Below are 273,791 nucleotides of genomic sequence, written 5' to 3'. Positions count from 1 at the left end.
TGGACACTGGCCGCTGGGAGTTTTTTTTAGATTCTAATTTCTCTTTGTTTTAGGAAACAACACATGCACATAGCCACAATGGTCAGACACTGAATCTATCTTTTGCATTGAAGAATCTAGTGATTGTGCGCAATGTCACTATGAAGGGAGGGGAGCCGGGTTAGTTGTTACGTTGCCTAATGTGATTTTTGGATCTTGTGTTATCGGCTGTGTATAGAGGTGTTACCTGTCATTTTAAGCTTTGCTTAAAACTCTTTCTGAAAGGGACAGGGTGCAGTGGCAGTGTGCAGTGGTGAGTGTGCCAAAAGTCCTTAGACCATTTAAAAATGGAATAACTCTTTTATGTATTAAAAATGTATATTTATTCTTTTATTAACAATAAATATAGTTCTTGGAAATGATATGAAATTAGTTTTGTTGATTATGTCCATGAGGTCAAATGAGCATGGAGGCCATTTGAACACATCCAAAAATTTGCCCTACAAGCGTATTGTGCCTCATCCTTAAAGAAAGAAGGCCTAAGAACCAAGAACTCTTTCTCCAATTACACCACACCAAGCCGTTAGTTTTACTGGTTGCAACTCCTACTGATTGGATTATTTTTAGTTCTTCCTCTGTCATGAATTCCTCCATAATTATTTTCCAAAGATTACATATAAATAATCGAAAAAAATGAAATTTGAACAAGTTTAAGGCAAAAAGTTGTTATACTTAAAATGGTTTTGTGACTTTTGGGCTGCCTTTTATGAGTTTACAAAAGCCGAACTAACTCCATATTACTGGGGTTAGTTGTTTTTGCTATTGTTTTTTCATCCTCACCTTCCATTTTCCGCACCTTTTTTTATATTTCTCTGTTGATGAAGTGTGAGGGATTTTTTTTTGCAAGGTTAGCAATAGTTTAAATCTGTACCATTTTGACATGCATATTTTTTTTAAAGATTTTTTTTATATAGGCAATGAGAAAATGCATGATACAAAATTGTTACAGTATATTGCTCTTTATTTAATATTTTCCAATAATCTCTTAAATAATTTTTAAATTATTTTCATTTCCCTAGGAGATTTGAACCCACAATCACTTCCTTGCTGGTACATTAAGCATTGCAGTGACAGAGCCAATTTGGTACTTAATGACCAAGCCAATTTTTACAGTTTTTACAATTCTGACCACTGTCACTTTATGAAGTTATAGCTCTGGAATGCTTCAACGTATCCCACTGATCCATTTTACCTTTTTTTTTTAGGACCACCTCACATTTGAAGTGAGTTTGGGGGTCAATATAACAGAAAATACCTAAAAGTGACACCATTCTAAAGACTGCACCTCTCAAGGTGCGCAAAACCACATTCAAGAAGTTTATTAACCTTTCAGATGTTTTATGAGAACTATAGCAATGTGGAAGAAAAAAAGAAACATTTTACTTTTTTCACAAAAAATTTACTCTGGAACCCATTTTTTTTATTTTCACAACGGTATCAAGAGAAAATGGACCACAAAATTTGTTGTGTAACTTCTCCTAAATACTCCGATAACCCGTATGTAGGAAAAAGTCACTATTTGGGTGCATGGCAAGGCTCAGAAGAGAGAGAGCACCGTTTGACTTTTTGAATGCAAAATTGGCTGGAATCAATGGTGGGCACCGTGTCGCATTTGGAGACACCCTGATGTACCTAAACAGTGGAACCCCCCAATTCCAATGCCAAACCTAACCCCAACACACCTCTAACCTTAATCCCAACCCTAACCCTAATCCCAACCATAACCACAACTATAACCCTAACCCCAGCCCCAACCCTATCCTTAGCCCCAACCTTAGCCCAAACCCTAACCTTAGCCCCAACCCTAACCCTAGCCCAACCCTAACCCTAGCTCTAGCCCCAACCTTAACCCTAGTCCCAACCCTAACCCTAAACCTAGTCCCATCCCTCACCCTAAACCTAGCCCCAACCCCAACCCTAGCCCAACCCTAACCCTAATGGAAAAATGGAAATAAATACTTTTTTATTTTATTATTTTTACCTAATGAAAGGGGTGATAAAGGGGGGTTGGATTTACTATCTTTTTTTTACTTTGATCACTGTGATAGAGTCTATCACAGTGATCAAAATGAACCAATAGGAAAAAATTCCTATTGTTTCCGGGTGCCAGCTGGCAGATCTCGGTGGGCAAACTATGCATGCGTCCACCATTTTCTTCAAGGAAGAAGACGCTGATGGACAGGGGACAGGACCGGAGAAGGTTGGCGGGTCCAGGGACACCAGAGGTAACGGGGGCACAGGGGACCCCATTTCTCTCACCTCTGATGTGTTAATTCATATCAGAGGACAGAGAAATTGAAAGGGAAATCTGACTTTTTTTTGCAGTCACCTTTTATACCGTGAATAATGGTGATCGCAACACTGGGGTCAGTAAAAACCGACCCAAATCAGGGTTTCCTGGGTCTCAGCTACCCCAGGTATCCGAAACCCCAGAGAATTTCCGACAATGGGGGGAGCTATAACCTTATTTCTCAGCACCGTTAAACAGCGGCACTGAGGCATAAGTACCCTTAATTGCCGCCGTTAAAAGGCATATTGGAGGTCATCAAGGGGTTAATAGGACGATGAAGACAATGCATGGAAAACACATAACACATGCAACTAGTATTTTAAGAAATGGCCAGGCTAAAAACTGCTTTCACTCAGGCTGTTAGGCAGCTTCCTGCAGCAGAAAGCATCTAGCTCTAGATGTTAAAATATCATGGACTGTTATCTGACTTCAGTTTTTTATTGTATTTGGTGGGCATTTGTTGGAATAATTTTTATTGTATGCGGCTCTGCAAGTGGAGGTAACTACAATATTGGATCCTCTCAGTGTAGATTTTCTATATAAGAGAATGTTCCTGAGTGACCGGTCAAAGATGAATAGGAGCAGGGACAAAATGGAAGAAATTACACTTCACCCTAGAGATCCTCTTCCAGTTTACTGGAGAGGATAACACACTAGAGAAGACCACTAGTGAGCGCTGTCAGGGCCCTGTGTCTGAGGGATGGGGAAGACCCCTGAGCAAAAATCACGGAGCCTCCACCTCACCCCCTGATACATGGGGACATCAATGACCAGAAGATCCTAGAACTCACCTAAAGGATGATTGAGCTTCTGAATGAAGAGGTTCCTATAAGATGTCAGGATGTAACCGGCTATTTCTCCATGGAGGAGTGGGAGTAATTAGGACACAAAGATCTGTACAAAGACATCATGATGGAGCCCAAGCGAAAAGCACATTGGGGCTGCTCAATGCCCTTATCCACATGGACTACTATAGATAAGATGGCCCTTTTGGGTATACACTCTCTTCACCTTGCATTTTCATGATACTACTTTTGTGTGCAAGTGTTACTGAACTTATTCCTGTTACACTTTCTTTGCACATAGACATTTTCACCCTACGTTATCTGCCTAAATAGTTTTAGGGACACAGTATTATTGTACTGGCTACTTCACATCTGATTCATAACTAATATAATTGTCAATCTTTCATTTATACTTTCATTTTTGCTGTCACAGACATACAATATATATATAATTTTTAGTGTTAGTACTTTACACAATTTGGGCATATATGTATTGGCCTTTACTACTTGTACCCGTTATAATTCAGTGGATTTGTGGCATTTAACACCTTGTATCATCACTATTGACTCTTCTATATTACCGTATTTTCCGGCGTATTAGACGACTGGGCGTATAAGACGACCCCCCAACTTTTCCAGTTAAAATATAAAATCTTCTTGAAAGTCGGGGGTGGTCTTATACGCTTTATGTCGTCTTTTAGGGCCGGTGACTAATGTGCCTTTTTGGGGGGGGAGTGGTCCCGATGATGGAGGGGGCGTCTCACAGGAAAGTGTGAGTGGAGTATGCCCCATTACCTCACATTGTAGCTGCAGCCAGCGTCAGCGTGGGGTGCTGGGGAGCGGCGGCGGCTGCTCCTCTTTGTGCCGCATGGGTGCTGGGGGGCGGCGGCTCCTCTTCGTGCAGCGTCGGGGCTCTGTGCTGTGGGGCGGCAGCGGCGGCGTATCTTCACGCAGAATCAGTCGGGGCTCCTCCGGCATCTCCTGAAAGCCCGGAGGCGCCGGCAGCTCCATTGCTGCGATGCGGTGGCCTCTGGGAAAATGGCCGCCGGGGCGGCGCATGCTCAGATTCAGATCACGTCTCCCGAGATCTCGGGACTAGGGTTGAGCGACTTTTACTTTTATAGGATCGGGTCGGGTTTCACGAAACCCGACTTTTTCAAAAGTCGGGTCGAGTGAAATCGGCCGATCCCATAAAAAAGTTGGGGTCGGCTGAAACTCGAAACCCAATGCAGTGCATTGGATTTCCAATGGTTCCCAGGGTCTGAAGGAGAGGAAACTCTCCTTCAGGCCCTGGGATCCATATTTAAGTGTAAAATGAAGAATTAAAATAAAAAATATTGCTATACTCACCCTCTGACGCGCCCTGGTACTAACCGGCAGCCTTGCTTCCTTAGAATGAGCGCGTGAAGGGCCTTAGATGACGTCGCGGCTTGTGATTGGTCGCGCGACCGCCCATGTGACCGCTCGCGCGACCAATCACAAGCCACGACGTCACCGAAGGTCCTTCAAGCGCTGATTCTTAGGAAGGAAGGCTGCCGGAAAGAAGCAGGGCGCGTCCGAGGGTGAGTATATTCCTATTAGGTATATACCTATAACATATATATATGCATATAACATATAGTGTTACCAGAGCTACACTCCCATTTGCCTGTGAACACACAACAAAAATTCCTTTACAATTGCAATTCCTCTTGCCGTGCACTTCTCCAGATATGCAAGTAAATCAAGAGTATTAGCCCATCAATGGTGCCCCCGTGTAAAGTGATGCATACATTGCTCTCTGTATCGCTAGTTCTGGATAATTTCATCATAAAACTGTTATCAGCTGGAGGTCAGGTGTAATCCTTGGAATTTCCAATTTATACAAAAAATATGCAGAACTCAACTCCCCTGTTCTTCAATAACAACAAAAAGTAAAATACTATATATAATGTGATCAAGCCATAAATAAGACAATGGATCTGAACATATATTCATAAATTCACATTACTTCATATTATTATATATTAATAGTTACATATTACTATGATCAAATACATATCATAATGTATAATAATTAAATATTTGAAATCTGTCTAAGTTTTAAAGGACTAACGCTTGTTTTAGTTGTGTATGTGGTTTGGTGGCAATCACCTAACCTGATTCTAAACAAAAGTTTACGGAAGTAACTAAAGATCAGATTTCATAGAAGGAGCCCACGGTAGCTTCAGGTTGTGGAGAGTGTTTGTGTGGAAGAATGGGTCACACCTGAGCAATGCATGAGACTAGTTTCTCCATATAGGAGGCTGCTGTGAATTCTGTTTTCGAACTCCCTCCTGTGGTCATGAATGGTACTTCTGCGAGTTCTGTCCATGGACTCTCTCTGGTGGCTGTGAGTGGAGCTGCTGCTTCTGAGGTTCCTTCCACAGGTGACGTAGTTTATTCTTTGGCTGGCTGTTCTATTTAACTCCACTCAGATCGTTACTCCATGCCAGCTGTCAATGTTCTTGTACTGGTTCAGTTCGCTCTTGGATCTTTCTGGTGACCTGTCTACTCCAGCAGAAGCTAAGTCCCTGCTAGTTAATTATTTGTTCATTGTTTCCTTGTCCAGTTGGCTATCATTATTTTTCCTTGCTAGCTGGAAGGTCTGGGATGCAGAGTGGCACCTCCGCACCGTTAGTCGGTGCAGAGGTCTTTTTGCACACTCTGCGTGGTCTTTTGTAGTTTTTTGTGCTGACCGCAAAGATACCTTTCCTATCCTAATAATAATCTTTATTTAATAATAATCTTTATTTTTATATAGCGCTAACATATTCCGCAGCGCTTTACAGTTTTGCACACATTATCATCACTGTCCCCGATGGGGCTCACAATCTAGAATCCCTATCAGTATGTCTTTGGAATGTGGGAGGAAACCGGAGTACCCGGAGGAAACCCACGCAAACACGGAGAGAACATACAAACTCTTTGCAGATGTTGTCCTGGGTGGGATTAGAACCTCAGTCTGTTTAGTAAGTCGGGCCTCCCTTTGCTGAAACCTGTTTCATTTCTGTGTTTGTGACTTTCATCTTTACTCACAGTCAATATATGTGGGGGGCTGCCTTTTCCTTTGGGGAATTTCTCTGAGGCAAGGTAGGCTTTATTTTCTATCTTTAGGGCTAGTTAGCTCTTAGGCTGTGAAGAGGCGTCTAGGTCGTGTTAGGTACGCTCCACGGCTATTTCTAGTTGTGTGATAGGATTAGGTGTTGCGGTCAGCAGAGCTCCCACTTCCCAGAGCTTGTCCTGTGTGAGTTTAACCATTAGGTCGTTCCGGGTGCTCCTAACCACCAGGTCCATAACAGTACAGCTGGCCCAAAGTATTAATGCATCTCAATAGAGGGATAAGAGAAGTTCTGAGACCATTTTTTTTTCTCTGCAGTGTTTTTTGTCTTTCTTTTCCCCTTAACCTCTGGGTGGTTCAGGACACAGGTGTAGATATGGACATTCAAGGTCTGTCCTCTTGTGTGGATCATCTCACGGCAAAGGTACAAAACATTCAAGATTTTGTGGCTCAGAATCCGATGTTAGAGCCTAGAATTCCAATTCCTGATTTGTTTTCTGGGGATAGATCTAAATTTCTGAATTTCAAAAACAATTGTAAACTGTTTCTAGCTTTAAAACCCCGCTCCTCTGGTGACCCCGTTCAACAAGTAAAAATCATTATTTCTTTGTTGTGTGGTGACCCTCAAGACTGGGCATTTTCCCTTGCGCCAGGAGATCCTGCATTGCGTGATGTAGATGCGTTTTTTCTGGTGCTTGGATTGCTTTATGATGAACCAAATTCAGTGGATCAGGCAGAGAAAATCTTGCTGGCTCTGTGTCAGGGTCAGGATGAAGCGGAGGTGTACTGTCAGAAGTTTAGAAAGTGGTCTGTGCTTACTCAGTGGAATGAGTGTGCCCTGGCGGCAATTTTCAGAAAGGGTCTTTCTGAAGCCCTTAAGGATGTCATGGTGGGATTTCCCACGCCTGCTGGTCTGAATGAGTCTATGTCCTTGGCCATTCAGATCGATCGGCGCTTGCGTGAGCGCAAAGCTGTGCACCATTTGGCGGTATTCTCTGAGCATAGGCCTGAGCCTATGCAATGTGATAGGACTTTGACCAGAGCTGAACGGCAAGAACACAGACGTCGGAATGGGCTGTGTTTTTACTGTGGTGATTCCACTCATGCTATCTCCGATTGTCCTAAGCGCACTAAGCGGTTCGCTAGGTCTGCCACCATTGGTACGGTACAGTCTAAATTTCTTTTGTCCGTTACTCTGATTTGCTCTCTGTCGTCCTATTCTGTTATGGCATTTGTGGATTCAGGCGCTGCCCTGAATTTGACGGACTTGGAGTTTGCCAGGCGCTGTGGTTTTTTCTTGGAGCCCTTGCAGTATCCTATTCCATTGAGAGGAATTGATGCTACGCCTTTGGCCAAGAATAAGCCTCAGTACTGGACTCAATTGACCATGTGCATGGCTCCTGCACATCAGGAGGATATTCGCTTTTTGGTGTTGCATAATCTGCATGATGTGGTCGTTTTGGGGTTGCCATGGCTACAGGTCCATAATCCAGTATTGGATTGGAAATCTATGTCTGTGTCCGGATGGGGTTGTCAGGGGGTACATGGTGATGTTCCATTGCTGTCAATTTCGCCTTCCACTCCTTCTGAAGTCCCTGAGTTTTTGTCAGATTACCGGGATGTATTTGAAGAGACCAAATCCGGTGCCTTACCTTCTCATAGGGATTGCGATTGTGCTATTAATTTGATTCCTGGTAGTAAGTTTCCTAAGGGCCGACTGTTTAATTTATCTGTGCCAGAGCACGCCGCTATGCGGAGTTATATAAAGGAATCCTTGGAGAAAGGTCATATTCGCCCGTCGTCATCACCGTTGGGAGCAGGGTTCTTTTTTGTGGCCAAGAAGGATGGCTCTTTCAGACCTTGTATTGATTACCGCCTTCTTAATAAGATCATAGTCAAATTTCAGTACCCTTTGCCGCTGCTGTCTGATTTGTTTGCTCGGATTAAGGGGGCTAGTTGGTTCACCAAGATAGATCTTCGAGGGTCGTATAATCTTGTGCGAATTAAACAGGGCGATGAATGGAAAACAGCATTTAATATGCCCGAGGGCCATTTTGAGTACCTGGTTATGCCTTTCGGGCTTTCTAATGCTCCATCTGTGTTTCAGTCCTTTATGCATGACATCTTCCAAGAGTACCTGGATAGATTCATGATTGTATATTTGGATGATATTTTGGTCTTTTCGGATGATTGGGAGTCTCATGTGAAGCAGGTCAGAATGGTGTTCCAGGTCCTTCGTGCGAATTCCTTGTTTGTGAAGGGGTCGAAATGTCTCTTTGGGGTTCAGAAGGTTTCATCTTTGGGTTTCATTTTTTCCCCTTCTACTATCGAGATGGACCCTGTTAAAGTTCAGGCCATTTATGATTGGACTCAGCCGACATCTGTGAAGAGCCTGCAGAAGTTCCTGGGCTTTGCTAATTTTTACCGTCGCTTCATCGCTAATTTTTCTAGTGTTGCTAAACCGTTGACTGATTTGACCAAGAAAGGTGCTGATGTGGTTAATTGGTCCTCGGCGGCTGTAGAGGCTTTTCAGGAGCTGAAGCGTCGTTTTTCTTCTGCCCCTGTGTTGTGCCAGCCAGATGTTTCGCTCCCGTTTCAGGTTGAGGTTGATGCTTCTGAGATTGGAGCAGGGGCTGTTTTGTCGCAAAGAAGTTCTGATGGCTCGGTGATGAAACCATGTGCCTTCTTTTCTAGAAAATTCTCGCCTGCTGAGCGCAATTATGATGTTGGCAATCGAGAGTTGTTGGCCATGAAGTGGGCATTCGAGGAGTGGCGACATTGGCTTGAAGGAGCCAAGCATCGCGTGGTGGTCTTGACGGATCACAAGAATTTGACTTATCTCGAGTCTGCCAAACGGTTGAATCCTAGACAGGCTCGATGGTCGCTGTTTTTCTCCCGTTTTGATTTTGTGGATTCGTACCTTCCGGGCTTTAAGAATGTGAAGGCTGATGCCCTGTCAAGGAGTTTTGTGCCTGACTATCCGGGTGTTCCTGAGCCGGCGGGTATTCTCAAAGAGGGGGTAATTTTGTCTGCCATTTCCCCTGATTTGCGGCCTGTGCTGCAGAAGTTTCAGGCTGATAGACCTGACCGTTGTCCAGCGGAGAAACTGTTTATCCCTGATAGATGGACTAGTAGAGTTATCTCTGAGGTTCATTGTTCGGTGTTGGCGGGTCATCCTGGTATCTTTGGTACCAGAGATTTGGTGGCTAGATCCTTTTGGTGGCCTTCTTTGTCACGGGATGTGCGTTCTTTTGTGCAGTCCTGTGGGACTTGTGCTCGGGCTAAGCCCTGCTGCCGGTCCCGAAGAGGCCCTGGACGCATATTTCCATGGATTTTATTTCAGATCTCCCTGTCTCTCAAAGGATGTCGGTCATTTGGGTGGTTTGTGATCGCTTCTCTAAGATGGTCCATTTGGTTACACCACCAATCTGCCCGCTAGAATCCTTTAGGTCTACCGAGTGGTAGGTGGTGTAACCTACCCGCTAGAATCCTTTAGGTCTACCGAGTGGTAGGTGGTATAACCTGCTCGCTAAACCTTGACACTCACTCTGACTTGTCACGTGTTGCAACCCTGGTTTAAGGCAAGGCACACTAATAAAGGGCATTTTTAGAGGTGAGTGTCTGAGCGGATAAGTTGAAGCCATGGGCAACTTATTCTGTGTGCAGTCAGGGCCCCCAATGGGATCCAGAACCGCTATAGAGATTGTAATAGACAGAGAAGGAAAGGAAGCAGTGAAAGATGTGAGACCAATATTGAAACAGGCAAAAATGCCAGTGAGTGGATGGATGTTTGGATGTTCAAATAGGCACAGACAAATGAGGAAAATAGCATGTGCATAAATGGCATCTGAGAGAGAGTGCAGCAGGACGGTAGTAAGGTGTATTATGAATGTTTTGATGCTCAAAAGTCCGACTATGACCGACACATTACTGCTACGGTCATACCTTTGTATAACCAGAGACCAAGACAAGACAGATGGACTTGTAAACATTGCGGTCAGACAAACCCAGACTGGAGAAATACTTGTATGATCTGTGATGTAATCAGGTAGTGTAAGACAGATAGAGGAGTATTATCCCTGGAAGCCCTCTGACTAGCTAGCTATGCTAAAATGATTGGCTGACCCTGAGAACAAACCTTTCCCATTTTACAGACAAAGACAATATGATGGACGTATAAGTGCACCTGAGCAGACCTAGAGAGTTGGTGAGCACCAAAGCAGGTGACATACTAGGATGCAAATTAAGACTTTTACAGATGTGGCAAAAGGAGAGAGTGTAGAGATGTACTCTGGACGGTTACAGCTGAAATGGGCAGACATGGGGTACAGTCCAGTAAACCCACTTGATCTTAAAATATTGGTAAATACATTCATTTACGGTATGACAAAAGGCTTACGAGACGCAGTACAGACAGCCGGACCTAAATGGAGAAATGTAGATCCAAAGACCTCCTGAAGATTGCTCAGGAGTTGAAGAAACTAGGACAATAAGACGATGTGTCATGTATGCTGGAGCACAAGGAAAACAGTAGAGACGTAGTAAGGGACCTAAGGACTTAGAAACAGTGAAGTGCTGGAATTGTGGAGAAAATGGGCACTCAGACCAATTCAGACTAGGAAACTGACAACCCAGTGACAAATTTGTGCCCTGTTATTGTCCCCTCCGGACCTGGTCCTGCCTTGAGGACCACCATACCAATGCTGGGAGGGAAATAGACAGAATTCTTGACCGACACTGGGGCAGCTGGGACTAGTACACAAAGACTTGATACTGCCAGACATGATTACTGACGAGACTGTGAAATACGTGAGGGTAGGGGGACAAGCGACTGAAGCCCCTATGACTAAACAAGAAAAGACTAGAGTCACGAGACAGCCAAGAGGTGCTTACAAACTTATTGTTAGTAACAATACCCCTATGAATTTGTTTGGAGCAGAGTTGAGTGCTGTCTAGGCACTATACAGTACTCTCCTGAGGGTATTACAGTCACAAGTCCCCTTTTCATATAAACACTTGTGGCAGAGGGACGCCAGGGTCTTCCACGTGCACATTATACCACAGGTAAATCATGCCCTATTGTAGTTACACTTAATTCCATTCATTTGCCAGTTTTAGTAGTTTCCTTGCACAAAGATGGTATAGTTACTGTGTATTTCTAGGTTGTCTTCATATGATATATAGTTTTTTAGCCATTCATTATATTGGCTCAAACCATAGTCACTGTTTATTTGTCTTTTCCAGTCCTTATACCTTATCGCAGGCGACTGGCATTGATATTTGGTATTTTTCAAATCCCTTCTTTTTGTATTTGGAACTGTTAGTTATGGATTTATATAGGGCTGTTACTTTCTTAGAATTGTGCTTTGCTATGGCCTATGGCATTGTGCTCCCCCGTTTTATGACTCAGTATCTTTCGTAATTATATATATATATATATTCATATATGTAATTTTCTTTTGGTAACATTTTGTGAATCAAATTTAGTTTTTTTAAGGGATACTCTACCCAATCAAATACGGGTATAAATATTTGGACATTAATGTGTGACTTATATAAACACTTGTGTAATATTGCAGAAATGGTGTATATGGCAAGAGTAGTGAAAGTAACACCTGACACCAGAATGTCTGAGGACAGGGAAAAGAGTCAGGTAACAGACACCGTTTGGGCAAGGGGAAAATCTGATATGGGTCGGCTGCCCATTCCCCCTGTCATGATAAATCAAGAGAAGTAATCACTCCTCTTTGGTTAAGGCAATACCCCTTAAGTCTAGTCAAATCAATGGCCCTGAGCAGGAATATTAAAGAGTATGTTAAGGCAGGGGTTCTAGTGCAGAGATATTCCCCCTGCAACACCCCTTTGTATCCCATTAAGAAAAAAGGACCCAAAGGGTTCCCCTGACACTTAGGGTACCGTCACACAGTGCAATTTTGATCGCTACGACGGCACGATTTGTGACGTTCGAGCGATATAGTTACGATATCGTAGTGTCTGACACGCTCCTGCGATCAGGGACCCCGCTGAGAATCGTACGTCGTAGCAGATCGTTTGAAACTTTCTTTCGTCGTCTAGTGTCCCGCTGTGGCGGCATGATTGCATGGTGTAACATATATCGTATACGATGTGCGCATAGTAACCAACAGCTTCTACATCGCACATACGTCATGAAATTATCGCTCCAGCGTCGTACATTGCAAAGTGTGACAGCAGTCTACGACGCTGGAGCGATATTGTTACGATGCTGGAGCGTCACGAATCGTGCCGTCGTAGCGATCAAAATGCCACTGTGTGACGGTACCCTTACAGAATGGTTCATGACTAACGAGCTATTAATGATGTTACAGTGAGTGTGACCTCAACAGTCCCTAATACACACACCGTACGGTCACAGATCCCCGCAATGTCAAAATGTTTCACAGTTATTGATTTGGCAAATGCATTCTTCTCTGTACCACTGCACTCTGACTGTCAGTATCTTTTGTCTTTCACTCACGAAGGTAAACAATACTGTTGGACGGTCCTCCCACAAAGGGGGAAAGAACTCCCCAACCATCTATTCAACAGCGATGGCAGGGATTCTTGAGCAGTGGCAACCACCTCATCCACAGATTGTGCTATTACAGTACGTGGATGACCTCTTGCTCTGCTGCCCGAACCAGATGTCCGGAAGCTACAGTTTCCTTGCTGTGTTTTTTTTTGGCAGAAAAGGGTTGCAGAGTCTCACGTGACAAATTACAGTATTGCAAACAAAAGGTGACATTTTTAGGACATTGTATTGCTGAAGGTACAAGACACCTGACTGAAGACAGAAAACAGGCAATACAAATCTCCCTTTACCCAGGTCACACCAGCATCTACGCACTTTTCTAGGTTTGGTGACCTACTGTAGGCCTTGGATAAGGTCTGCTTCACAAATGATGCACCCACTCTATGACTGTTTGCCATCAGAACCCTACAATCTCACTCAAGAAGCAATTGACTCTTTCCACTCTCTCAAGCTGCTCATTGTGTCAGACATTCCAAACTAGGATCAGCCATTTTTCTTATTTTTCACAGAGCAGGGTGGACATGCTACCGCAGTACTGACACTACAACATGGAAAGAAACAGAGACCGATAGCTTACTAGCACAATTAGACCCAGTGATTAGAGGGTCTTCTACATGTGTACGTGCTGTAAGAGCTGCTGTATTACTGAAAGGCATGTGAAATCACACTGACTTTTTCTTTTTGACTTTTTGACAATTTTGTTCCCCACGTGACATTAATGCCAGACTCGTACAAGTTCAACCAAAATAAATTGTCAATGGATAGACAGATCAGACTTGAATGTGCTCTAATACTAATTCCTGAATATGTCACCCTCAAAAGACATAATGTTCTGAATCCAGCCACTCATCTGCCCGCGGATTCAGAAAAGGGGGAATTGGTGACAGCATTGGCAGGTGGGAAAGAGAACATGACATGACGTTGACATGACGCACGAACATGACTGCATAGGAACTGATGAGTCAGGAGACAGAGGGTTTTACATATGTTCGTGGGAAGAAAAAAACCTGTTCCTAATGCATATTTTGAGGCTTTTTATTTTTGTAGATGGCTTCAGATACCACCAGAATGGGCGACTCTACATTGGATATGCATTAGTATCCTCACATGAGGTAATCTGAGCTGAACCACTCGCTCCTCACATGTCAGTGCAGGAGGCAGAGTTGAAGGCACTCACTGAGGCGTGTAGAGCTGCTGCAGATAAAGTCGCTAACAGTTATACAGATTCGAATTGTGCATGGGGAATATCCCATAATTATTGCCCTATCTGAAGAAGCAGAACGTTTCTTACATCAGCCGGTAAGCCCATTAAAAATGCAGAGCTGGTGAAACAATTAGTGGAGGCATTGACGTTATCAGTCCAGGTTGGCATCGTCAAGGTAAAAAGCACACACGGACGGTGACTCTGTGGAGGAAAAGGGCAACAGAAGGACGGACGAGGCTGCTAAAGTAGCAGCAAGGCGGCCTAGGGAGCAGTGGATGGTGGCGGGGAGTCAGCATATTCCAGCCACACTGAGCCTAGATGTCCTGAAATCCCTCCAGCTGCCCAAACAGAGAAGGAACACTGGGAGAATGGGAGCTGAACTGAACTCAGAAAGAGTATGGGAGAATCAGGATAAATCGTATATACCAAGATCCCTGCTCCCAATCATGGCGCAAGCAACACAAGATGCCTTCTGGATCGCTCCTGGTTTCAGTTACGCAGCCGCAAAGCTCGTACGGTCATGCCTCATCTGTGCACAGCACAACCCAGGTAAAACAGTAGGAATCCCTAAGAAAGCGACACCCAGGCCTCTCTACCCGTTTCAGAGACTGCAGACTGGCTACATACAGCTACCCAAGGTAGGAGTGTGTGAAAAATATCCTAGTATGTGTAGATCTCTTCTCTGGTTGGCAGGAAGCCTATTTTGTAAAATGTGCAAATACTAAAGCGACTGCAGACAAACTCATGAAAAAAACTGATCTGCAGGTATGGTGTCCTAGAAACCATAGACAGCGATAGGGACACACACTTCACGGGAGAAATAATGAGGGAAGTCATGCAGGTCCTGGGAGTACAGCAAGCATATCATGCACCATATAGACCACAAAGTAGTGGGAAAGCGGAGAGACTAAACGGGACACTTAAACTGGAAAATCAAAGGCCACGGCAGACAAAGGAAAGAGCGGGGTAGAGTGTTTGTCTCTTGCACTCTTCAGTCACACACACTCCAAATAGAAAGACAGGCTTGTGTCCTTTTGAAGTCCTGTTTAGTAGTTTGCCAGAGGCTGGTCTGTACTTCCCACAGGTGCTACAAAAGCAACACGGTGCTATGACAGCCCAAGTCCAGACCTTACAGAAAAGACTTAATGTGGTGCATAAACATGTGTTTTCATCCATTCCAGATCCTAATGCCAGTGCAGACGTATATCAGCTGAATCCAGGTGATTGGTGGTCATACACAGACGTACATCAGCTGAATCCAGGTGATTGGTGGTCATACACAGACGTACATCAGCTGAATCCAGGTGATTGGTGGTCATACACAGACACGTGAGAAGGAGCCTAGATCCACGGTTTGACGGCCCGTTTTTTAAGTCCAGCTGACCACATTCACCTCAGGGAAACTTGAGGGAAAGCCCACCTGGATCCTTGCCAGTCACTGCAAAAAGATCTTTTCACCAGCAGAATGACGGTTCTCCTAATCACCTTGCTGGCAGTGGTAGGATGTTTGCACCTTGCAGAGACACTGGATAAACAAACTTATTCAACATCTTGCTTTTCTTATAAAAGACGCGGAAGGACAAAAACTGCTGGACTGTTGGATCTGTGCACACAGCCCAGTATCTGCAAGGACTATGCTGTACTTAGCCTTACCCCAGGACCCAAGGAAGGTATTAACACCACACTGCATGCACAGTGAGACTTGGACTCAGATTTTCGTGGTTCCTTAAGGCTCTTAATGAGACTAATACAATATAGAGACTCCTTTTTTTCCAGCCAATTGGCTTAGCGGCCTAGCGGGATGGATTATTTTCGGTGTTTTACAGACTTGTATGCAAATTTTGTTGCTTTACTTATTCTTTTATGTAGCCGTAAAAGCGCTAATATATATATTACCTAAGCTATGGAATAATGTAGGTGTAGAAAAAAATCTAAGGCTGAACCTTCTGTAGTGTATCATAGGCCCCGTATGGCCACTGCTGATGGGGAAGTTGAGTGTCCACACTGAGGGTGGATGGGCGAAGCAGGTAGGAAGTCCCCTTGTGGGTACTAGACCCATGAGACAGTAGCTCCTTTGTGGACATCAGCTGACCCCGTAGCAGAGGTTATACCATTTACAAAAGGGGGAAATTGATATAGAAGGGTTAATAGTTTGCCTTTAGCTACCTTGCCTTTAAGTGCCTTTTGCCTTTAAGTGTTAGAATTACTAGAATCTGTTGACTCAGTAGTCTGACGGTCTCCTCTTCAAGGAGACTGTACTTCTTATCATGTATGTTCTCAAGAGTCAGTACAGCATATTCTGGGTTATGGTAAATAAAGTATGACCCTGGGTGATGGTGGGGGCTACATGAGTTACATTGAAATGCATTATGTGTAAATGGTATAAAATATTGCTTCTTGCTCTATTACTTCAGATAAAAGTGACTTGCTCACAGGATATGTGTGAGGTGTCTTTTTGTCTCCAAGCGCGCTTGTAAAATGACGGGCGTAACTCCACAATTTGGCCCTCACTGGTGATCTGTCAGCTGACATTTGGGTCAGAATGAAAAACAGCTATAACAGTACCCTTGTCTAAATTGCCTTCCTCCTCTGATTTGGTGCCATTGTTTTTCCAGCATGTGGTTCGTTTGCATGGCATTCCGGAGAACATCGTCTCGGACAGAGGTTCCCAGTTTGTTTCGAGGTTTTGGAGGTCCTTTTGTGCTAAGATGGGCATTGATTTGTCTTTTTCTTGGGCTTTCCATCTACAGACAAATGGCCAAACCGAACGAACTAATCAGACTTTGGAGACATATCTGAGATGCTTTGTTTCTGCTGATCAGGATGATTGGGTGTCCTTCTTGCCTTTGGCTGAGTTCGCCCTTAATAACCGGGCCAGCTCGGCTACTTTGGTTTCGCCTTTTTTCTGTAATTCTGGTTTCCATCCTCGTTTCTCTTCAGGGCAGGTTGAGCCTTCGGACTGTCCTGGTGTGGATACGGTGGTGGACAGGTTGCAGCAGATTTGGACTCATGTGGTGGACAATTTGACATTGTCCCAGGAGAAGGCTCAACGTTTCGCTAACCGCCGGCGCTGTGTTGGGGATTTGGTTTGGTTGTCATCTCATCATGTTCCTATGAAGGTTTCCTCTCCTAAGTTTAAGCCTTGTTTCATTGGTCCGTATAAGATTTCTGAAGTTCTCAATCCTGTGTCATTTCGTTTGGCCCTTCCAGCTTCTTTTGCCATCCATAATGTGTTCCATAGGTCGTTATTGCGGAGATACGTGGCGCCTATGGTTCCCTCCGTTGATCCTCCTGCCCCGGTGTTGGTCGAGGGGGAGTTGGAGTATGTGGTGGAGAAGATTTTGGATTCTTGTATTTCGAGACGGAAACTCCAGTACCTGGTCAAGTGGAAGGGTTATGGTCAGGAAGATAATTCCTGGGTTTTTGCCTCTGATGTTCATGCTGCCGATCTAGTTTGTGCCTTTCATTTGGCTCGTCCTGATTGGCCTGGGGGCTCTGGTGAGGGTTCGGTGACCTCTCCTCAAGGGGGGGGGGTACTGTTGTGAATTCTGTTTTTGAACTCCCTCCTGTGGTCATGAATGGTACTTCGGCGAGTTCTGTCCATGGACTCCCTCTGGTGGCTGTGAGTGGAGCTGCTGCTTCTGAGGTTCCTTCCACAGGTGACGTAGCTTATTCTTTGGCTGGCTGTTCTAGTTAACTCCACTCAGATCATTACTCCATGCCAGCTGTCAATTTTCTTGTACTGGTTCAGTTCGCTCTTGGATCTTTCTGGTGACCTGTCTACTCCAGCAGAAGCTAAGTCCCTGCTAGTTAATTATTTGTTCATTGTTTCCTTGTCCAGTTGGCTATCATTATTTTGCCTTGCTAGCTGGAAGGTCTGGGATGCAGAGTGGCACCTCCACACCGTGAGTCGGTGCGGAGGTCTTTTTGCACACTCTGCGTGGTCTTTTGTAGTTTTTTGTGCTGACCGCAAAGATACCTTTCTTATCCTCAGTCTGTTTAGTAAGTCGGGCCTCCCTTTGCTGAAACCTGTTTCATTTCTGTGTTTGTGACTTTCATCTTTACTCACAGTCAATATATGTGGGGGGCTGCCTTTTCCTTTGGGGAATTTCTCTGAGGCAAGGTAGGCTTTATTTTCTATCTTTAGGGCTAGTTAGCTCTTAGGCTGTGAAGAGGCGTCTAGGTCGTGTTAGGTACGCTCCACGGCTATTTCTAGTTGTGTGATAGGATTAGGTGTTGCGGTCAGCAGAGCTCCCACTTCCCAGAGCTTGTCCTGTGTGAGTTTAACCATCAGGTCGTTCCGGGTGCTCCTAACCACCAGGTCCATAACAGGAGGCGTCTTGAAGCTATCATCGCGAACAAAGACTTTTTTTTAACGAAGTATTAAATAAATTTCAATAAGCGTGTTCAATACTTTTTTCCTGTGCTATTTCTCATTATCATACATAACCTAATTTATGGACATCTATGGTTTGATTTTCTTTGCCTATGTGGATTAGATGCGTTGTTACTGACATCTGGACATCTGGAATTTCTTGTCAATAGCACCTTTAGAAATATATTTACTTATAATTTGGTGATATGTTCAACACTTATTTCACCCGCTGTATATGTCCAAGCTGCTGATTTCATTTGAACAAGCCAATCATCTAATGTGTATGGGGGCTTCAGGTTGGAGTATATAAGGATTGGACAGTTAGCTTTCACCTGCCCAATCTTTGTCGTTATCAGGGAGATTAACTAGTGGCAGAGGTGTCTGTCAGTCGCCAAATGTGCAAGTAAATGGTGGGGTGTGGCAGACACAGCTTTCAGCTGATTTAAGCATTTGGCCCACAGCTATCTAATGTATAAGGCCAGCAGTGATCTATTGTGTTATAGTAAGGACCATACTTTGAGTGGTTACACAATTCAGACATGAGCAATGCGTGGCAGACAGGCTTAATCGAGTCATCATAATTGAAAATACTTTGTGCATTGTAGCTCAGATTTCTAACCTCATGTGACAACCTGATATCAACATCCTGGCTTGTGTTACTTGAGCTGAAATTATGATGTCAGTGTTTTTTTCTACTACTATTCATATTCACACCCTTAACAGCTATGACCAACGAGTAAAAACCCGGAATATGAGAATGTTGTAACCACTGAGGATGTATGAGTAACTCATTCATCATAATTGCACATCAAATACTATGAATAATGATGATGACCATCAGCTGAGTATAGAAAAAACAAATAGTAATTACAACATTGTACAGAATACTATTTATCTATGATAATAAACCTCAGACATTCAGAGATATGACTTACATACTTTTCAGTACTTTCCAGTGTCAGAATAACTAATATATACAGTTGTGTGAAAAACTGATTGGCCCCTTCCTGATTAATTATTGTTTTGCTTGTTTGTCACGCTTAAATGTTACAGATCACCAAACAAATTTAAATATTAGACAAAGATAACACAAGCAAACACAAAATGCAGTTTTTAAATGAAGGTCTTTATTATTAAGGGAAAAAGAATTCCAAACCTACAGGGCCCTGTGTTAAAAAATGATTGCCCCTAAACCTAATAACTGGTTGGACTACCCTTAGCAGCAACAACTGCAATCAAGCGTTTGCGATAACTGGCAATGAGTCATTTACAATGCACTGGTGATTTTTGGCCCACTCATCATTGCAGAATTGTTGTTATTCAGTCACATTGGAGGGTTTCCAAGCATGAACCACCTTTTTAAGGTCATGCCACAGCATCTCAACCAGATTAAGGTCAGGACTTTGACTAGGCCACTCCAAAGTCTTAATTTTGTATTTCTTAAGCCATTCAGAGGTGGTGGATTTGCTGGTGTGTTTTGGATCATTATCCTGCTGAAGTGTGCTTCAGCTTGAGTTCACGAACAGATAGCCGGACATTCTCCTTCAGGATTTTTTGATAGACAGCAGAATTCATGGTTCCATTTACCACAGCAAGTCTTACAAGTCCTGAAGCAGCAAAACAGCCCCAGACTCAGGGCTGCCACTAGAAATTTCGGGGCCCCATACTGGCAAAATTTTCGGGGCCCCCTTGAGACTCCGCCCAGGCTCCACCCCAGCCCCGCCTCCAGGCTCCACCCCAGCCCCGCCTCCAGGCTCCACCCCTCGAACTGTCCACAGTCCCACCGCTCTCTCTTGGAAAAACTCCACTTCTCACCTATCACACATTGACAGTTCCCATCACCAGATCACACATCTAGCCGGCAGCTTTTGTTTTGGCCAAAATATTTTTTAAGCCGCCACCATAACAAGGTAGACACTTTTGGCCGGGCCCTACTCTGCTGTAACCTATTAAATATTTGTTAAAATATGCAATACAATTTAGGTATATTTTTATTTATTTTTCAATTTTTAAAAGGAAGGAAGGAACAAATACCACAACACCATGACCAGATGACATATTACCACCACAGTGATCGAATAATATCACATAAAAGGAACAAATACCACAACACCATGACCAGACCACATATTACCACCACAGGGATCGAATAATATCACATACAAGGAACAAATACCACAACACCATGTCCAGACCACATATTACCACCACATAGTGACTGAATACTACAATTCTGATCAGTAATTTAAAAAAAAGCACCATACTATCACCATAAGTGACATTATACACAGGAGATCTGTAATTAGTAAGCAGTGTCTGTGTACAGATAATATACAGTTAGGTCCATATATATTTGGACAGAGACAACATTTTTCTAATTTTGGTTATAGACATTACCACAATGAATTTTAAACTAAACAGTTCAGATGCAGTTAAAGGTCAGACTTTCAGCTTTCATTTGAGGGTATGCACATTAAAATTGGATGAAAGGTTTAGGAGTTTCAGCTCTTTAACATTTGCCACCCTGTTTTTAAAGGGACCAAAAGTAATTGGACAATTGACTCCAAGGCTATTTCATGGACAGGTGTGGGGAATCCCTTCGTTATGTCATTCTCAATTAAGCAGATAAAAGGCCTGGAGTTGATTGGAGGTGTGGTGCTTGCATTTGGAAGGTTTTGCTGTGAGGTAAACATGCGGTCAAAGGAGCTCTCCATGTAGGTGAAACAAGCCATCCTTAAGCTGCGAAAACATAAAAAAAAACCATCCGAGCAATTGTTACATTATTAGGAGTGGCAAAATCTACAATTTGGTACATCCTGAGAAAGAAAGAAAGCACTGGGGAACTCATCAATGCAAAAAGACCTGGGCCCCCACGGAAGACAACAGTGGTGGATGATCGCAGAATAATCTCCATCGTGAAGAGAAACCCCTTCACAACAGCCAACCAAGTGAACAACACTCTCCAGGAGGTCGGCGTATCAATATCCAAATCTACCATAAAGAGAAGACTGCATGAAAGTAAATACAGAGGGTTCACTGCACGGTGCAAGCCACTCATAAGCATCAAGAATAAAAAGGATAGACTGGACTTTGTTAAAAAACATCTAAAAAATCCAGCACAGTTCTGGAAGAACATTCTTTGGACAGATGAAACCAAGATCAAACTCTACCAGAATGATGGAAAGAGAAAAGTATGGCGAAGGCATGGAACAGCTCATGATCCAAAGCATACCACATCATCTGTAAAACACGGCAGAGGCAGTGTGATGGCTTGGGCATGCATGGCTGCAGGTGGCACTGGGTCACTAGTGTTCATTGATGATGTGACACAGGACAGAAGCAGCCGAATGAATTCTGAGGTATTCAGAAACATACTGTGTGCTCACATCTAGCCAAATGCAGCCAAACTGATTGGTCGTCGTTTCATACTACAGATGGACAATGACCCAAAACATAAAACCAAAGCAACCCAGGAGTTTATTAATGCAAAGAAGTGGAATATTCTTGAATGGCCAAGTCAGTCACCTGATCTCAACCCAATTCAGCATGCATTTCACTTGTTAAGACAGAAAGGCCCACAAATAAACAGCAACTGAAAACCATCGCAGTGTAGGCCTGGCAGAGCATCAAAAAGGAGGAAACACAGCGTCTGGTGATGTCCATGAGTTCAAGACTTCAGGCAGCCATTGCCAACAAAGGATTTTCAACCAAATACTAAAAATTAACATTTTATTTAAAATTATTGAATCTGTCCAATTACTTTTGGTCCCTTTAAAAACAGGGTGGCACATGTTAAGGAGCTGAAACTCCTAAACCCTTCATCCAATTTTCATGTGGATACCCTCAAATGAAAGCTGAAAGTCTGAACTTCAACTGCATCTGAATTGTTTTGTTTAAAATTCATTGTGGTAATGTCTATAACCAAAATTAGAAAAATATTGTCTCTGTCCAAATATATATGGACCTAACTGTAGTGATCACTAGTGAAATTATACACAGGAGCTCTGTATACAGTATACAGTGTATAGTGTCAGTGTATAGGTAACACACTGACTCACCAGTGACGTCTCTAGGTGAAGTCCTTCATCTTTCATCCAGCACAGACCGCCATCATTTCATCCAGCCAGGACTTCTCTCGGCAGGAAATAACACAGTTATCTCGAGCTCCGCTTGCAGAACACATTACTTAATTTTTCACAACTTCTACATTACACCACATGAAGAAGGCGACATAGTATCACTCTATACAGTAACAGGACCGCCCCCCTTTTAAAACAGTATACTCAAAAAATAAAATAAATACATCACTGCAGTAATAATATCCCTAAATTAGCCCCTATGGTATTAATAATATCCCCCATCCTGGCCCTGTGTGTCTCATTCCTGGCGTCAGCCAGATGTTCTCCCATCCTGCCCTCATGAGTATCCATTCTGCCCCATATGATCTCCCCATCCTGCCCCATATGATCGCCCCATGTGATCTCTCCATCCGGTCCCATCTGTCTCCATCATATCCATCCTGCCCCATGATCCTGCACGCTCTGTCTCCAATTCTGCCCCCAGTGTCTCCAATCATGCCCCATGTCTCCATTCTGCCCCCTATGTCTCCAACCATGCCCCCATGTCTGCAATCCTGACACTTGTCTCCAATCATGCCCCCTGTGTCTCCATTCTGCCCCATCTGTCTCCAATCCTGCCCCATCTGTCTCCAGTCATGCCCCCATGTCTTTCATCCTGCCCCGTGTCTCCAATCATGCCCCGTATCTCCATTCTGCCCTGTGTCTCGCATTCTGCCCCAATGTCCAGCATTCTGCCCCTGGGTCTCACAGTCTGCCCCTGTGTCCAGCATTCTGCCCCTGTCACTGTGTCCAGCATTCTGCCCCTGTCACTGTGTCCAGCATTCTGCCCCACTGTGTCCAGCATTTCTGCCCCTGTCACTGTCTCCAGCATTTTGCCCCTGTCACTGTCTCCAGCATTCTGCCCCACTGTCTCCAGCATTCTGCCCCACTGTCTCCAACATTCTGCCCCACTGTCTCCAACATTCTGCCCCACTGTGTCCAGCATTCTGCCCCACTGTGTCCAGCATTCTGCCCCACTGTGTCCAGCATTTCTGCCCCACTGTGTCCAGCATTTCTGCCCCACTGTGTCCAGCATTTCTGCCCCACTATGTCCAGCATTTCTGCCCCACTGTGTCCAGCATTTCTGCCCCACTGTTTGTCCAGCATTCTGCCCCACTGTGTCCAGCATTTCTGCCCCTGTGTGTCCAGCATTCTGCCCCACTGTGTGTCCAGCATTTCTTCCCCTGTGTGTCCAGCATTTCTGCCCCACTGTGTCCAGCATTCTGCCCCACTGTCTCCAGCATTCTGCCCCACTGTCTCCAGCATTCTGCCCCACTGTCTCCAGCATTCTGCCCCACTGTCTCCAGCATTCTGCTCCACTGTCTCCAGCATTCTGCTCCACTGTCTCCAGCATTCTGCCCCACTGTCTCCAACATTCTGCCCCACTGTCTCCAACATTCTGCCCCACTGTCTCCAACATTCTGCCCCACTGTGTCCAGCATTTCTGCCCCACTGTGTCCAGCATTTCTGCCCCACTGTGTCCAGCATTTCTGCCCCACTGTGTCCAGCATTTCTGCCCCACTGTGTCCAGCATTTCTGCCCCACTGTGTCCAGCATTTCTGCCCCACTGTGTCCAGCATTCTGCCCCACTGTGTCCAGCATTCTGCCCCACTGTGTCCAGCATTTCTGCCCCACTGTGTCCAGCATTTCTGCCCCACTGTGTCCAGCATTTCTGCCCCACTGTGTCCAGCATTCTGCCCCACTGTGTCCAGCATTCTGCCCCACTGTGTCCAGCATTTCTGCCCCACTGTGTCCAGCATTTCTGCCCCACTGTGTCCAGCATTCTGCCCCACTGTGTCCAGCATTTCTGCCCCACTGTGTCCAGCATTTCTGCCCCACTGTGTCCAGCATTCTGCCCCACTGTGTCCAGCATTCTGCCCCACTGTGTCCAGCATTTCTGCCCCACTGTGTCCAGTATTTCTGCCCCACTGTGTCCAGCATTTCTGCCCCACTGTGTCCAGCATTTCTGCCCCACTGTGTCCAGCATTTCTGCCCCTGTGTGTCCAGCATTTCTGCCCCACTGTGTCCAGCATTCTGCCCCACTGTGTCCAGCATTCTGCCCCACTTTGTCCAGCATTCTGCCCCACTGTGTCCAGCATTTCTGCCCCACTGTGTCCAGCATTTCTGCCCCACTGTGTCCAGCATTCTGCCCCACTGTGTCCAGCATTCTGCCCCACTGTGTCCAGCATTTCTGCCCCTGTGTGTCCAGCATTTCTGCCCCACTGTGTCCAGCATTCTGCCCCACTGTGTCCAGCATTTCTTCCCCACTGTGTCCAGCATTCTGCCCCACTGTGTCCAGCATTCTGCCCCACTGTGTCCAACATTTCTGCCCCACTGTGTCCAGCATTCTGCCCCACTGTGTCCAGCATTCTGCCCCACTGTGTCCAGTAGTTCTGCCCCACTGTGTCCAGCATTTCTGCCCCTGTGTGTCCAGCATTTCTGCCCCACTGTGTCCAGCATTCTGCCCCACTGTGTCCAGCATTCTGCCCCACTGTGTCCAGCATTTCTGCCCCACTGTGTCCAGCCTTTCTGCCCCACTGTGTCCAGCATTTCTGCCCCACTGTGTCCAGCATTTCTGCCCCACTGTGTCCAGCATTCTGCCCCACTGTGTCCAGCATTCTGCCCCACTGTGTCCAGCATTTCTGCCCCACTGTGTCCAGCATTTCTGCCCCACTGTGTCCAGCATTTCTGCCCCACTGTGTCCAGCATTCTGCCCCACTGTGTCCAGCATTTCTGCCCCACTGTGTCCAGTATTTCTGCCCCACTGTGTCCAGCATTTCTGCCCCACTGTGTCCAGCATACTGCCCCACTGTGTCCAGCAGTTCTGCCCCACTGTGTCCAGCATTTCTGCCCCTGTGTGTCCAGCATTTCTGCCCCACTGTGTCCAGCATTCTGCCCCACTGTGTCCAGCATTTCTGCCCCACTGTGTCCAGCATTCTGCCCCACTGTGTCCAGCATTCTGCCCCACTGTGTCCAGCATTTCTGCCCCACTGTGTCCAGCATTCTGCCCCACTGTGTCCAGCATTTCTGCCCCTGTGTGTCCAGCATTCTGCCCCCCGGACCCCCCTGGATGCCGCTCTCAGAAAAAAAAAAAACACGACTTCTTACCTGGCCATGCTCCAGCGCCGGGCGAAGATCCCCCCAGGCTCCACACAGACGCACTCGTCGGGCCCAGCGGCTGACAATGACGTCAGACGCCGGCGAAGCCGGCGAGTGCGCACTGCGGCCGGGGCCCTATTCAGCTGCCAGCCTCAGACTGGCTGGCGGCTGTTAACTATTGACGTGCGGGCGCGGACCCGCACGTCAATAGTGTGCCGCCCGCAGCGCCTGCAGGGGAGGCCCGGTGAGCAGATGAGACGGGGCCCGATGCGGGCCCCCTCTGCTCACCGGGCCCCATACGCCAGTCACGGCTGTCATGCCCTGACCCTGATGGCGGCCCTGCTCCTCCTCCTTTGCAATGCATTATGGTAGCTCAGCCTCCATTTCCCTCCATTTTTCCTTTCACTTTCTTCAGTCTGCCTTCTAGGAAAGACGCTTCACTTCATCCCCCTTGCGGTTGCATTGCCGGTATGTCTTTATGCTTCCTAAAGATATTTCTGCTCTATATTAGCCTAGTTTAACCAGTTGTACTCCCAGTTTAGTCACTAGCTTTCTAAATGTTATGCATAATGTATATCATGTGTATTATGTAGCTGATCTATACCATACACTGATTCTATGTATATCATTGTTCACAGTTTCACCGCATCAATATACCACTACGTTTAGTAAAGCACAGACTCAACCACAGTCTCCTTATTGGACCCCGGTATAGCGGTTTAGCTGACTGTATAGCTACGTATGAGCCTGCCTCAGCTAGTGAGGACAGAACACACTTTCTTCCACTCAAACTGTGTAGTGTAATACAGTGGGCCTGATTTTTTCCTGCATTCTCCCACACATAAAAAAGGGAGATTTATATTGCCACTGAGTGCATCTGCGTCAGTCCTGTTTGTGGCATATCTGTCAGCCACTTTCTGCCACTCAAACTGTGTAGTGTAATACAGTGGGCCCGATTTTTCTGCTGTCTCCCACACATAAAAAAGGGAGATTTATATTGCCACTGAGTGCATCTGCGTCAGTCTTGTTTGTGGCATATCTGTCAGCCACTTTCTGCCACTCAAACTGTGTAATGTCATACAGTGGGCCTGATTTTTCTGCTGTCTCCCACACATAAAAAAGGGAGATTTATATTGCCACTGAGTGCATCTGCGTCAGTCTTGTTTGTGGCATATCTGTCAGCCACTTTCTGCCACTCAAACTGTGTAATGTCATACAGTGGGCCTGATTTTTTCCTGCTGTCTCCCACACATAAAAAAAGGGAGATTTATATTGCCACTGAGTGCATCTGCATCAGTCCTGTTTGTGGCATATCTGTCAGCCACTTTCTGCCACTCAAACTGTGTAATGTCATACAGTGGGCCTGATTTTTTCCTGCATTTTCCCACACATAAAAAAGGGAGATTTATATTGCCACTGAGTGCATCTGCGTCAGTCCTGTTTGTGGCAGATCTGTCATCCACTGTCTGCCACTCAAACTGTGTAGTGTAATACAGTGGGCCTGATTTTTCTGCTGTTTCCCACACATAAAAAAGGGAAATTTATATTGCCACTGAGTGCATCTGCGTCAGTCCTGTTTGTGGTATATCTGTCATCCACTTTCTGCCACTCAAACTGTGTAGTGTAATACAATGGGCCTGATTTTTTCCTGCATTCTCCCACACATAAAAAAGGGAGATTTATATTGCCACTAAGTGCATCTGCGTGAGTCCTGTTTGTCGCATATCTGTCAGCCACTTTCTGACACAGAAACTGTGTAGTGTAATACAGTGGGCCTGATTTTCCCAGCAGTCTCACACACCTATAAAGGGAGATTTAAACTCACAACAAGTTTACGTACACCTTCTAACTGGTTTTACATTACCATATAACGTTTGTTAGTTTGGTTACATTTTTCCAAGAATGAGGAAGTCTGGTGGAAGAGGTCGTGGCCGTTGGCGGTCATTGCCAGCTGGTAATGATGGTAGTGGTGGTGGAGCATCAGGTGGTCGTGGGAAAAGCAATATAGCACCTAAGTCTTGAGTTGTTAAGCCAGCATCATCGTCTGGCTACACAAGGCCTCGAACGCTCCCTTTTCTGGGAGTAGGAAAACCGCTTTTAAAGCCGGAGCAGCAGGAACAAGTTTTGGCTTTCCTTGCTGATTCAGCCTCTAGCTCTTTCGCCTCCTCTTCGGAAAGTGCAAAATTTAAAAGCAGCACGTCGTCAGTGGATGCTCCCGGTCAGGAACAAGTCGCTTCCTTGTGTCCTTCACCCAGAACAACAGAGAAGGATGCGTCCGGCGACACAACAGGTTACTCCATGGAGCTCTTTACACATACCGTGCCTGGGTTAGAAAGGGAAATTGTTAACAGGCCATGCCCATTACAAGATGAATCGGACAGATGCACAGCCACAGCTAGATTGTTATGCTGTTCCATTGACTCAGATCACAACATTGCCCTCGCAGTGTACTGAGCCAGAATCTGACCCTGATGAGTCTATGGTACCCCGTCCCGAACGCTATAGCACCGGCTTACACGGTGACACAGAGGAAGGTGCACAGGACATTGAAGAGGAGGTGATAGATGACCCAGTTGTTGACCCCGATTGGCAGCCATTGGGGAAACAGGGTGCCGCTGGCACTGGACATGAAGCGGAGGAGGAGGAGCCACAGCAGGCATCAACATCGCAAGAGCTTTCATCTGCCAGGCCCGTATCTGGCCAAAAACGTGTGTGAAAAACAAAAACAGTTGTAGGACAGCGTGGCCATCCGGTTACAGTAGCTCAGTGTGCAATGCCTGAAAAGGTATTCGATAGTAGGAAGAGTGAAGTCTGGCAATTTTTTAACCAAGATCCGAATGATCGGTGCAAAGTGATCTGTAAGAAATGCTCAAGGACCTTTAGCAGAGGTCAGAATGTCAAAAATTTAAATACAAGTTGCATGCGTAGACATTTAACCACCATGCACTTGCAAGCCTGGACTAACTACCAAACGTCCCGTAAAGTTGTTGTACCCGCTCACAATTAACCTAGTCAGCAACGCTACTTTCCTTCCCTCACTGTAAGCCCACCGTTTACAACACCACCTGCAGCAAATGTGGAGGTATCGTCGCAAGGCCAAAGCAGTCAGGGAATCACAAGGTTCTTGGTAGGAAATACTGTTTGTAGGCCAACAGCAAGAATACCATCACCAACCCTCTCTCAGTCTGTCATGTCCACCACCACCCCTGCTAGTTCCACCATATGCAGCTCTCCAGTCCAGCTCACCCTACAAGAGACTCTCCTTAGGAAAAGGATGTACTCATCCTCTCATCCGCGTACACAGGGCTTGAACACCCACATTGCTAGACTAATCTCGTTAGAGATGATGCCCTACCGGTTAGTTGAAAGTGAAGTTTTCAAAGCCCTGATGGCCTGCGCAGTACCACGCTATGACCTACCCAGTCGACACTTCTTTGCGAGAAAAGCCATCCCAGCCCACCACCAGCATGTCAAAGACCGAATTGTCCATGCACTCAGGCAATCAGTCAGTAGAAAGGTTCACCTCACAACAGATGCATGGACCAGTAGGCATGGCCAGGGATGTTACGTGTCTATCACGGCGCACTGGTTTAATGTGGTGGATGCAGGGTACACAGGGGACAGCCATAGTGGCACAGTTCTGCCTAGCCCACGGTCTAGGAAACAGTTGGCTGTAGGCATTTGCCCCTCCTCCTCCAGAAGCGAAAGCTCGTCCACAGAGCGCAGTCGCACGACCACTCCATCCGCAGCTGCCAGTGTTGCAACCGTGGTGTCCCATTATGGAACAGCTTGTGGGAAGCATCAGCAGGCTGTGTTGGAAATGAAGTGTTTGGGCGACAACAGACACACCGCGGAAGTTCTGTCTGACTTCTTGCAGCAAGAAACTAAGTCATGGCTGGGCAGTGTACATCTTGAGGCAGGCAAGGTAGTCAGTGATAACGGAAGGAAATTAATGGCTGCCATAGCCCTTTCACAACTGAAACACATTCCTTGCCTGGCTCACACCTTGAACCTAGTGGTGCAGTGCTTCCTGAAAAGTTATCCGGGGTTACCCGCCCTGCTCCTGAAGGTGCGAAGACTTTGCTCACACATCCGCCATTCACCCGTACACTGCATCCGTATGCAGAACCATCAGCGATCTTTGAATCTTCCCCAGCACCGCTTAATAATCAACGTTGCAACAAGGTGGAACTCCACACTGCACATGCTTCAGAGGCTGTGCGAACAGAGGTGTGCTGTTATGTATTTGTGGGAGGATACACATACATGGGCAGGCAGTTGGATGGCAGACATGGAGTTGTCAGGTGTACAGTGGTTGAAGCTACAAGATCTGTGTCAAGTCCTTCAGTGTTTTGAGGAATGCACACGCCTGGTTAGTGCAGACGACGCCATCATAAGCATGAGCATCCACCTAATGCGTCTGCTGATGCAAAGTTTGACGCACATAAAAGAGCAGGCGTCTGCAGCCGACGAGGGTAGCCTTGATGACAGTCAGCCACTGTTTGCTCAGGGAAGTCTCCTGGACAGGGTGGCGGACGAAAAGGAGGAAGATGAGGAGGATGATGGGGATGAATATTTATGGGAGGAGGAAGCTTCTCAGGGGGCAATAGAAACTGGTGGCATTGCAAGGTCAGGTAGAGGGTTTTTGAGGAAGACAAGTGATGTTGATTTGCCAGAAAGTGCTCCTCAACCCAGCACAAGCAGTGAATTGAAACCTGGAACATTGGCCCACATGGTGGATTATGCCTTGCGTATCCTAAAAAGGGACCCCCGCATTATCAAAATGATGACCGATGATGATTATTGGTTGGCCTGCCTCCTGGATCCACGCTATAAAGGGAAATTGCAAAATATCATGCCACATGAGAACCTTGAGCAAATATTGGCTACCAAACAAGCAACTCTTGTAGACCGTTTGGTTCAGGCATTCCCAGCACACAGCGGTGGTGATGGTTCCCACACGAGCTGCAGGGGGCAACATGGCGGAGGTGTTAGAGGTGCACAAATCAGAAGTGGCGTTGGACAGAGGGGTTTTATGACCAGGTTGTGGAGTGATTTCGCAATGACCGAAGACACGACAGGTACTGCAGCATCAATTCAAAGTGACAGGAGACAACATTTGTCCAGTATGGTTACTAACTATTTTTCCTCCCTTATTGATGTCCTCCCTCACAAGTCATTCCCATTTGATTACTGGTAGGGTTGAGCGAAACGGGTCGGTCATTTTCATAAGTCGCCGACTTTTGGCAAAGTCGGGTTTCATGAAACCCGACCCGATCCCTGTGTGGGGTCGGCCATGCGGTACGCGACTTTCGTGCCAAAGTCACGTTTCAATGACGCGAAAAGCGCCATTTCTCAGCCAATGAAGGTGGACGCAGAGTGTGGGCAGCGTGATGACATAAGTCTCGGTCCCCACCATCTTAGAGAAGGGCATTGCAGTGATTGGCTTGCTTTCTGCGGCGTCACAGGGGCTATAAAGGGGCGTGCACGCCGACCGCCATCTTACTGCTGCTGATCTGAGCATATGGAGAGGTTGATACCGCTTCGTCAGAAGCAGGGATAGCGTTAGGCAGGGTACATTAACCCCCAAACCGCTTGTGCTGTAGCGATTTCCACTGTCCAACACCACCTTTTCTTAGCAGGGACAGTGGAGGCTAGATTTTTTTTTCCTCAGCGCTGTAGCTCATTGGGCTGCCCTAGAAGGCTCCCTGATAGCTGCATTGCTGTTTGTACACCGCTGTGCAAACCAACTGCTTTATTCAAAGCACAAATCCTGTTGTTCATTCCTTTCTGCACAGCTATCTTGTTTGTTTGTCCACACTTTTGACTTTTTTGTGCAGCAGTCCACTCCTTATTATTGCTGCCTGCCATACTTTGCTGAGATTACTGCAGGGAGATGGGAGACTAGTGAATAAATCTGGGCCACTGTATTAGAGTATATTTTCTGTGGCAGAAAGTGTCTAGAAGAGATATAACGAAACAAAAAAAAAGGGTGCAGATTAAAATTGGCAAATCTGTATCAGTGGCAGTCCTGTGTGTGGCATCTGTGTCTCATTTTCTTGCACAGAAAACATACAGTCTAACAGTGGGCCTGATTTCTTGCCAATTCTCCCATAAATAAAAAAAAAAAATAGTGGGAGATTAAGATTGGCAATTTTGCCTCAGTGCCAGTGCTGTGTGTGGCATCTGTCTCAAATTTTGTGCCACATTAAACCTAGTGTGTAATAATGGGCCAGATTTCTTTTCAATTCTCCCTGAAAAAAAAAAATAGTGGGAGATTAAGATTGGCATTTCTGCTTCAGTGCCACTCCTGTGTGTGCCACCTGTCTCAAGTTTTGTGCCACATTAAACCTAGTGTGTAATACTGGGCCAGATTTCTTTTAAATTCTCCCTGAAAAAAAAAAATAGTGGGAGATTAAGATTGGCATTTCTGCTTCAGTGCCACTCCTGTGTGTGCCACCTGTCTCAAATTTTGTGCCACATTCAACCTAGTGTGTAATACTGGGCCAGATTTCTTTTCAATTCTCCCTGAAAAAAAAATAGTGGGAGATTAAGATTGGCAATTTTGCCTCAGTGGCAGTGCTGTGTGTGGCATCTGTCTCAAATTTTGTGCCACATTAACCCTAGTGTGTAATACTGGGCCATATTTCTTTTAAATTCTCCCTGAAAAAAAATAGTGGGAGATTAAGATTGGCATTTCTGCTTCTGTGCCACTTCTGTGTGTGCCACCTGTCTCAAATTTTGTGCCACATTAAACCTAGTGTGTAATACTGGGCCAGATTTCTTTTAAATTCTCCCTGAAAAAAAAATAGTGGGAGATTAAGATTGGCATTTCTGCTTCAGTGCCAGTCCTGTGTGTGTCACCTGTCTCAAATTTTGTGCCACATTAAACCTAGTGTGTAATACTGGGCCAGATTTCTTTTCAATTCTCCCTGAAAAAAAAATAGTGGGAGATTAAGATTGGCATTTCTGCTTCAGTGCCACTCCTGTGTGTGCCACCTGTCTCAAATTTTGTGCCACATTAAACCTAGTGTGTAATACTGGGCCAGATTTCTTTTAAATTCTCCCTGAAAAAATAAATAGTGGGAGATTAAGATTGGCATTTCTGCTTCAGTGCCACTCCTGTGTGTGCCACCTGTCTCTAATTTTGTCCCACATTAAACCTAGTGTGTAATACTGGGCCAGTTTTTTTTTTAAATTATCCCATAAAAAAATAGTGGGAGATTAAGATTGGCAATTCTGCCTCATTGCCAGTGCTGTGTGTGGCATCTGTCTCTAATTTTGTGCCACAGAACATATACTGTATAAGAGTGGGCCACATTTCTTCAATATTCTCCCAGAAAAAATAAAAAGGGGGAGATTTTTATTGGTAGTGTCTGCATCAGCGTCAGTCCTGTTAGTGGCATATCTGTCTGCCACTGAAGCTGTGTACTGTTATACATTGGGCCTGATTTTCCCTGCAGTCTCACCGACATATAAAGGGATATATAAATCCAACAGAAGTTTGAGTTTACCTTGTAACTGGTTTTACAGTATCAAATACCATTAGTTTGGTTACGTTTTTCAAACAATGAGGAAGTCTGGAGGAAGAGGTCGTGGCCGTGGGCGGTCATTGCCAGCTGGTAATCATGGTAGTGGTGGTGGAGCATCAGGTGGTCATGGGAAAAGCAATATAGCACCTAAGTCTCGAGTTGTTGAGCCAGGTTCGTCGTCTGGCTACACAAGGCCTTGAACGCTCCCTTTTCTGGGAGTAGGAAAACCGCTTTTAAAGCCGGAGCAGCAAGAACAAGTTTTGGCTTTCCTTGCTGACACAGCCTCTAGCTCTTTCGCCTCCTCTTCTGAAACTGTTAACTGTAAAAGCAGCGCATCGTTAGTGGATGTTTACGGTCAGGGACAAGTCGCTTCCTTGTCTTCTTCACCAAGAACAACAGAGAAGGATGTGTCAGGCGACACAACGGGTTACTCCATGGAGCTCTTTACACATACTGTTCCTGGGTTAGAAAGTGAAACAGTTAACCGGCCATGCCCATTACAAGTTGAATCAGACATGGAGTGCACAGATGCACAGCCACAGCCAGATTACTATGCTGTTCCTTTGACTGAGACCAGAACATTGCCCTCGCAGTGTACTGATCCAGAATCAGACCCTGATGAGACTATGGTGCCCCGTCACGAATGCTATACCACCGGCTTACACGGTGACACAGACGAAGTTGCACACGAGATAGAAGAGGAGTTCATAGATGACTCAGTTGTTGACCCCGATTGGCAGCCATTGGGGGAACAGGGTGCAGGTGGCAGTAGCTATGAAGCGGAGGAGGAGGAGCCGCAGAAGGCATCAACATCGCAACAGGTTCCATCTGCCAGACCCGTATCTGGCCAAAAACGCGTGGCAAAACCAAAAGCAGTTGTAGGACAGTGTGGACATCCGGTTAAAGAAGCTCAGTCTGCAATGCTTGAAAAGGTATCCGATAGGAGAAAGTAGGGTTGAGCGACTTTTACTTTTATAGGATTGGGTCGGGTTTCACGAAACACGACTTTTTCAAAAGTCGGGTCGAGTGAAATCGGCCGATCCTATAAAAAAGTCGGGGTCGGGGTCGGCCGAAACTCGAAACTCAATGCAGTGCATTGGGTTTCCAATGGTTCCCAGGGTCTGAAGGAGCGGAGACTCTCCTTCAGGCCCTGCGATCCATATTTAAGTGTAAAATAAAGAATTAAAATAAAAAATATTGCTATACTCACCCTCTGACGCGCCCTGGTACTAACCGGGAACCTTCCTTCCTTCGAATCAGTGCTTGCAGGACCTTCGGTGACGTCGCGGTTTGTGATTGGTCGCGCAACCGCCCATGTGACCGCTCGTGCGACCAATCACAAGCCGCGACGTCACCGCGACGTCACCGAAGGTCCTGCAAGCGCTGATTCGAACGAAGGAAGGCTGCCGGAAAGAAGCAGGGCGCGTCCGAGGGTGAGTATATTCCTATTAGATCAAAGTCATCTGTCAAAAATGTTCAACTACCTTAAGCAAAGGTCAGAATCTTAAAAGTCTAAATACATGTTGCATGCGTAGACATTTAACCACCATGCATTTGCAAGCCTGGACTAACTACCAAACGTCCCTTAAGGTTGTAGCACCCTCGGCCAATGAAGCTAGTCAGCAACGCTACATCCCTTCCCTCACTGTAAGCCCACCATTTCCCGCACCACCTGCAGTAAATGTGCAGCTTTTGTCGCCAGGCCAAAGCATTTAGGGAATCACCAGTTTCGTAGTAGGAAACACTGCATGTAGGGCACCAGCAAGAATACCATCTCCAACCCTATCTCAGTCTGCCATGTCCACCAGCACCCCCGCTAGTTCCACGATCTGCAGCTCTCTAGTCCAGCTCACCCTACATGAGACTCTCGTTAGGAAAAGGAAGTACTCATCCTCGCATCCGTGTACACAGGGTTTGAACGCCCACATTGCTAGACTAATCTCATTAGAGATTATGCCCTACCGGTTAGTTGAAAGCGAAGCTTTCAAAGCCCTGATGGACTACGCTGAACCACGCTACGAGCTACCCAGTCAACACTTCTTTTCGAGAAAAGCCATCCCAGCCCTCCACCAGCATGTAAAAGACCGCATCGTCCATGCACTCAGGCAATCTGTGAGTACAAAGGTGCACCTGACAACAGATGCATGGACCAGTAGGCATGGCCAGGGACGTTACGTGTCCATCATGGCACACTGGGTTAATGTGGTGGATGCAGGGTCCACAGGGGACAGCAATATTGGGACAGTTCTGCCTAGCCCACGGTCTTGGAAACAGTTGGCTGTAGGCGTTCGCCCCCCCTCCTCCTCCTCCTCGTCCTCCTGCATAAGCAAGAGCTCGTCCACAGACCACAGTCGCACGAGCACTCCATCCGCAGCTGCCACTATTGCACATGAGGTGTCCCATTATGGGACAGCTAGTGGCAAGCGTCAGCAGGCTGTATGGCAATGAAGTGTTTGGGCGACAACAGACACACCGCGGAAGTTCTGTCCGAGTTCTTGCAGCAAGAAGCTCAGTCATGGCTGGGCAGTATACATCTTGAGGCAGGCAAGGTAGTGAGTGAAGACACAAAAGAGAATAGTAAAACCAAAAACACTCAGTTTGAAAAAATGTTGCAGTAATCCGCAAGTGCTAGTAAAAGATGTAAAAAACAGGGTATTTGGTTGATACGTTTTTTGCAAAAAATGTATACTAAGCTGCTCTACCAATCTTCACGGTATACCCTTATCAGAGCAGTCCTAACTAATGTATGCAATCCCTATCTGATGTATTTAAAAACCTGATCATCTGTATATAACCTGTGTGAACAGGGTTCAGAGAGGAAAAATCCATGTGTGCATACAGGGTAGAACAGCTTTTGTGCAGATAGCCCAAGAGGAGTGGTGGAACTCCCCAGTCTTGTAGACACAAGAGAACAATTATGGAAACAGGAACACATGGGCTACTTGCACAGTGAACAAGTCTGTATGATCATGTTCACACACCACCAAGAAACCTGAAGACACAAAAGAGAATAGTAAAACCAAAAACACTCAGTTTGAAAAAATGTTGCAGTAATCCGCAAGTGCTAGTAAAAGATGTAAAAAACAGGGTATTTGGTTGATACGTTTTTTGCAAAAAATGTATACTAAGCTGCTCTACCAATCTTCACGGTATACCCTTATCAGAGCAGTCCTAACTAATGTATGCAATCCCTATCTGATGTATTTAAAAACCTGATCATCTGTATATAACCTGTGTGAACAGGGTTCAGAGAGGAAAAATCCATGTGTGCATACAGGGTAGAACAGCTTTTGTGCAGATAGCCCAAGAGGAGTGGTGGAACTCCCCAGTCTTGTAGACACAAGAGAACAATTATGGAAACAGGAACACATGGGCTACTTGCACAGTGAACAAGTCTGTATGATCATGTTCACACATAATTCCATAATTGTTCTCTTGTGTCTACAAGACTGGGGAGTTCCACCACTCCTCTTGGGCTATCTGCACAAAAGCTGTTCTACCCTGTATGCACACATGGATTTTTCCTCTCTGAACCCTGTTCACACAGGTTATATACAGATGATCAGGTTTTTAAATACATCAGATAGGGATTGCATACATTAGTTAGGACTGCTCTGATAAGGGTATACCGTGAAGATTGGTAGAGCAGCTTAGTATACATTTTTTGCAAAAAACGTATCAACCAAATACCCTGTTTTTTACATCTTTTACTAGCACTTGCGGATTACTGCAACATTTTTTCAAACTGAGTGTTTTTGGTTTTACAATTCTCTTTTGTGTCTTCAGGTTTCTTGGTGGTGTGTGAACATGATCATACAGACTTGTTCACTGTGCAAGTAGCCCATGTGTTCCTGTTTCCATAATTGTTCTCTTGTGTCTACAAGACTGGGGAGTTCCACCACTCCTCTTGGGCTATCTGCACAAAAGCTGTTCTACCCTGTATGCACACATGGATTTTTCCTCTCTGAACCCTGTTCACACAGGTTATATACAGATGATCAGGTTTTTAAATACATCAGATAGGGATTGCATACATTAGTTAGGACTGCTCTGATAAGGGTATACCGTGAAGATTGGTAGAGCAGCTTAGTATACATTTTTTGCAAAAAACGTATCAACCAAATACCCTGTTTTTTACATCTTTTACTAGCACTTGCGGATTACTGCAACATTTTTTCAAACTGAGTGTTTTTGGTTTTACTATTCTCTTTTGTGTCTTCAGGTTTCTTGGTGGTGTGTGAACATGATCATACAGACTTGTTCACTGTGCAAGTAGCCCATGTGTTCCTGTTTCCATAATTGTTCTCTTGTGTCTACAAGACTGGGGAGTTCCACCACTCCTCTTGGGCTATCTGCACAAAAGCTGTTCTACCCTGTATGCACACATGGATTTTTCCTCTCTGAACCCTGTTCACACAGGTTATATACAGATGATCAGGTTTTTAAATACATCAGATAGGGATTGCATACATTAGTTAGGACTGCTCTGATAAGGGTATACCGTGAAGATTGGTAGAGCAGCTTAGTATACATTTTTTGCAAAAAACGTATCAACCAAATACCCTGTTTTTTACATCTTTTACTAGCACTTGCGGATTACTGCGACATTTTTTCAAACTGAGTGTTTTTGGTTTTACTATTCTCTTTTGTGTCTTCAGGTTTCTTGGTGGTGTGTGAACATGATCATACAGACTTGTTCACTGTGCAAGTAGCCCATGTGTTCCTGTTTCCATAATTGTTCTCTTGTGTCTACAAGACTGGGGAGTTCCACCACTCCTCTTGGGCTATCTGCACAAAAGCTGTTCTACCCTGTATGCACACATGGATTTTTCCTCTCTGAACCCTGTTCACACAGGTTATATACAGATGATCAGGTTTTTAAATACATCAGATAGGGATTGCATACATTAGTTAGGACTGCTCTGATAAGGGTATACCGTGAAGATTGGTAGAGCAGCTTAGTATACATTTTTTGCAAAAAACGTATCAACCAAATACCCTGTTTTTTACATCTTTTACTAGCACTTGCGGATTACTGCAACATTTTTTCAAACTGAGTGTTTTTGGTTTTACTATTCTCTTTTGTGTCTTCAGGTTTCTTGGTGGTGTGTGAACATGATCATACAGACTTGTTCACTGTGCAAGTAGCCCATGTGTTCCTGTTTCCATAATTGTTCTCTTGTGTCTACAAGACTGGGGAGTTCCACCACTCCTCTTGGGCTATCTGCACAAAAGCTGTTCTACCCTGTATGCACACATGGATTTTTCCTCTCTGAACCCTGTTCACACAGGTTATATACAGATGATCAGGTTTTTAAATACATCAGATAGGGATTGCATACATTAGTTAGGACTGCTCTGATAAGGGTATACCGTGAAGATTGGTAGAGCAGCTTAGTATACATTTTTTGCAAAAAACGTATCAACCAAATACCCTGTTTTTTACATCTTTTACTAGCACTTGCGGATTACTGCAACATTTTTTCAAACTGAGTGTTTTTGGTTTTACTATTCTCTTTTGTGTCTTCAGGTTTCTTGGTGGTGTGTGAACATGATCATACAGACTTGTTCACTGTGCAAGTAGCCCATGTGTTCCTGTTTCCATAATTGTTCTCTTGTGTCTACAAGACTGGGGAGTTCCACCACTCCTCTTGGGCTATCTGCACAAAAGCTGTTCTACCCTGTATGCACACATGGATTTTTCCTCTCTGAACCCTGTTCACACAGGTTATATACAGATGATCAGGTTTTTAAATACATCAGATAGGGATTGCATACATTAGTTAGGACTGCTCTGATAAGGGTATACCGTGAAGATTGGTAGAGCAGCTTAGTATACATTTTTTGCAAAAAACGTATCAACCAAATACCCTGTTTTTTACATCTTTTACTAGCACTTGCGGATTACTGCAACATTTTTTCAAACTGAGTGTTTTTGGTTTTACTATTCTCTTTTGTGTCTTCAGGTTTCTTGGTGGTGTGTGAACATGATCATACAGACTTGTTCACTGTGCAAGTAGCCCATGTGTTCCTGTTTCCAAGGTAGTGAGTGATAACGGAAGGAATTTTATGGCTGCCATAGCCCTTTCCCAACTGAAACACATTCCTTGCCTGGCTCACACCTTAAACCTGGTGGTGCAGTGCTTCCTGAAAAGTTATCCAGGGTTACCCGACCTGCTCCTCAAAGTGCGCAGACTTTGCACGCATATCCGCCGTTCGCCCGTACACTCCAGCCGTATGCAGAACTATCAGTGGTCTTTGAACCTTCCCCAGCATCGCCAAATCATCGACGTTGCAAAAAGGTGGAACTCCACACTGCACATGCTTCAGAGACTGTGCGAACAGAGGCGTGCTGTTATGTATTTGTGGGAGGATACACATACACGGGCAGGCAGTTGGATGGCAGACATGGAGTTGTCAGGTGTGCAGTGGTCAAAGGTACAAGACCTGTGTCAAGTCCTTCAGTGTTTTGAGGAATGCACACGGCTGGTTAGTGCCGACAACGCCATAATAAGCATGAGCATCCCCCTAATGCGTCTGCTGATGCAAAGTTTGACGCACATAAAGGAGCAGGCGTCTGCAGCCGAGGAAGAGGATAGCCTTGATGACAGTCAGCCATTGTCTGGTCAGGGCAGTCTACAGGACGAGGTAGCGGGCGAAGAGGAGGAGGAGGATGATGGGGATGAGTATTTTTTGAATGAGGAAGCTTCTCCGGGGCCAATAGAAACTGGTGGCGTTGCAAGGCCGGGTTCAGGTTTTTTGAGGGAGACAAGTGACGTAGATTTGCCTAAAACTGCCCCTCAACCGAGCACAACCGCAGATTTGACAACTGGAACTTTGGCCCACATGGCGGATTATGCCTTACGTATCCTCAAAAGGGACCCACGCATTATTAAAATGATGACCGATGACGATTACTGGTTGGCCTGCCTCCTTGATCCTCGCTATAAAGGCAAATTGCAAAATATCATGCCACATGAGAACCTCGAACAAATATTAGCAACCAAACAAGCAACTCTTGTAGACAGTTTGATTCAGGCATTTGCAGCACACAGCGCCAGTGATGGTTCTCACACGAGCTGCAGGGGGCTACAGGGCAGAGGTGTTAGGGGTGCACAAATCAGACGTGGCATTGGACATAGGGGTTTTCTGACCAGGTTGTGGAGTGATTTTGCAATGACGGCAGACAGGACAGGTACTGCAGCATCAATTCAAAGTGACAGGAGACAACATATGTCCAGTATGGTTACTAACTATTTTTCCTCCCTTATCGATGTTCTCCCTCAACCGTCATTCCCATTTGATTACTGGGCATCCAAAATAGACACATGGCCTGAATTGGCAGAATATGCATTGCAGGAGCTTGCTTGCCCAGCAGCTAGTGTGCTATCACAAAGAGTATTCAGTGCTGCTGGTTCAATATTAACCGAAAAAAGGACTCGTCTGGTTACCCAAAATGTTGATGATCTAACCTTCATTAAAATGAACCACTCATGGATTTTGAATTATTTTGGCCCACCTTTCCCGGCTGACAACTAGCTTTCCTATAAAAAGGTCTCGCTTGTGGACTGGTCTTACTGACTGTTCCAATCTTTTAATTTGCAGCAGCTGTTTGTCCAGCATATACGACATGTTTACACCTCCCTAAATGGGCTAACTCCCCCCACGGGGCCGTGGTCTCGCCACTTGGCGCAAGCACCCGTGAGAGTGCCGTTTTTCTGAAGAGGTGGGTGTGCCCATTTTTGGTCGACGGCACTGCCACTGGGTCCCTCATAGTACAATAAAGTGTCTCTAGCGGTGGTGGCGCGCAACCAACGTCAGACACACCGCTGTAACATGAGGGGCCCTGGGCCTGTACCGCCGGCCACAAGAGAGTTTCCCCCTTCCCAGCTCAAACACTGTTCTACCACTTGCAAAATTATCTCTCACAGCTCCACCAATGTTTAGTCTATGCGCTGACATCCTTCAATGCCTGGCACTGACAATACCAGTTTGTTGACATGTATGATGCTAGTTAAAATAGTCAGGGTCAGTGTCCTACATTGACACCAGTAGATACTTAGCGCCAAATTACTATGTCTGAAACTCAGCAGAGGAGCCCACCCCTGTACCTAAGTATGCCACCCTTTTGTTTTTTGGTTTTGTTGTTTAATACAGCTGTCCTCTAAAAAAAAAAAAAAAAAAAGGCTGATTTTCAGCTTGTCAGAATTATAAAACTGCATTGGGGCCACAAGTTTCGTTGTGGTCTACAAACTGAGTCTTCCGCTCCAAGGTGTTCTCTCTGTTGCCTCTCCCTCGCTTCTATCTTGAAGCTCTTGTTAAGTAGTTGTTGAAACAACACTGCATTAGGCCTACAAGTTGGGTCTGGGTTGTAGAGATGGTGTCTGCTGCTCCAAGGTGTTCTCCTGGTTGCCTTTCCTGATCTTCAATCTTCAGGCTCTTGTTAAATAGTTTTTTTAATCAAACAACTGCAGTGGGGCTACTAGTTTGGTTGGAGCCTACTAACAATGTCTGCCGCTCCAAGGTGTTCTCCTGGTTGCCTTTCCTGAGCTTCAATCTTCAGGCTCTTGTTAAATAGTTTTTTAATCGAACAACTGCAGTGGGGCTACTAGTTTGGTTGGGGCCTACTAACAGTGTCTGCCGCTCCAAGGTGTTCTCCTGGTTGCCTTTCCTGAGCTTCAATCTTCAGGCTCTTGTTAAATAGTTTTTTAATCGAACAACTGTAGTGGGGCTACTAGTTTGGTTGGGGCCTGCTAACGGTGTATGCCGCTCCGTGCTGTTCTCCAGGTTTCCTGTCCTGAAATTCCATTTTCAGGCTCTCGTTAAGTAGTTGTTGAAACAACACTGCATTAGGCCTACAAGTTGGGTCTGTGTTGTAGAGACGGTGTCTGCCGCTCCAAGGTGTTCTCCAGGTTGCCTCTCCCTAGCTTCGATCTTGAAGCTCTCGTTAAGTAGTTGTTGAAACAACACTACATTTGGCCTACAAGTTGGGTCTGGGTTGTAGGGACGGTGTCTGCCGCTCCAAGGTGTTCTCCAGGTTGCCTCTCCCTAGCTTCTATCTTTGAAGGTCTTGTTAAGTAGTTGTTGAAACAACACTGCATTAGGCCTACAAGTTGGGTCTGGGTTCTACAAACGGTGTCTTCCACTCCAAGGTGTTCTCCAGGTTGCCTCTCCCTAGCTTCTATCTTCAAGCTCTTGTTAAGTAGTTGTTGAAACAACACTGCATTTGGCCTAAAAGTTGGGTCTGGTTTGTAGGGACGGTGTCTGCCGCTCCAAGGTGTTTTCCAGGTTGCCTCTCCCTAGCTTCTATCTTCAAGCTCTTGTTAAGTAGTTGTTGAAACAACACTGCATTAGGCCAACAAGGTGGGTCTGGGTTCTACAAACGGTGTCTTCCGCTCCAAGGTGTTCTCCAGGTTGCCTTTCCCTAGCTTCTATCTTCAGGCTCTCGTTAAATTGTTTTTAATATAACACTGTATTTGGCCTACTTGTTTTGTTGGCCCTACTAACGGTGTCTGCCGCTCCTTGATGTTCTCCTACACTGAACAAACCAGTGCCGCCTGTTTACTTATGTTACCAATTTTGAACTGCACTCACTGTGTCAGCCTCTCATTACAGTTGTACTCCACTGAACAAAGCAATGCCCCCTGGTTAGTCCTGTTACCAATTTTGAACTGCATTTAGCCCACTTTATTATTTGGGCCTATATCTGTGTTTCCTCCTCATCCTGCCCATTGCCCAGCCAGTGATAGATGAGTCTGCTGGTACATTGACCCAGAACACTACATTCCCTGTGCACGCTACACAGCCAGAATATGACCCTGCTGAAAGTCAGGTTCCCCTTCCTGCATACCATACCACCTTACACGGGGACAAAGAGCAAGGTGCAGATGAAAGTGCAGGTTTCTTCATCAGGTGGGGGGGAATACTCGTTGGCAACGTCACTGGCACAGGGCCCCTCATAGTACGCGAAAGTGTCGCTGCCGGTGGGAGGCGCCCCCACCGTGCAAACACACCGCCGTACTTTGAGGGGCCCTGTGCCAGTGCCAATGCGAACGAGTGCCCCCCCCCCTGCTTGCTCAGGATCACAGCACTTGCAAAGTTTAAATACTTACCTCTCCCTGCTCCACTGCCGTGACGTGTTCCAGATTTCCTGGGCCCACTAAATACTTGAACCAGCCCTACCCCCCACAACTGTAGCCAAATGACCCCCAATTTCCAATGCCTTACTATTATTATAAAGTATGACAAGCTTCAGTAATAAGAATGGATGTTTTTGCCATTAAAATGGGCACTGTAGGTGTTTTCCTGGCCTCCCCTCACTGCAGACTATGCTCCCCCATTGACTTGCATTGGGTTTCGTGTTTCGGTCGATCCCCGACTTTTCGCGATAATCGGCCGATTCCACTCGACTCGACTATTGAGATAGTCGGGTTTCGCGAAACCCGACACGACCCTAAAATACTAAAAGTCGCTCAACCCTAATTACTGGGCATCCAAAATAGACACCTGGCCTGAATTGGCAGAATATGCATTGCAGGAGCTTGCTTGCCCAGCAGCTAGTGTGCTATCAGAAAGAGCATTCAGTGCTGCTGGGTCAATACTGACCGAAAAAAGGAGTTGTCTGGCTACCCGAAATGTTGATGATCTAACCTTCATTAAAATGAACCAATCATGGATTTCTAATTTTTTTGCCCCCCCTTTCCCTGCTGACACCTAGCTTTCCTGTAAAAAGACAAAGAACGAAGAAATGCGGCAGCACTCACCCTGTAGTGGTCCAATGCTTTAGTCGTCCCCTGCTCACCTCCCATCCACCTGCACTCCCTCGGGCCGTGAAGCTGTAACTTTTTATAGATTGAATAAAGCATTGGACCACTACAGGGTGAGTGCTGCCGCATTTCTTCGTTCTTTGTCTTATACATGCAGTTGTCTTCCATGCGAGCACCCCCTGCGCTGAAGGCTGTTCCTATTCACCGCTGTTGATCTGCAGGAAGGAGCAAGGCTGTGCAGCCCAACTTTTTTTCTATTGCTTTGGATTTCCTGTAAAAAGGTCTTGCTTTTGGACTGGTCTTACTGACTGCTCCAATTTCTCCAGTTGCAGCTGCTGTATGTCCAGCATACGCCATTTTTACACCTCCCTAAATGGGCTGACTCCCCCCATGGGGCCGTGGTCACCACTTGGCGCAAGCACCCGTGCGAGTGCTGTTTGGCTGAAGAGGTGGGTGTACCCACTTTTGGGCGACAGCACTGGCACAGGATCTCTCATAGTACAATGAAGTGTCTCTGGCGGTGGTAGTGCGCACCCAACGTCAGACACACCGTCGTAACATGAGGGGCCCTGGGCCAGTACCACCGCCCACGAGAGAGTGTTCTCCCCCAGCTCAAACAGTGCTCTACCACTTGCAAAATTATCTCTCACCGCTCCACCACTGTTTAGTCTGTGCGGCTAAATCTTTCAATGGCACTGCCAATACCAATTTGTTGACATGTATGATGCTAGTAAAAATATTCAGGGGCCCTGTCCTACATTTACACCAGTTAATACTTTGCGCCAAATACCACTATCTGCAATTCAGCAGAGGAGCCCACCCCTGTACCTAGGTATGCCACCTGTTTATTTGTGAAAATTTTTTTTTGCCAGACATTAACCTCACTTTATTATTTTGGCATACTAACTAACTCAGACACTCCTTCCAATTGTCCTCCGCTGACCACACCAATGCTGCCTGTGTACCCCTGTAACCTATTTAACCCTGCATCGTGTCTACTTTTTTTATTTTAGGCTAGTTTCACATTTGCGCTAAAAAACGCTGCGTTTTTAACGCAAATGCATGTGGTGCAAAAAACGCTTGTAAACGTGTTAAAACGCTGCGATTTTGCATGTGGTAAAAAAACATGGCGTTTTGACGCGTTTACATGCGTTTTTTCCTGCATTTGCGTTTTTGAAACGCATGATGAGAAGTGTGTGACAGATGCCAATCATCAAAATCAACTAGAAAACCCACTATAAACAGAAATAGCTAGGGTTAGGGTTAGGGTTAGGATCCCTAGGGTTAGGGTTAGGATCCCTAGTAACCATAGGGATCCTAACCCTAACCCTAACCCTAGGGATCCTAACCCTAACCCTAACCCTAGGGATCCTAACCCTAACCCTAACCCTAGGGATCCTAACCCTAACCATAACCCTAACCCTAGGGATCCTAACCCTAACCCTAACCCTAGGGATCCTAACCCTAACCCTAGGGATCCTAACCCTAACCCTTAGGGTTAGGGTCATAACCCTTAGGGTTAGGGTTAGGATCCCTAGGGTTAGGGTTAGGGTTAGGGTTAGGATCCCTAGGGTTAGGGATAGGGTTAGGGTTAGGATCCCTAGGGTTAGGGTTAGGATCCCTAGGGTTACTCATGATCTTAACCCTAACCCTAGGGTTAGGGTTAGGGTTAGGGTTAGGATCCCTAGGGTTACTAGGGATCCTAACCCTAACCCTAGGGTTAGGGTTAGGGTTAGGATCCCTAGGGTTAGGGTTAGGGTTGGGGGGTGGCTTATCAGTGTGTATTCTTGTGTTTTTCTATTGAATCGCATGCGTTTAAAAACGCATGCAAACGCATGTGCTTAAAAACGCATGCATTTACATAGACAGCAATGCGTTTTTTTTGCGGCCAAAAAACGCCGCTAGAAATTACTACAGGTTGCATTTCCGCAACAAAACGCAAGCATAGAAACGACGCATGCGTCGGCAAAACGCGGCAAAACGCATGCAAAAAAACGCATGCGTTTTTAATGTTAAGTATAGAAAAAAACGCATGCGTTTTTTTGCGCTAAAACGCAGCGGCAAAAAAACGCAAATGTGTAACCAGCCTTAGGCCTACTAAGTCTGTCTGCGGTCCCTCGCAATCGTCCTCCGCTGACCACACCAATACTGCCTGTGTACCCCTGTAACCTATTTAAACCTGCATCGAGCCTACTTTTTTTATTTTAGGCCTACTAAGTCTCTCTGCGGTCCCTCCTTGCAATCGTCCTCCGCTGACCACACCAATACTGCCTGTGTACCCCTGTAACCTATTTAAACCTGCATCGTGCCTACTTTTTTAATTTTAGGCCCACTAAGTCTGTCTGCGGTCCCTCCTTGCAATCGTCCTCCGCTGACCACACCAATGCTGCCCATGTAGCCCTGTAACCTTTTTTAAACTGCACTGAGCCAACTTTTTAGTTCAAGGCCTACTACCTGTGTCTGTCTGCGCCACTCAATATACAGCTGATATTTTTAATCTGAAACTGCATTTGGGCTACTAGTTTGGTTGGGGCCTACTAACGGTGTCTGCCGCTCCTTGGTGTTGTCCTCCAATGAAAAAAGCTGAGCTTCAATCTTCAGGCTTTCGGCCTATATCAGATATTTAACTGCATTTGGCCTACTAGTTTGGTTGGGGCCTACTAACGGTGTCTGCTGCTCCTAGGTGTTCTCCTGGTTTAATTTCCTGAGCTTCTATCTTCAGGCCTTCGGCCTATATTTTTAATATTAAACTGCATTTGGCCTACTAGTTTGGTTGGGGCCTACTAACGGTGTCTGCCGCTCCTAGGTGTTCTCCTGGTTTAATTTCCTGAGCTTCTATCTTTAGGCTTTCGGCCTATATCAGATATTTAACTGCATTTGGCCTACTAGTTTGGTTGGGGCCTACTAACGGTGTCTGCCGCTCCTAGGTGTTCTCCTGGTTTAATTTCCTGAGCTTCTATCTTCAGGCTTTCGGACTATATTTTTAATATTAAACTGCATTTGGCCTACTAGTTTGGTTGGGGGCTGCTAACGGTGTCTGCTGCTCCTAGGTGTTCTCCTGGTTTACTTTCCTGAGCTTCAATCTTCAGGCTTCCAGCCTAAATTTTTAATATTAAACTGCATTTGGCTTACTAGTTTGGTTGGGGCCTACTAACGGTGTCTGCCGCTCCTTGGTGTTCTCCTGGTTTGTTTTCCTGAGCTTCGATCTTCAGGCTTTCGGCCTATATTTACAAATTGTTAACTGCATTTGGCCTACTAGTTTGGTTGGGCCCCACTAACGGTGTCTGCCGCTCCTTGGTGTTGTCCTCCAAGGAAAAAAGCGGAGCTTCAATCTTCAGGCTTTCGGCCTATATCAGATATTTCACTGCATTTGGCCTACTAGTTTGGTTGGGGCCTACTAACGGTGTCTGCCACTCCTTGGTGTTCTCCTGTTTTTTTTTCCTGAGCTTCAATCTTCAGGCTTTCGGCCTATATTTACAAATTTTAAACTGCATTTGGCCTACTAGTTTGGTTGGGGCCTACTAACGGTGTCTGCCGCTCCTAGGTGTTCTCCTGGTTTAATTTCCTGAGCTTCTATCTTTAGGCTTTCGGCCTATATCAGATATTTAACTGCATTTGGCCTACTAGTTTGGTTGGGGCCTACTAACGGTGTCTGCCGCTCCTAGGTGTTCTCCTGGTTTAATTTCCTGAGCTTCTATCTTTAGGCTTTCGGCCTATATCAGATATTTAACTGCATTTGGCCTACTAGTTTGGTTGGGGCCTACTAACGGTGTCTGCCGCTCCTAGGTGTTCTCCTGGTTTAATTTCCTGAGCTTCAATCTTCAGGCTTTCGGACTATATTTTTAATATTAAACTGCATTTGGCCTACTAGTTTGGTTGGGGGCTGCTAACGGTGTCTGCTGCTCCTAGGTGTTCTCCTGGTTTACTTTCCTGAGCTTCAATCTTCAGGCTTCCAGCCTAAATTTTTAATATTAAACTGCATTTGGCTTACTAGTTTGGTTGGGGCCTACTAACGGTGTCTGCCGCTCCTTGGTGTTCTCCTGGTTTGTTTTCCTGAGCTTCGATCTACAGGCTTTCGGCCTATATTTACAAATTGTTAACTGCATTTGGCCTACTAGTTTGGTTGGGCCCCACTAACGGTGTCTGCCGCTCCTTGGTGTTGTCCTCCAAGGAAAAAAGCTGAGCTTCAATCTTCAGGCTTTCGGCCTATATCAGATATTTCACTGCATTTGGCCTACTAGTTTGGTTGGGGCCTACTAACGGTGTCTGCCACTCCTTGGTGTTCTCCTGTTTTTTTTTCCTGAGCTTCAATCTTCAGGCTTTCGGCCTATATTTACAAATTTTAAACTGCATTTGGCCAACTAGTTTGGTTGGGGCCTACTAACGGTGTCTGCCGCTCCTAGGTGTTCTCCTGGTTTAATTTCCTGAGCTTCTATCTTTAGGCTTTCGGCCTATATCAGATATTTAACTGCATTTGGCCTACTAGTTTGGTTGGGGCCTACTAACGGTGTCTGCCGCTCCTAGGTGTTCTCCTGGTTTAATTTCCTGAGCTTCTATCTTCAGGCTTTCGGACTATATTTTTAATATTAAACTGCATTTGGCCTACTAGTTTGGTTGGGGGCTGCTAACGGTGTCTGCTGCTCCTAGGTGTTCTCCTGGTTTACTTTCCTGAGCTTCAATCTTCAGGCTTCCAGCCTAAATTTTTAATATTAAACTGCATTTGGCTTACTAGTTTGGTTGGGGCCTACTAACGGTGTCTGCCGCTCCTTGGTGTTCTCCTGGTTTGTTTTCCTGAGCTTCGATCTTCAGGCTTTCGGCCTATATTTACAAATTGTTAACTGCATTTGGCCTACTAGTTTGGTTGGGCCCCACTAACGGTGTCTGCCGCTCCTTGGTGTTGTCCTCCAAGGAAAAAAGCTGAGCTTCAATCTTCAGGATTTCGGCCTATATCAGATATTTCACTGCATTTGGCCTACTAGTTTGGTTGGGGCCTACTAACGGTGTCTGCCTCTCCTTGGTGTTCTCCTGTTTTTTTTTCCTGAGCTTCAATCTTCAGGCTTTCGGCCTATATTTACAAATTTTAAACTGCATTTGGCCTACTAGTTTGGTTGGGGCCTACTAACGGTGTCTGACACTCCTTGCTATTCTCCTCCAATGAACAAAGCAGTGCCGCCTGTTTACTACTGTTACCAATTTTGAACTGCATTTAGCCTACTTACTGATTTGGGCCTATTCACTGTGTCAGCCTCACATTACAGTTGTCCTCCACTGAACAAAGCAATGCCGCCTGGTTAGTCCTGTTAACAATTTTGAACTGCATTTAGCCCACTTTATTATTTGGGCCTATATCTGTGTTTCCTCCTCATCCAGCCCATTGCCCAGCCAGTGCTAGATGAGTCTGCTGGTACATTGACCCAGACTACTACATTCCCCTTGCACGCTACACAGCCTGAATGTGACCCTGCTGAAAGTCAGGTTTCCCTTCCCGCATACTATACCACCTTACACGGGGACAAAGAGGAAGGTGCAGATGAAAGTGCAGGTTCCTTCATCAGGTGGGGGGGGCATACTCGTTGGCAACGTCACTGGCACAGGGCCCCTCATAGTACGTAAAAGTGTCGCTGCCGGTGGGAGGCGCCCCTGACGTGCAAACACACCGCCGTACTTTGAGGGGCCCTGTGCCAGTGCCAATGCAAACGAGTGGGCCCCCCCTGCTTGCTCAGGATCACAGCACTTGCAAAGTTGAAATACTTACCTCTCCCTGCTCCGCCGCCGAGACGTAGTCCACGTTTCTTGGGCCCACTAAAAACTTGAACCAGCCCTACCCCCCACAACTTTGGCCAAATGACCCCCAATTTCCAATGCCTAACTATTATTATAAGGTAAATTAGGAATGACAAGCTTCAGTAACAAGAATGGATGTTTTTGCCATTAAAATTGGCACTGTAGGTGTTTTCCTGGCCTCCACTCACTGCCGACTATGCTTCCCATTGACTTGCATTGGGTTTCGTGTTTTCGCGATAATCGGCCGATTTCACTCGACCCGACTTTTGAGAAAGTTGGGTTCCGCGAAACCCGACTTGATCCTAAAAAAGTAAAAGTCGCTCAACCCTATTCGTGATGACACCTGTGGTATTCGGTCAGGGTGACCGACGCTGCTTAGGAGTCCGCTGGGGTGATGTTATGGCAGCCAGATGGTATACCTTCCCACAGGTGAAGTGTTTCCCCAGGGCTTCCCAGAGGTGTAGATGTTGGATAGTGGATGATGTAAGGCGCAGTGAATAACAAGGACACAAGGTTGCAGTCTCTTTACCTTTACTGAAGGCTTCAGCATCCACAGTCCAGGGTAGGGACCACATGGTAGGCAGAGTCCGGCTGGTCTAAAGGCAAATCCAGAGACCCCTTATCCAGGTGGAATTCAATAGCCTTCCTCTAGCGTCTGGGCGTTGTAGTACCTCCCTGCTGAGCAACTCGGTAAGGTCCTCGCAACTATTGTAGATGTTAAGTCTCTTCCTCTCTGTCCCCCTGACGGACAGGAAAAAACCCATATGACTGGTGGCCTGAGGCTTTTTATAGGGACCCTAGAGACGCCCCGGCCCCCACAAGTTGCCACCGTGCCTCCTGGGTGCATGGTCGGGCAGCCAACATGCAATCAACTGTCCTGCCAGTCTCTGAAGTAAAGCATAGAGATCCTTACTCCCTCGGTGTTCTGGCTACCAGTACTGCGCTTTTGAAGGAGGCAGCCTGCTTCTAGCTGGTCCCCCTCTGATATTCTCTTCTTGCTATGACTTAGTTTCTCACTCACTGCAACACAATTCCTTTCAATGTCTCTTTCTTGAGATGCTGCCGCATGTGGGGCAGGCGCAGCTCCGTGTACCCTTGTCTTCCGCAGACCGCAGTCTGGAGCTGGCTGGAACCCACTCCAACCAGCCTGTGCCGAACTCGGTCGGGATCAGACTGACTCTCTGTCCTGACCACCAGTTTTACCTATTTGTGAGGAGTGCCCTAATAGATAGAAGCTTAGCTCCTCCTGGCGGACTGGAGTTTGAAGTGTGTTATGTGGTTGTGATACCTGGACAGAAGATCTCCTTCATTGCCTTCAGACGTATCATCACTCCCCCAGGTGGAAGAATAACATTACTGCAACGACCAGGACTCTGGGGCGCTGCAGCAACCATGGTAGAAACAAGTCAGGACGCACAGAGCATGGCAGCTTCCTTCCTACCAAAACGCTGATTTTTACAGTTCCAGCAGGGTGGAACCACTCACTGGACCAAAAATTCACAAAACAGAAGTTTAAATGAGTGAAACAGAGGTTACTGAGTCTTGCCTCACAAAACTATGTAGCAATCTGCTCCGCTCCCCATGCCCTATAAGACGGTGCCTGCACATTGGAGGACATTTTTCAAGAAGTCCTCCAGGGCCTGTAATGTCCACATCGGGTTGTCAGAGGTGATGTAGACGAGGCCTCCAGTATCAGGTATCGTGCATCGCTGGCAGGTGTCATGCAACTGTCTTCTTTTTCGGAATAGCATGTGTGCACCATATCTGCAGATACCTGGCGAATGACCTAAGGCAGCCCCGTCTGTAGCCCCTGGTACCGTCCAATGTGTAAGGCTCAGGACATCCTCTTTATTACTATATTCAGGTTGTCTGCATGGTTATCACCAGAAAAAAAAATAGATGTCACACTTGAAAACCAGGCGCTTTATTTCTGGGGGATACTCTGGAGTGGAGGGCGCTGATGTCCACTATTCCTGCTTGCTAGTCTGCGCCTATCTCCAGCCTGATGTAGACGAGGGTAGATAATCATTCATTCGGTTTTCCCTCCGGGTCACCATGTGTTGGAGGAAAGTGATAAACAGCTCAATAATACTGGAACCACATTACGGCGTGACATGGCAAATCATGCCGTCAACCCAAAGCGAAAGAGCCGCTTTATTATAGTGTGGAGCTCCGCACTGGGGGCGCTTTACGGAACGTTCATAGATGGCGAAAATATCAATCTTCTAATATAAGGAAGGTATCAGTAATGCAACCGCAGCAGACCCGGCCCGATAACGGACATGATACCGGCTGCCAGGTACAGAGCTGCCATTATGCAGAGCGCGGGGGATTCCTGGCAGAATTCAGAGTGCAGTTAATTATTCATATCAGGTAATTGTTAGTTCTGGGCTTGCCAACACATTGTAAACGCTGCTTACTTGGTGAGGATCTGGGTACAGAAAACCTACAGCAGGGGTCCCCAACTCCAGGCCTCGAGGGCCGCCAACAGTGCAGGTTTTCAGGATTTCTTTAGTATTGCATCAGTGGTAATGTGATCATCTGCACAGGTGATGATTCCAACCCCTGTGCAATACTAAGGAAATCCTGAAAACCTGCACTGTTGGCGGCCCTCGAGGCCTGGAGTTGGGGACCACTGACCTACAGCATAAGGCTAGGGTAACACGAGCATATATCCTCTCATTCGAGTGTGATCATAGTGTGAGAAAATGTCTCCATCTTCTCTATTTTCTCACTGCGTGGAAATCGGACTGCACTTCGATGTCATCCAAGTGCAGTCCAATGTTTTCTACAACCTCATTGACATGCATGGCTGAATGCGATCCCTAATCGAAAATACGGCCATGTGCACGGCCATATAGTGCCAGCTATATATATGTGCACGGCCATATAGTGCCAGCTAAGAAATCTCAGCTACACAATGCTGAAAACCTTTGTAGGGAAATTCACCTGTGGTGTTATTTTAAAATACGCAGTTTGTCAATTTTGTGTGCGGATTCAGCCTAAGGCCACATTCACACATTCAGAATTTGCTCAGTATTTTACATCAGTATTTGCCAAAATCAGGAGAGGAACAATCAGAGGAAAAGTATAACAGAAACACGTCACCACTACTGTATTTATCACCCACTCCTGGTTTTGGCTTACAAATACTGATATATGATAAGGTCGTAGCTGTTTTCGCGCTGACCCAGAGTCAGATAGCCAGGTCACCAGTGAGGCCAAATTGTGGAATTACGCCCTTAATTGACAAGCGCTTGGAGAAAGAGGGAACCGCACACACGTTTTGTGAGCAAGCCACTTTTATCTGATATACTCAAACACAAGGCAATATTTTATACCATTTACAACAAATGTAACTCAATGTGACTCACGTAGCCCCCACCGTTACCCAGGGTCATACTTTATTTCCCACGTACCCAGAACATGTTGTGGCTGACTATTGAGAACATATATGATAAGAAGTATAGTGTCCTTGAAGAATAGACTACCAGACTACTGTGTCATGAGAATAAATTCTACCAATTCTAGCAATTAAAGGCAAAAGGCAATTAAAGGCAAAACATTAACCCTTCTATATCAATTTCCCCCTTTTGTAAATGGTATAACCTCTGCCACGGGGTCAGCTGATGTCCACAAAGGAGCTACTGTCTCATGGGTCTAGTACCCATAAGGGGGCTTCCTACCTGCTTCGCCCATCCACCCTCAGTGTGGACACTCACTTTCCCCGTCAGTGATACACTACGGAAGGTTCAGCCTTAGATTTTTTCTCCACACATACATTATTCAATAGCTTAGGTAATACATATATTAGCGCTTTTACGGCCACATAAAGCAATAAACAAAACAACAAACTTTGCATACGAGTCTGTAAAATGCTAAAAATCCATCCTGCTAGGCCATTAAACAACTTGCTGGATTTAAAAATGAGAATGTGTGACCCCACCAGGAGTCTCTGTTTGCACTGTGCTGCTTTAACCATTGGGCCGGGATCACACTACAGCGAGTTACGGCTGAGTCTCACAGGTTAACACGAAGTTCTGGCACCGGCACTCCGGAGCGGAGCGTGCAGCTCCATGTATTGCTATGCGGCTGCACGCTCCGCTCTGGAGTGCCGGTGCCAGAGCTTGGTTTTAACCTGCGAGACTCGGCCGTATCTCGCTGTGTGTGATCCCGGCCTTGGTCTCTAAATTCACCTATTTTCTCTATATCGGCCCTGATTCGGAGATTGCCAGCAGGGTCAATGTAATTGCAACAGGTGGGACCAATTATTTGACACATTCCTCCTTCTTTTGCTGTCAGATAATCTAGTACTATAGTATGTTGGTTAGTAACTATGATTAATTGCCTCTGTATTATATTAGTTTCATTAAGAACTTCAAGAACCTTGAAAATCTGATCATCCAGGTAGTCGGTAGCTTCCACTAATTTATCCCACATTTGTGTTATGAAGGGGTACATTAGCATACTACTGAATATTTTATTTGTTATCCGCATTTCTACCATTTGGATGGGGCTTATTGTCTGCAGCGCTTCTATACAAGGTGCGAATTGGGACCGCGGCTGTGTCCATTTTACTATACAGAACTATGAAAGTGGCTGGTGTCAGCTTGGCAAGAGTGCAAACCCCTCTAATGTCCGGGCTCTCCCACCTGTAGGCATGATGTCCACAAACTAAGAGTACTCCTTCGGGGAGAATACAAATGTGACCAGGGGTCTGTATACATTGGTATAAACTCAAAAGTCCCAACATAGGTTTATGGGCACATCAAGTATTATTCATTTGTTTTCCGTTTATACTAAATGTACATTTACCCCTTTCTTTCCTAAGTATTTTACCCATAGATGCTTTACATCCTTCAGCACCATCTTGGTACACCGTCTCATTAACCTGTGAGTGTATATACGGAAGCAATTATTGTCCTCACCACAGGTATTTGCCCCAATGTGTTGACGACTGAACCACAGTCCATCATTGGGAATGGGGTCTGAATGAGGGATTTCAGTCCTCCTCCTGGCGGCCACATTTCCGACGTCTGAATCATACTTCTGCCACCACATTTGTACCTTAGGCCGCGTTATATTAAACTGAACCAGGGATTAGCAGCCCATCCGATTATAGCCAATGAGGCAGATATGTCACGAGGCACAACTTTTCCCCAAAACCTAGATTGAGTCCAAGTCTCATTGTGTATGTAGTGTGGGGTTAATATCTTCCATGGCTCCAGAGGCAAGGTGAAGTATGGCATAGTCCTTGCAGATACTGGGCTGTGTTCAGATTCAACAGTCTTTCGGATTTTGTCCTTCCATGTCCTTTATAAGAACAGCATGATGTTGAATAAGTTTGTTGTCCCAGTCAACATTTAAGAGTTTATCCTGTGCCTCTGTAGAGTGCAGTAATCCTGTCACTGCCAGCAAGGTGATTAGGAGAACAGTCATTCTGCTGGTGAAAGACCTTCTTGCAGGGACTGGCGTGGATCCAGGTGGGCTTTCCCTCAAGTTTTACTGAGGTGGTTGTGGTCAGCTGGGCTTTGAAGGGGCCGTCAAATCGTGGGTCCAGGCTCCTTCTTACGTGTCTGTGTATAACCACCCAATCGCCTGGATTCAGTTGGTGCATATCTCCACTTTCATTAGGATCTGGAATGGATGAGAACACATGTTTATGTACCACATTAAGTCTTTCCTGTAAGGCCTGGACATAGGCTGTCACAGAACCGTGTTGCATTTGTAGCACCTGTGGGAAGTACAGACCAGTCTTTGGTGCACTACCAAACAGGACTTCAAATGGAGACAAGCCTGTCTTTCTATTTGGAGTGTGTCTGACTGAAAAGAGTGCAAGAGGCAAGCACTCTACCCAGCTCTTTCCTGTGTCTGCCATGGCCTTTTGAATTTTCAGTTTAAGTGTCTCGTTTAGTCTTTCCACTTTCCCACTACTTTGTGGTCTATATGGTGTATGAAATGCTTGCTGTACTGCCAGGACCTGCATGACTTCCCTCATTATTTCTCCCGTGAAGTGTTTATGGAGCGCCCCCAGACACAGGGCCGTGGGTTACTCGGTACCGGTCCTCTCTGTCTCAGTTCTAGGGTTGTCACGGTGGCTGGACCCGGTCCGTGACCCTGCTAAGGGGTGTCCAATGAAAGGTTGATGAAGTTTGTCAAGGATTCGTGACGCCACCTGTGGTATTCGGTCAGGGTGACCGACGCTGCTTAGGGGTCCACTGGGGTGATGGAATGGCAGCAAGATGGAATACCTTCCATCAGGCGAAGTATATCCCCAGTGATTCCCAGTAGTGTAGGTTGCGATGATGTGAGGCGCAGTTAATAACGAGGACACAGGGTTGCACTCTCTTTACCTTTTTACTGATGACTTCGGGATCCGCAATTCAGAGCACTGCTAACAGGGCTGGCTGAGTCCGGCCGGTCCGAAGGCACATACAGAGGTGGAAATCAGTGCCTACCACTAGCGCCTGTGTGTTGTAGTGCTTCCCTGCTGAGCATTCGGGATAGTCCTCACAACTTTTGTGCTCGTTCTTTGTGCGGATTCCACTGCGGATTCCACTGCAAGTTTACACCTGCTCCAATAGCAAACTGCAGGTGTAAATAGAAACCACAATAAATCCGCAGGAAAAACCGCAGCGGTTTTGCACTGCGGATTTATCAAATCCGCTGCGGAAAAATCCACAGCCCTCACAGATACGTGTGCACATGCCCTAACTGTACGAGTTTTGCGGCTGCGTAACTGAAACCAGGAGCAATCCAGAAGGCATTTACCATGGCACACATGTGACTGAGGTGTGAGTGGGGCCATGTGTTGCTTGCGCCATGATTGGGGACAGGGATCTTGGTAAACGCAATTTATCCTTATTCTCCCATACCCCATTTTAGTTCAGCTCATCTCCCATTCTCCCCCATTGTTCCTTCTCCGAGGGGAAGGCTTGTTGCAAGAGGGATTTCAGGACATCTAGGCTTAGGGTACCGTCACACAGTGGCATTTTGATCGCTACGACAGCACGATTTGTGACGTTCCAGCGATATACTTACGATCTCGCTGTGTCTGACACGCTACTGCGATCAGGGACCCCACTGAGAATCGTACGTCGTAGCAGATCGTTTGAAACTTTCTTTCGTCAAGTGTCCCGCTGTGGCGGCATGATCGCATCGTGTAACAAAGGTGTGCACGATATTGTATACAATGTGCGCATAGTAACCAACAGCTTCTACATCGCAAACACATCATGAAATTATCACTCCAGCGTCGTGCATTGCGAAGTGTGACCGCAGTCTACGACGCTGGAGCGATAATGGTGCGATGCTGGAGCGTCACGGATCGTGCCGTCGTAGCGACCAAAGTGAGACTGTGAGACGGCACCCTTAGTGTAGCTGGAATACACTGACTCCCCGCCACCGTCCACTGCTCCCTAGGCCGCCTTGCTGCTACTTTAGCAGCCTCGTCCACCCTTCTGTTGCTTTCTACCTCCACAAAGTCACCGTTTGTGTGTGCTTTCACCATGATTATGCCAATCTGGACTGGTAACATCAATGCCTCCCTTGTTTCACCAGCTCTGCATTTTTAGTGGGCTTACTGGCTGATGTAAGAAACGCTCTGCTTCTCCAGATAGAGCCATAATCATGGGCTATTCCCCATGCATAATTCGGATCTATGTAAATATTAGCGACTTTGCCTGCAGCAGCTCTACACGCCTCAGTGAGTGCCTTCAACTCTGCCTCCTGCACCGACTTGTGAGGAGGCAGTGGTTCACCTCAGGTTACCTCATGTGAGGATACTAAAGCATATCCAGTGTAGAATCGCCCATGCTGGTGGTATCTGGAGCCATCTACAAAAAACTCAAAATCTGCATGTTTTTCATGAACGTGTGCAAAACCCACTGTCTCCTTACTCATCAGTTCTATGCAGTCATGTTCATGTGTCATGTCAAAGTTTTCTTCCTCACTTGCTAAAGAGGTCACCAATTCCCCCTTTTCTGAATCCACAGGCAGGAGGGTGGCTGGATTCAGAACATTACATCTTTTGAGGGTGACATATTCAGGAGTTAGTAGAGCACATTCAAGTTTGAGCTGTCTGGCCATAGACAGATGTTTCAGTTGAACTTGTACGAGTTTGGAATGGATGTCATGTGGGGAATAAATTGTCAAAGGAAAAGTCAGTGTGATCTCACATGCCTTCCTAGTAGTAGTGCAGCCTCTTCTACCGCACGGACACACGTAGGTGAACCTCTGATCACTGGGTCTAATTGTGCTGAGTAGTAAGCTATTGGTCTCAGTTTCCCTCCATGTTGTTGTGTCAGTACTGCGGTAGCATGTCCTCCCTGCTCTGTGCAAAACAAGAAAAATGGCTGATCATAGTTTGGAATGCCTAAGGCCAGGGCTGACACAATGAGCAGTTTGAGAGAATGGAAGGAATCAATTGCTTCTTGAGCGAGATTGTAGGGGTCTGACGACAAGCAGGCATAGAGTGGTTGCATCATTTGTGAAGCAGACCTTATCCAATGTTATTAAAGGGTTATAAAAAAAAAACACACATTAGTAAAAAAGTATTTTAATGAAATAAATACATATGGTGTTGTAATAGCTTTATTATACGCTCAATCCAAATGACGACCTTTGTCATCTAAAAAAAGTTAAAATAAAAAAACAACAATATCCCATACCTGTTCGTCGTACAGTCATGTCCCACGATGTAAATCCATCTGAAGGGGTTAAATAATTTTACAACCAGGAGCCTGCTAATGCAGCTGCCTCTGGCTGTAAAACACTGGGGAATGCAGCTTTGAAGACTTGCAGTGCTGTACCCACTGCTGGCATAAAGTCATATGAACTCTAGCATGAGAAAATATTCTGAAAAATTCCCACGCTAGAGTTGATATGAGTTTATGCCAGCTAGGGGCGCAGCACCCCAAGTCTAGGTAGCTACGTTCCCTTGTATTCCATTCATTCCCCAGTTTTTACAGTCAGGGGCAGCTGCATTAGCAGGGTCATGCTTGTAAAATTATTTAACCCCTTCAGATGGATTTACATCGTGGGACATGACTGTACGACGGACAGGTATGGGATATTGTTGTTTTTTTATTAATTTTTTTGGCAGATGACAAGGGTTGTCATTTGGATTGAACGTATAATAAAGCTATTACAACACCATGTGTATTTATTTCATTAAAATACTTTTTACCTAATGTGTGTGTGTTTTTTTTTAACCCTTTAATAATATTGGAATAATGGATAGGTGTCTTACTGACACCTCTCCATTATTAACCAGGCTTAATGTCACCTTACATTAGCAAGGTGACATTAACCCCTTATTACTCCATATCCCATGGCTACTCAGAAGTGGGAAGAGAGTGTTTAAGTGCCAGAATAGGGGCATCTTACAAATGTGCCTTTTCTGGGGTGGCTGGGGGGCAGATGTTTTTAGCCGGGGGGGGGCAATAACATGGTCCCTCTCTAGGCTATTAATATTTGCCATCAGTCACTGACTTTCCCACTCTTGCGGAGAAAATTGCACCAGAGCCCACGCCAGTGTTTTTCCGTGATTTAACCCTTTATTTTAACAGAGCTCACAAATTTTGCACACTGACACTTCTTACATTATTAGTGAGGAATACAGTACAGACCAAAAGTTTGGACACACCTTCTCATTTAAAGATTTTTCTGTATTTTGATGACTATGAAAATTGTACATTCACACTGAATGCATGAAAACTATAAATTAACACATGTGGAATTATATACTTAACAAAAAAGTGTGAAACAACTAAAATTACTGTATGTCTTATATTCTAGGTTCTTCAAAGTAGCCACCTTTTGCTTTCATGACTGCTTTGCACAATCTTGGCATTCTCTTGATGAGCTTCAAGAGGTAGTCACCGGGAATAGTCTTCCAACAATCTTGAAGGCGTTCCCAGAGATGCTTAGCACTTGTTGCCCCTTTTGCCTTCACTCTGCGGTCCAGCTCACCCCAAACCATCTCGATTGGGTTCAGCTCTGGTGACTGTGGAGGCCAGGTAATCTGGCGTAGCACCCCATCACTCTCCTTCTTGGTCTTAGCCCTTACACAGCCTGGAGGTGTGTTTGGGGTCATTATCCTGTTGAAAAATAAATGATGGTCCAACTAAACCCAAACCGGATGGAATAGCATGCCGCTGCAAGATGCTGTGGTAGCCATGCTGGTTCAATATGTCTTCAATTTTGAATAAATCCCCAACAGTGTCACCAGCAGCGCACCCCCGCACCATCGCACCTCCTCCTCCATGCTTCATGGTGGGAACCAGGCATGTAGAGTCCATCCGTTCACCTTTTCTGCGTTGCACAAAGACACTGTCGTTGGAACCAAAGATCTCAAATTTGGACTCATCAAACCAAAGCACAGATTTCCACTGGTCTAATGTCCATTCCTTGTGTTCTTCAGACCAAAAAAAGTCTCTTCTGCTTGTTATAGAGGTGAATATTCATTACCTTAATGAGCGGGAACACATGATCGCCCGGCCGCGGGACTTGCTGGCACCGGAATGAGATGCTGTGAGTTTGAGGGCACGCAGGAAAGGTAAGTAGGATGTTTTTTTTTCTTTTATACTGGATCCGGCGGCTGCAGAAGTAACTGTTCCTGTGCTATAAGATAAATTTTATATTCTTTGCCAGTGCAGTGAATATTCATTTATCTGTAGCAGTGGGCACAGGTTTTAGCCGCAGCCGCCGGCTTCTGCCTCCTGTGACCCGCTGCTCCGCCGCTCCCCCTCCTCCGCCGTAAACTGGGACAATGACTTGTGTATAAGCCGAGGGGGCAATTTCAGCACAAAAAAATGTGCTGAAAAATACACAAATATATGGTAATAAAAATGCCATAAAACATTCTCTCTCTCGTTATTCTGATATTTGGCAAATATTAATAATTATGATAATCCTAATTAACCTAAAATAGTAACTAACTGTGGTTAGTTATAACTAACTATAATGATTATATATATACAGGTTGGGCCATTTATATGGATACACCTGAATAAAATGGGAATGGTTAGTGATATCAACTTACTGTTTGTGGCACATTAGTATATGAGAGGGGGAAAACTTTTCAAGATGGGTGGTGACCATGCCGACCATTTTGAAGTCGGCCATTTTGAATCCAACTTTTTTTTCCAATAGGAAGAGGATCATGTGACACAACAAACTTGTTGATAATTTCACAAGAAAAACAATGGTGTGCTTGGTTTTAACGTAACTTTATTCTTTCTTGAGTTATTTACTAGTTTATGACCACTTACCAAATGTGTTCAAAGTGCTGGCCATTGTGTTGGATTGTCAATGCAACACTCTTCTCCCACTCTTGACACACTGATAGCAGCACTGCAGAAGAAATGCTAGCACAGGCTTCCAGTATCCATTGTTTCAGATGCTGCACATCTCGTATCTTCACAGCATAGACAATTGCCTTCAGATGACCCCAAAGATAAAAGTCTAAGGGGGTCAGATCAGGAGACCTTGGAGGCCATTCAACTGGCCCAGGGTGACCAATCCACTTTCCAGGAAACTGTTCATGTAGGAATGCTCAGACCTGACACCCATAATGTGGTGGTGCACCATCTTGCACCAGAGAATCTTATTTCTCATAGTCTGTGAGTCCTTCATGTGCGTTTTAGCAAACTCTATGCAGGCTTTCAAATGTTTTGCACTGAGGAGAGGCTTCCGTCGGGCCACTCTGCAATAAACGCCCGACTGGTAGAGGGCTGCAGTAATAGTTGACTTTGTGGAACTTTCTCCCATCTCCCTACTGCATCTCTGGATCACAACCACAGTGATCTTGGGGTTCTTTACCACTCTCACCAAGGCTCTTCTCCCACGATTGCTCAGTTTGGCTGGACGGCCAGGTCTAGGAAGACTTCTGGTGGTCCCAAACTTCTTTCATTTAAGGATTTTTCCATTTAAGGATTATGGAGGCCACTGTGCTCTTAGGAGCTTTGAGTACTGCAGAAATTCTTTTGTAACCTTGGTCAGATCTGTGACTTGCAACAATTCTATCTCTGAGCTCCTTGGCCAGTTCCTTTGACCTCAAGATTCTCATTTGGTCTCACAAATTAATTAAACTGATACGACTTAAACACAGCTCTACTCCAATGAAGGAGTAGAACCATCTCAAGGAGGATCACAAGGAAATGGACAGCATCTGACTTAAATATGAGTGTCTGAGCAAAAGGTCTGAACACTTATTATGACCATGTGATATTTCGTTTTTTCTTTTTTAATAAATTTGCAAAAACTTCTACATTTGTTTTTTTCTGTCAAGATGGGGTGCAGAGTGTACATTAATGAGAAAAAAATAACTTTTTTTAATTTAGCAAATGGCTGCAATGAAAGAAAGAGTGAAACATTTAAAAGGGTCTGAATACTTTCTGTACCCACTGTACATGACAGGCTCCTGCAGTATGTCATGAAGAGGTTAACGTGCATCACTCTCAATACTAGCCATGTCCCCGTTGTATTCTCTTTAAGCACCTTTGAATGTTACACTGGCCCTAATGGATAGGGTTCACCGATATTTCCTGCTAGGCCGCAAGTCCTAAATCTGTGAGTGCCAAAACTATAGAAAAAAAGCATAGACCACACATCCAAAAATCATACGTTGATATAATTACGCTAGGCATAGATTTACAAAACTGAACATGAGGTTCTTAGTTTAACATTCTGATCAGACTTTATGAAGCTCACTACCATGTCACAGTGAACCTCTCAGTGGGTCCCTAGACTAAAAAGTGCAGCATGGTGTTCAAACCATCATCGCAGCGACGATCTATCACCATGTTGGGCGACCTGGAGCCTGACAGCACCCATGCTGCGAGGCTGAGTTCCGATGACTTCAGGCTACAACACCCCACAAGCACAACACTACAGCAACAATGACCGCCACACAGCACAAACACCAGTGATTAACCCCTTTTTGACATATGATGTAGTATCCCGTCGATGTGGTATGGGCCAGTATGACCACCGACGGGATAGTATGTCATCACCGATCAGCCGCGCTCACGGGGGGAGCGCGACTGATCAGGGCCAAGTGTCAACTGACTATCGTAGCTGACATCTGGCACTATGTTCCAGGAGCGGTCACAGACCTCTCCTGGCACATTAACCCCCAGCACACTGCGATCAAAGAAGATCGCAGCGTTTTGGCGGCACAGGGAAGTAGTGCACAGGGAGGGGGCTCCCTGCGTGCTTCCCTGAGATCCTCGGAGCAACGCGATGTGATCGTGTTGCTCCGAGGGTCTCCTACTTCCTACCTGCAGGCTCCAAAATGGCCGCTTGGGGCCTTCCGGGTCCTGCAGGGAGGTGGCTTGCAAGCGCCTGCTCAGAGCAGGCACCTGCAAGCCTCCTGCAGTGTCTGTGTGATCGCTGATCTGACACAATGCACTGCAAAGTGTCAGATCAGCGATCTGACACTATAGCATAATGACACCTCCCCCCCCGAGGCAATATAAAAAAGTTTTTAAAAAAATATTTGCATGTGTAAAAAAAAATCCCTAAATAAAGAAAAATATAGATATTGTTCCAGTAAATACATTTCTTTATCTAAATAAAAACAAATAAAAGTACACATATTTAGTATTGCCGCGTCCGTAACGACCGGACCTATAAAACTGTCCCACTAGTTAACCCCTTCAGTGAACACCGATTAAAAAAAAAAGACGCTTTATTATCATACCGGCCAGGGCCGGCGTCAGCACCCGGCGCACCCGGGCAAATGCCGGGGCCCTGGCAAGACGGGGGGCCCATTTGGTAGTACACGGTGACGTCAGCCGCAGCGCGCGTCACTCACAACATGATCCACATGTCCCCCGGCGGCGCCTTGGCTGCAGGGGGCACAGTCAGCTGTGTCTCTCTGAGGCCATTTCGCTGGCGCCTGCCTGGCGCTGCGCAGCTGCAATAGCAGCAATACAGTCTCACCGCCGCCTGGCACTCACCATGGATACAGAAGAGAGAAGACACTTCCGGGTCGCGACGCTGGGTCATCTCTCCTTACATCCGGTCGGCGGGCAGAGAGGACAGAGAGAGAGAGAGCTGCGGTTCAAAGTTGGACCGCGCCGCCTGAAGCCTTCCCATTCCAGGCACTGGTCCAGAATCTATCCGTCCAGGCTGCGTCCACCATCCAGATGATCCAGCACAGGAGAGGACAGATCCGGACCGGCAGCGCCAAGCAGGTGGAGAAGAGGACGAGCAGCAGCTGCAGCCTGCAGTGAGGACGGTGCACCCTCTCCTGCTGTGTCCACAACGAGGGGGCCGGCGAAGCAGTGAGTACTGTCTCTGTGTGAGTCTGTCAGTGTCAGACAGTGAATCATCTTCGGTGAGGTTAAAAGAGGGTGTGAGGGTCCGTCCCAACTCCCAACGCTGCACTTTGCGGGGGAAAGGGGGCCCGGGGGGGGGGGGGGGGGGGGACCGCTTGTGCATTATGATGAGCTACTGGACTGGAATGTTCCCATATATTGTTCTAACTTCTTGTACATATCAGACATATCACTAGAATGGCACTGGCACTGAGGTTGAATACAAACTATTTTTATTTTACATATAAAGAGCCCATATTCTGTTTGTGTCCACCAGTGCCAAAAATCATAAATGCAACATGGCCAAGCAATGCTCCTGTGTATGAGAAAGATGGCCAATATGGCTGTCAATCAAAGGATCAACCGAAGCATTGTTCCGCGGCCGGCCGGGGGAGTGGAAGTAAGCGCTATAACTACTGAATCAGTGGTGGAAGTTATGACTAAGCAGTGAATCTAATGTATTCAGCCACCTGTGATACTCGTACAGTCTGCAGCTTTCATGTTTGTTTTTTTTTGTAACAGATTTAAATCGTGAACTGAAAGTCTGAAAGTAACATCTGTGCACATATACATCATGGTTCGCCGACAGTGTAGACTCACGGGCTGTGCGCTATATACTGCGTGGGCTGTGCGTTATATACTGCGTGGGCTGTGCGTTATATACTGCGTGGGCTGTGTGTTATATACTGCGTCTGCGTGGGCTGTGTGTTATATACTGCGTGGGCTGTGTGTTATATACTGCGTGGGCTGTGTGTTATATACTGCGTGGGCTGTGCGTTATATACTGCGTGGGCTGTGTGTTATATACTGCGTCTGCGTGGGCTGTGTGTTATATACTGCGTGGGCTGTGTGTTATATACTGCGTGGGCTGTGCATTATATACTGCGTGGGCTGTGTGTTATATACTGCGTGGGCTGTGTGTTATATACTGCGTCTGCGTGGGCTGTGTGTTATATACTGCGTGGGCTGCGTGTTATATACTGTGTGGGCTGTGCGTTATATACTGCGTGGGCTGTGTGTTATATACTGCGTGGGCTGTGCGTTATATACTGCGTGGGCTGTGGGTTATATACTGCGTGGGCTGTGCGTTATATACTGCGTGGGCTGTGCGTTATATACTGCGTGGGCTGTGCATTATATACTGCGTGGGCTGTGCGTTATATACTGCGTGGGCTGTGCGTTATATACTGCGTGGGCTGTGTGTTATATACTGCGTGGGCTGTGTGTTATATACTGCGTGCGTGGGCTGTGCGTTATATACTGCGTGGGCTGTGCGTTATATACTGTGTGGGCTGTGTGTTATATACTGCGTGGGCTGTGTGTTATATACTGCGTGGGCTGTGCGTTATATACTGCGTGGGCTGTGTGTTATATACTGCGTCTGCGTGGGCTGTGTGTTATATACTGCGTGGGCTGTGTGTTATATACTGCGTGGGCTGTGTGTTATATACTGCGTGGGCTGTGCGTTATATACTGCGTCTGCGTGGGCTGTGCGTTATATACTGCGTGGGCTGTGTGTTATATACTGCGTCTGCGTGGGCTGTGCGTTATATACTGCGTGGGCTGTGTGTTATATACTGCGTCACAGATGTGTTAAAGGGGGGCTGGGGGGGCCCACTGAGACTCGTTCGCCCGGGGCCCTCAAAAACCTGGAGCCGGCCCTGATACCGGCAAACAAAAAGTGGAATAACACGCGACCAAAAAGACAGATATAAATAACCATGGTACCTCTGAAAACGATATCTTTTGCTGCAAAAAACGAGCCGCCACAAAGCATCATCAACGAAAAAATAAAAAAGTTATAGTCCTTAGAACAAAGCGATGCAAAAATAATTATTTTTTATATAACATATTTTTTATCATATAAAAGCGCCAAAACATGAAAAATGATACAAATGAGGTATCGCTGTAATTGTTCTGACCTGAAGAATAAAACTGCTTTATCAATTTTACCAAATGTGGAATGGTATAAGCACCCCCCCAAAAAAAATTCATGAATAGCTCGTTTTTGTTCATTCTACCTCACAAAAATCGGAAAAAAAAAGCGATCAAAAAAGTCACGTGCCCGAAAATGTTACCAATAAAAACGTCAACTCGTCTCACAAAAAACAAGACCTCAGATGACTCTTTGGACCAAAATATGGAAAAATTATAGTTCTCAAAATGTGGAGACGCAAAAACTATTTTTTGCAATAAAAAGCGTCTTTTAGTGTGTGACGGCTGCCAATCATAAAAATCCGCTAAAAAACCAAACCCGCTATCAAAAGTAAATTAAACCGCCCTTCATCACCGCCTTAGGGAAAAATAATAAAATTTTAAAAAATGTATTTATTTCCATTTTACAATTAGGGTTAGGGTTGGGGCTAAAGTTAGGTTTGGGGCTAAAGTTAGGGTTGTGGTTAGGGTTGTGGTTAAAGTTAGGGTTGGGGTTAGGATTAGGGTTGGGGCTAAAGTTAGGGTTGGGGCTAAAGTTAGGGTTGGGGTTAGGGTTGTGGTTAAAGCTAGAGTTGGGGTTAGGATTAGGGTTGGGGCTAAAGTTAGGGTTGGGGCTAAAGTTAGGGTTACAGTTCGAATTAGGATTGGTGCTAAATTTAGGGTTGGGGCTTAAGTTACGGTTAGGGTTGGGGCTTAAGTCAGGGTTGGGGATAAAGTTAGGGTTTGGATTACATTTACGGTTGGGATTAGGGTTAGTGGTGTGGTTAGGGTTATGGTTGGGATTAGGGTTAAGGGTGTGTTTGGGTTAGGGTTTCAGTTAGAATTGGGGGGTTTCCACTGTTTAGGCACATCAGGGGCTCTCCAAATGCGACATGGCATCCGATCTCAATTCCAGCCAATTCTGCGTTGAAAAAGTAAAACAGTGCTCCTTCCCTTCCGAGCTCACCCGTGCGCCTAAACAGGGGTTTACCCTAACATATGGGGTATCAGCGTACTCAGGACAAATTGGACAACAACTTTTGGGGTCCAATTTCTCCTGTTACCTTTGGGAAAATACAAAACTGGGGGCTAAAAAATAATTTTTGTGGAAAAAAAAAGAATTTTTATTTTCACCGCTCTGCATTATAAACTAGTGAAACACTTGGGGGTGCAAAATTCTCACAACACATCTAGATAAGTTCCTTGGGGGGTCTAGTTTCCAATATGGGGTCACTTGTGGGGCGTTTCTACTGTTTAGGTACATCAGGGGCTCTGCAAATACAATGTGATGCCTACAGACCAATCCATCTAAGTCTGCATTCCAAACGGCGCACCTTCTCTTCTGAGCTCTGCCATGCGCCCAAACGGTGGTTTCCCCCACATTGGGGTATCAGCATACTCAGGACAAATTGGACAACAACTTTTGGGGTCCAGTGTCTCCTTTTATCCTTGGGAAAATACAAAACTGGGGGCTAAAAAATAATTTTTGTTGGAAAAAAAAGAATTTTTATTTTCACGGCTCTGCTGTAGAGAAACACTTGGAGGTTCAAAGTTTTCACAACACATCTAAATAAGTTTACCCCCACATATGGGGTATCAGCGTACTCAGGACAAATTGCACAACAACTTTTAGGGTCCTGTTTCTTTTGTTACCCTTGGGAAAATAAAAAATTGGGTCAAAAAGATTTTTGTGAAAAAATGATTTTTTTATGTTACGGATCTACATTATAAACTTCTGTGAAGCACTTGGTAGGTCAATGTGTCCACCCCACATCTAGATAAGTTCTTTAGGGGGTCTACTTTCCAAAATGGTGTCACTTGTGGGGGGTTTCAATGTTTAGGCACATCAGTGGCTCTCCAAACGCAACATGGCGTCCCATCTCAATTCCAGTCAATTTTGCATTGAAAAGTCAAATTGCGCTCCTTCCCTTCCGAGCTCTGCCATTCGATCAAACTGTAGTTTACCCCCACATATAGGGTTTCAGCGTATTCTGCACAAATTGCTTAACATCTGTTGGGGTCCAATTTCTCCTGTTACCCTTGGTAAAATAAAACAAATTGGAGCTGAAGTAAGTTTTTTGTGAATAAAAAAGTGAAATGTTGATTTTTTTTTTAAAACATTCCAAAAATTCCTGTGAAACACTTGAAGGGTTAATAAACTTCTTGAATGTGGTTTTGAGTAGCTTGAGATGTGCAGTTTTTAGAATGGTGTCACACTTGGGTATTTTCTATGATATAGACCCCTCAAAGTGACTTCAAATGTGATGTGGTCCCTAAAGAAAAATGGTGTAAAAATGAGAAATTGCTGGTCACCTTTTAACCCTTATAACTCCCTAACAAAAAAAAAATTGTGCTGATGTAAAGTAGACATGTGGGAAATGTTACTTATTAAGTATTTTGTGTGACATATCTCTGTAATTTAACCCCTTCATGACCCAGCCTATTTTGACCTTAAAGACCTTGCCGTTTTTTGCAATTCTGACCAGTGTCCCTTTATGAGGTAATAACTCAGGAACGCTTCAACGGATCCTAGCAGTTCTGAGATTGTTTTTTCGTGACATATTGGGCTTCATGTTAGTGGTAAATTTAGGTCAATAAATTCTGCGTTTATTTGTGATAAAAACGGAAATTTGGCGAAAATTTTGAAAATTTCGCAATTTTCACATTTTGAATTTTTATTCTGTTAAACCAGAGAGATATGTGATACAAAATAGTTAATAAATAACATTTCCCACATGTATACTTTACATCAGCACAATTTTGGAAACAAAATTTTTTTTGTTAGGAAGTTATAAGGGTTAAAATTTGACCAGCGATTTGTCATTTTTACAACAAAATTTACAAAACCATTTTTTTTAGGGACCACCTCACATTTGAAGTCAGTTTAAGGGGTCTATATGGCTGAAAATACCCAAAAGTGACACCATTCTAAAAACTGCACCCCTCAAGGTACTCAAAACCACATTCAAGAAGTTTATTAACCCTTCAGGTGCTTCACAGCAGCAGAAGCAACATGGAAGGAAAAAATGAACATTTAACTTTTTAGTCACAAAAATTATCTTTTAGCAACAATTTTTTTATTTTCCCAATGGTAAAAGGAGAAACTGAACCACGAAAGTTGTTGTCCAATTTGTCCTGAGTACGCTGATACCTTATATGTGGGGGTAAACCACTGTTTGGGCGCACAACAGGGCTTGGAAGGGAAGGAGCGCCATTTGACTTTTTGAATCAAAAATTGGCTGCACTCTTTAGCGGACACCATGTCACGTTTGGAGAGCTCCCGTGTGCCTAAAAATTGGAGCTCCCCCACAAGTGACCCCATTTTGGAAACTAGACGCCCCAAGGAACTTATCTGGATGCATAGTGAGCACTTTGAACCCCCAGGTGCTTCACAGAAGTTTATAATGCAGAGCCATGAAAATAAAAAATAATTTTTCTTTCCTCAAAAATGATTTTTTAGCCTGGAATTTCCTATTTTGCCAAGGATAATAGGAGAAATTGGACCACAAATATTGTTGTCCAGTTTGTCCTGAGTACGCTGATACCCCATATGTGGGGGTAAACCACTGTTTGGGCGCACGGCAGGGCTCGGAAGGGATGGCACGCCATTTGGCTTTTTAAATGGAAAATTAGCTCCAATCATTAGCGGACACCATGTCACGTTTGGAGAGCCCCTGTGTGCCTAAACATTGGAGATCCCCCAGAAATGACCCCATTTTGGAAACTAGACCCCCAAAGGAACTAATCTAGATGTGTGGTGAGGACTTTGAACCCCCAAGTGCTTCACAGAAGTTTATAACGCAGAGCCATGAAAATAAAAAAAAAAAAATATTTTCTCAAAAATGATCTTTTAGCCTGCAATTTTTTATTTTCCCAAGGGTAACAGGAGAAATTTGACCCCAAAAGTTGTTGTCCAGTTTCTCCTGAGTACGCTGATACCCCATATGTGGGGGTAAATCACTGTTTGGGCACATGCCGGGGCTCGGAAGTGAAGTAGTGACGTTTTGAAATGCAGACTTTGATGGAATGCTCTGTGGGCGTCACGTTGCGTTTGCAGAGCCCCTGATGTGGCTTAACAGTAGAAACCCCCCACAAGTGACCCCATTTTGGAAACTAGACCCCCAAAGGAACTTATCTAGATGTGTGGTGAGCACTTTGAACCCCCAAGTGCTTCATAGAAGTTTATAATTCAGAGCCGTGAAAATAATAAATACGTTTTCTTTCCTCAAAAATAATTATTTAGCCCAGAATTTTTTATTTTCCCAAGGGTTACAGGAGAAATTGGACCCCAAAAGTTGTTGTCCAGTTTCTCCTGAGTACGCTGATACCCCATATGTGGGGGTAAACCACTGTTTGGGCACATGCCGAGGCTCGGAAGTGAAGTAGTGACGTTTTGAAATGCAGACTTTGATGGAATGCTCTGTGGGCGTCATGTTGCGTTTGCAGAGCCCCTGATGTGCCTAAACAGTGGTAACCCCTCAATTCTACCTCCAACACTAACCCCAACACACCCCTAACCCTAATCCCAACTGTAGCCATAACCCTAATCACAACCCTAACCACAACCCTAATCACAACCCTAACCCGACACACCCCTAATCACAACCCTAACCACAACCCTAATTCCAACCCTAACCCTAAGGCTATGTGCCCACGTTGCGGATTCGTGTGAGATATTTCCGCACCATTTTTGAAAAATCCGTGGGTAAAAGGCACTGCGTTTTACCTGCGGATTTTCCGCGGATTTCCAGTGTTTTTTGTGCGGATTTCACCTGCGGATTCCTATTGAGGAACAGGTGTAAAACGCTGCGGAATCCGCACAAAGAATTGACATGCTGCGGAAAATACAACGCAGCGTTTCCGCGCTGTATTTTCTGCACCATGGGCACAGCGGATTTGGTTTTTCATATGTTTACATGGTACTGTAAACCTGATGGAACACTGCTGCGAATCCGCAGCGGCCAATCCGCAGCCAAATCCGCACCGTGTGCACATAGCCTAATTCTAAAGGTATGTGCACACGCTGCAGAAAACGCTGCGGATCCACAGCAGTTTCCCATGAGCTTACAGTTCAATGTAAACCTACGGGAAACAAAAATCGCTGTACACATGCTGCGGAAAAACTGCACGGAAACGCAGCGGTTTACATTCCGCAGCATGTCACTTCTTTGTGCGGATTCCGCAGCGGTTTTACAACTGCTCCAATAGAAAATCGCAATTGTAAAACCGCAGTGAAATGCGCAGAAAAAAACAAATCCGCAGCGGAAAAATCCGCAGAGGACCAGAATACATGTGCACATACCGAAAACCTAACCCTAACCCTACCCCTAACCCTACCCCTAACCCTACCCCTAACCCTACCCCTAACCCTAACCCTACCCCTAACCCTAACCCTACCCCTACCCCTAACCCTACCCCTAACCCTAGCCCTAACCCTAACCCTATTCTAACATTAGTGGGAAAAAAAATTTTTCTTTATTTTTTTATTGTCCCTACCTATGGGGGTGACAAAGGGGGGGGGGTCATTTATTATTTTTTTTATTTTGATCACTGAGATAGATTATATCTCAGTGATCAAAATGCACTTTGGAACGAATCTGCCGGCCGGCAGATTCGGCGGGCGCACTGCGCATGCGCCCGCTATTTTGGAAGATGGCGGCGCCCAGGGAGAAGACGGACGGGACCCCGGCAGGATCGGTAAGTATGATGGGGTAGGGGGGGACCACGGGGGGGGGAATCGGAGCGCGGCAGGCGTGGAACGGAGCACGGTGGGCGTGGAACGGAGCACGGGGGGGCTGGAACGGAGCACGGGGGGGTGTAATGGAGCACGGGGGGGTGGATCGGAGTGCAGGGGGGGTGATTGGAGCACGGGGGGGTGATTGGAGCACGGGGGGGAGCGGAGCACAGGGCGGAGGGGAGCCGGAGCAGTGTACCGGCCAGATCGGGGGGCTGGGGGGGCGATCGGTGGGGTGAGGTGGGGGCACATTAGTATTTCCAGCCATGGCCGATGATATTGCAACATCGGCCATGGCTGGACTGTAATATTTCACCAGTTATAATAGGTGAAATATTACAAATCGCTCTGATTGGCAGTTTCACTTTCAACAGCCAATCAGAGCGATCGTAGCCACGAGGGGGTGAAGCCCCCTGGCTAAACTACCACTCCCCCTGTCCCTGCAGATCGGGTGAAATGGGAGTTAACCCTTTCACCGGATCTGCAGGGACGCGATCTTTCCATGACGCCACATAGGCATCATGGGTCGGATTGGCACCGACTTTCATGACGCCTACGTGGCGTCATGGGTCGGGAAGGGGTTAAGGACATAAAAATTCAAAGTTGGAAAATTGCAAAATTTGCAAAATTTTCGCCAAATTTCCATTTTTTTCACATATAAACGCAGGTAATATCAAAGAAATTTTACCACTATCATGACGTACAATATGTCACGAAAAAACAATGTCAGAATCATCAGGATCCGTTGAAGCGTTCCAGAGTTATAACCCCCTGCTCACAACCTGTACCATATGTCTAAACTGGAAGTAACATCTCAGTTCACTCAGCGTCTTCTTTTAGGAATGACAGGTGTTTTTCTCTGGCCGCCGATCAACATCTGACTTTTATGGTTTGATCTGCGAAGTCGGTCTTCAATGCTTTACCTAAAAAGTCAGTCTCCGGTGCTTGAACTACATAGTCGAGATGTCCCCAGGATCAGACCGCTCTATGGTACAATGAGCACAATGTCTTCCACGAGCCCGTCCTTTTGCACTGACTTGTGCTTCTCGGTCCTGGCCTTTTATATTTAGCAACTGTGCCACAGATGTCACTTGACCCAGTGCCCCCTCAAATTATTTCATCTAGGGAACACACTCTCCGTCCTTCAGTTCCCGCCTATCCACTGCAGCCAGCAGATGGTGGCATTTACTTGCAGGTGCTGTGCAATGTTGACGGAATGCATCTTCCATTTGCCACCCCTTTACAACTGAATACAGATTTGATTGAATTTTGATTGAATTGAGATTGAAAGGTCAGTCCAGGGGAAGAAGCACATTTCTCTGATAATGTATATTGCATTTTCATTAGTATTATTGATTAACAAACTTAAAATTAAAATGACAGTTACACTTTGAATACTGTGCAATTTATTTTCTAGCAACATTGAAGTATATAATGCCACCTAGACTGATAAAAAACCAGTTCCACATTTTGCGTGTCACTTTTAAATCTTCTATAATCATTCTCATTTTTTAAAACACAAATGTACCCCAATTTACATCTTTGTAAGGGAATATGCTTATAAGCAGCCAGGTGTTCAATGACTATACGAAATAATCCCTCCTCCCAATGCAATGTATATTCTGATGTGTTATACAGATCCATAGAGGCTCAGATACACTGCTACATATTATTCACTGACTCCTTTATTAACTTTATTCAAGATGTTTAATGTAAAAGTTCTCATAGAAGCCAAGGCAATAAACATTTAAAACGTGGCCCTGATGAAGATGACAAGGGGCCCTTGACTCACGAAGAGTCAACCTTCAACAGTCAGGAAAAGAAAACCCCCAGTGGAGGAAATCTCTCTAGCAAACCATGGCTCAAGGACTGCCTTTCACTTAGGCTTTGGGTGTTCATTGAAGACAACAGAGACCGAGCCCGGAATCTGCCTTATTGTGCAGTAGGAAACTCACTTATTCAGTGAGTGCGTCTAGCTGCTGAATGTCCAGTAATGTCATATCCAGTGGTGGAGAACAGAGACCGAGCCCGGAATCTGCCTCGTTCTGCAGTAGGAAACTCATTTTTTCAGTGAGTGCGTCTAGCTGCTGAATGTCCAGTAATGTCATATCCAGTGGTGGAGAACAGAGACCGAGCCTGGAATCTGCCTCGTTCTGCAGTAGGAAACTCACTTTTTCAGTGAGTGCGTCTAGCTGCTAAATGTCCAGTAATGTCATATCAGTGGTGGAGAACAGAGACCGAGCCTGGAATCTGCCTCGTTCTGCAGTAGGAAACTCACTTATTCAGTGAGTGCGTCTAGCTGCTGAATGTCTAGGAATGTCGTATCCAGTGGTGGAGAACAGAGACCGAGCCCGGAATCTGCCTCGCTGTGCAGTAGGAAACTCACTTTTTCAGTGAGTGCGTCCAGCTGCTGAATGTCCAGTAATGTCATATCCAGTGGTGGAGAACAGAGACCGAGCCCGGAATCTGCCTCGTTCTGCAGTAGGAAACTCACTTTTTCAGTGACTGCTTCTAACTGCTGAATGTCCAGTAATGTCGTATCCAGTGGTAGAGAACAGAGACCGAGCCCGGAATCTGCCTCGTTCTGCAGTAGGAAACCCACTTATTCAGTGAGTGCGTCTAGCTGCTGAATGTCCAGGAATGTCGTATGCAGTGGTAGAGAACAGAGACCGAGCCCGGAATCTGCCTCGTTCTGCAGTAGGAAACTCACTTATTCAGTGAGTGCGTCTAGCTGCTGAATGTCCAGGAATGTCGTATGCAGTGGTGGAGAACAGAGACCGAGCCCGGAATCTGCCTCGCTGTGCAGTAGGAAACTCACTTATTCAGTGAGTGCGTCTAGCTGCTGAATGTCCAGTTATGTCGTATCCAGTGGTGGAGAACAGAGACCGAGCCCGGAATCTGCCTCGTTCTGCAGTAGGAAACTCACTTTTTCAGTGAGTGCGTCTAGCTGCTGAATGTCCAGTAATGTCGTATCCAGGGGTGGAGAACAGAGACCGAGCCCGGAATCTGCCTAGTTCTGCAGTAGGAAACTCACTTATTCAGTGAGTGCGTCTAGCTGCTGAATGTCCAGTAATGTCATATCCAGTGGTGGAGAACAGAGACCGAGCCCGGAATCTGCCTCGTTCTGCAGTAGGAAACTCACTTATTCAGTGAGTGCGTCTAGCTGCTGAATGTCCAGTAATGTCGTATCCAGTGGTGGAGAACAGAGACCGAGCCCGGAATCTGCCTCGTTCTGCAGTAGGAAACTCACTTTTTCAGTGAGTGCGTCTAGCTGCTGAATGTCCAGTAATGTCGTATCCAGGGGTGGAGAACAGAGACCGAGCCCGGAATCTGCCTAGTTCTTCAGTAGGAAACTCACTTATTCAGTGACTGCGTCTAGCTGCTGAATGTCCAGTAATGTCGTATCCAGGGGTGGAGAACAGAGACCGAGCCCGGAATCTGCCTAGTTCTTCAGTAGGAAACTCACTTATTCAGTGAGTGCGTCTAGCTGCTGAATGTCCAGTAATGTCATATCCAGTGGTGGAGAACAGAGACCGAGCCCGGAATCTGCCTCGTTCTGCAGTAGGAAACTCACTTATTCAGTGAGTGCGTCTAGCTGCTGAATGTCCAGTAATGTCATATCCAGTGGTGGAGAACAGAGACCGAGCCCGGAATCTGCCTCGTTCTGCAGTAGGAAACTCACTTATTCAGTGAGTGCGTCTAGCTGCTGAATGTCCAGTAATGTCGTATCCAGTGGTGGAGAACAGAGACCGAGCCTGGAATCTGCCTCGTTCTTCAGTAGGAAACTCACTTTTTCAGTGACTGCGTTTAGCTGCTGAATGTCCAGTAATGTCGTATCCAGTGGTGGAGAACAGAGACCGAGCCCGGAATCTGCCTCGTTCTGCAGTAGGAAACTCACTTATTCAGTGAGTGCGTCTAGCTGCTGAATGTCCAGGAATGTCATATCCAGTGGTGGAGAACAGAGACCGAGCCCGGAATCTGCCTCGTTCTGCAGTAGGAAACTCACTTATTCAGTGAGTGCGTCTAGCTGCTGAATGTCCAGTAATGTCGTATCCAGTGGTGGAGAACAGAGACCGAGCCCGGAATCTGCCTCGTTCTGCAGTAGGAAACTCACTTTTTCAGTGAGTGCGTCTAGCTGCTGAATGTCCAGTAATGTCGTATCCAGTGGTGGAGAACAGAGACCGAGCCTGGAATCTGCCTCGTTCTGCAGTAGGAAACTCACTATTTCAGTGAGTGCGTCTAGCTGCTGAATGTCCAGTAATGTCGTATCCAGTGGTGGAGAACAGAGACCGAGCCCGGAATCTGCCTCGTTCTGCAGTAGGAAACTCACTTATTCAGTGAGTGCGTCTAGCTGCTGAATGTCCAGTAATGTCGTATCCAGTGGTGGAGAACAGAGACCGAGCCCGGAATCTGCCTCATTTTGCAGTAGGAAACTCACTGGTTTTGTGAGTGCGTCTAGCTGCTGAATGTCCTGTAATGTCGTATCCAGTGGTGTAGAATGTCCAGTAATGTCATATCCAGTGGTGGAGAACAGAGACCGAGCCCGGAATCTGCCTCTCTTTGGTGATGTAAAGTTGTCTCCAGCTGGATCCCATGTTCTTTGTGGGTTCACAGCGAGACCCCGCCCTGCCTCACCTGCAAAATAAATGTCACAACATTAGCAAAACAGTAAAGATGACTATATGGATATGGAGACAGATTTTAATGAGCAAGACAGCTAGAAAAGTTTATATGTCATTCATTATTTCCAGATTATATTGCTTGTGGAGAACAACAAGTTGGCATATGGAGACTTAAAGGCCATGCAATGTTTCCCAGGGAATCTGAAAAAGTAAATAAGTAAAGAGGACGAGAACTCTCTCAAATTCCCAGGGAAGAATTGTCTACAAGAAGAAATCTAATCCCTTAAACCCCATGTCAGACGTTTCTCACGCAGGAAAATCAGATCTCCTGTTTTACACTGATGAGAAGCAAACACCCCGAAACATATCTGCAATGGGAATTTCTGCTTTGGCTTCGTTTCCTAAGGCTATGTGCACACGATGCGGATTTTGCTGTGGATCCGCAGGGTTTCCGCAGCTGCACATGGGAAATGAAATCCGCAGTGCACATGCTGCGGAAAAAAAACGCGTGGAAACACAGCGGATTATTTTCCGCAGCATGTCAATTCTTTGCGCAGAATCCGCAGTGGTTTTACACCTGCTCCAATAGAAAACTGCAGATGTAAAACCGCAGCGGAATCCACAGTAGAAGCCACAATAAATTTGCAGTAAAAACCGCAGCGGTTTTCCAATGCGGAATTATCAAATCTGCTGCGGAAAAATCTGCAGATGATCTTTCTACGTGTGCACATAGCCTAAGTTATGTGACAAGGTTTTTAAAGAGTCGATATTGACTTTTAAGATTGCTACTTGGAATAAGTGGCACTACTGTCCATGTCCTCTGCCTCTCTGAAGCGGCTTCTTACATTATATTACAGCACTAGTCTTTACACGCAGTGAACGAATCCTAGCCTTACAGGCCATCCTCTAACAGATTGACTACTAGATTATTGATTAGTCTCTTATTGAAAGGAAATGGATTTTATAAACATTAACAGAACCAGTATGGAAACTTCCCTCTGTATCACTCTGTCATTGTTATTTTGCTTACTGTAAGGCTGGTTTCACATTTGCGTTTTTTTTTTTGCGTTTTTGCAGTAAAAAAAAGCAAAAAACCGTATGCGTTTTTTTTCCCTATACTTAACATTAAAAACGCATGTGTTTTTTTTCATGCGTTTTGACGCGTTTTTGCAACGCATGCGTTTTTTCTCTGCATGCATTTTGTTGCAGAAATGCAACATGTAGTAATTTTAGCTGCGTTTTTTTGCCACAAAAAAAAGTATGCATTTTTTTGCGGTAAATAAACGTATTGATGTCTATGTAAACACATGTGTTTTTAAGCACATGCGTTTGCATGCATTTTTATAGAAAAACAAGAATACACACTTATAAGCCATCCCCCAACCCTAACCCTAACCCTAAAACACAAACTCTAACACAAACTCTAACACAAACTCTAACCCTAACCCTAGGGATCCTAACCCTAACACAAACCCTAATCCTAGGGATCCTAACCCTAACACAAACCCTAACCTTAAAACACAAACTCTAACACAAACTGTAACACAAACTCTAACACAAACTCTAGCACAAACTCTAACACAAACTCTAACACAAACTCTAACCCTAACCCTAGGGATCCTAACCCTAACACAAACCCTAACCCTATCCCTAACCCTGAAACACAAACTCTAACACAAACTCTAGCACAAACTCTAACACAAACTGTAACACAAACTCTAACACAAACTCTAACCCTAACCGTGGGGATCCTAACCCTAAAACACAAACTAACACAAACTGTAGCACATACTGTAACACAAACTGTAACACAAACTCTAACCCTAACCCTAGGGATCCTAACCCTAACACAAACCCTAACCCTAAAACACAAACTCTAACACAAACTCTAACACAAACTCTAACACAAACACTAACCCTAACCCTAGGGATCCTAACCCTTAGGGTTAGGGTTACGGTTAGAGTTAGGGTTTGTGTTAGGGTTAGGATCCCTAGGGTTAGAGTTTGTGATTTAGGGTTAGGGTTAGAGTTTGTGTTAGGGTTAGGGTTTGTGTTAGGGTTAGGATCCCTAGGGTTAGGGTTTGTGTTAGGGTTAGGATCCCTAGGGTTAGGGTTAGGGTTTGTGTTAGGGTTAGGGTTAGGGTTAGAGTTTGGGTTAGGGTTAGGATCCCTAGGGTTAGGGTTTGTGTTAGGGATAGGGTTAGGATCCCTAGGGTTAGGGTTTGTGTTAGGGTTAGGATCCCTAGGGTTAGGGTTTGTGTTAGGGTTAGAGTTTGTGTTAGGGTTAGGGTTAGGATCCCTAGGGTTAGGGTTTGTGTTAGGGTTAGAATCCCTAGGGTTAGGGTTAGAGTTAGGGTTTGTGCTAGAGTTTGTTTTAGAGTTTGTGTTAGAGTTTGTGTTAGAGTTTGGGTTAGTTCGTTTTACAGTTTGGGTTAGAGTTTGGGTTAGGGTTAGAGTTTGTGTTAGGGTTTGTGTTAGGGTTAGGATCCCTAGGGTTAGGGTTTGTGTTAGGGTTAGGATCCCTAGGATTAGGGTTAGGGTTTGTGTTAGGGTTAGGGTTAGAGTTTGTGTTAGGGTTAGGGTTAGGATCCCTAGGGTTAGGGTTTGTGTTAGGGATAGGGTTAGGATCCCTAGGGTTAGGGTTTGTGTTAGGGTTAGGATCCCCAGGGTTAGGGTTAGAGTTTGGGTTAGGGTTTGTGTTAGAGTTTGTGTTAGAGTTTGTGTTAGAGTTTGGGTTAGAGTTTGGGTTAGAGTTTGTTTTACAGTTTGGGTTAAGGTACCTTCACACATAACGATATTGTTAACGATATCGTTGCTTTTTGTGACGTAGCAACGATATCGTTAATGAAATCGTTATGTGTGACAGCGACCAACGATCAGGCCCCTGCTGGGAGATCGTTGGTCGCTGAAGAAAGTCCAGAACTTTATTTCGTCGCTGGATCTCCCGCGGACATCGCTGGATCGGCGTGTGTGACACCGATCCAGCGATGTCTTCACTGGTAACCAGGGTAAACATCGGGTAACTAAGCGCAGGGCCACGCTTAGTAACCCGATGTTTACCCTGGTTACCAGCGTAAAAGTAAAAAAAACAAACACTACATACTTACCTAACGCTGTCTGTCCCCCGGCGCTGTGCTCTGCACTCCTCCTGCTCTGACTGTGAGCGTCGGTCAGCCGGAAAGCAGAGCGGTGACGTCACCGCTCTGCTTTCCGGCCGCTGTGCTCACAGACAGTACAGGAGGAGTGCAGAGCACAGCGCCGGGGGACAAACAGCGTTAGGTAAGTATGTAGTGTTTGTTTTTTTTACTTTTAGGATGGTAACCAGGGTAAACATCGGTTACTAAGCGCGGCCCTGCGCTTAGTTACCCGATGTTTACCCTGGTTACCGGCATCGTTGGTCGCTGGAGAGCTGTTTGTGTGACAGCTCTCCAGCGACCAAACAGCGACGCTGCAGCGATCCGGATCGTTGTCGGTATCGCTGCAGCGTCGCTTAATGTGAAGGGGCCTTTAGAGTTTGGGTTAGGGTTAGAGTTTGTGTTGGGGTTAGGGTTAGGATCCCTAGGGTTACTAGGGATCCTAACCCTAACCCTAAGTATTTATCTTTATAGTGGGTTTTCTAGTTGATTTTGATGATTGGCAGCTGTCACACACTTCTCATCATGCGTTTCAAAAACGCAAATGCAGGAAAAAACGCGTTTAAACGTGTTTTTGCACCCAATGCGTTTGCGTTTAAAACGCTGCGTTTTAAAAGGCAAGTGTGAAACCAGCCTAAGTGATATCTGTAATTTGTATATAACCCCTTCTCATGCACAGCACCATGGAATCAATGGGGCTATATAAATAATAATAATATGTTGCTGGTACCAGCTAGACTCCTTACAAAGACTGGTTTTGGCTCCCAGTCTGAAGCTTTAGCTTGCACAAATAAAAATATTGCTATCAACATTTAGGTCTCGACTCTCGAGTGATCAATTTCTAACTAGTTATCCCACTGCATATTAATGCTAGAACATAACACACTGTATATCATTAAACATGTATTTAAGTCTTAACTTACTGTCGGTTTTGGCTGAGACAGGCTTTATGTCCCGCGAAGCAATTAGGACGTTCAGATGTTTTTCTTAAACCAAGCAGAGGATGTGGAAGATGTTTTTCGTCCTCTTGATGTTCTGTAAAATACACGGTTAGTGAGACTAGTTGATCATGAAAAGAACATTGATTCTACTCTACAGCCATCCTGGGATTGGAGACCCCCAGCATACTAGGAAATGACTTAAGGGGAAACTGTCACCATGAAAACACAGTTCTATCTGCAGACATCATATAATAGATCTGGGGGATGAGTAGATTGCTATATAATGTAGTTGTGTGAGAAAACATTCAGTATTACCTGTGTTTTAATCATTGATTCCTTTGCTTTTTCTTGGATTTTCGGACCAGTTGGCGGTACTATCACTAACTGACACATTTCTTTGTACAAGTATGTATACAGAGGTGCTGTCAACCACGGATAGGACTGCCCACTGGACCACAAGTCCCAGAAAGAGCAGAAGTTTAAATGATTAACTCCTACTTGACCTATGACATATATATACGTCATAGTTTGTGCTCTGCATTACATGCAGGCTACTATTCTGAACCCTCATGTTTTTAGGCACATGAGAGCTGATCTGATCAGCTGTCCTGTGCCCCTAACAGCCGTGAGTGTAATCACGATCCACCCATAGCTGTTAACCTATTAAATGCTGCTGTCAATCTACAAAACGGTGGCATTTATCATGGTCACGGCAGAAGCGCGTCACTAATCTCGCCCATCGTCGTGCCCGTCACATAAATGCGAGATGCCAATGGGATCGCATTACAACCCGGGGTCTGCAAGAGACCCCTGTGGCTGTCATTGCTGATCTGCTATGAGCGCCATCCTAAGCCCAGCGCTCAGAGTAAATGATCATGTCTGCTACAGGCAGCAGGGCTGAAGCGAACAGATGATTGCAGCTTCAAGTCTCCTAAATAGAGTATTGAAACAAGTAAAAAGTGGAAAAAAATGTTTTTAAAATATGAAGAGAATTTAAAAAATAAAAATTCAAATCACTCGCTTTTGCCCCATTCAAAATAAAGTGATAAAACAAAAAAAATAAAATACACAAATATTTGGTATCAATAGGACCTGTATGATCATGGTGTTTTTGAGGATTTCTCTTTCTTTTATGGGTACGTGAGGAGCGACATCAGTCACAATATTTGTTTTGCCCTCATGCTTTCCCGTAATGAAGAATATTGAAATTAGGTTAAATTCTCACTAAGGACAACATTTGCAAGGAGTTTGTGTGGGTTTCCTCTCGGTTCCTCCCACACTCCAAAGCCATACTGAGGGGGAATTTTGATTGTAAGCCCCAATGGGGACAGTAATAACAATGTAAGTAAAACGTTGTGGAAATAATGGCGCTACATACAGTGGGGAAAATAAGCTTTTGACACACTGCCAATTCTGCAAGTTCACCCACCTACAAAGAATGGAGAGGTCTGTAATTTTTAATGTAAGTACACTTTTTTTTTGCCTTCCTCTGGATCAACATGTTAGGTTAGGCTATGGGTTGAACTAGATGGACATATAGTCTTCCTTCAACCTTAATAACTATGTAACTATGTAACTTCAACCGTGAGAGATAGAATCTTAAAAAAATCCAGAAAATCACATTGTATGATTTTTGCATAATTAATTAGTATTTTATTGTATGAAATAAGTATTTGAAAATAGAAAAACAGAACTTAATATTTGGTACAGAAACCTTTATTTGCAATTACAGAGGTCATATGTAGTAGTTCTTTCCCAAGTTTTCACACACTGCAGCAGGGATGTTGGCCCACTCCTCCATACAGATCCTCTCCAGATCTGTCAAGTTTCGGCAATGGTGGAGAGGTTGGAGTGTGATTAACTGAGTGTGTGGACAGGTGTCTTTTATACAGATAACAAGTTCAAACAGGTGCAATTAATACAGGTTATGAGTGTAGAGTAGGAGAAATTCTTAAAGAAAAACTAACAGTTCTCCGAGAACCAGAATTCTTGCTGGTTGGTAGGTGATCAAATAATAATATAATAATAATCTTTATTTTTATATAGCGCTAACATATTCTGCAGCGCTTTACAGGTTGCACACATTATCATCACTGTCCCCGATGGGGCTCACAATCTTAATTCCCTATCAGTATGTCTTTGGAATGTGGGAGGAAACCGGAGTACCCGGAGGAAACCCACACAAACACGGGGAGAACATACAAACTCCTTGCAGATATTGTCCAAGGTGGGATTAGAACCCAGGACCCCAGCGCTGCAAGGCTGCAGTGTTAACCACTGAGCCACCGTGCTGCCCTACTTATTTCATGCAATAAAATGCAAATCAATGATGTAAAAATCATAAACTAAATCTAGAAAATCACATTGTAAGATTCTGTGTCTCACAGTTGAAGTGTACCTATGATAAAAATTACAGACTTCTCCATTCTTTGTAGGTGGGAAAACTTGCAAAATTGGCATTGCATCAAATACTTATATTCCCCACTGTAAGTGCGATAAATATATAAAATACACATCATATAAATGTTGTAACCTCTAATTGGTGCAGTGACGTATAAAAAGATGGACCAAACCACTAGAGTTACCTCTGTGTCTAGGGTTTATTCACTGACATTTTCCTTTAAGAGACTTTTTTATAATGGTGTTTTTCCATTAAATTTATGTCATAAAAGTCCTGAGTACTTACTGTCAGAGTTGGCGATCGCGTTCTGATATGCCTTGAATTTGGCCACCATATCACTAACCGGGCCGGGAAGGATTTCGATGTTTTTGAGCTTGTCCCTTTTTTCAGCCAAGGGTCCGTGAGGAGCTTTATGATTTCCTGTAGCAGAAACCACAGAAATCAGTATTTTGATAATAAACACTTCTCTATATTTCCCATAGATTATTACCTCTACGTCTACGGATCTTTTACTGACAAGATTCGATTTTTACAAGGTTGTTTTTCTTTTCACTGCGTTTCTAATATATTTTCAGAAGGGGAGAAAAAACAGAAACGCAAAAAGAGAAGACTTCAATGGGCTGTGTTATATACTGCGTGCGTGGGCTGTTATATACCACGTGAGCTGTGTTATATGCTATGTGGGCTGTTATACACTGTGGGCTGTGCTATATACTCCGTGGGCTGAGTTATATACTATGTGGCTGTGCTATATACTCCGTGTGGCTGTGCTACATAGTTTGTAAGCTTGCGAGCAGGGCCCTCACTCCTCCTGGTATCTGTTTTGAACTGTATTTCTGTTATGATGTAATGTTTATTGTCTGTACAAGTCCCCTCTATAATTTGTAAAGCGCTGCGGAATATGTTGGCGCTATATAAATAAAATTATTATTATTTATTATTATATACTATGTGGCTGTGCTTTATACTACGTGGCTGTGCAATATACTACGTGGCTGTAATATGTACTACATGGCTGTGCTATTTACTACGTGGGCTGTTATATACTTCGTGGCTGTGCTATATACTACATGGCCGGCCACGAACAATCAGTGACAGGCGCAGTCCGGCCACAAATTGGAGCAGGATTTGAACCACGCTTCGCTAATTGGTCGCGGTTGGCCGAATCCTGTGTATTCAATGTATTATTCTAAAAGCTTCATAAATAAACTACATACATATTCTAGAATACCCGATGCGTTAGATTCGGGCTACTATCTAGTATAAAATAAACATCATATAAATGTCATAACCTCTAATTGGTACAGTGATGTATAAAAAAGATGGACCAAACCACTAGAGTTACCTCTGTGTCTAAGGTTTATTCACTGACATTTTCCTTCAAGAGACTTTTTTTATAAGGGCGTTTTTCCATTAAATTTGTCATAAAACCCCTGAGTACTTACTGTCAGAGTTGGCGATCGCATCCTGATGTGCCTTGATTTTGGCGACCATATCCCTAACCTGACCAGGAGGGATTTTGATGTTTTTGAGCTCGTCTCTTTTTTCAGCCAAGGGTCCGCAACGAACTTCATGATTTCTAATATTTAGATTATTATCATGTTTTCCTGTAAAGAAATCACAGAAATCAGTATTTTGATTATAAACACTTCTCTATGTTTTCCATAGATTATTACCTCTACGTCTATGGATATTTTACTGACAAGATTCTTTAAGAGACGATTTTTACAAGGTTGTTTTTCTTTTCATTGTGTTTCTAATATATTTTCAGAAGGGGACAAAAACAGAAACGCAAAAGGGAAAACCTCAATGTCGTGAAGGGATTAAAAAATGGGTTTTATTACCGCTACCTCTGCTCTATAATATGGAACCTGCACTTTAAACTGTATTTTCTTGATGACTGGTTCTCTGTAAAGAAGACTATTCACCACAAATGATTCTTGTTGAACTGGACACATGATGGAATATTGGCAGTAAATTGGAATAAAATATTTTTTAAAATTTGCCTCAGTTAAGTAGATATTAGTAATCAAAATACTTGTCGTTACAAGAGAACGTTTGTGAAATCAGAGTGGGATTTGCCAGAGAGTTTTCACTGGGGGTGTACTTCTTTTCCCTCTGTGATGCTGGCCACATCTAAAAAATGGGATCTAGTTTTAGGCTGCACATTTAAAAAAGGATATTCAGAAATTAGAGTCAGTTCGAAGGTGGGAAATTAGATTATTACAGGGCATGGAAGGCCTCTCATATGATGAGAGGTGGAAAAGTTGGGCTTCTTACATGAGATCTCATTAACATCTATAAATATGTGTGGTCAATACAAAGGTTTAGCACATGACTTATTCCTTACAAGGACCATACTTAGGACTAGGGGGCACACATTACCGATGGAAGAAAGACGATAACTGCAGCTAATTAGGAAAGGGTTCTTGCAGTTGGAGCAGTCAGACTTTGGAATACCAAAAACTTTGATTTTGAGCACTTTGAGGGGTGCAGTTTTTAGAATTGTGTCATTTTTGGGTATTTTCTGTATTAAATGCTCCTCAAAGTAACTTCAAATGTGAAGTGGTCCCTAACAAAATTGTTTTTACAAGTTTAGTTGGAAAAATGAGAAAAATGCTATTGCTGATCAACTTTTAACTCCTTGAACTTTCTAAGAAAAAAAATTATGTTTCAAAAATTGTGCTGATGATAGCTAGACATGTGGGAAATTTTATTTATTACCTATTTTGTGTGCAAACACTCTGGTTTAAGGACTTGAAATAAAAAAATTTTAAATTGCAAAATTTTCCGATATTTTCAGACATAAACTCAATTTATACTGAACAAATTTTACCACTGTAATGGAGTTCAATATGTATAGAAAAAACTATCTCAGAATCGGTGGGATCTGTTGAAGCGTTCAATAATTATTACCACATAAAGTGACAATGATCAGAATGAAAAAAATTGGCCTGGTCATGAAGGCGAAAAAAGGCTGTGGCTCAAAAGGTTTAAGAGACCATTTCTAAAAAGATGTTCTTCTATTAATTACGTATCAAATGTCCCCAGAGTAAGTCATCGATTCATAAAGCTGTTACCAAGTTATAAAAAAGCAAAACAATAATTATTGGCATATAGATTTTATAGTCTTGTCCGGGGTTAGAAAAATGTAATTGGTTTGTTTCAAAAATAAGAGAACCCCTGTCTACAGGTTGTGCCTGGTATTGTAGCTCAGCTCCAGTGAAGGGAATGCTACAGAGCTGCAATACCAGGAACAAGCTGAAGATTTTGAAAGCACAGGTTTTTTTTTGGTCTTTTTATGGCAGCCCTGTTTTTCTTATCCTGGAGAACTGCTTTAGTGTCAGATTGGTTAGGCTGTACTTACCGAGAGGTTTAGCCGTAGTCTCTCTGTCTCCAGTAGAATCCTGAGGTTTATCATTTCTCCTCCTTTTCGGATATCTTTAAAACAGTAAAATATAAGGTATATTGTGAATTACAGAGTAACATATCTGTATTCTGCAGAATGAAATATAGACTCTTATGTTTCTTCATTCATTTTGTCTGTTACATTCTGCAGAAACATTGGCAATAAGTAACATTTTGGTATTTATCAACCATTTTTCATGTACATGAAAGTTCAATATGTGTGGATCATACTGGATTGTAAGGTCATATGAAGATTAGCCATGAGTGGATTTATTTGAGTGGAATTCAATTTTGCTCATATTTACAAAACTCAGAATTTTGGAGAACACAGATTTTTTGTAATTCACTCCACGTAAATAAGACAAAGTGGAAGCTAGCTGCAGCCGCCAGCTTCCGGAACAGTAGAGCGCTGGCAAAAAGTTTAGCTCTCCTCTCTGACCGACTTCTGCTGCTTTATTCTTGATGGCCAATTTTCCACACTACCATTGTACCGCGCCTCTGGCCAAGTGTTCCCTTTGGATTGGAACTTTGGCTACAAGCGGGCACCGAAAGGTCTTTGCTCATGTAAGCCCCAACCAAGAGCCAACAATGGGCCGGAGTTGCGGGCAGTGGGGGCTTCCGGAGAGGGGCTTGGTGATATATGAACTTTATTTTCTTCTTTCCTCCATTTATTATGATCTGGGACTGGGGAGACCCCAGAGCATAATAGGGAACAATCAATTTGTGAAGAATAATTTTGCTGTGAATCGAATCTCTATAAAACCTGCATGATTTGGCAGAATTTTGTCAGAGCCTCTCATCTGTAATAAAGATGTAATTTTTTTTTACAGATCCCATGTACAATATAAATCATCCTTTCCAATACTCACCTACATATGATGTAATGGATGAGACCAATGAATATTCCAAGGAGGTAACTGATGATGGGACCTACACAATAAATTATGAATTTCTTCCAAAAGTTGTTTGGAGGCACAATACCATCCACTGAAAAAGAAGAAAGAATATGTATATTATATATATTCAATAACTTGTCTGTAATACACTATGCCATTATTATCGAAGCAGTCCTATAAAGGGAATCTATCACCAGGCTTTTGCCATGTTATCTGAGACAAAGGTAATATAGAAGCATAGACCTTTATTATACCGATGTGTCAATTACTGGACTGTTTCAATAGAATCACTGTTTTACCAGCAATTGATTATCACCACAGGACAACTGGTCTTGCGCCTCCTAGTCCAGCCAGGCCTCCAGCACTGATTAGCTGCTTTCTGTCAATATACAATGTAAACACAAAGCTGTGGCGGGGTTATACACAGCTCAGAACCTGATCTCTGCTCAATCTGCAGCATAGAAATCTGTGACTATTATATATTCTATTGGACTGTAGGACCCGGCAAGACGATTGCAAAATTATGTCTCAGGGATGATGCCATATTAATATAAAAATAGATATAATGGACGATATAGAGATCTATCCAGTTGCTTAGGTAGAGACCGATGTGTCACGGTGAAAAATTTTGACCTGGGTCTCCACCTGAATATTTCTCAGATGTATGGTCCCTTGTAGCATTCCAGATCCTCATGTACAATGTCCCCATCCTGTAATAAAGTCCCCAATTCGGGCTTCTTATAATGATATCACCCATCCTGGCCCCTTCCTATAATAATGTTCCCCATCCTGGACCTCATTCAGTAATAATATCCACCATCTTGATATAAAGTCTTTATCCTTGGCCCCTTCTAGGTATAATGTCCTCCATCCTGGTATAATGTCTCCCTTTCCCAGTATAATGTCCTTGGTATAATGTCTCCCTTTCTTGGTATAATGTCCTCAATCCTTTGCCTCTTCCTGGTATAATGTTCCAGTTATATATATCCCCATCTCGATATATTTTTCCAGTAATAATGTCCCTGTTCTACAGCTCTTCTCTAACAAAAGTAAAAAATGAAATGATTCTATTCAAATTCCCCGACTCCCACTACTTGTGACATCTTCTTCCATAGCCGGAGCAGAAGCAGCTGACTTTAGCGCGCCAGTGACAGGAAGTGCATGACATCGCTAGCATGCGCCACTCGGTGAATATTTGTGCCGCAGTGAATTTCAGCTCAATGTATGTCTGCAGGGCCCACCTACCCAGGCCTGGTCGCACTCACTGTGACCTCGATCGTTAGGCCCCGGATCTATCTATATCCAGGTATGTAAACATATCAAAAGGGCCTCTGTGTCTAGAGAAAAAAAGGTTAAAGGAAATCTGGAGGCTTTTCCATAACTAGATAATATTACTAGATATCTGCTCTAGATTACTGGAGAAGAGGGATTGGTCCAGGAGTGGAGTCTGCAGCATTTATTAGGAAGGAACATTGGCTACAGAACATCGGGGTTACTACAAATTAATGGTACCGCTCATTACAGTAATGAATATGGACCCGACTCCTCTCCCATAGGGGTGGAGCCGCATATTCATTACTGTAATGAGTGGTACCATGTGACCGCTCAATACAGGAAGAAGCTGTCAGCGCCCGGAGAACCAGGGACCTGCAGGGACCGTGCCAGGAGCAAGTGAGTATAACGGGGGCATATTCACCTGTCCCACATTCCACCATCGATGCTGCTCCGTCTTCCGCGTCCTCTGCAGTGACGTTCAGATCAGAGGGCACGATGACGCAATTAGTGTGTGCGCCGCCCTCTGCCTGAACAGTCAGTGCAGAGGAGGCGGAAAACACATCGGCGCCGATGGTGGAACGGGGACAGGTGAATGTAGTAAGTGTCCGGGGCCTGAGCGACGAGAGGGAGTATGTGACTCTTTTTTTTATCGCAGCAACAGCACATGGGGCAAATATCTCTATGCAGCAACTTATGTGGCCATAGTCAGCATTTGTGCAGCATTAAATGGGGCAAATGTCTATGGAACATCTTATGGGGCCATAATCTGCATTTGTGCAGCATTATATGGGGCAAATGTCTGTATGGAGCATCTTATGGGGGCCATAATCAGCATTTGTGCAGCATTATATGAGGCAAATGTCTGTATGGAGCATCTTATGGGGGCCATAATCAGCATTTGTGCAGCATTATATGAGGCAAATGTCTGTATGGAGCATCTTATGGGGGCCATAATCAGCATTTCTGCAGCATTGTATGAGGCAAATGTCTCTATGGAGCATCTTATGGGGGCCATAATCAGCATTTCTGCAGCATTGTATGAGGCAAATATCTCTATGCAGCAACTTATGGGGCCATAGTCAGCATTTGTGCAGCATTAAATGGGGCAAATGTCTATGGAACATTTTATGGGGCCATAATCAGCATTTGTGCAGCATTATATGGGGCAAATGTCTGTATGGAGCATCTTATGGGGCTATAATCAGCATTTGTGCAGCATTATATGAGGCAAATGTCTGTATGGAGCATCTTATGGGGGCCATAATCAGCATTTGTGCAGCATTATATGAGGCAAATGTCTGTATGGAGCATCTTATGGGGGCCATAATCAGCATTTCTGCAGCATTGTATGAGGCAAATGTCTGTATGGAGCATCTTATGGGGGCCATAATCAGCATTTGTGCAGCATTATATGAGGCAAATGTCTGTATGGAGCATCTTATGGGGGCCATAATCAGCATTTCTGCAGCATTGTATGAGGCAAACGTCTCTATGGAGCATCTTATGGGGTCATAATCAGCAGTTGTGCAGCATTATATGGGGCATATTTTAATATGGAGCATTTTATGGGGCCCATCATAAACTGTATGGAGCATTACATGGGGCTCCTAATTCAATATGGATATTCAAAAACACTTAACCTACTGATGTCTCAATTAGTTTTACTTTTATTGGTACCTATTTTTATTTTTTACATTTACCGCTAGCTGCTGCATTTTCCACACTAAGCTTATACTCGAGTCATTAAGTTTTCCCAGTTTTTTTGTGGCAAAATTAGGGGTCTCGGCTTATACTCGGGTCGGCTTATACTTGAGTATATACAGTATTTCCTATACCTCCCTTTTGTTATATGTAGAAGTTATTGTGTCCAGCCTGCAGTATTACACCTCTATGTCTTATTTATATATTATTTGACTAAACGCTTGTATCAGTCCTGGTCATGTATTTAGCATTAGATCCTTCATGACCTTTGATGTACATGTATGTCAAAGGTCGTGCCCTTGTGTATAATGCCGTTCACATGTCAAGCCTGCATGTCTCCTGGAAGTTAATGGCTGATTCATGTGATTTTAACAGTTGCGGATGGAGTAGAGCTTCACCAATGGGTGTTAACCTGTTTAATGCCATTATGAATCTCTGACATTTGCATTTAACACGTGCCGTGGGGGGTTATATCAGAAGCTGATCGGTGTACCCGTGACATGTTGGGGGGTGACGATGGGTTGCCATGGCAGCCGAGGATCTGCTGAAGATGCCATGCTTGTTGTGCGGATCCTCTTGTGAAAGTGCCTGTAGCTGTTCATAGGAAAACGTGGCTTTAGCTATACATAGCAGTGTTTATCCTCTGTTATGGATAGCACAATCAACCAGACAATCACAGTTTCAAGTCCCTAAAGAGGACTATTGAGTACAGTAAAAATATAGTAAAAAATGAAAAAAGTTCATTCAAAATTAAACACTTTAAAAAATAATTCTAAATTCACTTTTGTTATCGCTGCATTTGTCAATGGAGATCTCAATGTGAAATCATGACAAGCGGAACACGAGGAGCGGAACACGGGTGATGTCACAATGGGTCAGATAACTGCAACCACTAAACATGGAGCAGCTCCATCAATCTATATATGATTAATATAATATTAATATATAAGGACCAAGCCGCGTTAGAGGGTATTATGAATTTATGGGGGCAGCATAGGGGACACTATTATTATATGGGGACTAGATAAGGGGTCAAAATTACTGTATATGGGTCACATAGGAGGAAATGATTAAAAATCGAAATCGCCAGAATAAAATTTTTTGGCAGCTGCAACATTGCAATAAAAGGTGATCAAAACATTAAATGGACCCCAAAATGGTATCAGTAAAAATGTGAACTCAGGGCACAAAAAATAAGCCTTCACCCAGCTTAATGGGGTTTACCTCATAATATGTGAATATTTGGAAAAGTGCTTACCTGCTGGGATTGTATGTTCGATGTTGATAGGCGCCATATGCTTTGGCCAGGATTCACGGCGGCGGATGTTGACAGACACGCCTTCCTCAGATGCTAATAGCACACTCACGATTAAAAGAAATCGAAAGAGCATTTTAGCCTGAAGAAATATTGCTTAATGTGTAATCACAGTGAGCTTCTTCAGACAAAGCCTCTTCCTGCAGCGTCGCTGCCTTATAACCACACATTCCGTGATGTCACAATGGAGATCTCTATGTGACATCACAAGGAGCGGAACATGAGTGATGTCACCATGGGTCAGATAACTGCAACCACTAAACATGGAGCAGCTCCATCAATCTATATATGATTAATATAATATTAATGTATAAGGACCAAGCCGCGTTAGAGCATATTATGAATGTATGGGGGCCAATATTATTGTAAGGGGGCAGCAAAGGGGGACATTATTATTATATGGGGGTCAGATAAGGGGACAATATTACTGTATATGGGTCACAAAGGAGGAAATGATTAATATATTAGAGGCACATAAATGGACATTATTTTTTTTTTTATTTGTTTCTTGTATGTGGTAGTATTGGTGCACTGTGTGCAAAACTATTAAAGGGGTTGTATGGCCCTTATTTTGCCCCCTAGAAAGTAATAATGCCCTGTGTGCCTTTTTGATAGTCACAGTAACCTGAGTTCCCCTATAACCATACGTGCCCACTTTACATTTAATAGTATCCCAAGTCTCCACCCTGTACAGCTCTCTTATACACAGTATAAGGCCCACTCACTGTATAGTACCACCCACACAGTATACTGACCCCTTAGTAACCCCCAAACTGTTTGATGGTTTCACCACTGTATGATGGCCTCCTCACTGTAATCTCCACACTGTATGATGCCCCTAGATAGCCTCCATATAGTATAATGCACCAGATAGTCCTTAATATAGTATAATGCACTTCCCATAGGCCTACTTTATATTGTATAATGCACCCCCCATAGGCAGACTCTATAGCACAAGGCAGCACCCCGATAGACAAACCTTATAGTATAAGACAGCACTCCATAGGCAGACCCTGTAGTATAATACAGAACCCCATAGGCGGACCCTGTAGTATAAGGAAGCACCCCCATAGGCAGACTCTGTAGGGTAATGCATCACCTCCATAGGCAGACCCTGTAGTATAAGGCAGCACCCCCATAGGCAGACCCTGTAGTATAAGAAAGCACTCCTATAGGCAGACTCTATAGTATTGTGAAGGAACAAATTATGAAAGATTCTCCATTTTGTGCTTTGACTCCATTTTGTTTTTGGTTAAAGATAAATTCTGTTATTTACTTAGGTAGAAGATTACAGCTGCTATGAAATAACTGTCCTGTTTCTCACGAAGATAACATTTTGTTATTTAGCTAGTCTATGGTTCATAATTGGTATAAAGACCTTGAGTATTCTAACTCAAGTGAGCCAGATAAGAGACTCGTGGGGGTATCGCTATACAAGACTGAGGCATCTGTTAATATGTTTTTCTATGCCAAAAAGACATGACCATATCTGTAGTTCCCATTTTTCCTGTATCCTCATGGGTTAAGTTTTTCCTGTATTCTTATAGGTTAAGAACTGTGAACGTGTTCTTATGCTGATTGGTTGAAGTATAATTTCTATGACTATGAAAAGTCAGAGAATAAACGGGGCCCAGAGATCTGCTCGATCCCCCACACAGAGGCACGAGTCTCCGTCTGGTCACTTTCAGTTGCCGGCAACGCCCTGTAAATTAATCTGGAAATCACTGAGTCAACCGTGAAGGATCACTTTAGATCCTCCCTCAACAGCTTGGCGCCCGAAAACGTGGGGCCCCAACCAGGAACGCCTCTGCCCCCCGGAGGACAACAAGACAAAGGACCCTCCGAGCGGACACAGGCACTGGAAAATTGGGACTGATCATCCCCCACATCCCCTGACCGTTTGGTGTGGTTTTCCTGTGTTTGTTGCTGCAAGGAGGATCTGAGGTTTGTCCCCGATGGTGGGGTGATTTTTGGGTGGAATCATATAGAGGTGTATTTCCGTTGGGAGCCCAGTGCTCGAACCGTACCTCATAAGGGACGGACACCCCGGATTGACCAGTGATGTAATTCTCTTTATAGTCAAAATATCCTGAATTCCTGATCATTGTTAGAATCAGGCGCGGTGAGGTGATCGAAGATTGGGTAGGATACGTAACTCAGGAATATATAGAAGTATACAATATATATATCCAGAGGTATTCGGAGGGAAGTCTAAGACGCCCTCCTCCTTTCACTGAGTACCGCGTTTTTGGGTTGTCCCAGTGGGGGACAGGTAAACCTAGTGGAATAGACTATATATGGCCACTCTGGTACTATGCACGACAAAGTAAGGATATTTAGCTCTAACGGAGAATCATGTTTCCATGGAAGTAAGAGAAGACTTTGAATTTGTGTGTTGAATCTGATATTGTTAGCCCAAAGATGGGGAAAATATTCTCAATCATTGGTTTTTCTAAGGTGGTCTGGTTTTTCATATGAATTGTGTAATGAAGGTTTTGTAGAAATTAATTAAGTCTGAGAACTGCTGTATTCTGTTTCTGTGTGAAATTTGGGATGGGAGGGGTCAAACATCTGCGCTATTGCTTTCTTTTGTGTTGAGGAATGCTGTGATGTTCTTATCTGTGTTTCTGGTATGGAGGGGGCGAGTCGCTGCGTCCTCTCGGAATTTTCTATCCTTGTGTTGTGTAGTATGTGCAATAGTACAATGTTGTATTGAATTAGAAAGAAATATCGTAAGTTCAAGTTGGAATTTGAAAGTGAAAGAATTGTGCCTATTTTAGAAGAAAACATGTAAGAGATTGTTTGATTATCAGTGTAAGTAATTAAAAGATTGGTAAAAGATTCACCTGCTTCAAGTTGAGTGGTTGATATATAGTAAATTAAGGATTAACAGAGAAAGTGAATTCGGATTTGTTTTTGTTACGTTGAAAAAGGGAAGCTGTCTACTACTATGACAAAGACTGAGAAAGTGGCTGAATGTTTTGTGGTGCAGGAAGAAATTGAGAAAGTGATTGAGGGTGGCATGATGTATAACCTGGACGGGGGAACCTATGAGAGTGGTGTTGATTTCTGTAATGCTTTAAAGGTTTGGGCACAAGATAGATTAGCGGACCAAGCTACCTCCCTCATAGATGTCACACAGGACAAGGGGGAGACTGCCGAGAAGTTCTATGGGCGTCTTATGGTAGTATTTAAAGATCTGGGGTTTTCACTGTATAATAAAGCCCATACACACCTTTTTTGTAGTAGCTTTGATGTCCAGCCTTAAATCTGAATTGAAAGAGGCAATAATGTCAGTTAGATCCGATATTGAGACTTCCATTCCGGATGATGCATTAAAAGTAGTACAAAGTTTCCAGAAGAACTTAACCCATTCTGTATCAGCAGCTGCAGCGATCTTTACTCGCTCTCTAGTCCCCCCCCCTCCCCCGCCCCAGCTGCAAGGACACAGCTCCCAGCTCGGTTCCTTATCAGTGGCCCAGACTTTAGCTCCAGCCCCCCTCCCTTACACAAATCCAGTCTTACGCTCCAATATCTATTTTAACCCTGTGTCTGGAAATCTCCCTCGCCATGTTAATTCTCAGACAAAGACAATATGATGGATGTATAAGTGCACCTGAGCAGACCTAGAGAGTTGGTGAGCCAAGATGATGGTCAAATGGTATTTACGTTATATAATCCCTATGCAGATGAACATAATGAGATGTATATCTTACATGCCCTTCCCACGGTTATGATGGCCCTGATAGGCCCAGATCCACCCCCAATAATACCTGTAAAACCAGTAAAAGTGTTTCTCAAACCTGGTGCCCCTTTTCCCAAAGTCCATCAGTACCCTTTGAAACATGATCAGGAGCGGGGCCTCAAGGGGCAAATACAAACGTTACTCGATAATGGTGCCCTGGTACCCTGTGTTTCCCCATGTAACACGCCCTTGTTTCCCGTTAAGAAAAAGACCCCACCCGGCCAACCCCCTGTGTACCGGCTGGTACAAGACCTACGGGCAGTTAATGCAGCTACTGTTCTAGAAACTCCAGTAGTGCCTAATCCATATACTCTTGTCCCAGATATCTCAGGATGCTGCTTGGTTCAGTTATCGACCTCGCCAATGCCTTCTTCAGCATTCCATTACACCCAGATTGCCAGTTCGTTTGCATTCACTTATCAGGGACGACAATTGATGTGGACAGTTATGCCACAAGGGGCCCAAAACAGTCCCAATCAGTTTGCAAAAAAAATATGGGCGAGTGTCTTTAACCCTGTCAGTTAGAATATCCCTATGTCACGTTGCTTCAGCATGTGGCTGATCTTTTGTTGTGTGCACAGACAGAGCAGAAAGCCATTGTTGCCACTGTTAGTTTTCACAAGTATCTGGCAGATCTGAACTGTCAGGTTTCGGCCTAGAAACTTCGGTTCTGCCTTGGTCAAGTGATATTTTTGGGTCACTGTCTCCTTCAGGGTGCCAGACACCTCACAGAAGAAAAAAAATAGCCGTCAGCTCCCTTCCTTTCCCAAAAGATGAGACTGAACTCCAGCGTTTCCTTGGACTATGTATTTATTGTTGTCAGTGGATACCGGACACATCCCGCATAATGCTACCTCTCTACAAGGCCCTGAAAGACTGTTCAAGATATGCTGATGATTTTGGCAGATTCCACACCGGATAAGCTGTTACCACGGAAGATACTGTATTGCTCGGAGCTGCACTCCCTCCCTCCCTGTCAGGACAAGAAGCAGAACTTCAGGATCTGTCTACTGCATGTACTTTGGCCAAAGACAGGCGGGCTAATATATACGGACTCACAGTATGCATTTGGTATTGCTCATGATTTTGGAGCCCTATGGACCAATCGAGGGTTTGTTACTACCGCCGGGACTCAGTGAAGAATGTTGAAGCTGTTTAAAGCCCTCATGGACTCAATCAAATTACCTACCCAGGTGGCCATTATCAAAGTTAAGGAGCATGGTACTATGGAACAGGCCACAGACTGTTGGTAACACCTTTGCGGATATGCAAGCAAAAGCCGCTGCTCTCCTACCCGTTGAACTGACCATACCAGCTATGGTGACCACACGCTCTCAGCGTAAACAGTTACAAGAAACACTGACTCTACAGGAACCTGATGATCTATGCCAGACTGAGGTTTTCTGCCGGACCCCGCGAGACCGCTTAATGACGATGCAGAGAATGTCTCCAAAGGAAGAAGTGAAGCAGTGGAAAGCTGATGGAGCACGTATGGACAATGGTCGCTGGATAAAGGACCAACTTGTGTGTCTCCCTAAGCGGATGTACCCTGCTATTGCCACGTGGGCGCATGGGCCCACACATCGAGGTATCTGTCAGACCTGCAATCCCGGTCAACTTCAACGTGTAACCCCGAAGCACCTTGCTAAGCCCGACTATCCTTTCCAAAGGCTCCAGGTGGACCACATCACGTTGCCTAAGTCTGGAAGGTATGAATATTGTCTGGTGGTTGTCGATATGTTCTCCAGTTGGCCAGAAGTATTCCCTGTTACCAACGTGACTGCAAAGATCACAGCAAAGAAACTGGTGATGGAAGTTATATGCAGATATGGTGTTCCAGAAGTTGTTGAAAGTGACCAAGGCCCGGACTTTTCTTCTCATGTGTATCAGGAGGTTCTGACAATGCTTGGATCCACTGTAGCCCTCCATACTCCGTACCATCCACAATCTAGTAGGAAAATTAAGAGGCTGAAAGGCACACTGAAGGGACAATTGACCAAAATGATGCAGGAGACTACGGCTCCATGGCCAGGGCTCTTACACATTCGTACTACCCCTATTGCAAAACATGGCCTGTCCCCTAATGAGATATTGTTTGGTGCCAGGCCCCCAGTTGCAAATTTCAGTCTCAGTAGTTATCAGAAGAAACTGTCCGTGCTGTTCAATATGTTATTCATCTTAGTAAAAATGTTGCTAACACCCATGTTTTAGTTTCTTCTTCCCTTCCAGATTCAGCAGAAACCGACACTTGTCACAATTTGAAGCCTGGTGGTTTTATGGTCGTGAAAAGCTATGTCAGTAAACACGGACTAGAACCCTTGTATGATGGTCCCTACCAAGTCCTCCTCATTATTCCTATGTCAGTAAAGCTGGAAGGAAGGCCGACGTGGATCCACGTATCGCACTGCAAGCTGGTCAAACAGACTAGTAGCAAATAAGGGGACATAATGTTTTAGTTTTTCGTATTTCCATATAATAATATTGGTAACCGCATGGGACAGCCTAAATTCTCCAACATCCTTGAATAATAAGTTTGTACAATATCATGAAAAATTAATAGTACAGATGGGTATAGCCAATAAAATTGTCAGTTCTATTTTCATTTACCCTATGATTACACAAATGTGGGATAAATTGGTTAGGGCCACAGATTATCCAGATGATCAAATTTGGGGATATATTGGATATACTTAATACCACTGCCTGTGTTATGAATCTGTTGAAGGGTTTAAAGCCCACTGATTGCTCAGATTATGTCCCACTAATTCATGAAGCACCTAAACTAAAGGTCCCAGGAGGGATAACCGTATTAGCTGATAATTATACCTGCTATAATTCCCACGACACTACAGGTACACCAGTAGGGGTCTTCGAGACAGGGTTCTGTAAAGAGAACAATTCCCTGGATACTGACTTGCTAGCTAATCATACACAGTATATGTACGACATTTATTGGTTATGTGGAGATGGTAAGCTCCGTCCTAGGTTGCCTAATGCCTGGACAGGTCAATGCACCCTTGTTAAACTAGTTATGCAGTTCAAGATTTTACCTTGGGATCCGGAGACACCTGATGACTATACCAGAAAGAGGAGAAGTCTCGATCAGCTCCACATGAGTTATGAAGAAGATCCATTGGTATATGTCGATGGCATTGGAGTGCCAAGGGGGTTGCCTGACCAATTTAAAGCCCAGAACCAGATCTATGCTAGCTTTGCTTCTATAATCCCACAGGTGCAGATTAATAAAAATGTTGATTGGATAAATTACATATATTACAGTGAACAAAGGTTTGTCAATTTTACCTGTGATGCTTTCCAAGGTATAGTTGAGGAGTTGAGCCCTAACACTAGAATGACCCTCCAAAACCGACTAGCCCTTGATATGATCTTAGCTGAGGAAGGAGGAGTCTGTGGGATGGTGGGAGAGGAATGTTGTACCTATATCCCTCAGAACTCTGGGGTAAATGGAAAGACCATGATAGCCCTTAAAAAGATAAATGGGTTAGCAGCAGAATTAAAAACTAATGTTGGAGTAGACACATCATTCTTTTCCGGCTGGTTGGGTGGGCTCAAAGGATTCTTTCAACAAGCTTGTCTGGTACTGATTGCCCTTCTTGTAGTTAGATCGATAATCCTCTGTTGTGTTATTCCCCTGTATAAAAAGGTTATCACTGAGGCAACTCCGACTGGCACCTTCCTCAACCAAGAAGTAGACCCACTAGAGTACGATGGCACTGATCCAGGGGAGATCCCCAAGTACGTCCCCCTCAAGAAGATAGACAATACCCTTTACTCTCAGATGATGCTAAGAGATTTAGCTTAGGGACAGCAGGAGAACTCAATGTGAAGCTAGTGAAGGGTTCAGCTGCCTGGAGGCCTCTCACAAGGGGAGAGCTTCTGAGGTGTCTGGATGAAGCAATCCACCTCCCCTTTCCCCATCACATGGACAGTCTCGAAGGAACTTTCTTTTTAGGGAAAAACTTAGTGTTTAGGGGGGATTGTCAAGTTGAAAATATATATCTTTATACTCTTTTGTACTTTTATATATTCTTATGCTGTGAAACAATAAGTTTTTCCCCTTATGTTTGCTAATGCAAATTTAACTGTATTTAAGATGGCTGCCAGTATTCACATAAGTTAGAAGATATTCAAAGACTCAAAGATTAATATGATAAAGACAATGACCGTAATAAGGACAGTTGGTGGGCAGACATTTTCTCCTTTCTTAATCCAGCCAATTGGTTTGAGGGACTTGCGGCTGGATAGCTGGAATCTTACAAAGTTTGTTATATATCGCTGCCTTTATCCTTGTCATGTATGTAATACTAAAACTTGTTCTTTGGTGTATTTCTGTATGTATTAGGAAATTCTGCACTAAGACAACTAATGATGAAACCAAAAGCGTTGCCACCCCTGCTCTTCTCTACACCGATTTTACAAAGATACCTGATGAAGATGTTGAAGCCAAGCACATGGCTATCTTCAAAAGATCCCCACCACTGTTATCAACAATTGTTATTCATAAATTCTAGTATACTGGGGGGACGGGTACGCCGCAACAGCCATGGCTGGTAACATGGCACCAGTCATGTGAAGACCAGTACCCCTCGAGCTTATAGCTTGGGATAATACCTCTGATGCTGGACATTAATTAACAAAATTTATCTAGGGGGGAATGTGAAGGAACAAAGTATGAAAGATTCTCCATTTTGTGCTTTGACTCCATTTTGTTTTTGGTTAAAGATAAATTCTGTTATTTACTTAGGTAGAAGATTACAGCTGCTATGAAATAACTGTCCTGTTTCTCACGAAGATAAAATTTTGTTATTCAGCTAGTCTATGGTTCATAATTGGTATAAAGACCTTGAGTATTCTAACTCAAGTGAGCCAGATAAGAGACTCGTGGGGGTATCGCTATACAAGACTGAGGCATCTGTTAATATGTTTTTCTATGCCAAAAAGACATGACCATATCTGTAGTTCCCATTTTTCCTGTATCCTCATGGGTTAAGTTTTTCCTGTATTCTTATAGGTTAAGAACTGTGAACGTGTTCTTATGCTGATTGGTTGAAGTATAATTTCTATGACTATGAAAAGTCAGAGAATAAACGGGGCCCAGAGATCTGCTCGATCCCCCACACAGAGGCACGAGTCTCCGTCTGGTCATTTTCAGTTGCCGGCAACGCCCTGTAAATTAATCTGGAAATCACTGAGTCAACCGTGAAGGATCACTTTAGATCCTCCCTCAACAGTATAAGGCAGCACCTCCATAGGCAGACCCTGTAGTATAAGGCAGCACCACCATAGGCAGACCTTGCATTATAAGACAGCACCCCATAGGCAGATCCAGTAGCATCCCCATAGGCAGACTCTTTAGTTTAAGGCAGCACCACCATAGGCAGACCCTGTAGTATAAAGCAGCATCCCCATAGGCAGACTCTGTAGTATAAGCAGAACCCCCATAGGCAGATCATGTAGTATAAGGTAGCACCCCATAGGCAGACCCTATAGTATAAGGCAGCACCCCAATAGGCATACCCTGTAGTATAAGGCAGCACCCCATAGGCAGACCCTGTAGTATAAAGGCAGCACCCCCATAGGCAGACTCTCCAGTATAAGGCAGCACCCCCATAAGCTGACCCTGTAGTATAAGGCAGCATCCCCATAGGCGGACCCTGTAGTATAAGGCAGCACCTCCATAGGCAGACCCTGTAGTAAAAGGCAGCACCCCACATGCTGACCCTGTAGTACAAAGCAGCACCCCCATAGGCAGACCCTGTAGTGTAAGGCAGCAGCCCCATAGGCAGACCCTGTAGTATAAGGCAGCATCCCCATAGGCAGACCTTGACGTATAAGACAGCACTCCCAAAGGCAGACCCTGTAGTATGAGGCAGGACCCCCATAGGCAGACCCTGTAATATAAAGCAGAACCCCCATAGGCAGACCCTGTAGTGTAAGGCAGCACCCCCATAGGCAGACCCTGTAGTATAAGGCAGCATCCCCATAGGCAGACCTTGACGTATAAGACAGCACTCCCAAAGGCAGACCCTGTAGTATGAGGCAGGACCCCCATAGGCAGACCCTGTAATATAAAGCAGAACCCCCATTGGCAGACCCTGTAGTATAAGGCAGCACCCCCATACATCAATTCTGCCTGCTCTGCCACAGAATGCAACTGTATTGGTGCACGCAGAGAACGGGGCCCCTCTGTTCCCCGGTAGCTACGCTACTGCTTTAGTTGTTTCATAAGAACTAAAGCAATTTGGAAGGAAAAAAATAACGTTTAACTTTTTTCACAAATTTTTTTACTTTAGATCCACACTTTTTATACTTTCACAAGGGAATCAGGACAAAATGGATCCCAAAATCTGTCGTGCAATTTCTCCTGAGCACGCTGATGCCCCATATGTGGAGGAATACGGCAGGGTGGGCCATTTATGTGGATACACCTAAATAAAATGGGAGTGGTTACTGATATAAACTTCCTGTTTGTGGCACATTAGTATATGGGAGGGGGAAACTTTTCAAGATGGGTGGTGACCATGGTGGCCATTTTGAAGTCTGCCATTTTGGATCCAATTATAGAAACTTGATTCCAGCTCACCCAGTTGCTCCATGCTCATCCATCTGGGGCCCAGACTCCGGCCTCGCCCTGGCCTCACATCAAGGAAAATAGAAAAAATTGAAGCCCGGCTCAACAGGACTGGATTTTCCTTTTCTTTTTATTTTTCAAAAGAAATGATAGTGCATACAAAAGAAAAATGACATGGTCGACATGACCCAGTCGACACGTTTCAACTGCACTAGGCAGTCTGGTTTCACATTTCGTTTTGGCAGTCCATTAGATGGACTACATTACACCGCGGCATAACGCGGTGTAACGTAGTCCGTTAACGCCGCCATTAAGTTCTATGTCGGATGCATCGCGAGCGCACGCCCACAATGGGTGTGCACTAGCAATGTGCCGTCATTGAATGACGGACCCTGGAACGTGGGCTGTAGCATTTCCGGGTACGTCACTGCTAGAGCAGATAGAGCTATCAGATGCTCTATCTGCGCTAGCGATGTGACAAGTCGGCACTTACGTTAACAGCAGCCCTTTAACGTATGTGTTGAACGGGCTGCTGTTAACGCAGTGTGAACCTAGCCTTAGTCATGACTCATTACTCATCATGAGTAAGGCTGCCTAGTGCAGTTGAAATGCGTCGACTGGGTCATGTCGACCATGTACATTATTCTTTTGTATGCACTATAATTTCTTTTGAAAAATAAAAAGAAAAGAAAAATCCAGTCATGTTGAGCCGGAATCCAATTTTTTCTATTTTGGATTCATCATTATTTTTTAAAATGGTTAGAGGGTCATGTGACACATCAAACATATTGAAAATTTCACAACAAAAACAATGGTGTGCTTGGTTTTAATGTAGCTTTATTCTTTCATGAGTTATTTAAAAGTTGATGACCACTTATAAAATGTGTTCAATGTGCTGCCCATTGTGTTGGATTGTCAATGCAACCCTCTTCTCCCACACTTGACACACTGATAGCAACACCGCAGAAGAAATGCTAGCACAGGTTTCCAGTCAGGGCTGCCACTAGAAATTTCGGGGCCCCATACTGGCAAAACTTTCGGGGCCCCCTTGAAACTCCGCCCAGGCTCCACCCCAGCCCCGCCTCCAGGCTCCACCCCACGAACTGTCCACAGTCCCACCGCTCTCTCTTGGAAAATCTCCACTTCTCACCTATCACACATTAACAGTTCCCATCACCAGATCACACATATAGCCGGCAGCTTTTGTTTTGGCCAAAAGATTTTTTAAGCCGCCACCACAACAAGGTAGACACTTTTGGCCGGGCCTTACTCTACTGTAACCTACTAAATATTTGTTAAAATATGCAATACAATTTAGGTATATTTTTATTTATTTTTCAATTTTTAAAATGACCTATAATACTACATACAAGGAACAAATACCACAGCACTATGACCAGATGACATATTACCACCACAGTGATCGAATAATATAAAATACAAGGAACAAATACCGCTACACCATGACCAGACCACATATTACCACCACATCATGACCAGACCACATATTACCAACAATGACTGAATACTACAATACTGATCAGTAATAAAAAAAAAAACCACAATACTATCACCATCAGTGCCATTATGCACAGGAGATCTGTAATTAGTAAGCAGTGTCTGTGTACAGGTAATACAGTGATCACTGGTGACATTACACACAGGAGCTCTGTATATAGTATACAGTGTATAGTGTAAGTGTATAGGTAACACTGACTCACCAGTGACGTCTCTAGGTGAAGTCCTTCATCTTTCATCCAGCACAGACCACCATCACTTTATCCAGCCAGGACTCGTCTCTGCAGGAAATAAAACAGTTATGTCGAGTTCCGCTTGTAGAACACATTACTTAATTTTCCCAACTTCTACATTACACCACATGAAGAAGGCAACTGTTGTGAGTTCTGTTTTTGGGCTTCCTCTGGTGGTTACTGATGGTACTGGGTGATTTGTGTTCTGCTGTCTCTGGTGTCCACCTGTTCTATTAGGATTTGGGAGTTTCCTATTTAACCGTGCTTTCTTGTCATTTCCCCGCCGGCTATCAAGGTTATCAGAGTGTTTTGTTACCTCAGCTTCTGGCTTCAGTAATCTTCAGGACAAGCTAAGTTTTTGATTTTCTTGTTCCACGTTTTGCTTTATTTTTGTCTTGTCCAGCTTGCATGTAATTGTTTCTTTGCTGCTGGTTGCTCTAGTGGGCTGTAATTGCTCCTCATGTTCCATGAGTTGGAACATGAGTTCAAGTAATTACAGGATGGTTTTTTGAAGGGTTTTTTGCTGACCGCGCAGTTTACTTTTGTATCCTCTGCTATCTAGTTTTAGCGGGCCTCATTTTGCTGAATCTGTTTTCATACTGTGTATGTGCCTTCCTCTCATTTCACCGTCATTATATGTGGGGGGCTGCTATTTCTGTGGGGTATTTCTCTGGAGGCAAGAGAGGTCTGTGTTTCTTCTAATAGGGGAAGTTAGATCTTCGGCTGGTGCGAGACGTCTAGGATCAACGTAGGCACGTTCCCCGGCTATTGTTATTTGTGTGTTCAGGTTTAGGGTCGCGGTCAGCTCAGGTTCCATCACCCTAGAGCTCGTTGGTGCTTGTCCTTTTGTGATTCCCTGCCATTGGAATCATGACAGTATAGCCGGCCAAAAATGTTTGGGCTGAAGTAGGAGGAAAAGTAGTCTGAGGAAGTTTTTTTTTTTTTTTTCTCTCCTCTGAGGTTGCTGCCTAGCCTTAATTGCAGCATGGCTGATTTTTTTTTTTTTCCTCCTCTTAATCCTTGAATGGCTCTGACCTTAGCTGTTTATCATGGACGTCCAGAGTTTAGCTTCCAGCTTGAATAATCTTGCTGCTAAGGTTCAAAATATACAAGATTTTGTTGTACATGCTCCTATGTCTGAACCTAGAATTCCTATTCCAGAGTTCTTTGCTGGAGATAGATCTAGTTTTCTGAATTTTAGGAACAATTGCAAGCTGTTCCTTTCTTTGAAATCTCGCTCTTCTGGAGACCCTGCTCAGCAGGTTAAGATTATTATATCTTTCCTGCGGGGTGACCCTCAAAATTGGGCATTTGCATTGGCACCAGGGGATCCTGCGTTGCTTAATGTGGATGCGTTTTTTCTGGCATTGGGTTTGCTCTATGAGGAACCTAACCAGGAGATTCAGGCTGAAAAAGCTTTATTAGCTCTCTCCCAGGGGCAAGATGAAGCAGAAATATATTGTCAAAAATTTCGGAAATGGTCAGTGCTTACTCAGTGGAATGAGTGCGCCCTGGCTGCAAAGTTCAGAGATGGCCTTTCTGAGGCCATTAAAGATGTTATGGTGGGGTTCCCTGCGCCTACGGGTCTGAATGAGTCTATGACTATGGCTATTCAGATTGATCGGCGTTTACGGGAGCACAAACCTGTGCACCATTTGGCGGTGTCTTCTGAACAGGCACTTGAGACAATGCAATATGATAGAGTTCAGTCTAGATGTGAACGGCAAAACTATAGGCGGAAAAATGGGTTGTGCTTTTATTGTGGTGATTCAGCTCATGTTATATCAGCATGCTCTAAACGCACAAAGAAGGTTGATAAGTCTGTTGCCATTAGTACGTTACAGTCTAAGTTCATTCTGTCTGTGACTCTGATTTGCTCATTATCATCCATTTCCGTCGATGCCTATGTAGATTCAGGCGCTGCCCTGAGTCTTATGGATTGGTCCTTTGCCAAGCGATGTGGGTTTAGTCTTGAGCCTCTGGAAGTCCCTATTCCTTTGAAGGGAATTGACTCTACACCTTTGGCTATGAATAAACCTCAGTACTGGACACAAGTGACCATGCGTATGACTCCCGTTCATCAGGAGGTGATTCGCTTCCTGGTATTGTATAATTTACATGATGTTCTAGTACTTGGTCTGCCATGGTTACAAACTCATAATCCAGTCCTTGACTGGAAAACAATGTCTGTGTTAAGCTGGGGATGTCAGGGGGTTCATGATGATGCACCTCCGATTTCTATCGCTTCATCTACTCCTTCTGAGGTTCCTGTATTTTTGTCTGATTATAGGGATGTTTTTGAGGAGCCTAAGCTCAGTTCGCTTCCTCCTCACAGGGATTGCGATTGTGCTATAGATTTAATTCCTGGTAGTAAATTTCCTAAAGGTCGTTTGTTCAATCTGTCAGTGCCAGAGCATACTGCTATGCGGGATTATGTTAAGGAGTCCTTGGAAAAGGGACATATCCGTCCATCTTCGTCCCCTTTGGGAGCAGGTTTTTTTTTTCGTGGCCAAAAAAGATGGGTCCTTGAGGCCTTGTATAGATTATCGTCTTTTGAATAAGATTACCGTAAAATATCAGTATCCTTTGCCTTTGTTGACTGATTTGTTTGCTCGCATTAAGGGGGCTAAATGGTTCACTAAGATTGATCTTCGGGGTGCGTATAATCTTATACGAATAAAGCAAGGTGATGAGTGGAAAACCGCATTTAATACGCCTGAGGGCCATTTTGAGTATTTGGTAATGCCTTTCGGACTTTCTAATGCTCCTTCAGTCTTCCAGTCCTTTATGCACGATATTTTCCGTGAATATCTGGATAAATTTATGATTGTGTATTTGGATGATATTTTGGTTTTTTCTGATGACTGGGAGTCTCATGTTCAGCAGGTCAGGAAGGTGTTTCAGGTCCTGCGGGATAATTCCTTGCTTGTAAAGGGCTCAAAGTGTCTCTTTGGAGTCCAGAAGATTTCTTTCTTGGGGTATATTTTTTCCCCTTCTACTATTGAGATGGATCCCGTCAAGGTTTGGGCTATTTGTGACTGGACGCAGCCTGCATCTCTTAAGAGTCTGCAGAAGTTCTTGGGCTTTGCTAATTTCTATCGTCGTTTTATAACTAATTTTTCTAGTGTTGTTAAGCCTTTGACGGATTTGACTAAGAAGGGTGCTGATGTTGCTGATTGGTCTCCTGCGGCTGTGGAGGCCTTTCAGGAACTTAAACGCCGGTTTTCTTCTGCTCCTGTGTTGCGTCAGCCTTATGTTTCGCTTCCTTTCCAAGTTGAGGTTGATGCTTCCGAGATTGGAGCGGGGGCGGTTTTGTCACAGAGAAGCTCCGATTGCTCGGTGATGAAGCCATGTGCATTCTTTTCTAGAAAATTTTCGCCCGCTGAGCGGAATTATGATGTGGGTAATCGGGAACTTTTGGCCATGAAGTGGGCATTTGAGGAGTGGCGTCATTGGCTGGAGGGTGCTAGACATCGTGTAGTGGTCTTGACTGATCACAAAAATCTGATTTACCTTGAGTCTGCCAGGCGTCTGAATCCTAGACAGGCTTGTTGGTCACTGTTTTTCTCTCGTTTCAATTTTGTGGTTTCATACCTGCCAGGTTCAAAGAATGTGAAGGCGGATGCTCTTTCTAGGAGTTTTGTGCCTGACTCCCCTGGAAATTCTGAGCCCTCTGGTATCCTTAGGGATGGGGTGATTTTGTCGGCCGTCTTCCCAGACTTGCGACGTGCTTTGCAGGAGTTTCAGGCGGGTAAACCTGATCGTTGTCCGCCTGAGAGACTGTTTGTTCCGGATAGTTGGACCAGTAGAGTCATCTCCGAGGTCCATTCTTCTGCGTTGGCAGGTCATCCTGGAATATTTGGTACTAGAGACTTGGTGGCCAGGTCTTTTTGGTGGCCTTCCTTTTCGAGGGATGTGCGTTCTTTTGTGCAGTCTTGTGAGGTTTGTGCTCGGGCTAAGCCTTGCTGTTCTCGAGCCAGTGGATTGTTGTCACCTTTGCCTATCCCGAAGAGGCCTTGGACGCACATTTCCATGGACTTTATTTCGGATCTCCCTGTCTCTCAAAAAATGTCCGTCATCTGGGTTGTGTGTGACCGCTTTTCTAAAATGGTTCATCTTGTACCCTTGCCTAAGTTGCCTTCCTCCTCTGAGTTGGTCCCTCTGTTTTTCCAGAATGTGGTTCGTTTGCATGGGATTCCGGAGAACATCGTTTCTGACACGGGATCCCAGTTTGTGTCTAGATTTTGGCGGACGTTCTGTGCTAAGATGGGCATTGATTTGTCCTTTTCGTCTGCATTCCATCCTCAGACGAATGGCCAGATGGAGCGAACTAATCAGACCTTGGAAACTTATTTGAGGTGTTTTGGTTCTGCTGATCAGGATGACTGGGTTACCTTTTTGCCGCTGGCCGAGTTTGCCCTTAATAATCGGGCTAGTTCTGCTACCTTGGTTTCTCCTTTCTTTTGTAATTCGGGGTTTCATCCTCGTTTTTCCTCTGGTCAGGTGGAGCCTTCTGATTGTCCTGGAGTGGACATGGTGGTGGATGGGTTGCATCGGATTTGGAGTCATGTGGTGGACAATTTGAAGTTGTCCCAGGAGAAGGCTCAGCAGTTTGCTAATCGCCGTCGCCGCGTGGGTCCTCGACTTCGTGTTGGGGACTTGGTGTGGTTGTCTTCTCGTTTTGTTCCTATGAAGGTCTCTTCTCCTAAGTTCAAGCCTCGGTTCATCGGTCCTTATAGGATCTTGGAAATTCTTAACCCTGTGTCGTTTCGTTTGGATCTCCCGGCATCGTTTGCTATTCATAATGTGTTCCATCGGTCGTTGTTGCGGAGGTATGAGGTACCTGTTGTTCCTTCGCTTGAGCCTCCTGCTCCGGTGCTGGTGGAGGGAGAATTGGAGTATGTTGTGGAGAAGATCTTGGATTCTCGTGTTTCCAGACGGAAACTCCAATATTTGGTCAAGTGGAAGGGTTATGGTCAGGAGGATAATTCTTGGGTGGTTGCCTCTGATGTTCATGCTGATGATTTGGTCCGCGCTTTTCATAGGGCTCATCCTGGTCGCCCTGGTGGTTCTCGTGAGGGTTCGGTGACCCCTCCTCAAGGGGGGGTACTGTTGTGAGTTCTGTTTTTGGGCTCCCTCTGGTGGTTACTGATGGTACTGGGTGATTTGTGTTCTGCTGTCTCTGGTGTCCACCTGTTCTATTAGGATTTGGGAGTTTCCTATTTAACCGGGCTTTCTTGTCATTTCCCCGCCGGCTATCAAGGTTATCAGAGTGTTTTGTTACCTCAGCTTCTGGCTTCAGTAATCTTCAGGACAAGCTAAGTTTTTGATTTTCTTGTTCCACGTTTTGCTTTATTTTTGTCTTGTCCAGCTTGCATGTAATTGTTTCTTTGCTGCTGGTTGCTCTAGTGGGCTGTAATTGCTCCTCATGTTCCATGAGTTGGAACATGAGTTCAAGTAATTACAGGATGGTTTTTTGAAGGGTTTTTTGCTGACCGCGCAGTTTACTTTTGTATCCTCTGCTATCTAGTTTTAGCGGGCCTCATTTTGCTGAATCTGTTTTCATACTGTGTATGTGCCTTCCTCTCATTTCACCGTCATTATATGTGGGGGGCTGCTATTTCTGTGGGGTATTTCTCTGGAGGCAAGAGAGGTCTGTGTTTCTTCTAATAGGGGAAGTTAGATCTTCGGCTGGTGCGAGATGTCTAGGATCAACGTAGGCACGTTCCCCGGCTATTGTTATTTGTGTGTTCAGGTTTAGGGTCGCGGTCAGCTCAGGTTCCATCACCCTAGAGCTCGTTGGTGCTTGTCCTTTTGTGATTCCCTGCCATTGGAATCATGACAGGCAACATAGTATCACTCTACACAGTAACAGGACCGCCCCCCCATTTAAAACAGTATACTCAAAAAATAAAATAAATACATCACTGCAATAATAATATCCCTTAATTAGCCCCTATGGTAATATTCGCCATCCTAGCCCCCGTGTGTCTCATTCCAGGCTCCAGCCATATGTTCTCCCATCCTGCCCTCATGAGTATCCATTCTGCCCCATATGATCTCCCCATCCTGCCCCATCTGTCTCCATCGTATCCATCCTGCCCCATCTGTCTCCAATCTTGCCCCATCTGTCTCCATTCTGCCCCATCTGTTTCCAATCCTGCCCCATCTGTGTCCAGCACTCTGCCCCATCTGTGTCCAGCACTCTGCCCCATCTGTGTCCAGCACTCTGCCCCATCTGTGTCCAGCACTCTGCCCCATCTGTGTCCAGCACTCTGCCCCATCTGTGTCCAGCACTCTGCCCCATCTGTGTCCAGCACTCTGCCCCATCTGTGTCCAATCCTGCACCATCTCTGTCCAGCACTCTGCACCATCTCTGTCCAGCACTCTGCACCATCTCTGTCCAGCACTCTGCACCATCTCTGTCCAGCACTCTGCCCCATCTCTGTCCAGCACTCTGCCCCATCTCTGTCCAGCACTCTGCCCCATCTCTGTCCAGCACTCTGCCCCATCTCTGTCCAGCACTCTGCCCCATCTCTGTCCAGCACTCTGCCCCGTGTCCAGCTTTCTGCCCCCCATGTGTCCATCTTTCTGCCCCCATGTGTCCAGCTTTCTGCCCCCCCCTGTGTCCAGCTTTCTGCCCCCCCGTGTCCAGCTTTCTGCCCCCCCTGTCCAGCTTTCTGCCCCCCCGTGTCCAGCTTTCTGCCCCCCCCGTGTCCAGCTTTCTGCCCCCCTGTGTCCAGCTTTCTGCCCCCCCGTGTCCAGCTTTCTGCCCCCTCTGTGTCCAGCTTTCTGCCCCCCCCTGTGTCCAGCTTTAATGCCCCCTCTGTGTCCAGCTTTACTGCCCCCTCTGTGTCCAGATTTACTGCCCCCTGTGTCCAGCTTTACTGCCCCCTGTGTCCAGCTTTCTGCCCCCCATGTGTCCAGCTTTCTGCCCCCCCCTGTGTCCAGCTTTCTGCCCCCCCGTGTCCAGCTTTCTGCCCCCCGTCCAGCTTTCTCCCCCCCCCGTGTCCAGCTTTCTGCCCCCCCGTGTCCAGCTTTCTGCCCCCCCTGTGTCCAGCTTTCTGCCCCCCCGTGTCCAGCTTTCTGCCCCCTCTGTGTCCAGCTTTCTGCCCCCCCTGTGTCCAGCTTTACTGCCCCCTCTGTGTCCAGCTTTACTGCCCCCTCTGTGTCCAGATTTACTGCCCCCTGTGTCCAGCTTTACTGCCCCCTGTGTCCAGCTTTACTGCCCCCTGTGTCCAGCTTTACTGCCCCCTGTGTCCAGCTTTACTGCCCCCTGTGTCAAGCTTTACTGCCCCCTCTGTGTCCAGCCTTCTGCCCCCCCTGTGTCCAGCTTTACTGCCCCCTCTGTGTCCAGCTTTACTGCCCCCTCTGTGTCCAGCCTTCTGCCCCCCGTGTCCAGCTTTACTGCCCCCCTGTGTCCAGCCTTCTGCCCCCCCTGTGTCCAGCTTTACTGCCCTTCTGTGTCCAGCGGCCTTCTGCCCCCTGTGTCCAGCTTTACTGCCCCCTCTGTGTCCAGCTTTACTGCCCCCTCTGTGTCCAGCCTTCTGCCCCCCGTGTCCAGCTTTACTGCCCCCCTGTGTCCAGCGGCCTTCTGCCCCCCTGTGTCCAGCTTTACTGCCCCCTCTGTGTCCAGCTTTACTGCCCCCTCTGTGTCCAACCTTCTGCCCCCCCTGTGTCCAGCTTTACTGCCCCCCTGTGTCCAGCCTTCTGCCCCCCCCTGTGTCCAGCTTTACTGCCCTTCTGTGTCCAGCGGCCTTCTGCCCCCCCTGTGTCCAGCTTTACTGCCCCCCTGTGTCCAGCGGCCTTCTGCCCCCTCTGTGTCCAGCTTTACTGCCCCCCTGTGTCCAGCCTTCTGCCCCGTGTCCAGCTTTACTGCCCCCTCTGTGTCCAGCCTTCTGCCCCCCCGTGTCCAGTTTTACTGCCCCCCCTGTGTCCAGCTTTCTGCCCCCCCCCGTGTCCAGCTTTCTGCCCCCTCTGTGTCCAGCTTTCTGCCCCCCCCTGTGTCCAGCTTTACTGCCCCCTCTGTGTCCAGCTTTACTGCCCCCTCTGTGTCCAGATTTACTGCCCCCTGTGTCCAGCTTTACTGCCCCCTGTGTCCAGCTTTACTGCCCCCTGTGTCCAGCTTTACTGCCCCCTCTGTGTCCAGCCTTCTGCCCCCCCCTGTGTCCAGCTTTACTGCCCCCTCTGTGTCCAGCTTTACTGCCCCCTCTGTGTCCAGCCTTCTGCCCCCCCTGTGTCCAGCTTTACTGCCCCCCTGTGTCCAGCCTTCTGCCCCCCGTGTCCAGCTTTACTGCCCTTCTGTGTCCAGCGGCCTTCTGCCCCCCTGTGTCCAGCTTTACTGCCCCCTCTGTGTCCAGCTTTACTGCCCCCTCTGTGTCCAGCCTTCTGCCCCCCCTGTGTCCAGCTTTACTGCCCCCCTGTGTCCAGCCTTCTGCCCCCCGTGTCCAGCTTTACTGCCCCCCTGGTCCAGCTTTACTGCCCCCCTGTGTCCAGCGGCCTTCTGCCCCCCTGTGTCCAGCTTTACTGCCCCCTGTGTCCAGCTTTACTGCCCCCTCTGTGTCCAGCCTTCTGCCCCCCCTGTGTCCAGCTTTACTGCCCCCCTGTGTCCAGCCTTCTGCGCCCCCTGTGTCCAGCTTTACTGCCCTTCTGTGTCCAGCGGCCTTCTGCCCCCCCTGTGTCCAGCTTTACTGCCCCCCTGTGTCCAGCGGCCTTCTGCCCCCTGTGTCCAGCTTTACTGCCCCCCTGTGTCCAGCCTTCTGCCCCGTGTCCAGCTTTACTGCCCCCTCTGTGTCCAGCCTTCTGCCCCCCGTGTCCAGCTTTACTGCCCCCCCCTGTGTCCAGCTTTACTGCCCCCCTGTCCAGCGGCCTTCTGCCCCCCCCCCTGTGTCCAGCTTTACTGCCCCCCTGTGTCCAGCGGCCTTCTGCTCCCCTGTGTCCAGCTTTACTGCCCCCCTGTGTCCAGCTGCCTTCTGCCCCCTCTGTGTCCAGCTTTACTGCCCCCCTGTGTCCAGCGGCCCTCTGCCCCCCCTGTGTCCAGCTTTACTGCCCCCCTGGTCCAGCTTTACTGCCCCCCTGTGTCCAGCCGCCTTCTGCCCCCCTGTGTCCAGCTTTACTGCCCCCTCTGTGTCCAGCTTTACTGCCCCCTCTGTGTCCAGCCTTCTGCCCCCCCTGTGTCCAGCTTTACTGCCCCCCTGTCCAGCGGCCTTCTGCCCCCCCCCTGTGTCCAGCTTTACTGCCCCCCTGTGTCCAGCCTTCTGCCCCCCCTGTGTCCAGCTTCACTGCCCCCCTGGTCCAGCTTTACTGTCCCCCTGTGTCCAGCGGCCTTCTGCCCCTCTGTGTCCAGCTTTACTGTCCCCTCTGTGTCCAGCTTTACTGCCCCCTCTATGTCCAGCCTTCTGCCCCCCCTGTGTCCAGCTTTACTGCCCCCCTGTCCAGCGGCCTTCTGCCCCCCCCCTGTTTCCAGCTTTACTGCCCCCTCTGTGTCCAGCCTTCTGCCCCCCCTGTGTCCAGCTTTACTGCCCCCCTGTCCAGCGGCCTTCTGCCCCCCCCCCTGTGTCCAGCTTTACTGCCCCCCTGTGTCCAGCGGCCTTCTGCTCCCCTGTGTCCAGCTGCCTTCTGCCCCCTCTGTGTCCAGCTTTACTGCCCCCCTGTGTCCAGCGGCCTTCTGCCCCCTCTGTGTCCAGCCTTCTGCCCAAACCCCCCCCCCCCACCCGATCGCCGCTCTCAATAGAAAAAAAAAAAAGTTCTACTTACCTGCCGCGCTCCTGATCTCTCCACGCAGCTGCACTGTGCACTCGCCGGCGACTGACAATGACATCAGACGCCGGCGACCTGCACGCTGCGGCTGTCGGCTGTTAACTATTGACGTGCGGGCGCGGGCCCGCATGTCAATAGCGTACAGCTGCAGCGCCGGCCGCCGCTAAGGGCCCGGTTCAGCCTGCGGCTGCCGGTAGGGGCCCGGTGAGCAGGTAAGAGGGGGCCCGATGCTGTAATGCCCTGATGGCGGCCCTGCCCAGACTATCACACCACCACCACTTCCACCATATTTTACTGTTTGTATGATGTTCCTTTTCTTAAATGCTGTGTTACTTCTACACCAGATGTAGTGGAACGGTGGCGGCACGGTGGCGCAGTGGTTAGCACTGCAGCCTTGCAGCGCTGGAGTCCTGGGTTCGAACCCCACCAAGGACAACATCTGCAAAGAGTTTGTATGTTCTCTCCGTGTTTGCGTGGGTTTCCTCCGGGCACTCCGGTTTCCTCCCACATTCCAAAGACATACTGATAGGGAATTTAGATTGTGAGCCCCATCGGGGACAGTGATGATAATGTGTGCAAAAAATGTAAAGCGCTGCGGAATATGTTAGCGCTATATAAAAAATAAAGATTATTATAATTATTATTATTATTAGTGGAACATACACCTTCCAAAAAGTTCAACTTTTGTCTCGTCAGTCCAGTATTCTCCCAAAAGTCAAGATTTTTTCGGGCAAAACTGAGAAGAGTCTCTATGTTCTTGTTGTTCAGCTGTGGTTTTGTTTTCATCTTGGAACTCGGCCATGCAGGACATTTTTGGTAGTGGAATCATGAAAACTGACCTTAACTGAGGCAAGTGAGACCTGCAGTTATTTGGATGTTGTTGTGGGGTCTTTTGTGACCTCTCAGAAGAGTCGTTGTTGTGCTTTTGGGGTAATTTTGGTCAGCACACCACTCCTGTGAAGTTTCACCACTGTTCCATGTTTATAACATATGTGGATGCTGGCTCTCACTGTGGTTCGCAGGAGTCCCAAAGCTTTTGAGATGGCTTTACAATCTTTTCCAGACTGATAGATCTCAATTACTTTGCTTCTCATTTGTTCCAGAATTTCTTTGAATTGCGGCATGATGTCTAGCTTTTGAGCAACGTTTGGTCTACTTCAACTTGTTATGCAGGTCCTATTTAAGTGATTTCTTGATTGAGAACAGGTGTGGCAGTAATGAGGCCTTGGTGTGGCCAGGAAATTTGAACTCGGCTTCCTAAAGATGTGATGAACCACAGTTAATTTATGTTTAAAGCGGGTCAATCACTTTTTCAAAAAAGGCCCAGTAGGTTTGGATTTATTTTTCACTTAAAAATAAAGACCTTAATTTAAAAAATCTTTGTCTAATATTTCACCCCTTCCCTACCTGTGACGCCACGTAGGCATCATGAAAGTCGGTGCCAATCCTACCTGTGACGCCTATGTGGCGTCATGGCAGAATCGCGTTCCTGCAGATCGGGTGAATGGGCTAACTGAAATTTCACCCGACCTGCAGGGACATGGGGAATGGTACTTGAGCCCAGGGGGTGGCTTCACCCCCCGTGACTACGATCGCTCTGATTGGCTGTTGAAAGTGAAGTTTCACTTTCACTTTCAATCAGAGCAATTGTAATATTTCACGAATGAAATTGGTGAAATATTACAATCCAGCCATGGCCGATGCTGCAATATCATCGGCCATGGCTGGAGAGCACAATCTGCCCCCGCCACCGATCTCCTCCCCTCTGTCCTCAGTCCTGTCCTCTGCTCCCCTCCATCCTCCTATCTGCTCCCCCATGCTCCGATCCCACCCCCATACTTACCGACCTCCAGTGTCCCTCCCGGTGTCCGTCCGTCTTCTGCATAGGTGCAGCCATCTTCCAAAATGGCGGGCGCATGCACAGTGTGCCCGCCGAATCTGCCGGACAGCATTAATTTTGATAACTGTTATAGATCATATCACAGTGATCAAAATAAAAAAATAGTAAATAAACCCCCCTCTTTATCACCCCCATAGGTAGGGAACATAATAAAATAAAGAAAATATATTTATTTTTATTTTTCCACTAGGGTTAGAACTAGAGTTAGGGTTAGGGTTAGAACTAGGGTTAGAGTTAGGGTTATGGTTAGAACAAGGGTTAGAGTTAGGGTTGCAATTAGGGTTAGGGTTAGAATTAGGGTTAGGGTTAGGATTAGGCTATGTGCACATGGTGCGGATTTGGCTGCAGATCCGCAGCGGATTGGCCGCTGCGGATTCGTAGCAGTTTTCCATCACATTTACGGTACCATGTAAACCTATGGAAAACCAAATCCACTGTGCCCTTGGTGCGCTCGGTATTTTCCGCAGCATGTCAATTCTTTGTGCAGATTCCGCAGCATTTTACACCTGTTCCTGTATAGGAATCCGCTGGTGAAATCAGCACAAAAAGCAATGGAAATCTGCGGTAAATCTGCAGGTAAAACGCAGTGCATTTTACTTGCGGATTTTTCAAAAACAGTGCGGAAAAATCCGCACAGAAATCGGCAATGTGGGCACATAGCTTTAGGGTTGGCATTAGAGTTAGGGTTGGAATTAGGGTTAGGGTTGGAATTAGGGTTAAGATTAGGGTTAGGGGTGTGTTGGGGTTAGGGTTAGGCTTGTGGTTAGGGTTATGGTTGGGATTAGGGTTAGGGGTGTGTTGGGGTTAGGGGTGTGTTGGGATTAGGGTTGTGATTAGGGTCATGGTTAGAGTTGGCATTAGGGTTAGGGATGTGTTGGGGTTAGTGTTGGAGTTAGAATTGAGGGGTTTCCACTGTTTAGGCACATCAGGGGGTCTCCAAACGCAACATGGCGCCACTATTGATTCCAGCCAATCTTGTGTTCAAAAAGTCAACTGGTGCTCCCTCCCTTCTAAACCCCGATGTGTGCCCAAACAGTTGTTTACCCCCACACATGAGGTACCAGCATACTCAGGACAAACTGGACAACAATTTTTGGGGTCCAATTTCTCCCATCACCCTTGTGAAAATAAAAAATTGCGGGCTAAAAAATAATTTTTGAGGAAAGAAGCACTTGGGGGTTCAAAGTGTTCACCACACATCCAGATAAGTTCCTTTGGGGGTCTAATTTCCAAAATGGGGTCACTTGTGGGGGAGCTCCAATGTTTAGGAACACACGGGCTCTCCAAATGCGGCATGGTGTCCGCTAATGATTGGAGCTAATTTTAAAAAGTCAAATGGCGCTCCTTCTCTAGTCTGAGGGGCAAACTTTGAGGGGTCATCACAACAGAACCAGACCCCAATAAAACAATCCTTATCTAAGAACTGGCCCAATATTTATGGACATAACTATTTATCACTCATGGTAATTCTGCTTCATGTCACCTGTCTTATCCATGGTTTTTCCCTTTTTTTTTTCTGTGCTATGTTGTGCATAAATATGTGATTCTTCAGAATTTGTTTTAGTCTTTGCCTGATGAAGAGACCTGAGTAGTCTGGAAAGCTTGCAATTTGTTACCGTCTTTTCAGTTAGCCATTAAAAGGTATCAACCACTGAGGACTCTCAATTCTAAATATTTTTCTGGTGATCTGAAACATTTAAGTGTGACAAACATGCAAACGAATAGGAATTCAGAAAGGGGGCAAACACTTTTTCACTCCACTGTATCTCTTTGATTCATGCAGATAACTCTGCTTTCAGATGTGAAGTTAATGCAAGAAGGAAAGGAATGTGTCCAGACTGCTACAAATCAGTGGAAAAACTCAGGTGCACAGTGCAAGTATGAACAATCATGAGCTTTTAAGGATATATACACTGCTCAAAAAATTAAAGGGAACACTAAAATCCCACATCCTAGATATCACTGAATTAAATATTCCAGTTGTAAATCTTTATTCATTACATAGTGGAATGTGTTGAGATCAATAAAACCTAAAAATGATCAACGTAAATTACAACTAATATCCCACGGAGTTATGAAGTTGGAATGATGCTCAAAATCAAAGTGGAAAATGAAGTTACAGGCTGATCCAACTTCTGTGGAAATGCCTCAAGACAAGGAAATCATGCTCAGTAGTATGTGTGGCCTCCACTTGCCTGTATGACCTCCCTACAATGCCTGGGCATGCTCCAGATGAGGCGGCGGATGGTCTCCTGAGGGATCTCCTCCCATACCTGGACTAAAGCAACCGCCAACTCCTGGACAGTCTGTGGTGCAACGTGACATTGGTGGATGGTGTGAGACATAATGTCCCAGATGTGTTCAATAGGATTCAAGTCTGGGGAACGGGCAGGCCAGTCGATAGCTTCAATGCCTTCATCTTAAAGGAACTGCTGACACACTCCAGCCACATGAGGTCTGCAATTGTCCTGCATTAGGAGAAACCCAGGGCCAACCGCACCAGAATATGGTCTCACAAGGTGATTGAGGATCTCATCTTGGTATCAGCCAATCCTAGATGAGCTGCACTACCTGAGCCACTTGTGTGGGTTGTAGAGTCCGTCTCATGCTGAGTGTGAAAGCACAACCAACATTCAAAATTGACCAAAACATCAGCCAGAAAGCATTGGTACTGAGATGTGGTCTGTGGTCCCCACCTGCAGAACCACTCCTTTATTGAGTGTGTCTTGATAATTGCCAATAATTTCCATCTGTTGTCTATTCCATTTGCACAACAGCATGTGAAATTGATTGTCAAACAGTGTTGCTTCCTAAGTGGGCAGTTTGATTTCACAGAAGTTTGATTTACTTGGAGTTATATTCTGTTAAGTGTTCCCTTTATTTTTTTGAGCAGTGTATTTTCATTTTAATTGTATATATTTTAATTTCCATAGATCTTTTAATCAGATATTTCTATAGTTACTGAAGTAGAATTATAAATATTTCGTAGGTTTTTAATATTTTATTGACAAATTCAGCACGTTTATGCAAAGACTCAATATTTACAGTGTTGACTCTTATTTTTCAAGACTTCGGTAATTCTCCTTGGCTGCTAAATATCAGGAAATACTGACTGTTGACAGCCCATTCTTGCCTAATCGATGTTTCTTGTTTATAACAATTTCTGCGTTTTTGTAATTTGTTTGAAATCTGCGGAATTTCCTGGTCATGGACTCAAAATGTCAATGCTTTGTTCAATTAGCCACTTAGTTATCACTTTTGACTTTTGAGACCATGCTGGAAGAAATATTGTGTATCACCAAATTGTTCATGGGTCATTGAGAAAGTTGCTCTTGGCGTATGTTTAGATACCATTCTGTATTCATGGTAGTGTTCATAGTCAAAATTTTGAGTGAGCACACCCCATGGATGAAAAGCCCCCACACATGAATACAGTCAGGATGCTTTACTGTTAGTACCCAATCCTTGTACTTCCTGCACAATATTACTCCATCCTTGTTGTTTTTCTTGGAGAAAGACGCCTCTCCATTACTAACCTGTGGGCTTGATGTCACCAGACATTACAAAGGTGACATCAAACCCACAAAAATTAACCTCCTTTTCCACCGCTACAGGGCAGGTGAGAAGAGCTGAGAAAAGCACCAGAATTGGCGCATCTAAGAGATGTGCTTTTTCTGGGCAGCTGTGGGCTGCTATTTTTAGGCTGACGGGGAGTCAGTATCTATGGCCCTGTTTTTTTAAATTATATAAATAATTTAAAAAAATAGTGTGGGAACCCCTCTATTCTTGGTAACCTGCCTTGCTAACTCTGAAAGCTGAGGGTCGCAGCCCCCAGCTGTCAGTTTTGCCTGTCTAGTTATCAAAAATACAGGGGAACACACACTGTTTTTTTTTTAAATTATTTTTGTAAACGAAGGCGCTGGCTGATGAATACTCCCATCAGCAGCTCCTGGTCTCGCTGTTATTAGGGGCAGCAGGCGGCGGCCGATATGAGCAGTAGTCCCATCAGCCTACGCCAGTGACTGGAGGTAAACTTTTTACCAGTAAAGGTTTACGAGGTTGTGAAGCGATGCGCTCCTGAAGATTGGCAATTTGTTGAAATCCCAAACTATTTGAAGTGAAACAAATGTGCCATATTACAACATTTCTCTCCAGACACCAGAGCATAATAAATTAAGGTAAAAAAAATATATACTTATATCGGCCCTCCCATTTCTGGCCATGCATCCCAGCTCCAGTCTGGTCTTCATTCATTCATTCATTCATTCATTCTGTCTTGTGACATCTTTGGCGCCTCAGGCACTGACAAGGCCTATGACATGATCTTGATGTGGGTCATGGCACACATGATATCTTCAATCAGTAGGCATCACACAATTTATTGAAGGTGTGAGACCTAGTCATTGCTGGAGACTGAGGGCCTTGGCGAGGTGGGTATACGCTTTTTTTATTTTCTTTAACTCCTTCTTAGCCATTTAGAATGCAGAAAAATGGTGGACAACTGGACACAATTTTTCTACATTCGCACTAGGAAAAATGAAAAATATTCTGGCAAATAAATAGGATTTTTTTATTCTAAAGTGAATTCAATTTACCTCAAAATGGTACACTCATTTCTAGTAGAGAAACATGGCTGGTTGCTCAACGCTATTTACTCTAGGCAGAACAATATGCTTTATCCCCTGATGAAGGTGACAAGTGAAATGCTTATCCTCCTGTTATTGGCAGTATTTTATGCTCAGCCTGTAGATCATATTTTTCAATGAATTTACACCAGACACCTGATATAAATAGGATAACATCCATAGAAAGCTGAATAACCTTCCAGAATATGGTAAAACTAAATGCTTTCAGATGTTGCTAGATCAGCAAGTTTATGACGCTGCATATTTTAGAAAAAAAGCAAGTAACCTATCTTACTTAATGGGTGCGGAAATGGTTCAAAAAATCTGCAACATCAAAAACTCACCAAGAGCTCATCACGGGAACATAGCCTTAGCCTCCCCCCCCCCATTTCCTTGTAGATTGTAAGCTTGCGAGCAGGGACCTCACCCCTAATGTCACTGTTTAAATTGTCTTAACTTGTACTGAATTTATTGTCTGTACATGTCCCCGCTTAATTGTAAAGTGCTGCGGAATATGTTGGCGCTATATAAATAAAAATTATTATTTATTTATTATTATTATAGGGCTCGTTCAGACTTAAATATTAAACATCGAATTACATTTGTACTAATTTAATCCTATGTTTCTGTGCTCAATAGAGATGTTTTTCCTGCTCTGATCAAATCGCGATCGGACAGGAAAAAAACGCAGCATGCTGCGACTGCATGCCAAATTCGGATCGCACACACCCATAAAAGTGCAGTGCGATTCCTGCCTATGCTGGCAGCAGAGGAGATGGAGACATTAATTTCTCTGCCTCCTCTGCAGCTGTGCTGCGATCCTGACAAGTAAGAGGATCAGAGCACGGAGTACTGACATACTATGAGGCTAGACACACTATTATAATAATAATAATAATAATAATAAGTGTGTCTAGCCTTATATAGATACCCTCAAACTCCGTGGAAGCAATAGTCATATCTATGCTCTGAGCTCCTCCAAGTGGCGACTGCAGGAAGTTGTCATGTCTCGATGTCAGAGAGGGTTTGGAATGATGCAGAATTCTGTAGTTCCCCAAATAACTCAGTTACAATACTGTAGACTTTTGCCCCTTCTATTGTTGTGACTATTTGGGAGACCCGTCTCTGAAACAGTCTGCTCCCCTATATTTATTTACTATGGTTGGGGTTCCATTAAAAATATTAGGTTGAAAACCACCCAGCATACTTTTTCATGCATCTGCAGACTGGTGACAGCTCACTCCACCCGACTATCAATGACTTTACTCAGATTATTAGTAGATAAGCAATAAGGTCCACCAGCATAACCGCTGAGAAAGCCGCTTCAGGAAAATGACTGCAGACATCGTGTGCACATACCCTTATAAAGAAACTGAATGTAAATGTGCAAGAATCACATTGTACACAAGATCGATTGCTTCTTAAGAAAGAGGGAATCTAAATGCTATTAACACCAGTTCATAAAACACACGTATAACTAGAAATATAGAAGCTGCAGCCAGTGGCGTAATTTGAATTTTGTGGGCCCCAATGCAAAAGCTCTAACGGAGCTCATAGTTATTGCAATTCTTTAATAGTAATGTTTTTATCAAATGGGCCAAAGGGGCCTTTTTTAGCCCACTAGTCTCTAGGGTCCAGGTGCAATTGCAACCCCTGCATTTATTATAGTTTCATGGCTGCTGCACAAAGATTATTTGTTCTAGCAGGAGGTAACTCAATTCTATTACTAATAGCGAGGAACGAATATGCCAAAATTCTAATTCTGGAGAGTCAAATTTGGCAGCAAAATTACACGTGCATCACATTTTTTCAATGTGGATCAAATAAGCCCAAATTGCCATTTTAAAAAGCCATTTATTATATTTTGACATCTTCTGACCCTAAACCTTAATAAACAGATGAATTAAAAAGCAAAAAAATGATCATACACACGTAACCCCTCATATTCTCCCTCTGGAGCTTCATGCTGGTTTCCTGTGGCACTCATCCCTCTTTAGCATCGGTATTGCTTTGCCTTCACCAGCACTCGAAATGCCATTTAGGCCTTGCATACTGTTTGGTCTCACTCACACTGGTGTATAAATTGGACAAGAGCAATTGGAGCGCCCTACCAGGACAGTGGGGTACTTGGTACCGGCTTTGGTCTTAAAGGGGATGTCATGGTGGCTGCGACCCGGTCCGTGGCCCTGGGCATCCAATTAAAGGGGAAAGGTCTTTTAAGGGGAATTGTGGTAAAGTATGTCGTGACGCCACCTGTGGTGTTCGGTCAATAGTGGAACCGACGCTGCATTAAAGGGGTCCTCTGGAGGATGTTATTGCAGCAATGATGGTAACGCTTCCCACAGGTGAAGCGGGCTCCCCAGAGGTCCTGAAGTGTATGGCGATGATGGTATAGGCCAGTAAAATTAGTAAAGGACACAAGTTGTAAGTCTTTACCTGGTTTACTGTAGTAGGCAGGCCACAGTCCAGGGTACCAGGCACAGGTGATGGTGGTCCGGCGAGCTCAGAAGCAATGGGAGAATCTCCTTCTCAGTTGAGGTCCGTGAGCCTTTCCAACTAGCGCTTGCTAAAGTGAAGTCCCTGTTGCCTGAAGTTCTCTATTCCCCCTGTCCTGAGACAGGTACCTGCATGACGAGCAGCTTGAGCCTTTTTACAGGGACTCTATCATGCCCCGGACTCCTCAGGTGCTGCTGCGTCTCAGGCGTGGTGTTGGCCAATTACGTACAGTTCTTGGCCCTCCGGTTCTGCTCTGTGTCCTATAGTGCCACAAAAGCCTCGGCCTTCAGGTTCCCGGCACTGAGCTCTGGCTCTAAGGGTGTCCTTCTGCTGTTCCCCTCTGAGCCCTTTCTCCTCTGCTCCTTTCCTCTGTAGCTCCACCACATACAACAACCCTTCAGGTTCTCTCTCTCCTTCCAGAGGCTGCAGCTCCCTCGTGGCTGCCAGGTCTCTCTGTCTGCACTCAGTTCCAGATTCCTTCTTCTATCTCTTCCTCCTGGAGACTAACTAGCTCCTCCTCTAGGTCTGGATACATACTGTATAGCTTAGGGAAGCTCCCCTGAATCCGGGTTCTGAGCTCCCCCTCCTGGCCTGGATTTTGGAATGTGTTGTGTTGGTGTCTTACCTGGTAAAGAGAATTCCATTGCCTCTGAGCATGATATTACCCTCCCGGAAAGGAAAGCAACATCACTGCAGCAACCGGTCACCTGGGGTGCTGCACTCCCCCCTCCCCCAGTTAACACCAGTACTCCCGGAAAAACAGACATTACAGGTTAAAAGATAATTTATTGATGTGCATATCAACAGGTGAAAAACTGAAACATCACTTTATGGGAGGCATGGTTCTTGAACGTTGCAAAATAACATTAACATAACTATTTATTACAAGTGCACACAGGTTAAAGTGCAAACTTTAAAAAGAAAAAAGGCGCATTGACCAATCCTGGTCTCCACTACGCCATGCAGTTCTGCTTTGAGTCTGTAAAGAAACAAGGCCTTACCCAAGCCGGCAAGTGGACAGAACCAGGGTGCACTTTAACAGGTGACAACTATTTACAGGAACGGTTCTCAGGTAATCATTGTCCATTACCTTATTTTCTCTTTAACTGTAAAGGAAACATCAATTAAACATTATTTACATTACTTTCACGCAGGTGAATGTCTCTTTAATTATTCTTGCAGGGCAGGTCCTGGTGTGCACAGCTTCCTGACTGGGGAAGTCCTTTGGTGTGTGTCACAACTGGTGACTCTGCTGCAAACAGTCCATCATCAGATGTTTCTATAGCCTCGGTTTGCTGTCCACTCTCGGTGGCTACACGGTTATAGTCGTGCTGTCCTAGACACCTTTTTACATGTAGGGCGTAGTATCCCCTTTCGTCAATGTGCCGGGTATAGGTCACTTTGTCACCGGGGTACAAATCATGGTTAGGATGTCCCCTTAATAGAATGTGATACAACGTCTCTGCGGTTGACAAATAGTTCCTTATGTCCTCCCTGCTCTCTGATAAATCCTCATCCTGTGTCCAAATCAAAGGTAATAACTAGTGTTGAGCATTCCGATACCGCAAGTATCGGCCGATACTTGCGGTATCGGAATTCCGATACCGAGATCCGATACTTTTGTGGTATCGGGTATCGGTATCGGATACATAGAGATGTGTAAAATAAAGAATTAAAATAAAAAATATTGATATATTTACCTCTCCGGCGGCCCCGGGACTCAGCGCGGATAACCGGCAGGCTTCGTTGTTCAAAATCAGCGCTTTTAGGACCTGAGAATCACGTCCCGGCTTCTGATTGGTCGCGGGCCGCCCATGTGACCGCCACGCGACCAATCACAAGCCGCGACGTCACCGCAAGCTATTAACGCGCTCATTTTTAAAAATGAGCGCGTTAATGACTTTCAAAGACGTAGCGGCTTGTGATTGGTCGCGGCCACGCGACCAATCACAAGCCGCGACGTCACCGCAAGCTATTAACGCGCTCATTTTTAAAAATGAGCGCGTTAATGGCTTTCAAAGACGTAGCGGCTTGTGATTGGTCGCGTGGCCGCGACCAATCACAAGCCGCGACGTCACCGCAAGCTATTAACGCGCTCATTTTTAAAAATGAGCGCGTTAATGACTTTCAAAGATGTAGCGGCTTGTGATTGGTCGCGGCCACGCCGCTACGTCTTTGAAAGTCATTACCGCGCTCATTTTTAAAAAATAAGCGCGTTAAGGACCTGCGAATGACGTCACGGCTTGTGATTGGTCGCGTGGCGGTCACATGGGCGGCCCGCGACCAATCAGAAGCCGGGACGTGATTCTCAGGTCCTAAAAGCGCTGATTTTGAACAAAGAAGCCTGCCGGTTACCCGCTCTGAGTTCAGGGGCCGCCGGAGAGGTAAATATATCAATATTTTTTATTTTAATTCTTTATTTTACACATCCCTATGGATCCCAGGGCCTGAAGGAGAGTTTCCTCTCCTTCAGACCCTGGGAACCATGAGAATACCTTCCGATACTTGATGTCCCATTGACTTGTATTGGTATCGGATATCGGTATCGGCGATATCCGATATTTTTCGGGTATCGGCCGATACTATCCGATACCGATACTTTCAAGTATCGGACGGTATCGCTCAACACTAGTAATAATAGTACCTAGTCTTATACAGTAGGTCCTTTATTGGTAAGTCTAGCCGTATGGGACTGAGCTTTAGCTAGCAGGTTACATTGTTCCTTTTGCTCCCTTTTAGCTCTGCGGTGTTTCTCCTCTGTGGCTAGTTTTAATTTCTGTTGTCTGCCATTAGTTAAATCATGTCTTAAGTCAGTCATGTTATCCCAGGTTACAGTTACAGTGACTGACTGGCCAAGTGGTAAAGTCGGCAGGGGTTCTAGGGGTCCCACTAGGATGTCTTCAGCTACCGGGGCAGTTAGCATACCTGTAATGCTGGTGCCAGTGTTCTGTTCTGTCTCCACTGGGGCCTGGCGTGCTGTTGGCAGGGCCTGGTGCTGCGGCGTGGTCATGTCCATTTGCGGCGTCTCGCTTTCTGGCAGTGTTTCACTTTCTGGCTCCGTCGGGGTAGCAGTTGCGAGGTCCAGGTTCTCTGTTGGCGGGGACACCTTTTCCAGCAGAGCGTTGCTTTCCAGCTCCACCGAGGTCGAAGGTGCAGGTTCCGCCGGGGCTGGGAGCGCGGCTGGTGAATAATGTCGCTGCGGCTGGGCGGTTGTCATTCTCTGGACCAGGGATTCTTTCCAGGCAGCCACCGCTGTCATCTGTTCTGTGTCTTTAGAAGTTGCTGGGCCAGCTGCTCCATCTCTGCGGCGAGGAGCTCTGGGTCCAGGGTCAGCTTCAGGTCCGAGGTTTCATGCCGCTGCGGACCAGGGACATCTTTTGAGGAGTTTTGTTAGAATCTGTTTAGTTTGTGACTATCCGCCATTTTCTTGTGGAGTTCTGGCTGCTGGTCTTTTTCTTCTGGTGCTGGGTTTGTCTTGGGTCAGGTGTTTGTTTCACTCTTTATTAACCAGCACCTGCCCCCCAGTCCTTGCTGGACAACAGTGTTTATCTGCTTGAGCTCTAGCTTGGTGCTTTGCTTTGTCTTCTGTGTGTGCTATTTGTGCAGTGCTGGTACCTCTGGTTCTGCTAGCCTTGGTTTCTGTTTTCTATTGGTTTCTGCAGCCTTCTCTTTGTTTTCTATTAGGAGGTGACCCATTTTTGGACCCAGTCCTTAGTTCTTTTAGAGAACCCCTTATCTATAGGTCTTCGCTTGAGATTAACCTAGGATCGTCGGTGGGTCTATTTGCAAGGAATGGGTCGCCCACTCCATCGTAGGGTTTCAGCCTAGTCATAGTGCAGGGTCAGTTTTCCCCCTTCTACCTTAGTCCTGTGTTGCAGATCTGTAACAGTTTGTCCAGCCAGAAAGAAGTATAAAAAAAACACCCCTCCCGGATTTCTGCAATATGAACAGCGTTCAAGATCTTCTGGCTATGCTGAGAGATATTGTACCCAGTTCAGACGATGGTCTGCAGAGGTCAGCCTGAATGATCCAGCACTCAAGAGTCAGTTTTTAGCAGGTTTGAATGACAGGGTTAAAGATTTGCTCATTGCATATCCTGCACGTGCTACACTTGAGGCTGCTATGCAACTAGCTATCCGGGTGAATAGAAGATTGAGAGGTAGACAGAATGAGAAGAAGGTTTCAATTTTGCTGGAAAGCCCCGTTACCTGTGGGGAGCCGATGCAAGTTGGGGCGATGTCCTCTTGTTCCCAGGAAAGGCAGAGAAGATTCTCTGAGGGGCTATGCCTTTATTGTGGTGAGGCTGACTATTTTATTAAGCAATGTAAAGGATGCATAAACAAGGAAAAGAGAAAAAAAAAGGTCAATCAGAATAACCCTCCCTTTCGCATTGCATTTTTACGGTCGGCAGGAGTTTCTTTTTCTGGCAGTTCTACCTGTCGTGGTCATTCGATTGATTTTAAAGTGATGGTGGACTGTGGTTCTGCACTTAATTTGATTGATCAACAATTTCTAGACAAGTATAAGATTGATTCTGTACCTTTATCATGCCCTTTTCCTGTAGTGGCGATTGATAACAGTCCTCTAGAGCATGGGTGCGTTTCTCGAAAGGTCACCGGGTTTCCACTCACTGTGAATATGGATCACCAGGAATCTTTAGATTTGTTTGTACTTGATATATTGCCTTTTCCAGTTGTCCTGGGGTTACCCTGGTTAAAAATGCACAATACTGTACTGGACTGGTCGTCAAGTACGATAAGATCCTGGGGTCAGGAGTGTTATGGGAAATGTTGTGATGCACACATTGCTGCTGTTGTGAAAAATGAGCTACCTGAAGCCATTCAGGAATTCTGGAAAGTATTTTCAGAAGTGGAGTCACAAGCTCTACCACCTCATAGAGATTACGATTGCACTATTAAGTTCGTCCCAGGTGCTACTCTCCCTAAGAGTCGTTTATTTAATCTGACGATTCCCGAGAGGGAGACCTTAAAGGAATACCTGCAGACTAGTCTTGCTGCAGGTCATATAAGACCCTCTAAGTCCCCTGTGGCTGTGGGGTTCTTTTTTGTAAAAAAAAGATGGGGTCTTAGGCCATCTGGATTTCAGAGAGATTAATAAGATCACTGTGCGCAATCCTTACCCCTTGCCGCTAATTCTGGATTTGTTTAACCAATTAGTTGGAGCCAAGTGGTTCTAAGATCGATCTCCGTAGGGCATATAATTTGCTGCGGGTTAAAGAAGGCAATGAATGGAAGACATCCTTTAATACCCCGGAAGGTCATTTTGAGTGTCTAGTTATGCCTTTCGGCCTTACAAATGCTTCGGCATTCTTTCAAAATTTCATTAACGACATCCTGAGGCCGTTGATCGGTAGGAGTGTGATTGTTTATTTGGATGATATTTTGATCTATTCGTCCAATCTAGAGTCGCATTGACAGAGAGTCCGTGAGGTTCTGCAGATTCTGAGAGAAAACACACTCTTTGCAAAACTGGAGAAATGCGAGTTTGTGGTACAGAAAATTCGTTTTTTGGGGTACTGTGTTTCCAGTGATTTTGAGATGGACCTGGTGAAGGTTCAGGCGGTATTGGAGTGGCCTAGACCTGAATTCTTGAAGTCGATTCAGAGATTTTTGGGGTTTGCTAATTATTATAGAAAATTCATAAAGAATTTTTCTGTTATTGCAAAACCCCTTACGGATCTTACTAAGAAGGGTTCCAATACTGTCCAATAGTCCCCTGAGGCTGTTAAGGCTTTTGAGCATCTCAAGGAGAGGTTTAGCTCTGCTCCTGTTTTGATCCAGACAGATGAGACTAAGCCCTTTCTGGTAGAGGTGGACGCCTCGTCAGTAGGAGTGGGGGCTCTTCTGTCCCAGGAGGGAGAGGTTGGGGTGCATCCCTGTGCTTTCTTTTCTAAGAAATTTTCAGAGGCGGAGCTCAACTATGATGTTGGGCACCGAGAATTGCTGGCTATTAAGCTTGTGTTTGAGCATTGGCAACATTTTTTGGAGGGCGCTAGACATCCTATACAAGTCTTTACTGATCATAAGAACCTGATCTATCTGGATGCTGCTAAATATGTGAATGCCCGTCAAGCTAGGTGGGCATTGTTTTTTGCCCTTTTCCATTTCTCTGTGACATTTATCCCTGGGACAAAAAATGTTAAAGCTGATGTTTTGTCTTCTTAGTTTCTCCCCAGTGGTTAATACTGAAAAGGAAGAATCTACTATGCAGAGAGGGGTGGTGGTGGCAGCATTGGGTTCTGAGTTGGAAAATAGCATTCTTAAAGCCCAGGATGTGGCACCAACTAACACATCGTATGGGAAATTATTTGTGTCTAAAGCCCTGAGGAGAGCTTTGTTTACAGAATGTCATGAGTCTTGTTTGGCGGGTCATCCAGGGATTGCCGAAACAAGAAAGTCGATCAGTTGGAGTTTCAGGTGGCCGGGGTGGCTAAGAGAAATTGTCAAGTGGATGCGTCAGTGTACCGTGTGCGCTAGGTCTAAGGCTTCTCATGCTCCGGCGGCAGGGTTGCTTTGCCCGTTAGCGGTTCCTAGTTCTCCATGGATGCATCTTGCAATGAATTTTATCACCGACCTGCCGGTCTCTGAGGGTTTTTCTGTTATCTGGGTTGTTGTGGACTGGTTTAGTAAGATGTGTCATCTGGTCCCTTTCAATAAATTACCCTGCGCTAAGACACTTGCCAGGGCATTTGTAAAAGAGATTGTCAGACTTCATGGTGTTCCCAATGACATTGCCTCCGATAGGGGACCACAGTTTGTGGCTCGGTTTTGGCGTGCCTTTTGTGACAGACTTAAGGTTCTTTTGCCATTTTTGTCGTACTATCATCTTTTGCTAAGATATTTTTAACGGACAATTAGGAGATGTGGTCGGAATATCTACAATTAGCTGAGTTTGCTCTCAATAATCATACGTCTTCTTCGGCTGGGTGTTCTTTCTTTTGTTGTACTGGGAAGAATCCATCTTTCGGTTCTTTTTCTAGGATTGGAGTGGCGGTGCCTGAGGAGATTTTTTTTGAAAATTTGGAAAGGGTTTGGACCAATGTGCGCTATAATCTTACATAGGCTAATAGGAGGTCTAAGAAATTTTTTGACAAGAAAAGAATGGAGGCGAGATTTGTTGTTGGGGACATGGGTTGTTTGTTCTCCAGGAATCTGCATTTGAAGATCCCTTCTAAAAAGTTGGGGCCGAAGTTTGTAGGACCTTTCAATGTGGTTCAGATTGTCAACTCGGCAGCAGTGAGATTAGACATTCCTTAGTCCTGGAAAATTAATTCAGTTTTTCATGTATCTTTGCTGAAGAAGGTTGACACGCCACATAAGGTGGCTATGCCGTCTGCTCCTCCAATTGATGAGGACTGCGAGTTTGAGATTTCACACATTCTTGATTCCAGTTGGCATAGAGGAGGGTTACAGTATCTTGTGTACTGGAAGGGTTTCGGTCCCGAGGACAATTCCTGGGTGAAAGCCGTGGACGTCTCAGCCTCAAGGTTAATTAAGGCTTTTCGCAGGAGATTTCCGAATAAAGCCCAGCCTAGAGGATCAGGGGGATCCTCGTTAAAGTGGAGGCACTGTTAGAATCTGTTTAGTTTGTGACTATCCGCCATTTTCTTGTGGAGTTCTGGCTGCTGGTCTTTTTCCTCTGGTGCTGGGTTTGTCTTGGGTCAGGTGTTTGTTTTACTCTTTATTAACCAAAAGCTACATCCCAGTCCTTGCTGGACAACAGTGTTTATCTACTTGAGCCAGGGCCGCCATCAGGGCATTACTGCCCTGACTGGCGTATGGGGCCCGGTGGGCAGAGGGGACCCACATCGGGCCCCGTCTCTTCTGCTCATTGGGCCCCAGCAGCAGGCTTCTAGCGGTAATTGAACCTGCATCCAAGATGCAAGTTCAGTTTTGCCTTGCGGGCCCATGCAGGCCCGCAAAGCAATGGTTAAAGCCGCCAGCCAATCTGAGGCTGGCAGCTGATATCAGCATGCATCACCGGCATATGACGTAATTGTCATTCGCCGGCGAGTGCGCTCTGAAACGCCGGGAAGGATCTTCGCCGCAGGAGCGCGGCCAGGTTAGAAGAAAGTTTTTTAATTTTTTTATTATTTTTATTGAAAGCGGCAAGCTTCAATGTTTCAGGATAGAGACACAAGGATGGGAGCAGGATTGGAGACACGGGGGCAGAATGCAGACACTGGGGCAGAATGCAGACACGGGGCAGAATGCCGACACTGAGGCAGAATGCAGACACTGGGGCAGAATGGAGACACTGGGGCAGAATGCAGACACGGGGGCAGAATGGAGACATGGAGGCAGAATGCAGACATGGGGGCAGAATGGAGACACGGGGGTAGAATGCAGACACGGGGGCAGAATGGAGACACGGGGGCAGAATGGAGACACGGGGGCAGAATGCAGACACTGGGGCAGAATGGAGACACTGGGGCAGAATGCAGACACGGGGCAGAATGGAGACACTGGGGCAGAATGCAGACACGGGGGCAGAATGGAGACATGGGGCAGAATGCAGACATGGGGCAGAATGGAGACACGGGGGGCAGAATGCAGACACTGGGGCAGAATGGAGACACTGGGGCAGAATGCAGACATGGGGCAGAATGCCGACACTGAGGCAGAATGCAGACACTGGGGCAGAATTGAGACACTGGGGCAGAATGCAGACACGGGGGCAGAATGGAGACATGGGGGCAGAATGCAGACATGGGGGCAGAATGGAGACACGGGGCAGAATGCAGACACTGGGGCAGAATGGAGACACTGGGACAGAATGCAGACACGGGGCAGAATGGAGACATGGGGCAGAATGCAGACACGGGGGCAGAATGGAGACACGGGGCAGAATGGAGACACTGGGGCAGAATGGAGACACTGGGGCAGAATGGAGACACTGGGGCAGAATGCAGACACTGGGACAGAATATAGACACTGAGGCAGAATGGAGACAAGGGGCAGAATGGAGACACGGGCACAATGAAGACACGGGGCAGAATGGAGACACAGGGGGCAGAATGGAGACATAGGGGGCAGAATGGAGACACTGGGGCAGAATGGAGAAATGGGCATAACGGAGACACGGGGCAGAATTTAGACACGGAGCAGAATGGAGACACGGGGCAGAATGGAGACACAGGGGCAGAATGGAGACAGAGGGGGCAGGAATATGGGACAGGATGAAGACAGATGGGGCAGGATCATGGGACAGATGGGGCAGGATCGTGGGGCAGATGGGGCAGGATCGTGGGACAGATGGGGCAGGATCATGGGACAGATGGGGCAGGATGGGGAGATCATATGGGGCAGGATAGGAGAACATATGGCTGCAGCCAGGAATGAGACACACGGGGGCCAGGATGGGGAATATTGTTACCATAGGGGCTTATTAAGGGATATTATTACTGCAGTAATGTATTTATTTTATTTTTTGAGGATACTGTTTTAAATGGGGGTGGGGCGGTCCTGTTACTGTGCAGAGCGACACTGTCGCTTTTTTTCTTCATCTGTTGTAGTTTAGAATTTGGGAAAAAAATAAGTAATGTGTTCTGCAAGCGGTGCTCTAGGTAACTGTTATTTCTTGCAGAGATGAGCCCTGGCTGGAAGAAGTGATGGCGATCTGTGCTGGATGAAGATTAAAAGCAAAGATGAAGGACTTCACCTAGAGACGTCACTGGTGAGTCAGTGTATTACCTGTACACTGATGCTATACACTGTATGCTATATACAGAGGTCCTGTGTACAATGTCACCAGTGATCCTTGAATTACCTTTACATTATACACTATATACAGAGCTCCTGTGTATAATGTCACCGGTGATCACTGTATTACCTGTACACAGACACTGCATACTAAATACAGATCTCCTGGGAATACTGTCAGTTATGGTGATATTAGTATTTTTTTTTTTATTACTGATCAGTATTGTAGTATTCAATCACTATGCGGTGGTAATATGTTGTCTGGCCATGGTGTGGCAGTATTTGTTCCTTATATGTGCTATTATTTGGTCACTATGTGGTGGTAATACGTGGTCTGGTCATGGTGCGATGGTATTTGTCCCCTGTATGTGGTATTATTGGTGATCATATGGTGGTAATATGTGGTCTGGTCATGGTGCGGTGGTATTTGTCCCCTGTATGTGGTATTGGTCATTTAAAAAATTGAAAAATAAATCGTATTGAATACTTTAACAAATGTTTAATAGGATAGAGTAGGGTAGGTCCCGACCTTGTCGTAGTGGCGGCTTTAAAAATCTTTTGACTGTGGACAGTTTAAGGGGTGGAGGCGGGGCTGAGGTGGAGCCTGGGTGGAGTCTCAAGGGGGCCATGAAAATTTTGCCAGTATGGGCCCCAAAATTCCTAGTGGCAGCCCTGCTTGTGAGACATGACCGCGAGTGACCTATAAAGCGTCCTTCTTAGAACAACACTACATACGTTGCAGTACATAATCATAGTTAGTAAGGCCGAAAAAAGACATTTGTCCATCCAGTTCAGCCTATATTCCATCATAATAAATCCCCAGATCTACGTCCTTCTACAGAACCTAATAATTGTATGATACAATATTGTTCTGCTCCAGGAAGACATCCAGGCCTCTCTTGAACCCCTCGACTGAGTTCGCCATCACCACCTCCTCAGGCAAGCAATTCCAGATTCTCACTGCCCTAACAGTAAAGAATCCTCTTCTATGTTGGTGGAAAAACCTTCTCTCCTCCAGACGCAAAGAATGCCCCCTTGTGCCCGTCACCTTCCTTGGTATAAACAGATCCTCAGCGAGATATTTGTATTGTCCCCTTATATACTTATACATGGTTATTAGATCGCCCCTCAGTCGTCTTTTTTCTAGACTAAATAATCCTAATTTCGCTAATCTATCTGGGTATTGTAGTTCTCCCATCCCCTTTATTAATTTTGTTGCCCTCCTTTGTACTCTCTCAAGTTCCATTATATCCTTCCTGAGCACCGGTGCCCAAAACTGGACACAGTACTCCATGTGCGGTCTAACTAGGGATTTGTACAGAGGCAGTATAATGCTCTCATCATGTGTATCCAGACCTCTTTTAATGCACCCCATGATCCTGTTTGCCTTGGCAGCTGCTGCCTGGCACTGGCTGCTCCAGGTAAGTTTATCATTAACTAGGATCCCCAAGTCCTTCTCCCTGTCAGATTTACCCAGTGGTTTCCCGTTCAGTGTGTAATGGTGATATTGATTCCCTCTTCCCATGTGTATAACCTTACATTTATCATTGTTAAACCTCATCTGCCACCTTTCAGCCCAAGTTTCCAACTTATCCAGATCCATCTGTAGCAGAATACTATCTTCTCTTGTATTAACTGCTTTACATAGTTTTGTATCATCTGCAAATATCGATATTTTACTGTGTAAACCTTTTACCAGATCATTAATGAATATGTTGAAGAGAACAGGTCCCAATACTGACCCCTGCGGTACCCCACTGGTCACAGCGACCCAGTTAGAGACTATACCATTTATAACCACCCTCTGCTTTCTATCACTAAGCCAGTTACTAACCCATTTACACACATGTTCCCCCAGACCAAGCATTCTCATTTTGTGTACCAACCTCTTGTGCGGCACGGTATCAAACGCTTTGGAAAAATCGAGATATACCACGTCCAATGACTCACCGTGGTCCAGCCTATAGCTTACCTCTTCATAAAAACTGATTAGATTGGTTTGACAGGAGCGATTTCTCATAAACCCATGCTGATATGGAGTTAAACAGTTATTCTCATTGAGATAATCCAGAATAACATCCCTTAGAAACCCTTCAAATATTTTACCAACAATAGAGGTTAGACTTACTGGCCTATAATTTCCAGGTTCACTTTTAGAGCCCTTTTTGAATATTGGCACCACATTTGCTATGCGCCAGTCCTGCGGAACAGACCCTGTCGCTATAGAGTCACTAAAAATAAGAAATAATGGTTTATCTATTACATTACTTAGTTCTCTTAGTACTCGTGGGTGTATGCCATCCGGACCCGGAGATTTATCTATTTTAATCTTATTTAGCCGGTTTCGCACCTCTTCTTGGGTTAGATTGGTGACCCTTAATATATGGTTTTCATTGTTTCTTGGGATTTCACCTAGCATTTCATTTTCCACCGTGAATACCGTGGAGAAGAAGGTGTTTAATATGTTAGCTTTTTCCTCGTCATCTACAACCATTCTTTCCTCACTATTTTTTAAGGGGCCTACATTTTCAGTTTTTATTCTTTTACTATTGATATAGTTGAAGAACAGTTTGGGATTAGTTTTACTCTCCTTAGCAATGTGCTTCTCTGTTTCCTTTTTGGCAGCTTTAATTAGTTTTTTAGATAAAGTATTTTTCTCCCTATAGTTTTTTAGAGCTTCAATGGTGCCATCCTGCTTTAGTAGTGCAAATGCTTTCTTTTTACTGTTAATTGCCTGTCTTACTTCTTTGTTTAGCCACATTGGGTTTTTCCTATTTCTAGTCCTTTTATTCCCACAAGGTATAAACCGCTTACACTGCCTATTTAGGATGTTCTTAAACATTTCCCATTTATTATCTGTATTCTTATTTCTGAGGATATTGTCCCAGTCTACCAGATTAAGGGCATCTCTAAAATCAGTGGACATCATGTAAACGTCGAACCTGTGGAGATTTTTTTTTATAAATAAGTTGGTGAGTGAGGGAGTGTTTCTTCTTTTTATTTCTTTACTGCTCTCTTTTTATGTCTTTCAGGTTCCCATGTGTGGCTTACTTCGGATTTGGTCGACTACATCAGAATCCTTGGACTAGATTTTTTTTTTCATAAATTGGTGACACAGAGCAAGAGTAGAGGTGTGTTTTTTAAAATAAAATTTTGTGTGTTTTTTTCTTTTAACTTACTGGGCTAGTAATGGCCTGTTTCTTATAGATGCCTCTCCATTAGTAACACCAGGCCTTGATGCTAGCAGAAAAAAACCCTAAACATAGATGCCCTCTCGGCCAACAGGGGGCGTACCTCTAGGCCTAAACATATACACCTAAAAAAACACACAAACCGCCAAACCCACAAATAATGCCCCGATCCACAGGATCATGAGGGGAGGGGTAATAAACCCAGGTCTGTGCATATAAATTAGAGGTACTACAGAAGTATGCCAATATAATTTTATTAAAGTATAAATATACAAAACAAACAAATATGAAGAATTATATGAAAGAGACAAAAAACGGGTATTCTAGGGGAACAGCTAAAAAATAGCATGTGAAGGATGGAATCACACAATGCTAAAGACAGCAAGAAAAAATATATATAGAGCGCCCTACTCTGACTGCAGACAGATGGAAAGGAAAAAATACACGGGGACAATGCTCCTAGATGTGCGCAAAATATGAACAGTGGGCAAACCCCTATGTCAAAAACCCTGAAATAAGATAGTAATCAGGGAGCGTGTCACAAGGTGCAAGCAGCATAGTTATGAATACAAGAAGTAAGCTAGAAATGATATGCTATTACCTTGAGACATGACGGCGGTGAATAACCAGGTGCTGCAGGCAGATGCTAGCAGACATTACACAGCTGACATCAACCCCAAAAACCATTATCCCGATTGACACTGCACCAGTGCAATCGGAAAGAACCGGGCCAAGCGCCAGAATTGATGCATTCATGTGATGCACCAATTCTGGGATGGCTGTGGGTTTGTAATCTTAGGCTGGAAAGGGCCCAAAAACCAGTGACCTTCCCAGCCTGATAATATAAGCCTACTCGTGCCTGCTTTACCTTGGCTGGTTATCAAAAATAGGGTGGGTCTCGCGTAATTTAAAAAAAAAGTATTTATGTATTTAATAGGTTTAATAAGGCTACACACCCTTTCGTGCCATATGAAAGGCATGAAAGGGTGCTAGTTTATTGTATGTAGGGGACTTGTGACATTAAATATCTACATGACATCTATCTATCTATATATCTATCTATCTAACCTATATAAATATCTATTCTATTCTGAGGGTTCTGGATGTGAAATTACTGTACTTGGCTGACAAAATGTTGGGTTTCCTTTGAGATGTGTCCTTAAAATTGAGCGGCAAACTCATGGTCCGTGGGCCATCCAATTTTTTTCTCACACCCATTGACTTGCATCGATGAGAGCAATCCGATTCTTGCATCATCTCGCAGCATGATGCGATTTTTTCCTCAGTCCGATTAGAGCTAAGAAATAACTCGCAGATGAGCACTGATTCCTTTAATAACATTGGTCAGAGAGCAATGGGATGTTTTCTCGCACTGCACTCGTCCGTATTGTATGCCAGTTTGAGCGAGCCCTAACTGATGAAAATAAACAATTGAGATGGGAAAAATTATGTTTTTCCTTTTGTCCCAAAATAAATCTGTACATTAACCCCTTTCTGACCTCGGACGGGATAGTACGTCCAAGGTCAGATCCCCTGCTTTGATGCGGGTCCGGTGGTGAGCCCCGCATCAAAGTCGGGACATGTCAGCTGTTTTGAACAGCTGACATGTGCCCGCAATAGCGGTGGGTGGAATCGCCATTCACTCGCCACTATTAACTAGTTAAATGCCGCTGTCAAACACTGACAGCGGCATTTAACTAGCGCTTCTGGCCATCCGGCCATCTATTGAAGACCTCTATGGTTGTTAATGCTGGATTGCTGTGAGCGCCACCCTGTTTGCTCATAGCAATGCAACAATTCTACTACATAGGAGCGATCTGAGCATCGCTCCTATGTAGCAGAGGCAATCGAGTTGTGCCAGCTTCTAGCCTCCCATGGAGGCTATTGAAGTATGGCAAAAGTAAAATAAAAATGTTTTAAAAAATATGAAAAAAATTAAAAAATATAAAAGTTGAAATCACCCCTATTTCACCCCATTCAAAATAAAACAATAAAAAAATCAAATATACACTTGGTATATAGACACTATTTGGTACCACCAAGTTCAGAATCGCCCGATCTATCAAAAAAAAAAAAAAGATTAACCTGATCGCTAAATGGCAAAGAGAGAAAAAAAGTTGAAATGCCAGAATTACGTTTTTTGGGTCGCCGCAACATTGCATTAAAATGCAATAACGGGCGATCAAAAGAACGTATCTGCACCAAAATGGTATCATTAAAAACATCAGCTCAGCACACAAAAAATAAGCCCTCACCCGACCCCAGATCACGAACAATGGAGATGCTACGGGTATCGGAAAATGGCGCAATTTTTTTTAGCAAAGTTTGGAATTTTTTTTCACCACTTAGATAAAAAATCTAGAAATGTTTGGTGTTTATGAACTCGTAATGACCTGGAGAATCATAATAGCAGGTCAGTTTTAGCATTTAGTGAACCTAACAAAAAAGCCAAACAAAATACCAGTTTGGGATTGCACTTTTTTTTGCAATTTCACCGCACTTTGAATTTTTTTCCCGTTTTCTAGTACATGACATGGCAAAACCGATGATGTTGTTCAAAAGTAGAGCTTGTCCCGCAAAAAATAAGCCCTCATATGGCCATATTGATGGAAAAAGAAATAAGTTATGGCTCTGGGAAGGAGGGGAGCGAAAAACCGAAAAAAGCTGGAGTCATGAAGGGGTTAACAGATGGCCAATAAGTCTGCACGTACAGATATTCTCCATAGGGCTCCTTCTCACTTGCGAGAAATACGTCGCGCAGGTTAAAACCCAGCTGCACGCTCCGCTCCGGAGTGCCGGAGCCAGAGGAGGGTTTTAACCTGCGAGACTCGCCCGTATTTCTCGCAAGTGAGAAGGAGCCCTAAGGCTGGGTTCACATTGCGCTAGGTGTGTCCGTCTAACGGACTCGTTTTTAAGTAGTAAAAACGCAATGTAACGCACATACTAACGCGCCCATAGACTTGCATTGTCTGACGCATCGTGACGCATCCCTAAATTGGTATGCGTTTGTCACATAACGTTTTTTTTCTGACGGACCTTCAACGCGGCTTGCAGCGTTTTCGGGTCCGGCCAAGCTAACGCACTACTAACGGAAGCGTTCATTCTGCCATAGAAGGCTATGGCAAACGCAGTCAGACGCAAATCATGAAAAATTTCCAAATAGAACCACACGTTTTAATAGCGTTTGAGGGTGGTCACATGTGGTCATGTGACAGGAAATGTGACTTCGGCCATTAAAATATCCCACTCACACAAAGTCTCCTGCACGTGACAGAGTGTTTTGCCGTAGCTCTTGCAAGTACATTTCTATATATTATATATCTCTGTATACATCATGGGAGTCTGTAATGTCCGTCGGATGTGTGTGTACTAAAAATGTATTGTTTTGTTGCACACAGATGTCGGATACAGATGTCAGCAGCAGCAGCGTGTCTGCGATTTTTTCTTCTGAGTCGGTAGGCTTGCACTTTAAAAAACCATGTTGTGTGAAACTCCATTGTATTGAGCTAGGCATAACAATCCTGTTTATTGTTTTATTGTGAATAGGAGTCTTCTGAGCCCGAGGCTGTTAGACCTCCCCCCAAAAAACACGCTAAAACAACAAAGGTACATAGCACACATGTTGAATTTTTCAGGCATAAATTTATTGATCCAATGAATGTTAACATTATTTAATGTTAAAATATTTTTTTTTACATTTTACATACACAATAGGTTGTGGCACAAGGAGGACAAAAAAGAAAAAAGGTCCCTAGACGTCTGTCGTCGCCACAACTGCCAGTGGTAAATATAAAATAGAAATATTCTATCCAATATTTACCAACAATCTATCTATTCACTTTCTATCTACTATATCTATAAACTATCTATCAACTATCTATCGCTCCATCTATTTGTCTATCTATATCTATGTATCTATCTATCAATATCTATGTATCTATCTATCTATCTATCTATCTATATCTATCTATCTATATCTATGTATCTATCTATATATCTATCTATCAATATCTATGTATCTATCTATATCTATCTATCTATATCTATGTATCTATCTATATATCTATCTATCAATATCTATGTATCTATCTATCTATCTATCTATCTATATCTATCTATCTATATCTATGTATCTATCTATCTATATATCTATCTATCAATATCTATCTATCAATCTATATCTATCTATCTATGTATCTATCTATCTATCTATCTATATATCTATCTATCAATATCTATGTATCTATCTATATATCTATCTATCAATATCTATGTATCTATCTATCTATCAATGTATATCTATCTATCTACATCTATCTATCTATCTATATATCTATATATTGCTATATCTATGTATCTATCTATCTCTGTATATATGAATATGGCCATCCAGTGAAATTGACACTATCAACATAACGTTTTGTGTTTACATAGTCCAAGTCAGCGACAAAAAAAAAAGGATTGTCGTTGACGAAGAGCCATTGACTATCCACAATGAGACACTTATTAACCTTGTGGAAGCCAACCCCTCCATATGGGACCAGAGCGACAGCTCCCACCATGACATCGTGAAGAACCGGAAGTTGTGGGATCAAATAATCTGTCACTTTGATCCCCGATACATGGAGAAGTCGACAACCTCAAAGAAAAAAATTGGTAAATATTGGTGACGTAACATCGGAAAATGTTTAAAAAAAAAAAAATTTTCTATCCTATCAACCTATCCACTTGTTGTCTGCTATCTATCTCTCAATTATCAACTATCTGTACACTATATATCTATCTATCTATACACTATTTCTACACTATTTCTTATCTAACAACTATCTATCTACTATTTATATATCAACTATCGTAGCAAACTATGAACAATTTTTCCTATATCTTAACACAATCTACTATTTTTATATATATATTTTTTTTTTTTTAATTTAAAGCCGATGCTGTCCATACCCGTTGGAAGTCCATCCGCGATCGCTTTGTCCGTGACTACCGGAACAGTCAGAATGCACCAAGCGGATCAAGTGGCAAACGGGTGACACCGTATGTGCATTATGACCAACTGCTCTTTCTTCAGAAAACAGTGTCTCAGCGCTCGTAAGTACAAGAAGGTCTGTGTGCGAGACTAAATTGTTTAAAGGAAAATAAGTAATTTTTGTTTTTGGGTTACAGCACGATATGCAGTACCGCTGCTCCTAGACCAGCAGAGGAACTTGAGCCTTCTTCAGTGGAACCAACGCAACCTGAAGATGTGTCTGGCATCAGCGAGCCACGATCTGCGGATAGAAGCACTGTTGCTGCAGGTGTGAGTGCCCGGTTGCAATCACAGCGTGGACGCAAGCGAGCATCTCAAAAAGATGAAGCAGATGCAATTATCGTGGATGGACTCCAACGGGTAGAGGACATGTGTCGCAGTGAGCTCAAAGACCTGAGACGAGAAATTACCGAGCTGCAAGCACGCGAGTCTGTCTACTCTGCTAATGAGTGGAAGCTACTTTTATTATCCTATGTGCCTGTAGTACAAAATATCCCGGCACATAGAAACCTTATGTTTCGACAAAGACTTAACGAGCTTGTAGAGGAATTTGTGGGCACCGAGGAACCCGCTCCATCGGGAAGAAGAAGACTGGACATGCCGCCCTGCAACCCTCAATATAGAGGCCGGGGTGAAACGAGCGTGGAACCTCAAAGACAATGTAGCAGTCCATCATATAGTTGGGCAGACAATACTCCCGTGCAGTACCAAAGTCTTTAGTACAGTTCACTGTCCACAGCCAGGTGCAATTACCGCTTTGGAATTTTTTTTTTTGGGGGGGGGGGTTTTGTTGTTAATTTCTATTTTCCTTTTTTTTTTCATCCCTATGGGATATCATATGTTACACCTGTGTACCAACAGTTTGTTGGGAAAATACAAAAACATTTAGTAAACTGTTTCAAATTTCAGATTCTTGTATGACTTTAACTTTAACTTTTTACACGACATAAGGTAACTTTTTACACGACATCAGGTTAAACAACATAACTTTTTACACTACGTAACTTTTTACACGACATCAGGAAGACTTTAAATTATTTTCACACGTGTCTGTCTTGCCATGGAACCTGGCCTTCATGTGTGAAGTAGTGTGCAAATTGATCATGAATCCTCATTATTTGTGATGCAGAACGAACTGTAGTCGATTCAATGCTACTGAGGTTCGACTCACAATCATTGGGGTCTACCAACTGGGGTTCATGTCTCGCCACAAAATTGTGCAGACAGATGCACACCTTCACAACACGGTCCACATTGTCTGGTTGCAGTTGCATGCAGGTTAGTAAAATCCGCCATTTTAATGTCAAAATCCCAAAGGCACACTCCACATAACGTCTAGCCCGGCTCAAGCGATAATTAAAAATGCGCCTGCTGGAGTCTAGACTACGGCTTGAGTAGGGCTTGAGGAGATTTTGTCCTAGTTGGAAGGCCTCATCACCAACTAAAACATAGGGCAAACTTGGGCCTTCGGTCCCCGGAAGAGGTCGTGATGACGGTATATTTAAACTTTGGTTGTACAAACATTGGCCCATGTTGGAGTCTCTGAATACTCTGGAATCGTTAGTCCGGCCATAAGCTCCAATATCCACAGCAACAAAACGGTACCTGGCATCCGCAATCGCCATCAATACTATAGAAAAGTATTTCTTATAGTTATAGTAGAGGGAACCACTATGTGCAGGTTTCTGAATCCGAATGTGCTTTCCGTCCACGGCACCAATACAATTGGGGAAATTAGCCACATCCTCGAACTGTTGGGAAATCGCTAGCCACATTTCTGATGTTGGTGTTGGTAGCACAAGTGGTTGCAAGTTGTTCCAAATGGCATCACAAGTTTCCCGAACCAGTTGACAAATTGTTGACTTCCCAAGTCAAAACTGGTAATGCAGTGACGCAAAAGTTTCTCCGGTAGCCAGATATCTGTTGACATTCAAAAACAAAAAAAAAAAATTAGGATTTTAATGATCATCTAAAGGCTAGTTTACAATATAATATACAATTGCAAAATGAACATTAGGCCACACGATACCGAGATCTAGTCTTTGTCAATAGAATGATAAAAAAAATGTATAATTACCTCACAGTCACTACTAAACGTTGCTCCGCACTGATGCTTTCATGAAAAGTGCTGCGATGATGATGTATCTCATCCTTCACATGTGAGAGCAGAACATCAAAGGTCTCAATGGACATCCGTAGATAGCGTTGGAATTTGAAGGGATGATCCCGAAGCTGCACATACAGGGTGTGAAAGGCACCATATGTACTCCGCAAGAAATTCACTTCGTGGATCCAATATCTCCTTTGCGAACTACGCTTTCTCTGCCGAAGTCGCAACCGCATCAAGCGAAATCTGACGAGCTCAGACACAAACATCTTGCTAGCAGAAGTTCACTCAATGCTTTCAAAATGGAGAATGAGTCTGTGCCCACACCCGACAATGACAAAAGGGAAAAAAAAAAAAAAAAAGAACAACTTTATTGACAGTGACAAACGCAGACAAACGGATACTTCGTAAACGGACATCAAAATGAAAAAACGCGATCACATGCATTAACGCTAGCGTTACCGTGACGACGAATTTCACATATTTTTGCTCCGTTTCTGTACATGCGTTTAACGCATCCGTTTAACGCCATGTACTTGACGCAATGTGAACCTAGCCTTAGGCTGGGGTCACCCTTGTTCAGGCTGCCGTCACACTAGCAGTATTTGGTCAGTATTTTACATCAGTATTTGTAAGCCAAAACCAGGAGTGGAACAATTGGAGGAAAAGTATAATAGAAACATATGCACCACTCCTGTATTTATCACCCACTCCTGGTTTTGGCTTACAAATACTGAGGTAAAATACTGACCAAATAATGCTAGTGTGACGGCAGCCTTAGAAAGACAAAACCTCACTTTTTTACATTCATAAATATTCAGGTTTATTAACCTTTTGAATTAATTGACAACACTGGACTTGTTCAATAATAAAATTAATCATTCAAAATATAAATTGCCTAATAATTGTGCGCACAGTGTATCCTTTCTTTTTTCTACCAGGTGTTTCAAAACATTTTTAGGAAAAAAAAAGCTAAAAAAACTCCTCATATGAACTGCAAAGTGGATTTCCCAAAGAACTGAATTGAAAGAGTTTTCCCAGAGTTTATGTAGTTTTCAATGGAGATTTTGGAGGAGTCACTAAAATACCCCTCAAAATCCCAGTGTGAACATAGCCTGGGAATGACACATAAAGAGCTTTAGAAGAATATAAGCTATCTAACTGTTGATATACAGTAATTATGTTTGGGCATACATTATGCTATTTTGAGTTTATAAATACTACAGAAATTAAAGAGAACCTGTCACCCCGTTTTTTGAGATTGAGCTATAAATACTGTTAAATAGGGCCTGCGCTGTGTGTTCCTATAGTGTATGTAGTGTACCCCGATTCCCCATGTATGCTGAGAAATAACTTACCAAAGTCGCCGTTTTCGCCTGTCAATCAGGCTGGTCAGGTCGGGAGGGCGTGGTGACATCGCTGGTTCTTCCTCAGCTTTACGTTGGTGGCGTAGTGGTGTAGTGGTGAAGACACAGCGCGCGATCTGCGCTGTCATCCCTTTCGTCGGTGGGGGCGGCCATCTTCCTGGGGCCGCGCGTGCGCAGATCGAGTGCTCTGCTGCACGGGGCTTCAGGAAAATGGCCGCGGGATGCCGCGCGTGCGCATTAGAGATCGCGGCGGCCATTTTCCCAAAGCCGAGATGCAAACTCGGCTTTGGGAAAATGGCCGCCGCGATCTCTAATGCGCACGCGCGGCATCCCGCGGCCATTTTCCTGAAGCCCCGTGCAGCAGAGCACTCGATCTGCGCACGCGCGGCCCCAGGAAGATGGCCGCCCCCACGACGAAAGGGATGACAGCGCAGATCGCGCGCTGTGTCTTCACCACTACGCCACTACGCCACCAACGTAAAGCTGAGGAAGAACCAGCGATGTCACCACGCCCTCCCGACCTGACCAGCCTGATTGACAGGCGAAAACGGCGACTTTGGTAAGTTATTTCTCAGCATACATGGGGAATCGGGGTACACTACATACACTATAGGAACACACAGCGCAGGCCCTATTTAACAGTATTTATAGCTCAATCTCAAAAAACGGGGTGACAGGTTCCCTTTAAGTATTCATATGTATTATTAACTTGATCCAATCTACTCTCTTGGCAGTAAAAATGTTTTGAAAAGGTTATGCGACATTTTTTGGATAAAAAAATTTCAAAATATTTTTATTAGTAGAATTGAATAAAACCAGAACTTTCTCAGTACTATGGAAATAAATAAATGTGAGAGGTTTTTCTACATGTTTCAGACTGAATTTCAGTCCTTACTCACCGATCAAGCGATTTTGCTACATTTTTTGGGTGAGGATTACATGTATGCTTTTTCTAATAAAATTAGTTTCATTCACCAAAAATGAAAAAAAAAAAAAAAAGCTGCAGTTCTCAATTTCAGTTGGGAAAAAACAAGCGTGTGCATGAGATTTCTGAAATCTTATTGCTTTTGCTTGTACTTCTTAATTGCATGAAAAAATACTGCATGTGAACATAGCCTGACACGTCTGAAAAGTTATGTCATTTTTTTGTACCCTGAAATGACCAGATTTCACATAAAATTTCAGTTTAAAATACTGCCACAAGATGGCGCTTTGACCATTTACAAAAATAAAAGCGCATCACACCATGAGACTCTGGCCATTTCTGCAGTTATTGTCCCATGTATCAACAGTAACAAAGTCACAAATTAATATTTAGCATGAGGAAATATGATTTAACCAAATATTGGATAACTGAATTTAATTTTAATATTTAAAAAAAAATATTTAGGGGTGAAATCTTTTAGGTTTCAATATAGTTTTAGATTTATTCATGTAACATGTTTATAGAGATCTTTGTCTTTATAAGTGTTCCTGTGATACATACACCCCACCAAAAACATATTGCTGTCTGGATATTTTAAAAAAAAAGTCAGAAATATTACTATTTTCACACTAGGCCTTATGCTAGACCCGTACTTCCTGTTCTGCACCAATTCCTTTTTTTTTTAGTTATCATTATTAGGGTATTACAGGGAGGAATAAAAAAAAAAGGTAACACCTCTATAAGCAATAGATAACAGATGATCCACTATTCACAAAAAGTGATGTCACAGCTCACCTCCTCCCCCTACCTGCACAACGGTTCTTGTCCAGAGCAGAGCATTACTGGACATCTTGAAAGTTCCAGTCAGTAATTTAGAGCTATTGCTACCTATGCCCATATGTCTGCTGGAAACAGCAAGAAGCGTGAGTCCTATTAGGCTTAAATGTCAATGTGTAAATTGTAAGAATTCAAAATATTTTTTGCACATACTGTACATGATATGAGAAAGAAAAATAAAATATTATTTTTAAAATAATTTCAGTTAAAAAACCTGAGCTAATTAATGACCATTTCATGTTTACTTATTGCCTTTCATTTTTTTTCCATGTGCCTTTTACTTTTATTGTTGTAATACTATATTTATTTTAGAGGATCTCTTTGCTTGTTCTCCATGCTATAATTAGGTATTGTAGGAACAAGGCATAGGAATAACAAACATCAGTGATTATATGTAAATTAAGTTAATTATTAATGATGAGCGAATGTTCTCAGATGAGGTGTTATCCGAGCATGATCGTGCGCTATCCAAGTGTCTTGGGCGCGCTCAAAAAATATGTTTGCGTCCCCGCGGCTGCATGTCTCGTGGCTGTTCGACATCCGCAACACATTCATGGATTGTCTGTTTATTAGGTAATCCCTGCATGTGTTGCGGCTGTCTAACAGCCGTGAGGGTATGTGTCCACGTTCAGGATGGCCGGCGCTTTTGACGGAGCAGCAAACTCGCTCCTCCCCCTTCTGGAGATGCGATGATGCCGGATGTGTTCATTGCACACATCCGGTATCATCGCACCTCACACATAGGGCCCTGCATTATAGCTTCCAGCGGCGCAAGGTAAACGGACATGCTGCGATCTAAAAAGACGCACCGCATGTCCGGAATCGCAGGGCCGCCGGATGCGTGTTACCACGCATAGTGGAGACGGGATTTCATTAAATCCCCTCCACTATGCTGTAACATCTGGACGTTGCGTGTTTGACGCTGCGTCTCTATGTAGCGTCAAACACGCAGCGTTTCCTGAACGTGGAAACATACCCTGAGACATGCAGCCTCATGGACTCGAGCACATTATTCGAGCACGCCGAAGACACTCGGTTAGCACACGAGCACACTCCGATAACACCTTATCTGAGCACGTTCGCTCATTCACTACTAATTATCCATTTAGCGTCCGCCATATAAAGGGCTCATTCACACGTCCGGTCAGAAGAAAAACTGACTGATTAATATGATCAGACTGTGATCAGAGAGTGCTCCGAGTGTCATCCATTTTTCTTGCTTGTGGACAAATAAAAAAAAAAGTTTCTCCACCTTTTCATTTTTGACAGTCTGAATGCGATCTTATTTTTTCACGGACCCATTGACCTGCATTGACAAATTTGACCTAACCCTCAGATCAAAATCAGACATGTCTTTGTGATTTTTCATGGGTCTCTTGGGCTAAGAAAAATCATGGACATGTGAATGGCCTCCTAGACTAACACAGGTACGAGTGCGATCTGTGAAATCGGACGTGAAGCACTCTTATGTGAAAATTGGATGTTGGAATGAGCCCTAAGGCACACATGTAACATGCTAGATATGCTGAAATGCGTATAGTTCCTTAGATGGCTTCCCACATTATAAAACGTTTCTATGCCTGCTGCGCACGTACAATAATAACCTTTTCCTGGCACCAGAGTCATCTGGTCACATCACGCATGTATGATCACCGGCAGCCTCTTTGTTTGAATGAGGTCAAAACTAGAAGAGATTTGACACATGAAAGTGCTGTGACCAATTCTCACTTTTATTTCACTCCCACTGCAATTGTTGGACTTTGAAATGCAATCCCGCTTAATTTGCAGTCTACGATTAACGTTTTTTAAAGTCATACAAAGAAACCAGATTTTCCCCTCCCTTTAATTCTTTGCTAATTGCCTAGAGTTGACTTTTTGTAGGAATCAGTTTTCTACGATGTCATTGAGAATATTGATTGTTCCCAGGGTGTGTGTAATCCTGTTATGTCTAAATGGAGATATCCTAATGTAAATGTATTCTCAGCTGACAGAAGCCGGAGACCCCTATTTTCTTGTGACATAACTATAATTCACAATGGTTAGGACAATTTCATATGAGTGTAATATGGATATTTTTGTGCCTGTATTATGCTGCAACTCCTTGCTGGCCCACACTTCAGATTCAGTGAACTAACACAACCATGGATCCGATTTGGAGAAATTTGTCCATATTATACTTCATTGAAACTGTCTTAACATTGGTACTAAATGGCTTGGAATGTAAGGTCAGTTTTACATTATGGACTGAATAATTATGAATATTTGCTTCTTCTTGGATGTAATAACTTATTTTAGGATTATTGGGCATAATAAGGGACTATATAACTGCCAACTTGAAGGGTGCTGTAATACATTGGTCATACAACACAGTCGGTTCAAATTGCAATGCCATATGTCTCCAGAAAAAATTCTGCTATGCTTCATCAGATGTTGTAATATAATAATAATAATAATAATTTTTATTTATATAGCGCCAACATCTTCATCCTCCTGGGCGGGCGGCCAGCACCAGGACAGCGCCACGGCAGGAGCCAGAGTACCTCCGTCCGGAGACACTCGGCCGGCATCTGACAGCGGTGAGTTCTTTGATGTTGGTGAACATTCTACAATGCAAAATGTGGGAGAAAGCGAGCTGGCGGCCGCTATTAAGACCCTAGTTCAGCAGTTGACACGCCCAGGCGTACCAACTGATACTAGCACCACCCAAGCAGCTAGTCTGCACAAGGATGCATTTTTCTGTGGAGTTAGCCCACTGGGAGCGCATGTTGACTTGGAGACAAAGCAAAAAATTTGGGAAAATGGTTATGTGGATATATGGTCACTGATATCGGCCGACCAACAGTCCGTAGACAAGGAAAGGAGGATTGGCGAGCGGCGGCAAGATAGGAGCAAACCAAAAATAGCTCAAACAATGAATAACTGGCTCCAGGCCTTCGCGGTTCTCGGATGTATAATGGGCCAAAAGCACCCAGAGCGTTGTTCCGAATTATTTATTTACCAAGATCTAATATATAATTCATATAAGTGTCACAGCGGGGCGGCATGGAAACGGTACGACGAGGAGTTCCGCAGGCGGTTGGCCATGCAACCAGACTTGGGCTGGGGGGTGAAAGCGACGGACGTTTGGTTACGACTGATGTTGTCCCAAAAACAGCCCCCCTTTTCGGCAGCGACCACTTATCACTCAACAGCAGCAGGCCAGAACATAGTGGTCGCACGCGGACCTGGGGCCTGCTTACTGTTTAACGATGGATACTGCCGTTTCCAAGGGTCCTGTAAATATAGACACGAATGCTCCTCCTGCGGAGGAGGACACCCTGCGGCCAGATGCACCCGCCAGTCAAATAGAGCACCTGCGAGGTTTAACCCCGGTGAACGTAACCGCAATGGGCCCATGGCTAAGCCGTTATCCCAATAAAGAAGCGGCAGAACAACTATATTTCGGTTTTAAACACGGTTTTTATATCCCTTTCAAACCCAGCCCCTCGCCAACTATTGCAAATAATTTAAAATCGGCACGCGAATTCCCTGATATTTTACAGCAGAAAATCCAAAAAGAAGTTGGGCTGGGCAGGATGGCGGGACCTTTTAGTTCGTTGCCATTTAAAAATCTCAGAATCTCGCCTTTAGGTATTGTTCCCAAAAAGGAGCCAGGAAAATATCGGCTAATACATCACCTTTCCTACCCAAAAGGCGCATCGGTTAACGACGCAATACCCGCGGAAGACTCGTCCATAACCTACTCTTCTTTTGACAGGGCGGTCGAGCTCGTGCGCGCAGCGGGGCCCGGTGCCCTGCTGGCGAAATCCGACATAGAGTCAGCCTTCCGCCTTTTGCCCGTTCACCCGGAATGTTTTCATTTATTAGGCTGTGAGGTGGACAGGCTATTTTACTTTGATATGTGCCTACCAATGGGCTGCTCCATTTCCTGTCATTACTTCGAGCTTTTCAGCACCTTCCTAGACTGGGTATTATGATACGAAACTGGTAGCAACTCAACGATTCACTACCTCGACGATTTTTTGTTCGTCGGTCCCGGGGACTCCAGAATCTGCTCCTTTCTTCTCCAAAAGTTTAAGTTTTTAGCCGGAAAATTTGGGGTACCACTCTCACCGGATAAAACAGTCGGCCCTTGTAACGTTTTGCCTTTCCTCGGTATTGAAATAGACACCAATGCAATGGTGTTTCGATTACCAGTTGATAAACTGCAAAAAACTCTGCAAATGGTTAAAAATTGCTACGAAGCAAAAAAAGTCACCCTGCAGCAGATGCAGTCCCTGCTAGGATTGCTCAACTTTGCCTGTCGTGTAATGCCGGCGGGCAGAGCGTTTTCACGCCGACTATCACTGGCAACCAAGGGCATAGCCCAGCCGAGCCACAGAATTAGGCTAAACCGTTCCCTGAAGGCAGACTTGCTGGTCTGGAGGACATTCCTGGAGTCCTACAATGGGCATACATGCGTTATGGCGCAGGAGACGCCAAGCAAAGATTTAGACTTGATGGTTGGTGGAAATATTACTGATGGTTTCGCGGCGATATACAAAAACCAGTGGTGCAAAGGCCAATGGCCTGAACTATGGACCACGGCCGCATGGGGCCGTGACCCAGCACTGGTGGAAATTTTGGCAATAGTAACATCAGTCGAGCTATGGGGTGCCCAATTGGAAAATACAAACATCAGATTTACAACAAAACAGCTGAGAACAGCAAAAGCCCTAAACAGCATGTCCTCTTCTTCTCAGCCGGTACTCGCGCTGTTGCGCCGCCTAGCACTATTATGCCTGAAGCACAACATCTGGTGCCGGGCCAGATTTACGGCGACTGTCGATGATAAAATTGTTAACTCTTTGTTATCTTCCGATTGGCAGGCATTCAAACTCTTCCTCCCCAGGGCGCGAACGTCGGGCCTGCGGTGTCCTCCTTCTCTCTTGGACATGGTGGCCAATCATTGATGCCCTTGATCCGCGCTTCAGTGACACCGGCGACTTGGCAGGTTTACGGTAAGGCGTGGGAGGAGTGGTGCTCGCTAACGCAAGGAAGACCAGTCGATAGGTGCAACCGGACGAGATGCGACGTCCTAGTAGAACTTTTAGAAAAGCTCAGGCAGGGAGGTGCGTCAGGGACATTAGCGCAACGTCATCTGGCGGGAATAGCATTCTTCTTTCAGCTGCTGGGGTGGGTGGACGTAACCAAATATTTTTTCATCAAACAAGCCGTTAAAGGCTGGAGAAGGCTGCAACCTAGTCAGGAATGCCGACGCCCAGTTTCCTTAAGGCTGCTGGCCGACATAATTGCAATTTCTTCATCGGTGTGCAAATCACAATACGAGGCAACGCTGATATCCGCAGCGTTCGCAATCGCCTTCTTCGGGGCACTTCGCATCAGCGAATCGGCGACCGAAGCAGCTAGAGCGGGGGTATCGGAAGTCGAGGTGCAGAGAATGGGCCGCTGGAAATCCGCATGCTTTGCAAGATACATAAGACCAGACCTGCTCTAACACTTCTTGTCTCTTCCAGGCAGCTTTAAGCCCACAGTTTGGGTAGTGGGGCATTCTTTTGTCTACTGGGCGTGCAAAAGGGCCAAACTCAGGACGGGGGGAACCAATTTTGGCTTCCCGAATTTGGAAGTCAACTGGAGAGGCGTCAGAGGGCTTCGGTGGCGTCAGATCTTCCCGGAGTTGGTCGACATCGCTAAGAAGGCCAAGGGGCCGGTGGTTCTGGTGCTACATGCCGGAGGCAATGATTTGGGCAAGCGGAAAGGGGCCAAGCTGTACACAGTAATGTCAACGGACATCGAGCGGTTTGTCTGTTTATTACCAGATATGGTGGTGATGTGGTCAGAAATAATACCTCGAGCGGTCTGGCTAAGGACGTAAAAGCCATCGAAAACGCAAGAAAAAGGATTAACACAAAGATGTCGAAGTTTGTGAGAGAAAATTACGGCATTGTGGTTCGACACCAGGAGTTAGAAGGGAACAATTTTGCTTTGCTGAGACCAGATGGCATCCACCTCACGGACATCGGACTGGACATATTCTTGGAGGGTTTGCGGGATGGTGTTGAACAGGCTCTAATGATGTTGTGTGGGGGTCGGAGTCTTGTGTAGGTCATACACATGATCCTCCGTGGCGGTAGGTAGAGGGGGGCAAAGGTTCGTAACCTCTCATCGGCTTGCTGGCCCAGCGGTCGTCGGCTGGGGCCTTCAGCAATGAGTGCGTCGCGATGTGTAATTGCCCTTCTCTACTTTGCAATTAATAAAACTGTGACCGACCTGTTCAACCCATCCAGGATTGTTGGTATCTTTTATTACGGAGTGGTGGGACGGGGGAAGGCACTGGTTACGACACACGGGTCTCTGCAGTCTGGTAGGCACGGCACTGTATAAGGAACGTGCCTCTGACTGCAGAGCCCCTAAGGGATAGCTAGAGGGGAAATCAGTGCAGTGCCCAATTCCTCCCTCCCACTACCTCCCCAGGTGAGGTCATGATTGGGACGCCCAGCGGATCAACCGGGGAGAGGAGGTGAGTCAGGCCACACCCTCAGGGGTTAAATTCTAGTGACCGGGCCAGGTTCTCCCTCTTTCTCCCCGGTTGAACCTATGGAATATTCAACATATTCCGCAGCGCTTTACAAATTATAGAGGGGACTTGTACAGACAATAGACATTACAGCATAACAGAAATACAGTTCAAAACAGATACCAGGAGGAATGAGGGCCCTGCTCGCAAGCTTACAAACTATGAGGAAAAGGGGAGACACGAGAGGTGGATGGTAACAATTGCTTTAGTTATTCGGAGCAGCCATAGTGTAAGGCTCGGGTGTTCATGTAAAGCTGCATGAACCAGTTAACTGCCTAAGTATGTAGCAGTATAGACACAGAGGGCTATTAACTGCATAAAGTGTATGAGAACATGATGCGAGGAACCTGATTGTTTTTTTTATTATAAATAGGCCACACAGGGATCGTTAGGTTAATGCATTGAGGCGGTAGGCCAGTCTGAACAAATGAGTTTTTAGGGTACGCTTAAAACTGTGGGCATTGGGGATTAATCATATTAACCTAGGTAGTGCATTCCAAAGAATCGGCGCAGCACGTGTAAAGTCTTGGAGACGGGAGTGGGAGGTTCTGATTATTGAGGATGCTAACCTGAGGTCATTAGCGGAGCGGAGGGCACGGGTAGGGTGGTAGACTGATACCAGGGAGGAGATGTAGGGTGGTGCAGAGCCATGGAGTGCTTTGTGGATGAGGGTAGTAGTTTTGTACTGGATTCTGGAGTGGATGGGTAGCCAGTGTAATGACTGGCACAAGGTAGAGGCATCGGGTAATATGGACTCGTTATCATGTAGATTATCTTGTAGCTTTGTTTTAAAATATACCTGCAGTTAAACTCACTAATTGAAGCCACTCTGTATTATTACTTCATTATAGGACTCTGCCTCTGCTTAGGAATAGTCAGAATATTCTGGAATTCTTACAGCTAGGGCCTTAAGGTTGGCATCCTGTAGAATGTCACATCTATGTCCCTCTTGATGAAGCCATGGTGTCCTGTCAGCTGTTCTGTAGAGTGTTCCTTTTTGAAGTCATGGTGCCCTGGCTTCCATTCTGTCAAGTCACTCTTGATACAGAGGCAGATCCAACTTTTATAGTTCACAGCTCTCATTCAGGAATTTTTCCACAGAATTGAGGGAAGGTGGCAGGGCTCATCTCTCATTGAGAATTGAATCAATCTGCGTAGTTTGTCTTCCTTTGTTTTGCAAGTAAACAAGCTACATGTATCCATACAATGGATAATCAACATATTAGCAAACATCAATTGTTAAATGACCCTGCTTCACTGTCCTGCAAACATAGCAAACAATAACATGTGGGGCTGATGTAAGAGGTAAACAGCAGCCATTTAGCAATTTCACAAACATCAATTCTAGAGTCAACACTCAGACTCATATGACCACAGTCCATATTTTTGACCAACCAAAGGAAAACACAAATTCAATAGTCAATGTTGAGACAATATCCTATGTCTCCTGGCCTACTGAAAATAGACGTCTGGCATAATTAAGATCAAATGTTGGGTCATCAGAGTGGCACTAGCGTTTTATATATAATAACAGGTTCAGTTTTATTTTATCTCAATGTGATTTTATACTTTTTTTTGTATGTTATTCAGTGGGTATGGAAAGTATTCATACCCCTTTAAATTTTTCACTCTTTATTTCATTGCAGTCATTTGGTAAATTCAAAAAAGTTCATTTTTCTCTCATTAATGTACACTCTGCACCCCATCTTAACTGAAAACTCCCCAGAAATGTGGTAATTTTTGCAGATTTATTAAAAAAGAAAAACTTAAATTTCACATGGTCATAAGTATTCAGACCCTTTGCTCAGTATTGTGTAGAAGCACCTTTTGAGCTAGTACAGCCACAAGTCTTCTTGGGAATGATGCAACAAGTTTTCATACCTGGATTTGGGGATCCTCTGCCATTCTTCCTTGCAGATCCTCTCCAGTTCCGTTAGGTTGGTGAATGTTGGTGGACAGCCATTTTCAGGTCTCTCCAGAGATGCTCAATTGGGTTTAGGTCAGGGCTCTGGCTGGGCCAGTCAAGAATGGTCACAGAGTTGTTCTGAAGCCACTCCTTTGTTATTTTAGATGTGTTCTTGGGGTAATTGTCTGATTGGAAGGTGAACATTCCGCCTAGTCTGAGGTCCAGAACACTCTGGAAGAGGTTTTCTTCCAGGATATCTCTGTACTTGGCCACATTCATGTTTCCTTCAATGACAACCAGTCATCCGTGGGGCAGCACGGTGGCTCAGTGGATAGCACTGCAGCCTTGCAGCGCTGGGGTCCTGGGTTCGAATCCCACCCAGGACAACATCTGCAAAGAGTTTGTATGTTCTCTCCGTGTTTGCGTGGGTTTCCTCCGGGCACTCCGGTTTCCTCCCACATTCCAAAGACATACTGATAGGGATTCTAGATTGTGAGCTCCATTGGGGACAGCGATGATAATGTGTGCAAATTGTAAAGCGCTGCGGAATATGTTAGCGCTATATAAAAATAAAGATTATTATTATTATTATTATCCTGTCTCTGCAGCTTAAAAACACCCCCGAAGCATGATGTTGCCACCATCATGTTTCACTGTTGGGATTTTATTGGGCAGGGGAATAGCCATGCCTGGTTTTCTCCACACATACTGCTTAGAATTATCACCTAAAAGGTCTATCTTTGTCTCATCAGACCAGAGAATCTTTTTTCTCATAGTCTAGGAGTCCTTCATGTGTTTTTTTTTTAGCAAACTCTGTGGGCTTTCATATGTCTTGCACTGAGGAGAGGCTTCTGGAGCGCCTCATGGGGCCATGGGGTACTCGGTACCGGGCCCGACATGGCAGTTCTAAAAGGGGAAGGTCACGGCAGCAGTGACCCAGTCCATGGTCCTGGGCATTCAATTAAAGGTGAAAATGGTTGTTAAAGGGAAAAATAAAGTTTATGGGGGATTGAGGAAATGTTCGTGATGCCACCCGTGGTGTTCAACAATGAGATAGTGACCGACGCTGTAGTTCAGATCCTCTGGGGCAGATGGTGATGGACTGTTGAGCTAGGACTCCCTTTTCCCTGTTTCCATTACAAGAGTTCAAGTCCTCTTCCTTTCTAAAGAGGCAATTAGCATATTTAGTTTCCCAGAGGAGCATTGCAAGGCAGAAAAGTCTCCTCACATTGGCATGCCAGGCCTGGCATGTCATTCTGCACAAGAGCAAACATTACGCCTTATGTTAATGTTAGTAGTAACTGGGGCTGCACGTTTATCACGAGGCCAACTGATGATGACGTAGACTCACTGCGTGGTTATCTGATTTGACAAAGGTCTAATGTAGGGAATGGAGGTTAAGGGATTGTGAGATCTTATATTACAGTGGACAGACACATGGTCAGGCCCAGCAGCACACGGTAGACGTGGTGAGGAAACAAGCTAGGTTAATCACTGCTGTTGTATAAACACTTAAATGCCTCTATCAATCTCTGACAGCAACATTTAAGTGGCACAAACCTTTAGGGGCCCTTCACTCCCCCTTCAGTGGGATTACAAGGATACCAATGCATCGACATGCAGTCCTGAAGGACCCGTCACTGCCATCATTTTACTTCCATGAACACCAGGAAATTGTAGGAAATTATTAATTTCACCATACAAATATAAAAATAAACTATAACTCTGGTACTAGGATTCACTAAAGAGTAGTGAGATAGGAGATCGTTGATAGTTGATTAATTGGATGCTGTGCAGTAAGAAACCGATAAGCTGACATGCCTAGCCATATTTTACTATGGAGGCCAGAAGTGTGTGTATATGTCACAGGGAACATCATGGTACAATTCACACTTAGATAGATTGAATGTTTGTCACTTAGATATCAATACTAAATTATTTCTAGAGCAGTTTTATATATTTTTTGCATTGGTTAATGATGGAGAGATATAACAGTCATCACCTAATTTTCTAAGTTAATCTTCTTGAGGAGATGCTTTATAGTCATATCCCAAAATATTCCATAGATGATCTATGCCTTACAATGAAGTCATGCAGCTGGTATAAATGGTTTCCACCACGCTGAATCATTAGCTGCGTACCACGCTAATTACATAAAATGCTGCTTTGATCTTGTTTTGTTTGAATAGAAAGGTGTTGACTTTTCCTATATTTTTCTGGCTTTCATGTGCAAGAAATTATGAATTGCTGAGTTTTGCGTTCACTAACACCTAGGAGGAGGTTGGAAAGCGCACTACTTTATAGGACAAGTTTTAGGACCTACAGCATGGTCCAGCAAACACTTCTTGCATCTCTTTATTCACTAAATCATTTCTAATTCCAGTGAGCACGTTCTATGACTCAAACTTCCAAAAGGTGTGAAAAGTGTTTTTCTGGCGTAGACAAGTCGCACAAAGAGTTCTTTTTATCAAATGTCGACATCAGGAAATGGAAGTTTGTTAGATAAAAAGGAGTTTGCTGACATGATTTCTGAGTAATTTCTCCCATCTAATATATTCTCTGTAATTTATGATGCAACAAAAGTATTGTCTTGTTTATTGCCAAGATGCCGGATCTACAAGAAACTAGAAAACAGGAAATGCTGTCCACTCTGTGCATGGCTGCCATCCCAGGAAAATCCATCCAACAAACAGTAAAAGAGGTTGCACTCCAATAAGCTTTATTTCAAGATCTTCATTTAAACGCATGGGCAACCGACAATGGAAAAATGTCATAAATAGCAGGGGTCCCAGACACCGGTTTACGTGTTTCAGAGCCAAATATGTTCCTTAGTCATAACCTGAGAGTGTGCATGTCTATAGGAAAGTCAGGGGGAAATGTTGACTATTTCTAAGGTATACAGTTAGGTCCATATATATTTGAACAGAGACAACATTTTTCTAATTTTGGTTATAGACATTACCACAATGAATTTTAAACAAAACAATTCAGATGCAGTTGAAGTTCAGACTTTCAGCTTTCATTTGAGCGTATCCACATTAAAATTGGATGAAGGGTTTAGGAGTTTCAGCTCCTTAACATGTGCCACCCTGTTTTTAAAGGGACCAAAAGTAATTGGACAGATTCAATAATTTTAAATAATATGTTCATTTTTAATACTTGGTTGAAAACCCTTTGTTGGCAATGACTGCCTGAAGTCTTGAACTCATTGACATCACCAGACGCTGTGTTTCCTCCTTTTTGATACTCTGCCAGGCCTTCACTGCGGTGGTTTTCAGTTGCTGTTTGTTTGTGGGCCTGTCTGTCTGAAGTTTAGTCTGAATTGTTTTGTTTAAAATTCATTGTGGTAATGTCTATAACCAAAATAAGAAAAATGTTGTCTCTGTCCAAATATATATGGACCTAACTGTATGTATAAAAGTGAGTACTGGCAGTATGGTGGAATGTGACACTTCAGAGAGGCAGCTGAATATTGAGTGTAGCGCTCAGAGATACCTGTGCAGAGTGGAGTTTTTGATATGTGATGCTGATTTATGCCCAATCTAAAAGATCTCAGGAAAAAGTGGTTTAATGTCAACACTAGGGATGAGCTAACCTGAACTGCAAAAGTTTGGGATTTGTACCGGACACCTAGTGGCCGGTACCAAACACTGAACACAGACTTTTATGTCCAGTTTAGTGTTCGGGTTGGGAAGCCAAATAAAGATTGGTGAAATGTTGCAGCGCAGCCAATCAACAATCTTTCAGCCTGTGGGCACTTCCTGAGTCATCACAGCCATGCCAAGTATTGCATTGGCTGGGATTGGCCGGTGTACCATGTGACCCGGACGGTATAAATGCCAGATCTTGAGTGCCGCTGCCAGTCATTCTGCTCTGATTAATGTAGAGACAGGATGCAGCTGGAGTGAGGGAAAGAATCAGACTGCGCACTCTAAAATAAAAAGCCTTTTTATATACTCTGCATGTGTCTTAGTTGGAGTTCTGTGCCAAAAAGCGGCTGAGTGTACTCAGCACCGATATATGTGGGAGTGCTGTACCAAAAAGCTACAGGGTGTACTCTGCACCCTTGCCTGTTGGAGTACAATACCTTTAAGCCTCTGTGGTATTCTACTCCCCTATATGTGGGAGTACTGTGTCAATAAAACGCTGTGTGTACTCTGCATCCCTGCCTGTGTGAGTACTGTGCCTTTAAACCTCTGTGTCTACCCTGCACCTCCCACTTGTGGGAGCACTGTGCCTTTAAGCGTCTGTATGCACTCTGCACCCCAACCTGTCGGAGTACTGTGCCTTTAAAGTGAACATGCTAGCAGGATTTTGCTAAGTAAACTACAGACACTGTCAGGTTGGCAGTGTTAAGCTGATTAAAATAATACCTGGGGTGAAGAAATTGTCTTATGGTTCTTGCGTAATCATTGTTAGAAGTTTCCAGTCAATGAGATGTCCATGCTCCGGGGCGGGACTGTATTCAGGGTTTTAGCTCCCTGCTCTAAGCCAGGGAAACCAAGGAAAGATCTGCCTAAAGGCCACCCTGAAGCACAAATATGTTCCTCATCATGGGAACAGAGAAAGAGACCGACTGATTGTGCTTCGGGGGGCTTTTGGGCAGGTCTTTCCTTGGATTATCTGGCTTAAAGCAGGAAGATAAGGCTCTGCCTACAGGCCCCCCACTGATTACACAAGAACTACAAGATGGATTTCTTCACTCCGGGTATCATTTTAATCAGTTTAACACCACGTCCGGACCTATAAAACTGTCCCACTAGTGAACCCCTTCAATGAACACCATAAAAAGCTAAAATAAAATCATACAAAAAACTTTTTTTCATCATACTGACAAAAAAAGTGGAATAATATACAATCAAAAAGACGAAAGTAAATGAAAATGGTATAACTGAAAATGTCATATTTTCCCATAAAAAATAAGCCACGATACAACTTCATCAGCGGAAAAATAATAAAAAATTATAGCTGTCAGAATACAGCGATGCAAAAATAATTATTTTATTGTGTAAAAGCACCAAAACATAAAAAATTATAAATGTGATATATTGCTGTAAACATACTGACCCGAATAATATAAATCTGGTATTGCTGTAATCGCACCGATCCAAAGAATAAAGTCGTCTAATCACTTACACCACAAAAGGAATGGTGTAAAAAATAAATTAAAACAATTCTTGATCTGCTGTTGATTTGAGTCCAGAGTAACTCTGCTGTCTCGTTATAGTGAATGGATCCCCCAAGGGTTTCATCTGAATTATGTAATTTGGAAATTTACAGTAGATGAAAATCCCAATATACAGTAAATGCTCAGCATAGAGAGCCAGATAAATGTGATCCCAAACATTATGTAAAATGTTCCCAATAAAAGCTTCAACTCAATCCACAAAAAAAAGAAATTCCTCACTCAGGTTTGTCATCTGTTACCAAAAATATAGAGGGCTTCCACATAACTGGTAGTACAAAGGGCGAAATGGCTGCTCGCCCCAAAAAGAAATTCAGCAATTTCTGCACTCTCAAATCCACCCATCCCTTCTGAACCCCACAGTGTGTATGGACCACATTTAGCGTCCATATGTTTGGCATTTCTGTAGTGATGAGAGCCTACTTAATTTAAGGGAGCATGTCTCCAGAAGCACTAGCTGGGCATAATGTACTGAGGACTACAATGTACTGGGCACTACAATCTACGGCACAATAATGCATTTTTTGCTCAGCAACATCCACTGCTGTTTGTTTCTGGAAATCACCCATGGAATCAAAATCATCACTACACTTGTAGATAAATTCCAAAAGGGGTATGTTAGGAGTCGAGTTTCCTCTGCTGCACAGGGGGAATCTCAATCCGTGTCTGCTGCGGTCTCCTATTCGGTATCGGCCGCAGTGGGTTCTGCTCAGCGGAGACGTCGCTCCCAGCATCTCGCTGGGGCTGATTCGGTGCATAGGGTCACTACTGCCTTTTCTGGCTTTCCTATGGTACCCTGCACTGATCTGCGGCGAGCGAGCCTCTCTGGGACTAAGTCCTTGTTTACTCACACTGAGCATGCCCAGGGCAGGGTCTCCCATTGGAGGTCGAGGGCCACATGTTCAGTCACATGCTCAGGTGCTGCAGTACATTCCATTGGTCCTTCTGGAAGGTCCTGAAAGGGCAAAACATGCTCAGGTACTGCAGCACTTTCCATTGGTCCTTCTGGAAGGTCCTGAAAGGGCAAAAACTTCAGTAGCAGCTTCCTGTGCTGCAACTATATAAACTGCGCATGACCGCACGGCCATGCGCTAGTATCGTCTTTTGCTATATGCTTTGCGTCAATGTGGTCATGTGTTTGTATGTGTTCAGGGACCCGGCTGAAATAAGCCCCTAGAATGCTGGCACCTCCGGCGAGGAGATTGTGTATAAATGTGTTCAGGGACCCGGCTGAAATAAGCCCCTAGAATGCTGGCTCCTCCGGCGAGGAGATTGAGTATGCATGCATGACCACTCACTGCTCACATCTGGGTAGTTGGCCTGTACCTCTGTGAAAGTCTAACAGGGCACAGAGCTCACCTCTCGCGGTTACTCTGTAAAGCTAACAGAGTTAGTATATACCGCCATATAGAGCCGCCATTATTTAGCAACAGGTACTTTCCTGCACGGTGGATCCCGGGTTGCGAACACACCAATTCCTTTTAATAAACAATATATTTGGTGCGTTCCGCCAACCCTAACAGTATACTAGCGCCAGGATCTGGCTAAGTAATGGCGGATGAACAGCGATTGCAGGGGTACATCCAGCTGCTGGAGGGCCGGTTGGCGTCTCTTGAGCGTGCAACCTCGGCGGTGGATGTTACCGCAATAGCTGTTCAGGCTGCTAGCGTGGCTGCAGCAGCTTTACCCACTGCCACCTCTGTTCCGACCCTATCTCACCTTCCTTTGCCTGAGAGATACTCTGGGGACAGTAAGTCCTGTAGGGGTTTCGTGAGCCAAGGTGGTATACACCTCAAGCTTCTGGCTGCACGTTTCCCTACTGAGCGGGCAAAGGTGGGATTCATAATCTCTCTCCTGTCGGACAGAGCGTTGGAGTGGGCTACGCCGCTGTGGGAGCGCAACGATCATGTGGTGCGGAGTGTTCCTAGGTTTCTGGACACTCTGAAACAGGTCTTTTTAGGACCTCAAGTCACCCATGATACAGCGCTCCAACTGCTGGCTTTGACTCAGGGTTCAACCATGGTCAGCCATTTTGCTGTTCACTTCCGGACATTAGCGTCTGAGTTGGAATGGCCAGATAAAACCCTCATTCCCGTATTTTGGAGGGGGCTGGCTGACCATGTGAAGGACGCTTTGGCCACTAGGGAGATTCCCGCCACACTGGAGGAGCTTATAGCCGTATCTACTCGTATTGACCTCCGTTTTAACGAGCGGAGGTTGGAGCGAGCCCAGTGTAGGCAGAGGTTTCGGCTGGCTCCCACCTTCGCCAAACCTTTGGAATCTCCAGTCCAGGCATCCGAGTCACATGAGGCCTTAGAGGTGACACGAGCGGGATCCAAGTCTCAGTCTGCCCGTGCACATAAGGTCCGTCATGTTTGCCAGCAGTCAGGACACCTTGCCTCCAAGGGTCCTCAGCGGTCGGGGAAACGTCAGCGTCTAGTGGCAGTTGGAGGAGGTACACTAGACACGGCAACGTTTGCCTCAAAGTTGTCCTTCAAGGGGACAATTACCATAGGCCCATCCACTCTAATGGTCGAGCTATGCGTGGATTCTGGGGCAGAGGGTAACTTTATGTCTTCCGCTTTTGCCCAGCGTCACGCAATACCCTTGGTGATGCTCGCCAAGCCGGTAACCGTTCGAGTGGTAAATGGGTCAACACTACCTTCACAGATTACCCACCAAACCATTCCTTTCACGCTATCTGTGTCTCCATCACATCAGGAGATAATCTCCCTATTAGTCATTCCTGAGGGAATTGATGAGGTCCTGTTGGGGATACCATGGCTTCGCTACCATTTTCCTCATATTGAGTGGTCCTCTGGGAGAATTTTGGGTTGGAGTAAATCTTGCGAGGGTAGATGTCTGAGGGAGTGCGTTCAGGTTGCTACTACACAGGTACCCGCAGATCTTTCCTCTCTCCCCAAGCACTATTGGCCCTATGCAGACGTGTTCTCCAAAAGAGCTGCGGAGACCCTTCCGCCTCACCGTCCCTATGACTGTCCTATTGACCTCTTGCCTGGTGCTGAGCTTCCCCGGGGTCGAGTCTATCCGTTATCTCTCCCGGAGACGGAGGCAATGTCCCAGTACATCCAGGAGAATCTGGCAAGAGGATTCATTAGGAAGTCAGTGTCACCGGCAGGGGCAGGGTTCTTCTTCGTACAGAAGAAGACTGGAGACTTACGTCCATGCATAGACTACAGGGGTCTTAACACCATCACCGTTAAGAACAAGTACCCACTACCCCTGATATCTGAGCTGTTTGATAGGCTACAGGGAGCGAGGGTATTTACAAAGTTAGATCTGCGGGGTGCTTACAACCTGATTCGCATCCGTGAGGGGGATGAATGGAAGACGGCTTTTAACACCAGGGATGGGCACTATGAATATCTGGTGATGCCCTTCGGGCTCTGTAATGCCCCAGCCGTTTTCCAAGACTTTGTGAACGACATCTTCCGGGATATGCTCACCACCTCGGTCGTAGTCTATCTGGATGATATTCTCATCTTCTCTCCAGATATTGACTCCCATCGGAGAGATGTTCGCAAAGTCTTCGACCTCTTACGGGCAAACTCCCTCTACGCCAAGTTGGAGAAGTGTGTGTTTGAGCAGGAGTCCTTGCCTTTCCTTGGTTATATCATCTCTGCCCAGGGTTTGGCTATGGATCCTGCTAAGCTACAGGCTGTAATGGACTGGCAAGAACCCCATTCTCTTAAAGCGGTGCAGCGCTTTATGGGGTTCATTAATTACTATCGCCAGTTCATTCCACACTTCTCAACTTTGGTAGCTCCCTTGGTTGCCCTCACCAAGAAGGGAGCAAATCCCAAGTTATGGTCAGAGGAGGTCTCCAAAGCCTTTCTCTCGATCAAGTCACACTTCGCTAGCGCTCCCATCCTACATCGCCCCGATGTTGATAAGCCATTTATCTTGGAGGTGGATGCCTCATCCGTTGGTGCTGGAGCAGTCCTTTTCCAAAAGGATGCTCAAGGTCGGAAGCATCCTTGCTTCTTCTTCTCCAAGACCGTCACACCAGCGGAGAGGAATTATTCCATCGGGGACAGGGAGTTGCTGGCCATGAAGTTGGCTTTTTCGGAGTGGAGACTTCTCTTGGAGGGAGCTCGCTTTCCCTTCCAAGTCTTCACTGACCACAAGAACTTGGTGTATCTGCAAACGGCCCAGCGGCTGAATTCTCGCCAGGCTAGATGGTCCCTGTTCTTCTCCCGGTTCCATTTTACTCTCCATTTCCTCTCCAGGGAGAAGAACGTTCGTGCTGACGCTCTCTCCCGCTCCGTGGTGTCATCGGAGGAGGAGGAGCCTCGGCTTATTGTCCCTTCTGAGAGCCTGAGAACTGTAGCTCCGGTTTCGCTAGAGTCTGTGCCCCCGGGCAAGACTTTCGTACCAGCTAACTTGCGACCGGAGGTTCTCTCTTGGGCTCACTCCTCCAGAGTGGGTGGGCATTTTGGGACCAAGAGAACATCTGAGCTTCTGGCGAGAACATACTGATGGCCGCATATGGCCCGAGATGTCAAGGACTATATTCAGGCGTGCGTTTCTTGCGCCCAGAATCGGTCTCCTCGGCAACGGCCTGCTGGGTTGCTTTACCCTCTACCGGTGGCAGACAGGCCCTGGGAGATGGTCGGGATGGACTTTGTGGTGGGTCTACCCAAGTCGCGTGGCTGCTCCATTATTTGGGTTGTCACCGACCATTTCTCCAAGATGGTGCATTTGGTGCCGCTTCCTCGGTTACCCTCAGCACGGGCCTTGGCGGTGTTGTTCATTAAACACGTTTTCCGTTTGCATGGTATGCCTGATAAGATTGTCAGCGATCGGGGTCCCCAGTTCGCATCTCGGTTTTGGAGAGAGCTCTGCCGTTTACTCAGCATAGAGTTAAACCTCTCCTCTGCATACCATCCCGAGACGAATGGGTTGGTGGAGAGAACCAACCAGACTCTGGTGACATATTTGCGACATTTCGTCTCTGCTAGGCAGGATGACTGGGCATCTTTGCTACCTTGGGCGGAATTTGCCCTGAACAACGCCGTAGCCGATTCCACTGGTCAAACTCCTTTTCTCCTTAATTACGGCCAGCATCCGCGTGTCCATGTGCCCATGCCCGTGTCATCCACCGATTCTAGGGTGGCAGACTGGGCGGTGGAGGCACGTGACATCTGGGACCGCACACAGGATGCCATCCGGGCCTCCAAGGAGAGAATGAGGGTTTCGGCTGATACACACCGGCGCCCCGCTCCGGTCTTTGCTCCTGGCGACTTAGTGTGGCTCTCCGCCCGTAACATCAGGCTGCGAGTTGAGTCCACTAAGTTTGCTCCTCGCTACATTGGCCCGTTTAAGGTTCTGGAACAGGTCAACCCTGTGGTCTACCATTTGGCTATTCCTCCACGCCTTGGTATCACCGATACTTTCCACGTTTCCCTCTTAAAGCCCGTTCATTTGTCCCGGTTTTCCGAGTCATCTGCTGGGACATCGGGTTCATCCACGGATGAGTTTGAGGTGAATGCTATTGTGGGGTGCAAGGTGGTACGTGGCAAGAAATTTTATCTGGTGGACTGGAAGGGTCACGGCCCAGAGGATAGAACCTGGGAGCCTGTGGAGCACATTCGGGCTCCGCTGCTTATCGCAGCTTTTGAGCGTAGTGAGGCTCAAGGAGGGGGGGGCCCTAGGAGGGGGGTAATGTTAGGAGTCGAGTTTCCTCTGCTGCACAGGGGGAATCTCGATCCGTGTCTGCTGCGGTCTCCCATTCGGTATCGGCCGCAGTGGGTTCTGCTCAGCGGAGACGTCGCTCCCAGCGTCTCGCTGGGGCTGATTCGGTGCATAGGGTCACTACTGCCTTTTCTGGCTTTCCTATGGTACCCTGCACTGATCTGCGGCGAGCGAGCCTCTCTGGGACTAAGTCCTTGTTTACTCACACTGAGCATGCCCAGGGCAGGGTCTCCCATTGGAGGTCGAGGGCCACATGTTCAGTCACATGCTCAGGTGCTGCAGTACATTCCATTGGTCCTTCTGGAAGGTCCTGAAAGGGCAAAACATGCTCAGGTACTGCAGCACTTTCCATTGGTCCTTCTGGAAAGTCCTGAAAGGGCAAAAACTTCAGTAGCAGCTTCCTGTGCTGCAACTATATAAACTGCGCATGACCGCACGGCCATGCGCTGGTATCGTCTTTTGCTTCATGCTTTGCGCCAATGTGGTCATGTGTTTGTATGTGTTCAGGGACCCGGCTGAAATAAGCCCCTAGAATGCTGGCACCTCCGGCGAGGAGATTGTGTATAAATGTGTTCAGGGACCCGGCTGAAATAAGCCCCTAGAATGCTGGCTCCTCCGGCGAGGAGATTGAGTATGCATGCATGACCACTCACTGCTCACATCTGGGTAGTTGGCCTGTGCCTCTGTGAAAGTCTAACAGGGCACAGAGCTCACCTCTCGCGGTTACTCTGTGAAGCTAACAGAGTTAGTATATACCGCCATATAGAGCCGCCATTATTTAGCAGCAGGTACTTTCCTGCACGGTGGATCCCGGGTTGCGAACGCACCAATTCCTTTTAATAAACAATATATTTGGTGCGTTCCGCCAACCCTAACAGGGGTATAATTTCCAAAATGGGGTCACTTTAGGGACATATTCTGCTCTTCTAGCACATAGAGGCTCTGTATATAGAGTCTGCAAAATATTTTAGGAAAATCTGCCCTCCAGAGGGACAAAGAGAGCTCCATACCTCCCGAGTCTCGCTGTATGGCTAAGCAGTACTGTACAGCCACATATGGGGTATTTCCACATTCTTCAGAAATTTTTGGACAAATTATGGTGCCATTTTTACCTATTTTCCCTTGTGAAAATGTAAAATCTGGGGCTAAAGCAACATTTTTGCGGCAAAAATGTAATTATTTTCTCTTCACTACCCAATGGTATAAAATTCTGTAGCACGCCGTGGTGTTAATATGATCACTACACCCTTATATGAAGTAATTGAGAGGTGTAGTTTGTAAAATAGGGTCATTTATGGGGGGTTTCTGCTGTTTGGACAACTCAGGTGCTCTCCCAGTGGCTCATGGCATCCGCAAACCATAACAGTAAAATCTATACTAAATAATGGCACTCTTTCCCTTCTGAATTCTGCACTGTCTCAAAAGTAGTTCCCGATTATATGTAGGGTATTGGCGTACTCAGGAAAAATTGAGAGGTCCTTTTTACCTATTAGCCCTTATAAAAATTAAAAATTTAGGGCTCAAACAACATTTTGGATTAAAAAATGTAATTATTCTTTTTTCACTGCCCAATGGTAAACATTTCTGTGAGGGACACGTGGTGATAACATGCTCACTGCACCCATAGATCAATTCATTATGGTTTGTAGTTTTTAAAATGACATAACTTATGGTGGGTTTCTGCTGTTCTGGCACCTCAGTAGCTCTGCCAATGTAACATGACACCCTCAAACTATTACAGCAAAATCTGAATTGAATTCTAATATGGTGATTTCTCCATTCTGAGCTTCTCGCTGTACATCAAAAGTAGTTTTCGACCACATGTGCGGTATCGGTATACTCAAGAGAAATTGCACAACAAAATTGTCCTGTTTCCCCTTGTGAAAATAAAAAAAGGGGCTAAAAGAACATTTTTTGTGTGAAATGTTTTTTTTTTTTAATTTCAAGGTTCTACGTTATAAACTTTAGTGAAGCACCCTGTGGTTTAAGGTGCTCACCACACTTCTAGATACATTCCTTCGGAGGTCTAGTTTTCAGAATGGCATCAATTGTGGGGGGTTTCCACTGTTAATGCACATGAAGGGCTCTCCAAACGCGACATGACATCTGCTAATGATTACAGAAAATTTTGCGTTCAAAATGTCAAATAACACTCCTTCCTTTCTGAGCCCTGCCATGCACTCAAAAAGTAGTTTTACCCCACATCGGCGTACTCAGGAGAAATTTCACAACAAACTTTGGAATCCATTTTCTTCTGTTACCCTTGTGAAAATAAAATTTGTGTGGCTAAAAGAAAATTTTTGTGGAAAAATACATTCCTTGAGTGGTCTAGTTTTGAAAATGGGTTCACTTGTTGGGGGGGTTTCCACTGTTTGACAAATCAGGGGCTCTCCCATCCCTTCCAAGCTCTTTCATGCACCCAAAAAGTAGTTTTCCCCCATTATATGGGGTACGGCATGCTCAGGAGCAATTTCACAACACATTTTGGGGTCTATTTCTTCTGTTACACTTGTGAAAATAAAATAAATTTGGTTCAAATGAAAAAATTTTGTGAAAAAAGTTAAATCTTCATTTTTTCATTCCACATTACATTAATTCCTGTGAAGCACCTGGAGTTCTTGTGAAGCACCTGAAGGGTTAATAAACTTCTTGAATGTGGTTTTGAGCACCTTGAGGGGCGCAGTTTTTAGAATGGTGTAATTTTGGGTATTTTCTGTCATATAGGCCACTCAGTCACCTCAAATGTGATGTGGTCCCAAAGAAAATGGCTTTGTTATCTTTGTTATACAAATGAGAAATCGCTATTCAACTTTTAACCCTTCTATCTTCCTAACAAAAAAAAAATGTTTCAAAAAGTGTGCTGATGTAAAGTAGACATGTGGGAAATGTTATTTTTATTTTTCAATTATTTTGGGTGATATAACTCTCTGGTTTAAGGGAATAAAAATAAAAATTTGAACATTGCACATAAAGTGACAGAACTGTAAATTTTGGCCAGGTCATGAAGCTGAAAACAGGCCAAAGCAGCAACAGAGTGAGAATGCCAAAAGCGCACACAGACAGCTCGCACTTTCTGATTGGATAAGGAGATGTGAAGGAAGGTAAGTAGGATGAGGAGGCAACATGGACACAGAAAAAGCTAGAAGCTGGCCACCTTGCAAAGGAGGCCAGCTTCAGTGCTTTTGCACCCTGCACCCTCTCTTGCTATGCAGCTGGGGCAGCATGATGACCACCACCCCTTCATCTGAATTGCCTACGTCACCCGGATGGCCCAAACTTCATGTGAGGCCAAGGACCTCATCATTCCCATCGCATCAAATTTATCACACCTCTCCAGTCTGTCCATAACTCTGCTGCCCTACTAATCCACTTCTGTCCTATCTACTCTGCTTCTCCCCTCTGGAAATCCCTTCATTGTCTCCCAATTTCACAATGTATCCACTTTAAGCTGCTAACACTGTCCTACAAAGCAGTCTGTAATCTGTCTCCCACATATATCTCTGAACTAATCTCCCATTTAATCTCTGGTTCTCCAAAGACCTCCTTCTCTCCTCCAGAATCCTCCGTTCCTCATCCAATCGCCTGCAAGTGATCTCCTTAGTGTCCCACATCGTGTAGAATTCTGTGGCCCAGCACATCTGATCATCTCCTACATTCTGAACTTTCAAGCGGAACTTGAAAAACCTTGTCTTCAGAACAGCTTACAGCCTGCAATGAACCCTCTGCCACCTCACCAAAACCAGAACTTCTGCAACCCATGAACCTACTATCTGATTCCCCATTATCCTGTAGAGTGTAAGGCCACAAGGTTAGGGTCCTCTCCTTTCTATACCTGTCTGTCACTAAAAGTTTGTTCATTGTAATTTCTGTTTGTGCTTTGCATGTAACCCCTGCTCATGTACAGCACAATGAAACCAATAGCGCTCTAAAAAAAAAAATAATCCCCCGCATTATGTTCCACCGAGTTCTCACCCCTGCTCTACTTTCCGGGCTACACATAGCAGAAAGCTGCAGCAGGTGACATCTGTGTATCATCATCATTAGAGATGTGCTGTGGTGGTCCACTGACTGTTTGCATTATCCCTCCCACGTACTAATCCTCAAAACGATCAAGTGGTTAGGCATGAGTTCACTCAATCTCTTCCACTTGTGGGGGAGAGCCAGGTGGATGGCCCACAGAACCACAGTCAGCAGAGTGCTGAAAAACAAGAAGTGACTGCTGCATGACTAGGGGCTCAGACTGCTTGCTTGATTTACAGGAGGGTGAAGTGGAAGACAGAGGCCCATGGGCTGCAGGTGCAAAATCTACGCTTTCAGCAAAGGACTGGGTGAAATACAAAGTGAAGGAACTGAAGGCACTCTCAGCCAACCAATCTAAAACCACCTCTACTTGTTCTGGCCTCACTATTGATCCAGTGGTACTTGGGCCTTCGAAATTACACAGAATGTCCTGTTGCCTGCATTCACAGAGGAATATGGTTCATTTAGGCGTGTAGACTACACAGATCAACCATGGCCTCTCTCTTCCTGCAGCAGCTACAACACCATCACCAGCAACACGGCCATGTCCCCTATTTGATACTCTCCTCATTGTTTTCACACAAAAAAGTGCAAAGTATAACACAGCCTGTATACAAAGAGAAAGTGGGTAATGGATAAATACACTGCCTGTTTTCAGAGTCCCCACCAAAGAATCAATAAAAAAACAAAACAAAACACAAAAACAGTGTTGGTTACCAACTCCTCTTCAACTTTCTCCTTTACATGAACCTCTGCCTCTATGTTATTTGAAGTTATTTCCCATCCACATTTGTTTGCAGTGCTATTGTCCTCCTCTTGCCCTAATTTACCTTTGACATTTTAAAGGTCAGGTCGCGATTGTCTTCTATTGAGTTCGGGGTCAAGTTCGAGGTCAAGTTCAGATACCGAACAGAGCTATGAACTACAGTTCGGGCTGAACCCTACGAACCTAAGCATCCAAAGGTTCGCTCATCCCTAGTCAACACGTTTCAGAGTCCATCTGACGCCTTCCTCAGGACAACCACAAATGACAACGTGTAGCACTGAGGCAGACCAACACTGGGCAACACAACTCACGGTTTACTGAAATGGAACAATAGCAGAAGACCCCTTAAAGAGGTGTGACACCCACCAGGGCCGTGGGGTACTCAGAACTGGGTCGGACAGTTCATTGGGGAAGTCACAGGGCCGTGACCCAACTCCGTGGCCCTGGGCGTGCAATAAATATGCAAGAGGGAAAATTTCATGGGATTGATTCATGACACCACCCATGGTGTTCGTCCAGGGAAGGCTGATGCTGCAGTTCAGGTCCACTGGGGCCGGTGGTGATGCAGCAAAGATGGTAGAGCGGGGCCCCAGGGAAGATATAACAGTCGGATCAGGTGGTGCTGAACGTTAGGTTTCAGAAAATAAGCAAGGGATGCAGGAAAGTGCAGTTTTTGTTACCTTTTTACTTCTTAATAGATGACAAAGCAATCCGGGGTACCAGCTACATATGACAGAAGGAGTCCAGCTAGCCTGGAAGCATTCAAGGGGTCCACCTTGCCAGGTGGAGTTGGAGGCCTTCCTGATGCGCTCTCTTTTTGGGTCCCTGCTGCCTGGAGCTAAGCTGCGGCCCTCTCCTGCATCTTGGCTTTAACCCGTATGGCAGACAGTGCGAACCTATCACGGGCATTACCTGTTCACTGGCAGCCCCGGGCTCCTGGTCTGCTGTGGTGCTTCTAGGTGTTCGGTGTGGCCAGGGTGCTTACAGTCCCCTGTCCTCCAGATTCGGCTGTCGGGGCATACAGCACCAGCACAGCCAAGGACTCTGGCATCCTCCTTGTCAGCGCTCCGCTCCGGGGTCAGCTCTCACGCAGCTGCAATTTCCCAGAGCCCTTGTTTCCGCTCCTCTCTCCTCAGACTCACTCCTCACAGACTACACTGACTCCTCTTCCCGACCAGAGAGAGCAGCTCCCCAGAAGTCGGGTCTAGAGCTCCCCCCTCTGGCTTGGAGTAGGAATTGTGATGCATGTTGTGAATTACCTGCTATGGGGACCTCTTCCTGCTTCCAGGCATGGCATCACCCTACAGAGGGAGGCAATGTCATTGTGGCAACTGAACTCTGCGGTGCCACAGAGGCATCGAATTTAAAGGGGTTGTATGAGACATTAAAATTAATGGCTATCCTGAGGATCGGTTATCAATGTCTGATCAGCGGGAGTGTGATATCCGACACTCTACTGATCAGCTGTTCCAGTGGTGGCCAGAACTGCTCAGTTGTGGAGCTGCACAGCATAGCTCTGTCAACTTTATAGCCTATCTGCCACTTATTCATTCACACCAATAGGAGGTTAATGTGCTGCACTCAGCCATGGCCCGTACTCCATTGACGGAGCTGTGCAATTTTGCCGCTGACACTGGTAACAGCAGATCGGAGGGTGCGTTGAGTGTCACACCCCCACCAATCAGAGTTTGGTGACCTATTCTAAGGATAGGCTATCAATGTTATAGTCTTGGGAAACCATTGTAAGATGAGCAATGACAGTTTCTTAAGGTGGACTAGAGCAGCAACCAGATGACATAAATATTGATGACAGAGATCACATTAAAAGGTGATATACTGGAATCCAGTTCCATGAAAAACACATCCATCTACCAATACCCTGTAGCTAACCGAAATCTCCCTCTTCTTCCATGTAGTCTGCCTGGAGACAACACAGAACTCTAACAAATTTTTCCAGTGTCCTTCAACTATGACTTATACATCACAATAACTAAAAACTGTAACTTTGACACCTTTCACTCATTCCTCAGACCACATTGCACACACCTGCAGGAACCCTGCTTCTTTATATGTGCCACATTAAGTCAAAGGGATGCTTGGCACATGAAAATCACTCCCTATCCCCTACCTTGGCTCATCTTTAAAGTACTATTGTGCCTACTGAAGGTCTACTGCACGGTGGTCCTCACCACACTTCTCGATGCTAGTGAGACCTGGACAGTCTACAGCCGGCATGCTAAACAGCTTAATCATTTTCACATGAGTTGCCTCTGCAGACTCCTCGACATCAGGTGGCAAGACAATGTCCTGGACACGGCAATTCTGGAACAAACTGGGCTTTACAGCGTTTACACTCTCCTTCTGAAAGTCCAAGCCAGGTGGGCTGGACATGTGGTCAGAATGCCCGACAGCAGACTACCGAAACAACTGCTGTACGGAGAATTGTGCCATGGAAATCGAGCAGTTGGGGGGCAGAAGAAACGCTATAAAGACTGCCTTAAGGTGTCTCTCAAAAATCTGGAAGTCAACACCAATGAATGGGAAGAGCTTGACCTAGATCATCCAGATTGGCGGGGCAGGATCACCTCAGGAGCATGTGCAACTGAAGATAGGAAAATCTTTGACACAAAAAGAAAGCGTGCTGTCCGCAAGGCACAAATAGAATCTGGTGTACTGACTACATCTGCTTGCTTATGTCAAGTATGTGGACGAACCTTCAGGGCCCGGATTGGACTCATCAGCCACCTCCGGACCCATAAATACTAATTCTCTTCTAACCCTGAAGTCATGGTCATCTTCTACTACGAAGGACGAACATCATCTTTAAAAGGGTCTGAGTCCCCCAGCAGATGAAATCCTGTTGTAATTATTGAAAAGGGAAGGACTGGCTAACTTACCACTGTAGTCCATAACTAAGCCCATGAATAAGGGGCTTATTTATGTCAATTGGGGCCCACATGTCACTATCTGTTCTATTAGGCCATGCCAGAGGTAAAATGTCAAGTCTAAATATTTAAATAAATAATAATCATAATAATATAATGGTTTTAAAAATCAAAATTCTGGAGTTAGGCTGGAGTCACACTCAGCGTAAGACAATACGGTCCATATATTACGGCCGTAATACGCTGAAAAGTCCCCAAAATAGTGGTCTGTAGCTCCTCCGTAGGCAGGGTGTGTCAGCGTATTTTGCACATGGCATCCTCCGTATGTAATCCGTATGGCATCCGTACTGCGTGTTTTTCTCGCAGGCTTGCAAAACCGACATACGGCTATACAAGGGAGCCCTCTGCTGGTTGTCCTCATATGAACTCGAGCCTGGGAGCTTTCTAGGAAAGTTCCCACGCTCCAGGAACAGCCAGCTGAGGGCGCCCTCACCGCAAATGAAGGTAAATATAGGTTATTGACCTACATTACCTTCATTCCCCGGGGTTTTGCAGCCAGGAGCAGCTGCATTAGCAGAGCTCCTGGCTGCAAAATATTTTAACCCCTTCAGATGGATTTACATCATGGGACATTACAGATCTTCGGAAGGTATGTATATTGTTGGTTTATTATTTTTACTTTGTTACAGAGCGAGGGTCTTCAGATGGATTGAGCGAAGAATAAATTATTATAACAACCTTTGTTTTTATTTCATTAAAATAATTTTTATTAATGTGTATGTGTTTTTTTTAACCCTTTAGTAGTATTGGATTAATAATGGATAGGTGTCATAATTGACGCCTCTCCATTATTAATCTGGCTTAATGTCACCTTACAATAGCAAGGTGGCATTAACCCTTCATTACCCCATATCTCACCGCTACACGGGAATGGGAAGAGAGTGGCCAAGTGCCAGAATAGGCGCATCTTCCAGATGTGCCTTTTCTGGGGTGGCTGGGGGCAGGTGTTTTTAGCCAGGGGGGGGGGCAATAACCATGGACCCCCTCCAGGCTATTAATATCTGCCCTCAGTCACTGGCTTTACTACTCTGGCGGAGAAAATTGCGCGGGAGCCCACGCCAATTTTTTCCGCCATTTAACCCTTTAATTTAATAGCTAGAACAGCCAAATTTTGCATATACACACTACTAACATTAGTAGTGTGGAATATGCAAAAAAAATGGGGATATGAGATGGTTTACTGTATGTAAACCATGTCTCATATCATGTCGGGTTTAGGAAGGAGATAGCAAAAGCCGGCAATTGAATTACCGGCTTTAAAGCTATCTAGCGCTGTATGAAATAATAATATATATACATATATGTGTCTCACTGACATATAATACATATATATATATATACCTATTCTATGTGTACACATTTATTCTACCTATTCTATTGTAAGCTGTCAGTGTAATTTTATTGTACACCGGACTGAATTGCCGGCTTTTCTCTATAACACCGCTGCGTATTTCTCGCAAGTCACACTGCTGGTCCATGTGTAATCCGTATTTTTGGGGCTTCCATAGACTTTCATTGGCTTTTTTTTGCACAATACGGTGACAAACGCAGCATGCTGCGATTTTCTACGGCCGTAGAAAGCCGTATAATACTGATCAGTAAAATACAGCAGATAGGAGCAGGGGCATAGAGAATAATTGGGACGTTTGTTAGGCGAGTTTTACGGACGTATTTTATGCGCTCATACGTCCGTAAAACTCGCTAGTGTGACGCCGGCCTTACTGTTATTTCAATCTCTTTCCCTCAGAAATTAGTAGAATTAAATAAATAAAATGTGCTCCAAAATGGTGCTGCTAAAAGCCTATTATGTCCTACAAAAAAGACAACCTCTTATATGGCTAGATGAAAAAAATGAAAAGGGTAAGACATTTGAGAACAAAGTGACAGATATGAAAAAAAAACAGTGTTGTCTCAAAGTCCAAATGAGCTCCATCCTTAAGAAGTAAACGAAACAAACAGATAAAACTGACAAACCGGCAGATGATTTTAATACGGTGTATCCAAAACGTTTAGGTGGTATTATGCTGTTGAAAAGAAACATATAATTGTCAATAGATGAGAACATAACATTGAGTAGGTCAGAAAATAGATTAATGTTCCCATAAACACATTGCCAGAAGCTGGTGTCTGGCTATGCATCATGTTTGCAGCAGGTTATAAAAGCCAAAGGTGCTCTAAATATTAAAGATTGTTTTCATTAAGGAGGTGAATAATTCTTAGACTGCGCTAGTCAGTAAATGTGACACTTTGTGCTTATTTTGGAGAAATTAAATCACTTGTTATGTTAGTTATGTTGAGCTCTTTACATTGTTCTTGTTATTACAGCAGAAAACTTGTACATTTTGTTAATAAACCTGATTTGCAAATGGCAGTCGAATAATTTTAATGGTTAGGCTATGTTCACAAGTTGCGTTTTTGCTGTTTTTTAAAATAAATTGAAAGCTACTTTTTACAGTACTAGCAAAAGCTATGAGATTTCAGAAATCCCATGAACACGCTTGTTTTTTTCTTGACTGAATTGGAAAACTGCTGCTTTTTTGAAAACTGCAGCATGTCACTTCTTTCAGCATTTTTCCAGCGTTTTTCACCCATAGAAAGCAATAAGTGTACGCTCACATTAGCGTTTTGCGTGTTTGCATCGGGAGCCGCAGCGGCGACGCATGCGTCATGCGCCCCTATATTTAACATGGGGGGCGCATGGACATGTGTTGTGCTGCGTTGTGCGACGCATGCGTTTTTTTTGCCGCAAGCGTTGGGCGCAGAAAACGCAGCAAGTTGCATTTTTTTGCGTCCAAATTTCAGCAAAAAAGAACGCATGTGTCGCAAAACGCAGCGTTTTAGCGTGCGTTTTGGTGCGTTTTTATTTGCGTTGTGCGTTGCGTCGCCGACGCAGCGGCACACAACGCAAATGTGAACGTAGCCTAAGTAAGTGTAAAAATGCAGCAAAAACACTGGCATCAGTTTTTGCTGCCTTTTTAGTAAAAAAAAAAAAAAGCAGGTACAGCCGGATGTGTAACAAATTTATCTTTGTAATATTCCCAAGTTTAAACCATAATTAGTGATGAGCGAATATACTCGTTACTCGAGATATCTGGAGCATGCTCGGGAGTCCTCTGAGTATTTTTTAGTGCTCGGAGATTTCGTTTTTCTTGCCGCAGCTGAATGATTTACATCTGTTAGCCATAAGTACATGTGGGGATACGCTAGCAACCAGGCAACCCCCACATGTACTTATGCTGGCTATCAGATGTAAATCATTCAGCTGCGGCAAGAAAAACTAAATATCCGAGCACTAAAAAATACTCGGAGGACCCCCGAGCATGCTCGAGAAATCTAGAGTAACGAGTATATTCGCTCATCACTAATCATAATGTCTTGGTGTCCTCACATGAGTATGGCAGTTAAGGTACTTTCACACATAACGATTTCGTTAACGATATCGTTGCTTTTTGTGACGTAGCAACGATATTGTTAACGAAATCGTTATGCGTGACAGCGACCAACGATCAGGCCCCTGCTGGGAGATCGTTGGTCGCTGGGAATGATCAGGACCTTTTTTTTGGTTGCTAATCACCCGCTGTCATCGCTGAATCGGCGTGTGTGACGCCGATCCAGCGATGTGTTCACTGGTAACCAGGGTAAATATCGGGTTACTAAGCGCAGGGCCGCGCTTAGCAACCCGATATTTACCCTGGTTACCATTGTAAAAGTAAAAAAAAAAACCAGTACATACTCACATTCCGATGTCTGTCACGTCCCCCGGCGTCAGCTTCCCTGCTTTGACTGTGAGCGCCGGCCATAAAGCAGAGCACAGCGGTGACGTCACCGCTGTGCTCTGCTTTACGGCCGGCCGGCGCTGACACAGTCAGTGCGGGAAGCTGACGCAGGGGGACGTGACAGACATCGGAATGTGAGTATGCACTGTTTTTTTTTTTTTTACTTTTACAATGGTAACCAGGGTAAATATCGGGTTACTAAGCGCGGCCCTGCACTTAGTAACCCGATGTTTACCCTGGTTACTCGGGGACTTCGGCATTGTTGAAGACAGTTTCAACGATGCCGAAGTCTTTCCCCTGATCGTTGGTCGCTGGAGAGAGCTGTCTGTGTGACAGCTCCCCAGCGACCACACGACTTACCAACGATCACGGCCAGGTCGTATCGCTGGTCGTGATCGTTGGTAAGTCGTTTAGTGTAACGGTACCTATAGTATTAATACAGTTTAATTAAATAAATGATATGTAAAAGTAAACAAAGCCTGAGCATTTCAATTTTGATCAATAGGTGAAAGTACACATTGCCCTACCAATGTGTTCAAGTAAACAATTACTGACAAATGTGTGAAAATGAACAATACCTGACCAACTCAATGGCCTACTAATGTGTGAAAGGAAACAATGCTTGACAAACAAAATGCACTGCCTATGTGTTAAGTGAACTTATGCCTTACCAATTCAATCCCCCCTGCTGTTTCTATATTTGCAATTTTTTATTTTTTCAGGAAATTTTTGTGTAGAGAATAGTCACTATTTTTTTCAGACATAATAAACTTTTTCCACTAAATAATTAGATCAAATTGCCCTTTTGTCCAAAAACGTTTTGTACTGTGACATAGCTGTTGCATTTGTAAGATTCCCATAGTTGTAGCCATTGGTGAGCTACAGCTTCTTGATGCCTTGGCACCTTACAGACAAACGAGTGTTGTGGGTGTGTATGTAGAACATTGTTCTTGCATCTGTTACCGCCACCGGGGAGAAGTTGTATAGATGATGCTCCCTGTTTCCTTGCCCACAGCAGGGCGCTACCTTTTCCTAAGTTTCCCTTACCGCTGGACAGTATGTTTCCGGACTTATAAGCTCTCTTCTTGCAGGGTCCCTACTTCCTGTCCTGTTGCCTCTGTAACTAGTTCCATAGTTCCATTCTATGCTGAGCCTTGTAGTTCCACCACTGGTAAACCTGTCTTCTTCCTTTCACCTTCTCTCCAACACTCTACTCATCAACACCGACTATGTACTTCCTATATCCCCAAAACCTTCCCACTGATTCCACTATAGGGCCGCCTTTTGCCCCTCCCTTCCAGGGGCCAACCTTGCAGTTAACACTGCAGTAAACTGACACAGACAATGGCGATAGGGATAAATACATTTTTTATATTAGAAGCAGAAATATAACCATGCACAAAACTATCTTACAGCACACTTGTCATGACGTCTTCTTGAGGGGTACAGGACTCCCCTACCCTATTACACATTGGTGGCCTAACACCTTACATTGTTCATGCTTGTGTGACGCCCAGGAGACCGGGATACCCAGCACCAGACCAATGGAGTCTGTCTCTTGAGGGGGATGTCACGGGTGGCTTGACCCGGTGCTGTGGCCTCAGGCAATGCACAGTGTAAGGGGTATCATGAGGGGACAGGCACTTACTTGATCAGCAGCAGGTTCTCCCAGCGGTGACGATCCTGATCCTGGATAGATGGCTATTGTCCAAATGAAAGACTGAGGCACTGAAACGTTTAACCAGTTTACTTTAACATAAAAGGATTTACAACCAGTCCTGTCACCGGAGTCTGTATGGGAACTCTGAGTTACTTTGACCCTGCCGGGGTCTTCGCCTCTTATTGTGCGCAATTTCTGTGTGGCCCTGCTGCTGTATGTGAACTGGCTGCCGGCCCAATCTGTCCCCTCCGGGTCCTGGTTCGACGGGCAACCCGAGTCCTTTTATCGGTTTACCCCCTCTGGGAGTACCGCTGAACTCTGTGTCTGTTGCTGCACCCGACCCTAGTGAAGCTGATATCACCTCACGTTTTTCCGGTTGCTGTATTATATATAATGAATACAGCCACGGATCCGGTATCCGTCTTTGCGCCTGTTCTGGGTAGTGATTAATGCTACCCGGTTCTCACAATGTCCTTTTTCTCTATCCCTCTTCTCCTCAGGCCGGTGATTTAGGCCTGGTAACAGTCACAGGGCTGTTAGAGATTCAACTGTATGACCTCTCACTTTCAGCTCCTTGGCCCAACTGCCATTTCTTCTCTCAGACCAGAATGGATCAAGGGGAGTCTCTGGAGCTCCCCCTTCTGGCCGGAGGTGGTAGTGCAGTCTTGCTATTTTAGTATTTGTACTTACTGTCAGTAACTATTTTTGTGGCAAATACCCCTAGGGGTGCCACATTCCCTCTTAGTTAAGAACAGTACTCCGGGACTGTGGGACAATAACATTTTGAAATAACAATTAATATGTACAGAGTCTTAAAAATGAAGAGTTACAAAGACCACTCAAGGAAACAAAAATAGAGTTCTGTAAAAAGTCACTTCAAATAGCGTCCATTAATACAGTTCTATCCTTGAAGGTATTAGGAACGGCACTGTACTTAGTGTCCAGGAATTTAGTTCCATTTTTCCAACGGAGTTATCAATATAAAGTCTAAAGAAAGTTCAAAAAGAGCAAAAAGCAAAGTTCAAAAAGCAGTCTTTCCGGAGCTTTGATTTAGTGCCTCCGGGCTGATAAAAAGTTCAAGAATATGCAATAAGTTCATACAGACAAGTCTCTGTAGGCACTGGGCTTAAACGTTGCAGACTGATAGCAATGACTATACTACATTTTCTGTTTAACTATATACGGCATAACATATATACAATTCCCATTATGAGCTTTATAGTTGGTAATCTGCATACCTGGCCGGTAATTGGCCCTGGGTACTACGCTGTGATCTACGTAATAACGGTATCTCTTCATGTGGTGTACTACTGTCTACTGCGGATGTAGTATCTGCCCGTTCTGCTAAAGATAATTCCACGACTATGGAGTTGGCAAGTCCACCGTGAATGGGATCACTCTGATCAGGAATCTGTTCTTCCTGGCCTGGAATCTCCTGTAGTACGGGGTCAGCCTCTTCCTGTCTTGGGACTTCTGGTGTTGGGTAAAAGGCCACCATGGGAACCACTACTGCACCATGGTATGTTAGTAGGGTTCTGGGAAAGTCTCCTATACAGGTGTGATACATTTCCTCTTCTTTTTCCTTTACTAGTTGAACCTGTATGGGTTGAATAACTTCTGGTTCTGGCTGGACAACTTCTGGCTCTTTCAATGCTTCTGGACATAATTTAAGATTGTCTCTTGACACTAGTACAGATGTTAAGCCCCCGTTTTTGCTAATGAGACACATTTTAGGATTATCCATTCTTGTTGGTAAAATTGTGTAGGGTACGGTTTCCCACTGATTGTCTAGTTTATTGGTTCGACGATTTCTCTTGAGCACTTGGTCACCCGGTCTTAATGGGGTCGCTAGAGCATTCTGGTTGAAAGTTCGCTCTTGTCTTTCTCTAGTTTGCTGAAGGCTTCTTTCCACACTCTCTTGCACTTGGCGATACTGCTTTTGCCGTATGATATCCCAATTGGAGTCTTGGACTTCTGCGTCTGGTTTCAGAATTCCCATTTCTAGATCGATTGGTAATTGGCCGGGTCTTGCACGCATAAGGTAAGCTGGGGTGCAGTTGGTGGAGCTCACCGGGACATGATTATACAGATCCACCAAGTCAGGCAATTTCTCTGGCCATTGATTCCTTTCTGTCTCAGGTAAAGTCTTTAGTAGGTCTATTACAATATGGTTCATCTTCTCGCATAAGCCGTTTGTTTGTGGATGATAGGCCGTCGTCCGGATCTTTTTGCAACCATACATATTACAGAATTCTCTGAAGATCTCTGATTCAAAGGCTGTACCTTGGTCGGTGAGAACCTGTCCCGGATATCCATGGGGTCTACAAAAGTACGTTTGGAACGCTTTGGCTGCTGTTTTTGCTGTCAGATCTTTTACGGGTACTACTACCAAGAAACGTGAATAATGGTCCACGATGGTCAAGGCATAGACATAGCCGGACCGGCTTGGTGTCAACTTCACGTGGTCCATGGCTACAAGTTCAAGTGGTTGTTTGGTGATTATGGGCTGCAGTGGTGCTCTTTGGTTCTTTTGATCGTTTCTTCTGAGGTTACATGGGCCACAATTTCTGCACCACTGTTCGATTGATTTTCTCATCCCGACCCAATAAAATCTTTCTCTTAGAAGTACTTCTAACTTTTTCCAACCGAAGTGACCAGCACCATTATGGTAAGCTTCGAGGACCATCTTCACATCTTGTTTAGGCACAATAATCTGCCAAACCAATTCATGTGTTTTCGGATTGGTGTATCTTCTACAGAGCTTCCCTTGATACAGGAACATTTTGCCTCTCTCTTTCCAGAGTTGATGCGTCTCTTCTGGGGCATCCTCATAGGGATATGCACTTTGCTCAGTCAACAGTTCCTTCACCAACTTCACAGCCGGATTGCTGTCTTGGGTGTCAGCCCATCTATGGTGTGCTAACGGATTAAAATTCACCTCTTGTTGTTTCTGATAGGTACTTGACTGATGATGTTTTGCCTTGGGACGATGGAAGGCTGGAAGTTCAATTTCTTCAAGCTCCCCCGTTTCCTCTTCTACATCTCTCAAGTGTGGCATCCGGGATAGGGCATCGGCATTTCCATTCTTGCGACCTGCTCGATACTTGATTATGAAGTTGTAATTAGATAACCGGGCTATCCATCGCTGTTCTAACGCATCTAATTTGGCTGTGTCCAGGTGGGTCAACGGATTGTTGTCAGTATAGACAATAAATTCTGCAGCGGCCAGATAGTGTTTGAAACACTCCGTCACAGCCCAAACTACTGCCGGTAGTTCCAATTTGAAGGAGCTGTAATTTTCTGAATTTCTTTCAGTAGGCCGGAGCTTTCTACTTGCAAAGGCGATGACTTTCTCCCGACCTTCTTGCTTTTGTGACAGCACCGCTCCTAGTCCCACATTACTGGCATCGGTGAAGAGGATGAAAGGTTTATGGTAATCTGGGTATGCCAGAACCTCTTCTCCGGTTAGTGCCTTCTTTAGTTGTTCAAAGGAGTCTTCCCTTTCGTCGTTCCACTGAAAAGGAGGGTTTCGGTTTGAAGATTTCTTCGTCTGCCCTACCAAGGTGTCTTGCAAGGGTGCTGCCAACTTGGTAAATCCTTTTATAAATCTGCGATAGTAACCCACCAATCCCAGGAATTGTCTCACTTCTTTTGCGCTGGTAGGTCTTGGCCATTCCCTTATGGCGCTTATTTTCTCGGGATCTGGTGCTACTCCCTCCGAACTCACGATGTGTCCCAGGTACTGTAACTTTGGCTTGAGAAGGTGACATTTGGATGGCTTGACTTTCATGCCATACCTGGATAAGGCTTCGAACACTTCTGCCAGGTCTATTAAGTGTTGTTCGTAAGTCTTTGAGTAGACGATCACATCATCTAGGTACAGGAGGACGGTCTCGAAGTTCTTGTGTCCGAGGCAGCATTCCATCAGTCGCTGGAAGGTACCGGATGCGTTGCAGAGTCCGAACGGCATGCGATTAAATTCACATAGACCCATTGGTGTGGTGAATGCCGTCTTTTCCTTATCTCTCTCAGCCACAGGGACTTGCCAATACCCGCTTGTTAAGTCTAAGGTGGAAAAATAATTAGCAGATTTCAAAGCAGTTAAGGACTCTTCTATCCTAGGCAAGGGGTAGGCGTCTTTATGGGTGATGTTATTAATCTTCCGGTAGTCTACGCACATTCTCATGGTTCCGTCCTTTTTTTTGACAATCACTAGAGGGGCCGCCCAGGGGCTACAGCTGTCTCTTATTACCCCGGCCTGTTTCATTTCCCTCAGCATATCTTTTGCACATTGATAGTGAGCGGGCGGTATGGGTCTATATCTTTCTTTTATTGGGGGATGGTCACCTGTGGGGATTGTGTGTTCTACCCCTTCTATCCGTCCGAAGTCCAATGGGTGTTTACTGAAGACTTGTTCATATTCCGTCACTAGCCTATACACCCCTTGTTTTTGATGGGTAGGTGTTGAGTTTATGCCCACGTGTAGCTGTTGGCACCAATCCTCCATTTCTCCATCTGAGCCATTGCCTTCCACCTGACAGGTTGGTTCTAAGGGCTCAATGGTTGTGATGGCATTGTTGTCAACAGTATATAGCTTTGCCATTGTAGCATACCTTGGCAAAGTGACCTCTTCCTCTCCACAGTTCAAAAGTCGTACCGGCACTCGTCCCCGGTGTACCTCGACTATCCCTCGTGCTGTGAGTATAGTGGGCCTGCTGTCGGTGTACACTGGTTCTATTAAGGCTTGATAATCTCGTCCCTTAGTACCAATGGCTGCTCTACACCATACCAGCATTTCTGTTTTTGGTGGGATTACAATAGACGTTGGATCACTTACCCTCACACAGCCGATTTCTCCACCTGCAACTTCTACCTGTTGCCTTAACATCAATACTTTTATTTCCCTCCGGAGAACTCTCTGATGGCAGGATTGGGCAGTTTCAGCAATTTGCTGTAAGACAGAAATGACTTCGGAAAAGCAGTTCTCTAACACATTCATTCCTATCAATACAGTTGGTTCACAGTTCCGCCGGTCAACATCAACAACAATTATACCCTGTTTCTTCAGTTCTACTTTACCAATCTTTATGGTCATCTCCCTGAATCCTAGTTTCGGTACCAACTTACCATTACTGGCCCATATATCTAGTTCAACATCAGAGGGCCCTTTATCAATATCTGCATCAGCCCAGTACCTCTTATAAAGGATATACGGTATAGATGAAATCTGGGAACCTGTGTCAAGCAAAGCGTTGAGGGGAATTCCGTCCAGCACGATAGGGATAATGGGTCGTCCTCCGATGTACCTGTCGTGCCAGGGTGTTGGGCCTTGAAAGTTCATTCCTGCGAAGCGGCCCGCATTCCCAGGGGATTCCCGTTTAAATCACAATCTCGTGCAAAGTGGCCCGGCTGCTGGCAACGGCGGCAAATGGGCTGTCCATCCGGTTGGTAGCGGTCGCGGGGTCGTCCTCTCCATGTCGGGTATCTCCGGGGTCTCATCCATGGAACATCCTCTCTACAGTTTGCCAACTCCATCTTGTGTCCTCTCATCTCCTGCATGGTTTTAGCCATTGAAGCAACAACATCAGCTAAAGAGTCAAGCTTTTGTTGAAGAGCCTCATTAGTACTGGGCCCCAGGGGCTTAGCAATGGCCCCAGACATAGCTGATGTCACTGGCACTCCCTGTTGTTGAGGTGCCTCTGCCATGGGTTGCGCAGGATCCTGATCCCGAGGTGCCTCTGCCAGCTGGAGACGTATAGCGCTCTCCTTTAATTGGGCAAATGTCAATTCAGGGTTCTTAAAAACAAGCATGCTCACATGCCCCCGGTGAGAAGGGGTGTAGAGTCCCTCAATAAATTGATCTCTTAGCAGTTTATCCGCTCCGGTGTTAAAAATGGGTTCAGCCAGTGTAAGTGATTTAAGGGCTTCCTGCAGGTTTAAGGCAAAGTCTCTCACGCCCTCATTAGCTTTTTGTTTGCAACTAAAGAATCGTATTTTAGCTTTGCTGCTGGCCGTGGTTTCAAATGTAGCTTTTAATCCAGCAAATATGCGTTCAACAGTGCCTTTTAGATCAGCTGCCCATGCTGTGACTTCTCGCTTAGCATGGCCACTTAACTGCATCATCAGGAGACTAACACGCTGAACTTCACCCACAGGGAACATGTCAAAATGGGCCAGCATCTTTTCTCTGAAATCGTCAAGGGTATTAGGCTCACCTTCATACATTGGAAGCCATGGGCCACCCGGGGTATATGGCATCAGCACCGGCATGATGGGCGCCACTCCTTGCACCGCTGCGCTGCCGGACTCTCTATTGACACTCTGTCTTTCAGCTGCATTAGCGTTGCCGAGTGCTGCGGCGTCTCCGTGCTGCGACATACTGTGCCCCCTTAGTTAATCCGGACCCTTCCGGTCCTCCGCTTCCGTCGGGATAGTGTAGATTCGTTCCGCTGTGCAGCAGGATCGATTTTCCCCTTGCTCTGATGTCAGAGCGCTCAGCTTGGTGCCGCCCACAATGACACGCCCCCTGCTGCTCCCACCCACCGCGCTCTGTAATGGCGGATTCTGAAGTTTTTCAGTTAGACTGGGGCTCAGGTGATTGCGTAGCTCAATTAACAGTCTCGTGCCTAACAGTTATGAAGTGATTACCTCAGGGGATGGCGGCCATCTTTACTCCATTATAACCAATGGGGAAAAGTCACTTTCAATAGTTTTCAATGGGGAATGGATTTTTCTTTAATAAAGTCAATTTTCAAGATTTTTCATCCCAGTTTTCACAGTTTTGGGCTCCAATCACGGCACACAATACCCGGTATACGGGCTGGCTAGATCCTGTTCGTGACGCCAATTGTGACGCCCAGGAGACCGGGATACCCAGCACCGGACCAATGGAGTCTGTCTCTTGAGGGGGATGTCACGGGTGGCTTGACCCGGTGCTGTGGCCTCAGGCAATGCACAGTGTAAGGGGTATCATGAGGGGACAGGCACTTACTTGATCAGCAGCAGGTTCTCCCAGCGGTGACGATCCTGATCCTGGATAGATGGCTATTGTCCAAATGAAAGACTGAGGCACTGAAACGTTTAACCAGTTTACTTTAACATAAAAGGATTTACAACCAGTCCTGTCACCGGAGTCTGTATGGGAACTCTGAGTTACTTTGACCCTGCCGGGGTCTTCGCCTCTTATTGTGCGCAATTTCTGTGTGGCCCTGCTGCTGTATGTGAACTGGCTGCCGGCCCAATCTGTCCCCTTCGGGTCCTGGTTCGACGGGCAACCCGAGTCCTTTTATCGGTTTACCCCCTCTGGGAGTACCGCTGAACTCTGTGTCTGTTGCTGCACCCGACCCTAGTGAAGCTGATATCACCTCACGTTTTTCCGGTTGCTGTATTATATATAATGAATACAGCCACGGATCCGGTATCCGTCTTTGCGCCTGTTCTGGGTAGTGATTAATGCTACCCGGTTCTCACAATGTCCTTTTTCTCTATCCCTCTTCTCCTCAGGCCGGTGATTTAGGCCTGGTAACAGTCACAGGGCTGTTAGAGATTCAACTGTATGACCTCTCACTATCAGCTCCTTGGCCCAACTGCCATTTCTTCTCTCAGACCAGAATGGATCAAGGGGAGTCTCAGGAGCTCCCCCTTCTGGCCGGAGGTGGTAGTGCAGTCTTGCTATTTTAGTATTTGTACTTACTGTCAGTAGCTATTTTTGTGGCAAATACCCCTAGGGGTGCCACACTTGCAAGATGGAAGCAAAGCTGAACTTTGGGAGGATGAAAAATGCAGCAAAAAACGCAGCACGAAAAGCAGCCAAAAAGCAGCAAAAACCTGTCTGTAGCTTTTTTTACTGAAAAAAGATCAGATTTTGGCTGCAGGAAAAAAAGCAGCAAAAAAGCAACATGTGACCACAGGCTTACTGTATAATAATAAAAATATTGTCCATCTTGAATTTTATCCACAGCTACTTTGTCACTAACCACAATGGACCAGTGTTTATGAAACGCAAAGATCAAACACAAGACAGATAATGCAATATAGCATTGATTTTCAAGGAGATGCTATTGCTGTGCCGACCTTCGAATAAAGTTGTCATTATATTGAACCTGGCCTTTAATTATAACCAGATGCACAAATTATTTTAATCATGGTTCTATATCTGAACAGTAGTTCACAAACGTTAACACAAACTAGAGGACATCAAAAAGAATTTAAATGCACTGTCGGACAGCTGCCAACCTTTAAGGAAGCAATTGATCACATCCTGTCATCTTAAAAGCTGAAGGAATGCAAAACAAACACTTGAGATTAGTGCACTAAATATGGTTTATCAGCTAACACTCTGATAATTTATCTAGCCATATTTAATGCTGTACGTTTTTTATCTCAGCCACTATAATTACTACATTTCAGGTATTTTTTTCCCCAGCCTTTGAAATCTAATTTGAGTCCAAAATTGTAAATCATATCTACAGTAGAATTGGAACCACAGTAAAATATGTTCTGTACCTTTAAGATATTTGGTATTAGAGTTAAAAGTACTGTATGGGCAGTTATAGTAGCTATGTGGCCTCTAGTTTTTAGTGCTTTGCATAATGACAGAGGGAAGATGCAGCCATAAGTGCCATCCTGTAGGATGCTGTCACACAGAAGGTTCCCTCCATGTTGGAGCCCTGTGGTGGCATATTGGGGAATCATGGTGGAAGCCTATGGTGCAGGGATTCTGTGTTCAGAAGTTCTATTGAAAAAAGGTTAGGGAACAAGAAAAGCTCAATAGGGTGTTATCCAGATTACAGCATTAGGCAAAAGGCAGTACTACTCACTTAATGCGGTTGTGTAAAGGTACCGTTACACTAAACGACTTACCAATGATCACGACCAGCGATACGACCTGGCCGTGATCGTTGGTAAGTCATTGTGTGGTCGCTGGGGAGCTGTCACACAGACAGCTCTCTCCAGCGACCAACGATCAGGGGAAAGACTTCGGCATCGTTGAAACTGTCTTCAACGATGCCGAAGTCCCCGGGTAACCAGGTTAAATATCGGGTTATTAACCACAGGGCCTCGCTTAGTAACCCGATATTTACCCTGGTTACCATTGTAAAAGTTAAAAAAAAAACAGTAAATACTCACATTCCGATGTCTGTCACGTCCCCCGCCGTCAGCTTCCCGCACTGACTGTCAGCGCCGGCCGGCCGTAACGCAGAGCACAGCGGTGACGTCACCGCTGTGCTCTGCTTTACGGCCGGCCGGCGCTGACACAGTCAGTGCGGAAAGCTGACGCCGGGGGACGTGACAGACATCGGAATGTGAGTATGTACTGTTTTTTTTTTAACTTTTACAATGGTAACCAGGGTAAATATCGGGTTACTAAGCGCGGCCCTGCGCTTAGCAACCCGATATTTACCCTGGTTACCAGGGAACACATCGCTGGATCGGCGTCACACACGCCGATCCAGCGATGACAGCAGGTGATCAGCGACCAAAAAAAGATCCTGATCATTCTCAACGACCAACGATCTCCTAGCAGGGGCCTGATCGTTGGTCGCTGTCACGCATAACGATTTCGTTAACGATATCGTTGCTACGTCACAAAAAGCAACGATATCGTTAACGAAATCATTATGTGTGAAGGTACCTTAAGACTTAACACTCAAAAAGGTTTACAGCTCCACAGTTTGGCAAATCCAATGTAGTATTTAGGCAGTTTGGAGGTAACTGATAACCTGTAGCATAGTAACATAGTAACATAGTTAGTAAGGCCGAAAAAAGACATTTGTCCATCCAGTTCAGCCTATATTCCATCATAATAAATCCCCAGATCTACGTCCTTCTACAGAACTTAATAACTGTATGATACAATATTGTTCTGCTCCAGGAAGACATCCAGGCCTCTCTTGAACCCCTCGACTGAGTTCGCCATCACCACCTCCTTAGGCAAGCAATTCCAGATTCTCACTGCCCTAACAGTAAAGAATCCTCTTCTATGTTGGTGCAAAAACCTTCTCTCCTCCAGACGCAAAGAATGCGCCCTTGTGCCCGTCACCTTCCTTGGTATAAACAGATCCTCAGCGAGATATTTGTATTGTCCCCTTATATACTTATACATGGTTATTAGATCGCCCCTCAGTCGTCTTTTTTCTAGACTAAATAATCCTAATTTCGCTAATCTATCTGGGTATTGTAGTTCTCCCATCCCCTTTATTAATTTTGTTGCCCTCCTTTGTACTCTCTCTAGTTCCATTATATCCTTCCTGAGCACCGGTGCCCAAAACTGGACACAGTACTCCATGTGCAGTCTAACTAGGGATTTGTACAGAGGCAGTATAATGCTCTCATCATGTGTATCCAGACCTCTTTTAATTCACCCCATGATCCTGTTTGCCTTGGCAGCTGCTGCCTGGCACTGGCTGCTCCAGGTAAGTTTATCATTAACTAGGATCCCCAAGTCCTTCTCCCTGTCAGATTTACCCAGTGGTTTCCCGTTCAGTGTGTAATGGTGATATTGATTCCTTCTTCCCATGTGTATAACCTTACATTTATCATTGTTAAACCTCATCTGCCACCTTTCAGCCCAAGTTTCCAACTTATCCAGATCCATCTGTAGCAGAATACTATCTTCTCTTGTATTAACTGCTTTACATAGTTTTGTATCATCTGCAAATATCGATATTTTACTGTGTAAACCTTCTACCAGATCATTAATGAATATGTTGAAGAGAACAGGTCCCAATACCGACCCCTGCGGTACCCCACTGGTCACAGCGACCCAGTTAGAGACTATACCATTTATAACCACCCTCTGCTTTCTATCACTAAGCCAGTTACTAACCCATAGACAATACCTGTGCTGCTGGTATTATAACCAATAAAGGAGACAAAATCAGGAGAGAGTGTCAGTGTGGTTTATTTTCATCACATTTCAAAGCATTCTTACTTCTTGTTCAGGAGAACCACAGAGAACTATGAGTGGTTTTCCTGAAGAAGAAGTAAAAATACTTTGCATCACGTTGAGAATAAACTACACCAACACTCTCTCTTGAATTGGACTCCTTTATTGGCTATAATGCCAGCAGTGCAGGTTATCCGCTACCTCCAAACTGCCCAGATGTTCTCTTGGGCAGAATTGGTATATACTGTAGATGTTGGGAGTTCATCTGTGGTGATATATACAGTGGGGAAAATAAGTATTTGATACACTGCCGATTTTGCAAGTTTTCCCACCTGCAAATAATGGAGAGGTCTGTAATTTTTATCATAGGTACACTTCACCTGTGAGACACAGAATCTAAAAATAAAAAACAGAAAATCACATTGTATGAGTTTTAAATAAATAAATTGCTTTTCACTGCATGAAATAAGTATTTGATCACCTACCAACCAGCAAGAATTCTGGTTCTCGGAGAACTGTTAGTTTTTCTTTAAGAAACCCTCCTACTCTGCACTCATAACCTGTATTAATTGTACCTGTTTTAACTGGTTACCTGTATAAGAGACACCTGTTCACATACTCAGTCAATCACACTCCAACCTTCTCCACCATGGTCAAGACCAAAGAGCTGTCTAAGGACACCAGGGACAACAGTGTAGACCTGCACAAGGATGGGATGGGTTATAGGACAATAGGCAAACAGCTTGGTGAGAAGGCAACAACTGGCACAATCATTAGACAATGGAAGAAATACAAGATGACTGTCAATCTCCCTTCGTCTGGGGCTCAATGCAAGATCTTGCCTTGTGGGGTAAGGATGGTTCTGAGAAAGGTCCGGAATACCTGGGAGAACCTGGTCAATGGCCTAAAGAGAACTGGGACTAAAGTCTCAAACATTACCATTAGTAACACACTACGCAGTCATGGATTAACCCCTTAACCCCCAAAGCTTTTTTCGGTTTTGCGCTTGCGTTTTTCGCTCCCCTTTTTCCCAGAGCCATAACTTTTTTATTTTTCAATATGGCCATGTGAGGTCTTATTTTTTGTGGGACAAGTTGTACTTTCGAACGACACCATTGGTTTTACCATGTTGTGTACTAGAAAACAGGAAAAAAAATCCAAGTGTGGTGAAATTGCAAAAAAAAGTGTAATCCCACACTTGTTTGGCTTTTTTTTACTAAGTTCACTAAATGCTAAAACTGACCTGCCATTATGATTCTCCAGGTCATTATGAGTTCATAGACACCAAACATGTCTAGGTTCTTTTTTATCTAAGTGGTGAAAAAAAATTACAAACTTTGTTAAAAAAAAATTGTGCCATAATCTGATATCCATAGTGTCTCGATTTTTCATGATCTGGGGTTGGGTGAGGGCTTATTTTTTGCGTGCCAAGCTGACGTTTTTAATTATATCAATTTGGTGCAGATACGATCTTTTGATCGCCCGTTATTGCATTTTAATGCAATGTCATGGCAACCAAAAAAATGTAATTGTGGCGTTTTCACTCTTTTCTCGCTATACCGTTTAGCGATCAGGTTAATCCTTTTTTTTATTGATAGATTGGGCAATTCTGAATGAGGTGATAACAAATATGTGTATGTTTGATTTTATTTTTATTTTTTTATTTTGAATGGGGGAAAGAGGGGTGATTTGAACTTTTATACAGTGCCTACAAGTAGTATTCAACCCCCTGCAGATTTAGCAGGTTTAATAAGATGCAAATAAGTTAGAGCCTTCAAACTTCAAACAAGAGCAGGATTTATTAACAGATGCATAAATCTTACAAACCAAAAAGTTTTGTTGCTCAGTTAAGTTTTTATAAATTTTAAACATAAAAGTGTGGGTCAATTATTATTCAACCCCTAGGTTTAATATTTTGTGGAATAACCTTTGTTTGCAATTACAGCTAATATTCGTCTTTTATAAGACCTGATCAGGCCGGCACAGGTCTCTGGAGTTATCTTGGCCCACTCCTCCATGCAGATCTTCTCCAAGTTATCTAGGTTCTTTGGGTGTCTCATGTGGACTTTAATCTTGAGCTCCTTCCACAAGTTTTCAATTGGGTTAAGGTCAGGAGACTGACTAGGCCACTGCAACACCTTGATTTTTTGCCTCTTGAACCAGGCCTTGATTTTCTTAGCTGTGTGCTTTGGGTCGTTGTCTTGTTGGAAGATGAAATGACGACCCATCTTAAGATCCTTGATGGAGGAGCGGAGGTTCTTGGCCAAAATCTCCAGGTAGGCCGTGCTATCCATCTTCCCATGGATGCGGACCAGATGGCCAGGCCCCTTGGCTGAGAAACAGCCCCACAGCATGATGCTGCCACCACCATGCTTGACTGTAGGGATGGTATTCTTGGGGTCGTATGCAGTGCCATCCAGTCTCCAAACGTCACGTGTGTGGTTGGCATCAAAGATCTCGATCTTGGTCTCATCAGACCAGAGAACCTTGAACCAGTCAGTCTCAGAGTCCTCCAAGTGATCATGAGCAAACTGTAGACGAGCCTTGACATGACGCTTTGAAAGTAAAGGTACCTTACGGGCTCGTCTGGAACGGAGACCATTGCGGTGGAGTACGTTACTTATTGTATTGACTGAAACCAATGTCCCCACTGCCATGAGATCTTCCCGGAGCTTCTTCCTTGTTGTCCTTGGGTTAGCCTTGACTCTTCGGACAAGCCTGGCCTCGGCACAGGAGGAAACTTTCAAAGGCTGTCCAGGCCGTGGAAGGCTAACAGTAGTTCCATAAGCCTTCCACTTCCGGATGATGCTCCCAACAGTGGAGACAGGTAGGCCAACTCCTTGGAAAGGGTTTTGTACCCCTTGCCAGCCTTGTGACCCTCCACGATCTTGTCTCTGATGGCCTTGGAATGCTCCTTTGTCTTTCCCATGTTGACCATGTATGAGTGCTGTTCACAAGTTTGGGGAGGGTCTTAAATAGTCAGAAAAGGCTGGAAAAAGAGATAATTAATCCAAACATGTGAAGCTCATTGTTCTTTGTGCCTGAACTACTTCTTAATACTTTAGGGGAACCAAACAGAATTCTGGTGCGTTGAGGGGTTGAATAATAAATGACCCTCTGAAAAGACTTTTCACAATTTAAAAAAAAAAAAGAAAAAAAGAAATAACATTCTTTTTTGCTGCAGTGCATTTCACACTTCCAGGCTGATCTACAGTCCAAATGTCACAATACCAAGTTAATTCCAAATGTGTAAACCTGCTAAATCTGCAGGGGGTTGAATACTACTTGTAGGCACTGTATTTTTTTTATACTTTTAAAAACATTTTCTTTTTACTTTTGGCATGCTTCAATAGCCTCCATAGGAGACTAGAAGCTGCCATAGCTGTTCAGATCTCCTCTATATAGCAGATTTACTTACTTGCCATGAGTGCCGACCCTGGGTGGCGCGCACAGCAAGTCTCCAGGAGACCTCAGGTTGTCATGCCAACACACCGGTGACCCGCTATTTAAAACAGCTGACATGTCTCCAGAAAGATATGGGCTCACCGCCAGAGCCCCTCATCAAAGGGAGGGAGTCTGACTTCAGCGTATTATTACGCCTGATGTCAGAAAGAGGTTAAATTCCTGCAGGGCACATAAGTCCTCCCTGCTCATGCCAGCAGTTGTCCAGGCCCACTTGAAGTTCGCCAATGACATCTTAGTGATCGAGAAGAGGCATGGGAGAAGGTCATGTGATCAGATGAGACCAAAATAGAGCTTTTTGGAATTAACGTCCCTCACCTTGTTTAGATGACGAAAAGGATGAGTACAACCGCAAGAACATGATACCAGTCGTGAAGCATGGTGGGTGAAAAATCAGACATGGGGGCGCTTTCCTGCAAAGGGGAAAGGATGACTGCACCGTATTGAAGGGAGAATGGATGGGGTCATGTATCACAAGATTTTGGCTAACAACCTCCTTTTCTCACTAAGAGCATTGAAGATGGGTCGTGGCTGGGTCTTGTGCTTCAGTAAAAACTGTCTTGTCTGCCTTATAGTGATGACACCCCGGGGTGTCACTAAGTTATATTTTCGCAATTGCCTTTACATTATATTCGAATGGTTTAGGCAATATAAGGACATAATGTTTCATGTTTTGAATTACCCCACTATTTTAGTTCATAACAAAAGTTAAGTTTTAGGACTTGTTAGTGAGGTTACATGTTGTTTTATCCCAAATTGTAAACAATTGATATATACAACCCTCCCAAGCCCTTATAAGATCTCCACAATTTGCACATTAATACTGGGTCTTCCAGTATGACAATAACCTGAAGCACACATCAAGGGCAACTAAGGAGTGTCTCTGTAAGAAGCATTTCAAGGTCCTGGAGTAACCTAGACAGTCTCCAGACCTGAACCCAATATAACATTTTTGGAGGGAGCTGAAGCTCAATATTGCCCAACAACAGCCCCAAAACCTGAAAGATCTGGAGAAGATCTGTATAGAGAAATGGGCCAAAATTCCTGCTGCAATGTGTGCAAACTTCGGTAAGAACTACAGGAAATGTCTGAACTGTGTAATTGCAAACAAAGTTTCCTGTATCAAATATTAAGTTCTGTTTTTCTATTTTATCAAATACTTATTTCATGCAATAAAATGCAAACTAAATATGTAAAAATCATATAATGTGATTTTCTGGAATTTTTTTTAAGACCCTGTCTCTAACAGTTTAAGGGTACCTACTATAAAAATGACAGACCTCTCCACTCTTTGTAGTTGGGAACGCTTGCAAAATCACCTGTGTATCAAATACTTATTTTCCACACTGCAAGTATCTCCATACTGAGAGTGGTCTCTGTAGTAATGCACCAGAGGCAGATACTTTAGCAGACAATGAAGGTTTGAGAGTAGTACTGAGAGCCAGTTGGTGACACACACTGCCATCAAGACTGGGGTGTAAGCTGGGCAGACCAGTGAAGTTGAAGTATGCCCAAAGAGATTGATGGTAAAGCTGATAGCCACGTAACGGAGTACTACTGTTGAAAGCTGAGATAGAAGGAGAGCCCATCAAGAATATCTGACGCCACAGTCAGCTGTCATAGCCGTTCTGAACCACACAAATAAAGTTGTGTTTCTTTGATGCCAGAAGAGTGTCTCTTAAAGGAGTGTTTCAGTCTACCTAAATTGTTCTCTAAGAATTGTAAGATTGCTTTGGCTTAAACTACTGGAATCTCTAACAATTGCCTTTTATTCCCAAGTCTTAAGACCATGGCTAGAGAGAGCTGAATAGAGCAGCCTGCATTTTTTTAGGGGTCCATAGAGGTGGGTGTCCCAATCGTTAATCAATGGGACTTCACCAATCTATTATCACATTTCCATTGGATAGATAATTGGATGCAAACTGAAACATTCCTTTAACCTCTTCACACATGACATAATGCTACCTCACAGTCAGGGTAGGTGTATAAATGGCAGGCTCAGGAGCTGAGCCTATACCATACCAGGCAGATACCGGCCAAGTTAACCATTTTAATGGTGCAATCAGCAGAATGGCTGTGGAATCCTTTCTTAACATTTGCCAATTTGATATTTTTGAAAAATATATATCTCATGAGTCAAGCTCTAGATTGACTCATGAGATGCTCATCTTAGCATCAAGATTATATGACTATTCTCTTCAAAGTATGGTACACCATCTTAATTAGGTCTAAGAGATCTGTTAAGTGATTTATATAGTTTGTATTGGAAAATATGATGACAGCTCAGCTTTGGTGTGCAATCGGGCATCGGGACTTGGTATAATACAGACTTTGAACCCTTTATAGATGCACCATGGTGCTCGTGCACACCACCGTATTATTGGTCCAATTGCGACTTCACAAAACATCAGATCACACTCAGACCAATGTTATTCTATAGGGTCTTGCGCATGTCTGATTTTTTTCCTCGAACAGAGCATATCCGGAGAAAATATTGCGGCATGCCCAAGTTTGATGCGATATTCAGATTGCACTCGGCAATGCAAATCAATGGGCGCGTGGAAAACATTTACAGACTGACACAATGGAGAAGATGGAGATTTTTTTCTCTCAATCTTCTCCTCATCTGAAAGAGTCGGAGCACACTATGCTAACACTCTGATGGCCAAGCAGTTAGCAAAAGATCTTAGTGATAAAAAAAAGGGTTATAATCTAATCTCTAAAAATATGATCCTAATAAAACTGGTAAGGACTGATACACATTAGTATTTGCTTGGTTCCTAAATAATTGAGTGTTTTGTGTCATGTTCTTTTTGCCTAAATATATGCAATAACCCATAAACATGAATACATATGCGAACTATTTACATGCAAGAAAAATTTGATTCTCTGAGCAAAATATTTTTCCTTGAAATGAATTACAGCAGAGCACAATGTATCAAGCGCAGATTTACTAGATGACTTTTGAAAAATCTTCATGGAACTGATATCTGCAAAATCAATAACTGAAAAGAGAATACAGTGCATGGTTAATATGAAAAGAAACAATGTATATTCTGTATTTCTTTATATCCCATTGTAACCACACAGATCAGTATTTTACAGTAAGTCGCAAAGTGCTGAAATGTACATGTATAATCCTCCTTGTTGCTCGGCAAAGTCCAACATAACATCCATTCATTGAACTAAAGGTGCTGAAAGGAAGAGGGGAAGAATGACAAAAAGCTGACAGCGATGGCACACGTCTCCTCTCCGAACTGAAAAGCTGACAAGTAGATTGCAGAAGACAGCCACTTATAGGTTACTCTGTCAGCTACTTGAATGGCTTGTCTTTTATCTGCCACCTTCCTAGGGTAGAACCAGAAAATGCTTTACCCATTTCATGATCAGTGTTACATTGTCTATTATAAAGCCAAGAACGTAGATATTTTTTCCGAATGATCAATCCATTGATGGGTACACAATCCCAATACCATACAGACCAATAGGACCATTATTTCTTCTCAAATGCCTTAAACATCTTTATTGGGATGAACACTACAGTTTTCACCCACAAGGCTTAAAAAGCATTACTTTTTCACATTTGTACAGTTATATGATGAAACTCAGGCTCTATGCCGCCAACACTAGTGTAGCTAAGTACATACAGATTTATACAGCAACTTATTGAGCTCAATGTGGCTCGGCGGCAGCTGCAGACAAACAAGTAAAGGCCCCCATATAGATTAGACTGAAGTCATCCAAACCTGATGATAGAAGGATTGCTGACAGTTGAATATGTATGGATGCCTTCCAACAGTAATGTGATGTGAAGCTTGAGGGCTCCAATGCATTTCCAACAGGACCCCAAACTATCAAATTCTTTAATAGTAATAGTCAAATCATATGTGCCATAGAGTCCTCTTGGTCCCCTAAATCCATGGTCCAAGTGAAATTGTATCCCCTGCACCTATCATAGATAAGCTCCTGCCTCCGACTCACCCCTGACAGATGATTGGGGGGAGAAGGGATTGGCACATTAGAATACCAATCGCTGTTCTCCGGGAGATAAGATGGCGCCAGAGGGGTCTGGAAGCATCTCTCATAGAGAACACATGAGCGCTCAGCTAAGCTGAGTTATCTATGTAATGGGGTCTTCATATTGGCCTCAAGTTTCAAAATACTCAATATAAAATTCTTGGGATTTGATGATTTTCTTTATCTGTGTTAATAATAATAATAATAATAATAATCTTGATTTTTATATAGCGCTAACATATTCCGCATTTAAAACTATGGTAACAATGGACCACAAACGAGTATAGTCCTTGAATAATAATTTATTACACAATATTTCACAAAGAATTGAAATGCAAAAATATTGAAAGGACAACCACTGGAAACCAGTATTGCAGGACACAATGTAGCCAACACAACAGTCACAATTCAAAATCTAAGTTTAAAGGTAGTAATCAATGTCTCACAAATCACCAAAGTGTATATGCTGGGCATTAATGTACATATAGCAATATGTGAGTACAGCTATGGTTTGCATATAGGTAAAAAAGTGAATAGTGCATATTATAAGGGTTAAAGGCTAGACCGACAAGGCAGACCACGCTAGTAAGAAAGAGGCATGATATACTTACTCTAAGTGAGCCGACTGTGTGTGGGAGACAATTGGTCCCCACCGCCCCAACGCGCGTTTCGTCGAGACTTCCTCAGGCTCCTCCTGTCATTATAGCGGAGCATCAGCTGTAAAACACAGGCGGCTGCTGCTACTGTACGCCCCCATAACTGGGATGTATAATCATGATAGTTTACATTAATGGGGTTCTTGGTTAAAACAAGTTATCACTGATCCATGGGCTCCACAGAATAAGTGATCGCTTAGGTCCGACCATTAGAAACTGCACCGATCGGAAGAATGGGGAAGTTTTATCCCTGACAAGACACTTTTATCCCTATTTTAAAATGCAGCAGCAGGTGGGATGTCTGACCGCAGCTCCATTCATTCACCTTGGGGCTTCCAGGAAAAAACAAGTGCAGCCACAGAGTGAATGAATGGATCAGTGATCTTGTCAGACATGCCACTCCAGTCTAATGGGGACAAAAAGTTCCACATATTGCTGAATGGGTCCAAGCAGTCAGACCCCCCACCAATCAATACATTATCACTTATCTTGTGGAGAGGTGATTACTTTTTTCCCATAGGAAACCCCCTGTAAGTGCATCTCTACCGCTGTGTACAAAGCATTAAAACTCTAATGGAAATAATCTTCTCCTAATTAATATCAGAGAGAACAAATAACCGCAATACACAACACAATCCACTATACAAAGACCAATATTACCACATACAGAAAGAAATACCAACCCACCATGACCAGACCACATAGTGACCGAATAATACTACATACAAGGGACAAATACCACCACACCATGACCAGATCACATATTACCACCACATAGTAACCAAATAATATGACATATTAGGGCAGCACGGTTCAGAGGTTAGCACTGCAGCCTTGCAGCGCTTGGGTCCTGGGTTCAAATCCCACCAAGGACAACATCTGCAATGAGTTTGTATGTTCTCCCCATGTTTGCGTGGGTTTCCTCCAGGTTCTCTGGTTTCCTCCCACATTTACAAAGACATACTGCTAGGGAATCTAGATTGTGAGCCCCATCGGGGACAGTGGCAATAATGTCTGTAAAGCGCTGTGAAATTAATAGCGCTATATAAATGAGTAAAAATAAATAAAAATAAATATTACCAGCATATAGGGACCAAATGATACCACATACAAGGAGAAATACTACCACATCATGACCAGACCACAAATTACGAACACATAGTGCCCGAATACTACAATATTGATTATGTATACAAACCACAATACTAACAACACTGTTATTACCACCAGTGACAATATACACAGTACCTCTGTATATAGTGTCAGTGTACAGGTAATACAGTGATACAGTGATCACAGGTGACATTATACACAGGAGATCTGTATATAGTGTCAGTGTACAGGTAATACAGTGACCACCAGTGACATTATACACAGGAGCTCTGTGTATAGTGTCAGTGTACAGGTAATACAGTGATCACCAATGACATTATACACAGGAGTTCTGTATATAGTGTCAGTGTACACATAATACAGTGATCACCAGTGACAATATACAAAGGAGCTCTGTACACAGTATACAGTATATAGTGTAAGTGTACAAGCAACACACTGACTCACCGGTGACATCTGTAGTTGAAGTATTTTTTCTTCATCCAGTGCAGACCGCCATTACTTCTTCCAGCAAAGACTCATCTCTGCAGAAAATAACACAGTTAGCTATAGCAGATTGCTTCCAGAGCACATTCCCCACTATTTTCCTCGACTTCTATACTATGTCAGATGATGAAAAAAAAGACATAGTGCCACCCTGCACAGTAGCAGGATCCCCTTTTGTTCTCCCCATGGAAGAGAGTAAGCTCAAAAGTAAATTACAGCAGTAATAATGTCTCCTGATAGGCCCCTACAGTAATTATGTCCCCACTTGCCACCATAAACCAATAATGTGCAGTATGTTCCGCATCCTGACCTCAATACAGTAATTATGTCACCCCTTTATTTAATAAGGTGCCAGATCCTTGGCCCCTAAATTTAATGTCTCCATCTTGGACCCCAATGTCCACCTTAATAAGGTCCCTATCCTGGGCCCCTTCCAGTAATAAATGTCCTCATCCCTTTATTTAACCCCTTCCCAACTTGTGACACAGCGTATGCGTCATGAAAGGCGGTGCCAATCCGACCTGTGAAGCATATGCTGCGTCACAGAATGATCACGTCCCTGCAGGTCGGGTGAAAGGGTTAACTGTAATTTCACCTGACCTACAGGGACAGGGGGAGTGGTACTTCAGCCCGGGGGGGTGGCTTTGCCCCCCGTGGCTACAATCGCTCTGATTGGCTGTTGAAAGTGAAACAGCCAATCAGAGCAATTTGTAATATTTCACCAAAGAAAATTGGTCAAATATTACAATCCAGCCATGGCCGATGGCTGGAGCCCACGATCTGCCCCCGCCACCACCACCAATCTCCTCCCCAGTCCTCCGACCTGCCCTGTACTGTGCTCCGCTTCCCTCCATCCTCCAGTCTGCTCCCCCGTGCTCCGATCCCACCCCCCATACTTACTGAGCTCCAAACAGAGGTTCACCCAAACATATGGGGCATAATTGTACTCAGGAAAAATTGCACAACTTTGGGGGTCTAATTTCTCCTGTTACCCTGGAGAAAATAAAAAATGGGGGCTAAAAATTATTTTTGTGGAGAGGGTAGTTTCCAAAATGGGGTCACTTGTGGGGGTTTCCACTGTTTAGGCACATCAGGGGCTCTGCAAACGCAACGTGACGCCCGCAGACCATTCCATCAAAGTCTGCATTTCAAAATGTCACTACTTTCCTTTCCGAGCCACGACGTGTGCCCAAACAGTGGTTTACCCCCACATATGGGGTATCAGCATACTCAGGACAAACTGGGCAACAACTATTGGGGTCCTATTTCTCCTGTTAAAGAATAAACTTCAGACAGAAAGGCCTACAAACAAACAGCAACTGAAAACCACCACAGTGAAGGCCTGGCAGAGCATCAAAAAGGAGGAAACACAGCGTCTGGTGATGTCCATGAGTTCAAGACTTCAGGCAGTCATTGCCAACAAAGGGTTTTCAACCAAGTACTAAAAATGAACATTTTATTTAAAATTATTGAATCTGTCCAATTACTTTTGGTCCCTTTAAAAACAGGGTGGCACATGTTAAGGAGCTGAAACTCCTAAACCCTTCATCCAATTTTAATGTGGATACCCTCAAATGAAAGCTGAAAGTTTGAACTTCAACTGCATCTGAATTGTTTTGCTTAAAATTCATTGTGGTAATGTCTATAACCAAAATTAGAAAAATGTTGTCTCTGTCCAAATATATATGGACCTAACTGTATGTGGGTAATGTTATTTATTAACTATTTTGTGTCACTCTGGTTTAACAGAATAAAAATTCAAAATTTGAAAATTGCAAAATTTTCAAAATTTTAGCCAAATTTCCATTTTTTTCTCAAATAAACACAAAAATTATCGATCTAAATTTACCATCATCATGAAGCCCAATATGTCTTGAAAAAACAGTCTCAGAATCGCTAAGATCTGTTGAAACGTTCCTGAGTTAACTTATAAAGGTATTGGTCAGAATTGCAAAAAATGGCCAGGTCATTAGGGTCAAAATAGACTGGGTCATGTAGGGGTTAATGTACCCTCCCTGGGCCCCTATGATGATCCCTATGGCCACTACCTTGCCCAACTACAGAGGGGGGATTCTTCTCACCTTCTTGCGCTCCCCGGCATCCTCTTGTGGCTTCATATTTGTCATGGTCGTTACAATGGCTGCCGACTGCAGCTGTGACAGTGCGCTCTGCTCTGTGACTGGCCGCGCGCTGACGTCACATAGCAGTGATATTGAAAGGCCGCAGGCCTATCAAAGGCTGCAGGAGTCATTTAACAAAACTGCTATGTGACTTGAACACATGGCCTGTCGCAGAGCAGAACGCCCTGTCACAGCTGCAGCCAGCATTCATCTTGGCGTGCATTGTCACCATGGTTGGCTTCAGGTTTTCATGGGCCTCGGGCGAAAGAGTATCAGTGGGCCCTTTTAACACATGCCACGATTCCTGGTGCACAGATAAAAAAACAGATATAGTACAATATATAGGCACCACACAGTGCGCCATACAGTATTATGGTCAACACATAGTGCTCCATACAGTATTACGGGCACCTCATAGTCCTCCATACAGTATTATGGTCAACACATAGTCCTCCATAAAGTATTATGGGCCCCATATAATGCTCCTTCATACAGCACATCATGGGCCCCCTGCTCCTACATACAGTATTGTGTGCCCCGTGCTCCTCCACACATTATTATGCCCCCCAGCTCCTCCACACAGTATTACGCCCCCCCAGCTCCTCCACGCAGTATTATGCCCCCCAGCTCCTCCACACAGTATTACGCCCCCAGCTCCTCCACACAGTATTATGCCCCCCCCAGCTCCTCCACACAGTATTATGCTCCCCAGGTCCTCCATTCAGTATTATGGGACCCCACTCCTCCACACAGCATTATGCCCCCCCCCCCCCCCCGGCTCCTCCATACATTACTATGGGCCCCATAGAAAAAAAACATAAAAAACAAGATAAAATCCTAATTTTTCATTTGGATTCAAGGAATAGCGGGTACAAAGTGTTATGAACATTTCCTTTGCAACATGGAGCATTTTCCACAGTTTCCTTCCTCCGTAGTATACTCCAGGGATATTTATGTCCACTGTTTCTCTCTACTCCATCACAATCCAGCTTTAAAGCTACAATCAGGGTCGGACTGGCCCACCGGGACACCAATGAAATGCCCGGTGGGCCCCGCCCCAGATCGGAGAAGGAGGAGGAAAGAAAAAAAAAAGGACATGGTGTTAGGGTTGGCGGAACACACCAAATTATTATTATTATTATTTATTGTTATAGCGCAATTTATTCCATGGCGCTTTACATGTGAGGAGGGGTATACATAATAAAAACAAGTACAATAATCTTAAACAATACAAGCCATAACTGGTACAGGAGGAGTGAGGACCCTGCCCGCGAAGGCTCACAATCTACAAGGGATGGGTGAGAATACAGTAGGTGAGGATAGAGCTGGTCATGCAGTGGTTTGGTCGATCGGTGGTTACTGCAGGTTGCAGGCTTGTCAGAAGAGGTGGGTCTTCAGGTTCTTTTTGAAGGTTTCAATGGTAGGCGAGAGTCTGATGTGTTGTGGTAGAGGGTTCCAGAGTAGGGGTGGTACGCGAGAGAAATCTTGTATACGATTGTGGGAAGAGGAGATAAGAGGGGAGTAGAGAAGGAGATCTTGTGAGGATCGGCGGTTGCGTGTAGGTAAGAACCAGGAGACGAGATCACAGATGTATGGAGGAGACAGGTTGTGGATGGCTTTGTACATCATGGTTAGAGTTTTATAGTGGAGTCTCTGGGCAATGGGGAGCCAGAGAAGGGATTGACAGACGGGAGAGGCCGGAGTATAGCGGGGGGACAGGTGGATTAGTCGGGCAGCAGAGTTTAGAATAGATTGGAGGGGTGCGAGAGTGTTAGAGGGGAGGCCACAGAGCAGGAGGTTGCAGTAGTCAAGGCGAGAGATGATGAGGGCATGGACTAGGGTTTTTGCAGATTCTTGGTTGAGGAATGAACGGATTTGTGAAATATTTTTGAGTTGAAGTCGGCAGGAAGTAGAAAGCGCTTGGATATGTGGTTTGAAGGAGAGATCAGCGTCAAGGATTACCCCGAGGCAGCGAGCTTGTGGGACTGGGGAGAGTGGGCAGCCATTTACTGTAATGGATAGGTTCGTTGGGGGGGTCGCGTGAGATGGGGGAAAGATATATATATATTTATTAGTAGTAGTAGGTGCGTTTGCAACCCGGGATCCACCGTGCAGGAAAGAACCTGCTGCTAAGTATGGCGGTACAATATTGTACTATAAACAAACTCTGTTACTTCACAGAGTCTGTTAGCAAAGAGAAAGCTGTGCCCTGATTAGCTCACAGAGGAACACAGCTACTTAGTAGAGCAGTTAGTGGTCATGCAGTCAAATACAAACACGCAGCTCCTCTCCGGTGGAGCCGGAATTCTAATGGCTATACGCCAGCCCTGAATCCATTCACATGAAACTCCTCGCCGGAGGTGCCAGCATTCTAGGGGATAATTTTAGCCGGGTCCCTGAATTCACACACACGAAATTCCTCGCCGGAGGTGCCAGCATTCTAGGGGCTTATTTCAGCCGGGTCCCTGACTGCATACAAGCACAACCACACTGGCGCTGAGCTCATACATAAATTGACACTAGTGCATGGCCGTGCGGTCATGCAAACCTTTTATAGCTGCAGCATGTACAGGACCTTCCAAGAAGGACCAATGGAAGGCTGCCACAGAACTTGATCAGGTACAGGGCCTTCCTGGAGGACCAATGGAAGTCGCTGCAGTACCTGAGCATGTGATCCTAGACCTCCACTGAGAGATCTTACCCTGGGCATGCTCAGTGTGTGCAAAGCAGGACTTAGTCCCAGAAAAGGCTGCTCGCCACAGACCAGTGCCTGGTACAATAGCAGAGCCTGGAGAGGCAGCAGTAACCCTTTGCACAGTTTCAGATCCATTGAGACGCTGGGACCGACGTCTCTGCTGAGCAGGCTCCACTGCGTCCGATGCAGAATGGGAGACCGCAGCAGACACGGCTCGAGATTCCCCCTGTGCAGCGGCGGGAACTCGACTCCTAACACACGGGCCCTTTAAATCTTCAGGCGGCACCGACCGCCGCCACGACCAGGGGCCCCCCGATGCGAGCGCTGGCACTGGGGGGCCCTGGTCGTGGCGGCGGTCGGCGCCGCCAAAAGATTTAAAGGGCCCTCGTCCTTTTTTTTTCCTTCCTCCTCCTTCTCCTCTCTGGGCGGGGCCCACCGGGCATTTCACCGGTGTCCCAGTGGGCCAGTCTGACCCTGATTGCAGCATTAAAGCTGGGTTGTGATGAAGTAGAGAGAAACAGTGGACATAAATATTTCTGGAGTATACTACGGAGGAAGGAAACTGTGGAAGATGCTCCATGTTGCAAAGGAAATGTTCATAACACTTTGTACCCGCTATTCCTTGAATCCAAACGAAAAATGCAAAAAGAACAATGATGATCCAATGGCGTTGTCACTCCATTTAATTATTAAAAAAACAATGTTTTCATTAAAACAGCACATACCTAAAGCGAACTGCTCTCTTCATTAGGTACACATAAAAACATACATTCAAATTGACCAGAATTCTTATAAACCCCCTCAACCAGATGTGGGTATTCAAATTCATCAATCATTTAACCCCATCTCTGCTCCCCTGTAGCATCATAGCTGTCATGTCCAATTGTCTATGCAGTTTAACCTATATAATGCCGTTGTATTAAATATTAACCTGTATGCTCTATGCATTTAACCCCTTGTGGACTAATGTAGCTCAACAGTAGCTGTCTTATCCTCATCTTTTTTTACTTTACTTTTGTTTACCCCCAATTCTATCTCCAACCCTAACCCAAACCCTAACTCGAACACAACCTAACCCCAAATCTAATGCCAACACAACAATAATCTTAATCCCAAGCCAAACCCTTCCACAACCCTAACAACAAACCTAACCCTAGCCCTAACCTTAACCCTAACCCTAACAACAGTCCTAACCCTATCACCAACCCTATCCCCAACCCTAACCTTAACCCCAACCCTAACTGTGACCCCAACCCTAACCCCAACCCCAACCATAACAGCAAAGAATGGGGAAAATTATGTTTTTTTTTATTTTAGAATTTTTTATCTAATTAAGTGTGTGACAATGGGGGATTTGAACTACTATTTTTTAATTTTATAACACTGATCAAAATGAACCAATTGGAAAAATTCGCCATTGTTGCCGGGTCCAGGCCGGCAGATCTCGAGGACGCACTACGCATGTGCCTGCCTTTTTTTGCCAGGAAGATGATGCGGAGATCTCGGAGATGGAGCAGGAGGGCCCGGTGATGGCAGAGGTTTCCGGGGGACTTGGTGGACCCCATTTTTCTCTTCTCTGAGATGTTAGATCATATCAGAGGAGAGAAAAATAAATTTTAAATCAGACTTTTTTTCATTTCTTTTTTAAAAAGTGGTGCTGAAGAATAAGTACCTTTAACTGCTGCCATTAAAAGGCATATTGGCGGTCATTAAGGAGTTAAATGAAATGACGACGCCATTGGTTTGTGATTCTTCATTTTTAATTTTTCGTTTGGATTGGTATCTTCACCCTCACATGGGGCCTGATAACGAGGGCTACAGTCTGCTAACATCAGAGTTGTGCCTGAGTTTGCACGCCAATTCCAGGTTAGTCTTTTCGGTATTGGGCTCGAGTAAGCCAGTCTGGGCTGATTCACACAAGAAACACCTCTGTTTCTTTCTTTGTCTATGACCCTTACCACCTTACCAAGTAGCTGTTCATTAAAGAGTTTATTTTTTAATGGTGGTCTCCCTGAACTGTAGAACATCGGATCCTGGCCTACACGGGCATAGTGCCTTCACAGCACAAGTCCACACACCCAACCAGGACCTCCACTTTCATGCAACGTTCTGGGTTGCCTCAGACAAGTGCTAAAAACCCGTACCAAGTTGCATGCATAGAAATTATACTTGGGTTTTTAGCAGAGGCGTAGCTAGGGTGTTGGTTCAGGGGAGGCAAAGCTTCTGAGTGGGCCCCTAACCAGGTATCCTTGATTACAGCTGGGTGATGCGCCCTAATAGTGGAGGAGAACCTCAGCAGATGACCATGCTATTACTGAAGATAATCTCTATACAAAAACCTACATGGATATTACTGCCATATGGTCAGTGGTAGATACCAGCCCTACAGACCATAGATCACAGCACAGTTACAGATAATGACTTACCGCTGACGTTCTTTATGATGGAGTCATCACTTTTCCCATCTTTTCCTTCTGGCCCAGACCGACATGACAACTTCTTCCAGCCAGGACTCGTCTGCAGAGAATACAACAAAGACACATTTCACTTCTTATATTCCAGCCCCATCACCATCTATTCCAAATCTGCACAAACTCCTCAACCTGCTGATACCCCAATACTCAGCCGCTGCTGCTGTATGTGTCCCTATTACTACCCCTGATACCCCAAAACTGAGCTGCTGCCGTATGTGTCCCTATTACTGCCCCTGATACCCCAATACTGAGCTGCTGCTGCCATATGTGACCCCATTACTGATCCTGATACCCCAATACTGTGCCACTGCTGCCATATGTGATCCTATTACTGCACCTGATACCCCAATACTGAGCCGCTGCTGCCATATGTGACCCTATTACTGCACCTGCTGTGTGGTTCTCTGTGGCTTCTAAATTCTAAAGCACCTCTCTATAATATAGCAATGCCGGGTGCAAGTGCCCTAGAAAACAGTACCCATATTTTGCCCCTAGAAAGTAATTTTGCCATGTGTGCTCCTTTGATAGTCACAGTAACCTGAGTTCCCATATAACAATAAGTGCCCACTTTAGATTGAATAATGTCTAGAGTCTGCCCCTGTACAGCTCCTCTATACACAGTATGATGCTCTCTTATACACAGTATACTGACCCATTAGTAGCCTCCAAACTGTTTGATGGCTCCAACACTGTAATCCCCAGACTGTATAATGCCCCTCTAGATAGCCTTCATATAGTATAATGTACCAGATAGTCCTCAATATAGTATAATGCACTCCCCATAGGCAGACTCTGTAGTATAAGGCGGCACCCCATAGGCAGACCCTGTGCTATAAAGCAGCACCCCCATAGGCAGACCCTGTAGTATAAGGCAGACCCCCATAGGCAGACCCTGTAGTAGTAGGCAGACACCCCCCATAGGCAGACCCTGTAGTATAAGGCAGACCCCCAATAGGCAGACCCTGTAGTATTAGGCAGATCCCCCATAGGCAGACCCTGTAGTATAAGGCAGACCCCCTATAGGCAGACCCTATAGTATTAGGAAGACCCTGTAGTATAAGACAGACCCCCCACAGGCAGACCCTGCAGTATTAGGCAGACCCTCTAGTATTAGGCAGACCCTGTAGTATTAGGCAGACCCCCCATAGGCAGACCCTGTAGAATTAGGAAAACCCCTACAGGCAGACTTTGTAGTGTTAGGCAGACCCCCTATAGGCAGACCCTGTAGTATTAGGCAGACCCCCCACAGGCAGACCCTGTAGCATTAGGCAGACCCCCCATAGCCAGACCCTGTAGTATTAGACAGACCACCCATAGGCAGACCCTGTAGTATTAGGCAGACCCACCATAGGCAGTCCCTGTAGTATAAGGCAGACCCCCATAGGCAGACCCTGTAGTATTAGGCAGACCCTGTAGTATAAGACAGACCCCCCCCAGGCAGACCCTGCAGTATTAGGCAGACCCTCTAGTATTAGGCAGACCCTGTAGTATTAGGCAGACCCCCCATAGGCAGACCCTGTAGAATTAGGAAAACCCCTACAGGCAGACTTTGTAGTGTTAGGCAGACCCCCTATAGGCAGACCCTGTAGTATTAGGCAGACCCCCCACAGGCAGACCCTGTAGCATTAGGCAGACCCCCCATAGCCAGACCCTGTAGTATTAGGCAGACCCCCATAGGCAGAACCTGTAGTATAAGACAGCACCCTCCATAGGCAAACCCTGTAGTATAAGACAGACCACCCCACAGGCAGACCCTGTAGTATGAGGCAGACCCCCCATAGGCAGACCCTGTAGTATTAGGCAGACCCCCCATAGGCAGACCCTGTAGTATTAGGCAGACCCCCCATAGGCAGACCCTGTAGTATAAGACAGCACACCCTGTTGTGAATTCTGTGGCTGAGTTCACTTCTGTGGTCACAAGTGGTATTGCAGTCTCTGGGCTTCTTCCCTCAGGTGTTTTGGTGAGCTCGTTGGCTGCCTTGCTATTTAGCTCCACCTGAGTCTGTCTTCCTTGCTCCTTGTCAATGTTCCAGTGTTGGATCTGAGCTACTGCATCTTTCCTTGGGCCTGCTGCTCTGCTAGATAAGTGCTTCTAGTTTGTTTTCTGTTTTTTCTGTCCAGCTTGTTATTATCTTTTGCTGGAAGCTCTGAGAAGCAAAGGGGTGCACCGCCGTGCTGTTAGTTCGGCACGGTGGGTCTTTTTGCCCCTTTGCGTGGTTTTCGTTTTAGGGTTTTTTGTAGACTGCATAGTTCTCTTTGCTATCCTCGCTCTGTCTAGAATATCGGGCCTCACTTTGCTGAATCTATTTCATTCCTACGTTTGTCTTTTCATCTTGCTAACAGTCATTATATGTGGGGGCTGCCTATTCCTTTGGGGTATTTCTCTGAGGTAAGTCAGGCTTGTATTTCTATCTTCAGGCTAGTCAGCTCCTCAGGCAGTGCCGAGTTGCATAGGTAGTTGATAGGCGCAATCCACTGCTGCTTCCAGTTGTGTGAGGATAGATCAGGTACTGCAGTCTACAGAGATTCCACGTCTCAGAGCTCGTCCTATTGTTTTGGGTTATTGCCAGATCTCTGTATGTGCGCTGATTACTGCACGCTGTGTTGCCTGATTGCCAGCCATAACAGTACAAGGAGCCTTTTCAATGATTTCCAATAGAGGGAAAAAAGAAATCCTGACATCATTTTTTTTTCTTAGCTCTGTCTTCAGTCTTTTTTTTCCCCTAGACATTAGAGTGCTTCAGGACACAGCTGTGGACATGGATATTCAGGCTCTGTGCTCCTCAATGGATAATCTCGTTGTAAATGTACAAAAGATTCAAGATACTATTGATCAGAAATCGATGCTAGAACCAAGAATTCCGATTCCTGATTTGTTTTTTGGTGACAGAACTAAGTTCCTGAGCTTCAGAAATAATTGTAAGCTATTTTTGGCCTTGAAACCTCATTCTTCTGGTAATCCTATTCAACAGGTTTTGATTATTATTTCTTTTTTGCGCGGCGACCCACAGGACTGGGCGTTTTCTCTTGCACCAGGAGATTCTGCATTGAGTAATGTTGATGCATTTTTCCAGGCGCTGGGATTGCTTTACGATGAGCCTAATTCAGTGGATCAAGCTGAGAAAAATCTGCTGGCTTTATGCCAGGGTCAGGATGATGTAGAAGTATATTGTCAGAAATTTAGAAAATGGTCAGTACTCACTCTGTGGAATGAATCTGCACTAGCGGCTTTGTTCAGAAAGGGTCTCTCTGAAGCTCTTAAGGATGTAATGGTGGGATTTCCTATGCCTGCTGGTTTGAATGAGTCTATGTCCTTGGCCATTCAGATCGGTCGTCGCTTGCGCGAGCGTAAATCTGTGCACCATCTGGCGGTATTGTCTGAGAGTAAGCCTGAGCCTATGCAGTGCGACAGGACTATGACTAAAGTAGAACGGCACGAACACAGACGTCTGAACAGACTGTGTTTCTATTGTGGTGATTCTACTCATGCTATTTCTAATTGTCCTAAACGCACTAGGCGGTTCGATAGCTCTGCCGTTATTGGTACTGTACAGTCCAAATTCCTTTTGTCCATTACCTTAATGTGCTCTTTGTCATCATATTCTGTCATGGCGTTTGTGGATTCAGGCGCTGCCCTGAATCTGATGGATTTGGATTATGCTAAACGTTGTGGATTTTTCTTGGAGCCTTTGCGGTGTCCTATTCCGTTGAGAGGAATTGATGCTACACCTCTGGCCAAGAATAAGCCTCAGTACTGGGCCCAGCTGACCATGTGCATGGCTCCTGCACATCAGGAAGTTATTCGCTTTTTGGTACTGCATAATTTGCATGATGTGGTCGTGTTGGGGTTGCCATGGCTACAAACCCATAATCCAGTATTGGATTGGAACTCTATGTCGGTAACCAGCTGGGGTTGTCAGGGAGTACATGGTGATGTTCCATTTTTGTCTATTTCGTCATCTATTCCTTCTGACATCCCAGAGTTCTTGTCGGACTTTCAGGATGTATTTGAAGAGTCCAAGTCTGATGCCCTTCCTCCGCATAGGAATTGTGATTGTGCTATCGATTTGATTCCTGGTAGTAAATTCCCTAAGGGTCGTTTATTTAATTTGTCCGTACCTGAACACACCGCTATGCGCAGTTATGTGAAGGAGTCCCTGGAGAAGGGACATATTCGCCCATCGTCGTCACCATTGGGAGCAGGGTTCTTTTTTGTAGCCAAGAAGGATGGTTCGCTAAGACCGTGTATTGATTACCGCCTTCTTAATAAGATCACTGTTAAGTTTCAGTATCCCTTGCCATTGATTTCTGACTTGTTTGCTCGGATTAAGGGGGCTAGTTGGTTTACTAAGATTGATCTTCGTGGTGCGTATAATCTGGTGAGAATCAGGCAGGGAGATGAATGGAAAACGGCATTTAATACGCCCGAGGGTCATTTTGAGTATCTGGTGATGCCGTTCGGACTTGCCAATGCTCCATCTGTTTTTCAGTCTTTTATGCATGACATTTTCCGTGAGTATCTGGATAAATTCTTGATTGTTTACTTGGATGACATTTTGATCTTCTCAGATGATTGGGAGTCTCATGTGAAGCAAGTCAGAATGGTTTTCCAGGTACTGCGTGCTAATTTCTTGTTCGTGAAGGGATCAAAGTGTCTCTTCGGTGTGCAGAAAGTTTCATTTTTGGGGTTCATCTTTTCCCCTTCTACTATCGAGATGGATCCGGTTAAGGTTCAGGCCATCCAGGATTGGACTCAGCCGACATCTCTAAAAAGTTTGCAGAAATTCCTGGGCTTTGCTAATTTTTATCGTCGCTTCATCTGTAATTTTTCTAGCATTGCCAGACCATTGACCGATTTGACCAAGAAGGGTGCTGATTTGGTTAATTGGTCTTCTGCTGCCGTGGAAGCTTTTCAGGAGTTGAAGCGTCGTTTTTGCTGTGCCCCTGTGTTGTGTCAACCTGATGTTTCTCTTCCGTTCCAGGTCGAGGTTGATGCTTCTGAGATTGGTGCAGGGGCGGTTTTGTCACAGAGAGGTTCTGGTTGCTCAGTGTTCAAACCATGTGCTTTCTTTTCCAGGAAATTTTCTGCTGCTGAGCGTAATTATGATGTGGGCAACCGAGAGTTGCTGGCCATGAAGTGGGCATTCGAGGAGTGGCGTCATTGGCTTGAGGGTGCTAAGCATCGCGTGGTGGTTTTGACTGATCATAAGAACCTTACTTATCTTGAGTCTGCCAAGCGCTTGAATCCTAGACAGGCCCGTTGGTCGTTATTTTTTGCTCGTTTTGATTTTGTGATTTCATACCTTCCGGGCTCTAAAAATGTGAAGGCGGATGCTCTGTCTAGGAGTTTTGTGCCCGACTCTCCGGGGTTATCTGAGCCGGCGAGTATCCTCAAGGAAGGAGTCATTGTGTCTGCCATCTCCCCTGATTTGCGGAGAGTGTTGCAGAAATTTCAGGCTAATAAACCTGATCGTTGTCCGGCCGAGAAACTGTTCGTCCCTGATAGGTGGACTAGTAAAGTTATCTCTGAACTTCATTGTTCGGTGCTGGCCGGTCATCCAGGAATCTTTGGTACCAGGGAGTTGGTTGCTAGATCCTTCTGGTGGCCATCTCTGTCACGGGATGTGCGTGCTTTTGTGCAGTCCTGTGGAATTTGTGCTAGGGCTAAGCCCTGCTGTTCACGTGCCAGTGGGTTGCTTTTGCCCTTGCCGGTCCCGAAGAGGCCTTGGACACATATTTCGATGGATTTCATTTCTGACCTTCCCGTTTCTCAAAAGATGTCTGTCATTTGGGTGGTCTGTGATCGCTTTTCTAAAATGGTCCATCTGGTGCCTTTGGTTAAATGGCCTTCCTCCTCTGATTTGGTGCCTTTGTTCTTCCAGCATGTGGTTCGTTTACATGGCATTCCTGAGAATATTGTTTCTGACAGAGGTTCCCAGTTTGTCTCGAGGTTCTGGCGAGCCTTTTGTGGTAGGATGGGCATTGACCTATCTTTTTCCTCGGCCTTCCATCCTCAGACTAATGGCCAGACCGAACGAACCAATCAGACCTTGGAAACATATCTGAGATGTTTTGTTTCCGCTGACCAGGATGATTGGGTGTCATTTTTGCCGTTGGCTGAGTTCGCCCTTAATAATCGGGCCAGCTCGGCTACCTTGGTCTCTCCATTTTTCTGCAATTCTGGGTTCCATCCTCGTTTCTCTTCAGGACAGGTTGAGTCTTCGGACTGTCCTGGTGTGGATTATGTGGTGGACAGGTTGCAGCAGATCTGGACTCAGGTAGTGGACAATTTGACCTTGTCCCAGGAGAAGGCTCAGCTTTTCGCTAATCGCAGACGCCGTGTGGGACCCCGACTTCGTGTTGGGGATCTGGTTTGGTTATCTTCTCGTCATATACCTATGAAGGTTTCCTCTCCTAAATTTAAACCTCGTTTTATTGGTCCGTATAGGATTTCTGAGATTCTCAATCCGGTGTCTTTTCGTCTGACCCTCCCAGACTCCTTTTCCATACATAATGTATTCCATAGGTCGTTGTTGAGGAGATACGTGGCACCTATGGTTCCATCTGTGGAGCCTCCTGCCCCTGTTTTGGTGGAGGGGGAATTGGAGTATATTGTGGAGAAGATTTTGGATTCTCGTGTCTCTAGACGGAAACTCCAGTATCTGGTCAAATGGAAGGGTTATGCTCAGGAAGATAATTCCTGGGTTTTTGCCTCTGATGTCCATGCCCCAGATCTTGTTCGTGCCTTTCATGTGGCTCATCCTGGTCGGCCTGGGGGTTCTGGTGAGGGTTCGGTGACCCCTCCTCAAGGGGGGGGTACTGTTGTGAATTCTGTGGCTGAGTTCACTTCTGTGGTCACAAGTGGTATTGCAGTCTCTGGGCTTCTTCCCTCAGGTGTTTTGGTGAGCTCGTTGGCTGCCTTGCTATTTAGCTCCACCTGAGTCTGTCTTCCTTGCTCCTTGTCAATGTTCCAGTGTTGGATCTGAGCTACTGCATCTTTCCTTGGGCCTGCTGCTCTGCTAGATAAGTGCTTCTAGTTTGTTTTCTGTTTTTTCTGTCCAGCTTGTTATTATCTTTTGCTGGAAGCTCTGAGAAGCAAAGGGGTGCACCGCCGTGCTGTTAGTTCGGCACGGTGGGTCTTTTTGCCCCTTTGCGTGGTTTTCGTTTTAGGGTTTTTTGTAGACTGCATAGTTCTCTTTGCTATCCTCGCTCTGTCTAGAATATCGGGCCTCACTTTGCTGAATCTATTTCATTCCTACGTTTGTCTTTTCATCTTGCTAACAGTCATTATATGTGGGGGCTGCCTATTCCTTTGGGGTATTTCTCTGAGGTAAGTCAGGCTTGTATTTCTATCTTCAGGCTAGTCAGCTCCTCAGGCAGTGCCGAGTTGCATAGGTAGTTGATAGGCGCAATCCACTGCTGCTTCCAGTTGTGTGAGGATAGATCAGGTACTGCAGTCTACAGAGATTCCACGTCTCAGAGCTCGTCCTATTGTTTTGGGTTATTGCCAGATCTCTGTATGTGCGCTGATTACTGCACGCTGTGTTGCCTGATTGCCAGCCATAACAACACCCCCATAGGCAGATTCTGTAGTATTAGGCAGCACCCCTTAAAAAAATACTCACCTCTCTTCTTCCTGGTTCCTGCGCTGCTCTGAGCTCCCGCTTGTCTCCTGACAGCAGGCGCCGGGCAATGACTCATCGCACCTTCTGTCAGCATCGCCGACGTCAGACGCTGACAGGGGGATGATGGGGGAAGGAGCGCAGTGCTCCTCACTCATCATTGTGGTCAGCTGCATCGGCTAAATGCCATTACAGCTGACCCTGCGATGACAGATGGGGGGCCCACTGCTGGCACCGGGACCCCTGCCTGCTCAGGGGCCCCATAGTGGCAGAGCAGGGAGATTGATTCTCCATGCTCTGCTGCAGAAGGTAACTGTATCGGCGCACTGCGTGCACGATACAGTTACAGTAGCGTAGCTCTGGGTGGGCCCCCTCTGAGCTCCGGGCCCGGGGCGCCCGCACCCTCTGCCCCCCGGTAGCTACGCTACTGGTTTTAAGCACAGTCACATGTTGTGAAATTATAGGCACTCAAAGTCCATGTGTGGATCTTCACAGGGAACTTTATTCTTTGAAAAAGTTCAGGGATGCTGTTTTTAAAATAGAATCCCTTTGGGGGTTTTTCTAATATGTAGATCTCCAAAGTCACTTCAAAACTGAATGGGTTATTTAAAAAAAATCGCTTTTGTAAATTTCCTTGAAAAAATAAAAAATTGTTGCAACAATTTTAAACCTTTTAAGATATTAACAGAGTAAAATAACATTTTAGAAATGGTGCAGTTGTAAGGCTGATATAAGGTAAATGTAAAAATCTGATACTTTTTATAAATAAACATATTGACCTAAATTTTCAACTAACATAAATTATAATGTTTCACGTAAAAAATGTCAAGGATCCCAGGAGTAATTACTGCCGGGAGGCTACTCACCGCAGTAAGGGAGCTAAGAGCAGAATGGCGGAGAACTCACCAGGTAGCAAGCAGGACCTGAATCATGTGACAGAGTGGGAGTGTCCAGGAACGGAGCCAGGCGCCGGGGTGCAAAGGAGGCGAACGGCACCAGAGAGTAGTCAAACGAGCCGAGGTCAATTACCAGGAGATAAGCGAGGTACGGGAGGGTGAGGTAGAAGGATAGTCTGGTGGAAGCCGGAGGTCAGAAAGCCGAGAGAATCAAACAGACCAGATCGAGCGCGGAGAGCAAACAAACAACACAGTAGCACACACACTCCAGGGCGTCAGACACAAATACAAAACGAAAGTATAACTGACAGAGGATCCTAGTCCAGCATGAGTATAAATACCCCTCCCAGATCCAAAAGGATGCCACAACAATTAACCCTGAGAGGGCAGGGCATTAACCCTGTCCAAACCATGACAAAAACAATCTCAAAATCACTTGGATTTGTTGAAACATTCCAAAGTTATCGCTACATAATGTGACACGTCATATTTAAAAAAAAATGTGGCCTTGTCACGAATGGTCTAATTATCTATAATAAATACCAGGAGCCAACTGAAGTATAGGGTGGGGTGTCCCAAGATATGGCCATTTACATAGAACTTTCAATGTTTCACTGGTATTTCACCTTTTCCATGAGAAATATTGACCTGCACTGGATCTTAGAGTTGGACTAAGGCATCGTTATTGACTTTCCTGAAACATGCCAGCACTAGAGCTGCCTGCCTGCACTAACTCTTGCCACCTGCATAGACATAAACCTCTATGCTTATCCAATGAAAACAGGCGTGAATTTGCAAATGTCTTTCAAAAAATGTTCTTTGGTGGTCAGACATCTGACTCCTGTCAAACCTATCACTAACATAAAGGGTTTTTCTAGTCTTTTGTACGATACATTAATCCTAATTATATTATACTGAAAAGTTTTGCAACCTTGTAATAATCTATGTATTATATTTCCCATTTATATAATTTCTGTATGCAGGCAGAGAATGGAAACATTCTACTTTAGTTTTTGTATCTTGAAATTGGTCCTGCCATGATCCTAGTATTGTTACTTATATCAGTGGAAACAAGAAAAATCAGCATGGAATCCAGGACAGTATGGAGACTCATGTTTATCTTATGAGTAGAGTTGAACAAATTTCTTCGGGTTCCCGCTTATTTGGCAAGTTATAGCGCTTGCCGAATAAGCTGCAGAGGGAATCCTGATTCATGGGGTATGCCAGCTGATCAGCTGATAGGTGCCGCAGCTACATGTGTCGTGGCTGTGTCACTGTCACAGCACATGCATAGACAGCCTGTGTGTTGGCCTCTCCATGCATGTGCTGTGACTGTCACACAGCCGCAACAAATGCAGCTGCGGTGCCAATCAGCTGATCAGCCAGGGCGCTGGGTTCCCTCTGCAGCTTAATAGGTAAGCGCTATAGCTTGCTGAATAGGCTGGGACCAGAAGAAATTCACTCAACTCTACTTATGAGGATTGCATAGACCAGTTTACCAATTCTGCCCCAGAATTGGATAATACATTAGATGCACAAATTCTGGTTCTTTGTCAGACTCTTTGAAATGCTCTGGTGCATTGGCAATCAAGATAACATATTTTTGGGTTGATGTGATCTGTGAAGTGTCAGCTGACATCCCAATTTTTAACCCAGTAAGTTAAACGGAAAAGAGCGAGAGCAGTAATGTCAGTAACATTACGGACATCATCACCGCTCTTGCCAGGTCTCACGGAGTGCAGCGTGGCCTGGAGTGACGATTTTGTTGTACTACAGAATCGGTGGATGTCATGGGAATCTGCGGGGTTAATAAATTGGTGAACGAGGGATTGTCTCGTGTCTTTATTTATTTATTTGTTTAATTTTCTCTTTTAACATCTTTCAAGTTGTCATGTGTGGACTACTTGCCATTTGTGGACTACTCAGAGTCATTGGACTACTTTGGACTAGCATGGCTTTTTTTTAATTAATAAATTGGTGAACCAGGGAGTTGGAAATGTTTTTTAAATAAAATATTTTTGTATGTGTTTTTTTATTTATTTTAACTGGCAGGGTTAGTAATAGGGCTGTCAGATAGCTGCCTCTCCATTACTAACTCCTGGGCTTGATGCCAGCTGACACTACACAGCTGACATCAACCATCCAAAATATTAACCTGATTGCCAACATACTAGGGCAATTAGGAAGAGCCGAGGCAAAGCTCCAATTCTGGGGCAGCTGCGGGCTGATATTTTTATGATGGGAAGGGGCCAATATCCCTGGGCCTTTCCAGCCTGATAATATGAGACCCCATCTGTCTGCTTTACCTTAGCTGGTTATCAAAAAATAGAGGAGACACCACATCATTTTTTTAATTAATTAGTTACAGTATTTACTAAGTTTAAAAAAGTTCAAAACACCACAAGAAAGTGCTACTCTGGTCTAAACATGGTTGTTCCTCCTCCTCATCCTCCCAAATTGTCCCCTGGCTGTTTAGTTGGGTACCTGGTCATTGTTTGTACAGCAACTCACCCTCCAAGCCATGTTTGGACAACAGGCCTGATAACGGTGTGAATTTGCACTGCTCCTCACCCTCCGGTATATACTGTATACAGTGTATGATGTCCTGTATACTCTGGAGCAGCCAGCCTATGATTCTGTACACAACTGTCTGCAGTGGCTCTGAGACTCATAATCAGTTATTGTTGCAGCTTCAACTTACACACGGATAGGGTAATAATGGAACCGATGATGCACACTGACAGCGTGACCAGATATGTGTCAAGGTTTAAGCTGGGCATTAAATCATCTCACCATGTCTCAGAGCAACTGCAGACACCATGATAAGGCAAAATCCGACTCTGTCAGAGACCTTCTGCCACAGCCCCGTTTCTCTGCTCTACTGACCTCATCTCAGATTCTCTTCTCCATGGAGTCAGCCCGCCGCAGGTGATTTGAGATCAGCAGACACGCCCACCCTAACATTGTGCAGTATGGGTGTGTTTGCACTGGGACTGCAACTTGTACAACTCTAAAGCACAGTGTTGCAGGGTGACTGGCCCGGGAGGCATTTGCCTGCCCCTGCTTGTGCACATGATCATGCTGCACAACTCAAATCAGCAGGGCCAAGGGGTAGCACAGAACAGTACGGGGTGCTGCCCCTGGTCCTGCTGGTTTCAGCTGTGACTGTGTGATCAAGCCAATCTAATTATGCATGGTGCTGAAGAGGAAATGGAGGTGATCGAGTGGTCCACTGACATTTGCCAGAAATGCCTGCTGGACAGTCTGGCCCTAATAGTAATACTGATGATGGTGTTATCAGCGCTGGCCATATTGGTGAATACGGTATTTGAAGCGGCGCAAGTTTTGTTGTTCTGCAGTGTGACTCATCTGTGCATGCTGCAGGTAAAACTCCACTGTTGTCAACTACTGCTGCTTGCAGAGTATCTCCAGGATATGCAAGGTGGAGTTCAACCTTGTTGGTATGCCGCCGGTGAGTAGGTAAGCAGAAGTGATGCTGCAGCACAGACAGGCCAGCAGCAGCAGGGTTAAAACATCTAAAGTGCATGCACACTGCCCACACTTTCAGCAGGAGCTCCGACGTGTGGGTAGTTGTTTAGGAATCTCTGCACCACCAAGTTCAGCACATGTGCCAGGCAAGGGATGTGCATCAAACTGGCTAGGCTCAGAGCTGCTACGAGATTTTGGCTGTTATCGCACACCACCAGGCCAGACTTGAGGTTTGATGGCACCAACCACTTATCTGTATGCTGCTTGATTCCAGGTCTCAGCTTCTGCACATTGTGGGATTTTTCCTTCAGACAGGAGTTTAAGAACAGCCTGCTGTCATTTTTCCTTGGCTGTGCTGAAGTTGGGGGTGCAGGTCTTCCTGTGATCAGGTGAGGAGGCGGTGGAGGAAGGGGAGTAGGAGTAGGAGGCAACCTGGACAGAAAAACGTCCAGCAATCCTAGGTTGTGTTAGGACTTGGGTTAGAACACCTTCTGCCTCTGTCTCAGCTACCACTACATTTACCCAGTCGGCAGATAGGGAGATGTAAGGGTCCTGGCCGTGCATAATAGTCCACTTATTGGTGGTTATGTGAACTTTGCCACTGATGGTGTTGCGCAGAGCACACTTCATTTGGTCCACAACATGTCTATGCAGGGCAGGAATGGCCCACCTTGAAAAGTAGTAGTGGCTGGGAAGAACGTATTGCACCACAGTCACCTCCATCAGTTTTTAAAACTGTCTATCACCGCCAGCCATAATACTAGCAATTCAAAGGCCAGTAATTTAGGAATACTGTCATTCAGGACCATGGCCCATTAGTGGCTAGGGAAGGGAATCTCCTCTTTCTTTTGATGGTTTGGAGGATGAAAAGCTGAACACTTCCATGGATTGGTGTGGAGTTGCTTGATTACTCTGGTGGTGGTGGTGATGCTGTCACATCCTCTCTTTGTGAGGAAGCAGGTGGCCCTGTTGATCATTTACGGGAGGAAGCAACTGCAGCAGAAGAGGAAGCAGGAGGAGGCTCAGATCTGTCACGCTTTTTAAGGTGTGTACTCCACTGCACCTTGTGCTTGAAATTCAGATGCCTCGACACACAGGTCAGGTCACGTAGTGCACCTGCCAATCACAGCCATGCCAATAATTGGCATGACTGTGATGGCTCAGAAAGTGCCCACAGTCTAAAAGCTTATTGATTGTCTGAGCTACAGCCCTTCAACAAGCTTTATTAGACTGGTGAACTCGAAGAGGAAATCGGACTTAAGGCCCCGTCACACATAGCGACGCTTGAGCGATTCCGACAACGATACGACCTGTCAGGGATCGCTCAAGCGTCGCTATGTGGTCGCTGGTGAGATGTCAAACAGTGAGATCTCACCAACGACGCAGCAGCGATGCGGCGACCTGTAGCGACCTGTAGCAACCTGTACAACGATGATATTTCATGACGATTCAATCGGACGTCCTGTCAGCGAGGTCGTTGGTAAGGTGTCAAACACAGCGATGTGTGCTACCCAGCGGGACCTCAACGATCAAAAAATGGCCCAGGCCATTCCGACACGACCAGCGATCTCACAGCAGGGGCCTGGTCGCTGCTACGTGTCACACATAGCGAGATCGCTACTGAGATCGCTGTTGCGTCACAAAACTTGTGACTCAGCAGCGATCTCGCTAGCGATCTCGCTGTGTGTGACGGGGGCTTTACAGTATAAAGTCTGTGTTCGGGATTCCCTCATTCTGTTCGGTTGCCTCATCCCTAGTAGTGAGAGCTAATAAATCACCTGAGAGGAGTTAAACGGGTTGCTACTTTCTCTTATCAGTGCAGCTTTCCTCACAATCTGACTAGCTGTCCATTCCAAACAATGACTGCTGGTGGAGAAGCATGGGACCAGACCTGTACATCTTTCTACTCTAATTGTAAAACACCTCACATGGAAAAGCTATTTTTCTATTGGAGGATGCCAAAGGACTAGTTTGGTCATATGCTTCTTCATCAGCAGCAATTTTAAGGATAGAAGTGCTGGGCAGTGCATGAGGAAAACTACACCAACAAGAGAAATAGACCGACTTCTTTGTGTGAGTATCCATTAATGAGCTTATTCTGACAGTAACATAAAAGTTTCACATTTGTTTTTTATCATAAAAAAAGAGTCAGTCTGGCGCTGAAATGCGTTGGTGTGAATAAAAACCTTAATTGTATACAATCAAGGCTTTTTCATTCCCGCAAACGCAGCACAGGTACCATTATATCTCAACTAAAGCCAATTGCTATCTGAAAGAATTTATCTTGCAGCCATGGATTCTTAAGCTTTTAAAGGTGTTTTGTCTTTTTACTACCATCATTCTCATCCTTTCCTATTTCTCTTGCGGTATTTCCCTATTTTGAATAGAATTATGGAAATTACAAGATTAATAGACATGTAAATGATTTGTAAATTATGAAAAATTGTAAGCAAAATTTTCAAAACATCTGGATTTATTCAGTATTGAGTATGAGCGTCATGTGTAGAAATATATTCACTGTCAAGCCTTGGCTGCTATCAATGAGGTTATTAATGTTTGACTGAGGAATGTTCTGTCACAATGAATGCACATGGACAAATCATCAAGAACCACTTCTGGCAGTTCCCATTGCAATTGCCGACCTATGACATCCCAGATGTGCTCGATGGGAGACAAATCTGGAGACTCTGCAGGCTATAGTAGCATGCTTAGGCCATACAGCAACATGCAGACTGACATTGTCATGTTGAAAAATGGCTCAGAAGAGACTTTGGAGAAGTAGCCATACCACTGTTTCTATGACCAAATCAATATAACACCAAGCTGCTAATGTACCTGGAATGAAGCCTCTTCTGGGAATTGCCCATATGAACAATTAATAACATCATTGGTAGCATACCAAGATGTGTAAGGGGAGTTGGTTGAGAGCAGGTGTCCCCAAAGGCAATTTTAGGTGCAGCCATTGTAATTTTTGTACATATCATCTGACAGGCAGCACAGTAAAAGTTGGCTCAATTTTCCATGTGGTACGTGATTTCATTTCATGCAGGACAACACACGTTGTATATGTGATCTTTTGCCCATGTGGGTTTTTCTACATTGGCAAAACGATCCGGCCCTTGTTCGTACGAATAAGGGAACACTTCAATTCTATACGCACAGAGAAGGGGGTTCCCCGGTTAATTAATCATGTAAGGCAACACCATGAAGGTAAAATCCAAGTATTGCGATTTGCTGGGTTAGAGAAAGTCTCCCTACTAGAGTTGAGCGACCTTGACCTTTTTAGAGTCGAGCCGGGTTTCGCGAAACCCGACTATCTCAAAAGTCGGGTCGAGTGAAATCGGCCGATTATGACGTAAAGTCGGGATCGACCGAAACACGAAACCCAATGCAAGTCAATGGGGCAGCATAGTCGGCAGTGAGTGGGGGCCAGGAAAACACCTAGAGTGCCCATTTTAATGTCAAAACCATCCATTCTTCTTAATGAAGCTTGTCAAGCGTAATTTACCTTATAATAATTGGAAGGCATTTGAAATTGGGGGTCATTTGGCTAAAGTTGTGGTGGGTAGGGCTGGTTCAAGTAATTAGTGGGCCCAGGAAATCTGGACCACGTCACGGCAGTGGAGCAGGGAGAGGTAAGTATTTCAACTTTGCAAGTGCTGTGAACCTGAGCAAGCAGGGGGGGCCCACTCGTTGGCATTGGCACTGGCACAGGGCCCCTCAAAGTACAGCGGTGTGTTTGCACGGCGGGGGCGCCTCCCACCGGCAGCAACACTTTTGCGTACCATGAGAGGCCCTGTGCCAGTGACGTCGCCAACTAGTATTCCTCCCCCCACCTGATGAAGGAACCTGCACTTTCATCTGCACCTTCCTGTTTGTCCCCGTGTAAGGTGGTATGGTATGCGGGAAGGGGGACCTGACTTTCAGCAGGGTCACAATCTTGCAGTGTAGCGTGCACGGGAAATGTTGCGTTATGGGTCAATGTACCAGCAGACTCATCTATCACTGGCTGAGCAATGGGCAGGATGAGGAGGAAACACAGATATAGGCCCAAAGAATAAAGTGGGCTAAATGCAGTTCAAAATTGGTAACACAGGACTAATCAGGGGGCATTGCAGTGGAGGACAACTGGAATGAGAGGCTGACACAGAGAGTAGGCCCAAATCAGTAAGTAGTCGAAATTCAGTTCAAAATTGGCAACAGTAGTAAACAGGCGGCACAGCTTTGTTCAGTGGAGGAGAACAGCAAGGAGTGGCAGACACCGATGGTAGGCCCCAACCCAACTAGTAGGCCAAATGCAGTCTAACATTAACAACTACTTAACGAGCGCCTGAAAACGGAATTTCAGGACAGGAAACCAGGAGAACAGCAAGGAGCGGCAGACACCGATAGTAGGCCCCAAACCAACTAGTACGCCAAATGCAGTTGTTCCGTTTAACCACAATTTAATGAGAGCCTGAAGATAGAAGTTCAGGAAAGGCAACCTGGAGAACACCTTGGAGTGGAACACACCATCTCTCTACACCCCATACCCAATTTGTAGGCCTAATGCAGCGTAGTTTCCAACAACTACTAAACGAGAGCCGGAAGATCGAAGCTCAGGAAAGGCAACCTGGGGAACACCTTGGAGTGGAACACACCATCTCTCTACACCCCATACCCAATTTGTAGGCCTAATGCAGCGTAGTTTCCAACAACTACTAAACGAGAGCATGATGATCGAAGCATTGGCGAGGAAACCTGGGGAACACCTTGGAGTGGAACATACCATCTCTCTACAGTGGAACACACCATCTCTCTACACCCCATACCCAATTTGTAGGCCTAATGCAGCGTAGTTTCCAACAACTACTAAACGAGAGCCGGAAGATCGAAGCAATGGAGAGGAAACCTGGGGAACACCTTGGAGTGTAACACACCATCTCTCTACACCCCATACCCAATTTGTAGGCCTAATGCAGCGTAGTTTCCAACAACTACTAAACGAGAGCCGGAAGATCGAAGCAATGGAGAGGAAACCTGGGGAACACCTTGGAGTGTAACACACCATCTCTCTACACCCCATACCCAATTTGTAGGCCTAATGCAGCGTAGTTTCCAACAACTACTAAACGAGAGCCGGAAGATCGAAGCAATGGAGAGGAAACCTGGGGAACACCTTGGAGTGTAACACACCATCTCTCTACACCCCATACCCAATTTGTAGGCCTAATGCAGCGTAGTTTCCAACAACTACTAAACGAGAGCCGGAAGATCGAAGCAATGGAGAGGAAACCTGGGGAACACCTTGGAGTGTAACACACCATCTCTCTACACCCCATACCCAATTTGTAGGCCTAATGCAGCGTAGTTTCCAACAACTACTAAACGAGAGCCGGAAGATCGAAGCAATGGAGAGGAAACCTGGGGAACACCTTGGAGTGTAACACACCATCTCTCTACACCCCATACCCAATTTGTAGGCCTAATGCAGCGTAGTTTCCAACAACTACTAAACGAGAGCATGAAGATCGAAGCAATGGAGAGGAAACCTGGGGAACACCTTGGAGTGTAACACACCATCTCTCTACACCCCATACCCAATTTGTAGGCCTAATGCAGCGTAGTTTCCAACAACTACTAAACGAGAGCATGAAGATCGAAGCAATGGAGAGGAAACCTGGGGAACACCTTGGAGTGGAACACACCATCTCTCTACACCCCATACCCAATTTGTAGGCCTAATGCAGCGTAGTTTCCAACAACTACTAAACGAGAGCATGATGATCGAAGCATTGGCGAGGAAACCTGGGGAACACCTTGGAGTGGAACACACCATCTCTCTACAGTGGAACACACCATCTCTCTACACCCCATACCCAATTTGTAGGCCTAATGCAGCGTAGTTTCCAACAACTACTAAACGAGAGCCGGAAGATCGAAGCTCAGGAAAGGCAACCTGGGGAACACCTTGGAGTGGAACACACCATCTCTCTACACCCCATACCCAATTTGTAGGCCCAATGCAGCGTAGTTTCCAACAACTACTAAACGAGAGCCGGAAGATCGAAGCAATGGAGAGGAAACCTGGGGAACACCTTGGAGTGTAACACACCATCTCTCTACACCCCATACCCAATTTGTAGGCCTAATGCAGCGTAGTTTCCAACAACTACTAAATGAGAGCATGAAGATCGAAGCAATGGAGAGGAAACCTGGGGAACACCTTGGAGTGTAACACACCATCTCTCTACACCCTATACCCAATTTGTAGGCCTAATGCAGCGGAGTTTCCAACAACTACTAAACGAGAGCATGAAGATCGAAGCAATGGAGAGGAAACCTGGGGAACACCTTGGAGTGGAACACACCATCTCTCTACACCCCATACCCAATTTGTAGGCCTAATGCAGCGTAGTTTCCAACAACTACTAAACGAGAGCATGATGATCGAAGCATTGGCGAGGAAACCTGGGGAACACCTTGGAGTGGAACACACCATCTCTCTACAGTGGAACACACCATCTCTCTACACCCCATACCCAATTTGTAGGCCTAATGCAGCGTAGTTTCCAACAACTACTAAACGAGAGCCGGAAGATCGAAGCAATGGAGAGGAAACCTGGGGAACACCTTGGAGTGTAACACACCATCTCTCTACACCCCATACCCAATTTGTAGGCCTAATGCAGCGTAGTTTCCAACAACTACTAAACGAGAGCCGGAAGATCGAAGCAATGGAGAGGAAACCTGGGGAACACCTTGGAGTGTAACACACCATCTCTCTACACCCCATACCCAATTTGTAGGCCTAATGCAGCGTAGTTTCCAACAACTACTAAACGAGAGCTGGAAGATCGAAGCAATGGAGAGGAAACCTGGAGAACACCTTGGAGTGTAACACACCATCTCTCTACACCCCATACCCAATTTGTAGGCCTAATGCAGCGTAGTTTCCAACAACTACTAAACGAGAGCATGAAGATCGAAGCAATGGAGAGGAAACCTGGGGAACACCTTGGAGTGGAACACACCATCTCTCTACACCCCATACCCAATTTGTAGGCCTAATGCAGCGTAGTTTCCAACAACTACTAAACGAGAGCATGAAGATCGAAGCAATGGAGAGGAAACCTGGGGAACACCTTGGAGTGGAACACACCATCTCTCTACACCCTATACCCAATTTGTAGGCCTAATGCAGCGTAGTTTCCAACAACTGCTAAACGAGAGCATGATGATCGAAGCATTGGCGAGGAAACCTGGGGAACACCTTGGAGTGGAACACACCATCTCTCTACAGTGGAACACAGCATCTCTCTACACCCCATACCCAATTTGTAGGCCTAATGCAGCGTAGTTTCCAACAACTACTAAACGAGAGCCGGAAGATCGAAGCAATGGAGAGGAAACCTGGGGAACACCTTGGAGTGGAACACACCATCTCTCTACACCCCATACCCAATTTGTAGGCCTAATGCAGCGTAGTTTTCAACAACTACTAAATGAGAGCCAGAAGATCGAAGCAATGGAGAGGAAACCTGGGGAACACCTTGGAGTGTAACACACCATCTCTCTACACCCCATACCCAATTTGTAGGCCTAATGCAGCGTAGTTTCCAACAACTACTAAACGAGAGCATGAAGATCGAAGCAATGGAGAGGAAACCTGGGGAACACCTTGGAGTGGAACACACCATCTCTCTACACCCCATACCCAATTTGTAGGCCTAATGCAGCATAGTTTCCAACAACTACTAAACGAGAGCATGAAGATCGAAGCAATGGAGAGGAAACCTGGGGAACACCTTGGAGTGGAACACAACATCTCTCTACACCCCATACCCAATTTGTAGGCCTAATGCAGCGTAGTTTCCAACAACTACTAAACGAGAGCATGATGATCGAAGCATTGGCGAGGAAACCTGGGGAACACCTTGGAGTGGAACACACCATCTCTCTACAGTGGAACACACCATCTCTCTACACCCCATACCCAATTTATAGGCCTAATGCAGCGTAGTTTCCAACAACTACTAAACGAGAGCCGGAAGATCGAAGCTCAGGAAAGGCAACCTGGGGAACACCTTGGAGTGGAACACACCATCTCTCTACACCCCATACCCAATTTGTAGGCCCAATGCAGCGTAGTTTCCAACAACTACTAATCGAGAGCAGGAAGATCGAAGCAATGGAGAGGAAACCTGGGAACACCTTGGAGGTCAACACACCATCTCTCTACACCCCATACCCAATTTGTAGGCCTAATGCAGCGTAGTTTCCAACAACTACTAAATGAGAGCATGAAGATCGAAGCAATGGAGAGGAAACCTGGGGAACACCTTGGAGTGTAACACACCATCTCTCTACACCCCATACCCAATTTGTAGGCCTAATGCAGCGGAGTTTCCAACAACTACTAAACGAGAGCATGAAGATTGAAGCAATGGAGAGGAAACCTGGGGAACACCTTGGAGTGGAACACACCATCTCTCTACACCCCATACCCAATTTGTAGGCCTAATGCAGCGTAGTTTCCAACAACTACTAAACGAGAGCATGATGATCGAAGCATTGGCGAGGAAACCTGGGGAACACCTTGGAGTGGAACACACCATCTCTCTACAGTGGAACACACCATCTCTCTACACCCCATACCCAATTTGTAGGCCTAATGCAGCGTAGTTTCCAACAACTACTAAACGAGAGCCGGAAGATCGAAGCTCAGGAAAGGCAACCTGGGGAACACCTTGGAGTGGAACACACCATTTCTCTACACCCCATACCCAATTTGTAGGCCCAATGTAGCATAGTTTCCAACAACTACTAAACGAGAGCCGGAAGATCGAAGCTCAGGAAAGGCAACCTGGGGAACACCTTGGAGTGTAACAAACCCTCTCTCTACACCACGGAAGGGCTGATTCTTAGGAAGGAAGGCTGTCGGAAAGAAGCAGGGCGCGTCCGAGGGTGATTATATTCTTATTAGGTATATACTCACCCTCGGACGCGCCCTGCTTCTTTATTTGTAATGAATGTTTATTTGCAATGTGGTTTTGACTTACTCTATTTTTTTGGTAAATAATGATTTTATTATTTTCATTGTTTTGCATCTTCTTGGCAATAATATAAAGAAGACGCGACAGGACAACACTCGGTGGATGCCATATATGTGTTTAAAATTGAAAAAACCTTTCAGTTAACTACTTGCAGGAGAAAGTTATTGTAGCTGCTGGCCATTTTTAGTACTGTACCAGATTTTTGTTGTATGTGTTTGTCTTTAATGTTAAAATGTCTGCATTTGATATCTCTCCAGTATTTTCTTTTTTATAAGCAACATACTTATTTTTATATTTTCTGATGTTGGTTCCAGGGGTACACGGGCAGCAGTGGTGTGGTCAGTGGAGGCCTAGTGGAAGGAGTGACCGCAGACAGGCATCGAAGGCCTAAAATAATAACACATGGCTGTAGGCAATTTTAAATTGGTTCCAGGGGTACACGGGCAGCAGTGGTGTGGTCAGTGGAGGCCTAGTGGAAGGAGTGACCGCAGACAGGCATCGAAGGCCTAAAATAATAACACATGGCTGTAGGCAATTTTAAATTGGTTCCAGGGGTACACGGGCAGCAGTGGTGTGGTCAGTGGAGGCCTAGTGGAAGGAGTGACCGCAGACAGGCATCGAAGGCCTAAAATAATAACACATGGCTGTAGGCAATTTTAAATTGGTTCCAGGGGTACACGGGCAGCAGTGGTGTGGTCAGTGGAGGCCTAGTGGAAGGAGTGACCGCAGACAGGCATCGAAGGCCTAAAATAATAACACATGGCTGTAGGCAATTTTAAATTGGTTACAGGGGTACACGGGCAGCAGTGGTGTGGTCAGTGGAGGCCTAGTGGAAGGAGTGACCGCAGACAGGCATCGAAGGCCTAAAATAATAACACATGGCTGTAGGCAATTTTAAATTGGTTCCAGGGGTACACGGGCAGCAGTGGTGTGGTCAGTGGAGGCCTAGTGGAAGGAGTGACCGCAGACAGGCATCGAAGGCCTAAAATAATAACACATGGCTGTAGGCAATTTTAAATTGGTTCCAGGGGTACACGGGCAGCAGTGGTGTGGTCAGTGGAGGCCTAGTGGAAGGAGTGACCGCAGACAGGCATCGAAGGCCTAAAATAATAACACATGGCTGTAGGCAATTTTAAATTGGTTCCAGGGGTACACGGGCAGCAGTGGTGTGGTCAGTGGAGGCCTAGTGGAAGGAGTGACCGCAGACAGGCATCGAAGGCCTAAAATAATAACACATGGCTGTAGGCAATTTTAAATTGGTTCCAGGGGTACACGGGCAGCAGTGGTGTGGTCAGTGGAGGCCTAGTGGAAGGAGTGACCGCAGACAGGCATCGAAGGCCTAAAATAATAACACATGGCTGTAGGCAATTTTAAATTGGTTCCAGGGGTACACGGGCAGCAGTGGTGTGGTCAGTGGAGGCCTAGTGGAAGGAGTGACCGCAGACAGGCATCGAAGGCCTAAAATAATAACACATGGCTGTAGGCAATTTTAAATTGGTTCCAGGGGTACATGGGCAGCAGTGGTGTGGTCAGTGGAGGCCTAGTGGAAGGAGTCACCGCAGACAGGCATCGAAGGCCTAAAATAATAACACATGGCTGTAGGCAATTTTAAATTGGTTCCAGGGGTACACGGGCAGCAGTGGTGTGGTCAGTGGAGGCCTAGTGGAAGGAGTGACCGCAGACAGGCATCGAAGGCCTAAAATAATAACACATGGCTGTAGGCAATTTTAAATTGGTTCCAGGGGTACACGGGCAGCAGTGGTGTGGTCAGTGGAGGCCTACTGGAAGGAGTGACCGCAGACAGGCATCGAAGGCCTAAAATAATAACACATGGCTGTAGGCAATTTTAAATTGGTTCCAGGGGTACACGGGCAGCAGTGGTGTGGTCAGTGGAGGCCTAGTGGAAGGAGTGACCGCAGACAGGCATCGAAGGCCTAAAATAATAACACATGGCTGTAGGCAATTTTAAATTGGTTACAGGGGTACACGGGCAGCAGTGGTGTGGTCAGTGGAGGCCTAGTGGAAGGAGTGACCGCAGACAGGCATCGAAGGCCTAAAATAATAACACATGGCTGTAGGCAATTTTAAATTGGTTCCAGGGGTACACGGGCAGCAGTGGTGTGGTCAGTGGAGGCCTAGTGGAAGGAGTCACCGCAGACAGGCATCGAAGGCCTAAAATAATAACACGTGGCTGTAGGCAATTTTAAATTGGTTACAGGGGTACACGGGCAGCAGTGGTGTGGTCAGTGGAGGCCTAGTGGAAGGAGTGACCGCAGACAGGCATCGAAGGCCTAAAATAATAACACATGGCTGTAGGCAATTTTAAATTGGTTACAGGGGTACACGGGCAGCAGTGGTGTGGTCAGTGGAGGCCTAGTGGAAGGAGTGACCACAGACAGGCATCGAAGGCCTAACATAACAAAAATGTCAATACAATGGTATTGTCAGTGGCAGGCATTGAAGGATGTCAGCGCATAGACTAAACATTGGTGGAGCTGTGAGATAATTTTGCAAGTGGTAGAGCACTGTTTGAGCTGGGGTGGGGGGAAACTGTCTTGTGGCCGGCGGTACAGGCCCAGGGCCCCTCATATTACAACGGTGTGTCTGACGTTGGGTGCGCACCACCACCGCCAGAGACACTTTATTGAACTAGGAGGGACCCAGTGGCAGTGCCGTCGACCAAAAGCGGGCTCACCCACCTCTTCAGACAAACTGCACTCTCACGGGTGCTGTCGCCTAGTGTCGATACCACGGCCCCGTGTGGGGAGTTTGGCCATTTAGTGAGGTGTAAACATGTCGTATGCTGGACAATCAGGTGCAGAAAATTACGAGATTGGAAAAGGCATTCAGAATAGTCCACAGGCAAGACCTTTTCATAGGAAAGCTAGGTGTCAGCCGGGCAAGGTGGGACAAAAGATTTCGAAATCCAGTTGTGGTTCATTTTAATGAAGGTTAGATCATCTACATTTTGGGTAGCCAGACGAGTCCTTTTTTCTGTTAGTATTGAACCTGCAGCATTGAATACTCTTTCTGATAGGACACTAGCTGCCGGGCAAGCAAGCTCCTGCAATGCATATTCTGCCAATTTTGGCCAGGTGTCTAATTTTGATGCCCAGTAATCAAATGGGAATGACGGTTGAGGGAGAACATCGATAAGGGATGAAAAATAGTTTGTAACCATACTGGACAAATGTTGTCTCCTGTCACTTTGAATTGATGCTGCAGTACCTGTCCTGTCTGCGGTCATAGCAAAATCACTCCACAACCTGGTCAGAAAACCCCTCTGGCCAACGCCACTTCTGATTTCTGCCCCTCTAACTCCTCTGGTCTGCTGGCCCCTGCAGCTCGTGTGAGAACGATCACGGGCGCTGTGTGCAGGGAATGCCAGAAGCAAACGGTCAACAAGAGTTGATTGTTTGTTTGCTAATATTAGTTCCAAGTTCTCATGTGGCATTATATTTTGCAATTTGCCTTTATAGCGAGGATCAAGGAGGCAGGCCAACCAGTAATCGTCATCATTCATCATTTTAGTTATGCGTGTGTCCCTTTTGAGGATACGTAAGGCATAATCCGCCATGTGGGCCAAAGTTCCAGTTCTCAAATCTGCGGTTGTGCTTGGTTGAGGGGCAGTTTCAGGCAAATCCACTTCACTTGTGTCCCTCAAAAAACCAGAACCCGGCCTTGCCGCGCCACCAATTTCCAGTGGCCCCGGAAAAGCTTCCTCATTAAAAATATAATCATCCCCATCATCCTCCTCGTCCTCCTCCTCCTCTTCGCCCGCTACCTCGTCCTGCACACTGCCCTGGCCAGACAATGGCTGACTGTCATCAAGGCTTTCCTCTTCCTCAGCTGCAGACGCCTGATCCTTTATGTGCGTCAAACTTTGCATCAGCAGACGCATTAGGGGGATGCTCATGCTTATTATGGCGTTGTCTGCACTAACCAGCCGTGTGCATTCCTCAAAACACTGAAGGACTTGACACATGTCTTGAATCTTCGACCACTGCACACCTGACAACTCCATGTCTGCCATCCTACTGCCTGCCCGTGTATGTGTATCCTCCCACAAAAACATAACAGTCCGCCTCTGTTCACACAGTCTCTGAAGCATGTGCAGTGTTGAGTTCCACCTTGTTGCAACGTCTATGATTAGGCGATGCTGGGGAAGGTTCAAAGAACGCTGATAGGTCTGCATACGGCTGGAGTGTACGGGCGAACGGCGGATATGTGAGCAAAGTCCACGCACTTTGAGGAGCAGGTCGGATAACCCCGGATAACTTTTCAGGAAGCACTGCACCACCAGGTTTAAGGTGTGAGCCAGGCAAGGAATGTGTTTCAGTTGGGAAAGGGAGATGGCAGCCATGAAATTCCTTCCGTTATCACTCACTACCTTGCCTGCCTCAAGATCTACAGTGCCCAGCCACGACTGCGTTTCTTTCTGCAAGAACTCGGACAGAACTTCCGCGGTGTGTCTGTTGTCGCCCAAACACTTCATAGCCAATACAGCCTGCTGACGTTTGCCAGTAGCTGCCCCATAATGGGAGACCTGGTGTGCAACAGTGGCAGCTGCGGATGGAGTGGTTGTGCGACTGCGGTCTGTGGACGAGCTCTCGCTTCTGCAGGAGGACGAAGAGGAGGAGGAGGGGGTGCGAACGGCTACAGCCAATTGTTTCCTAGACCGTGGGCTAGGCAGAACTGTCCCAAACTTGCTGTCCCCTGTGGACCCTGCATCCACCACATTTACCCAGTGTGCCGTGATGGACATGTAACGTCCCTGGCCATGCCTACTGGTCCATGCATCTGTTGTCAGGTGCACCTTTGTGCTCACAGATTGCCTGAGTGCATGGACGATGCGCTCTTTAACATGCTGGTGGAGGGCAGGGATGGCTTTTCTGGAAAAAAAGTGTCGACTGGGTAGCTCGTAGCGTGGTACAGCGTAGTCCATCAGGGCTTTGAAAGCTTCGCTTTCAACTAACCGGTAGGGCATCATCTCTAACGAGATTAGTCTAGCTATGTGTGCGTTCAAACCCTGTGTACGCGGATGCGAGGCTAAGTACTTCCTTTTTCTAACCATAGTCTCATGTAGGGTGAGCTGGACTGGAGAGCTGGAGATCGTGGAACTAGCGGGGGTGCCGGTGGACATGGCAGACTGAGAGACGGTGGGAGATGGTATTGTTGCCACCGGTGCCCTAGATGCAGTGTTTCCTACTACGAAACTGGTGATTCCCTGACCCTGACTGCTTTGGCCTGGCAAAGAAACCTGCACAGATACTGCAGGTGGTGCGGAAAATGGTGGCCCTAAACTGCCGGAAGGGATGTTGCGTTGCTGACTAGCTTCATTGGCCGAGGGTGCTACAACCTTAAGGGACGTTTGGTAGTTAGTCCAGGCTTGCAAATGCATGGTGGTTAAATGTCTATGCATGCAACTTGTATTGAGACTTTTCAGATTCTGTCCTCTGCTTAAGGTAGTTGAACATTTTTGACAGATGACTTTGCGCTGATCAATTGGATGTTGTTTAAAAAAATGCCAGACTGCACTCTTTCTAGCATCGGATACCTTTTCAGGCATTGCAGACTGAGCTTTAACCGGATGGCCACGCTGTCCTCCAACAGGTTTTGGCTTTGCCACGCGTTTTGGGCAAGATACGGGCCCGGCAGATGGAACCTGTTGCGATGTTGATGCCTGCTGCGGCCCCTCCTCCTCCGCTTCAGAACTGCTGCCGCCTGCACCCTGTTCCCCCAATGGCTGCCAATCGGGGTCAAAACTGGGTCATCTATTACCTCTTCTTGTAGCTCGTGTGCAACTTCGTCTGTGTCACCGTGTCGGTCGGTGGTATAGCGTTCGTGATGGGGCAACATAGTCTCATCAGGGTCTGATTCTTGATCAGCACCCTGCGAGGGCAATGTTGTGGTCTGAGTCAAAGGACCAGCATAGTAGTCTGGCTGTGGCTGTGCATCAGTGCACTCCATGTCAGATTCAACTTGTAATGGGCATGGACTGTTAACTGCTTCACTTTCTAAGCCAGGGACGGTATGTGTAAAGAGCTCCATGGAGTAACCCGTTGTGTCGCCTGCTGCATTCTTCTCTGTTGTTGTTTTTGCTGAAGAGGACAAGGAAGCGACTTGTCCCTGACCGTGAACATCCACTAACGATGCGCTGCTTTGACATTTACCAGTTTCACGAGAGGAGGCAAAAGAGCTAGAGGCTGAGTCAGCAAGATAAGCCAAAACTTGCTCTTGCTGCTCCGGCTTTAAAAGCGGTTTTCCTACTCCCAGAAAAGGGAGCGTTCGAGGCCTTGTGTAGCCAGACGACGAACCTGGCTCCACAGCTCCAGACTTAGGTGCAATATTTTTTTTCCCACGACCAGCTGATGCTCCACCACTACCACTACCCTCATTACCAGCTGACAATGAACGCCCCCGGCCACGACCTCTTCCACCATACTTCCTCATTGTTTTAAAAACGTAAACAAACTATCGGTATTTGTTGCTGTCACACAAATTACACGGTGAGCTATAACTTCAGTATGATTTAGCTACCCCTTTACAGGTGAGTGAGACCACAACGAAAATCAGGCACAATGTTACACACTCTGTTGTTGGTGGCAACAAATGAGAGAGATGCCACACACGCAGGACTGTCACTGAAGCACAAATGTAAATATTAATCTCTCACTGATTTGATTTTTTTTTTTTTTTAAGGGAGACTTTAGGAAAAAAAATAATAGAATAAAATGATTTTTTCAGAAGAATTTAGAAACCAAATAAAATAAAATGATTTTTTCAGGGAGAATTTAGAAAACAAATAAAACAAAAAAAGGCTTTCTATGGCCCACTGAGTGAGAGATGACGCACACAGGAGTCAGGAGTGGCACACAAGCCCAGAGGCCAATATTTATCTCCCACTGATTGATGTAGTGATTTTTTCAGGTAGATTTTGGAACCCAAATCAAGCTAAAAAAAATAATAGGCTTTCTATGGCCCACAATTGGAGAGAGAGAGATGGCACACCCAGGAGTCAAGACTGGCACACAAGCAGAAAGGGCAATATTAATCTGACACTGATTTTTTTTTTTTTTTTCAGGGAGACTTTAGGAAAAAAAAAAATAGAATAAAATGATTTTTTCAGAAGAATTTAGAAGCCAAATAAAATGAAATGATTTTTTCAGGGATAATTTAGAAAACAAATAAAACAAAAAAAGGCTTTCTATGGCCCACTGAGTGAGAGATGACGCACACAGGAGTCAGGAGTGGCACACAAGCCCAGAGGCCAATATTTATCTCCCACTGATTGATGTAGTGATTTTTTCAGGTAGATTTTGGAACCCAAATCAAGCTAAAAAAAATAATAGGCTTTCTATGGCCCACAATTGGAGAGAGAGAGAGAGATGGCACACCCAGGAGTCAAGACTGGCACACAAGCAGAAATGGCAATATTAATCTCCCACTGATTTGTTTTTTTTTTTTTTTTTCAGGGAGATTTTAGGAAAAAAAAAATAGAATAAAATGATTTTTTCAGGAAGAATTTAGAAACCAAATAAAATAAAATGATTTTTTCAGGGAGAATTTAGAAAACAAATAAAACAAAAAAAGGCTTTCTATGGCCCACTGAGTGAGAGATGACGCACACAGGAGTCAGGAGTGGCACACAAGCCCAGAGGCCAATATTTATCTCCCACTGATTGATGTAGTGATTTTTTCAGGTAGATTCTGGAACCCAAATCAAGCTAAAAAAATAATAGGCTTTCTATGGCCCACAATTGGAGAGAGAGAGAGAGATGGCACACCCAGGAGTCAAGACTGGCACACAAGCAGAAAGGGCAATATTAATCTCCCACTGATTTGTTTGTTTTTTTTTTTTTTTTCAGGGAGACTTTAGAAAAAAAAAAAAAGAATAAAATGATTTTTTCAGGAAGAATTTAGAAACCAAATAAAATAAAATGATTTTTTCAGGGAGAATTTAGAAAACAAATAAAACAAAAAAAGGCTTTCTATGGCCCACTGAGTGAGAGATGACGCACACAGGAGTCAGGAGTGGCACACAAGCCCAGAGGCCAATATTTATCTCCCACTTTTTTTTTTTTGTTCCAGGGAAAATTTATAAACCCAATAAAAAAAATAATAAATAGGCTTTCTATGGCCCACTATCTGAGAGACAGAGAGAGATGGCACGCTTAGGACTGGCACACAAGCCCAAAGGCCAATATTAATCTCCCTTTTTTTTTTTAAGGGAGAATTTATAAAACAAAAAAAAAAAAAATAAATAGGCTTTCTATGGCCCACTATTTGTGAGAGAGATGGCACGCTCAGGACTGGCACACAAGCCCAGAGGCCAATATTAATCTCCCACTTTTTTTTTTTTTTTCCAGGGAAAATTTATAAACCCAATAAAAAAAATAAAAATAAATAGGCTTTCTATGGCCCACTATCTGAGAGAGAGAGATGGCACGCTTAGGACTGGCACACAAGCCCAAAGGCCAATATTAATCTCCCACTGATTGATTTATTGATTTTTTCAGGTAGAATTTAGAACCCAAATAAAGCAAAAAAAAAAAAAAAAAATGGGCTTTCTATGGCCCACTGAGTGAGTGATGATGCACACAGGAGTCAGGAGTGGCACACAAGCCCTGAGGCCAATATTTTTCTCCCACTGATTGATGTAGTGATTTTTTCAGGTAGATTTTAGAACCAAAATCAAGCAAAAAAATAAATAGGCTTTCTATGGCCCACTGAGTGAGTGATGATGCACACAGGAGTCAAGAGTGGCACACAAGCCCTGAGGCCAATATTTTTCTCCCACTGATTGATGTAGTGATTTTTTCAGGTAGATTTTATAACCCAAATCAAGCAAAAAAATAAATAGGCTTTCTATGGCCCACTGAGTGAGAGATGACACAGACAGGGATGGCACTCTAGCAGAAATGTCAATCTTAATCTCCCACAAAAAAAAAAAAAAAACAGGGAGTGTCCTTCAATTACTATCTCCCTGCAGTAATCTCAGCCAGGTATGGCAGGCAGCAATAAGGAGTGGACTGATGCACAAATTAAATAAAAAGTGTGTACAAACCAAAAAGATAGCTGTGCAGAAAGGAAGGAACAAGAGGATTTGTGCTTTGAAAAAAAGCAGTTGGTTTGCACAGCGGCGTACACACAGCAATGCAGCTATCAGGGAGCCTTCTAGGGCAGCCCAATGAGCTACAGCGCTGAGGGGGAAAAAAAAAAAATGTAGCTTCCACTGTCCCTGCACACCGAAGGTGGTGTTGGGCAGTGGAAATCGCTACAGCACAAGCGGTTTGGTGGTTAATGGACCCTGCCTAACGCTATCCCTGCTTCTGACGAAGCGGCAGCAACCTCTCCCTAAGCTCAGATCAGCAGCAGTAACATGGCAGTCGGCGGGAACGCCCCTTTATAGCCCCTGTGACGCCGCAGACAGCAAGCCAATCACTGCAATGCCCTTCTCTAAGATGGTGGGGACCAGGACCTATGTCATCACGCTGCCCACACTCTGCGTTTACCTTCATTGGCTGAGAAATGGCGCTTTTCGCGTCATTGAAACGCGACTTTGGCGCGAAAGTCGCGTACCGCATGGCCGACCCCGCACAGGGGTCGGATCGGGTTTCATGAAACCCGACTTTGCCAAAAGTCGGCGACTTTTGAAAATGAACGACCCGTTTCGCTCAACCCTACTCCTTACCACTACAGGGAGGAGACTTGCATCGTCTTTTATTGAGAAATGAAGCAAGGTGGATTCTGCGCGCAGGCGCATCAGGACCAATAGGGCTTAATGAAAAGATCGACATGTCAGTCTTTCTGTAAAAGGTCACTTTGTTAAATGGTTTCTGTTAGTTATGGTAATTTTTGTGATATGTAATTGTTTTTAATCTTTTTTATATATTGGGTGTTATTTCACTTGTTTTCCAATGAGCGGTTTTTTAGCCGCTATGACGCGTGAAGAAGTGGGAGGTGTTAGAAGATCTCACAGGTAAAAAGGCCTACCCCACTTCCTCTCGTCATCAGGACCTGTTGAAGTGCTTTGTGCACGAAACGGCCGTCGTCTGTGTGTGTTCACAATCCCTCCCTGCTGTACATTTTACAGTTATGTATGAATGAAAGGTTGACAGTTCATCACCGGTGAGTGCGCTCCGCTATTTTGCTTTTTTATGTATTCTTCAAGATGTGTAAGTGCGTGTATTTCTCCACGTGACGCTTATACTCAATACTTGATAAATTGAGAGGTTTCAAAAATTTTGTTTCCATATTTTCATCATTTGCATATCATTAATATGTCTATCCATGCTGTGATTTTTATAATTTCACAACTTTTCTTTCTGGGTGTTGCGATTTCAATGTTGAGGAGAATATGAAGCCTTGATAACTGATAATATTATATTACACTGTAAGGGGAAAATTATACATACTTTTTAATGACAAGAGGTCCTTAAGACTTGAAAAAAAAGTAATGCTCACAAAAGCACATCAGCCAATTCTAAAATATTTCACATAATCCATCTGAGCGGTATATAGCTTATTGTCTGAGTGTGTGCATGCAAAATGTATGCTCAGCTTTCAAATGTCAAGATGTCCTGAATATTCATGATATGAATCATGCTTACATTCAGCATAGATGACTTGAATTATGTAGAAGGAAACTGCAATGGACACTACATTTACCTAAATTCAATTACTTGCCATTCACAGAGTTCACAGTGTATAAGATCAGACTATTAAGGTCCAAGGTGATATTGTTCTAAGTCAAAATAGATTTCCAAATGATTGGGACACAATATTTTTCTTGGTCCAGTGCCAAGGTTAAAGCGACCTTGGGTTATCTGACCTTCTAGCTGTGAATTCTATATGTCAAAACTATGAAAAAATATCTTTGACTTTTGGAGCCAAGGTTTTTAAGCCTATACTTGTAAATAATGACAAATCACTCGATGGGTCAGTGTTACTTCTTTAAAGTTTCCTCTCAGCCTTTTGCCTTGTTTAACTTGTGATTTATTCATTGCTCAGTGTTATATGGCGTTTCTGTCTACCTGATTTACTGTTCGCATGGACAGCAGACTCATTTCAAAAGCGGTCAATTATGCAGAAAGCAGATACTTTATGCAAAGTAAAACTATGGAACTTTTTGCAGTGAAAGACCAGTCTCGTATGAGCAATAATACAAGTATATTTTGTTGGATGGGATGATACTGGGATGAGGCTTGTGGCCATATTATAATTGCAAAAACACACAAAAAATGCGGTATTTAGAGAGCAATACAAATAAGACAGGAGTCCTAGCGCACATCCAAGGCTATGTCATACTTTATGGACTACATTAGACTTACGCCTAAGGAATTTTGACCATCTTACATGTGGTCATTACTCCAAATGTCTTTTTAGCATATATATTTGTATCAACTGAATTGCAAAATAATCAAATATTATTTATTTATTTTACTTGCTTATACAGCATTATCATATTCTGCAGCGTTTCACAGATATTATCACCACCGACTTCATTGGAGTTCAAAATCTAAACTTCCTATCAGTATGTCTTTGGAGTGTGGGAGAAAACTGGAGAACTCGGAGGAAACCTACTCTGTCTTGGGGAGAACATTTAAAGTCCTTGAAGATCTTGTTCTTCATTTAATGTGAGCTTAGGCTGAGTCTGATGATATGTAAGCAGGTTGCGGGATGCAGTGATGCAAGAAAGGCAGAGCAAGGGTTAACAATTTATTTTAACAGTAAAGATACTCCTCGCAAGGATACTCCTCACAGTTAAAGAGGCAAATGATAGGTAAATAGTCAAGCACAATGTGACAACAGTACACGCAATCAACTTATCGTGTTCGTGGCTTCCTCGGCTACAGATGATCCGATGAGGGCTGTTGTCCCAGCAGTGGCCAAAGCAATGTCCTCAGAGGAGATTCCACAGCTCACGATATATCTTCTGGCGGCAACAGGCGTCTCCGGTTTTTACCCATTGAGCCAATTAGTCCATAAACTTGTGCAGCCAAAGTCAAGGGAATTGCGGACAGTCTATTAACAAGGGGGGTCTGTGGTGTGCTGTCTGGTAAAGAGGGCCACAAAGAACACTCCTGAACACGGCCCTCATTTCTATGCCCGCACGCAGCACTGGATCTAACGGAGCCCACGGTTCTTCTACTGCTGGGCTCAGAGGCGTGTTTGTGTACAGCCGTACCCTTTTGTGTCCCAGTCTTAGCCTCTCACCTAGCCAAATCATATCTCATACTTTGCACTGACAAGGGGCAATACCCCAAAACACAGTGTCTGCAAATTGAGATTCTGATTTGGTTTTTATAATAAATTATATTGCAAGGCTCATTAAAGGATTAATATTTGCTTGTAGGATTGCTACCTCCAATAGGCGGCTTTAGAGTTCAAGTCCTCTTCCTCTCTGGAGAGACAATTTGCACAGTACATACTACTCACACAATGCATGTCATACATACTGCATGTTACACACACACACACACACACACACACACGGGATGACAAATACAAATATGTCCAAATATACAGTTTGTGAATGTATGTGCATATACAGTAGGTAAGGAAAGTATTCAGACCACTTTAATTTTGTTTCATTGCAGCCATTTGTTAAATTCAAAAAAGTTCATTTTTTTCACATTAATGTGTACTCTGCACCCCATCTTGACTGAAGAAAACCAGAAATGTAGACATTTTTGCAAATTTATTAAAAAAGAAAAACTGAAATATCACATGGTCATAAGAATTCAGACCCTTTGTCCAGACACTCATATTTAAGTCACATGCTATTTCCTTGTAGTCCTCCTTGTTTAATTAAACTGATAGAACTTGATTTGGAAAGGCACGAGGTCAAAGGAACTGGCCAAGGAGCTCAGAGGCAGAATTGTGGCAAGGCACAGATCTGGCCAAGGTTACAAAAGAATTTATGCAGTACTCAAGGTTCCTAAGAGCACAGTGGCCTCCATAATCCTTAAATGGAAGACGTTTGGGACCACCAGAAGTCTTCCTAGACCTGGCCGTCCAGCCAAACTGAGCAATCGTGGGAGAAGAGCTTTGGTGAGAGAGGTAAAGAAGAACCCCAACTATCAATGCAGCCCTCCACCAGTCAGGCCTTAATAGCAGAGTGGCCGGACGGAAGCCTCTCCTCAGTGCAAGACATATGAAAGCCCGCATAGAATTTGCTTAAAAACACATTAAGGACTCCCAGACTATGAGAAATAAGATTCTCTGGTCTGATGAAACGAAGATAGACCTTTTTGGTGATAATTCTAAGTGGTATATGTGGTGATAACCAGGCACTGCTCATCACTTCCCAATACAATCCCAACAGTGAAAAATGGTGGTGGCAGCATCATGCTATGGGGGTGTTTTTCAGCTTCAGGGATAGTACGAGTGGTTGTCATTGAAGGAAACATGAATGTGGCCAAGTACAGAGATATCCTGGATGAAAACCTATTCCAGAGTGCTCTGGACCTCAGACTTTAACCTTCCTTCCAAGTTTAACCTTCCAACAAGACAATGACCCTAAGCACACTGCTAAAATAACAGTGGCTTCAGGACAACTCTGTGACCATTCTTGACTGGCCCAGCCAGAGCCTTGACCTAAACCCAATTGAGCATCTCTGGAGAGACTTGAAAATGGCTGTCCACCAACGTTCACCATCCAACCAGACGAAACTGGAGAGGATCTGCAAGGAAGAATGGCAGAGGATCCCCAAATCCAGGTGTGAAAAACTTGTTGCATCATTTCCAAGAAGACTCATGGCTGTACTAGCTCAAAAGGGTGCTTCTACTCAATACTGAGCAAAAGGTCTGAATATTTATGACCGTGTGATATTTCAGTTTTTCTTTTTAATAAATTTGCCCAAATTACTACATTTCTGTTTTTTTCAGTCAAGATGGGGTGCAGAGTGAACATTAATAACATTAATCAGAACCTCCCACTCCCGTCTCCAAGACTTTACACGTGCTGCTCCGATTCTTTGGAATGCACTACCTAGGTTAATACGATTAATCCCCAATCCCCACAGTTTTAAGCGTGCCCTAAAAACTCATTTGTTCAGACTGGCCTACCGCCTCAATGCATTAACCTAACGATCCCTGTGTGGCCTAATTAAAAAAAAAAAATCAGGTTCCTCGCATTATGTTCTCATTCACTTTATGCAGTTAATAGCCCTCTGTGTCTGTACTGCTACATACTTAGGCAGTTAACTGGTTCATGCAGCTTTACATGAACACCCGAGCCTTACACTATGGCCGGTCCGAATAACTAAAGCAATTGTTACCATCCACCTCTCGTGTCTCCCCTTTTCCTCATAGTTTGTAAGCTTGCGAGCAGGGCCCTCATTCCTCCTGGTATCTGTTTTGAACTGTATTTCTGTTATGCTGTAATGTCTATTGTCTGTACAAGTCCCCTCCATAATTTGTAAAGCGCTGCGGAATATGTTGGCGCTATATAAATAAAAATTATTATTATTATTATAATGTGAAAAAAATGAAATTTTTTGAATTTACCAAATGGCTGCAATGAAACAAAGAGTGAAAAATTTAAAGGGGTCTGAATACTTTCCGCACCCACTGTATGTGTATATATAGTCAACAGGATGCATCGTTTCTGCACTTGAGACTGCAAGCACCAGAAACACTAGCCCTCTGAATGTGTTTTCTTTTTCTCTTCATCCTTGAGATTAAACATGGAATTCCTTTTACCTATTGCACTTTAAGCAACAATTGACTGTATCTAATTAGAGGTGATAAGAAAGAAGTGGCCTGAGGCACTTTTGACATTTTCCGGATAAAGTCAAGAGATAACTGACCTGAAATGACAAGTGCCTGTTTTCAAGTCTTTGCTAATAGCTATGTCCACTTATCAGCAGGTTTAAGTCAAATGCCATCAGAGGTGAACAGAACAATGTCAAAAGTCAATCAAGTGGATGGACAAATTGATAAAACGTACAAGCCTGGGTATGCTTCTTGTTATATTTTTGGGTCTTCACAGCCACACAATGATCTTTCCATGAATGTGTACAGAACAACTGATCTGGCTATGGTCAAATATAAGTTAGAAGGAAACAGCAAAAAACTTATCGGGAAGATTCATGATCGGCGATCATAAATCTGGAACAAAACTGCATTAGAGGGAATTGTAATAAATGTATTAAAAGGCACATATATCTTAATTAAAAAATTAAAAACAGACCTAAAAACTTATAATTATAATACACTACTATATGATGTATCTGACGTTAAAAAGGATCTGTGATTTCACACCACAAACATCATTACATTATTCTAAACCTATAACAGCAACCCACATAAAAATAAATATGGGCAATAAGAAGAGATCTATGGATAATACTAAAATGATTATTTTTTATTTAAAGATAATTAATAAAAAAAAACAGTATAAAAAAACAGAAATACCGTAGGGAATGCTGGGCAAAACAAGGGGCAATAAATACATTAATAAGTAAATAAGTAAATGGGAATATTAATAGAAGGATAACAATAAGAGATTAGAGAGAATAAACGGTGATTAGTGACTCGATTCCATAAATATTAAACTTCAATGACCAAATCGCCACTCTATTGTGGCAAAAATCCAGCCCAGGTATGGACACTATAACCCAAGTGATGTCCTGAGCATGCTGACAAGATTCTAGGTAAATGCGGCAATGGCCACTAACACAATCCTATTAGCCAGTCATCAGACATAAACGCCCCTGAAAAAAGCTGGCTTCAAAACACGCGTCGAGGTGAGGGGATGCTTGGGCACCTCTCCCGTGGCAGCCTTACTCTTAGGTAGCTGTTACTTATTTACACCTTCCATGTCTGATGTCTGGCAAATAGGATTGTGCTGTCTCTTCTTATTCCCCATATTTTTTTATATACAGTGGGGCAAAAAAGTATTTAGTCAGTCAGCAATAGTGCAAGTTCCACCACTTAAAAAGATGAGAGTCGTCTGTAATTTACATCATAGGTAGACCTCAACTATGGGAGACAAACTGAGAAAAAAAAATCCAGAAAATCACATTGTCTGTTTTTTTAACATTTTATTTGCATATTATGGTGGAAAATAAGTATTTGGTCAGAAACAAAATTTCATCTCAATACTTTGTAATATATCCTTTGTTGGCAATGACAGAGGTCAAACGTTTTCTGTAAGTCTTCACAAGGTTGCCACACACTGTTGTTGGTATGTTGGCCCATTCCTCCATGCAGATCTCCTCTAGAGCAGTGATGTTTTTGGCTTTTCGCTTGGCAACACGGACTTTCAACTCCCTCCAAAGGTTTTCTATAGGGTTGAGATCTGGAGACTGGCTAGGCCACTCCAGGACCTTGAAATGCTTCTTACGAAGCCACTCCTTCGTTGCCCTGGCGGTGTGCTTTGGATCATTGTCATGTTGAAAGACCCAGCCACGTTTCATCTTCAATGCCCTTGCTGATGGAAGGAGGTTTGCACTCAAAATCTCACGATACATGGCCCCATTCATTCTTTCATGTACCCGGATCAGTCGTCCTGGCCCCTTTACAGAGAAAAAGCCCCAAAGCATGATGTTTCCACCACCATGCTTTACAGTAGGTATGGTGTTTGATGGATGCAACTCAGTATTCTTTTTCCTCCAAACACGACAAGTTGTGTTTCTACCAAACAGTTCCAGTTTGGTTTCATCAGACCATAGGACATTCCCCCAAAACTCCTCTGGATCATCCAAATGCTCTCTAGCAAACTTCAGACGGGCCTGGACATGTACTGGCTTAAGCAGTGGGACACGTCTGGCACTGCAGGATCTGAGTCCATGGTGGCGTAGTGTGTTACTTATGGTAGGCCTTGTTACATTGGTCCCAGCTCTCTGCAGTTCATTCACTAGGTCCCCCCGCGTGGTTCTGGGATATTTTCTCACCGTTCTTGTGATCATTCTGACCCCACGGGGTGGGATTTTGCGTGGAGCCCCAGATCGAGGGAGATTATCAGTGGTCTTGTATGTCTTCCATTTTCTAATTATTGCTCCCACTGTTGATTTCTTCACTCCAAGCTGGTTGGCTATTGCATATTCAGTCTTCCCAGCCTGGTGCAGGGCTACAATTTTCTTTCTGGTGTCCTTTGACAGCTCTTTGGTCTTCACCATAGTGGAGTTTGGAGTCAGACTGTTTGAGGGTGTGCACAGGTGTCTTTTTATACTGATAACAAGTTTAAACAGGTGCCATTACTACAGGTAATGAGTGGAGGAAAGAGGAGACTCTTAAAGAAGAAGTTACAGGTCTGTGAGAGCCAGAAATCTTGATTGTTTGTTTCTGACCAAATACTTATTTTCCACCATAATATGCAAAAAAAATGATAAAAAAACAGACAATGTGATTTTCTGGATTTTTTTTTCTCAGTTTGTCTCCCATAGTTGAGGTCTACCTATGATGTAAATTACAGACGCCTCTCATCTTTTTAAGTGGTGTTACTTGCACTATTGCTGACTGACTAAATACTTTTTTGCCCCACTGTATGAGTTGTTGTTATGTATTGCATGAAGTGCCTCCCCTTATTTAGGACATTGTTTTGAATGATTACCTGATGAGGCTTGTGTACTTACTTGAGAATCCATATCATAACGGCTCTCTAAACCTGATATTAAAAGGAGCATTGTATGAATTCAACTAGAACTGCTTGTTTTAGTATCAGGAAAGGCTAAGTTCGGACTGCGCTAACGCAAGTGCCAACGTTGGCACAGCGATAGCGCAGATGGAGCATCTGCTAGCTCCATCTGCGCTAGCAGTGACGGACCCGGAAACGCTGCAACCCGCGTCTTGGGTCCGTCACTCAATGACGGCACATCGCTAGCGCACGCCCATTGTGGGTGTGCGCTAGCGATGCGTCCGCCATAGAAAGTAATGGCGGCGTTAACGGACTACGTTACACCGCGTTATTCTGCGGTGTAACGTACTCCGTTTAACGGGTCACACAACGCTGTGTGAACCCAGCCTAAGTAAACTTTCAAAAATAATTAAACATCCAGTTTAAAATGGATTTTCAAAGTAAGTACATCTGTCTCATCTAGTAAAATGCAACTGTTTAATAATGTAAGCGGATTGTACTGTGAAAGTTGGTGACAGATCCACTTTATAAAGGATTGTTTGAACAACTACCTTTTTGTGGTTAAAGCTCACAGTGAGGGTCCTGCTGGTGTCATCTCTGATCAGCTGTTATTGGTAGGCACGTTCCAATATAATTGTTGCTTTCAATATAGTTATATTATAGTTGTTTTATTCTCCAAAAATACTGTTGTTTTCTTTTTCAATTAATAACATTTTAGCAGTTTATTATTCACATTGATTTTCTTATCGGTCATTTTGTATGGTCACAAGAAAGAAATACAACTGACTGGTGGAATTTAGCCTAATAAAAAGAAATTTAAAACTGCGTGATATAACAGCTAATTTCTGTAAAAGGTTCATTGTGACCTGAGCATATGTGCAAAGAAATAAATGTTTTATAATAAATCTCTGTATGATTCTCTGCCACCTCCCAAAATATGTGTAATACATGTGATCTGTATATGTCTGCCACAATATCCACATGTGCATATATCCGGGAAGATTTTGTTACCTGTTTTCACATTAAAGCACCATTCCAGCATTTTTTTTATTGCAGTGCTGGAGTGGTGCCTGCTGCCATCTACATCTTCTATCAGCACCGCTTTGGTTGGTTTCCAGCAGTCTGTGACCTGTCGGATCCCTGCAGTTGTTTGAGTGAGCCAGTGGTATTCTAGAGGAAGAATAATAAATGTTTTCATTATATAAAATTACTAAAAAATAATAATGAAAAACACTTGATAATAAAAAAAAGTCATTGTTAATGCCTGTTTTAAACAAATTAGTAAACATCACAAATCAGCAAATAACACGGACATCCTGTATTTGGTGTCCCTGTAATCGTAGCAACCCACACAACACAGTGATCAGATTATTTAGGAGGATTAATAAATGACATAAAAATGGCATGATTGATATTTTTTCTCTATTAAACCCATCTACTATATAATTGTCTAAGGGTCAACCAGGGATTCAAGCTTGAGGAGGCTAATTTGCATATTCCAGGTGCCTTCTGGGAAAAGCGAAGAGTCTCCCTAAGCTAGAAGATCGTTGGGTACAGCCGGGACCAGCTGCTTGGAAAGAATCACCAAACGAGGGATTCAAGCTTGAGGAGGCTAATTTGCATATTCCAGGTGCCTTCTGGGAAAAGCGAAGAGTCTCCCTAAGCTAGAAGATCGTTGGGTACAGCCGGGACCAGCTGCTTGGAAAGAATCACCAAACCAGGGATTCAAGCTTGAGGAGGCTAATTTGCATATTCCAGGTGCCTTCTGGGAAAAGCAAAGAGTCTCCCTAAGCTAGAAGATCGTTGGGTACAGCCGGGACCAGCTGCTTGGAAAGAATCACCAAACGAGGGATTCAAGCTTGAGGAGGCTAATTTGCATATTCCAGGTGCCTTCTGGGAAAAGCGAAGAGTCTCCCTAAGCTAGAAGATCGTTGGGTACAGCCGGGACCAGCTGCTTGGAAAGAATCACCAAACCAGGGATTCAAGCTTGAGGAGGCTAATTTGCATATTCCAGGTGCCTTCTGGGAAAAGCGAAGAGTCTCCCTAAGCTAGAAGATCGTTGGGTACAGCCGGGACCAGCTGCTTGGAAAGAATCACCAAACCAGGGATTCAAGCTTGAGGAGGCTAATTTGCATATTCCAGGTGCCTTCTGGGAAAAGCGAAGAGTCTCCCTAAGCTAGAAGATCGTTGGGTACAGCCGGGACCAGCTGCTTGGAAAGAATCACCAAACCAGGGATTCAAGCTTGAGGAGGCTAATTTGCATATTCCAGGTGCCTTCTGGGAAAAGCGAAGAGTCTCCCTAAGCTAAAAGATCGTTGGGTACAGCCGGGACCAGCTGCTTGGAAAGAATCACCAAACCAGGGATTCAAGCTTGAGGAGGCTAATTTGCATATTCCAGGTGCCTTCTGGGAAAAGCAAAGAGTCTCCCTAAGCTAGAAGATCGTTGGGTACAGCCGGGATCAGCTGCTTGGAAAGAATCACCAAACCAGGGATTCAAGCTTGAGGAGGCTAATTTGCATATTCCAGGTGCCTTCTGGGAAAAACGAAGAGTCTCCCTAAGCTAGAAGATCGTTGGGTACAGCCGGGACCAGCTGCTTGGAAAGAATCACCGAACCAGGGATTCAAGCTTGAGGAGGCTAATTTGCATATTCCAGGTGCCTTCTGGGAAAAGCGCAGAGTCTCCCTAAGCTAGAAGATCGTTGGGTACAGCCGGGACCAGCTGCTTGGAAAGAATCACCGAACCAGGGATTCAAGCTTGAGGAGGCTAATTTGCATATTCCAGGTGCCTTCTGGGAAAAGCGCAGAGTCTCCCTAAGCTAGAAGATCGTTGGGTACAGCCGGGACCAGCTGCTTGGAAAGAATCACCGAACCAGGGATTCAAGCTTGAGGAGGCTAATTTGCATATTCCAGGTGCCTTCTGGGAAAAGCGCAGAGTCTCCCTAAGCTAGAAGATCGTTGGGTACAGCCGGGACCAGCTGCTTGGAAAGAATCACCGAACCAGGGATTCAAGCTTGAGGAGGCTAATTTGCATATTCCAGGTGCCTTCTGGGAAAAGCGCAGAGTCTCCCTAAGCTAGAAGATCGTTGGGTACAGCCGGGACCAGCTGCTTGGAAAGAATCACCGAACCAGGGATTCAAGCTTGAGGAGGCTAATTTGCATATTCCAGGTGCCTTCTGGGAAAAGCGCAGAGTCTCCCTAAGCTAGAAGATCGTTGGGTACAGCCGGGACCAGCTGCTTGGAAAGAATCACCGAACCAGGGATTCAAGCTTGAGGAGGCTAATTTGCATATTCCAGGTGCCTTCTGGGAAAAGCGCAGAGTCTCCCTAAGCTAGAAGATCGTTGGGTACAGCCGGGACCAGCTGCTTGGAAAGAATCACCGAACCAGGGATTCAAGCTTGAGGAGGCTAATTTGCATATTCCAGGTGCCTTCTGGGAAAAGCGCAGAGTCTCCCTAAGCTAGAAGATCGTTGGGTACAGCCGGGACCAGCTGCTTGGAAAGAATCACCGAACCAGGGATTCAAGCTTGAGGAGGCTAATTTGCATATTCCAGGTGCCTTCTGGGAAAAGCGCAGAGTCTCCCTAAGCTAGAAGATCGTTGGGTACAGCCGGGACCAGCTGCTTGGAAAGAATCACCAAACCAGGGATTCAAGCTTGAGGAGGCTAATTTGCATACTCCAGGTGCCTTCTGGGAGAAGCGAAGAGTCTCCCTAAGCTAGAAGATCGTTGGGTACAGCCGGGACCAGCTGCTTGGAAAGAATCACCAAACCAGGGATTCAAGCTTGAGGAGGCTAATTTGCATACTCCAGGTGCCTTCTGGGAGAAGCGAAGAGTCTCCCTAAGCTAGAAGATCGTTGGGTACAGCCGGGACCAGCTGCTTGGAAAGAATCACCAAACCAGGGATTCAAGCTTGAGGAGGCTAATTTGCATACTCCAGGTGCCTTCTGGGAGAAGCGAAGAGTCTCCCTAAGCTAGAAGATCGTTGGGTACAGCCGGGACCAGCTGCTTGGAAAGAATCACCAAACCAGGGATTCAAGCTTGAGGAGGCTAATTTGCATACTCCAGGTGCCTTCTGGGAAAAGCGAAGAGTCTCCCTAAGCTAGAAGATCGTTGGGTACAGCCGGGACCAGCTGCTTGGAAAGAACCACCAAACCAGGGATTCAAGCTTCAGGAGGCTAATTTGCATACTCCAGGTGCCTTCTGGGAGAAGCGAAGAGTCTCCCTAAGCTAGAAGATCGTTGGGTACAGCCGGGACCAGCTGCTTGGAAAGAACCACCAAACCAGGGATTCAAGCTTGAGGAGGCTAATTTGCATACTCCAGGTGCCTTCTGGGAGAAGCGAAGAGTCTCCCTAAGCTAGAAGATCGTTGGGTACAGCCGGGACCTGCTGCTTGGAAAGAACCACCAAACCAGGGATTCAAGCTTGAGGAGGCTAATTTGCATACTCCAGGTGCCTTCTGGGAGAAGCGAAGAGTCTCCCTAAGCTAGAAGATCGTTGGGTACAGCCGGGACCAGCTGCTTGGAAAGAACCACCAAACCAGGGATTCAAGCTTGAGGAGGCTAATTTGCATACTCCAGGTGCCTTCTGGGAGAAGCGAAGAGTCTCCCTAAGCTAGAAGATCGTTGGGTACAGCCGGGACCAGCTGTTTGGAAAGAACCACCAAACCAGGGATTCATGCTTGAGGAGGCTAATTTGCATATTCCAGGTGCCTTCTGGGAGAAGCGAAGAGTCTCCCTAAGCTAGAAGATCGTTGGGTACAGCCGGGACCAGCTGCTTGGAAAGAATCACCAAACCAGGGATTCAAGCTTGAGGAGGCTAATTTGCATATTCCAGGTGCCTTCTGGGAGAAGCGAAGAGTCTCCCTAAGCTAGAAGATCGTTGGGTACAGCCGGGACCAGCTGCTTGGAAAGAATCACCCAACCAGGGATTCAAGCTTGAGGAGGCTAATTTGCATATTCCAGGTGCCTTCTGGGAGAAGCGAAGAGTCTCCCTAAGCTAGAAGATCGTTGGGTACAGCCGGGACCAGCTGCTTGGAAAGAATCACCAAACCAGGGATTCAAGCTTGAGGAGGCTAATTTGCATATTCCAGGTGCCTTGTGGGAGAAGCGAAGAGTCTCCCTAAGCTAGAAGATCGTTGGGTACAGCCGGGACCAGCTGCTTGGAAAGAATCACCAAACCAGGGATTCAAGCTTGAGGAGGCTAATTTGCATATTCCAGGTGCCTTCTGGGAGAAGCGAAGAGTCTCCCTAAGCTAGAAGATCGTTGGGTACAGCCGGGACCAGCTGCTTGGAAAGAATCACCAAACCAGGGATTCAAGCTTGAGGAGGCTAATTTGCATATTCCAGGTGCCTTCTGGGAGAAGCGAAGAGTCTCCCTAAGCTAGAAGATCGTTGGGTACAGCCGGGACCAGCTGCTTGGAAAGAATCACCAAACCAGGGATTCAAGCTTTAGGAGGCTAATTTGCATATTCCAGGTGCCTTCTGGGAGAAGCGAAGAGTCTCCCTAAGCTAGAAGATCGTTGGGTACAGCCGGGACCAGCTGCTTGGAAAGAATCACCAAACCAGGGATTCAAGCTTGAGGAGGCTAATTTGCATATTCCAGGTGCCTTCTGGGAGAAGCGAAGAGTCTCCCTAAGCTAGAAGATCGTTGGGTACAGCCGGGACCAGCTGCTTGGAAAGAATCACCAAACCAGGGATTCAAGCTTGAGGAGGCTAATTTGCATATTCCAGGTGCCTTCTGGGAGAAGCGAAGAGTCTCCCTAAGCTCGAAGATCGTTGGGTACAGCCGGGACCAGCTGCTTGGAAAGAATCACCAAACCAGGGATTCAAGCTTGAGGAGGCTAATTTGCATATTCCAGGTGCCTTCTGGGAGAAGCGAAGAGTCTCCCTAAGCTAGAAGATCGTTGGGTACAGCCGGGACCAGCTGCTTGGAAAGAATCACCAAACCAGGGATTCAAGCTTGAGGAGGCTAATTTGCATATTCCAGGTGCCTTCTGGGAAAAGCGAAGAGTCTCCCTAAGCTAGAAGATCGTTGGGTACAGCCGGGACCAGCTGCTTGGAAAGAATCACCAAACCAGGGATTCAAGCTTGAGGAGGCTAATTTGCATACTCCAGGTGCCTTCTGGGAAAAGCGAAGAGTCTCCCTAAGCTAGAAGATCGTTGGGTACAGCCAGGACCAGCTGCTTGGAAAGAATCACCAAACCAGGGATTCAAGCTTGAGGAGGCTAATTTGCATACTCCAGGTGCCTTCTGGGAAAAGCGAAGAGTCTCCCTAAGCTAGAAGATCGTTGGGTACAGCCGGGACCAGCTGCTTGGAAAGAATCACGAAACCGCGCGCCGTAAGGCGCGCAAATTTTTGCCTGTAGGACATTATTGCAAGAGAGCTTGGCTGAGTAGATTACACAAGAAGGAAAACACACAGCAAGTCAGCAGGATCTAGGAGCAACATGGCAGATGTGACAACCTACATGGTGAGCTGCAGCATGTGCTACATGTTCACAGATCGACCAGAAGAAGAATTAAATTTCACCTGTCAGAAGTGTAGACTAGTGGCCCTTTTAGAAGAAAAGGTGCGGGGTCTGGAAGAAAGAATAGCAACTTTGAAACTCATCAAAGAGAATGAAGACTTTCTAGACAGAACAGAAGCATCTCTACTGGTCACAGAAGGTGAAAAAAGTGTCAGATAACCTCCAAAAGCAGATGAGTGGAAGCATGTGACCAAAAGAAGCAAGAAGACCATGGAGAAATCACCAACCACACAACTGAAGAACCGATATCAAATCTTTGTAGAGGATGAAGATGGCACACCTAAGGATGAAGCAATACCAGCAAGCAAAAAAGAAAAGGGCACACAGCAACAAGTGACAGCAAAAAGTACAGCCAAGAAGCAACGAAGAGTGGTGGTGGTGGGAGACTCACTACTGAGAGGCACAGAAGCAGCCATCTGCAGACCGGACATAACTGCAAGAGAAGTATGCTGCCTTCCAGGTGCGATGGTCAAGGATGTGACCGATAGGATACCAAAGCTCTTCAACTCCAAGGACGTCCACCCATTTCTTCTGATACATGTTGGTACCAATGACACGGCAAGGAAGGACCTACCGACAATCTGCAAAGACTTTGAAGAGTTGGGGAAGAAAGTAAAGGAACTGGATGCACAGGTAGTTTTTTCTTCTATCCTTCCAGTAGACGGGCATGGCACCAGGAGATGGAACAGGATCCTTGATGCAAACAACTGGCTAAGACGATGGTGCAGACAACAAGGATTCGGATTCCTGGACCACGGTGTGAATTACTTGTACGATGGACTCCTCGCCAGAGACGGACTACACCTCAACAATCCTGGGAAACACACATTCGCCAGAAGACTCGCTACACTCATCAGGAGGGCGTTAAACTAGAAGAAGAGGGGACGGGAAGAAAAACATTAGACTTGAACAAAGAAGATCCAGGAAAACATACTCAGAAGGGAGGTAAGAACATTTCTAAAACAATCCACAGCGAGGAGATTGGAACAAAACAAAATCCTCTAAACTGCATGCTCGCAAACGCCAGAAGCTTGACAAACAAGATGGAAGAACTAGAAGCAGAAATATCTACAGGTAACTTTGACATAGTGGGAATAACCGAGACATGGTTAGATGAAAGCTATGACTGGGCAGTTAACTTACAGGGTTACAGTCTGTTTAGAAAGGATCGTAAAAATCGGAGAGGAGGAGTGGTTTGTCTCTATGTAAAGTCTTGTCTAAAGTCCACTTTAAGGGAGGATATTAGCGAAGGAAATGAGGATGTCGAGTCCATATGGGTCGAAATTCATGGAGGGAAAAATGGTAACAAAATTCTCATTGGGGTCTGTTACAAACCCCCAAATATAACAGAAACCATGGAAAGTCTACTTCTAAAGCAGATAGATGAAGCTGCAACCCATAATGAGGTCCTGGTTATGGGGGACTTTAACTACCCGGATATTAACTGGGAAACAGAAACCTGTGAAACCCATAAAGGCAACAGGTTTCTGCTAATAACCAAGAAAAATTATCTTTCACAATTGGTGCAGAATCCAACCAGAGGAGCAGCACTTTTAGACCTAATACTATCTAATAGACCTGACAGAATAACAAATCTGCAGGTGGTCGGGCATCTAGGAAATAGCGACCACAATATTGTACAGTTTCACCTGTCTTTCACTAGGGGGACTTGTCAGGGAGTCACAAAAACACTGAACTTTAGGAAGGCAAAGTTTGAACAGCTTAGAGATGCCCTTAATCTGGTAGACTGGGACAATATCCTCAGAAATAAGAATACAGATAATAAATGGGAAATGTTTAAGAACATCCTAAATAGGCACTGTAAGCGGTTTATACCTTGTGGGAATAAAAGGACTAGAAATAGGAAAAACCCAATGTGGCTAAACAAAGAAGTAAGACAGGCAATTAACAGTAAAAAGAAAGCATTTGCACTACTAAAGCAGGATGGCACCATTGAAGCTCTAAAAAACTATAGGGAGAAAAATACTTTATCTAAAAAACTAATTAAAGCTGCCAAAAAGGAAACAGAGAAGCACATTGCTAAGGAGAGTAAAACTAATCCCAAACTGTTCTTCAACTATATCAATAGTAAAAGAATAAAAACTGAAAATGTAGGCCCCTTAAAAAATAGTGAGGAAAGAATGGTTGTAGATGACGAGGAAAAAGCAAACATATTAAACACCTTCTTCTCCACGGTATTCACGGTGGAAAATGAAATGCTAGGTGAAATCCCAAGAAACAATGAAAACCCTATATTAAGGCTATGTGCACACGTAGGAAATGTGGTGCAGAATTTTCTGCACTAAATCTGCATCTGCAGATTTGATGCAGTTTCTGTGCAGTTTCTGCGCAGTTTCTATGCAGTTTCTATGCAGTTTCTGTGCAGTTTCTGTGAAGTTTCTGTGCAGTTTCTGTGCAGATTCTATGCAGATTCTATGCAGTTTCTGTGCAGTACAATGTAAATCAATGTGAAAAGAAAAAAGCTGTGCACATGGTGCAGAAAAATCTGCTGCAGAAACGCTGCAGAACTGCACAAAAGAAGCGACGTGCACTTCTTTGAAATCTGCAGCGTTTCTGCGCAGATTTTTCTGCACCATGTGCACAGCTTTTTTCTTTTCACATTGATTTACATTGTACTGTAAATCACAGTGCAGTTCTGCAGCGTTTCTGCAGCAGAAAAATCTGCTGCAGTTCTGCACCAATTCTGCACTAAGTCTGCATCGTGTGCACATACCCTAAGGGTCACCAATCTAACCCAAGAAGAGGTGCGAAACCGGCTAAATAAGATTAAAATAGATAAATCTCCGGGTCCGGATGGCATACACCCACGAGTACTAAGAGAACTAAGTAATGTAATAGATAAACCATTATTTCTTATTTTTAGGGACTCTATAGCGACAGGGTCTGTTCCGCAGGATTGGCGCATAGCAAATGTGGTGCCAATATTCAAAAAGGGCTCTAAAAGTGAACCTGGAAATTATAGGCCAGTAAGTCTAACCTCTATTGTTGGTAAAATATTTGAAGGGTTTCTGAGGGATGTTATTCTGGATTATCTCAATGAGAATAACTGTTTAACTCCATATCAGCATGGGTTTATGAGAAATCGCTCCTGTCAAACCAATCTAATCAGTTTTTATGAAGAGGTAAGCTATAGGCTGGACCACGGTGAGTCATTGGACATGGTATATCTCGATTTTTCCAAAGCGTTTGATACCGTGCCGCACAAGAGGTTGGTACACAAAATGAGAATGCTTGGTCTGGGGGAAATTGTGTGTAAATGGGTTAGTAACTGGCTTAGTGATAGAAAGCAGAGGGTGGTTATAAATGGTATAGTCTCTAACTGGGTCGCTGTGACCAGTGGGGTACCGCAGGGGTCAGTATTGGGACCTGTTCTCTTCAACATATTCATTAATGATCTGGTAGAAGGTTTACACAGTAAAATATCGATATTTGCAGATGATACAAAACTATGTAAAGCAGTTAATACAAGATACTATATACTATGTGGGCAGTACTATATACTACATGGCTGCTATATACTACGTGGGCAGTACTATATACTACATGGCTGCTATATACTACGTGGGCAGTACTATATACTACATGGCTGCTATATACTACGTGGGCAGTACTATATACTACATGGCTGCTATATATTACGTGGACAGTACTATATACTACATGGCTGCTATATACTACGTGGGCAGTACTATATACTACATGGTTACTATATACTACGTGGACAGTACTATATACTACATGGCTGCTATATACTATGTGGACAGTACTGTATACTACATGGCTGCTATATACTACGTGGTCACTACTATATACTACATGGCTTCTATATACTACGTGGACAGTACTGTATACTACATGGCTGCTATATACTACGTGGGCAGTACTATATACTACATGGCTGCTATATACTACGTGGACAGTACTATATACTACATGGCTGCTATATACTACGTGGGCAGTACTATGTACTACATGGCTGCTATATACTACGTGGGACTGGCCAATATACTACGTGTCTGTGCTGTATAGTATGTGGCTCTGTGCTGTATACTATGTCGCTGTGCAATATACTATGTGGCTGGGCAATATACTACGTGGCTGGGCAATATACTACATGACTGGGCAATATACTACGTTACTGGGCAATATACTACGTGGCTGGGCAATATACTACATGGCTGGGCAATATAGTACGTGACTGGGCAATATGCTACGTGGCTGGGCAATATACTACGTGGCTGGGGAATATACTACGTGGACATGCATATTCTAGAATACCCGATGTGTTAGAATAGGGCCATCATCTAGTCTACTATATAATTGTCTAAGGGCCACTTCTGTCTGTCCTTCTGTCTGTCGCGGATATTCATTGGTCGCAGCCTCTGTCTGTCATGGAAATCCAAGTCATTGATTGGTCGTGGCAAAACGCCCACGACCATTGCCACGAGCGATGGCCATAGTCTGGCAGCAAAATGGCCGCTGCTTTACTGCCCTGCAGTCAGCGCTGAGCGCTCACACAGGGTTAATGTCCGCGGTCCGTTAACGCAGCTATTAACCCTGTGTGACCAACTTTTTACTATTGATGCTGCGTATGCAGCATCAATAGTAAAAAGATGTAATGTTACAAATAATAACAATAAAAAAAAAAGGTTATTCTCACCTTCCGAGGTCGGGCGCTGTCCTCGGCAGTGCAAGCGGCAGGTTCCGGTGCCAAGAATGCTATGTGAGAAAGACCTGCCATGACGTCATGGTCATGTGACCGCGACATCATCACAGGTCCTGCGCTCTTACCAACCCTGGGACCAGAAGCTGACGTGTGCACCGCATACAGGGCCAGGACTTCAAGGGGCCTTCGGAAGGTGAGTATATATTTATTTTTTATTTTAAGTCTTTTTTAACCACGCATATAGTGCCCACATTGCTGTATACTACGTGGGCTGTGTTACATACTGCGTGGGCTCTGTTATATACTACATCTCTTTGCTATATACTATGTAGCTGGGCAATATACAATGTGACTGTCCAATATACTAAATGGCTGTGCAATATACTACGTGGCTCTGCTATATACTACGTGACTGACAAATATACTACATACCTGTGCAATACACTACGTGGCTATGTTATATACTACGTAGCCCAGCTAAAAACTACGTACGCTGTGTTATATACTACGTCGGTTGTGTTATATACTACGTCACTGTGCAATATAGTACGTAGCCTGTGCTATATACTACCTACATATTCTAGAATACCCGATAAGTTATAATCGGGTCACCATCTAATAAAAGTCATAAACCTGTAATGCTGAGGCATTGTTCACATATAGCGTAAATGCTGTTTTTTTCTGCAGGTGTACACATCATATAACGCAATAACAATATTCTCTGATTATTGAATGGTTGCTGCATTATTTTATGCGTTTTCACACTTATTTGATGCGATTTTGGGGCAGATATGAAGCAGAGTTTTTAAAGCTATTTAAAATGCGACAGCACTTTTTTTTCATGTGTTTATTTTTCAGAGGAAACCTATAAAGAAAAAATACACTTAAGGTACCGTCACACATAACGATATCGTTAACGATATCGTTGCTTTTTGTGACGTAGCAACAATATCGTTAAGGAAATCGTTATGTGTGACAGCGACCAACGATCAGGCCCCTGCTGGGAGATCGTTGGTTGCTGAGGAAAGTCCAGAACTTTATTTCGTCGCTGGACTCCCTGCAGACATCGCAGGATCGGCGTGTGTGACACCGATCCAGCGATGTCTTCACTGGTAACCAGGGTAAACATCGGGTTACTAAGCGCAGGGCCGCGCTTAGTAACCCGATGTTTACCCTGGTTACCATCGTAAAAGTAAAAAAAACAAACACTACATACTTACCTTCAGCTGTCTGTCCCCGGCGCTCTGCTTCTCTGCACTCCTCCTGCACTGGCTGTGAGCGCCGGCCGGAAAGCAGAACAGTGACGTCACCGCTCTGCTTTCCGGCTGCTGTGCAGCGTCGCTTAGTGTGAAGGTACCTTAAAACTGCAGAGTCTTTAAACCACAGGGGGCGGAGATTTCATGGAATCACATCCACTTTGTTTGCAAATTTACACCATGTTCACATGTAGGATGAATGTTGTATATTTTCTGCTGCTTTTTGTCCAAGGAAAGTGACCTCATGAAAACTTCGTCCGCTGTGCGTCTAAAGACACTGCTGAACTGTATGCTTTTGGAGCCTTAGGCTATGTGCACACGTTGCGGATTAACCTTATGAATTTCTGGTGCAGATTCTGTCTCTCCTGGCAGAAAACGCACCTGCGGATTTGTCACGTTTTTTGTGCGGTTCTGCAGCGTTTTTTGCGCGTTTTTGCTGCGGTTTTCTTGTGGATTTGCTGCGTTTTTTACCTTTGCGGTTTTCTATAATGGAATGGGTAAAAAAACCGCTGCAGATTCACAAAAAAGTAGTGACATGCTATTTCTTTTAAACCGCACAAATGCACAGCATTTTTTTTTTCGCATTGATTTACATTGTACTGTAAATCAATTGCGGATCTGCAGCGTTTCTGACCCGCAAAAAACGCTACGGATCCGCAGAGAATCCACAATGTGTGCACATACCCTAAACTTCGGCTATGTGCACACGTAGAAAAATCCACTGCGGTTTTTACTGCGGATTTATCGCGGTTTTTAATGTGGATTCTGCTGCGGTTTTCCATCTGCAATTTTATATTGGAGCAGATGGAAAACTGCTGCGGATTCCGCACAAAGAAGTGACATACTGCGGAAAATAATCCGCTGCGTTTCCGCTTGGCTTTTACCGCAGCATGGGCACAGCGTTTTTGGTTTCCCATACGTTTACATTGTACTGTAAACTCATGAGAAACTGCTGCGGATCCGCAGCAAAATCCGCAACGTGTGCACATAGCCATAAAGCACATGTAAAAAACTGCAGTTACTTTTTTTTTTAGTGCAGAATCAAAGCTTTTCTGTACTATGAGAAACACATTAAAATGTGGCTGCACCAGAAACGCATCAAATAAGAGCTAGAAGATTGTTATTGTGTAGTTTGGTACGAACACCTGCAGAAAACAAAATCACAATATTTCTGCAACATGTAAACACTTCAAAAGCCAGATGTCATGTAGTGAAACTGCATAAAGATGAGAAGGTTCTGGAGGCTCTCACTGTGAATGAATGAAGAAAATATAAATCCACAGCTCCTGGATGAGCAGGACACACAGATGGCGTTGCACCAGCTCTGGCTAATCAAAATCTGCGCGGGGGATGCCAGAAGGTTAGTGATTCACAGGCCTCCTGTCAAGCTGCCAGGTATCACAAACTGCACACTGGACTAGAGACCCATTAATCCATCTGCTCATCTCTAGTTCCAACTGTCCCAGATACAGCAGACAGTCCCAGGGCATCTGCTGAATTTCCCTCACTATCACCACCCATCTGACATCTCCTCCTGCTAGGGTGAATAGAAATGGTAAATGTGCATGGATTGGGGTGTGACCAGGTGCGTGGTCAAAATTTGCCGCAGTGCACAATGCATCATCAGTACCTCTTTCTGTACCTCTTTCTGTTCTTAAAATGTTGTGAGGTATGCCCAAGTCCGCTGACTCCATCAGCCTCAAGGATTCGCTGTCCACTCCATCAGTGCACACGGCGCCCCACGGAATTCCACATCCACCGACCTTGATGTCAGAAGACCAGGCCCGCTCCTTGGTACCTGGCCCAAGCATTAGGCTTTAGATGCTGTTGGGATATCCATCAGGGAACTCTATTTGGCTTCCCACTGGCTCAAACAGCTGGCCCATACTGCCCCTAGCAACCAACCACACTTCAACTTAGCCTTCATTATGAACTTCACTAGCTGACACTGAACTCCCTCTAACCAGAAAGTGTCCCCCTTTTATTGACACTAGTTCCCACTCACTGGGCTAATTTTATCCTTAACCATTTCCAATCTTACAACCCCTGGCAAAATTATGGAATCACCGGCCTTGGAGGATGTTCATTCAGTTGTTTAATTTTGTAGAAAAAAAGCAGACCACAGACATGGCACAATACTAAAGTCATTTCAAATGGCTACTTTCTGGCTTTAAGAAACACTAAATGAAATCAAGAACAAAAAATTTGGTAGTCAGTAATGGTAACTTTTTTAACCAAGCATAGGGAAAAAATTATGGAATGACTCAATTCTGAGGAAACAATTATGGAATCACCCTGTAAATTTTCATACCCAAAAATTACACCTGCATCAAATTAGATCTGCTCGTTAGTCTGCATCTAAAAAGGAGTGATCACACCTTGCAGAGCTGTTGCACCAAGTGGACTGACATGAATCATGGCTCCAACACGAGAGATGTCAATTGAAACAAAGGAGATGATTATCAAACTCTTAAAAGAGGGTAAATCATCAAGCAATGTTGCAAAAGATGTTGGTTGTTAACAGCCAGCTGTGTCTAAAATCTGGACCAGATACAAACAACATGGGAAGCTTGTTAAAGGCAAACATACTGGTAGACCAAGGAAGGCATCAAAGTGTCAAGACCGGAAACTTAAAGCAATATGTCTCCAAAACAGGAAATGCACAGCAAAACAAATCGGGAACGAATGGTTATACGAATTGGTATCGGTACTATCCCGTCCGAGGTCAGAAAGGGGTTAAGCTGCATGCTATTTGTCATTATTACAAGGAGAAATTCAGTTTTGCTTTGTTTTTCTTGTCACATTTATTTTTGAACTTCAAGAATTTTTTAGTTATCTTGATTTTTTTTTTTTACTTTTATAGAGGGCGGTTTCTTGTTGAGGTGACTTTATAGCACTGCCATGAACGTCCAGTCCAGACCGAGAAAAGTAGGTTTTAAAACTTTATTTGCTATGCGTTTCGGAGCAGTTCCTGCTCCTTCTGCAGGCAAGCATTCTGAAGCATCTGAAATGGGTTGTAAATAAAGTTTTTTAAACCTACTTTTTACAGCTGCTTCAGCACAGCCAGTGTGGCAGCAACTGTAACTGACTTGCATAAATGGGTCCTGATGCGGCATACCTTGACTAAAAGCTCTGGCAATCTTGGTAGGTTTTCAGAAATCTCTGAACTACGAAGTTGAGCACATGAGCCAAGCATGGTAGGTGTTTGAGCTTGTCCACCAGGTTACGCCCATTATCACACACGACCATTCCTGATTGTAGGTTCAGCAGCGATAGCCACAGTTGTGTCTGGTCTTGGTTTGTGGTTTGTCTCCTAGACAAATTAGCTTCACTAAACAGCAAAACCACAAAAAGAGGACTTAAAAATCCTCCAAAAATTCAAAATCAGCAGAAATAAAGGCAGAGATGTTTACCTGCCCAGACCTCCAAGCAAATGCACTATCAGGAAAATAGAGGTTTGTATGTGGTGCTGTTCACATACAGGTGATGAACAGCATCTGGCTTACAGCCTGTTAGTGACACCCATACTTTTAGATCAGGTGAGCAGCCCAGTGCAATCCAAATGCATCCCATGTGAATGGACATTACAGTTTACAAGACCAAATGGGCCCAGCTGCACCCTGAAAAATAAAGTGCAGAAAACATACAAAAATATGTGAGGTATTAGTCGATATTTTGGCCAAGATATGCAAGCTCGCAACCCACGTCAATGGTCTTCACGCTTGCGAGTCCTATCACTAAACAGTGCCACATACAAACCTCTATTGTGCATTAATATACCAAGAAACCCCCCCTCCATGGATTGGCAAGCTGAGAGTGGTTGTCTCATTGGTATTTTGGCACCTGTGTTGCCGCCTTCTTAACTAAATGGGTCCACTGCATCCTGATAGTACATTTTTTCGGAGGCCTGGGCAGGTAAACAAATTAGCTTCAGCAGAGCCTGTTTCCGATTCGCCGAGACAGTGTTACAGAGCTTCCAGTGTTACAGATGATGTAATAGGATATGGATGAGTGACTGAACACAGAAAAATGTTTCAACACTTTTTTGACTGTTATGTAACACCAAATTGTACTACAGACCACGTAATAGTATATAGATGAGTAAGGCTACGTTCAAACTAGCGTTGTGCTAGTGTGCGTCGCGTTAGCGTCGGGCGACGCAGCGGCGACGCACGCGTCATGCGCCCCTATGTTTAACATGGGGGACGCATGCGTTTTTGTTTGTTGCGTTTTGCGACGCGTGCGTCTTTTTTGCCGCTAGCGTCGGACCAAGATGCAACAAGTTGCATTTTTCTTGCGTCCGATTTTCGGCAAAAAACGACGCACGTGTCGCAAAACGCAGCGTTTTTGCGTGCGTTTTGCCGCATTTTTCGGTGCGTTGTGCGTTGCGTCGCCGACGCAGCGGCGCACAACGCTAGTCTGAACGTAGCCTTATTGAATACAGTAAATGTTTCAATGCTTTTTTGGAATGTTATGTAACACCAAAATGTACCATAGACCACATAATAATATATGGATCAATAATTGAATACAGAAAAATGTTTCAAAACTTTTTTGGACTGTTATGTACCACATATGACGTAATAGGATATGGATGAGTAATTGAATACAGAAAAATGTTTCAAGGCAACAGCACAGAAATGTTCTACAAAGCTCTTAATTCTCTGTGGATGAAAATATAGTCAATTTTTTCACCCAAAAAATAAAAATGTGGTCTTCTGCCACAGCTATATATTTAGCAATGAATTTCAAAGCCTTAATCCCTGCTTAGAGAATGTATTCAGCCACTCTCTCTTCTCTTGCAATTCTCTCTCCCTTCCTAGACTAAATGCAGATTGTATCTGATACAAACAGCAAAGCACAAAATTATCCCTTACGAGGACTGTTAAGGTACCGTTACACTAAATGACTTACCAACGATCACGACCAGCGATACGACCTGGCCGTGATCGTTGGTAAGTCGTTGTGTGGTCGCTGGGGAGCTGTCACACAGACAGCTCTCTCCAGCGACCAACAATCAGGGGAACGACTTTGGCATCGTTGAAACTGTCTTCAACGATGCCGAAGTCCCCGGCTAACCAGGGTAAACATTGAGTTACTAAGCGCAGGGCCGCGCTTAGTAACCCGATATTCACCCTGGTTACCATTGTAAAGGTAAAAAAAAACAAAAAACACTACATACTTACATTCCGATGTCTGTCACGTCCCCCGCCGTCAGCATCCCGCACTGACTGACTCAGCACCGGCCGTAAAGCAGAGCACAGCGGTGACGTCACCGCTGTGCTCTTTTTTACGACCGGCGCTTACAGTCAGTGCAGGGAAGCTGACGGCGGGGGACGTGACAGACATCGGAATGTAAGTATGTAGTGTTTTTTTTTTTTACTTTTACAATGGTAACCAGGGTAAATATTGGGTTACTAAACGCGGCTCTGCGCTTAGTAACCCGATATTTACCCTGGTTACAAGTGAACACATCGCTGGATCGGCGTCACACACGCCGATCCAGCGATGACAGCGGGTGATCAGCGACCAAAAAAAGGTCCTGATCATTCCCCACGAACAACGATCTCCCAGCAGGGGCCTGATCGTTGGTCGCTGTCACACATAACGAGATTGTTAGCGGGATCGTTCCTATGTCACAAAAAGCGTGACGTTGCAATGATATCGTTAACGAAATCGTTATGTGTGAAGGTACCTTAAGTATGATGGTTTAGCTTCAGCCTCAGTATCAACACTACAGGACTCTGATTCATTAAACTGTGCACACACACACACCTGGACAAGCACTCTCCCCCCAACAACAACTGTATAGGTTTTTCTGTATAATCACACACAGCTCTGCAGTGAGACCAAGAGCAGCCATGTATGACATAGAGAAACCTGCTCTAACCTATTGTGGGGGCTTGTTCTTCTTTCCCCTGCATGTTGCTGACTGATTATTGTTGGTCAATCTCATACAGGGGAAAAAGTAAATTTTCCCTTTGTCAGACCCTCAGGAAGATTTATGTCATTCTCATAGATCTTAATATCTCATTTACATATTAAGAAAAAATTGGAATTCTCTGGAATAAGTCATCACATTTCAGATATTAAGCTATCATTTTATTCAACTTTCTATAACCTTCATGGCCTATAGACAGCTTGGGAGGGTTGATACTTTTGACAGATTACAATAAAATCTGCTTGGTCTGGGGGAAAATGTGTGTAAATGGGTTAGTAACTGGCTTAGTGATAGAAAGCAGAGGGTGGTTATAAATGGTATAGTCTCTAACTGGGTCGCTGTGACCAGTGGGGTACCGCAGGGGTCAGTATTGGGACCTGTTCTCTTCAACATATTCATTAATGATCTGGTAGAAGGTTTACACAGTAAAATATCGATATTTGCAGATGATACAAAACTATGTAAAGCAGTTAATACAAGAGAAGATAGTATTCTGCTACAGATGGATCTGGATAAGTTGGAAACTTGGGCTGAAAGGTGGCAGATGAGGTTTAACAATGATAAATGTAAGGTTATACACATGGGAAGAGGGAATCAATATCACCATTACACACTGAACGGGAAACCACTGGGTAAATCTGACAGGGAGAAGGACTTGGGGATCCTAGTTAATGATAAACTTACCTGGAGCAGCCAGTGCCAGGCAGCAGCTGCCAAGGCAAACAGGATCATGGGGTGCATTAAAAGAGGTCTGGATACACATGATGAGAGCATTATACTGCCTCTGTACAAATCCCTAGTTAGACCGCACATGGAGTACTGTGTCCAGTTTTGGGCACCGGTGCTCAGGAAGGATATAATGGAACTAGAGAGAGTACAAAGGAGGGCAACAAAATTAATAAAGGGGATGGGAGAACTACAATACCCAGATAGATTAGCGAAATTAGGATTATTTAGTCTAGAAAAAAGACGACTGAGGGGCGATCTAATAACCATGTATAAGTATATAAGGGGACAATACAAATATCTCGCTGAGGATCTGTTTATACCAAGGAAGGTGACGGGCACAAGGGGGCATTCTTTGCGTCTGGAGGAGAGAAGGTTTTTCCACCAACATAGAAGAGGATTCTTTACTGTTAGGGCAGTGAGAATCTGGAATTGCTTGCCTGAGGAGGTGGTGATGGCGAACTCAGTCGAGGGGTTCAAGAGAGGCCTGGATGTCTTCCTGGAGCAGAACAATATTGTATCATACAATTATTAGGTTCTGTAGAAGGACGTAGATCTGGGTATTTATTATGATGGAATATAGGCTGAACTGGATGGACAAATGTCTTTTTTCGGCCTTACTAACTATGTTAATATGTTACTATGTAAAATATTGTAAAACTTATGATAAAGAAAGAATTTAGATTATTTATCTGTTGATAAAATTCTGTTCTATTCCTAAGTTGTCACACATATTGTCATGTAACTCCCTGCTCCTTACTTCTTGATGCAGTCCATTCAAAGCACAGAGTAAAGAGGCTTCTTGTCTGTGCTTTGAAAGGAATGTAGTGGAATATAGGATGTGAGTCAAGTAAATCTCTGCATGAAGAAGGCAGCACTCAGCCAGCAGGTCTAGTAAGAGCAGTGAGCACCGAACAGTGAAATGGGCAGTGTGGACGTGATCCATAGCATGACATAAAGAGAGGGATAGAGCAGAACCCATAGAAGAAAGGCTGGTTCCAAAGAAAAGAATAGTAAGCTTCTAAACTACTAGTGTTGGGCAGAGAGCAACAACTCAAAATGCTACATTTATTTTTAGTGCTCCTCTACTCTACACTGAGCCTGTGTGTATCAGCACCTGCAACATAATTGACTGCAGCAGAGTCTCAGTATAACACATACTAGGAAAAATAGAAAGCATGTTAGGAGGCAGAAACTAGGTGTTCAGTCAGTTATCCATCTTGAGACTGTACAGGAGTCTCAGGATGGTACTTTGAAGATGAAGTGGATGGGCACAGAAGGTGGAAGTGTGTGATCTGTGGGGCGGATACAGTTCTGCCTTTTAGGAAGAGAAGTATAGAGACACAGATAGAGAGCTGGCCAAAGCATAGAATGAAAACAAGCTATAATGATGGCTACAAAGGATGAAAGGGAGCTAAAAATGAATAATAAAGCTAACAGGAAGGTTTGTGGACTCATTACTGGAGCAGACAGATTGTTTTTTATTTCTACTTGTTTGGGCCCTGAAAACTTTTTTAAAATAATGTTCTATTGCATTCATTAGGGCAAGACTATATCAATAAGTATGCATTTGTAACGTCACATGCTGATGTGAGATCCGGAAATAGAATATATCTGTAGGGACATGATCTATTCTGATGGCCATGAGGGGTCAGTAATAAATTAGGATAAAAGGGTTTTTCACCTTCATTTCATTTAGCCAGGATAATCTATGTGTTTTTCTCCAAATTCCCCTCCCTTTTGTGGTCATACACATCCCCTGTTCACTATATGCGTTTCTGTACAACCTTAGAGACATCTGGATAAGAAAACCAACGATTTATTAGAAATTCAATTTTCTTCCATTAAACTATGTGCAATAAGCAATGACAATCAGCTCTAATTACAATACTCATATATAATTACCTTGAATGCATCATAGGCAATAAGCTATCTAATGAAAACGAGGAAAAGTAATGCCAGGTATCCTTTGAAGTGATCCAAGTCTTATTATTAACATTTAGGGTACATTACTTACTGTGTAATCTTTGGTGACTATATACAGTACAAGAAGAAATAGGTAAAGGTACCGTCACACATAACGATATCGTTAACGATATCGTTGCTTTTTGTGATGTAGCAACGATATCGTTAATGAAATCGTTATGTGTGACAGCGACCAACGATCAGGCCCCTGCTGGGAGATCGTTGGTCGCTGAATAAAGTCCAGAACTTTATTTAGTCGCTGGACTCCTCCTGACATCGCTGGATCGGCGTGTGTGACACCGATCCAGCGATGTCTTCACTGGTAACCAGGGTAAACATCGGGTAACTAAGCGCAGGGCCGCGCTTAGTAACCCGATGTTTACCCTGGTTACCATCCTAAAAGTAAAAAAAAACAAACGCTACATACTTACCTACAGCCGTCTGTCCTCCAGCGCTGTGCTCTGCTCTCCTCCTGTACTGTCTGTGTGAGCACAGCGGCCGGAAAGCAGAGCAGTGACGTCACCGCTCTGCTTTCCGGCTGACCGACGCTCACAGCCAGTGCAGGAGGAGAGCAGAGCACAGCGCTGGAGGACAGACGGCTGTAGGTAAGTATGTAGCGTTTGTTTTTTTTTACTTTTAGGATGGTAACCAGGGTAAACATCGGGTTACTAAGCGCGGCCCTGCGCTTAGTTACCCGATGTTTACCCTGGTTACCGGCATCATTGGTCGCTGGAGAGCGGTCTGTGTGACAGCTCTCCAGCGACCAAACAGCGACGCTGCAGCGATCCGGATCGTTGTCGGTATCGCTGCAGCGTCGCTTAATGTGAAGGGGCCTTAAGAGATCAACGGACTACGGAGTCCTCAATGGGTTCTTCCTACATAGTTAATATGGTTGTGATATCTGATCATATTAAGATAATTCAGATTTCATGTTATTGTAAAATAATTTAGGTTTCACTCTTTTTTTTATAGCTGAAACTTTTTGTAGAGGTTGCATGCCAATTTTATAATTTACAGACTAAGAGAAAGGTTTAGAAATTCGCAAAACAACTACATTTGGCATTTAGGGGAAGAATTAATATAACCGATGTCAAGGATATTAGAACAATTGCCTAAAGCATTTTTTAACACATTACCGTTACCAGTTGTCATATCTTTCTATATACAGTAAATATAAACAATCCTGGTATATTATTATCAAACTGCCCACCTTTTCTTGGCATTAGTTTTGCCAAATTTTCCTAATACCATGTTGAGCTTTTTTATAATTATGTGGATATCTTAGAACTACAAATTTCTTAACTTGACCATCAGTTTCCGAAAGTCTCCACACATGAAATATCTTGGCTATAACAAAAATATTGCATTTTTTTTTTCGCTTACCAAAATTGTATTAGTTGTTTCTGACCATCCTTTGGGCGAGCGACTACTTTCTAAGCATTTAATGTAATTTACATGGAATCTATAAGCAGGTTTTTGCTGTTTAATCTGAAAGTAGCATAATATAGGGCACGTGAGCCTGATTCCAACAATGTATCACTTAGTTTACTGGGAGCAGCAATTGTGACACAATCAGAGTTTTTAAATGCAGAGAAAGTTAACCCACCCACCCCACATTTCTCTGTATACATTGTCTATTGACAGTGAGCTGCTTATCACAAGAGGGGGAGGAACAGGACCAGTGCTGAGGAGCTGCTGTAGTCTAGCAGTGATTATCTCATGGTTTTAAAACCTTTATTGTAAGTAAACAACAGCACATAGCCAAAAAAGTGACACATCATTTAATTCAGTTTCTCAGCTGTCCTCAGATTATATAAAAAAAACCTGCTGACAGATTCCCTTTAAAAAAGTGCAATTTCATGAAAAGGGCACGAAAAAAAAACATCACAGAAAAAAAAGGACATACCAATACCTCGTTACAGAGGTGACACTGACAGCTTGGGGCTCCTGTGCAAAAAATGTGTCTGGGTCCCCCTCCTTTTATGGGGACAAAGCTATATATGTACGGTATATGTATATATATACTAGATGGTGGCCCAATTCTAACGCATCGGGTATTCTAGAATATGCATGTCCACGTAGTATATTGCCCAGCCACGTAGTATATTGCCCAGCCACATAGTATATTACCCAGCCACGTAGTATATTGCCCAGCCACGTAGTATATTGCCCAGCCACGTAGTGTATTGCCCAGCCACATAGTATATTGCCCAGCCACGTAGTATATTGCCCAGTCACATAGTATATTGCCAAGCCACATAGTATATTGCCCAGCCACGTAGTGTATTGCCCAGCCACATAGTATATTGCCCAGCCACGTAGTATATTGCCCAGCCACGTAGTATATTGCCCAGTGACGTAGTATATTGCCCAGTCACATAGTATAATGCCCAGCCACGTAGTATATTGCCCAACCACGTAGTATATTGCCCAGCCACATAGTGTATTGCCAGTCACGTAGTATATTGCCCAGTCACGTAGTATATTGCCCAGTCACGTAGTATATTGCTCAGTTACGTAGTATATAGCCCAGCCACGTAGTATATTGCCCAGTGACGTAGTATACAGCAAAGAGCCACATAGTATATTGCACAGCGAAGTAGTATATAGCCCAACCACATAGTATATTGCCCAGTCACGTAGTATATTGCCCAGTGATGTAGTATATTGCCCAGTGACGTAGTATACAGCAAAGAGCCACGTAGTATATTGCCCAGCCACGTAGTATATTGCCCAGCCACGTAGTATATTGCCCAGTCATGTAGTATATTGCCCAGCTATGTAGTATATTGCCCAGTCACATAGTATACAGCACAGAGCCATGCAGTATATTGCACAGCGACGTACTATACAGTACAGAGCCACATAGTATATTGCCCAGCTACGTAGTATATTGCCCATCCACGTATGTCACAGGTTAAAAAATAAAAAATAAACATATACTCACCTTCCGAGGGCCACTTGTAGTTTGATCACATGACCGTGACGTCATGGCAGGTTCTTCTCTCGCAGGCGCGCAGGGCCTGTGATGACGTCGCGGTCACATGACCGTGACATCATGGCAGGTCTTTCTCGCGCAGGACCTGTGATGATGTCGCGGTCACATGACCGTGATGTCACGGCAGGTCCTTCTCGCGCAGGCGCACAGAGCCTGTGATGATGTCGCGGTCACATGACCGTGACGTCATGGCAGGTCCTTCTCCCATACCACCGGAACCTGCCGCTTGCCCTATATAATGCTCCATACAGTTTATGATGGGCTCCATAAGATGCTCCATATTAAAATATACCCCATATAATGCTTCACAAATGTTGATTATGGCCCCATAAGATGCTCCATACAGACATTTGCCCCGTATAATGCTCCACAAATGTGGATTATGGCCCCATAAGATGCTCCATACAGATAATTGCCCCATATAATGCTGCACATGGCCCCATAAGATGCTCCATACAGATATTTGCCCCATATAATGCTCCACAAATATTGATTATGACCCCATAAGATGCTCCATACAGATATTTGCCCCCATATAATGCTGCACATGGCCACATAAGATGCTCCATACAGACATTTGCCCCCATATAATGCTGCACATGGCCATATAAGATGCTCCATACAGATATTTGCCCCGTATAATGCTCCACAAATATTGATTATGACCCCATAAGATGCTCCATACAGATATTTGCCCCCATATCATGCTGCACATGGCTCCATATAGATGCCCCATACAGATGTTTGCCCCCATATCATGCTGCACATGGCCACATAAGATGCCCCATACAGATATTTGCCCCCATATCATGCTGCACATGGCCACATAAGATGCCCCATACAGATATTTGCCCCCATATCATGCTGCACATGGCCACATAAGATGCCCCACACAGATATTTGCCCCCATATCATGCTGCACATGGCCCCATAAGATGCTCCATACAGATATTTGCCCCTATATCATGCTGCACATGGCCACATAAGATGCCCCATACAGATATTTGCCCCCATATAATGCTGCACATGGCCACATAAGATGCTCCATACAGATATTTGCCCCATATGCTGTTGCTGCGATTCAAAAAATAAAAAAATTACATACTCACCTCTCAGGCCAGCGGCACTTGCTACACTCACCTTTCCCGTTCCACTGCTGACCGCCGTTGTGTCTTCCCATCCTCTGCGCCGATGTTCAAGGAGAGGGCGGCGCGCACTAATCATGTCACCGCGCCCTCTGACCTAAGCGTCACTGTGGAAGACACAGCGGTGCCGACGGTGGAACGAGGAGCAGGTGAGTATCGCACACTGCCCCGTCATACTTACCTGCTCCTGGCGCCGTCGCTGCATGTCTGTTCCCCGGCGCCGCATTTTCTTCCTGTAGTGAGCGGTCACCGTTACCGCTCGTTACAGTAATGAATATGCAGCTTCACCCCTATGGGAGGTGGTGGAGCCACATATTCATTAATGTAATGAGCGGTACCATGTGATCGTTCACTACAGGAAGAAGCTGCAGCGCTGGAAGAAGCAGGGACGTGCAGGGACCGCGCCAGGAGTAGGTAAGTATAATTAGACAGCCCCCGCTCCCCCTCCCCTGCCGACCCCTGGGTATGACTCGAGTATAAGCCGAGAGGGGGACTTTCAGCCCAAAAAAGTGGGCTGAAAATCTCAGCTTATACTCGAGTATATACGGTATATAGAAAGTGTTGTAAACTAAAGTGCCTATGTTGTGCTATGGTAATCCCTATTTTTGTACAATACTACAGCTCTGGCGCGGGTGTGTCAGATTGGAAGTGTGGGCAGGATGCACAGGACGGATCCCTGCAGTTCCTGTAGCTCCTCACATGAGGGCAATCTGGCCAGGGGGCCCCCCGGAACCTCATTGCCGGTGAAACAGGCCAGATTGCCCTCATTAATAGCCGCTCTGCAGGGGCGCACTCCACCTCCGGGCCCCGATGCAGGTGAATCGGCTGCACATGCGTTATGTCTGTCCCTGCCTGGTTACATTGCTAATATACTGCATGATGCAACAGACTCCATGATCAAAGGTGGAGGTAGCACAGATGCAAAGTACTGATGAATAATTACTCGCACACCTATCATTTATTTTGGTTGGATCCGAAATGTCTGTCTGGACCTGGTCAACCTTTATCCTCGCTTGCCTACTCTGGCGCCATGGGGGTGACTCAGTAATGCTCCAGGTACAGCATGCTTTTAATGTGGTCTTGCTTTTAGTTCATTTAGGAGGCCTTTATGGCACAGCGAATATAAAAAACGTAGTGTAGGACTGCCCCAATATGAGATTGCCGTGAAGAGGCGGGGTGGCTCAAAGAATTGATCAATTGTTTGCTAAATGTCTCATTTTGAAAATACAGTTAGAAATTAATATGTGCATTTGCACTTTATGTATTGCGTCTTAACCTTAGGCTGCGCTGGCTTCTCCCCTTTTTTTGCTCCCATATTGTTTTGAGTCTCTCAAAAAATCTTTTTTGAACAAATATTTCCATTTCATGCAGCACTTGGCACTTTAGCTTGTATATTACTTAGGTAATTATTGTTTTACTTATCACAATTAGTGTTGAGAGATATGTGAGCACTGGGCACTTTAGTTATTGTAACAGCATTTAACCCACTGTGGAAATAGATCCAATTGAACCACCAATCTTTTTTTTAAGTGAATCTAGCTATATACTAATGGTTAATATGATTTTTTGTGGCAGACTAATGTCCTACCGTTACTTTTTGGCAGACATTAATCAATTGAGTCCAATGTCCCTCATGTTTCTAATCTGACATCTTTCTTTGAATTTTACACTGTATTTTGTACCCTTTTTCAATAAAAAATTATTTTAACTATTTTTTGTTGTCTTAAGCACCTCCTTTTTTCTCAGGATACACTCATACCCGGAAATTTCTTTGTCAAAAAGTATTCTACTGATTGGTGGGAGTCTCAAGGAATAGACCCACAAATCATGCTTTGATGGCCTATCATGGGTACATTGGTCTAAATGTTCCAGTGAGGTTCTATAAAGAATTTAGGATTTAGAGGCGAGGCATTTGGCCCGATCCATGAAAGAATTTGTAGGGTAGCGGCGTGGTAGCCGTGGGCGAGACACTTGTCTTCTCTTGTAACGCCCTGACGCGCTACATGAAACGGTTGGTCCTGGCTGGGTACTGATTTTTGGTGCTGTGAGGGACTTGCGCTTGTGCAGGCCGCCTGTAGGTGATGTTGTTGGCTGGCCAGGACCATAGGGTTCAATGTTCTACAAAGTAGACTTCTGTTCTAAAATACAGTCTTTACTGAATGGTACCTTGGTAATGGTTATATATTAGGGATAGTGAGTTCAAAGTCTTATGGACGTTTCTTTCACAATGTAGAGCATTTTCACACACAGACAGTGTTCAGTAGACTATGTAAGAGTACTGTTAGTACTGATCACCAAGCCTCTCTTCATGATTATCGGTTCCACAACCTTTTTCTTCCACTACTGGTGCCCTAGATCTACCGCTCTGGACCCCCACCAGTCCACTGAATTCAGTCCTGTTACGGTCGAACTTCACCAGGCTTAGGGCTTTTCATGAAACGTCATTCTATACAAAGATCCTTTTTAGGTGGAAGGTCACTTCAAGGTTGTGCTACACCCTTGTCCTTTAGTCTCCTTAATGTAGTTCACACACAATGGCAGCATTGATCACAGACACTTCCAAATTGAATTCAAACTTGTTTCCATCTGGCTAACCACTAGGATTTGGCCCCTTTCCCTAATATTTAGCCCTCCCTACTATCAGCAAATTCTGATCATTAACTATATCCTTAGCAGGGCCGGACTGGGACTAAAATTCAGCCCTCGCATTTGAAGGTACACAGGCCCACTTGTCACATGGTGACTGTATAATATCTTTGTACACTTGTAGGCAGGGCCGGTTTTAGGCAAAGTGGGGCCCTAGGCAAAGTTTAAAATGGGGCCCCAAATGCTAACATATTGCACATCACACAAAAGCATTTTGGTTGTATTTACATGCGCTGAGTTCAGGCCGCTAAATGAGTTTGATCGACAATATTGAAGTTGTTCAACACTTGTTTCCCGGCCTCTTTCCACCGTCTGAGAAAGAATGATGTGACAGAACGATCACTAATAGATCCCTAACAGATCACCATACAGTATCATGTTATCAGCAGCACATCTACAGTTTCCACCGGCGATGTGCTGCTGAGAACAATGATTTTGTTCCGGCAAAAACAATCTGAATATGCAGCATTTTATTTGTTTAGTAAAATACATAGTCCTCCATATATAATAATGTGCACCACAGTCCTCCACATAGTATAATACACTCCCTATAGTCCTCCATACATTAAAATACACTGCTCAATCCTCCACATAGCATAATACACTCCTCATAGTGCTCCATATAGTATAATGCACCGCAATAGTCATCCATGTAGTACAATTCACTTCCCATAGTAAAATGCACCCCATAGTTCTTCATATAGTATAACGTATTCCCCATAGTCCTCAATACAGTATAATGCAGCCCACATATAGTATAATGCAGCCACCCCACAGAGTATAATGTAACCCCATAGGATATAATACAGCCCACCTCCCCATAATATAGTATATAACCCAACCTCCCCCATAGAATATAATATACCCCCACAACAGTATATACCACAGCCACATAGTACATAACATGGCCTCCCCATAGAAGATAATATACTCCCCATAGTATATAGCACAGCCCGCACAGTGGTATATCCAGCACAGCCCGCACAGTGATATATCCAGCACAGCCCGCACAGTGGTATATCCAGCACAGCCCACACAGTGGTATATCCAGCACAGCCCACACAGTGGTATATCCAGCACAGCCCACACAGTGATATATCCAGCACAGCCCACACAGTGGTATATCCAGCACAGCCAACACAGTGGTATATCCAGCACAGCCCGCGCAGTGGTATATCCAGCACAGCCTGCACAGTGGTATATCCAGCACAGCCCGCACAGTGGTATATCCAGCACAGCCCACACAGTGGTATATCCAGCACAGCCCGCACAGTGGTATATCCAGCACAGCCCGCACAGTGGTATATATAGCCAGCACAGCCCGCACAGTGGTATAGCCAGCACAGCCCGCACAGTGGTATAGCCAGCACAGCCCCACAGTGGTATAGCCAGCACAGCCCGCACAGTGGTATAGCCAGCACAGCCCGCACAGTGGTATAGCCAGCACAGCACGCACAGTGGTATATCCAGCACAGC

General features: G+C 44.9%; 1 long non-coding RNA gene across 1 annotated transcript; it reads right to left on the bottom strand.

Moving 5' to 3' along the window:
- Positions 1-86,058: 86,058 nt before the first annotated feature.
- On the bottom strand, positions 86,059-245,598 carry LOC138680541 (uncharacterized). Its single transcript, XR_011321645.1, has 3 exons — positions 245,440-245,598; positions 86,969-87,086; positions 86,059-86,132 (listed from the first exon to the last, which is right to left on the bottom strand). It is a non-coding gene; the product is annotated as an uncharacterized lncRNA (long non-coding RNA).
- Positions 245,599-273,791: the final 28,193 nt, after the last annotated feature.

Source organism: Ranitomeya imitator, chromosome 5 (assembly GCF_032444005.1).
Source record: "Ranitomeya imitator isolate aRanImi1 chromosome 5, aRanImi1.pri, whole genome shotgun sequence".
Lineage (NCBI taxonomy): Eukaryota > Metazoa > Chordata > Amphibia > Anura > Dendrobatidae > Ranitomeya > Ranitomeya imitator.
Note: the sequence above shows the minus strand (reverse complement) of the source record. Positions and strands in the feature narration are given on the sequence as shown.